The 274,042-nt window shown below is 46.7% G+C and overlaps 33 protein-coding genes, 1 non-coding gene and 2 pseudogenes across 51 annotated transcripts in view; 18 read left to right on the top strand and 18 right to left on the bottom strand.

Moving 5' to 3' along the window:
* Nucleotides 1-4,575: 4,575 nt before the first annotated feature.
* Nucleotides 4,576-7,465, top strand: LOC117859300 (chaperone protein dnaJ 10). The gene is made up of 10 exons (XM_072293446.1): nucleotides 4,576-5,009; nucleotides 5,145-5,204; nucleotides 5,324-5,406; nucleotides 5,583-5,736; nucleotides 5,825-5,954; nucleotides 6,035-6,193; nucleotides 6,276-6,454; nucleotides 6,595-6,675; nucleotides 6,792-6,939; nucleotides 7,030-7,465. Exons 1-10 carry the CDS (start codon nucleotides 4,923-4,925, stop codon nucleotides 7,101-7,103), a joined length of 1,155 nt encoding a protein of 384 aa, XP_072149547.1. The 5' UTR covers nucleotides 4,576-4,922; the 3' UTR covers nucleotides 7,104-7,465.
* A 184-nt stretch (nucleotides 7,466-7,649) lies between these two features.
* Nucleotides 7,650-14,950, bottom strand: LOC117859259 (ACT domain-containing protein ACR3). Of its 6 annotated transcripts, none has more exons than XM_034742480.2 (10): nucleotides 14,796-14,950; nucleotides 14,432-14,555; nucleotides 10,186-10,258; nucleotides 9,912-9,995; nucleotides 9,754-9,799; nucleotides 9,534-9,648; nucleotides 9,362-9,429; nucleotides 8,597-9,247; nucleotides 8,391-8,492; nucleotides 7,650-8,289 (listed from the first exon to the last, which is right to left on the bottom strand). In XM_034742480.2, exons 4-10 carry the CDS (start codon nucleotides 9,968-9,970, stop codon nucleotides 7,957-7,959), a joined length of 1,374 nt encoding a protein of 457 aa, XP_034598371.1. In that variant the 5' UTR covers nucleotides 9,971-9,995; nucleotides 10,186-10,258; nucleotides 14,432-14,555; nucleotides 14,796-14,950; the 3' UTR covers nucleotides 7,650-7,956. The 6 variants fall into 6 exon arrangements, with proteins under 6 accessions (XP_034598371.1, XP_034598378.1, XP_034598391.1 ...); XM_034742487.2 differs by having other exon boundaries at nucleotides 14,432-14,599; nucleotides 14,796-14,923; XM_034742500.2 differs by lacking the exon at nucleotides 14,432-14,555 and having other exon boundaries at nucleotides 14,796-14,861.
* A 9,685-nt stretch (nucleotides 14,951-24,635) lies between these two features.
* On the bottom strand, nucleotides 24,636-25,839 carry LOC117857634 (NAC domain-containing protein 104). Its single transcript, XM_034740412.2, has 3 exons — nucleotides 25,531-25,839; nucleotides 25,156-25,460; nucleotides 24,636-25,059 (listed from the first exon to the last, which is right to left on the bottom strand). Exons 1-3 carry the CDS (start codon nucleotides 25,688-25,690, stop codon nucleotides 24,910-24,912), a joined length of 615 nt encoding a protein of 204 aa, XP_034596303.1. The 5' UTR covers nucleotides 25,691-25,839; the 3' UTR covers nucleotides 24,636-24,909.
* Nucleotides 25,840-29,371: 3,532 nt separating this feature from the next.
* LOC117857613 (pentatricopeptide repeat-containing protein At2g13600) lies at nucleotides 29,372-31,820 on the bottom strand. Its single transcript, XM_034740374.2, has one exon. The coding sequence runs from the start codon at nucleotides 31,683-31,685 to the stop codon at nucleotides 29,892-29,894; it is 1,794 nt and encodes a 597-aa protein (XP_034596265.1). The 5' UTR covers nucleotides 31,686-31,820; the 3' UTR covers nucleotides 29,372-29,891.
* A 13-nt stretch (nucleotides 31,821-31,833) lies between these two features.
* LOC117857630 (GPN-loop GTPase QQT1) lies at nucleotides 31,834-35,428 on the top strand. Its single transcript, XM_072293435.1, has 10 exons — nucleotides 31,834-32,100; nucleotides 32,415-32,459; nucleotides 32,581-32,660; nucleotides 32,755-32,829; nucleotides 33,214-33,317; nucleotides 33,401-33,557; nucleotides 33,685-33,772; nucleotides 34,280-34,352; nucleotides 34,430-34,561; nucleotides 35,039-35,428. The coding sequence occupies exons 1-10, from the start codon at nucleotides 32,009-32,011 to the stop codon at nucleotides 35,105-35,107; spliced, it is 915 nt and encodes a 304-aa protein (XP_072149536.1). The 5' UTR covers nucleotides 31,834-32,008; the 3' UTR covers nucleotides 35,108-35,428.
* A 620-nt stretch (nucleotides 35,429-36,048) lies between these two features.
* On the top strand, nucleotides 36,049-39,675 carry LOC117857621 (protein disulfide isomerase-like 1-2). Its single transcript, XM_034740385.2, has 11 exons — nucleotides 36,049-36,371; nucleotides 36,555-36,585; nucleotides 36,705-36,992; nucleotides 37,087-37,275; nucleotides 37,438-37,563; nucleotides 37,840-37,977; nucleotides 38,059-38,175; nucleotides 38,328-38,445; nucleotides 38,587-38,699; nucleotides 39,077-39,327; nucleotides 39,441-39,675. Exons 1-10 carry the CDS (start codon nucleotides 36,136-36,138, stop codon nucleotides 39,320-39,322), a joined length of 1,602 nt encoding a protein of 533 aa, XP_034596276.1. The 5' UTR covers nucleotides 36,049-36,135; the 3' UTR covers nucleotides 39,323-39,327; nucleotides 39,441-39,675.
* A 7,146-nt stretch (nucleotides 39,676-46,821) lies between these two features.
* Nucleotides 46,822-49,429, bottom strand: LOC117857598 (uncharacterized). Its single transcript, XM_034740353.2, has 2 exons — nucleotides 49,310-49,429; nucleotides 46,822-49,197 (listed from the first exon to the last, which is right to left on the bottom strand). Exon 2 carries the CDS (start codon nucleotides 48,061-48,063, stop codon nucleotides 47,083-47,085), a length of 981 nt encoding a protein of 326 aa, XP_034596244.1. The 5' UTR covers nucleotides 48,064-49,197; nucleotides 49,310-49,429; the 3' UTR covers nucleotides 46,822-47,082.
* Nucleotides 49,430-50,092: 663 nt separating this feature from the next.
* LOC117857574 (phosphoinositide phosphatase SAC7) lies at nucleotides 50,093-64,988 on the top strand. Of its 4 annotated transcripts, XM_034740333.2 has the most exons (21): nucleotides 50,273-50,413; nucleotides 50,511-50,783; nucleotides 51,461-51,834; nucleotides 51,915-52,006; nucleotides 52,186-52,243; nucleotides 52,893-52,949; nucleotides 53,053-53,086; nucleotides 53,219-53,299; nucleotides 53,465-53,571; nucleotides 53,706-53,792; nucleotides 53,976-54,053; nucleotides 54,346-54,416; nucleotides 54,499-54,597; nucleotides 61,626-61,725; nucleotides 62,189-62,297; nucleotides 62,398-62,470; nucleotides 63,010-63,103; nucleotides 63,468-63,560; nucleotides 63,823-63,889; nucleotides 63,976-64,025; nucleotides 64,119-64,495. In XM_034740333.2, exons 2-20 carry the CDS (start codon nucleotides 50,579-50,581, stop codon nucleotides 64,011-64,013), a joined length of 1,917 nt encoding a protein of 638 aa, XP_034596224.1. In that variant the 5' UTR covers nucleotides 50,273-50,413; nucleotides 50,511-50,578; the 3' UTR covers nucleotides 64,014-64,025; nucleotides 64,119-64,495. The 4 variants fall into 4 exon arrangements, with proteins under 4 accessions (XP_034596233.1, XP_034596224.1, XP_034596206.1 ...); XM_034740315.2 differs by lacking the exons at nucleotides 63,976-64,025; nucleotides 64,119-64,495 and adding an exon at nucleotides 64,562-64,988; XM_034740325.2 differs by having other exon boundaries at nucleotides 63,976-64,495.
* Nucleotides 64,989-65,133: 145 nt separating this feature from the next.
* LOC117855290 (uncharacterized) lies at nucleotides 65,134-66,654 on the top strand. Its single transcript, XM_034737605.2, has one exon. It carries the CDS (start codon nucleotides 65,635-65,637, stop codon nucleotides 66,286-66,288), a length of 654 nt encoding a protein of 217 aa, XP_034593496.2. The 5' UTR covers nucleotides 65,134-65,634; the 3' UTR covers nucleotides 66,289-66,654.
* A 4,533-nt stretch (nucleotides 66,655-71,187) lies between these two features.
* LOC117857560 (uncharacterized) lies at nucleotides 71,188-83,658 on the bottom strand. The gene is made up of 18 exons (XM_034740292.2): nucleotides 83,364-83,658; nucleotides 79,569-83,257; nucleotides 79,283-79,481; nucleotides 77,730-77,869; nucleotides 77,532-77,611; nucleotides 76,978-77,109; nucleotides 76,781-76,897; nucleotides 76,562-76,654; nucleotides 76,182-76,259; nucleotides 75,950-76,006; nucleotides 75,170-75,821; nucleotides 75,030-75,085; nucleotides 74,102-74,175; nucleotides 73,945-74,027; nucleotides 73,784-73,863; nucleotides 73,436-73,515; nucleotides 72,988-73,033; nucleotides 71,188-72,331 (listed from the first exon to the last, which is right to left on the bottom strand). The coding sequence occupies exons 2-18, from the start codon at nucleotides 83,122-83,124 to the stop codon at nucleotides 71,507-71,509; spliced, it is 6,348 nt and encodes a 2,115-aa protein (XP_034596183.1). The 5' UTR covers nucleotides 83,125-83,257; nucleotides 83,364-83,658; the 3' UTR covers nucleotides 71,188-71,506.
* Nucleotides 83,659-89,583: 5,925 nt separating this feature from the next.
* On the bottom strand, nucleotides 89,584-92,178 carry LOC117841392 (RNA polymerase II transcriptional coactivator KIWI). Its single transcript, XM_034721746.1, has 4 exons — nucleotides 92,017-92,178; nucleotides 91,811-91,916; nucleotides 90,424-90,446; nucleotides 89,584-89,898 (listed from the first exon to the last, which is right to left on the bottom strand). The coding sequence occupies exons 1-4, from the start codon at nucleotides 92,137-92,139 to the stop codon at nucleotides 89,839-89,841; spliced, it is 312 nt and encodes a 103-aa protein (XP_034577637.1). The 5' UTR covers nucleotides 92,140-92,178; the 3' UTR covers nucleotides 89,584-89,838.
* A 1,014-nt stretch (nucleotides 92,179-93,192) lies between these two features.
* LOC117859944 (uncharacterized) lies at nucleotides 93,193-96,687 on the bottom strand. Its single transcript, XM_034743145.2, has 6 exons — nucleotides 96,514-96,687; nucleotides 95,143-95,353; nucleotides 94,498-94,636; nucleotides 94,105-94,136; nucleotides 93,859-93,945; nucleotides 93,193-93,757 (listed from the first exon to the last, which is right to left on the bottom strand). Exons 2-6 carry the CDS (start codon nucleotides 95,344-95,346, stop codon nucleotides 93,572-93,574), a joined length of 648 nt encoding a protein of 215 aa, XP_034599036.1. The 5' UTR covers nucleotides 95,347-95,353; nucleotides 96,514-96,687; the 3' UTR covers nucleotides 93,193-93,571.
* Nucleotides 96,688-97,160: 473 nt separating this feature from the next.
* LOC117859935 (probable L-ascorbate peroxidase 8, chloroplastic) lies at nucleotides 97,161-102,121 on the top strand. Its single transcript, XM_034743133.2, has 11 exons — nucleotides 97,161-97,484; nucleotides 99,241-99,361; nucleotides 99,446-99,546; nucleotides 99,640-99,727; nucleotides 99,865-99,932; nucleotides 100,024-100,110; nucleotides 100,517-100,591; nucleotides 100,678-100,779; nucleotides 100,853-100,957; nucleotides 101,339-101,581; nucleotides 101,677-102,121. Exons 1-11 carry the CDS (start codon nucleotides 97,176-97,178, stop codon nucleotides 101,827-101,829), a joined length of 1,452 nt encoding a protein of 483 aa, XP_034599024.1. The 5' UTR covers nucleotides 97,161-97,175; the 3' UTR covers nucleotides 101,830-102,121.
* Nucleotides 102,122-104,905: 2,784 nt separating this feature from the next.
* On the top strand, nucleotides 104,906-107,690 carry LOC117850649 (N-glycosylase/DNA lyase OGG1). The gene is made up of 3 exons (XM_034732539.1): nucleotides 104,906-105,742; nucleotides 106,289-106,499; nucleotides 106,906-107,690. Exons 1-3 carry the CDS (start codon nucleotides 104,931-104,933, stop codon nucleotides 107,143-107,145), a joined length of 1,263 nt encoding a protein of 420 aa, XP_034588430.1. The 5' UTR covers nucleotides 104,906-104,930; the 3' UTR covers nucleotides 107,146-107,690.
* Nucleotides 107,691-108,246: 556 nt separating this feature from the next.
* On the top strand, nucleotides 108,247-110,722 carry LOC117864769 (uncharacterized). Its single transcript, XM_034748893.2, has 3 exons — nucleotides 108,247-108,518; nucleotides 108,612-108,762; nucleotides 110,386-110,722. Exons 1-3 carry the CDS (start codon nucleotides 108,419-108,421, stop codon nucleotides 110,411-110,413), a joined length of 279 nt encoding a protein of 92 aa, XP_034604784.1. The 5' UTR covers nucleotides 108,247-108,418; the 3' UTR covers nucleotides 110,414-110,722.
* A 6,233-nt stretch (nucleotides 110,723-116,955) lies between these two features.
* Nucleotides 116,956-118,903, top strand: LOC117844968 (uncharacterized). Its single transcript, XM_034725836.2, has 2 exons — nucleotides 116,956-117,895; nucleotides 118,000-118,903. The coding sequence occupies exons 1-2, from the start codon at nucleotides 117,533-117,535 to the stop codon at nucleotides 118,597-118,599; spliced, it is 963 nt and encodes a 320-aa protein (XP_034581727.1). The 5' UTR covers nucleotides 116,956-117,532; the 3' UTR covers nucleotides 118,600-118,903.
* A 2,254-nt stretch (nucleotides 118,904-121,157) lies between these two features.
* LOC117857486 (pentatricopeptide repeat-containing protein At5g06540) lies at nucleotides 121,158-126,239 on the bottom strand. 5 transcript variants are annotated; one of them, XM_034740184.2, is made up of 3 exons: nucleotides 123,647-126,239; nucleotides 122,478-123,412; nucleotides 121,158-121,592 (listed from the first exon to the last, which is right to left on the bottom strand). In XM_034740184.2, exon 1 carries the CDS (start codon nucleotides 125,613-125,615, stop codon nucleotides 123,861-123,863), a length of 1,755 nt encoding a protein of 584 aa, XP_034596075.1. In that variant the 5' UTR covers nucleotides 125,616-126,239; the 3' UTR covers nucleotides 121,158-121,592; nucleotides 122,478-123,412; nucleotides 123,647-123,860. The 5 variants fall into 5 exon arrangements, with proteins under 5 accessions (XP_034596075.1, XP_034596060.1, XP_034596099.1 ...); XM_034740169.2 differs by having other exon boundaries at nucleotides 122,478-123,409; XM_034740208.2 differs by having other exon boundaries at nucleotides 122,719-123,409.
* A 149-nt stretch (nucleotides 126,240-126,388) lies between these two features.
* LOC117857480 (transmembrane 9 superfamily member 1) lies at nucleotides 126,389-130,671 on the bottom strand. The gene is made up of 12 exons (XM_034740155.2): nucleotides 130,493-130,671; nucleotides 129,753-129,945; nucleotides 129,556-129,660; nucleotides 129,391-129,408; nucleotides 129,223-129,311; nucleotides 128,990-129,142; nucleotides 128,663-128,797; nucleotides 128,388-128,554; nucleotides 127,766-127,860; nucleotides 127,304-127,677; nucleotides 126,928-127,201; nucleotides 126,389-126,846 (listed from the first exon to the last, which is right to left on the bottom strand). The coding sequence occupies exons 1-12, from the start codon at nucleotides 130,577-130,579 to the stop codon at nucleotides 126,779-126,781; spliced, it is 1,758 nt and encodes a 585-aa protein (XP_034596046.1). The 5' UTR covers nucleotides 130,580-130,671; the 3' UTR covers nucleotides 126,389-126,778.
* A 2,982-nt stretch (nucleotides 130,672-133,653) lies between these two features.
* On the bottom strand, nucleotides 133,654-137,554 carry LOC117857472 (putative multidrug resistance protein). Its single transcript, XM_034740142.2, has 3 exons — nucleotides 136,326-137,554; nucleotides 135,341-136,234; nucleotides 133,654-135,264 (listed from the first exon to the last, which is right to left on the bottom strand). The coding sequence occupies exons 1-3, from the start codon at nucleotides 137,457-137,459 to the stop codon at nucleotides 133,882-133,884; spliced, it is 3,411 nt and encodes a 1,136-aa protein (XP_034596033.2). The 5' UTR covers nucleotides 137,460-137,554; the 3' UTR covers nucleotides 133,654-133,881.
* Nucleotides 137,555-140,652: 3,098 nt separating this feature from the next.
* On the bottom strand, nucleotides 140,653-147,935 carry LOC117855274 (putative multidrug resistance protein; annotated as a pseudogene).
* Nucleotides 147,936-148,098: 163 nt separating this feature from the next.
* LOC117834125 (putative multidrug resistance protein) lies at nucleotides 148,099-152,976 on the top strand. Of its 2 annotated transcripts, none has more exons than XM_034713755.2 (6): nucleotides 148,099-148,531; nucleotides 148,642-148,696; nucleotides 148,779-149,415; nucleotides 149,521-150,061; nucleotides 150,343-151,230; nucleotides 151,315-151,737. In XM_034713755.2, exons 1-6 carry the CDS (start codon nucleotides 148,262-148,264, stop codon nucleotides 151,597-151,599), a joined length of 2,676 nt encoding a protein of 891 aa, XP_034569646.1. In that variant the 5' UTR covers nucleotides 148,099-148,261; the 3' UTR covers nucleotides 151,600-151,737. The 2 variants fall into 2 exon arrangements, with proteins under 2 accessions (XP_034569646.1, XP_034569637.1); XM_034713746.2 differs by having other exon boundaries at nucleotides 148,103-148,531; nucleotides 151,310-152,976.
* A 337-nt stretch (nucleotides 152,977-153,313) lies between these two features.
* Nucleotides 153,314-154,038, bottom strand: LOC140220148 (putative multidrug resistance protein). Its single transcript, XM_072293385.1, has one exon. It carries the CDS (start codon nucleotides 153,880-153,882, stop codon nucleotides 153,415-153,417), a length of 468 nt encoding a protein of 155 aa, XP_072149486.1. The 5' UTR covers nucleotides 153,883-154,038; the 3' UTR covers nucleotides 153,314-153,414.
* Nucleotides 154,039-154,934: 896 nt separating this feature from the next.
* On the bottom strand, nucleotides 154,935-162,658 carry LOC117845917 (putative multidrug resistance protein). Its single transcript, XM_034726992.2, has 6 exons — nucleotides 162,251-162,658; nucleotides 162,100-162,154; nucleotides 161,383-162,019; nucleotides 160,753-161,293; nucleotides 157,028-157,918; nucleotides 154,935-156,943 (listed from the first exon to the last, which is right to left on the bottom strand). The coding sequence occupies exons 1-6, from the start codon at nucleotides 162,473-162,475 to the stop codon at nucleotides 155,570-155,572; spliced, it is 3,723 nt and encodes a 1,240-aa protein (XP_034582883.1). The 5' UTR covers nucleotides 162,476-162,658; the 3' UTR covers nucleotides 154,935-155,569.
* A 9,443-nt stretch (nucleotides 162,659-172,101) lies between these two features.
* On the top strand, nucleotides 172,102-174,245 carry LOC140221654 (uncharacterized; annotated as a pseudogene).
* A 1,031-nt stretch (nucleotides 174,246-175,276) lies between these two features.
* On the bottom strand, nucleotides 175,277-178,561 carry LOC117858878 (zinc finger transcription factor YY1). Its single transcript, XM_034742380.2, has 6 exons — nucleotides 178,178-178,561; nucleotides 178,026-178,084; nucleotides 177,098-177,297; nucleotides 176,901-176,990; nucleotides 176,105-176,248; nucleotides 175,277-176,037 (listed from the first exon to the last, which is right to left on the bottom strand). Exons 1-6 carry the CDS (start codon nucleotides 178,219-178,221, stop codon nucleotides 175,522-175,524), a joined length of 1,053 nt encoding a protein of 350 aa, XP_034598271.1. The 5' UTR covers nucleotides 178,222-178,561; the 3' UTR covers nucleotides 175,277-175,521.
* Nucleotides 178,562-182,855: 4,294 nt separating this feature from the next.
* LOC117860041 (protein PSK SIMULATOR 1) lies at nucleotides 182,856-187,842 on the top strand. 2 transcript variants are annotated; one of them, XM_034743254.2, is made up of 13 exons: nucleotides 182,856-183,376; nucleotides 183,489-183,869; nucleotides 184,136-184,461; nucleotides 184,576-184,668; nucleotides 184,752-184,842; nucleotides 185,038-185,131; nucleotides 185,243-185,340; nucleotides 185,480-185,549; nucleotides 185,646-185,743; nucleotides 186,235-186,351; nucleotides 186,437-186,513; nucleotides 186,628-186,672; nucleotides 186,771-187,842. In XM_034743254.2, exons 2-13 carry the CDS (start codon nucleotides 183,540-183,542, stop codon nucleotides 187,327-187,329), a joined length of 1,998 nt encoding a protein of 665 aa, XP_034599145.1. In that variant the 5' UTR covers nucleotides 182,856-183,376; nucleotides 183,489-183,539; the 3' UTR covers nucleotides 187,330-187,842. The 2 variants fall into 2 exon arrangements, with proteins under 2 accessions (XP_034599145.1, XP_034599138.1); XM_034743247.2 differs by having other exon boundaries at nucleotides 182,857-183,869.
* A 6,603-nt stretch (nucleotides 187,843-194,445) lies between these two features.
* On the bottom strand, nucleotides 194,446-195,782 carry LOC117844412 (uncharacterized). Its single transcript, XM_034725125.2, has one exon. It carries the CDS (start codon nucleotides 195,771-195,773, stop codon nucleotides 194,991-194,993), a length of 783 nt encoding a protein of 260 aa, XP_034581016.2. The 5' UTR covers nucleotides 195,774-195,782; the 3' UTR covers nucleotides 194,446-194,990.
* A 26,239-nt stretch (nucleotides 195,783-222,021) lies between these two features.
* Nucleotides 222,022-224,478, top strand: LOC117857458 (uncharacterized). Its single transcript, XM_034740117.2, has 2 exons — nucleotides 222,022-222,189; nucleotides 224,004-224,478. Exons 1-2 carry the CDS (start codon nucleotides 222,117-222,119, stop codon nucleotides 224,216-224,218), a joined length of 288 nt encoding a protein of 95 aa, XP_034596008.1. The 5' UTR covers nucleotides 222,022-222,116; the 3' UTR covers nucleotides 224,219-224,478.
* A 373-nt stretch (nucleotides 224,479-224,851) lies between these two features.
* Nucleotides 224,852-227,550, top strand: LOC117857447 (protein disulfide isomerase-like 5-3). The gene is made up of 5 exons (XM_034740106.2): nucleotides 224,852-225,158; nucleotides 225,607-225,710; nucleotides 225,795-226,165; nucleotides 226,419-226,723; nucleotides 226,958-227,550. The coding sequence occupies exons 1-5, from the start codon at nucleotides 224,889-224,891 to the stop codon at nucleotides 227,189-227,191; spliced, it is 1,284 nt and encodes a 427-aa protein (XP_034595997.1). The 5' UTR covers nucleotides 224,852-224,888; the 3' UTR covers nucleotides 227,192-227,550.
* A 1,086-nt stretch (nucleotides 227,551-228,636) lies between these two features.
* On the bottom strand, nucleotides 228,637-228,708 carry TRNAQ-UUG (transfer RNA glutamine (anticodon UUG)). Its single transcript has one exon. It is a non-coding gene; the product is annotated as a tRNA-Gln (tRNA).
* Nucleotides 228,709-229,765: 1,057 nt separating this feature from the next.
* On the top strand, nucleotides 229,766-235,232 carry LOC117857436 (uncharacterized). The gene is made up of 6 exons (XM_034740095.2): nucleotides 229,766-229,931; nucleotides 230,063-230,261; nucleotides 230,464-230,550; nucleotides 232,129-232,491; nucleotides 232,877-233,030; nucleotides 233,174-235,232. Exons 1-6 carry the CDS (start codon nucleotides 229,840-229,842, stop codon nucleotides 235,009-235,011), a joined length of 2,733 nt encoding a protein of 910 aa, XP_034595986.1. The 5' UTR covers nucleotides 229,766-229,839; the 3' UTR covers nucleotides 235,012-235,232.
* A 6,042-nt stretch (nucleotides 235,233-241,274) lies between these two features.
* Nucleotides 241,275-245,650, top strand: LOC117858990 (serine/threonine-protein kinase SAPK7). 2 transcript variants are annotated; one of them, XM_034742156.2, is made up of 9 exons: nucleotides 241,314-241,672; nucleotides 241,770-241,844; nucleotides 241,982-242,083; nucleotides 242,197-242,250; nucleotides 242,354-242,446; nucleotides 242,786-242,878; nucleotides 244,659-244,763; nucleotides 244,856-244,954; nucleotides 245,048-245,650. In XM_034742156.2, the coding sequence occupies exons 1-9, from the start codon at nucleotides 241,553-241,555 to the stop codon at nucleotides 245,399-245,401; spliced, it is 1,095 nt and encodes a 364-aa protein (XP_034598047.1). In that variant the 5' UTR covers nucleotides 241,314-241,552; the 3' UTR covers nucleotides 245,402-245,650. The 2 variants fall into 2 exon arrangements, with proteins under 2 accessions (XP_034598057.1, XP_034598047.1); XM_034742166.2 differs by lacking the exons at nucleotides 244,659-244,763; nucleotides 244,856-244,954; nucleotides 245,048-245,650 and adding an exon at nucleotides 243,201-243,559 and having other exon boundaries at nucleotides 241,275-241,672.
* Nucleotides 245,651-257,488: 11,838 nt separating this feature from the next.
* LOC117842388 (exosome complex component RRP45B) lies at nucleotides 257,489-259,445 on the bottom strand. Its single transcript, XM_034722814.2, has 6 exons — nucleotides 259,231-259,445; nucleotides 258,788-258,997; nucleotides 258,600-258,695; nucleotides 258,385-258,499; nucleotides 258,060-258,140; nucleotides 257,489-257,951 (listed from the first exon to the last, which is right to left on the bottom strand). The coding sequence occupies exons 1-6, from the start codon at nucleotides 259,356-259,358 to the stop codon at nucleotides 257,733-257,735; spliced, it is 849 nt and encodes a 282-aa protein (XP_034578705.1). The 5' UTR covers nucleotides 259,359-259,445; the 3' UTR covers nucleotides 257,489-257,732.
* Nucleotides 259,446-264,064: 4,619 nt separating this feature from the next.
* On the top strand, nucleotides 264,065-266,639 carry LOC117857414 (protein FAR1-RELATED SEQUENCE 5). Its single transcript, XM_034740065.2, has 2 exons — nucleotides 264,065-264,222; nucleotides 264,315-266,639. Exon 2 carries the CDS (start codon nucleotides 264,343-264,345, stop codon nucleotides 266,485-266,487), a length of 2,145 nt encoding a protein of 714 aa, XP_034595956.1. The 5' UTR covers nucleotides 264,065-264,222; nucleotides 264,315-264,342; the 3' UTR covers nucleotides 266,488-266,639.
* A 481-nt stretch (nucleotides 266,640-267,120) lies between these two features.
* Nucleotides 267,121-270,782, bottom strand: LOC117857427 (ammonium transporter 3 member 3). Its single transcript, XM_034740086.2, has 3 exons — nucleotides 269,449-270,782; nucleotides 269,092-269,377; nucleotides 267,121-267,826 (listed from the first exon to the last, which is right to left on the bottom strand). Exons 1-3 carry the CDS (start codon nucleotides 270,091-270,093, stop codon nucleotides 267,318-267,320), a joined length of 1,440 nt encoding a protein of 479 aa, XP_034595977.1. The 5' UTR covers nucleotides 270,094-270,782; the 3' UTR covers nucleotides 267,121-267,317.
* Nucleotides 270,783-272,523: 1,741 nt separating this feature from the next.
* The window catches only part of LOC117860320 (exosome complex component RRP45A), a 4,852-nt gene continuing 3,333 nt past the window's right edge, over nucleotides 272,524-274,042 (top strand). For 2 of the 3 annotated variants that reach the window (XM_034743600.2, XM_034743595.2), the window contains exons 1-6: nucleotides 272,525-272,734; nucleotides 272,968-273,177; nucleotides 273,270-273,365; nucleotides 273,466-273,580; nucleotides 273,825-273,905; nucleotides 274,014-274,042. The exon at nucleotides 274,014-274,042 is cut by the window's right edge and continues 160 nt beyond it. In XM_034743600.2, coding sequence (XP_034599491.1) covers nucleotides 272,607-272,734; nucleotides 272,968-273,177; nucleotides 273,270-273,365; nucleotides 273,466-273,580; nucleotides 273,825-273,905; nucleotides 274,014-274,042 — 659 coding nt within the window. In that variant the 5' untranslated portion in view covers nucleotides 272,525-272,606. Of the gene's footprint in view, nucleotides 272,735-272,967; nucleotides 273,178-273,269; nucleotides 273,366-273,465; nucleotides 273,581-273,824; nucleotides 273,906-274,013 lie in introns of all 3 variants that reach the window. The other variant, XM_034743608.2, reaches the window with a different exon arrangement.

Below are 274,042 nucleotides of genomic sequence, written 5' to 3'. Positions count from 1 at the left end.
GTCAAATCGGACAGCTTCATCTCATGTACCCCGGCGTAGAAGTATTTATGAAATTGCCTTTCCAGATCGGCCCATGTAATTATCGAGTTGGGCGGTAGGGTGGTGAACCACTGGAAGGCCGACCCAGACAGGGATGATGAGAAAAGGCGCACCCGTAGAGCATCCTGCGCCGCTGCTTCCCCGCATTGCATGATGAATCTGTTCACGTGTTCCACAGTTGAGGTGTCGTCGAGCCCCGAAAACTTGGTGAAATCAGGAACTTTATACCGATGAGGAAACGACAGTAAGTCGTATGTAGGCGGGTACGGTGTCCTGTATGTATAGGTCTGCACCTTCGATTTCAAGCTGAATTGTTCCTGAATCACCTCTGCTATACGTGCCGACCAGTCCGGCTGTTGCTGGTAAACCGTCGGCTGAGGAACTGGTACGTGCTGGTATATTGGCGGCGGGATGACTTGATGTTGAGTGACACCATGTGGCATTTGATGTGTCATAGCCGGCTGCGTATTCAGGGTCGGCTGTTTAAATGAGCCGCTTGTTTCGTCATATAGTATGAGCGACGCGACGCCCCGGAGTACTTTCATTGATTCTGCTGCTCTGCTCATCTCTGGTGCGATAGGCTGGTACTGCGGCATGGTTGGTCGAGTGGCCGCCTAGAAAGACGCCTGGAATTGGGGGCTTCCATGGTTGGCCGGTTGATCCTGGACGGCCGTCACTGATGGTGCCCCCCAAGGCGCTGGATTAACCGGAGGAAACTGCGCAGAGGACAACTGAATGGGACGTGGCTGGAGGTGTTGCGTGCCATTAAACCCCATAGGGATCGATGATGAGGAAGCGCCAGAACCCCCAACTGGAAATTGGATCGGCTGAGAAGCCAAATAAGGTATATTCTTGTTCGGAGCCGTAATCGGCGGAGCATATGCCGGCCCCTGGTACCCTTGAGATACACCGCTAGCCAAGGAGCTGATGATGGCATTGTACACCGTATTAGAAAGCACCGGGGATTGATCGATGAAAGCTTGATAGACGGATTGCTGGACCATCTCGGACATCTTGTCCGAGTCCTCGGTGATTGTGATCTGGCAGGGAGTTGGAAACGGAGCCTTTTTGATAGTCTCCCCGCTCCTGGTGCGACTGAAGGACTGCAGACATGTCTTCCGTTAGTATGCCGTCTGCCTCTCTAGTTCTTCCTTCTGGTCGTCCCTGAGATTTGCCTCTGTCACTTCGATGACGTTATCTTCGGAGACTTCAGCAGCTTTCGACATGGTGGCGGTTGTATTGGTCCCACCGGGCGTGCCAAAAGTGTGTTGGCGCTAGAAATCGGCTGATCGAATTCCCAGCGTCGGACACACGACCCGGGAGAATCTGCTTAGCTCCTGTTCGAGTGATCGCCCTGGTGCGGTTCGCGCGGCGTGCCAGCCAATCTGACCTGTTGATTGGCAAGGAAAGAAACGTGTCAGTTCCCAGAGGTTGCGATCGGCTAAGGTTCCAATCTCGAGAAAGCTTATCAGCGAATCAGCCGATTTGCAGTAATAAGGAAATCGGCTATGATGCAACCGATTACCAGGCAACGTTTATAAAGAAAACTGCTAGAGTAATCTAAACAACGCTACAGTAGCAACACTAGGAACAGATCTGATCGGCTATACGTGAAATAGGTAAATAGCGAAGTACAAGAAAAGCCAAAATTACTGATTCCTAGCTGGATAACTGGTGATAAAACTAGAACAACAGGTAAAACCTAGAATTCTAGTAAATATTGATAACTGATGAATAAATCTAAACGAAACGACAGCGATGCACCCGAAGTTAAAGCATAGAATTTACTCGATAAACAGAACTTACAAGATCGGCGGAGGTCAAGTTGATGCAGCCCCGCCAACCCGTACGAACTCGTGAAAAAGAAGAAAAAGTGTTGGCGAAGTCGCCTGCTTGAAAGTAAGTACGAGGAAACAGTAGTTTGTTGTATTGAGTTGATGATGATTACAGATCTACAAGGGTGGCTATTTATAGCCCCGTACAAACGACTTCTTATCCGACTAGAACTCTATCCCTAAATTTAAACAGAAAACGAATATTTACAAGTACGATTCGTACTATTTTCACGCGCTTCATGGGCTGACCCCCTCTTCATCTTCATAATCCTTCTTAAGCCCACATCGGCCCAACTATTCCAACCTCCTAATCGGCCGATCACCTCTTTGGCAAGGGGGTAACCGATCAGGACCCACATATCGAGGGCTCAGACTCATTCCGACCCTGGGAACTAAGGTCAGACGAGGTGGAGATCCTCCTTTGGAGGGTCGAGCGCGTCCGATCCCAAACCTCACGGGTCGGGCGAGGCGGAGATCCTCCCTTGGAGGGTCGAGCGCATCCGATCCCAAACCTCAGGTGTCGGACGAGGCGGAGATCCTCCCTTGGAGGGTCGGGCGCGTCCGATCCCAAACATCAGGGGTCGGGCGAGGCGGAGATCCTCCCTTGGAGGGTCGGACGCGTCGATCCCAAACCAGGGGTCGGGCGAGGCGGAACTCCAAGGATCAATCGGCCGATCCTCGTCTGTAGCATCAATTGGCCGATCCTTGACTGTAGCACCAACCAACCGATCCTTGACTGTAGCACCAATCGGCCGATTTCCAATCGTCGCCCTTGTATCTCGCCGCATCTCCCAATTTCTTCCACTTCTAACGCCGATTTTACTCGTGTCAAAATCTGGCGTCAACAGAAACGCCGGTGAGAACTTTCGCCTGGAGCATCCCAACCCCTCGCTGCACACTCACGGCTCAGCACTCCCGGACCACAGTCACAACAGCCCATCCTGGGCGGCGTCGCCGCCGTGCCTCCACGCACCACGCCGTCGTACCTCCACCTCCGGTGTGCTCGCCGCCTAGATGCGCCACCCCTCGACCTCCGCTCCACGCACACAGCCACCGCCGCACCCTCTCGACTGTGCCACCACGGTGCCTCACCGTATCGTCGGCGCACCCGCAGCTGTTGTCGCGTACGATTGTCACCGCCCACAGCGGCTCGACACATCTCGAGCCGGCACGCAGGTCTCCTCCTCGACGCCGCCGCCATGCTTCCTCATGCCGCGCGTAGACCACCCTCGTCTGCGCCACCGCAACGCCGTCGCCTCCACGCATAGTTCTGGCCTCTAGCTCAACGGATCCGGCCGCTGGAGCTCCGGATCCGCCATCTCGGCAAGCTGACACTGCCGCAACCATCAGCGTCACCCATGCAGTCGCCCTCCAAGCTGGCGGTTGCGCCCCAAAGCCACCCCCGCGCGGCCACCTTTGTCCATCGCCGCTCCTCTACCGCGGTCGCACGCCGCCACCGGGAGGTGACGCATGGCCCAAGTTGGCAGAGACGCGCGTTGGCTGCGGGCTCGCCAAATCCGCCCCGGGCCTCGCCGGCATCGGCCTCCAGGGCCGCGGATCTACGCCGGCGCGCCGCCGCCACCGAGGGCCGCCACCGTGGTGCCCGAGCTCACCCAACGGGGCCCATCGTGTGCCCACCAGATCCACCCTCATCGTTGCCGGATCCGGCCGTCAAGGCCACGGAAGCGCGCTCCGCCAGCCGGGGACGAGCGCGCCGCCACCTGGAGAAGGAAGGTTGCCGCGCGCAGCCCCTGTCTAGAGCACGCGATCAACTCGATGAGAGACCCCCCCTCACCATCCCAAGGAGCCGCGCGGGCTTCTGACGGTTCCCTCCGGCGACGGTGAGGGAGACAGGGAGGGAGGTGGCTAGCGGCAGTGAGGGGTGGTCGCCCCCAGGGGGAGGGGACACTGGGGCACACTACCGACTAGTGTGTGTCCTCGCTGGATTTTCCTTTATTAGTTTCACTAGACTCAAATGATCCCAACACAGACCCTGATCCAACCTCATCGGAGGGATCAACATGCAACGAGGAGCAGTGTGTGAAAATGGAAAGAAAAAAACTGTTCACTCATACTTTGGCTTTATGGAAAACAAAACAAACCTCTTAAAAGTGAAAAAACAGATTATTTTATAACAAATACTGAAATAAGCTTTGATTGATTCTAGCCCATAAATAGCATCTCCTTTTTTCTTTCGATGAGCCGAAGCATCTTCTCCTTTCTGAAAGTCTAAACGGATAAAATAAATAAATACATTGATGAACTATCGTACGTTAACATGAATTATTGCCCGGCACTGCACAAGAAATGCGGCGACCACAAGCCATAATCATACGCCCCATTCGTAACAACTGTAAGCAGCCACACCAGGAGGGGAGACAAAAGTGGAAGACAGCAGCAGAAAGTGAAGAACGAGACTTAACAAATAATTCCCACAGAGGGAGAAAATAATTCTAAAGCACAAAGAAGAAGCGATGACGAAAGGCGTGGTAAACAACAGCAAAGGAGATCGATCGACCAAACCGGGAATCAAACCGAACGAGATAAAAAAAGAATTGGATGGAAAAAAAAAGTAGCAATAGCGGTAATCATTCGATCTTGAATTCTTGATCCGAGGAGAAAGAAAGGGTGAGAGAGAAATGGCTAGTTCAGGCCTTGCAGTTGCAGGTCCACCACCACCACCCCGCGCCGCCCGGCCGGCGCGCTGCGGGCATTTGTTTAAGGGATTCTCTTCCGCGCGGCCGGCTGGGTGTGGCTGCCGCGCCACGCCCCGCGCACATCGCGCTGCCCCTGCCCTGCCCAGCTCTGCTGCCGCTGCGTGCGCATCACTGGAAAGATGGGCCTGTGGGGACGGGCTCCCCTCCTTCCCTGCGCCATGAATGAAATGATGCGCCTTACTCTTTCTTCTTCCCTCCATCTGGCTCGGCTCGCCTCCTCCTACCCTTCCTCTCCGCCTCCTCTGTCCATGCCCCGGCTGCTGGCCTCCTGCTTCTTGCTTACGGACTAGGAGTTCTTGGTTAGCGAGCAGCACCGGCGGCGGCGGCGGCGATGGCGAAGGAGATGGAGTACTACGACGCGCTCGGCGTCTGCCCCGCCGCGTCTGACGACGAGATCCGCAAGGCCTACTACATCAAGGTCCTTCTATCTTGCTCGTGTGCTGCTGCTGCTGCTGTTCAGCTTCTCCCCGAACAAAAGCAGCAAACGCCTTTTTGGTTCCTGCTTGTTTTGGGAATTATTCTCAAGTGTTCAGGTTCCCTTTTCTGTGTTCAGGCGAGGCAGGTGCATCCGGACAAGAATCCCAACGACCCGCAGGCGGCCGAGAAGTTCCAGGTTCTCACTGCAACTTGATTCAGTCCATATTCTTTGCTGGATGGCGACTTGATTTAGCGGAGTGAATGTGTCGTGTGCTGACAAGCTGAGATTTTTCCCTCTGTCTGGATGATTTCCAGGCTCTTGGAGAGGCCTACCAGGTTCTGAGTGACCCTCTGCAGAGGAAGGCCTATGACGGCTACGGCAAGAACAGCATATCCAGGTAGGTACTAGGTACCCAGTTGACATTTGATATTTTCCAAAAATAAAATTTGAAAATGAGAGGATGGTATAACTCAGCAGCAATTGGAACTTCAGAACTCTGAGAGTTGAGTAAGTGGAGCTAGTGTCTCCAGAGTGGCCATACAGTGGATCGATCTTGATTGTTGAATATTTCAGGGACAACATACTGGATGGCACTGTTGTTTTCACCCTCCTTTTTGGGAGCGAGCTGTTCGAGGACTACGTTGGCCATCTTGCAATGGCAACAATGGCTTCCACTGAGATGACAAGCGACAACGACAACCCTGAAAAGCTTCAGGACAGGCTCAGGGTTAGTTGACTATCTGTACTGATGGTATTGTAGCACTTCATATTTTGGTGCAGTGCTCTTGGTTTCACTCTATTTTATTGTGATCAAGAACGTGCAAAGGGAAAGAGAGGAAAAGCTAGCTAGATTCCTCAAGGAATTCCTCTCGCAATATGTTCGTGGCGACAAAGAAGGATTTGCTAATCGTGCAGAAGCTGAGGCAAAGAGGCTCTCCACCACTTGTCAGTATTCTGATCCTATCAAACTATTTATATTTTTATGTTCTCTCACATTCAACTCACTGTGAAATGTCCATTTGCAGCATCTGGGCTGGATATTCTTCGCACCATTGGATACGTCTATTCTCGACAAGCAGCAAAGGAGCTTGGCAAGAAGGCCATGTACCTAGGAGTGCCATTCGTGGCCGAGTGGGTCAGGAACAAGGGCCACCTATGGAAGTCACAGATCACAGCAGCAAAAGGTGAAAAACTTTTTTCGCGTAGCAGGTTGTGCTCCGATGATTAAAATTGCTGACTGATGAGGGGGCAAAAGGAGAAATGCAGGAGCTCTGCAGCTGTTGCAGTTGCAAGAGGAGGCCTGCCGGCAGAGTAGCAAGGATGGCATTGCCACGGAGCAGGATGTTGACTTGCAGATGAGGATGAACAAGGATCTGATGATGAGCTCACTGTGGAAGCTGAATGTTGTGGACATTGAAATGACTCTGCTGCATGTTTGTGAAATGGTATGTGTCTTGAGGTATCTGATAACACACAGTATGAGAAGTAGTGCCTACAGCTGTCTGTACTATGAATAGTCTTTTATTTTATCTGTTGAAATTGTTCGCATATCAAGCTTATGTGATTTGACAAGGTATTTATTTAGGTGCTTTACGAGAACAATGTCAAGAAAGAGGATCTGAAGGCCCGAGCAACGGCCTTAAAAATTCTTGGGAAAATATTTCAGGTACACCAGTTTCCCTTTCCTTAATGCAATTTATATGGAGATGTGCTGCATCTAGAGTTGAACCAGTGAAACTGACATTTACAAATTCAATGTTTGATCAAATGGAACATGAGTAGAGGGAAAAGGAGGCATTACCAGCGCCAGGGCCAGGGCCGTCAGGGCCATCAAAACGAACAGTTCTTGATGATGACAGCAGTTCAGATGACAGTTCAGATGATGACATAGCTCGGACGGTGCCATATCGAACTCCTGCGTTTACTCAGGAAATTGTTCAATAACCATGCATATTTGTTGTATATCACTGATTTATGTATTGCGATCTTCAGTAAGTAATCGGTACATTTGTGGTGCAGGGAATCGGAAGGCTGTTCAGATGCTTGTGCAACCCAGCTTATGATGTTGACGATGATTTTGAACCCCGCAAATGAGTGCTAAAGAAGCAGACACCAATAGATGTTTCAACGGTTCATGACTTTTGTCAAGTATATGATTCAGAACAATGTGAATCGGATTATACGTTGCCATCCTTTATCTTAAGGATACACATGTAGATGCTACTTCAGCACTGTTGAGCACAATGACAGTTCAGATTTCAGGGATCCCCTTTTCTCTCCCATGAACAATAGCTCTTCTTCCTTCCCCCTTTTTTGAAATAGATTCAGCAGCATTGTGTTGTGCTTATGTAATTGGTTGTTCTTGATGTTGAAAAAAAAAGGAAAAGGACAAGGTTTTGTAAAGAAACCATTTTCTGATCCTAAATGATATGGTAAATTCAGGTATCAGCATTTAATCCTGTTGCCGGCGCATCGTATTCTCCATGCAAACATTTTGCAACTTCATATCGGCAGTCACGTCTGCCATTTGCAGAAGATAGTGGCTTGTTCTCTGTAGTTTTTACTGAATTTTTTTAGAATTAGATAATGTTGGCTTAACTGCTCCCTTCAAACATGGATGACAATGGAAGTCATGCAGAATTGCAGAGAGCCAAATGCTGAAATGTTCAGCTAGCTGAGAGGTTGACCAATCAGATACAGGTTGAACAGGTTACAGGATGTCTGATGCAAAACGATGCAGATCAGATGATCAGGTAGCCCAATGCACCGATGCACCTCAACAAGCAGTCTGCATTGCACAGAACCACCAGTCTGGTAGAGGCTCCTTATGAACTCTACAACCACAGCTGCTACATGCCACATACAGTTGCTCTCCCCCTGTCCCACTACTCTAGTCCTCAGTTCATCTCTACACCAAATTACACAATTGGAGCCGGAATCAGTTTGATCAGGCTCGGAGCTTGGCGAAGAGGTTGCCGAAGGAGAAGAAGCTGGCCCTGGCCAAGCCACCGGAGGCCGGCTCGGGCGCCTTGGCGACGGTGGCGGGGACGCTCTTGGCGCTGAGCATGATGGTCTGGCCGACCCGGCCCCGGAGACCCTCGATGGTCTTCATGTCCACGGGCTGCCCCGAGGGGTTGCGGACGTAGAAGACGTTGGTGGCCTGCCCGCCCACCGTCGTCACGTCGGCGCGCGCCACCGTCAGCCCGTGCTCCCGGAGCACCCTCGTCACGTCCGACAGCAGGCCCACCCGGTCCCTGCCGCACAGCTCCAGCGTGAAGCCCTGTGTGCACGTACGGCGCGTCGCCGGCGTCAGCAACAGACCGAAATGTCGCGGTAGAATCAGACGAGCAGCAGGAAATGCCTCTGAATATTGTGCTGTACCTCGGATACTCGTCTGGAGATGGCCGCTTCGAGGCACCTGATCACCCTCTCGGCTTCGTTTTTCAGGAGCGTCTTGCCGTCCTTGCGACGGATGTACAGCTCCTGGATAAGAACAAGCTCCATGAATCTCCATGGCTGATATGAACACAGCTTCCATGGTGTGTGCAGGACAGGAGCACTGTGGATGGATGTGGATTATTATGTACCTGGATGCCGTAGCTGGCCTCGGACGAGACGGCGGCGTGGAACACGACGTACTGCATGTCAGTGAGCGTGCACACGATGTCGAACAGCAGCTTGGACCGGTCCCGGCACTTGACGTTCACCACCGAGTAGGACTTCTCCTCGCAGTGCTCCACCGTCACCACCGGCCTGTCGCCCTCGCCGGCCGCCAAGGCCGCCGGCGCGGCGTCGCCGTCCACGTCCACGTCGGCGTGCATGAGCTGGTGCAGCCGCCGGTCCACGTGGTGCGGCGCCGACCCGACCGCGAAGTTGGCGAGCGCGCCGCGGCCGTCGTCGCCGCCGCCGCCGCCGCCGCCGTCGCCGTACCCGCGGAGCACGTGCCGCAGCCGGGTCTCGATCTGGGACACGCGGCAGGGGTCGTCGATGGCCAGGCCCGTGGCCACGTCGTTGACGTACACCACGCAGGCCACGCGCATCCGGTGCGTCCACACCTCGGCGGCCAGCACGTTGCACTGGAGATCGGCGAGCACCGCGAAGATCTCCGAGAGGAGGCCCGTCCGGTCGGGGCCCTTGAGCTCGATGGTGGTGTGGTCGCCGATGGAGTGCAGCCCGACCGACCTCCCCGGGGAGTTGCTGCCTTTCGCGCCAAGCAGATTGCTCTCTGGACCTAAAGCCTGACAAAGAAAAAAGTAACAGCTTTCAGTTCATTCTTTCGACTCTGATAACTAAATTTGACGCTGGTAAAGTTAAAATTTTAATACTACAAAAGTATTGTAAGTTTTACCAACCTTCTCAATGTACTTGATGGTCTTGTCATCAGTAATCTTCTGTCCTTGCTTATCCACGACATGAAACACTGCATCAAATAGCAACATGGCAGGAGTATAGCTCGTCAGCCTCTGAACTAAGTGAGCGGCAACAAATTGTATAATAATGGGAGGGAGCATATCTTAGTCTTACCATCCATGAACCATCCGCCATCAGAGGTGATGTATGCCTTGAAGATGTGGAGGTCGAGATCACTCAGGACCTGCAGCACCTCCAGCAGAATGCCATTCTTGTTCATGCTGTCAACCTGAACCACCAAAGGCAAGACGAAAGAGATGAGGCGCGCGCTCTTCTTTGGAACATTGCCCTGTAATCTGTCAGTGGAGCTGAAGAGATAAAAAATGGATCTTACCTTCACCAAGGTGCAGTCACTGCATGTGGTGTTGTCGATGCACACCCTGCAAATTTACCACTCTTGGTTAAGTAATGAAGCAGCAAAGACGAGAACTGAAAGTCTGAAACATTGGACCATAAATCGTGAATTTCTGCAGTTTAGTGTTGAAGTTGAACCTTGGAGGGTTGATGCGCTGGTTGAAGTTCTCGTACTCCGGATCAAAGTAGGGCAGCATCTCCGCGACTCAACGAATCCTTCCACTGAAACAAACAAATATATATGAGTAGCAGTGTCATGCTGCAAATATACAGTAAACTCGATGTCAACCATGTATAATAATCCCTAATCATTAAGAGCAGAGAAGCTTCGGTCCAGTTATTGAACAGGGAATCAATCATGAGTTTCTTACCAAAGAAGACGCAATCATCACGGACGAGAGAACAAACATACCTTTTGCTAGATTTTTATTTTCAGCCTGAGCTTCAGTTAAACGCCAACCCCGAGCTGCAGCACCTCGGATCCCCTGAAAAGCCGTTAGCAGTTGTCCGTAAGTTTCCGCGCAAGGAAATGGAAATCTGATCCAACCAAAAGAAACTGCACCTCTCGCATACCCTGAACTTTGCTAGGAATTCAGACACCGAGAGGAGAGGTGAACACACATAGTATGCGCAAAGTTGCAGAAGAAAAAAAAATACTTGCGTTCCTTCGTCAGACAAGAGGACGCAACCGCGTATCGAACCGATGTCTGCCGGTACTACCAGCTACAACGAAGGCACTCAACTGGATCGTCATCGTAAAAATAAGGCAATGGTGGTTGGATGCTCAAAGAACCCTAGACCTCTATAAGCCATTATTATTGCCCCCATCTTCTCAATGTCTGAATCACCGATCAGCGATCACCTCAGGGAGCGCCGTAGGAAGATCCTGCTCTCGGAACAAATCGAGAGGCGAACAAAGTGAACCAGAGGGCAGCAATCATATATGCGCGCACATGTGGCCGCGAATTGCGATGCTGGATTCAGGCCGACGAATAGCCACACGAAATGGCGCCGGCGCGGAGCGGACGAATTATTGGCGGCCGGAATCCAATCCGGCGAGGAGATGGAACTGCCACTCCGCCGCGCGCTGGCTGGTGGGCTGCCAGCAGTGTGCAATAGAATAGGCACCGAGGAATCGCGAGCCACGTCAGGGTGACTGGGGCGCCGGGGGAAAAAGGAAATGCCTTTGGGGTTGGGCGGGCAAATGACAAGCGCTTTATCTAGCGGCCCCGCGCCCTCACGCCGTCGGATTCCAAAGCAGGCCCTTTTTTTTTTCTTTCCGTGACCAAATTCAATCCTTCTATTCGAATTTTTCGAATAAACAAGGAAGGAGCAGCGAATGCTGGGATGGCCAAACTTGTGTTGTCGACCGTGTATAATGCAGGGGAGAAGCGTCCATTTGTAGCATAGAAATGGAATCAGCTACGTACCCAGTGAGTAGAAGCTAGGGCGACACGAACAGATCGGCCTGGATGACAGCGGCCGGAAGAGGAGCACTCCCTCTCTCGCTTAATATCTGTCGTCGTGGTAAGCGTGCTGTCAAACTTTTTTTTAAATTTGACTATATTTATAAAAAATATTAGAAATATTTATATTTTTATATAAATTTATTATGAAAATAGATTCAACGATGTATCTAATGATATTAATTATGTATCATAAATATTAATATTTTTTTTAATATTTGATTAAAGTTGATTACGTTTGAATTCTTGGGGGAGCGAGAAGGAGGGAGTAGGCAGCGGTACTGCGGTAACAGTGGCCGGTGACAATGCAACCAGGGGGGCTTTTTTACCGTGCACTCGAGGCTTGTCCATTTCTGGTAAAGTGTTGTTGGAACCATTGTCCATTTCTGGTAACTCAACGAAGCGAGCTAGGCACACCGAGGACACAGGTCCGTACAGGAACAGCAGCAGGTTTGGCGCCAGGGGGGGGGGGGGGGGGGGGGGGGGGAGGACACATGGACGACCAGGAGCCAAGAGCTAGGTGGCAACCCAACTGGAAATGGCAGCTAGCAATGGGCACAGGCGCGGCAAAGCCCTCCGGCTTCACAAAAGGCGTGAAGAACTGCAGCCCTGCAGGTGCTGGAGCAGTGCTGCGGCAAGTGAGAAGGGCTAGCAAAGCATGTGCTTGGTTTCAAGATCCATGGGAACGGGTTAGCTCCATCCCACTTTTTTGAATTGGGTTCAACCCATCTCGTGTTTAGTTGAAAGGGATGGATCCAACTTATCTCATGTTTAGTTGAAAAGTTGAGAGGTGTTGATTGGATGTCATTGTAACACCGTTTGTAACTATTGTACGTGGGTCCCACGTATCGTCCACTATAATTTTTTTCCATCCTTCTTCTCCAGTTCTCCCCACCAGCCTCCGCCGCCCCTCCCTCTCTCTCCCCGCGCCAGCCGCTCCCTCCCTCCCCGTGCTGGCTGCCGCTCCTCCCTCTCCGCGCATCGGCTGTCGTCCCCTCCCTTCCTCACCGCGCCGGCCACCGCTGCTCCCTTTCCCCGTGCCATCCGTCGCCCCCTCCCTCCCTCCCCCACGCCGACTCGCCTGCAAGCATGAACGAAGACGAACGGCGTCCATCTGGATCGAGTGCGTCCGCTTGTTTTGAGCGGATGCATTCGACCTACATCCGAGGGGAGGGGTATATTTCCTTCTAGGTTCAACCCAACCCACCTTATTTTTCATCTAAATGCGGATCCACCTAGTTTGACCCTCAACCCAAACACACTCCGGCTTTCGGGGGCGTGAATTCTTTGCGTTCCAAACACAAACAGCAGCCAGGCCTGTCGTGTTTGTAGAGGACGCCGGTGTAGTGTAGTGTGGTGTAGGACTGTAGGTCGCCACGTTTTCTTCACGTGGTCAGCAGCGCCCAGCCTGTCTTCACATCACGTGGATCCTCCCTCGCGTCTGTCTCGCTGCTAGGAAGGACCAGTCCAGGACGCACGAGGCAGAAGAGCACCAGGCGCTGCGACATTTGCGTGCCGGTACCGGCGCTTCCACTCTGGCAGGTGGCAGCGACACCACACGTACGGTGTCCTTGGCGTACGTTACGTGGCTGCTCGCTGCGGCGCCGGCGCGGCGCGGCCGAATGACACCGACAGGCGGGCCCCCAGGCCACGCCGCGCCGTACTGTTTCGTCGCCCACCGAAAGGCTCGCCGCTTTCTGGAGATGCGGCAGGAGAGGCGGGTGAGCCCCGCGGACACCGACGGCTCCAGCCGTCCAGCGTGCGCGGCCGGCCAGGCCCCTGGCTGGCTGCAGTGTTCGACCTTTTTCCTATTTGCCATCAGAGCAATACTTGAGGTATGTAATCCCATATCTCTCTCCCCAGCTAGATTTATATACCACAACAGTGATTATGCAAAGAAACATATGTACTTTAATTAGGTTCAGATCTAGTGTATCTCATTTCTATGGATTGGTTGCAGGAAAATGTAAATGGAAGATGGCACTGAAATCTTTTTGTCTTGGTCTTGTTCTACGTGTCTTCACCATGCCAGCAGATTTTAGAGATAGGAATCTTGATTAAGTTGTTCTTGATGCTCATAGGAAAAACAAAGTGCATGTTCACCATGAATGTTAGAATATATATGTGAAACTGATAGCCATGTATCTGTTAGAAGAGAGATGGGTTGTATTTGTAAGTATACAGTGGATCAACGTATATAATATATATTTTATTTCTAATTTTTCTTTTTTTCCATTTTTAATTTATCGTAGGAGACGCGGTTAGCAAAATGTGTCTTCAATGATCCTCTCACAGGAGACGTGGATCGACAAACATGTCTCCAATGAGGAGGGTCATTGGAGATGCGTTTTGCTAATTCACGTCTTCGTCGTAGAATCACGGATCGGCAAAACGCGTCTTCAATAACCCTATCGTAGAAGACACGGAAAATTGGCGTCTCCTGTGACCTCACATTTCACATTAAAGACGAATTAATCCGCGTCTCGTGGCTTACACAGTGTGCCCCGCCGCCGCCGGATGACGGCCGTCTGATCACATCACAGCCGCGCCAGGGTCTATGCTATGCTAGGCGCTACTGCGTGCTAGCCGCCGCCTACCTCTCTGCGCTGCGCAGGCTGGCCAGGCGTTGGCCTGTAGCTCACCATAAAAATCTGCTGGGCTCGAACAAAAAAAAGAAAAGAAAAACGGGGGTAGAGTAGATTGGTCAACGGCACTCGAACAAAAAACAACGGGGTAGATAGATTGGTCAACGGCAAGTACGAGCATTACTCCGATCCGCTCACGGTTAGCCAGCCATGCTAGTCCTTAATCATCAATCATGACGGGGTACGAGTACTACGCTTCCCGACGGCGACGGGGGAACCTTTCCCCTACGCGTGGGTGGGGCCCGCTCGTCGGCGACATGGAGCGCAGAATGCGCACCGCCGCCAGCTTTCCCAATCCAGCGTGGCTGCGCAGCGCCCCAACAACAAAACATAAACGAAGCGCACAAATCCCCACAGCAAAACACTCCGCCGCCGCGCGAGCGCGACGCACAGCAGGCTACTAGGCGCCTAGGCCGCCGGAATGGCTAACCTCTACCAGTATCTATAATCACCCATCGTTCACAATCCGGTGGTTCCTAATCCGCCGGAGGATCATCGGAATCAAGAGCAGTCAGCAGATGTGGATTAGGGGCGAGGTTGGTGTTACCTCTCTCTTCCTGTGGCGATCGCTTGATGCTCTGCTTGGCTGCCTCCTCCGATCCTGACGGTCCTCGCCGCCGCCGCCGCCGCTGGCTTCCCGTTCCCAGGTGTTGATCTGCTGCTAGCTGCTCCTACATCTCATGGAGGAGGAGTGCAACCTGGGGGTCAGGGCATGCTGGGGGGCAGAGGAGAGGAGGGAGGGAGGGAGCGCCAGGAGATGGAAGAATCAAATCGACAAAAGGAATGGCAAAAGGGAGGGAGATATGGATGAGCAAGCGGGGAGGGAGGGAGGGAGGGAGGGAGGCGCAAATGGGCCTCCTCCCCTAGCTAGTCGTAGCTAGCAAATTGAGACACAGGAGAGAGTCACTCACCAGTCACCAGCAGCAGCAGCTCTCTACATATGCCCGCCACTTGATGCCGCTCTCTACCCTCACCTCCCTCCTCCCCGTAGGAGGATTATATAGGCCCTGTAAATGCTAGGTGCAGGCACACAAAGCACCTCCCCAAGCTCCCTCTTCGTAGGAACGAAACAACCGTTGGTGCGGTGGTGCACGTGGGGTAAAGCTGTAGGCAGCGTGCAACGAGCGATGCCAGAAAATGGTGGCGGATATGATACAACTAAGCATGACGTGGCTGTCATTGACCCTAGCGTCCTGAACCCGCACAATACGATCACATGATTCTCGCATTCTTAACGGTCATAAGAAGCGGTGTAAAATGCTAGCCGCCTCAAGCATGCATGGCCTACCAAGACTCCCATCCTCCTTAGAGGAAAGAAACAACCGTTGGCGCGGTGTTGCACGCGGGATAAAGCTGTAGGTAGCGTGCGACAAGTGATTGCCAAAAAATATTGGCGGATATGGTACAACTAAGCATGATGTGGTTGTCATCAACCCTAAGCATCCCAAATACGAAAGATATAGCCACACGGTCCTCTTGTTTGTAAAAAAAATAATAAGAAATGACGTGCATGCTTTAATGGTAGGTCTTTTTGTCTTTGAGAATCATATAGGCAGGTCCTAAAAATGCTAGGCACATGCACGCACGCCCCTCACCAAATCTTGGATGATGCTCTCCTCCCTTCGGATGAAAGAAACAACCATTGTCGTGGTGTTGCGCGATGACAAAGTTATAGGTAGCGTGCGACAAGCGATGCTAGCTAATCACGACATCCATGCATGGTACATAAGTTGGTATATGGTACAACTAATCATGATGTGGTTAACACCGATCCTGGCATCCCAAAACCGCATTCGTGTAGGCATACATGCTCGGATGGCATTCTCACCCATTTAGAGGAAAGTATCGGTAACATGCGACAAGTAGCACCATATTGCTAAGTAATCACGCCGTGCCACCCGCGGTATGGCGTTGATAGATGGTACAACTAAGCAAGACGTGGTTGTCATCTTGATATCCCAATTGTAAGATATACACATTCCTCACAAAATAGCAACAAGAAATATCTTATATGTATAGCTGGAATGAGCGTGTGAACAAGTGATGTTTTGCACATATACAACGTATATCGTAAGAAGATCTCCTACAAAAACACATCATTTGTGATTACATGACAAGCTAGACACATAGTTATTTTTTCCAAGTAATTTGCCAACTAAAGCCGTGATATTTTTTTTTCTCTTTTGCTCTATCTATCACACAAAGAAAATTCCTAAAGTTTTAAGTTTGTCCTGATAGTTTTCATGTATTTGGTGAAATTAAAATTTTTTAATTAAATATAAGTGTGCTCAAGATTACTTCATTTATTATCTTGGTATTATTTAGGATTTTTATGTTCTATAGGCAATGGTTCTAATCAAACTGGTTTTAATCAAATATAAACTGAATGCAAAATTTCATGGTAGATGCATATAAACCGCTTTAGAATTTGTCCCATGCAGCCGTGCTCCATGGGTTCTTTCCCCAACCTCCTAGTGGGACTGACATGTGGTTTCTTTCCGCAACGAACATCGCCATCCTAGTTCAACTTATGCATATGGCGTCACGATGTAGTGACTAAAATACATGGATGGCACACAAAAGAAAAAACATGCTAGAAAATTTACCCTTTTTTCGCAATTTTGAGCTAGTGCTCCTGTCACTATTAGCCGAGTAGCATCTCTGAAAACAACACAGAGTATGTATTCTATTAGCTGTGTTGCGTCGCAAAAGAAAAATGTATGGACGCAATAGACTTGGATTATTCCATGGCTGACATAGGGCAAGATCCATGAGAGAACGATTCCCTGAGAATGATTTCGAGTCAACTTTATTTGTGCCCTAGTTTTTTTTCTCAAAAAGAAAATAAAGGTTGTGATGTGCATATGTCCCAGCTGATACAGGAACAGTAGTGAAAGAACAAACTTGGCGCTGGCGCTGGCGCTGGCAAGATCATCACAACTTGTGGTGCGATCAGAATCAAACGCAGGGCACAAAGAGAAGCATGAAGGATTTAAGGTCCAGATGTGGATCGATGTGAAGGATTCGGATTCCATCGCCATTCTCCAGTACGTACCACGCGCTCCGGTGCCCTGGATGCATGACCATCCACTTGTACTATTCAGATAAGCTTTATCGATCAGAGATCCTTTTTTTTCTTCCTCCCGATATAAATCTTGCGAACTTATCTGGACAAATGAGACAAGCTATGTTCTCCTGAACACCTTTTTACCAGATACTAGGCTTTCACACTTGTCTTTCTTTTCAAGAACTACTCGTACTTCTCCATGAAAACAAAAGAAGATAGACCTCCTGTTTAGAGCAAAAAATTGTTCAGGCACCGTACTTGAGAGCTTCTTGCAATTGCGAGTCTGTTTTCTCCATTGAAATCCTCTCCACGACTGCTGCTGCCGAAGACGTCACAATTCACAATGGTCATCATATGTTCCTTTTGGCTCCGGCAATTGTGTGTCATGCAATGGTACGTGAAAGAGTCTTGACTCCACACATGTCCAATCCTCCGAGGCAAGGCCATTCCACCTATAACACGTAGCTGGTTGCTGCATCGTCAGACTCATTTTACCAAGTACTACGTGTGAGCGAGGTGCCCGGACCTGACCTGTGACCTCGTTGTATTGCTCGAAACCAGGACAAAATGGGGGATGACGATGCAGCACACGAGGCCAAGCCTAGTCCCTGCCTCAGAACGCCACTGAACCTCCTCCTCTCCTTTTCGCCTCCTTGCTCGACCTCCCTCCTTTCCAAGCCATCGCGTCGCCATCGCACACAACACAAAGGGCCCCTCCTCCTCGCCATCACTGGGCCATTGTCTGCCCCCATCTGGAGACTGCAACCCAAACTTGGCATTGCCAAAAACGTTTTCTTGGATGAACTCTGGTTTCTGGTCGAGAATTGCAAGAACATAAGGTATCATTGTTCTACTTCTACCCGCCAAAGAACACCCACTGCAAATGCCTTGCTTGCCTGATGCCCCCTCCCAATGGCCATGGCCGCACCATTGACGTGCGGCAACAGCCAACAGCGGCTCTGATCGGCGAGGAGACGGAGCACAAATAATTGCGCGCGAGGAAGATCAGAAGATTCCTTTTTTTTCGAAACATTGGCAGGAGCACTGCCTTTCATTTAAGAAGAAAGAAGAGTTTGAAGTAGGATTACATAGCGATTACATTGTGAAAATGAGTTCTCAACCACACTAACTGCACTAGTGAAAACAGAAGGAAACTACAAAGCAAGAAGTTCTTCTCTAATAAAAGGGGTTCCACATGCCTTCCTTCGAATGAAAACATCATTTTGAATGAGTCCCAACACTTGATCCGGCCTGAGCACTGACTTATCAAAAATCCTTCAATTTCTCTCCTTCCAAATATGCCATATGGTGTACATGATGATAGCTGCCACCGATCTTCTCTTCTTTCCTTTCATGTCCTTCAGAATGCCTCGCCACCATTGATGAATATCCATACCATCTCCTGTGTTTGTGAAAGAAGTGAGACCCACCCAATTGGATACCAGAAACCATATCTCTTTTGCAAAACAGCAATGTAAGGCCATGTGTATAGCTGTTTCAGGAGCTTGATCACAAAGAACACATATTTCTGAGCAAGGCCATGTTCTGGCCAACAGTTTGTCTGCAGTAAGGAACTTCTTCTGGATGATTAACCATGCAAAGAATTTGATCTTGCCCTCAGCATGAGCCTTCCAAATCTGTATATCTGGCATGTTTGAATATGTACCTACTAGTTGTGCTTCATATGCAGACTTTGACGTATAGTCTCCACTTGCTGTCCATCTCCATGTTATGATGTCTTGTTGGTTGCTTAGCTGAACTTGTTGCACTAGATCCCAAAGTACCACAAACTCAACCATTTGATCAGAAGAATTCATGCGCCATAGGCCTCTTGTCCAGCTATAGTTTGTAAGCTCCTCCTGCACTGTGCTGTTTTTTCTCCAAGCAAGTTTGTATAAAGAAGGAGCAATGTCCATTGGGGCTTTCCCTTGCAGCCAGGAGCATTGCCAGAATTTTGCAGTGTTTCCATTCTCAACCATCACCACTATGCTAGCTCTGAATAGTTGACGATCCGTGGCATCACAAGGAATGTCAGTTCCTACCCAAGGCCTTTCCTGATCTCTCCATTCGTACCAGAGCCACCTCAATCTTAGAGCTCGACCAAAAAGCTCCAAATCAAGTATACCAGGACCCCCCAACTGTTTTGGCAGCAAGACTTTCTTCCATTTGATTCCTACTCGCCTTCGATTCGATCATGAACGCACGCTGATCGATCCGCCGTTTGTTTGGCCACTAGGTGATTAGCTGTTTGCGGGCCTGCACAACAGTTCAGTCAGACTCCATATGCTACATGCCGGGACAAAGTGCAGGGGGCGTCATGTTCTTGCTGAAGATCATTCAGTGCGTGCACACGGACATTGTAACGCATGCGTCAAATCTCGCCATGTCTCTGATGAAATGAACTTGCATCGAGAAAGTCTCTGCTCCAGCTTCAGAGACTGTGGGGAGCCATTGATAGTGGATGACTGGATGGCCCCTTTCCATGCTTCAAGGCCCAGGGCCAGACAGCAGCGTTCAATCGATGGAGGACTTGCTGCTGGCCGAGGGGGCCAATGGCGTCATGACCAATCATTGCCCCGAAAGGAGTGGCCACCATTCAGGTGCTTCCAAAAGTTTCTTGGATTCAGAGAATACCTTACCGGGATGCTCTAGGGTGTTTGGATATTAGATGCTAAACTTTAGCAGTGTCACATCGGATATTCGGATGCTAATTAGGAGGACTACAAAATGAGCTAATTATAAAACTAATTGCAGAACCCTGTGCTAATTCACGAGACGAATCTATTAAGCCTAATTAATCCATCATTAGTAAATGGTTACTTTAGCATCACATTGCTAAATCATGGACTAATTAGGCTTAATAAATTCGTCTCGTGAATTAGACACCATCTGTGCAATTAGTTTTGTAATTAGCCTATGTTTAATACTTCTAATTAGCATCAAACATCCAATGTGACAGGTGCTAAACTTTAGTGGGTGTATCCGAACATCCTCTACTATTTTCTTTGCTCGTCTTTTAAGACGAGGATAGCAGTATCCTTCTTGTTTGATTGCTTGTGTTGCTATGTGAGTGATAGGAGAGAGAGAGACGTACAAGGAGAACTAGTTCACACTATGTTCCAGACCATCTGAGCACGCGGTAGTTTAGGAAGGTATTGGGAATTTTGGATTGAGCTTGCACAAACTTTATTGTGTTGTTTTGAAAGATGGCACATGTGTGTCAGCCTACATGCTTTTTGTAGTTACACAAATTATGTATGCGCACGCGTGAGTCTATGAGCATTTTTCGTCTATACTATGTTTTGAAAAAAAAAGTATCTTTCAACGTGCAGAGATGTGTGTCATTTTGGAACTCTCACCTAGTATCTCGGAAGCACGTCTGCCACTTAACTTTGGCCTTCCAAACTAAAAGATCCGAAATGACCATGTTGCGAAAATTTATGGTACATCTCAATATCTCATTATCTCGGTGACAATTTTGGCCCAGAGGAAGCAGGGCCCACGAGCAGTCCGGCCCAGATGTACGAATTTTGCAGATGACACCCTGGACCTTTCAAACTAATCAGAAACCACTCCTCTGCCCTCTGCTCCTCTCCCCCCTCCCCACCAAAACCCTACGCCTTCCCTTGCCGGCGGCAATCTCCGGCGGCAGAGGCAATGAACCCGGAGATTCTCCGGCGAGGGGTGCACTCCAGTCCTAACCCATCTCCTGGCGCTTTGTTCCAAGGTGATCTTTCCTACCTCTAACGCTTCCCTGTCTCCCGCGTAACAGCCCGCAGCCCGCTTCGTTCCGTGCCGCGTGATTTTGGATGGCGATCTGTGCTCGCAGCGTGTGGAACTCGTGATCTTGTTTTGCGATTGAGGTGGTAGTTTTATGCTGGATTTTGATTTTTTGGGGCCCTAGGGTTTAGCTTGGGAAGGTAGCATGTAGTGAATGCAACAAGGGACTGAAACGCTGAAATTGCATTGGGGCTTCCATTGGTGATCTGTCACAATGGTGGTTTCATTTTTGGGGCAAAAATCTTTTAGTAGGTTAGGTACTTAGGTTGAAGTTGAACCTAAGAGAACTCAAAACCTCTTAACTGCACAAAAAGGGGATCGGCGATCAGTGAAGCAGCAGACCGGGTCAATGAAAATCTTTCTGATCTTGTTTGTCCAAAATGGATGGCACTATTCATGTCACGAATTTATCGTGAGAGCAATCGACAATTGCTATAAGTCTATTGTAAGATGTCTAACCAGGGAATAGCCGAATAGGGGGGAAATCAATTGGTGTAATGGGCTTAATTGAGCCCTATGCAGGAAGTAGCCCAAAGCTTCATTCATCATATAGTGAAGGGTTGCAAACTAGCAATGTCAAAATTAAACTTGGTTTAGGGCTTCCTACAAAGCCAGACAAGTGGGCAAAGGACGGTGGTTGCAACCAAGAGTATGGCGACTGCTTGATGGGCTGTTGATTTGATTGCTTGAATGGAGCTTTTCTTTGAGCACAGTTTCAATCATGACATACTGAATGGACCACTTATTATGTGCACGTAACAGTGTAGTATTTAATGTGGCGTTAAATCTCAATGATTGGTGATGGAGGTGACCAATTGAAAGATAACCATGTGCATCGTAGAACTCTACCGTATTTTTCTCCAAGGTTATATTATGGTTGATGAAATGGGCTAAGCTCAGCTCTGCTTAAAAAAAATGATACATAGAACTTCATCATACATGCTTTAAGGTTACATATACAAGTTTTACATGTTCCCTCAGTTTAATACAAACAGAATTAGCTAGTACACTGCTTGGGATGGACTTTGGAGCACAAGAGAGGCTGTATTTATCTGTAGCATGACAAATATACAAAACTAACTGTTCAGAACTCTGAATGCTTCCAACTGCTGCTAATATTTTCTGTTTAAATCCTACGTTGATCAGCATGACAGGATTGAAGTGAACTTTGCCACACCATGCATATCATAGGCACAATTAGTGCCTAGGGAAAGTAGTAAATGCACTGATGTGGTCCAGTTGGAAACTGCATCCACATACGATTAGATAATGTTATGTCACCATCGTAGGCACATCATCTGTACTTTTTGACAATTACAGGGATTTAACTCATTTCTGGATTGGATTTGCATGTTGTCTATTTTCAGCATGTGTAAACTGTAAAGAAAGTAGACAGATGGCTCGCAGAAGCTTCCTAGCTATATAAAGCCCATTTCTTTTTGACAATTACGAGTTTTGGTATTTTTCTCCATATACAGTCCATTTCAATAAAGCCCTTTTTAAGTGTCCCTTTGCATGGATATACTGTTAATTATGCAATACATTTCATAAATCAGCTGCAGTTAGGTAAGTTCAATCATAAAGTTCGTCTATCGCAATGATTTCCCTCTCAAATGTCGACTGCTAAGTCCAACAACGTGGAATTCAAGGGAGATGTTAGGAGGGTACCTAAGCTTTGATACTTGTTGCACAACAAACAGCACTGCATGCCTTCAAACTGCTAACCAAGGATCTGTGTGTGGTCCCATGAATGAGCGTCTGGGTCTTTGGGCTACTAAAGTATCTAGCCCAACAATATATAGGAGCAGGAACAAAGTGATGCTCGAGCTATGCCTCAAAAGCTATCCCAGTGCGTGAGTACTGTACTCCCTCCTATTTATAACTTGTACTCTTTTTTTCTTCTTCTTGAAAGACCTATACCTTGTACCCTTACAGAACCAATATGGGATTGTCCCAACTCTCACCAACTATGACAAGGTAAATGGAGTACAGACATAACAAGTAAAGCTAATAAGTGAGTTAATAAGATGTATAATTTCAGAAGTTGTTAACTTTTGAAATGACGTCAGGGGCCCTACTTGGGAGTTAGGCATGTGTCCTCTTCAAAGTGTGGGGTAAATGATGTTAATATGGGGCATCATATCATATAGGGGTAAAGTACTCTATACTGGCATATACAAAGGAAGTACAATGTGTTATCAGTCGACGTACCTTTAGTCATGCCAATTTGGGTTGCAGGTTCAACTGCTTATCAGGCTGTAGCTAAAAGGTGATCTTACTGGTTAAGGATATGGATTGGGGTTTTAAGATTTAAAGTCACGAATTTAACTTAGTACTTATTGTTACCCTGGCAAATGCATTTTTCATGTAAAGATGTAAAAAAGTTCTCTCAGGAGTCAGGATTCATGAATATTGCTACTTAATTATTATCCGGATATAATTCTTTCAAACAGGAAGAATATTGGAAAAATCTCTTAACTGAAAATAGTGAACTAACATAATGTTGCTCTCCTATAGGATTTCTGAAGCACTAAGTCTATGGCATCATCTCCAACCCTCTTACAAGAGATCCTATTGTCACAGTTCTTTGTCTACTAATGGATGTCTACGAAATTTCAGGCGGTGTTTGCTCTGCCTCTGCAAATTATACTTGGTATAATTGGTATGGTCAGTTCTAAGCTCTTACCACTGCATTGATGCTTTTATATTTGCAGTTGGATACTCTTTTTCTCCACATGATAGAAAAACTAGCAAGCTGCACATCTAAGATAGGATGTTGTATAAGAGTAGAATTAAATTCCTTTAAGATATGATCACTTTTATGGGTCTTTTTTAATTGAGAAAGTAGATATGGTACGTATATGTTGCTGATGCATATATCGAGATTGAGGTTATTGTAAATGCTCTATCTGGTCGAAAATTACCAGAATCTAGGCTCTGCTTTCAGCTAAAATTCTGTTACATTCGTTTTAAAAAAAGTCTATTACATTCTTAAAGAAAAAAATCATGACAGAACAATCACAATGATAGCAGATATAGACCACTACCATAGCTATAATTAAACTTTTGTTATTTTTCTGAAGTGTCCCCCATTCGCTTATATATGTCAAACCTTTAACATTCATGTTTGTTATGTCAGAGAAAATAGGACAATAGAACATGCATCTTAAATCATGAAGATGCGAATTAACAACTTCAACCAGTATAAGCTTTAGTAACAGAGAGGAAATTGTCCTCATGTTTCTGACACCACTGACTTGGTGTGAAATTAATTCCTTATTAATTGTGATCTGTCAGACTGACATTTGTGGGTTAAACCCCATGTCAGCTAGACACCTTATATATAGGGCTATATGAAATTATCCAGCTGCTTACAAGGTACAAGCAAGAAAGTTCTAGATCTTTTTTAAATACATTTGGGTAATAGACACCATGGGTTTACTGCGTAGTGACTCTCCCACAATGAGTGATCTAAAGACATCCATTAGGCGATGAGGAACCAATCAGGGCTTTCGACTTCAGTTTGGCAAGTGGGGTGTGTTCATGGATGTACTGCGTACTACTTCCCACACGCAAGCTTGCCTTGTGACCACGTAGATGTAAACAATCATATGACCTTGAAAGCTTATCTTATTGATGGCCGAGATTGACATATTCTAGCGCATGCTCCACCCACCTCTTTTTCGTGATCTCTGTTAAAATACATATAAGCATCTCGATGTTCCCTTTTTTCTTCGTGGGTGAAACTGAAACACCATTTTTCACATGGATGCAAACATAAGTTTGGGAGAAAGCAACGATCTTCTGGCCATACTTCTACATCAGTCTCCTAACCCGAAAGTAGCAAGCAATGATCCACAGCAAATAAGTCAAAGTAAACCACCAAATGCTTGAGAAAATTAGCTGATCTTTAGAGCATAGCTAGGTGATTTGTGTTCACACACATATCACACGTCACATTTATCAGACAAGCTCAAGCTTTTTATACCCTTACATCATATTTAATTGCATGGTAATGATTTTGGATAGACTGGATTAAGTTCGATGCCTATCAGGCCATCTGAATGATACATAATGCAACTTGCAACCACTTACGTAGATATCACCATCACAGTTAATTAAATGACTTGACAGGCATAGGACCTACTACCATCAGCACTACTTTACTAGCTAGGGTTCTAATTATTTGGCAAACTCACTTCATCATAGTCATCTAGCGACAAAAACACCTCATCTAAGCATGAGAGCTCTGTGCCCTCGTCATGGAAGCTCACTTGCGAACCGCAACTCGATTCGAACACTCTGCATACCACCCAGCTGTTGGACTCCTGCAAAGATTATTGATTGGTTTTGTACCCCAGTCAGTTGTTACATATATCAGCAGCTGACTGCTGTGAAGCAACAGGATATACTATATTACTCACCGTGCTTGAGTGAACTCTCTTCCTTTGGGATTTCCTGCTGGAGCTTGAGCTGCTTGAGGTGCTGCTACCGCTGACATTATATCCTCCATCTTGAAGGTGGTACTCATGCATGATCCAGTTAGTTTTGAAACCCTTGGAAGGTTCTCCGGTGCAGAAGATGAGTGTCTTCTTCAGGCCAACAATACAGCCACTGCTTGTTACTGTTTCATCAGCACCAATAGGGTTCCAGTACCCATTTGGTGAGGTCCTGCTTTGTGCTGCATGGCTGAAGAAATACCACTGGTTTCCAGCTTGCAGTGCAGTGCCTTGGAGTATTAATTGTTATAAGTGCACAATTTTTACCATGAAAATAGAGAAATGGATGAGAATGCAAACCATTCAGTTCCCACGGATTGTAGTGATGCAGAAGTACTGTTGGAATGATGTCAGGGCGGCATGGGAGGTTGGCCACTTTGCGACGGAGGAAATGGATGACAAGATCTTCATCTGAGGGGAAGAAGTGGAAACCTGGAGGTAGGTTAGTAGCTCCTCCCATCCTAGCAGTGCAATTTCGCTGTAGTTTATGGGGACGAAGCGGTTGAAACGGGACGAGATGAATGTGGAGTAGTTCATGCTAGTCAGTGACCGGGTGGTACTTTTATAGCAAGCATATGGTTGTGGGCTAGCTCAGTGAAGAGAGGGAGAGACGTGCAAGTCAAGGAGTGTTGAGAGGATTTTGAGACGGCTGCAGCTAACACAAGGAAAGAAACGCCTGGTACGCCTTTCTCACCATTTATTATTTCGTGGATGGAGCTAATGATACTATGAGGAGACATTCGTCGGACCATGATGGAGTCCTATCTGCCCTTCTGTGCAATGTGCAGAAGAATGTAAATTATATTGATTTTGAACTGAATTAATCATTACACTCTAAACAATTTTTTATTAGGTCAAGACGTTTGAATTCAAAAAATGCTTAGGTAGTAATGATTGTGATCCTTGTAAGGTCATCCAATAACGGTATTATAAGTAGAGAACTAGTAGCAGTAGTAGTTATGCATCATGTTGCTGCAGGTCTTGTGACAGCACTAGCTTGTATTCTCCTGAGAAGAGTAAATTAAATCTACTGCAGTTAAAGTTAACAAGGTTAACACTTTGCTATCTCTTTGCCGTTTTGGTAGCCTAGCTTGCGTCCTTATTAGTTGCACAACTTTCTAACTTGGTGGTGAAGCTCATGAGGTTGCTGTTAGACGAGCTAGCTATAAATGGTTACATAAAGCACCGGCACCTCAACAGGTAGTCTGTACATGCTGCAGCACTGCTGGTGCAGATTTTCAAAAAAGAAAAAAGAAAAAGAAAAGCTCTGCTGGTGCAGGGTGACGATTGCACTCTTTCTCATGTCATGCAGTCGTCACCATTCTCAAGCTATGCTCCTTCAGGGTTCTTTTTTTTTTTGAAAGGTCCTTCAGGGTTCTTGACCACACAGGTATTATGATACATGGATAGATAGCGCCCACAAGGCTGCACAGTTGTGTGGAGTTGCAAGTCAGTATAAGAGCATCACTTGGTGAAGAAGCAAAGCAACCCGGCAACATTTTGTCGTTCCTGTTTTCTAATCTGCGTGCATTGTTGCTGCGTCAAAGGGCTACATCAATCATTTCAAATAATTTCTCGTATCAACTGGCTAAATCATAGTCTTTTGCAGGCACTGCCATCATTGCAAGTTACAAGCACAAACAAGATCTTGTCAAATGGATTCGGTCTGACCATTGGTTGATAAGACTCATTTGAGCAAGTTGTGCCGCAAGTGGTAAGACCCTTCTCCTACCTCTCTCGGCAGTAGGCATGCTCATTCCATAGAGATCAAGGGCTCATGAAGTGGAAGCTGGGGTTCCCCATTCCAGCCGTGAAATGCATGAAGGAGCAGCAAGAATGGAAGGGGGGGCATGCCTGGCCATTCCTGAGTAATGTATGCAGAATCAGCAACGACCCCTCTCTAATGGCCTGCGAGACGCTAGCTTATATCCTCATGAGGAATCATGGACACCGAATCTTCCAGCAAGTACCCTAACCACTTCCCTGTGCTTAGCTCCCAGAAAAAGATGTGGCTCCACCATTCCATGGTGCACTATCATCCCCCTCACTCCCCGTCTGCCCCCACAGTGTTTCCTGCAGGCACCTCAGCCTCTCGCTTTTCCTTTGCCTTTTGTGTGCCTCGTGCATGCTCTCTGCTTCTTTATGGCAGGCCATGAAAGGGAGAAAAGATTAGGCTCGAGTCCACCACCGGATTCATGCCGGTATAGTACACGTGAGGGAGGCAACCTAATCCCTGGACAAGAGAGGGGCCCATCTGTCATGCGGTGGAGGGGCTTCTTTGGCGCCATCCGCACGGTGACGTACCCATGACGCAGTTCTGCGTTCAATCTAGTGTCCACCACATTGCAAGGTCGGATCCTTGGAACGTGCGTGGATGGCCGGATGCCCACGCGCAGGGTGTGCTTTGCAGCTCTGAAGATGTCTGGTGGATGCGGCGTGCATGGTGCTGATCGAGGTGAGATGTACCAGCTCATGCATCAGCATAGAACTCATGCTATTTTGTTCTGCAAGTCTGAAGATGCCTATCTCGTGTTATCATTGGTCATGTTGTCGAGTTTTACAGAATGCAGGGTGGCAAATCCCTATTCCAGCCTTCAGTAGCAGCCGTCAAAGGGATCGGAGGAGAAGTCTGTAAAATTGCAGCATTTGATGAATGCGCTGGCATGATCCGGAACGTGTCAATTAAAAACCTTGCGCAAACCTTTGCAGGAGCTGCATGCAAGCCATCAAATCATTGAGGAATTAGCCCCTCCAGTCCAGTCCTCTATGGTTTCAGCATTTACTTGGTTGAAAAAACTTTCTTGCTCTGCCTCTGCAGGGATTGTGTTGGGTAATTGGGTTCATTCCATCTCTGCGCCTGCAAGAAGCACCTCGCCGGGTGAGCGTGCGGGCACCCTGACACATGCATGGGAATTAGCGGCATCGACACATTCTGCTCGGCACAAGGCTTCATCCACCCATTCGTTTCAGCAAGATGCCTGCAGCCGCTCATGGTCTCGCCGATGCCTGCACGTTCTGCCTCGCGGGATAAGGGAAGAAGTGACGGGCGCGGCTGGTGCTGTGGTTGCTGGCCGCAGGCGCCGCGCACAGCAGAGAAGCGAGGCGAATGCAACGAATGATTCGTCCCTCTCCTGTTGCCATGGAGTGCTGGGTGGGTCGCCCACTTCCCTGCGGCCCCCGGCTCGCGCTATCGCTTCGGTGTCAGGCGCGAGGGCGAGCAGGAGCCGCAGCTCGGTTGGTTTGGTGGCGTCGGTGTCGCCTGCCTGCAGCGAGCCTCTGCCTGGGCGAAACGAGCGATTGGCGGTTGCCTGATGGATGGAGGGTCAGTGGTGGGGAGTGAATGGGCGCAAGGTCAGCCGAGAGATTGGCCACGTCCCCCGCCTTTTTGCTCCTCGTGTGTTCATGTGGGTTGTTACTGCATGTCTACATCACCCGTGACGATTGCTCCTCCTCATTGTTTCATTCATTTCTTTTCATCTTTTATTACAGGTAAAAAGGTAACTGTTTTTTTTTCCTGTCTGCTTTCTTCGTCTTAATTGTTGAAAGCTCTATGATTCTATATGTACTACCCGTGTTACAAAAGTACTCTGCTTTGTGTAATGATGGTGATCTGGTTACCTTCAGCTTGGCCATGGAATGTGGATGCATATGCTTCTGTCAACACAGCTAGCACAGTGTCGCCCAACAACAGCCATCGCTCGATGTGTTTGTCCAATTGCTGTGTTTATGTGCTTTGTTTTGGAGACGGTGCCCCCACTGTGTAATATTCTCTGGCGCTGCTGCAAGCAGTCACATTCACCGCTCGATCAAGGTTTGAGGGCCGCCAGCAAGGAAGTGGGAACTTTGCGTCGGGCCCGACAGATTCTTCGATTTCCAGCTCCAGCCTCCCGACCCGAGTTTCCAACATGAACGGCCTCTAGTTTGAGAGAGGGTCTGAATTCGTGACCTAAATGTATTGAAGCAACGCAAACTCTTCAACCACAGCCCAAAAATTTACTGCCCAGCAAACATCGTCACATAAAAAGCATCTGCCGTTATTCCTGACGAGCAAGTGTTGGTTCTTCACAATTCGCAATGACATGAACTCTAGGCCGAATTATGCATCCAGTGAACCATTCGTGTGAGATCCGGATGCTGAATATTTTAGAATCATTGCCCTTAATTTGGACAAGAACGTGATCAGTTGTCCAAAAGATACCTAGAGTTACAAACTACACCAAATCAGAATCTCTATTAACCTTCTAACATTTATCACCGTTCTGAAGAATCAGTCAATGGTAAAAAAGAAAGATCAGCTGATGGTATGGTGCACAGGAATATTTGATTCTGAAGTTAACATAGAACTAAAACTGAATGAGTCAAACTCTTGTAGGTTTTGATGTGGTTGAAGCCTGACAGATTATGCCATGGTACAGCACTTGGAGCATTGAATTCACTGGAGTTGATTCTCTAGGTAAACCTTGTGGAGCATTTGTGCTTCTGCAACAACTGAAGCCCTGGACGCTGGAGCTGTTTTGCAGCATCACAAGGCTTAATACTTTACTTGGCAAGGAATGAGGACACCGATGGCAAATCAGTGGACCTCGCTTTAGAGTGGCCATACCAGAGTGATTGTCCTGAATATTCAGGAGCAATGCTTTTTTATACATGGGCAGTTTCTCTCAACACAAATCAAGCTGGTGTTCAGTAGGATCCCCTGCTATGCACATATGGTCGAGAAGCTTGCCCAACATCTCATATATCTCATCTGCCTCACGATGAGACATGTCCTCAGCAACGAATACGTGCTTTGCACTCCGCACTTCGATCCAACTGTAAGCCTGATCCTTCCTAAGGCCCTTCTCCTTCATGAGTCCCCTGACTCGACGTGCATCATCCCACTGTCCTGCCGCGGCATAGATGTTTGACAGCATGACATACCGACCACTGTTCCCAGGCTCTAACCGGAAGAGGAACTCTGCCACTTCCTCTGCAAGCTCGATATTTCCATGAATACGACATGCACCTAGGAGAGCTCCCCAGGACCCAGCTGTACCAGGACCAATCCTGGATGGCAAATCTTTGATGAACTCAGTTGCTTCTTCCAGCTGGCAATTCCGACCAAGAGCGTCTATGTAGGCAGCATAGTGTTCTGCCCTAGGTTCAAGACCATGGTCCTCCATTGATTCAAGAACGAGGCGTCCATCAGAAACTAGACCAGAATGGCTGCAGGCCGTGAGGACAGCAAGAAAAGTGACATGGGTTGGCTGAACTCCAGCTACCAACATCTCCTCAAATGTGTCAAGCGACTGCTTTCCCAAACCATTATGTGAGAACCCGGTAACCATCGAGTTCCAAGAGATGTAGTCCTTCTCAGGCATCCGGTGAAACAGTGCCATAGCCGCCATCATGTCACCACACTTGCAGTACATGTCAAGGAGCGCATTGTAGATGAAGATGTTGAAAGGGTCTGTGCCGATGCTTTGGCGCAAGATGTAGCAGTGCAATTCCTTCCCCCGTGTGACAAGCCCAAGTTTGGCACATGCACCCAAAGCTGACACCAAGGAGAAAGGCGTTGGCCATACCCCCTCGGCCAACATCCGTTCGAACAGCTCAAGAGCGGCATCCTCCTCTCCATTCTGCTCATGCCCAGATATTAATGCTGTCCATGCAACCCTATCATTATCCGGCATCATATCAAACACCTGCACTGCCTTATCAAGCATCTTCGCTTGGCAGTACCCAGAGATCATCGATGTCCAAGTGATTTTGTCCCGGACGCTGACCTGATCAAACACCCGCCTCGCATCCTCCACCCTTCCAGCTTTGCTGTAGGCGTTCACCATGGAGTTGGCCATGATGATGGTCATCTCCATACCCGACACCAGCACCGCGCCGTGCATCTCCCGTAGCGGCCTCTCAGCTCCGATTCCCGCGCACGCAGTCGCCATGCTGACCACCGTGAAGCGGTCGATGGCCAACCCTGGCCCCAAGAACCTGTCCCTGGCGAGCCGGGCAACCAAGCGGAGAGCCTCTTCCTGCCTGCTGTGGTGCGCGAGCGACGATAAGACGGTGTTGTAGGAGACAAGGTTGCGTGCGTCGGCCGGCATTGCATCGAACAGGTGGAGGGCGTCGGGGAGGGTGCCCGGTCTGCGCGACAGCGTGGCGAGTAGCGTGTTGTAGGAGTGCGGGTTCTTGTGCGGGATGTCGTGAAAGGCGGCGATCGCGGCGTCCGGGGACGGGAGCAGGGAGTAGAGCGCGACAAGGCGGTTGGATAGGAGGGTGTGGCTGGTGAGCGCCGTCTTGACGAGGAGCGCGTGCGCGGCGCGGCCGAGGCGGAGCACGTCCCCCCCGGAGATGGCCCGCTCCAGGAGGGACAGCACCTCCGGGACGGCGATGCCGGCCGCGGCCGCGGAAGGAGGCGCGGGGGCGCATCGCGGCGGGAGGATGGCGATTGTTGGGAGATGACGGCGCATGCGTTTCCGGCGGCGACGAGCAGCAACGGCGACAACGATCAGGCTGGCCCGTATGGCCCGTAAACTAAAGCTGCTTTACTGGGCCGTGTGTTGTAGCGGGCTTTACCTTGATGGGCCAAGTGGGATTAAAGTGAAGCCGAACCACCCAACAAGCCTCTGTCTGTTTCTCGCCTTTGCGGTTCCAGAACTCTCTGCTTGACTCACCGGCGGCGGCGCCGCGGCCATCTCCGGCGAAAACCCTACCCTGCCCCGCGCCGCGGCTTTTGGTAGATTAGTGAGTATCAAGAGTTGAAGTCGTGGTTGGAGCGGAGGAGGCCTCGGGGATGGTGTTCGGGCAGGTGGTGATCGGCCCGCCGGGCTCTGGCAAGACTACCTACTGCAACGGCATGTCGCAGTTCCTCTCCCTCCTCGGAAGGTATGCCGCTTCGCTCCTCACTAGTGCATGCTCGGCTCCTTGCAAGATTCTCCAGCGAAGTGGAACGTGCTCGACCTTGCCTTGCTGTTCAGTGACCTGCCGTGTGATTCAATTCGTACCCTCTGGCCTCTTGTGCTGAACTAGATTGCGAGTGTTGAGTATTTGTAGTAGTACCATAGTAACATAGATTGCTGGTGCTATAAGTTGCGCAGAGAGTTTGATTGCGCCATTGGGGTAAAAGTCGGGGAAAAGGAAGCCAAGTTATTTGCTTACATGGATTGTTTTGTTCATGTGCTCCCTTGCTTCTGTTGCAGGAAAGTTGCAGTTGTGAATCTTGACCCTGCCAATGATGCATTGCCGTATCCTCTGCTCTTTGAGCTCTAAAATCCACCTTTCCGTATAATCACTTCTCTTGTCAAATTATGCCTTGGTGCGCTACCTGCAGTTACAATTGAAATGTGCCTTGACAGTGCTAACTAGATATGAATGTGCTGTAAACATTGAGGACCTGATAAAACTCAGTGATGTCATGGCTGAGCATTCGCTTGGCCCAAATGGAGGTTGCTCCTAGCCCGCTAGTTTTGTTCAACGATCAAGCATGTCAAAATTTGTTCATAATGATATGGTTGCTTATAATGCTAATATCTACGCTAGGGCTTGTTTATTGCATGGATTACTTGGAGAAGAATATTGACTGGCTTGAGCAAAAATTGCAGCCTCTTATTGAAGGTGAGTACAGAATATCTATCTGCATCAATAAAATTCTATGGTTAGCGGCAATATCCCTAAGAATGTATCCCAAAAGCGCCAAGCATTCTGATGGAAAAACTTGTGAATATCTAATCTCCATAGACTTGTTATTTACATAGGGCTTTATGATCCTAATAGGCTAATGATCCAATCAGAGTTAGAATTTTATAGAAATGTATAATGTTATTCTGGCGATTGCACCTCAGTTCTTTTACAAATTATTTCTTCTGTCTATTGAGCTATTTCTTAATGTTGACAGTTATAGACTCATAGTAGATGAGCATTGAACTCAGTAAACACTCATGCTGCTCAAATTGTACTTTTTTGGCCCTTATTGATTTGCAAATCTTAACATTTCTGCAGATCACTATCTGTTATTTGATTTTCCGGGACAAGTTGAACTTTTCTTCCTTCACTCAAATGCAAGAAGTGTTATCAATAAACTCATCAAAAAGCTAAACTTGAGGGTATACACTTGTTTTCGATCTGTCCAGAATACCTTAATGCTAATGAACTAGATTGTTCAATCTTTCTTTACTGTGTTCTGCAGCTGACTGCTGTGCACCTCATTGATGCCCATTTATGTTGTGATCCTGGGAAGTATGTGAGTGCTTTACTTCTTTCACTGTCAACAATGCTACACTTGGAATTGCCACACATCAATGTCTTGTCAAAGATTGACCTCATTGAGAACTATGGAAATTTAGGTATTATGCATTCCATCTTCCAAGCATTTGAGGATTTGTTTCTGCTTGTGGAATTTGATATCTGCATCATCTTTTAGTTGATTAAACCTCTTTGCTGTTGTATTTTATTCATCTTCCTGATTGGCAGCATTCAATCTTGACTTCTACACTGATGTCCAAGATCTTTCTTATCTGCAACACCATCTTGAGCAGGATCCTCGTTCTGCCAAGTACAGGTGAATTTCAGAACTGTAAATGCTTAATTTACTGCATCAGATACCGAAAGTTGTATCTACTGAAAGTTTAGACTTGATAAAGTTTATACAAATCATTCAGACATCTTCAATGTCCTCGATCAGATACCGAAACAATGCAATGCTTACTTTCTAGTTCTTCGCTTGTGAATAGATGCAGTATAATGCACCTGCATAAAAATCTTGTTGTCACCCTGTGCAGCATGATGTCTAAGTTTTGTATGAGCTCTAAAACAAAGGTGGCAAACTGAAATTGGGTTCAGGATATGTGTACTGTTTCAACATATCTAGGTTTTCTAGTAGATCATTCTTCAGTATGGGTATAGTTCTTGTCCACTGATATGAGCTTCAGATTCTGTGACCAGTAAATAAATCACAGAAAGACATGCTAACGTTGTTGGTCTTATGCTAATATTTCTATTATCTGATGTCAACACAGCACATTTACACTTTCTCATTTATAATCTTTTTGGGTGAACCTGCTTACAGGAAACTGACTAAGGAGCTCTGTGATGTTATTGACGATTTTGGTTTAGTCAATTTTTCAACTTTGGACATCCAGGTCTGTATTTGAAAGATTAGGTTATTTCAATCCAGGTTCTCATTGCCTCAGCTCTTACAAGTATTTTTGGCCTCTAGGACAAGGAAAGTGTTGGCAATCTTGTGAAGTTGATTGACAAGAGCAATGGTTATATATTTTCTTCTATTGACAGTAGTGCTGTTGAATTCAGCAAAATTGCGGCAGCGCCTCTTGATTGGGACTACTACAGATATCCTTTACTTGTTCTTTCAATAATCTTCTCAAACAAGTCTTTTATTGCCTTTAGTTTCTATGCTATGTTCAATGGTCTAGAAGCACATTATTAAACTGCTTATCTCTTGCACACACTGGTATAAGACCATATGGAATAATCATTAGACTTCCGTTGCGGATCATGTCACTGCATGCCATTAAATTTTGTGGCAAGCATGTGGTAACAGGATCACAAGTCAAACCACACGAAATAGTCAGCTAGCCTGTGTTGTTTTGTGAAATCTGGTTAGTTATATTTACTTCAGTAGTATTCCTCTGTTACGTATGTAGGAATATGCTCCCTACTAACAGTTACACCCAAGATTTGAAATAAAAGAATAAAAAGTTTAGTGTTTAAGTGCTGCTGCACTTGGTTGCAAAATGCTCTGTAGTACATCATTATCTGTCCATGCACTTGCAAATTCCCTTTTTTTTTTCCTTGACGTGTGGATACAACAGCAGAAGTTCAGGAGAAATACATGAAAGATGATGAGTTCGTGCAACAGACAAGCAGGATGCAATGAGGCTGGCAGTGGCGTCCCCACTTTTGTAGCACAACGGGTGAAACATGTCAGCGTGGCATGTCCAGAACTTTGGTTGCTAGAGAAATGTGGATTTGCCTGAACCTATGTAGCTTAGCTGTAGATGTTTTCTGAAGCTAGTTGCCTGATGTGTTGTAGCATGCTGTCATTACCTTCTGGAACGAATACGAAACACCTGGGATGAAATGTACTCCCAATGAAGCGATCTGGGCACTGGAGAAATGTTTCTTTTTGCGAGGAAGGCAGTGCTGTTCTCTGTTGATTTCATGGTTTACACGACAAAGTGTACAAAATTTCAGTTAACCTTGCACTCTTGCCTTTGTAACTAACAAGAGTGTTGCTCTGTCATAGGGGGTATATTTTGGGGGAGTATAAAGATACAGTAGACCTACCAATCATATGGATTTGTCTTTGTTTCAACTTATGGGCTAACTGGTACTCCCTCTGTCCCAAATTATATTTGTTTTGAGTTTTCTAGATTTATAGATATTACTTCCTCCATTACAAATTGTAGGTTGTTTTGGCTTTTCTAATTTATATATGTTTACATGCATCTACAAGTATCTATAAACTAAAAAAATCAAAACAACTTACAATTTAGAGGGGGTACAAGTTAGTTGTTTAGTTTGTCCTGATCCAATCTCAAATTCTTCAGCAAGTGCTAACAATTTGAATAGCTCTACAAATATCTATGGATCTAAAAAGACAAAGCGACCTACAATTTGAAGCGGAGGGGCTAGGGGAACGGAGGGGGTAAGGTAGTTGTTTAGTTTGTCCTGATCCGATCTCAGATTCTTCAGCAAGTGCTTAACAATTTGAATAGCAAAGTTGTCAGTAGAACATGTCAGCTCAGCTAATCCACAGACCACAGCCAGCTTCTAAAATGGAAAAAAGGTCAAGAATCCACGTGGAGTCATGGACATGACCGTCCGGGAAGCCACATTCCCGCAGCTCCACTCCACTCGCCGGCACGAGCCCGCGTTTCTGAGTTCGACCCCGCCCCTCATTAAATGCCGACCTCCTCGTCGACCTCGAGACGATCTCGTCTCGGGTTGCCTCTACACCAAACAGTCGCAGCAATGGCGACCTCCTTGCGACTCCCCTTCGCCTTCCTCGCGGCGCTGCTGCTGCTGTCGTCGTCGACAGCCCGCGCGGAGGAGGAGGCGGTGCTGACGCTGGACGCCGGCAACTTCTCGGAGGTGGTGGCGGAGCACCAGTTCGTCGTCGTCGAGTTCTACGCCCCCTGGTACTAATCCCTCTCGCTCACCTCCGCTGCGTCGGAAATGCTTGAGAAAAGCCTGGCTATTCAGCTTAAGCTAAACGCGTAGCTTCACACATTGCATTTACTCCAATTTGGCCTCGCGTTGACCTCAAAAGTTTCAACTTATTGCCTGGTGGTGTGGTGACCGTCGATCTCTGTTACCTACAGGTGTGGCCATTGCAAGCAACTAGCTCCAGAGGTAATTCTTTCTTTACCACAATAAATCCTCTGTAATACTCCTGGACCATGATTGCAGTTCTTCAGCAGATTGTAACACTCGTGTTGTTCACGAACGAACTTGCTCGTGTCATGTTGCAGTACGAGAAGGCCGCGTCCATCCTGAGCAAACATGACCCACCAATCGTGCTTGCCAAGGTTGACGCGAACGACAAGAAGAACAAGGATCTCAGCGGCAAGTACGACGTGCAGGGGTTCCCCACCATCATGATCTTGAGGAACCAAGGGGACAGTGTGCAGGAGTACAATGGCCCCAGGGACGCGGATGGCATAGTGGAGTACCTGAAGAAACAGGTCGGCCCAGCGTCTGTCGAGATCAAGTCGGTGGAGGATGCCACAAAACTGATCGGTGACAAGGGTGTGGCCATTGTAAGTACAAGTACTGCTGCTGTTCTGCAATATGCAACAGGTGCTGTCTCAGGAGGGAAATTGGAATTTATGAATGCCCTGAAATATGTTTCAGGTTGGAGTTTTCCCTGCGTTTGGTGGTAGTGAGTACGAGAATTTCATGGCCGTGGCAGAGAAAATGAGAAATGACTATGACTTCCTCCACACATTGGATGCCAGTATTCTTCCGCAAGGTGACAAGGCTGTCAAAGGGCCTGTTGTTCGGCTTTTTAAACCATTCGATGACCTCTTTGCTGATTCCCAGGTATAGTTTGATGCTGCAAGTTTGATACATTGGTGGTTACTGTTAAAAATTTACGACTCTGTGCAATGATCAGGGCCTGTGTGCATCAGATGCTGATTTATTTGGAAAAGGCTATGGTATTTTGTCTTCTGCTAACACATGATCCCTTTTTCTTATTTGCAGGATTTTGACAAAGATGCGCTACAAAAGTTTATCGAAGTTTCTGGTTTCCCAACTGTAGTTAACTTTGACACTAATCCAACTAACCACAAATATCTCCTCAAATACTTTGAGAATGATGGTACCAAAGTAAGTTAATTCTTCACAAAAGCAATCCCACTTTTATGTCAGACAGCATTACACAACATGGCTCTTTCTTGACTGTTTGCCCTGTCTATCCAGATTTGGTCCCTTAACATGTTATTTGGGTCTTGATGGTCTCTGTACTTGTAAAATATATGGTATCTGTTACTTCTAGGACCTATCATGTTTTAGTGTGCTTCTGCAGTTCTACATATTAGCACATTCATTCATACCCTTTATTTCAATTGTCTCATGAACTGCCCTCTGTATCTTGTCAAACAGGCAATGCTTTTCCTGAGCTTCGATGATGACAGGATTGATGCCTTTAAGAGTCAGTTTTATGAAGCTGCAAAGCAATATGATGTGAAGAACATAAGTTTTCTGATCGGTGATGTTACTGACGCACAGGGTGCTTTCCAGGTCTTTAGAAACTTGAGCTATTTTGCCCTTTTTGAGTTTTGACTTTGTAGTTCTTATCACTCTCTGGTGCAAACCCTGCAGTATTTTGGGCTCAAAGAAAGTGAAGTGCCCCTCCTCTTCATACAAGAATCCACTGCAAAATTTATCAAACCAACTGTGGAGCCTGATCAAATCTTACCTTGGTTGAAAGATTACACAGTAAGAGACCTGCTTGCCATTTGTACCACATCCCTTATCTGCAGTTTACCATGTTCACATTCATTTTGAGTTCTCTTGTATCAGCCTGAAGTCAATCTCCATCAACCTATTTGCAGTTTATCTTAGCCTGACTTTGGGTTTTGTTCATGTAGGATGGCACCTTATTACCACATGTTAAGTCAGATCCTATTCCAGTGGTCAACGACCAACCTGTTAAGGTTGTTGTCGCTGATAATCTTAATGATGTGGTTTTCAACTCTGGCAAAAATGGTTTGTTCTTTACACTATGATTTGTTGCTTAAGTTTTGATTTACATATAAAGTCTTTTACTAGATGCTTGATGCTTATTTTGTTGCCATTGCAATTTTAAGAATTCATGAGTTGGTTATGAATAACTGATATTTGTCGTAGTGCTTCTTGAGATTTATGCACCGTGGTGTGGCCATTGCCAGAAGCTGGCCCCAATCTTGGACGAAGTTGCAATTTCGTTGCAGAATGATGAAGATGTGATCATTGCAAAGATGGTAATGTACAATAGGATCCTGATTGAATCATTTTTCTTCATTGCTTCACTTCCCATTTGATATCTTCACGATCAACATGCTTTTATGCATACTTTATATAGTGCATCTTCTGCAACCATTCCTGCCAGGCGGTTGTAGGATAATAAGAATCTCAGTGCTAATAAATTATAAGAGGATATATGATTGAAAATGAAGTCAAGTGAATTATAATGCTTATATTTCATTTGCGTCCAGAATCTTAGACAAAACTGCTGAACGTCACAGGACCATTCGGGCATATGTTGAATTCGTGCCGTGTCCAAGTCCCAGGTTAACACAATGTTTCGTTTAGCAAAAAAAAGTATGTTCATCCACCGCAATTCCTTTTGGCTTTGCAGGATGCTACCACCAATGACATACCACCAGATTTCGCAGTCGAGGGCTACCCAACCATGTATTTCTACTCATCTGCTGGAAACCTCCTATCATATGAACGTGGAAGAACTGCTGAGGAGATCATCGATTTCATCAAGAAGAACAAGGGCTCCAAACCTGGTGAATCTGCTGTAGAGGATGATGCAGCTGAGAATGATGCCATGAAGGAGCAAGAACCAGCATCAGAGTCTGTTAAAGATGAACTGTGATCAAGGTGAGTATAGATCGAGATCCTATGTCTCGACGAAAAGCCCCCGCATTTCGCTGTTCTTTGATCGGCACATGATTATTCGAAGCCTAAAAATTAAAATGCATATGGTTTTGTAGGAGACCGATGAGCATAGAATACTTGTTGCCATTCAAAGTTTGAGCAGGCGTCTTAAGTAACAAGCCACGCTAGACAGTTTCAGGACACAGTTCAGTAATTCTGTCTTCAAGTTTTCAGGCTTGCAGGACAACAAGATCTACTCACTGGCCTTTTGTATCTTTTGCTAAAATTTTGTTGTTGTAGCATCAGCACATTACATCGAAGTCTGATTTATGTAGTCAGATTGACATTTAAGTCTGCCTCTGTGATCAAACTCGAAATTCATTAGAAATTCTACGCGTGAGTTCGTTTGTTAAGAAAATACCGATACTACATTTCGCTGGACCAGTAAAGGGGTCTCAGCTACACTTGTATCGTGTTTGACTCCTCTGGTCAGTATGGCATGATGTGCCTCTGAACACGCCTGGGAAGGCGGGAAATAAACGCTCAGTTCACCTATGTAAATGAGATGCTCAGGTCCACCCCTTGCTCGTATCTTGAGTTCTTGACAAGCAGGACATGGAGACGCCCGTGAGATTTTGGCCTAAAGGACAACTCAACCAGTCTTTTCTTTTGCACGGACAAAATATCTTCACAAAATGGGTTATATGATACGCAGGTGAAAAATCTTAACATAATTTTAAAACAGAACTGCTCCGGACTTAAAAGAAACCTGTCCTTTTCTACTATGTTGAAAAGATTTGTGAATATTTTCTTTAAAAGAAACCTAATAATACCTGGTATATTCATGGTCAATATCTTAGCAAAATCTGTGTAAAAGAACCATTCGCATGAAAATGGGTGTTTATGGAAAACGCAGGGAGCATCTCTGGTGAAAATGGGTGCAGACGAATGAAAATGGTGAAAAATATTCATCTAAAAGCATACTTTTGGGTTTCAAAAAAGTTGAAATTTTGCACATCATAGTTCATGTGATAATAATATACTTTGCTGCAGATGTCAAGGTTCAAATTCTCCGTAGTTTAATTCAGAAAATGACAAAAAAAAGAACGAATGTGCACTAGATCAATATAATGTGCACTAGATGACAGTATAGTATTCTAGTGCATATTTTCACTTCAAATTTTGTTATTATTCTATAAATAAACTGGAACGAGTCCTGAGCCTCGAGAGCAAAATACGTCAAGATATGAACTACGGATGTGCCATGTTTCAACCTTTTGGAACTTTTAAATACGTTGTTAGATTATTTTAATTATTTTCACGATAGAAGCACGGGGAAAACGCATGCTGGGCGATTGATGCATGTGCACACAAAACCATGCAAGCAGATCAGATGTTGGCTCTATCATATTGGCAGTATTCGCCTACACAGGCGTTTAGCAACATAGGACCTGTTTGCATCCCAGGTTCAATTTTAGTTCTACACTTTTAATTTATTTTTTACTCTTGGGATCCAAACAGGTGGGCTAAAGGAAGCAAAGAGCTAAAATATGAGTTAAAATTTTTTGCTCCCAAAAAATCCTAAACTAGGCTAAAACTCCCTGGGGCGGGTGCTGGATGCACCGTACCCCCCTCCACCCCAGCGCGGTACCCTATCCACTCACGCGCCCGCACCCTGCCCCTCCCATGCACCCACAACGCCGCCGTCGTCCCTCTCGCCCGATCTCCTCCGCCACCGCCCCTCTCGCCCAAGCTCCTCCATCGCCACCCTCTCGCCCGATCTCCTCCGCCTCCGCCCCTCTCGTCGCACCTCTAGCCCGTGCTCCTCCGGCGCCGCCCCTTTCGCCCGCGATCTCCTCCGCAGCCGGCACTGTGGCTCGAGCACCTCCGCTGCCTCCAAGCCACTTGGTCCACATCCGCGGGCCGCCGATGGACGGGTACGGCGACGACGGCACTAGGGACTTCTTCGAGCAGTGGATCCGTACTCCCCCACCGGCAGCTTCGACGTCTTCTCCGGTGAGGCGCGCCCTTATCCGGGGTCGGGCTCCGTCCATGGTTCACGAGGTGGTGGACGACGCAGCGACGACGATGATGATGCTGACGACAATGTTGTCGAAGAGATTTTCCAAATCTATTAGGTATGAGCCGAGTGTCCTTTGATCTCAGACAAGTATGTGAATCGACTGTTGCTGTTAGAGTAAAATTACATGCGTATTCTTGTGATGCATATGCTAGAATAAAAATGACAGAGGAAGTTGGTCATCAGAGTACAATAACAAATTGCTGTGTCAATTGCTCATTGATCAAATTGAATTGGGTAACTATATCAAAGGAACTGTGATAGCAAGAGGGTACAAGCTCATCATAGAAAAGTACTTCTGCACAACCAATTTGAGGCATGATAGGAAACAGACCGCTAATAGAATTAGACAGCTGAAGCAAATGTATCAGTTCATAAAAGATCTCCACATCGACAGTGGCTTAGGCCGTGATGAAAATGGGTGGCCTACTGCTGATCTAAAATGGTGGGAGGATGCAACAGAGGTATTTCTTGATACTCTTAGGAATGTTCCTAATAGAAAACATATGTTCAGTTTCTAACTTCATCCAGTTCATGTGCAAGGGCATCCAAATTGGAAGAAACTAAGGCATGGGCCTCCAGAATACCTACCAATGCTAGAGCATATATTTGAGGGTGTAGCTGTGGATGGTTCAGCTTCTTTTGTTGCAGAACACAGCAATTTAGATGACCAAATAGACACAGAACATTAGGAGGTTGAGGAGGACAGATTTCAAGAGAATGAACAAAGTCCTATGAGTTCAAATAGTCGCAAGAGATTAATTGTGTAATAATATTTGACACTGCATGCATGACGTGGAACAGGAAATAGTTCCTGTGTAGCGCATGCATGGCCGGCGCATGGGCGCATGGCGTGGGACAGTAAACAGGGTGCATGTGCATGGAATCATTAATGAGGGGTAAATCAATCGTTGTTTGAAGGAAGATTAAAGTTTAGTCCATGGATCCAAACAGCCCAGCAGGACTAAAGTTTAGGGGCTAAAGTTTAGCCCATGAACTAGTGATCCAAACAGCACGATAGTAGCTAGCCGTGTCCGTTTAATCACTTGTTTAGCCCATTTATTAACCGTTTAACTTGTTTAATTGGTTGTTTAGTCCTAACAAAGACCTAATTGGTATGTGACCAACTGTTTAGCGTTTAGAATAACATTGCATATTGGACATGTTTGTTTTCGTGCACTTATTAGAAACTCGCTTATCTGGTAGCAAGCTTAGAGTATCTCCAGTTTTAGGTACAGGAGAGAGAATGTTTTGCAAAAAAAAAAGAGTTGAGCTCTTCTCATGCAATATACTTAAAATTGGTGACCTATATTTCTCTCAAGGACTAATCTATGAATAGAATCTTATTTAAGGGGCTAATCTACAAAATTGACCCATCTTCTCTCCTAATCCTTCCTCTCCCCTGTGCCACCCTCTCGGCCTCTACTCCACTTTCCTGCCATCCTCTGCTCCCTCCCCTGTTGTGCTTTGATCGGCCGACAGAGCTGGCCCGTGCAGCAGCGCTCGCTTACGCCAAGGCGGGTTGACGAAGCTTGCTTGTGTGGCGGTGCTCAACCCCGCAGATGAGCTTTCCCGTGTCAAGGTTGGGCTGGTGGAGCCACCAGCGTAGCGGCGCTCACCCTCAGTGGGGCTCGACCGCTAGAGCTCCCATCGGTGGCAGGTGGGCTCAGATCGATGGCAGACGCCTCGAATCAATGGCTTCCAGGCCTGTTCCTTACCGTCTCCTTCCCCTCCGCCGTTGGCCATCTCGTCCCCTGCAGAGCAGGTAGGGTGGAGGACGGGCTAGGGATGCGCAGGTAGAGCATCTCATCATAGATCGGAAGATTTCTTGTAGTGGATAGAGGATGGCAGGCGTCGTCGTCAAGCCTGGGGGAAGGAGCCGGTGGCACGCCAACGGCCGGATAGGCAGGAGCGGGTCACCCAAGGGCGGCGGAGGCAAAATCAAGGATGCAGAGGGTGAGGGCGGGTGTTGGTGAGCTCCGAATGGGGTCCAGTGGCCGAATAGGGTGAGGGCTTACGGGCAGCGAGGTTAGCAGTAAGGTCCAGCAGCTGGAGGAGTTGCGGTCCGGGGAAAGCGCGCTCGCGAGAAGGTAGTTGGCCCTCCCGTGCTCACATTGTTAATTTTACCAATCCATAGTTGGATTGGTATATTTTCATATTGGAGAGAGAAAATTAGGTCATAGTCTAAAAATTTTAGGCATAGCAATCCATGGAAGTAATCTGGTGGAGCTGATTTTTTTTGGTTTTTAGGCAAATCTACTGGAGACGCTTAGCTTATCTTATTCCATCTTGTACATTATTCTCTTGGTGGATAGAAATGCCGCGCTGGATGATCCTCCAATTGATCGAAAAATCCTTGATGCCAGAAGGGTAGTGATGTGGTCATGTCAAGGAGGTGAGAGAAAATGGAGGGGGCACCCACATTCTTGACGAGGAGCACACCAGGTCTAGCGCGCGATTTAAGGTAGGAGAGCAAGCGTTCCATGTTGCTCAGGTGGGTCATCGGCTGGTTATCCAACTACGGAGGGTTACTGAGTTAGGAAGACCGTCGTAAGGTTTTTTTTATAGTTTGAGTCCTCGACTCTGTATGAGTACTCACATTTTTCTAAATTTATTTCAGAAATTAACTGGCATTATTCTTTCAGTTGTAGGCGACATGCCCGTTTGCAGCAAGATGTTTGTGATGACTTCATAAATCTCAAAATATGTCATGTGAGTCTTTTGGATGTGCGTAGGGTTGCATGTATATTCATAAGGGTGTGACCGTGGACGTGTGTATGCGAGCTTATACTATATTTCACAATAAAAATTGGGAAGACCATCGAAGCTACCTTAAGTGGAGAATAAATCTCACTCTTCTAATAAGTTAAATGTTTCCCACAATTGATTGGAACAATGTGATGGAGTTCCTGAAAATGCTGGTGAAGTCCAAACTACCTCAAGTCAGGCATACTTGCCACACATTCATCTTAAACCTTTGTGTGCCTATGTTTGAATTTGTCACACTTTAAATTTAATATTTACTGCTTGAAGGAAGGGGGCTTGTGCCCCCTACTAGAGCACTGCCACTTCACTGCGCTCATCATGGCTGTATTATTATAGTATGGTACATCATTTCAACGTCGTGGTATTGTATATCAATCTATGATCTTTACAGCATGATGCTATCATGCTACCATCAGCAAAGCGTTGTGATAGTCGTACATGGTTTTGCACGAAATATCTTTCCATATCATTAACCAAATAGGCACAACGAAGTGTTTGCAAGTAATATTTTGTGAGCAATATTTGGTTTTCTAAGCTGATTATGGGTCTATGAGTCCATTTTATTGGTGCCCATTAGTTAGGAAGGGGACTCAAATTTTGGTTGCTATCCTTTCGTTCATATCATTAGGTGACCATATGGGATGGAATAGTTTACCATCTCGCAATTAGCACTATGGCATGTCTCTGGTCAGAACAATAGGAAGTTGCACATGGCTTTTATTATTCATCGATAAAATTATGGAGTAAGACATCAGTTTCGCTGGACTAAAGCTTTTCTCCCTTGTGCTGAGTAGGAAACTCGAACCCAGGTCGATAGGTTTCATCACAAGAAACAAACCAACTAAGGTTAAATGCACAATATGGACCTTGTGTGTTGTGTCATGCGGGTCTGATGTCGGCATGTGCGGCTCCAGCAAGCGAGCGCTGCGATGATGTATCGGGCATAGCAGAGCGGTGATGTGTTGTAGTACTACTTGGCTGCAGATGAAGAAGAAGATCGAGGCTTATGATTTTTTGATGTTCTTGCATGGTTTGTATCTATATATGTAGAAGAATCATTTGTAATGAACTTTGTAATTATCCAGAGAAAGTCCTTAACATGTTTCAGTTTAGTGAAATTAATTTGCTTCGTTTGTCGGATTGCAAAGTATATGCATATCATAAGAAAATACCTTTCCATTTGAATTTATATTTGAATTCAAATAAAAATATGTATTTGAGTGCTTCTTGCCATGTCATGACGAAAGTACCTTTACATGTAGGATAGACAATGCCACATTGCATGGTTTGTATGTATAGATGTAGAAGAATCATTTGTAATGAACTTTGTAATTATCCAGAGAAAGTCCGATCCTTAACAAGTTTCAGTGCAATGGAATTAATTTGGTTTGTTTTTGGATTGCAAACGATATGCATATAATATAAAAAAATACCTTTCCATTTGAATTCAAATAAGAATATGTATTGAGTGCTTCTTGCCTCGTTATGGGAAAAATACCTTTACATGTAAGATAGATAATGCCACATCAGTAACTTCCCTAGAAACCAAAATCTTAAGGAAAGAAACTTCTCATAAGGTTTCCCAACACATCCTACGATAATGTTCCTTTTCTCATCAAAGTTCTCCGTTCAAAAAAAAAGTTATCCGTAGGAAACTTTCCCTAAAAAAATCGGTCCTGTTATTTTCTATCCTTTTCCATAGTAATTCAAACTCTCGGAAATACCGGAGAATTCCAGTACTGTGACTACATAAGTGTAGCCCTATCATGGGATGTACTTTGGGGCTTATAAAGACAAATAAACCACACCTACTACTCGTATATTATGTTAATTCAACAAGTTACAAAACGTGCAACCAGGTGCATGGACTTGTTAATTCTATGCATGTATGCTCACATATATGCTACCGAGCATATTTTACCATGGTGGCAAGTCATGTAACGACGGTAACTCTAGGGTCTCCCGTAACATTAATTCTTAGTTCAACACTCACAAGAGGTAACTCTCCCGTAACAGTTGGTCGTATATCGTACGTCCGTCCCCCCCCCCCCCCCCCCCCCCCCCCCCCCCCCCCCGACACGTACGGCGTGGATAAACCATTCGCTAGGCTGTCGTCGCAGCAAATGCAGCAGCATCGCTTCACCTGCCTCCATGTAGCAGCACTTTGACTGGCCGCACAGCAAAGCGATGCCCGATCGGTGGTCGCCGAGATCCCACTAGCTAATCCACGCGCGCTGGCCCGGCCGGCCCCGGCGTGTGCTGTCGCCGGCGGCGGCCCACTGCCTGCGGAGCTTTTGGCTGGCGGGTGAAGCCGCCGTAGAATTAAACGCACAGCTCCGCCGTCGCGATCAGGCCGGTCGTTGGCTGTCGCTGTCCCCCCCCCCGCCCGCCTCCGTCCCTTTGCCACTCCAGTGCATGGGAATCATTCATACTACATGACACACATGGCATAATTTTTTTTTATTTTGTTTTGGCTTTTGAGAGTGTGCATCTCTTTCTCACTCCTTAGTTGAGCTACCACTACACTACTTGTTGCACTGGGGCAAAATTAGACTAAAGGAGGCACTTTCTTTGTTGTTAGTACAGATCGAATCAATAATGCTCCACTGTTGAGTGGGTAGCTGCTTTGGTTTTGTACCATGACAGAACAATTAGCGATGTAATGCCAGAGTATATGTTTCCGGCCCTTTCCTTCAATTAATCACCACAAAAGGATCTTCGTCTCTGATTCTCTTGTAGATATTTACTCAGCTCTAACTCTTGTGTTCATGGAGTGGTACATACAAAGCACTTGGTTAAACTCATCACACCTAGCTAGTTTTTCACCTTTTCTTGACCAGGAAAAAGAAACTGTAATTGCCGCACGTAAAATTCTCTGCAAACTTGATGGATCGGCGGAGCATCATGGTAGGTCACGGCACGTAGATGCTGCCGTGGTTGCGGGACGGCGCCGGCGCCGGCGCCTTGTCGACGGCGAAGAGCCTCCGGAAGAGCCTGAGCAGCAGCGCCCACCCGGCCGCCGCCCCGCGGCCGCCGCGTGGGCTGCTGCTGCTGCTGCCGCCGCAGAACTGGCCCGCCCCGCCGGCGCGCGACGACGCCCGCAGCATCGTGGGCGCGCACCCGTACCCGCGCCGCTCCGCGGGGGAGGACGCCGCCGTCTCCTCCGACTCGGCGTCCGACGGCGGGTAGTTGCAGAGGTACCAGCGGTCGGCCGCCGGGCCGAGGCCGCCCGCGGGGTGACCGGCTGCGGCGGCGGACTTGGAGCGGGCGTGGCGCCGCAGGAGGAGGAGCTCCTCGTTGAAGCTCTCCCACAGCTTGTCCATCCTCTCCGCGTCCGCCACGGCCGCGGCGCGCTTCTTGTCGTCGTCGTCCGAGTCGGCGGCGCGGCGTGGATATGGCTTCGGCTTCGGCTTCGGCTTCGGCGGCGGCTCTGCGTGCCAGGCGCCGCGTGGATTTGGCTTCGGCGGCGGCTCTGCGTGCACGGCCCCGCTCCCCGTTGGCTGCGTCGCCGGCGCTGCGGTGGCGGTGGTGGCGCCCTCCCACAGCAGGTCCATCCTCTCCTCGTCAGCGGCGGCACGACGCACTTCCTCCTCCTCTGCCTCTGCCTCCGCCTCGGCGCGCTGCTTTTCCTCTCGTCCGCTGCTTCCTGACACCCGAGCCTCCTCCTCTTCGTCCGCGGCCACGTGCGCCGGTGACGACGGCGGCGCGGCAGTCGCCTTCGGAGAGCCCGCGAACGGCCAGAGCGTGGAGGCCGCGGCGAGGTCGGGAACCGGGAGCTGATGATGGAGCAGCTGCACCACCGGCCGTGGCGCGCCGAGCTGCCCTTCCGTCGGCGCCGGCGCAGGCGCGGCGGCGACTACGGTGGGGAAGGTGAAGTCGTCGTCGTCCTCCATCGCCCTCTCTCGCTCGCTCTCTCGCGCGCGAGTCGTGACGGCCCCGCGGCGCGCTGTGCCCGCTGTTGTACCCGCTCGCTGCTGCGCCTTAGCTTTCGCCGCTCCTGCCCGGCTCTGACGATAAGGCTGGCTACGAGATGAGTGGGCGAGCGAGATGATCGCGACCGGGACCGTGCTGGTGACACAGCAGGAGCCAGGAGAGGGGTTTGGTTAGTTATCGGGCTGCAGCCTGCAGGAAGCTGAACAGCGTACGGCGGCCCGCGCGTGTCGCCTCGTGTGGGCGCGCACGCACGCACTTGGAGGTTGCTTGCATCATGCCGCGCCGCCTGCCATCTGCGCGGCAGCCAGCCAGACCAGCCAGTCCATGGAAGCTTCTCTTCCGACCTGGCAGGGCCCGTGGTGACTCGGACGGTGGATTACGTGAAGTGACAGTGGGGGTCCGGGTGTAGGAGTAGCTGTGTGCCTGTGTGTACGCACTACGCAGACATGTCCTGAATTCCTGATGCCAGGCAGCCAGCCAGCCTGGCGGCCGACGAGCAGAGTAATGGACCTGCGCAGCGCAGGTGGCTCTTGGCTGGTTGTGGGTGCCCCGCGCCTGATCCCCTGGACGCGCATGCGTACAGGTACAGTAGCATCCGGCACGGGCCGAGGGACGTGTGTATCGGTGGATGCTTCGCTAGGGGTACAGCCGTCGGCCGCCCGGGCTGGCGCGCAGGTGTCTCCGACGCCGACCGTTCACCGCCGAGACTGCGGGGATCGTCAGCTCAGCACCTCAAGTCACGAGTGGCGTTCACACCGACCGACGCGAGGCTGCGAAGGTGACTCTCCAGATTCAAGCAGCCGTCACGACGCCGCCAGCTGCCGTCTCGCCCCATCGGGTTTGGCCTCGCCGCCGGCCGGCTCGAGGAACGTTGTCTGTCAGCTCGAGGAAAAACGCTGAGTTGGGCCTAGAGCAATCTCTCGGGTCCAATGGACTCGGCTCCATTCGTATTGGGCTGGCGCTGTACCTATGGTCATCCCAGCCCAGCTAGCTTCTTATCTCCGAGGCGAGTAGTCAGCCAGTGCGCAGACCGGGCGGGGCCCGCATGCAGGAGGACAAGCAGATCGTGCTCATCAACCTTAGAGCAACTCCAGCTGCCTCAAAAATTTTTTTTCTAAAAAATCGTTAATAACTGACCTTCAATATTTCAAATAATATTTCAAAACAGGTTTTACTGTAACACCATTATCTGCGTTATCTGCCTACCTTGTGGGATCCGCGTGTCAGCCTCCATTTCCCGATCTTCTTCTTCCTCTGTTCTTTCCATTTTCCCCGTCCGTGGATCCAAATCGAGGCAACGCGAGCCTCGGGCACTGTCGGAGGAGCAGGGCTGCCCGCGGGAGGAGCAGGCGCGGCCGCCCGCGGAGGGAGCTCGCGCGGCTGCCAGCCAGGCGCGTCCGCTCGCAGGAAGCTCGCGCCGCCGAAGGACCTCCCGTTGGCCACCTGATACTTGCCGGCCAAATTCGTCAGGCATGTTGAGTTTCGTTTCAATCGCTCGCACTAGAAGCTTCCTTCATCCGTTGCGAATCGATTTTACTACCCACCTTTAAAAATCCATTGAAGGGAATGTTGGAATTTTAACTTTCCCATCCGCCTGTTTCCACCTGCCTGAGGACGAGCAACCCGCCTACCGCCGCTTGCCCCGCCGACGCCTCCGAGAACAGGGACCGTCGCGCGATGGTGTAGACGGTCGGCGAGAGGCTCCACCAGCGGGCGCGGCCTCCGTCGTCGCGGCCAACAGGACGCCGTCGCTGCCGCCCCCGCGCCCCCCCCCCCCCCCCTCCCTGCCGTCCCTCCGCCGCCGCAGAGCTTCCTGCCTCGCGCGCGGAGGAAGGGGGCGATTGGGGGAGGAAGGACGCGGCTCTGTTTTAGCGTCTAGTTTGGGGACCTGTTGGATGTTTTTTTTTATTTTTTTTCTCCCTAAACAATTTGGGGTAGGATAAAGATTCTTTTGGAGGTGCTCTTATTCCTCTTCTTCTGTAGGCCCCACGTTCTAACTCCGCGTCGCCTCGAAGGAAGAGTCGCCGCCCCGCTCCAGCGACGGCCAGCGATCCCGGACAACCACCCAGCTGCAGCCGGAGGAGCTTCTCATTGCCGCGGTAAGCGCTCGATCCTCCTGCAACCTGACTGCAACTATCGTTTAAGATCGGGGCGCGGACGGAGGGGTTCCAACTTCGAACGCAGTGGGCGGGGGGCGCGGGGCGGACGCCACGCCGCTTAAGTTTACGAAATTAATTGATCTGCGAGAGTTCTGTCCATCTCCCTGATCGATCGGAAACTCGCGATTTCAACTCGGATTTTCTGAATAAGGCAAGCAGCGCATGTCTTTGCATCTTTGACAAATTCGTTGTTACTCGATTCTCTGCTCAGCTGATCCTGATCTGTCTCCTCCCAACAACCTGTATAGGATAACACAAACATTCAGATTCCTCGTGGCCCGAGATCTCCGATGCGAGATATCCGGGCTATGGGCCAATGGCCACCGGTGCTGCTCTAGTTTCAGGATGCGTCCTTCCAGCCCGCCCGGCTCGCGCGAATCATCTTAATAGCAGGATCCAGGCCAGTAGATCTCGTCAATTTAATCGGAATCGTGGTAGACCTCGTCTTCGCTGCTCAGATACAGGCCACTTGTTCGGCTGTGCGCATGCTCGTGGCTATCTTACAGTTGCCCATGCTGAAGGTTCGACTATTTTTGTTTTTTCTGTTGGGGATGGCGGTTGGAGCCTTAATACTCATGTTTGTTTGTGTTGCAAAGTTCCAGTAGCCTTTGCTCTGATGATTGCCACTACAGCCCTGGCATTTCTATTGTTAATGTTTAATTAAGATAAATTCCAGTTTCATAATCTCCCTGGCAATATGTTCTGTGCTAATTACATCCCCACAAGTATTTTTGAGTTTCGACTCCAAACATATAGCTAGCTTTGCATTTCCATCAGATATAGTCTGGACATGTTACACGGTATGGTAAAATGTGAAGGCAGGTGAAGAGCATTTAAAAGAATAGATAATGGGAAGAGACTAGATAGAGATATAGCAGCAAGTATGGAAATGGGAGAAATATTTGGAGCAAAGGGAAGAAGGTAGAAAACAAAAGGCAGGCTATCGAGCAACTTGTCATTGCCATGTAGTTCAGTATGTCGTTTGCTGGCTTTTCAACATTATTATATATTTTTTTATTTTAGATGTAATGAAATGGTCAAGTGTCAAAAGTATATCCACTTTAATATGTTTACCTCTTTGTTCCAAGTATCTCGGTATGCATAATAGTTTTTTAAATAAATTTGACTGGTACTCTAAATGAAAATCTAGTCATGTCATTATTGCTCTTATTAGCATCATTATCACCAATTATTTCAGGTTATCCAGTCATGGGTGGGACAAATGATGCAAGCCCTTCATCTAAACTTCATACAAGGCTGAGACTTTGGGAGTTTCCTGACAGCTATGTATTTGAACCAATTGATGGCCTTGCTGACTTGTACTTGTCAGTTAGCCGAGCCAATGGAACAATGAATCTGGTTGAAGCGTTGCCACCACGTGGATCATCAACCCCTAAAGTTCAAACAGTTTATGGTGTGATAGGAGTGCTCAAACTTGCAGTTGGATCATATTTTCTGGTGATCACAGACCGTGATTGTGTGGGATCCTACTTGGGACATGCAATTTTTAAAGTGACAGGACTAAAGGTTCTTCCCTGCAATAATGCACTTAACACAACTTCTGCTGAACAGGTCTGACATTGCTTCTTTTGTAACCCGTTATGTTGTTGCTATCAATATTCCATTTGAGCATTCAAATATGCTGTTGGCAGAAAAAAATGGAAACTGAATTCTCGGAACTCCTGGATGCTGCAGAGAGGACTATTGGCCTTCACTTCTCCTATGATATCAACTTAACACTCTCGTGAGTATCTTATAACATTGTCAGTTACATTCTTGAGTTTCATCCTTGAAGCATTGAGCTTTTGAATGCATAAAGAAGTCATAATGGAACATGCATGGTCTCAATTAATTTAGTACTTTGAATTTTCCCTGTGTTGTTTGTATTAATCCACAGGCTTATCTTTGTCTGTTCCAATGCAGTGCACAGAGGCTACATGATCTTGGTGATGAGTATAAATCACTTCCCCTTTGGAGACAGGTTTGCTTTTTTCTCCATTTCTAATGCCAGATTTTGCTTACAGAAGTCTTTATCTTTGTCCACTTTATCTTGTCATATGCTAGCCTCTGCCGCTTACACTCACCGGTACATGTACTACTGGGTTGCCTTTGATAGTTACTACTTTAGTATTACATAGAATGTCACCTATCCTGACTATTCATTGGCAACATACTTTGCACTGTCCATGTGCACTTGTCTCGAAGTTTGCCATCTGATATTGGTAATGGCTAATGAATTTAGTAGCGTGCTGCAAATTACAAGATAATTCTAAGTAACCGATCGCTCAACATGGATAATGTGTGTATTAGTTTGGTAGAACTTTTATGGTGTGAGAACAGAGAAAGATAGTCCGTAAAATAGGTTATAAGCCTTAACAAAGTACCTTCTCATATTGAGCTCCGTGAACAGAAATATAGGTGCGAGTGTGTGTGTGTGTGGGTGGGTGGGTGTGCGTGTGGTGTGTGGCATGCGTGCGCGCGCTTGTACCTGGCCATTTTGGCCTTTTTGGCTTGAGGAAAAAAAAAGAAATATGCTATATATCTCTGTTGGGTTGACCATCAGTGCTCAGCGTTACTATCTTGTGCTTTTCTAACTACAATTACTGATCAAAGAACGTAACTCTTTTCAGGCAGAACCAAGATTTCTATGGAACAGTTACTTGTTGGAACCTCTAATTGAGAACAGGGTAAGATTAATATATCTTTAGGTGGCCCTTAGTTCATTTTACTTTGGAGTTCAGAGCTGACATATCTACAATTTATTCTGATTGCTTCTTTCTCCCTTGACAGCTGAACCAGTACTTATTGCCAGTAATTCAAGGCAGTATCCTTGGCATATCATGACATTTTAACTAGGCCTCTACTAGAGTTATAAGATGTTTTCTATCAAATTTTGGTTCAACTTTTCTGTGGGCCATGTTTTATTGTAAATTTATGGAACTTAACTAAATATCAGGTTTTCAAAACATCCATGCAGAAGTTGGGTCAGAAAAGGTAAATGTGACCCTGATTGCACGTAGGTGCACACGGAGGATAGGTGAGGGTTCTTAGGCATCAAATAAGTTTTCCACATTTTTTCTTTCATTAATATTTTAGTAAATATATGCATTGTGCATGGTCAGTTTTAACTGCATCATTTCTTCTTATTTTCATGAAACTCAATGGTTTATGATCGAATGATACTTCATGAGTTTTTCTAAAGGTACTCGGATGTGGAGACGAGGAGCTGATGCAGAGGGTTATGCTGCAAACTTTGTTGAATCAGAGCAGATAATGCAGTCAAAAGGATTTACAGCATCGTATGTACAAGTAGGTTTCTTCACACAATTTGAAATCAACACTATTGTTTTTTGGTTGCCTCACTTCTATGTTTTGCTTCAGTCTTAATTAGTTTGCTGTTATATAAATTTTCCAAATAACTTGACAAATTATATGTTTTGCAGGTTCGAGGTTCTATGCCATTCTTGTGGGAGCAGATTGTTGATTTGACATATAAACCTAGCTTTGACATAGTTAGACAAGAGGAGGCGGTGAGCTCGCTTATACCATTCCTTGTTTTGTTCTTTACCTTGGTGCTATAATGGCACTATGTTTTCATGAAATTGTATGATATTCTTACTTAGCTTAGCTAGTAGATACTCTAGAATGCAAGCATGCAAAGTGTGTTCATTATTTTATTTTGTCATAACTCTATCTTGGTTTCTGTTGTTCAGCCTCGTGTGCTTGAGCGGCACTTTCATGATTTGCAAAAGAAATATGGAGCTGTCTTGGCTGTTGATCTTGTCAATACAGTAAGTACACTGCTCTTGGACCTTGAACTAACATTAGTGTTATGAGTTTCCAAAATTAAGAAAGTCAGGAGTACTTCCCAAGTGGACATATTTTAAATTGCAATACAGTTATTCGTTCCTACTTATGTTGCATGCAGTAGTATACTGATTTGTTCAAGCAGTGAGTGTCTACTAACAGATTGGCCATTTTGCTTGAACATATATACTTTACCATCTACCCTTATAGTGCTTGCTTATTGTCTTTGTTCTATCATCCATGTGATGTTCATTTTTGTTTGATTTCTATATTCAGGGTGGAGGTGAAGGTCGTCTCCGTGAAAGATATGCAAAATCTATCGAACCTATTCTCAGTGAAGATTTAAGGTGACAATTTCTTTCTCCGCTGTGGACTGCTCACTGCTCCTATCGTGTAATGTTGTGCTAAGTATGTTTGCATGTCTTGCAGATATGTGCACTTTGACTTCCACCGAGTTTGCGGACACGTTCACTTTGAACGCCTTTCTCAGCTGTATGATCAGATCAAGGACTATCTTAGGAAACATAGGTATGTTGCTAGCTGATATAGTAGTACCCCATCTCATACCATTTATCATTTTGTACGATCTTGCTGCCTATTTGTCAAAGGAACATTGTTATATCGGGAGCCAAATCAGCCACCAATTATACTTTGATCTAACAGGCAACCACCAGTTGCACATCAAATCTTCATGCAAAAACCAACTGCATAGGAACTTGTGCTCGAGGGGATCATTAGTTCTTTAATCTTGTGGTCTGGTTGAATTTGTGCTAACTCAGCCTGATACAGAATGAACTTTTCTACTGAAGCCAACGCTATCAAATCTTGCATGTTGTCACTTCAGATATTGCTTCGAACCTTGAGGAGCGCTAGTGCAGATGCATTAAGGACCTAATTTATAGATTTTATTATTGGTATTTGAGTTCCTGGCTGAAGCATGGGCCTGACACAGTGATAGTCTCTCCACTTGTGGCCTGGAGTTCCAGGGTTTGAATGAGCCTCCTCGCAAAATGAGGGTAAAGTAGCTCCAGCGTGTAGTTTTAGGTGGTGCTAGCAGGAGAGAGGATGGGATGGAGGGGCTGCTATACGCTGGAGTAGAATTTTCAATCAGTGCTCCGCTAGCCTCAGGTGCCAAGTTGAGCATCTGCTGCCAAGCAATAGAAAATTACTCTACCTCTTTTTCCGCATCCATCTCCTCTGCACAGCTCCTGTGTTGATGAAAGGGAAAATATAGTTTATAGTTGGTAGGTCCCATCTTGGAATTCTAAAGGGAGCTAAGATGCTGGAGCGTTTTGCCCAAACTTAACACCCTCTAATGTGTACAGCGTTAGCCTATGCTAAGAAAATATATGCTGGTCTTGCTCTAAGGCTGCCTACAAATTCCCTTTCCCAAACCCCACCTTGTGTAGGAGCTTTCAACACTAGGTATGCCATTTTTATTCGAGGTCCTGGCTAAGCAGGAAAAGTGAAGTGCATTCAGTCACAATGTCTTAGTCATACTGTTTTTGGCTATGGCTTGCATCCTTTCCCCTCCCCTGCCCCTTCCCCTCCCCGGCGCCCTCCCCTCCACCAGCCCCACGCTGTCACCTACTCCGGGCTCGGCGGCCACCCCCACTGTCGTGCTCTCCTCCTGTGTGGCTTCTTCTTCTCCCCTGGTGCCGAGAGAGCCCCTCCTCACCCCCATAGCCCCTACCTACGTCACTGTAGGTTGCTCCAAGGCCCAGAGGTGGACTGACAGCTCCCCGTCTTCCTACGAGTCCAGCGGCGACATCCTCCCCTCGTTCAAGGACGTCCTCCTTGCGGGCACACCTCTTGTGGCGGCCTCGCAGGCTTCTGGTGTTGCGACGCACCAGATGGCCTCAGCTGCAGTCTCGGGCGGTGCTCCGCGGGCGGCGCCTCGTATTGTCCTACATACCGAGGGGCGCACCATAAGGCACGCGGTGCAGATTCCAAAAGCCGGCAGCTGGACGAAGATGGTGAATCGTCAGGATCGTTAGGTGCGCAAGCGTCTGGAGCATCCCCGCAGGCCAGTCCCGGCGGACCTAAGGGGAAGATGCTTCAATTGCTTCTCTCCAGGCCACCGTGCGGCAGACTGCCGGTCGAGGACACGCTGTTTTCGTTGCCGTGGCCTTGGCTATCGCTCCTACGTCTGTCTTCATCAACCTTCTGCTCCAGACTTGGGTGAGCCTTGTCTGCGTCATCCATTGGTCTGGCGGTCGAGTTTTGAAGCCACGGCGGATCTTGGATCGCTCTGCCAGCATTTTGCAAAGGGAGGATGGCCTCACCGCTCGCGCTCTGGTCGTCTCTGTGCTCAACGGTAGTGCAGATTCCATTCTGACCACCATTGCTGGTAGGTTTGAGATCGAGGTAACCTCGCTGGCCCCCTAGTGTTTTGGGCCGGCTAGGTTCCTCTTGATCTTGCTGACCGCAGAGATGATGGAGAGGGTATACGACGGCGGCCGATTGATCATCACCTCCTCAATCAGGCTACATGTTATGCGATGGACACGTTTTCTACAGTCCACGGCGGCGTCTCTACCGTCCGTCGTCGAGGTCGACATCCAAGGCATCTCGGCTCACGCCTGGGAACTATCAATGGCAGAGCTCCTCCTCAACGAGTACTTCTGGATCTGTGGCATCCATCCTGACACTGCTGATCGTCGAGATTCCTTCCGGGTGGTTGCCTGGTGTTCTAGTCCATCCAATTTCCCCTTGGAGATGGAGCTCGAAATTGTGGAACCTGCAATGATGGCTGATGATCTTCAACCTGGGAAGCGCACTAATTTACCCGGTTACGGTCTCCGTCGTTGCCGCTCTTGATATGCTACCAAGGCCCAAAGATCCTCCTTTCCCGCCTTCGGCTGATGACGAGGGGCGGCGCCGTCATAGGTGGCGGCGGCGGCAAAGGTCACCGTCGGCGTCGACGACTGGTGCTTCAACGTCGCCCTCTAGGGGCAACCGGACATCAGCGCATGCGCTGCTGGGGCCACATCCAGCGGAAATCGCCCATGGGGCGCCGCAAGATGGGGCCCCCGCATCCTCGGGGGTCCTCCTGCGTGACGGATCAGCTCCGCTCGATGACATTCAAGACCCGACAGCTTCCGCTTCGCCTGAAGGGGTCTCTCCACCGGTTACCCCGCGGACGGCGGCTGGCTTGGCCCGAAGCGCGAGGCGTCAGTGTCGGCCTCGCCCCTCGCGGATCGCGCCCAGCGTGCAAGTGCATTCAATGTGGGCTTGTTGGCCCAAGCGGTCAGCCCATGTGCGCCCAGAATTAGTGAAAAGGTGACGGCTACATTAACAAATGTGCCGCACGATAATTTTGAAGATGAGAATACCTCTGAAGGGCTCAAAGCTAATCCGGATGGGCCTGATGCAGAACCAGTGGGACCTTCACCCCTCAGGGCCCAAGATGAATCTGACGGTAGTGCGGACACCCTCGCTGGAAGCGGCCCAACGTCCCAACCCTCTGGTATGGTCGAGGCCAGTACCTGGTCTCCCATTCTGGAAGCGGTGTGGTCGTCTGAAGACCCTGGTACTACACCACCAAAGAGCAGAGTCATGGCTCAGTGTGCCGTGCACTCTCCACAAGCCGCTAGCTGGGCTGATGGTGACCCTGATCATGAATCCGTCAAATATTCTCTGTCGGAATCCGTCAAATATTCTCTGTCGGAATGTTCGGGGTCTCAACTCAAGGGCGCGCCAAGATTCTGTTCGAACTCTTGTTAATTCATCAAAGGTCGATATTGTTTGTATCCAGGAGACAAAAATGAATGTGATCCCCCGTGGAACCCTTCTCTCAATGCTTGGATCTGATTTCTCTTATCATGTGGAGCTTCCTTCAATCGCAGCCAGTGGAGGGATTCTAGTGGCGTGACGCCATTCTCTTGGCCCTGCTGCTGCTACTCAAGTGGAGAATTTTTGTGCATCGGTTCAGTTCAGTCCAGCCAACGGGCCAACTTGGTGGCTCACGTGTGTGTATGGACCTCAAGGAGATGAGAACAAGATGCTTTTCCTTCAAGAATTAAGGGACGTGAGGGCTGTCTGTCAAGGGCCATGGCTAGTTCTTGGTGACTACAACCTTATTGTAAAAGCTGAAGATAAAAACAATGGAAACCTGAACCGAGCAATGATGGGTAGATTTCGTCGCCTTATCAATGATATGGTGTTGCATGACTTACCACTCCATGGTCGGAAGTTCACCTGGTCCAATCAATAGGAATCCCCTACCCTGGTCAGGTTAGACAGAGTTCTATGCTCTACTGACTGGGAACAGACATTCCCAAATAGCCTGTTGCAGAGTGCTGCGACTGATGGCTCTGATCATTGTCCGCTCCTCCTTGGTCTCAATGACATCAAGCCTGGGAAAGCTCGCTTTCATTTTGAAGGATTCTGGACCTAGCTGGATGGTTTTCAGGAGACAGTGGAAGCTGCCTGGACCTCTGTTCCACCAACTGCTTGCCCTTTTGACACCTTATCCAAGAAGTTCAGAGGTACTGTCAAAGGCCTGCAAAGTTGGAGCAACAAAAAGGTTGGGATGTCAATTCTCAGCTTGGTCTTGCCAGGGAGGTGCTACATCAGCTTGAAATTGCACAAGACGCACGCTCCCTCTCTAGTCAGGAACTTTGGTTGCGCTATCAGCTCAAGATACATTCCTTAGCCCTTTCATCGCTGCAGCGCACAATAGCGCGAAGTCGTTCTCGTATTAATTGGCTGTCAGATGGAGATGCTAATCCAGACTTGTTCCACTTGCATGCTAGGCACCGCAAGCGGAAGAATTTTATCAGTAAACTCACCTCTGATGATGGGCTGGTACTCACAAGCCATGAGGAAAAAGAGAGAAACATATATGATTTTTACAGCAACCTCCTGGGAGAGAGCTTAGACCGTGAATTCACTGTTAACTTGGAGGAGCTGAATATGCCACACCTTGACTTATCTGAATTAGAGGCTCCCTTCTCTGAAGAGGAAGTGTGGAGGACCACCAGTGCGCTACCTTCTGATAAAGCCCTAGGGCCTGACGGATTCACTGGAAACTTCTACAAGGCATGTTGGCCTATCATCAAAGTGGATGTGACGGCAGCAATTTCAGCCATATGGAGCAGAACATTGGGGAATTTTGATCTGTTGAACTCAGCCTACATCACCCTCCTGCCAAAGAAGGAAAAGGCCACAAGCATCAGAGATTTCAGACCGATAAGCTTGGTTCATTCACTCGCCAAACTCATCACAAAAATCTTAGCTAACAGATTGGCAAGTCGGCTGGACCAGATGGTCTCCCCCAATCAAAGTGCATTCATTAAAGGTCGTTTCATACAGGATAACTTCATGCTAGTCCAACAAACTGCACGTTTTCTCCATCAACAGAAACAACCCCGGATCTTGCTGAAACTTGATATAACAAAGGCTTTTGATTCAGTGTCATGGTCTTTTTTGTTGGAAGTCATGAAAAAATTGGGCTTTGGGCCGATATGGTGTGACATCATTAGTGGACTTCTAGCCTCCTCATCCACACAGGTGCTGCTCAATGGTACTCCTGGAGAGAAAATTTTACATCGATGGGGTCTTAGACAGGGTGATCCTCTGTCCCCAATGTTATTCATCTTGGTCATGGATGTCTTGTGCTACATGGTGAAAAAGGCCTCTGAGGAAGAAATACTACAACCTCTTGCTAGAAGGGCCTTGCAGCATCGGATATCCCTTTATGCAGACGATGTGGTGATATTTCTCCGGCCTTCAGCTAATGACATTGGTATCACATTGGATCTGTTACATCTTTTTGGGGAAGCCTCGGGACTGAAGACCAATATACAGAAGAGTAATGTACTACCAATTCAATGTATAGATGAAGACAAGGAAACAATACAAGAACATCTCCCCTGCCAGTTGCTGGAGTTTCCCTGCAAATACCTGGGAGTACCCCTCTCCCTGCAAAAATTGACAAGGGCTCAAATCCAACCAATCATCGACAGAATAGCAGACCAACTTCCTGGTTGGAAGGCTTATTTGTTAACAAGAGCAGGGAGAAAAATTCTTGTACAGTTTGTGCTCACCTCTATGCTGATATACTTGATCATGGCTTTGGACTTCCCACCTTGGGCCCTTAAAGCCATTGATAAGATCAGAAGAGGTTTTCTTTGGAAGGGGAGGAAAGATGTGAATGGCGGACATTGCCTGGTGGCTTGGCCCAAGGTCACGCGCCCACCAGAGCTAGTAGGACTCAGCATATCTCACCTGCAGCATCTAGGTTGGGCTCTCAGAATGAGATGGCTTTGGTTGCAGAAAACAAAACCTAACAAGCCGTGGGCTATCTTCCCTATTCAAGTTCAACACTCAGTCAAGGTGTTTTTCTCAGTGGCCATCACTTCAGAAATTGGCAATGGCAAGAACACACTGTTCTGGACAGACAGGTGGTTGCATGGTCAGAGCCTAGATAAACTTGTCCCCCACCTCTTTGGCACTGTATCCAAAAGAGCAAAGAAAAGAACCGTTTATGAGGCTCTCACAGAGATGAGGTGGATTGCGGATATACGAGGGGCACTCACAGTGGCTGTCTTGTCTGAATACCTTGGGCTATGGGATCTGCTCTCTGAGGTAGTACTGCAGCCAGAGGTAGAAGACCTGCACATATGGTGTTTTTCGGCTTCAGGAAGATATTCAGCAAAATCAGCATATAAAGCTCTATTCATTGGTGCCACTCAATTCAGACCTTACGAAAGGATTTGGAAGAGCTGGGCACCGGGCAAGTGTAAATTTTTAATGTGGCTAGTAGCACACAACAGATGTTGGACGGCCGATCGCCTTGCCGAGAGGAATTTACCTCACCCTGAGCGCTGTTCATTGTGTGATCAAGAGGAGGATACAATTAATCACTTGCTGGTCTCGTGCCTTCACCCGTCAAGTATGGTTCAGCATACTTCACAGCGTCGGCTTGCAGGCTTTAGCTCCTCAGTTGGAAGATTCCTCCTTTGATGATTGGTGGGCAAGGGTGAGCGGTAGAGTGGATGGTCAGGTGCAGAAGGGTCTTGACTCCATCATAATTCTGGTGGCCTGGTCTGTTTGGAACCAACACCATCGTTGTGTCTTCGACGGCCTGCCGCCTGATGTGAATGCAGTTCTGTCTTCCATAAGAGATGAAATGCACTTGTGGGGTATGGCTGGGGCTCAAGGAATTTCGCATCTCCTCGCCCTCATACCACAGCTCGATTTTTTGTAGGTGTTTTTTCTGGTTCAGTTTTGGGTCAGGACCGGCTAGAAAAAGGAAGTGTAATAGTTTTTGGTTAATGTGGTGGTGTTGAGGTTGTTTCTAAAAACCCTGTGTAAGTTTGCTCGGGTTCTATACCCTTTCTCCTTCTTAATATATTGATACGCAGCTCTCCTGCGTGTTCGAGAAAAAAAAACATACTGTTTTTGGCTTATTATAGTCATGTATAGTGAGGTTTTTCTGTATATCTTAAGTGATATATTCCTTTATACTTTTTCTCCAAAGAGGCAAAGACTCATACATCTCTGGATGTATCCTTTCCTTTACATGATTTGCTAATATGGTTATCTGATAGGTACTTCCTTATAAATGATAAAGACGAGAAAATTGAGGAGCAGACTGGCACTGTCAGAACAAATTGCATAGACTGTTTGGATCGCACCAATGTGACTCAGGTACATCCAAGTAAAGCAATCACATTCACATGTACTTCAGCAGTTATTCTTAATCAAATATGTCTATGCAATGCCATTTTAGTCATCCAAGTTACCTAGCGGCTTCCCTTTTTGTTTCTCAAAACCAACTTGAGAAAGATTTCCTGTTTGGCTAAGGGCATCCTTCATCCTTTTATTGTAGTATTATTACAATTTAGATGTACATCTAACAGATGCGGAACTTGCAAAAATATCTCTTTTGAATTGTGAATCATGTCCAAACTGGTATACTGGGTATGCTTTGATGTACTTTAGGACTGCGTGTTCAATATTTGTTATATGGTTAAAGTTGTAAACTTGTTTGTTCTAAAAACAGAACACATGATGCAGTAAGAACCCCATGCCCATTGTGCTCTTGTTGACGCATCCTTCTATGATCTTCAACCATCACTTATATATCTGAATTCTAACAATCTCTACATAGAGCATGATTGGGAGAAAAATTCTGGAGAGCCAACTCCAACGAATAGAAGTTCTTGGTGTTGATGATACAATAAGCAATCATCCAGCCTTTGACACAAACTACAAAATATGTGAGTGTTATCTTTACCATTTAACTATGGGTTCTTGGTTGCATTTTTCTGTTCCTTTTTATAACCAATGTTGCTGGAGTAAATTGAGTCCTGTTTTCAGTGTGGGCAAATCATGGAGATGCAATAAGCATTCAGTACTCTGGAACTCCTGCTCTGAAGGGAGATTTTGTTCGGTAATTTCTGTTGAACAAATTTCCACTTTCCTTTCTAAGTGCTTTTTATTATATTTGTAGTCCCTCCCTTTTCTTTCTCAGCAAGAACAGAAGTTCCAATTTTACATTAAATAAGAGCAGTAGTAATCTTTATCACCTCAAATCTGTTCAAAGCTAGAACTTAGTAGTTATGAGATGATTTAGGGTTATGAATAATTAAAGATTCCATAACCACCATTACAGTGAATCTCCATACCAGCAGGACCCAAACAATGGGTTACTGTAAAGCTGATATGTATTTTGCTAGTCATTGGGCGAAAAGTCTCCATCATACCAGTACATGTCAGTGCAGAATATAAGATGGTCCCAGACTAACAATTAGACTGATCGAGTGCATATTAAGTACTGTAGTTTCTTCTGTAAATGGCATAGATTACTAATGGTTAATTTACATTCATTCTGTTTTGTAGTTTGGTATTTTAAAATGAAAGACAATGAGTGATATTATATTATTTATCCTAGGCTACTTTGTCCATATTTATATTTGTTTTCATCTCTAGGTATGGAAAGCGAACTACTCAGGGAATTCTGAATGATTTGCGGAATGCACTTGGTAGATACTACTTGAATAACTTTGTTGATGGGACTAAGCAGGTAAACATTGATTTTGTCGATGATGCCCCAACTATCAACTCTCTATAACTTAGCTTAGTCGATTTGTCATGTTAATGATATATTAGTACCGGTGGGGCTTAAGCCAAAGCAATGAAGTGCTGAAATTTATGCTGAGATATGGCAGCTTACATGATGTTGTATAATAGATTTGAGTGGTGATAGATATGATCAATGCATCCTCTAGAACTCCGTGCAAATGTCTCCACTGTCCACAATCTAACAGACATCATGCAAGCAAGCTACATGTTTTTAACTCAATTTCTTCCAATTTACCTTTAATTAAAATATCTGCCTCAGGTGTTTTGTAGGCAGTGCCTTAATAATTATTTATTATCTTACATAGGATGCCATGGACCTTCTTCAAGGACATTACATGACATCTGTTAGTCGAGACATGGCAGTGCCAAGAAAAGGAGGACTTCTAGAGAATTATGCGGTGGGTACAATTTGCTATAGCTTGGAGTTTCTCTTTACAAATGAAGTTATCGCATTTTGAATTGCTAATGGAAATTACTCTGAAATCATTCACATTTTCTATGATGTTCTTCTGGGTGTGTTGTGACTAGGCACATGTGCATACACAATCTCTCGACACACTTGATATAGTCTTTATTTATGGGAAACAGCTGGATCAACTACTGGAATGTGTTTCTTATCTTTTCCAACAGAACGAAACTTATACAATTTTTCCTTTACAGTCCTTTCGCCTTGCTTTTGCATTGGTTATGGGAGTTATGATGTTCATGATGATGTCCCTAAGACATGGTAAGGATTCTTACTCTGCTGAAACAGATATTTTTGGGTGTCCTGCTATAAATTTATGCTGATCAGGGCTCTCCTCTAATTGGCAGAAAGAAGCATTTGCTGTCTGTTTTCAATCCACACTTAATCCATGCATTAAGTAAAGGAAATTTTCCATAGTGTTCCATTTTGTTTCATCCCTTTGGAAAAGAGCTTTACTATTTAATTCTACCTTAATGTTTTGTTTGTGCAGTGCGTTTGAGTATGAAAATCTAAATGCAGCCAATGGGAAAACACTTGCACACATTTATATTTTATTGCTTCTATCAGTATTCAACGTAATGGGTATGGTCAAATTGATGAAATGCCAGTCAACATGGCAAAATTTATTGTGTGTTTATAGCGCCCATGAAATCAGCCTTGAGATGTAATCTGCGTTGGTTTTGGCATTTAGGAGATGTGGCTAACAGCTGTGAAGTTGAGGATGAAAAACTAGACTGCATCAATATTGATCTTTTTTTGTACTATTTTAATGTTTAAACACCCAAAATTCGTGAAGCCAAAATCTATAATAAATGTTGTAAAAGTTCTAGCTATTGTAATATGTATTAACCTTTAAGTACTGAGGCAGACTATATTGGCTAATCGAAATTGTAACTCGATGTACACAGCTAACTTGCTCAATTATCTTTGCAGCCCGGAATGATATTCGCCACTTGCTGCTGTCACTTCTGTGGGCTGGTCTTTGTATTGGCATCACACATTTTGTCAAAGCCAATGGTCGAACGTTCACTAACCGACCTCGGTTTCATCAGTCACGCCATTGATGGGTGCAAAGCAACCATTTGGCTCGCCACGTGAGTTGCCTTTTAGATTATCATCATTCATCAAACTTGTCGACACATTGGTTTGTGAAGATTAAGTATTGCATTTTTTTTGCACGTCACTTACCCTTTGTAATAAGCTTTCTTCCTTTTTGTAACAAGCTTTTGTTTCCTTCTCTCTCACACTTCTAATTCCTGCGGCCCTGGCTGTCATGATCTGCTTGACAGAACCCATTTGTAAAAACCAAGTGAACATGCCTTTTTGCAATTAGCTTTGTATTTGTGATTTGACACGCTGAGTTCTTGACAGATTCACCAGCAATGACTATTTTCCTTCTCATAGAAGAATATTCTATACCCTTGCTCCCTTGGGTTTAGATTGAGAAAGCTGTACCTACACTCACTTAAATATGCAGACTTATACCTGCTGTCCGTACAGCAGGGCTAATCTGTTATGCTGTCAGTTCATCACCTGAACTTTTCTGCTCTATAACAGTTTGAGCCGTGCAAATCCATTACCGGTCATAAATTTCGTTGGCTTTCTTGAAGTCCTCCTGAAGCATTACAATTTGCAAAAGTGGTTGCTGTTAAAAAAAAATGCATTTTTACTTGCCATCTCTGACTCTGTCTGGTCGAGTGTGCCAACTGCATCTGCACTGCACTTTTACTGTGCCTTGTCAAACTCTGTCTGCTCCAGCGACTTGTCCGGCCTCCACATCTAAAAGCTCGTGTGGCTTTGGTGGCAAGTCCCCTTCTTCCCCTCTACCGGTTTTAACTTGACCTCGACACAAGGCCTGTATTCTGCGGCTACTGCCACTCCTGTTGGTGTTTGAAGTAGAAGCCAAGACAGAGCCCAGGAACCATGTCTACTTCACCACCCTGTGCATCGTGTTCCCATCAGTGATCTCGGTTGCACCAGCACTGGCATTGGCAGCACCCTCACCTATGGTCATGGAGGCGACCGCCGCGAGCCGCGCCGAGGTCGACACCTCACGGCCGTTCCAGTCGGTCCGGCAGGCCGTCGAGGTCTTCGGCGAGCGGTACGCCGGTGGTGGCAGCGGCAGCTCCAACGCGAGCAGTGAGTCCAGCGTCAAGCTTAGCGCGCCTCCAGCGGCCTCGTCCATGGCGCTGGAGCTGGACTACCTGAAGAAGCTGGAGGAAGACTTGGCGGAGGCCAAGGGAGAGCTGGTGGAGCTGAGGCAGAGGCAGGCCCAAATGGAGGTGGCCGTGTCCAGCCTCAGCGTGCAGTTCAGCAAGGGCCTGGCCGTCTTCTCCGGCCTCAGCAAGGGTAAGGAGGTGGCCGTCGTCAGCGCACCGGCGGCCATCGGACAGGAAGAATACAACGGCCATGGCCGTGTCCGCAGCGACAGGTGGGACGAGAGCCGGGCCGAGGAGTGGATGGCGAGCCTGGAGTACCTGCCGAGCCTGTCGGAGGCGCTGGCCATCAAGATGATCGAGGATGACCTGGGAGACAGGAAGGAGAGGAAGGCGAAGAACAGCAAGAGCAAGCCTGCAACCAGGAAGAAGCACAAGAAGCAGAGGAGTGGGATCTCGTTGGTTGGGGGCATGCTCTTCTCCAAGAAAGCCAAGTCCAGGTGATCAAAAGCCCGGCCTGGACCTCGTACATACATCAGAGCCTCAGAGATGTTTTTATATTTATGTTGACAACCTTTTCCCTACCTTAATTTCTGTCGAAGACTATAGTCTGCCTCATATAAGCTGCATGGTGCAGCAGTTTGCCAGCCTGTAACGTGGGAATTTCGCAAGGATTTTATGGGAATAATGTTTGCATGGAACAATTCGATTCCTGTAGAAATCCAGCGAAATTCCCATTTGTTCTAGATGGGGGGCCTAAGAGAGTTTTGGTGTTGATGCTGCTTTGTAATACCAAGTTCATGTTCGTGCTTGGTAGGAGAGGTATGTTCTACCAAGATGAATTCCACCTGATGCTAAAATGTTCTTGTACTTGTTTCTGTACATACTACCAAACCATATACTTCCTCCATTCTAAATTTTAGTAGCGAGTGAGGTAACCACGCGAGGGTTGTAGAGCCGCGGAGATAACTATATATCCCTACCGGTTCCATTTCAGCCTGCAAAAAGGACTCACACTAATGATGTATAGGCACGTGGTCATTTTGTAAAAAAATCTCTCAACTTTCATGGAATCAACCTGCAGTTCAAATTCTGAAGAGAGGGAGGCCTCGAGTGGAAAAGGAGGGAAGGGAGAGAAAAAATCTTCTCCTTTCTTCAAAACAGAGAGGCGAAGGAGGGGGATTGGGCGCGGGCGGCGGCTGGAGCGGGGCGCCCCACCGCTGCCCCACACTGCCCCTGCGCGCGGCCTTGGCAGCGAGGTCTGCCGGGCGCTTGGCGGTGTCGAGAGCACGGCCGGCGAAGACAAAGCCGACGGAGTTGGTGTTGAAGGGCAGGTGGGTGTCGTGACTGGTGACGAGCGGCGGAGAGCACTTCTTGTGGACGGCGATGGCGGTGGCGACCTCGAGCTCCCGCATGGCGAGCGCCTCCTGCGTGCCGCCGAGGCAGACGGCGCGGGAGGCCGGCGCAAGGATGTCCTGGGCGAGGTGGTCAGCGAGCAGGGCGGTGTGGTATTTAACGACCCTGCACCATTGGCGGGTGCGCCAGGCCTCCGGGGACGTGACGTCGACTGTCCTCCTGGTGGCGGTGGCCGGGTAGAGTGACCAGGCAGTGGTGCCGGCGGAGACGGCGAGGAAGGCCCCGTTGAGGAGGTAGAGGGTGAGCGCACGACGATGAGGAGGAGGAAGGTGGGGAGGTGAGGAGGTGTCATTGGCAAGATTAGCGGATCGAGACTACGGCTAGTAAATTTCTTTTATGCGCGTAAGGCTTCGGATGGTGGTGTGGGAAGACACGGGGTTAAACTGGTTCGGGCAAGGAAAGCCCTACGTCCAGTATGGGGAGCTGCTCGAGTTGCCCACGCGGGGTCTGTAGTAGGGGTTACAGATGGGCGAGAGAGGGAACCGGCCCTAAGTCTCTTGGGTGTGCACTGATGCTCTAAAGGTGGGTGTGTGGGTTCTGTTGGCTTGAGAGAGTCCTCTCATCTCAGGACCCCTGGTGCTCCTTTTATAGCGCAAGGAGTGCTCAGGGTTACAGATCAGCCAGGCGTGAGGAGAAGTAAAAGAGATAAGCTAAGTAAAGTAAAATACAAGGAGAAGGATCAAGTTCCCGGGTCGCCGCCTCCTGCTCCGGCCTTCGGCTCCTATCAGCGCATCCACCGGAAGAGGGCGGCTGCCTTTGGATCTTGTCAATGATCTTCCTGACGACCGCTGCCGCCAAGCATGATGATGATGTTCGGTTGTGGCAACCGTGCATGTTGGGGGAGACGGCTGACCCCTATCTGGATGTCGCGTCCTTGTCACCGGATACGCGGGGCGCGTGAACGAGCGGAGGTCCCTCCTGTGCCGGGCGGTGCAGGCCATGAGTGCCTCACGACGAACTAGGGGAAGCCACGACCACTGTAGCATGTGCGGTCGTGGCTACAGTGTCCCTCCCGGGTACTCGTGACGGTCACGTCGAGGGGTGCGGGCGCCTTTCTGTGCGTCAGAACCGCGGCACATTTATGGCAAGATTGGCGAGGGGCTAACGAGATCCGCGCCCTCGTCTGCCAGCCATTATCGCAGGTGGGCTTAGGCCTTCATGATTGTTGTTTTAAGGATCATTAGGAAACAGGAGGGTATTCCTTTAGAGATGTACTAACAAAAAAATTCACCGTAGCAACACACGCATGAAAAGTATTTGGTTGGATGCTTACTTGAGCAGTGGTTTGTTTACGGATGGAGTATTTGGTTAACGCCTATCTTACTTGAATTGAAAGCGCTGAACAATGCTCTGCAGCAGTGGTAGAATAGCAGTTGCTACTGACTTAGTGTTTGTTCCGGTTGCAGATAAATTCCATAGAGTTTGCCAAGTCTGATCACTGAGATCATCGAGCATGTTCACTATTCAATTTTGGTTCGAGACTTGCTCAAGGTTGTCTCCAATTCTGGAAGGGATAAATGATAGCTTTGGTCTTCCTCTTCCGTCTCAGGCTGAAGTTAAGCATCCTCAGCTTGCTTGTAGAACAACTGAGCTACGCACCTTTTAGACTAGTTGAACTCAACTGGATGCAGACTAGACCAACCCTTCTTGACAGAAGGATTCGGCAAACTGTCATGGTATCATGTTATGGTTTATCTTGTGGTTCATATGCAAATTTCGGTAATCCTGCGCTTTTATACCACCTATACACACGTCTCGGCTAGTAGATTTTAAGATTGATAACGTCACCATGAGCATCTTACTAAAGAGGGGCACATCACATGTCACTAAGAATAATTAGCCAACATAAATACCAACACATTCTGGTGCCTCGCTTCATCTTGTCCCAGAGATGGTGGCCGTAGGGCGCCGTTGGCTGAGTTGGCACCATGACACTGGTCATCCAAAGCAGCCAGCAAGGTCATTCTCAATGGAAGTTTTATGAATAATAAATAAAAGCAATTTTGATGACATGGTATACTATTTATGAGGTGAGAAAAGGAAGTAGTTTCACGGGAATGAAACCATGTGTACACTGTTTTCAAGAATTTTGTGTCTTGCATATAGCCTTAGAAACAACAAATGATGAAACTATGCATTGGATGAGCTATTTCATCTATCAACTAAATACATTCTTACTTATGTGGCACTCTTGGAAACATAAATATGAAACTTTGCATTGAGAATGGTCTAGGTGGTCTTTTCTTTTTTTCTGTGCTGATTTCATCTTTACCAAAAGTTGATTGGGTGTGCGGTGTGCCTCTTGGTTTTCTCATCACATAGTTTTATGGGAACTTCTAATAATACTCCTATGTTCTCATTTTGGCTTTGGTTAATGTGGTTGCATATTATTTTGCATAGTAGACAGATCATTTCGTGGAAAAATGTCTCAACATCTTGTGTTCACCGCTAGCATAGCGAGTCCTTGTTTAATCATCTTTGTTTTTGGTTATATCCATTAGTCAATGCTCCATCCATCTTAAAATGTATGTCTTTTTTTAAAATGTAGGTCGTTATTCATCATAAATCAACCATCTCTAACTTTGACCAAGTTTAACATCTACAACATTATACCACTTTCATTAAATTCTGAACCTAAGCCATATTAACCGTAGAAATGCACCATCTTCAAATTTGAATTGATGAAGATTAAGAAAACAGTCTTATTCTGCAGCATTGTAGTAATATGTTTGTCGTTGCTTTATTATTAGTTAGGTACTTCGGTCACAAAATGTAACAAATAAATTACTCTCCGTCCTAAATTGCATATCGTTTTGACATTTATATGTCTAGATGTATATTATGTTTCGTTTTGACATTTCTATGTTCATTACTTTTGCTATGCACCTAGATGTATATTATATCTCATTTTGATATTTCTATGTTCATTACTTTTGCTATGCACCTAGATCTATATAAGATACGTAGTACTATATAAGATACGTAGTAAAAGTTATAAATCTAGAAATGCTAAAATGACCTACAATTTGGAACGGAGGAATTTGGAACGGAGTAAAATTTGAAAATAGCTGCAACCCACGGTAGTAAAAAGTAATACGAGCAAAAAAAATCAAGAGACGACAGACATGCTTAACAATATGGGAAGAGAGAACATGCTTCTAAGGCAGCAATATGCTAACATGTCTGCGTTGTTACATGTTTCTGAGCAATATATAGTCCAGCTTCTCATCAGTCATTTCATAGCGAATATACACCGGGATGGCATGCCAAAAAGAGCGTATGGAAAATAAGATTAAAAAATAGCAAGAATAATATTCACGCAACAAAACAAAACGGCTTAAGCTTCTCAAGTTGGAAACTAGTGAAAGAGTAAGGGCCATGGTATAGAAGTCTTATGGTATGCAAACCTGACACCCAGACATCAAATATCTCACCAGCCATATCCCAGGTTACAATCGTCCAAGTTCTTCAGCGTAGCTGTTTCAAAATGCAACACCATTAACATGAGACAGTAGCAAATTTGGGCTGGTCTGAGACTTGAACAAAAAAATATATATTTTTTAAGAATATGAAATCAGATTTAGATTCGGGACTTCTTACCTGGCATACCACGACAGTTTATGCTAGTTCATGCGTGCTTCTACAGCACAAGAGTGCTTGATGGAGGGTCAGCTTCAGCTACATCAGGAAAAAACCCAAGTGCCGTAATGTAGAAGTAGCAGGCGGTCTCAAAACTAGGAGCACTCCAAGAAACTGGGCAGTTCAAAAGACTGATGTTCCATGTACAAAATCCGAAAAATGAACATTGGCTTCCTACTAAAGAACTCAGCAGCAAAGGAAACAAACTACAACATGAACCTTTATAGAGCCAACAAGGAACCTTGCGGCAGAGCTGCAATCGCAATGCTTGAAACACAAGATGCAGCAGACAAATAAAGGTAAAAAAAGGAAAGGGAGGAACCAGAGACAGCAGAGTGAGAGAGGGAATTATGGGTACAATCGGTTAGACTTTTCACCTGTAAAAAAGATTAAATCAAATCAATTATTCCTATTGAGATTACACATTGGGAGAATAAAAACCAATGATAATTAATTAGTAGCAAAGCTGCAATGGCAATGACCTATGTGCAGCAACTGTTCTACACCTAGAGAACGGACAGTTACACTCCCTGTTAAATAAACATAGTTAAAGGATGACACAATTTCTGTTACACTTCTGAGCAGGAGTCACCATGTATATCACCACTACTTGAGGTTAGAACACTGTAGGACTAGGCCAATCGCTGCCCTGAATCCTAAATCACCACTATTGAGGTCTTGGAGGCTCGAATCTTTCAAATCTATGATGGTTGCTCGGAAACCTCCTTCCTTGATGATGGTATGGCCATTTTGTTCTTGGCCCATTCCGCCACGTCCTATGCACTTTTCCATCTCGGCCCGTGGTCCTTCCACCACAATGTCCAGAAATGTTATGGTTCACCGGGGATGTTCCATCATGCTGAAACATATGGGATGACGAAGTGGAGGGACAAGGACTCCCTCGTGGGTACGGAGGCAATGGTGGAAAGGGACTAAAAGGCACACCAGGTGCAACTTTCCATTTTTGGTGGCCTTGGCCTCCTTCAGATTCAGGGGTTCCAAAGTTCTGAACAAGAGCGACGGGAACCCCATATGAAACACTCAAGCTAGGTTGGTACCTCTCCATGCAAAGTCCTGGAGCAACATCACTGCCTATGGAAAGTTGCGCAGGCTGACACTCCTGTTGGGGCTCAAACCCAGGTGGCACTTCATCATCTGCACCCTCTGTTGAACTCCCCATGCCATGGACATCATTATGGCAGTTGTCTGTTCCCTGGTTCCTCTGCAACTTGTTTCTCATGAAGCCAAATTGAACATCAAATCCACCATGCCCAGAACAAACCTTTTGGATATTTTGTCCCACCATCTTATAGTGCTCATCAGGTTGATAGTCCCAACGACTCTTGCGTTTCCTCCTAGCAGAACTCCAGACCATATTAGTTCTATGGATATCCTGTGCAAATGTGGATGTATGTGGATATTCTGTTGGTTCACTCCTTGCAGTATTATGGAGGATCCATCTATCACGAAAGCTCCGAGCAATCTGTTGAACCTGTTGCAAGGCGTCATGCACATTCATAAATTAAGGATTGCATACATGCAGATAAAAATCGCATGAAATTCTTATGAGAAAACTAATAATAAAATATGTCAACAGGGGCTACACCAAAACTGCTAAATCATAGACACACTATTTCATAAAAGAGCAGTGCTTGATACGTTATTACTGGATGTGGAACTGGTTTAGGAACAGGAACATATGTTCAGGTTTAAATCTGACAACCCATGCCAGTTGCCAATTATGGTAAAATGCCCATATACAATGTCAGCTTATAGTGACACTTTCCTTTTGAAAATATCTCCAAAGGTTGCCAGTTTTCTATGCATTGGTACAAAAATTAACCATGCAACCTAACTTTATCATGATTGCTCAAAATCATGACTAATCGTAATTGTATTTTTGCCACACTTTCCTAGGTAGTTGTTTGGTTTATTGCAACAATTTTGGTATCTCACATGTTCAACCTACAGACCAAGACTCGCTCTTTAACTAGGTTTGTCACAAGTGTGGTGGCCATTTTAGTTGTCAAAAGTTATCTACTTTTCACACATAGTTGCTTTGCATTTGAAATCTAGCAAAGAAGTATAACTACAAACATATTTCCAAAACAAAGCTGAAATGATGCATTAGCATGGTATGTCCATTACCTGAAAGTCCCTGTGTCTGACTAAGCTCAGCATCGAGTCTCTGAAGCTGCAGTGCAAGTCCCAGATGAAGTTATAGAAAATTGAATCTTGATTAAATATTCAAAAGGAACAAAGGTAGGGACTATTATAGAGCACTGTTAAATTTCACGAAGCATGTCACTAGAAAGACTTAGTTTAGTAAGCAGTGAATAGATAAAACCAACACGTACAATTTTAAAATTGTGTCCCGATTGCATAAGAATAGAACATTACAAGCAAGAAGTTATTTTTCTCCAAGTGAAGGATTTCATTTCGTTTCTTTTAGTAAACCCAATGCTGGTTCAGGTGAAAAAGGCATAACACAAACAAAACACACAAAAACTTAATGGGACCTATAAAATAAATTGAATATGAAACTCTTCAATCAGTACCAGATAAAAGTGGAATAAAGAAGTTTAAATAAGCTAACCTTTCGACACCAGCACATCGAGGACCTCCATTTATGTGTTCAGATGTCAAAATTCCTTTCTCAGCTAGAAACTCCAGTACCTGAAAGAAGATGCCAATAATCATACACAAAGTAGCACCAGTGATACACCCCTGATTATATCGTACTCAAAATATTATAACCTCGCTGTATTTTTGCATTTATTCTATACTTAGCAATGTGTTTTGGTGACCATGTCACTATCCAAAACTCACTTATTCGTGAACAGAGGGAGTAATGTGAATATATATGTCAACTGGAAGCCATACAACATGTGGATGTCGCAGCTGATGACACGAATACATAAATTGTATTAGAGAATGTGCAGACCTTCAGAAGCTTCCGTATAATAGGTATTCGATAGAAGTCGGTTTTATTCTGCTTTAACATATTATGAAGCATTTGCAATCCTGCCATAAAATAGAACAAAAAGATTCTTAGACGGTGACTAAAGAATTTCCATACAGGGAGTTGAAGGCAAGGAAATATACCATTCTTGTTGATGATATCCAACAGGACGGAACATGATTTTGTTTTTAAAAGTGCATCAAGAATCAATGAAAGATCCCTCACACTGAAAGAGATACAAAAAGTTAGCATATTTAGGGGAGAGGAAGGCTTGATTCACGTGTCATCTGGTGAACAAACCTTTTAGATGTGCCCCCAGCACTGTCACCTGCTGCAGTCACAATGAGAAGCTTCAAGTATCCATTTGTGGTATCCTGCTCCAGAAAATCTACTAGTTAGAACATAAAAATATAGAATGATAACTAATGTTTGCACCCAGGTTAAATGATGCAACAAGAAAAATCCATATTAGTGCTAGCATGAAACATGTGCCAACAGCAGAGACAGCCAAGTTCAAGCCATGCACGTATAGGCAACTTTCATGTCATTAAGGGTGCGTTTGGATATACAGCAAAATCCATCCTAGTGTTGCTTAGCAAGGTCAGGCATTGGGTAACGCTAAAAAAATCTAATTTCTGGAGGCAAGCTCGCCTGCAGCGGGAAGAAAATGCTTGCCCAGCTAGGCGAGCTGAATTCGCTCACCCTCGACAGCAAGTGAGCGGTTGCTGCAGAGAACATGAATTGCCATGCAGTTACACCCAGGAACCAAACAAGAAGCTCACTTGCAAGGCATTGCCTCGAATGAGCTAGGTATTAGGTCGTCTGGTTAGGCGAGGCCCATGAGAGATCCAAACATGCCCTAAAGCAATCAATATGGATTTCAAGCCTAAGAGGTCTGATTTTGCTAGAAATTCAAGTACCAGTTTAATAAAGTATGTTCCTGAGCTTCTGTACACCAAAAAATTGTATGAAACGCCATATAACTTATGCACTATGTTCTTGAGCTACCCCAGATATGAGAGCACCACCATCGTAGTCCTAATAATATAAAGCCATGTGCCTTCCAAACTTTCATGACAGTGTCAGATCTAAATGGTTCTTTCTTGTCCAGCACATGGAGATTGCATCATAATTAGAATCACCCACAAAACTTTGAACAAAATTATCTCGTGTACAAACCAGGTACTCTAGATTATGTACAATAAAGGGTATAATGATGGTTTCATACCTTTCGCTTGCTGATACCTCCGTTCCCATCCAGAAGGTTGTTCAGTCTCCCTTCAACTATATATACCAAGGAGAGATCACTAAGACTATCACATTTTAGCCAAAGTAGGGACAGCAAAGCATGGGGCAGAATAGTATTACCTCCCAAGATGTGCTCATTGTCAATTGGAGATGATGATTGTGGTTTCACATTTCTATGTTGTTTTAAGTTGTGTCTAGCATTGAGACCAGGCACCAGATTGCTTTGGAAATCAAAACTAGGTGTTGATCCATTTGGAACTTTTGATCCTTCAGCTGATTTTGCAGTCTTTTGCAAAAGATCTGATGACTGAGGGCCATGTACTGGGAACTGCTGCAAAGAACTTTCAAATGTTCGTGACACATGCACAGGCGTGCGGATGACATCTTCATCTTCCTGCGGGCTCCATGCTTCCAAGGAATTTTCGGGCTCACTAGTTTCAATTAGGGTTCCTCCAGTTTGATCAAGGGGTTCTAACTCTGCTTTTCCAGCTGAGCAATCATGTAAATCTTCCCCTTCAATAGAAAATTCAGGTTCTGCAATATTCGGATGACTACCATCAGGATCAGAACCATTTGCACCGATCAACTCCTCAGAATCTTTGTCAGGAACAATTTGTTCAACATGCCCTGCTTCTGCATCATCCTGGGTGATAATATCAACTGATATGTCTCCACCAATGTAACCCCGACATTTGGCAGTACCACAGAAGCATTTTTGAGGGGCAGCACCAGATACACGAACATAGTTGTAATCAAATGTCAATTCTTCACCCTTGAAAAAATTAAAAAAACACCCGTTACATGCTGTGACAGCTGCCAAAATATGACATTGAATTCAAAATATAAATAAAGCAAGCCAACCCGCACACTGTTTCCAGTTTGTGAGAATGCTAGCCTTACCTTCTTGATGTTCCTCATAGCAAATATTCCAATGCAGACTTCTCCATTGACTATCCACTATCAAAAAAAAAGAACACAACTTAGCAAACTCAGAGTGAGAGTAAAAATCTTTATCACTATATCAAGAACTGAATATATTTTATTTTTGTTGAAAGTTTCAGCAAATAAGGATTTATTGGCAAGAAACATAGTCAACTATACACGTACAAAAATTAGTGAAATTAAAGTCAACCTTCTCTGTGCGACAGTTAGGGCTGCAACTATGATTGATGAATCGGCCCAAGTTTCCCTTAGTGCAAGCATCAATTACCTGGAAGAATTCAAACCAAACAGTTAAAAGAAAGAACAATGGAATTTATTCAGGTGTGTCAACATCACGATGGATGGCTTAAGAAAAGTAAGTGCCACATTTAAAGTCAACATCATATACACTAGATAAAGAGGGAAAGGAATAAAGGGAGGTGATCTGATAGTTCCTCACTGAATACAAAGTCTAGTCTAGACCAAAATAAGACTTGTGGTAAGAAATGCAGTGAGTAAAACCTAATGCGATACTGAATAAAAGAGTAAATCCGAAGAAAATAAGAAATAGTTAATGGACAAAATGTTTACCTCACCGCCATTTAAGGCCATGAAGTAGAAATGTTTCTGGCCTTTGGAAGCATAATATCTTTGGCGGGATTCATAAGATGTTATGTCAAGGACCTGAGAGAACATTGCAGTACAGAGCCAAAAGAACTCATTAGTCATGATTAACTATCATCACACTAACATGATAAAATTTTAAAAGTCGGGTTATGTTCAATGGAAATAAACAGACGGCAATAGTACCTCTCCAACATACTCAATAAGAAACCTTCCTTCAGTAACATCTTCTTGCAACTGCAGTCCATAACCTTTCTTGCCAGACTGGAACCATCGCAGTTTTGCATAGCTGCGTCGCTGAAACTGTTTCAAAGATTTTACTGTCAAAACCAATGTATCATGGAAAACAGGAACTTATTAAGGATAGCCAAGAAAGCAATGACCTTCTGATTAGAACATTGTTCTCCACATGGACATGTACGCTTGACGCATTCAATGCTGAGCAACCTGTTCAAACAGCCATCTCTACAACCCGGTCGACCATCTTGAGGAGGCTTGCAGTTGCACACCATGCTCTGATCATAATTAATGAAAAACATAAGAAAAGTAGAAAACTAGGGCATCCTTCAAAATTTCAGCAAGTACTCAAGTGCAAGGAGTACAACAAAGAATCAATATATTTTGTAGAATGGTTCAAGATAGTTTCATTCAACACGGATCGCATGAATGATAGGAGGATTTGATGGTGGTGGATGGTTAAAATATCTTGCAACCAAAAGGTGTGTGAGTAACTGCCAACAGTACAATTGTAAGCGTTTTATGCACTTTGTGAGTAAAATTTCCCTACCTATCCTGCAAATGGACATATGAAAGAGAATCTATAGTGGCAGAAACTACATGTCCATAAAGAAAAATATTTTTTCTTGAACACTGTCCATAAAGAAAAATAGCTAAAAAAGTCAAATCGAGGGGGGAAATAGGTGGACAGCACCACAACCTCATCAATGGATTGTGTCCTGCGGTTCCGATGCAGAAACAAGTTTGACCTTATAGACGTCCATGATGGTGCTTTGACAGCTACCCAACAACAAAAGTGTAACAAAATCAGATGTGGTAACACATAAGGAATTATTTTACATTATAATGAACAAAATTTGTACCGAAGAAAATAAAAAGGATGAAGAGATTTCAAAACCTTTGGAGTTAGATCTGCCATCATCTGCTTCATCAGCTGAAGCATCCGAAAGGTCAAGTTCTGCATTGATCTCAGCATTTGTCTTTTCTTGTGGAATAGAACAGTCAGCAAATGCTTTGTCTCCATTGTCCTTACAAGTCCTTCATAGTAAAAAAAAAAAAGGGGGGGGGCGGAGAGGATCAATCAGACATAAAAAAAAGATGGGCATGCAAAACACATGACTGAATGGAATAAATCAAGATACAAGAATAGAAGGAACTTGTGGAAGATCTAAAGTAGAGATTTGAAGATAGTGGTAGTAACACATGATAGGTCGTGAGGTTTCCAAACTGTTACATTAGTAGGTTTTCTTCTCTAAAAGATGAGTGCAAATCCATAGCAGAATCAAGCAAGCTGTGGGCTAACATCTCAAATGTAATTCTGAAGGCGTGGTGGGCCCCACAGCAAAAGGAAGAGCATAGAAGATGAAGAAACAGAGGTGAACATGGTGCAACTTCCAAGAAAAATGTCTACAACAAAATTATAAAGCTATGATCGCCAATGGCTATCCTCTACATGTGTATCATACACACTCTAGTCAAGAAACGGATGGTGTATGCAAGTTGACCTGGTTGGGCCAACCCATCAACCTATCCCAGTTCTCCTATCTTACTAGTTCTTTTGCTTTACCAGGCGTGACAAAGTATGGTGTATACGTAACAAAACTAAATAGTGTCTACACCAAACTTGTAAATCAAAAACCGCCTAGGACAATTCTCATGCTAAATCATCTAGTCAAGAGAAGGACGTGTTTGGCAGAGTCAGAGACAATGGCATATATTCTGATGATGTGCCAGTAAAAATTATCAAAAACTAAATGTAGAAGTCACATTCCTCTCATCGACCCGTCTGTAGCCCTCATAGCTACAGCTCTAACTCGATTATATCCTAATAATTGTTGTACCTCACAAGTCACATTAGTTTGCTTATCGGCGGTTCCACGCTTATTTCTTTGGATTAATCCATCTGAAACCAAACCAAAACCAGGCTTGGTGTAGCTGTCTCAGGAACAGGTTTTAGGTTTTATGATACAGATGGCAATTTCTGCTCCACGGCTGGGTTAGAACCCACAGGTACCATTGTAGCATCCACATGGAACAATAATTGGACTATTCAGGAAAAGGTATAGAACATGGATGGAACAATAATTTGAACAAAAGTATATCCAACATACAAGGAGCGACTTCATTCCTCTAGAAAGTGCAATCAGATGTTACCAAACGAAAGTTCACACAACTTGAAAAGGTCAAATTGGCCTGTCCGCTTTATAAGACAGAAAAAAAAATGAAGTGATCCATGTGGTTAGGATCAGTTTTTCACTTTTTCTATTTTGAGTTAGTGATTTTGGATTAGCCTCCTAAAAACCAAAAAAATATAAGACAAAAAAAAGTTTCCAAAATAGATCATACAGACCTATTGGATAGGAGGGCAGTGCGGTGCAGCCTAATTAGAATAGCAGGCTGGTGCAACCATTAAAAGTTGATAACTGAGATAACAGGAAGGAAAATTATTACCATCTTGTTTCTCCAATGACATCTACAAGATCAGCAGGTATGCAGCGCCACTTTTGGCAATCATCACAACACACCCATGCAGCACGTGGTGGTGGTGGTAAAGATGCCCCATCCGTTTTGCAGGCAACATTTCCAGGTAAATCAATAGATATGGCACCAGAGTTCTTGAGTCCAAATTCAGTGGCAGGATCAAGATTACCTATGTAAAATGAGAATGTAAATTACTTCTGAAGCTACTTGTTATGGAAAAGAAACAAATGATAATCACAAAGAAAACGAGACGCACTCTGTTCATTCATATGAGATGCTGCCAAATCACATGAGGGCAAATTTAGAAGTCCATGATCAAAGGAACTGTCATCTGCTATATTTTTCTTCTTACTTTTTTCTTTCTTATGTGGATCCCGCGCCTTACCCTTCTTTCCTGCGTTAGCATCCTTTTTCTTGCGTCTTGGTGATTTCATACTGTCAATACCATCCATTACAGAATGACTCAGTATGCTATCGTGTTCATAAATAGCACGATCTTGTGTGCCAAAAGTTAGGGTTTCAAAAGGACTGAACTCTGGAGGCCCCGTGCGAAGAATTGCCTCACATGGATCAGGAGAAATTGAATTGCTAGAAAATGGCCTAAGTTTTGAACCTTCACATGGAGAAATATTGGTGGATCCTATAACATTCTTTCTTTTCCCTTTAGATCCATCTTTCTTTTTGCAACCTGGCTTTCTGGCAATACTGATTTTCCTCACTGCATTAGACCTCTGTAAAGCTTGCGCTTTTCCTTCACCAACATCATTGTCTACCATATCTTCCCTTCTGGTGTTCTCATCCTTTCTGGTGTCCTCAAGCAAAGTGGTTTTAACCTGCTGCTCCAAGTCCATCAATGATAATAAAGCTTGTTCTTTTCCAAAGTTGGAAGTTAAAACGGATGGATGATAACCACCAACATTCAGTGCACCAGTATCAGTTGAGTTTTCATGTAGCATAACATCATGGCTTGCAGAAGCATTACCTTCAGATGTAACAGAAGCCACCTCCAAAACAGAATCCGGCGAAAATCCAACATGCAGCATGACGCTGCCATTGGCATTAGTCAAAGAAGGTTCAGAAGTTGAAAGCTTAGCACACTCTCCATGGACATCTGCAGCGCATGTTTCTTTAGTAGAATTCACCAGGGCCCTTTCCAACTGCTGCGCCTCAGTCTGGATACACTTTGATTTCACTGTGCGATAACTGGCAGTAGACTCTGCAGTATTGCGTGTACTATCATAAATATTAATTGATGTATCAGAAGACAACTTTGGAATGTTTTCTCTGTGACTTTCCAAAGAAACATCAGTATCATCCAAAGGTGAAAAGGCTGGTTGCCCATTCAATTCACTAGCTGCATGCCCTGTAACAGAAAAGGAAGAGCATTTACTCTTTGAAGATCTTGAACTTCGACTTTTCCGAATACTTGGCTGACTTTTCTGATCAGATCTATTATCTGATCCTCCTTTGTCCAGGCAAGTTGGATGAGAATTAGAAATCGATGGTCGATTGCTTTGACAGAAACCATCTAATAGCTCTTTTAGACTGCCCCAAGTAGAGGGTTTTGGTGGCCTGTTCATGCCACTTCTTCCCTTGGCAATTTTGTTTGGGAACAGACTCATGGTGGTTTGATGTAATGAGCTCACAACATCAACCTTTTTAGGTTTGCGTGTGCCGCTGCTTGCTTGGTTTGTTTGACCCGGCCTCTCAGAATCTTTTCTTGATGAAGCAGCTCTTTTTGGATTCCTACGTCTGCTGAATACGTTTAATGCTGCCAGCTTTTGGTTTGGTGATCCTCCATCATTAGCATTGCTGGCAAAATCAACAGAACTGTCATCAGCACAATTACAGGCATTGAGCCCTTGGTCCAAATGGCCAGATCTGCCAACAGCAGAATCTTGATGACCCAGGCATAGAGCAGATGATTCCTTGCCACTACAAGGTTCATCGTCACAAGGTTGGTTATACGAAGAAACACACAGGTTTTCCTCTGGGGATTGTTCAGAGGTTCCATATTTTAGAGGGGTATGTTGCAACTCTTTATCAGCACAAGGGCCAGAATGCTGATTCTCATCACCATAAGCCTCCGTCCGAAGGCCACTGTCACACGACATCATATCCCCTCCCAGTGAATCACAACCCAAATTTTCAAAGCCTGCACTATTTTCAGATGTATCAACAGCCTGACCAACCTGCCCATCCAAAGGAACATCAATGGAGTTCACGTAAACAGAAGGAACTGAAGTTTCATCAACTGGGCAGGACGCTACTGCATTTATATTTGACAAGAAACCAACCTTTTCCAGCTCATGATTAGCATCAGTTATCAATGGCAGGCCATCAGCACCACATGACAATTTCTCAGAGTGATGCTTCCCCGTACCTGACAAGTACCCATTGTCATGGGCTGCTTCCATCCAATCTGTCCGCAAGTCCTCTTCACTTGTGTTTACCTTCCTTCCAGAACACCGGCCCTCATCTCCAGGAGCCTCTTTGTGAAATGCACTCTCACAAGAAAACATACCACATACTTCTGAACTACAAGTCACGTTTCCCATGCTTGACCTATGTTCAAATAATTCACCAATCTGGCAAGTCTTGCCAGCTAAAGAAACAGCAGGACTACTACCTGAAACTGAAGGAACTGAATCTTCATGCAAGGTCCAAGAGCTATCTGCACCAACTTTTGGTGACAAACCATCCTTTTCAAGATCATGGTTAGCATTTTTCTTCAAACACGTGGCACCAATGCTGCATGGCAACTGCTCAATATCACGATTTACCAAATCTGGCAAACCTTCATTACCACTCTGTGGTTCGTTGTAACATGTTATTGAATCCTCCACAACACCGCTCAAAACACTTCTCCCACCTGCCAAAATGCCCTGCTGACATGGACCTCCCTCTGTTGCCATGTCCACCGTGTCATACATACTAGCATCAATCAACTGAGATCCTTTACCTCCAGCGGCACATAAACCGTCATTCTGCACCCCTCCATCAGACACATAGCACGTCATTGAATCACCAGATATTCCACCAAACTGACCCATCTTTCCATCTAAAGAAAGATCAATGCCCCCTGAAATGGAAGGAACCAAATCCTCGTGTGCTGGCTTGGAAACCTCAGCTTCAATATCTGGCATCAAAGCATCCTGTTGCAGCTCATCATTAGCATCCGTGATAAATCCTATGCCATCAACGGCACGTGCCTCTTGCTCGCTACCATGACTCATTGAACCCAACAAGCCTTCATGACTACGTTGTGCTTCATCCCAAGCAATCCGTAAATCTTCTAGAGTTGCCTTGCCACCCCAATCACCTTGGTTACCATCTGCCATTTCCTCCAACATGTCATCCATGCATCCCGTGTCCTTGGGACAGACAGCTTCGCCGCAGGGGGCACATAATGACTTATTGAACAAACCGCCAATGGCCTCATGACACGTCTGCAAACCGCCAGGTTCAGCAGAACTCTGCAGCGCGGGAGCCAAACTACCTCCCTTCTCTTCCTCCACGTCCATGACCCTCTGCTCCAAACTAGAACCCTTCACCTGTCCTATCTGAAACCTTCTCCCTTCAGTCGAGGCAGAAACAGCCTCGGCAGGAGGCACCAATCCAACAGAAAAATCTCCCCCTTCATCTTTGTCTACCTCTGTGGACAATCTAGCCTCCGGAGCACCGCATATCTCTGCGGCGGTGGCCGGTTCAGGAGCCGTGGCCGCAGACAGAGCTTCCTCCGCTCCCCGCAACCGCGGGGCGTCAGCAGCACGATCCTCCCGCCCGCGCGTGCCCGCTCCGGGCTCCTCCATTGCGGCAGGAGGTCAGCAGGGGCCCGTACGGATCGAGACCATCCAATGCCCGCGCACCCGCTCCTCCTCCCGCCGCCGCCGCCGCGCCCGATCACGCCGAAGCCGGGCCTACAAAACCCTAGAATTCCAGCCGCTGGGGGCCGAGAGCACGGGCACAAAACCCAATCAGAATTCCGCGAACGAACGGGCACCCGCCCCCAGTCCAACCCTTATACCAACGCGAAACTAGAGACACGAACCTCGTGGACCCGCGTGGCGGCGAATGCCTGCGGAGCGGCGGCCGTTGCCGGCGGTTCCCGTTGACCCCCGGCGGCGGGCGGGGCGCGGGGAGGGGTCGGCGGCTCCGGGCTCGGAGTCGCCGCGGTCGGCGGTCGTCGCCGCGTTGGGAAGGGGGGGGCAGCGGAGGGCGGATAGGGGAAGGAAGGGGCGAGGGAGGAGGCGAGGTATATTATTTAGGAGAGAGAAAGGAAAAAAGGAAAAATAAATAAATAAATCAGGGAGGAGGCGGAGGAGGAAGCGAATAGAAAAGGTCTCGCCTCCGGTCTCCCCCTCTGTTTTTGTTTCGTCTCGAGTTCGCGTTCGTCTTGCGTTCCAAAGGCAGGCAGGGGAGGAGGGGAGGAAGATGATGAGATGGCGCTGGCAAGCGGTTGGGAATCAGGGTTTTGGAATTTTGTTTTGAGAGGAAAATAAAAAAAATCTGTGGGTATCTATGGATTTTAGCGCGGCAGAAAATGTTAATGGAGGTATCATTATTATTATTTTACCACTAGGTCTCGAATTTAAACGGACGTGACTGCTGCCTGTACTTTGCCTGTATTTTTTTTTCGAAATAAAAACGCTAGCGACTACCGCACGCACCGGTGATTGGTTTTTAACGGATGCTGCACGGTGAAAGTTGGGTATATATGCGTATTTCCGTTGGTGTTGCACGCGGATGCCGTATGCAACTGTAGCGGTTCCATTAACCGTGAATTTGGACTTTCTTTTTATTTTTTTTTAGGGCGAATTTGAATGGCTTTCGCATCCTTTCATGTGTAGTGTATCAGTTATATTTTGAGACGGTAAAAAAAACGTGTGAAAGAAATGGGAAACGAACCTTGCCTGTTTCGGTGTGCGGTAGTTGCAAGTCTACTAGACCACGGAGTCGTAGAGTGCTGGAGGGGCGGTTGGTGGCAATTATCCTCGCTCGTTCTTGACTTGATCAGCGGTTCTGCCATGTCGGGGAGGCGCCACCCCCTCCGCTCCGGATAGGTGTCTAGTCCCGGAGACGTCACGTCGTCAAGCCTTTTATCATCGCAACAGAGCACACAACACACGCAAAAAAAAAAGGGGTCCCCAACCGAAACTGCGTCATCAACTCATCACGTGCCGGGAAGGGAGGGGAGGCCCCACTCGCGTAGCATCGAATTTCGTGCACACATTATTGGGAAAAAAAACGAATATAAAAAATCCCAACTGCCTGCACGGTATACGGGGCACGCATACCCGTTGCCCGTTGGGGGTCAAACGCCCGTTCGCAATAACGTGGAACCGGAGAGGGCGATGCTGCAAAAGGGCGCAGCAGGCGGCACGCGGCGGGCACCGAAAAATATCTGGCTCCGCCGCACGCACGCACCGCCACCGCGCCCAGTCTGACTGACAGGTGGAGCAGCAACGGGCACGGGACCCTGCGGTCAGGAGCGTGGGGCCGCCTGCGTGGCGGCTGGTGGCTCCGTGGCCGCTGCGGTGTGGGGCCCCGATCTGGTGCGGGGTGGAAAATTGACTGACCGGGCCGGAGGGAGAAGACTGCGGCACTGCGGCGTGGACTCGGGTGCGCGACGTGACGTTTTGCCCTGCCGTGGATGGATGCGGGGTTGGTCCGTTCGTGCTCTTTTTTTTTTTTACTTTTGGTTCTTTTTTTATTGACATGACGCCACGCGCCGCGTGGAGGTGTGGACAAAATTGGGTCGGGGCATCCATCAATTCTGTCACGTAGCGGGTTGTACTGCAACCGTATGATTAACGGACGGACAGGTTTAGCTTTAGCTGTACTCCCTGCGTAGGAGTAAGTTTTAGCTGTACTCCGTATCTCCTACGCCTATTCCTACCTGATAACTACTCCCTCCGTTTTTAGCTTTTTTTTATTCATAAATATTATTATGCATCTAGATATAATATTTAGATATATAATAATATTTATGAACCTAGAAAAGTCAAAACAACCTATAATTTAAAATCGAGAGAGTATTCTCTACCGTACCTCTTAGGCCAACACTCATGTTGTTGCTTCAAAAAATACCACATTAGCAAATAACAGTAAATTGGTGACTGAAACCTATTAGGCTACGTTTGGATGTCGATATTGGACAGCGTGGTATTGAATTGGTTCTAATACCAAATCAGTCATGATATTGCATTGGGTTATAATTCTAATTCTATTGTTTGGATGACTATGCATTGACTTTTAGAATCTAATGAAGAATGCCAATTCCATTCTTGTTTGGATGTGCGGAATGATAAATTGAAAATCAGTCATGTACACCGTGCTCACCACTCAGGAGAACCACCACCGTCGGAGGGGTGGCGCGTCCCGTCGTCGAGGAAGGAGGTGGGAAGGGGCAGCGCGGCCCACCTGTGGAGGCAGGCAGGGGAGGGAGCGCGTCCGCCAGCGGAGGAAGGCGGGGAGGGGCAGCGCCGGCACATCCCGTCGTCGAACGGAGGTAGGGAGAGCAGGGGACGGAGCACGTCCTGCCAACGGAGGGAGGTGGGGAGGGGCGGCGCGGCTCGCGGTCCCGCTCCCTCGCTCATGTCACGGCGCTGGCCACGAGGAAGATGAGGAGGGGCACCGGCCGCGAGGAAGAGGAGGCGGCGGAGGCCGCGACGGCGAGAAAGAGGAGGTGGAGGCCCAACGGTGAGGAAGAGGAGGGGGCGTGTCAGTGTTTTATACCCGGCAACCTACCGAGGGATATCCCGAGGTAGTAGATTGGTTGGTGGGGGATCGCCGGACCTGGAACTCGAAAGTAAAAGCGAGGATACAAGACATAGATTTATATAGGTTTGGGCTGCCAGAGTAGGGTAATACCCTACGTCTTGTTTGGGATGTTGTATATTGCGCCTGCGCTTGGGTGTTGTTTGGCGTTGAGGATTTGGTCCTCCGTTGTGGTTCTATGAGGTCTTCACCTACCAATCAAGGGACCCCTGCCCTACTTTATATACTCTAGGAGACGGGATTACTAGTCGGTTACAGGGAGGAGTCCTAATAGGATTATTGAGAAAACCTAGTAGGAACAGACCTAACTTTTTGTTTTTAAAAAAATGGATACACATTACCTGAGAACCAGAGCATTTGAATTCAGATACCCAATATTGCCCCCAAATAATTATTCCAATCCAAGCAATTTCCACAAGATTTCATATCTGACAGTTATAAAGATAAAATCTAATTAAGATTGGTTCTATGATCTTGTCTTTAACATCTGTGCACTGTTGCTGACAAGCAATTGTGTGTATTGTTTATTGGCCATTTCAGGTTTTTTTACAACACAGCTCAGTACTATAGGACATACTATGGACATAAAACGGTTAGATTTTTTATCCATAAAAAGTTTGTGCAGCAATGTTCTCCGTAAATTTGATAGTATTGCAACTAACTGCACCGCCTTTGGCTCAAAGAGCAATGAGGTAGCAAATGTGATCAAATTGGCCCCATTAATTCTCAGAGATAATTCCCTATTTGACACCAAGAAAATGACCTGTTCCTTTCGTGGCCTTGGAAATTTCTTCCTCCTTATTTGACACTCACTTTAACTTTCATCCCTAATGTGACACTGCCGTCCATTCCATTAGCCAGTGCCGTGAGACGCCCCTTGAGACCCTGTCAGTTATTTTGTCGATGGACAAAATTGCCCCTAGCTCAGACAAATCGATCCCCGCTCACGATTCATCCCCTCCATTATACGCTTCTCTGGCTGACGCTCGGTCTCACGGCTCTCACCCGTCCCTCAAACCCTAGACGATGAATCGGCAGCGCCAGGACGAATCGGTGGGTGGCGGGCGGCGGCGCATATGGAAGGTGACAAGGGTGGCTTGGCGGATGGGGCTCCCGACGGCTCGGCGGATGCGGCGGCCGTGGCCAAGGGGAGTATATTCTAATGGCACAACGAGAGGGAGAGGGCGAGGGATAGGGCTTTGTTATTGCTCAAGCTAAAATAATGATGCTTAACCTGTATTAATAGGTAGCTTGCTTAACAATACCATGGTATAACTTGAATTACAAATGCTAACAAATAAAGATATAATCTACTGTTGAGAAGGTCCTAACTGTGCTTGCCACTTCCTCCTCCAGTGCATTTTGCTGTAGTAAATCTAGAGCAGTACAGTCTTTGTTATACCAACTAGTTAAATGCTGGCCGTAAACGATGTTTCGCTTATCTTACATTGTAAGTTTAAGGGCTACAAATCAAGCCTTGCCCACTGCTGGATTTTGGTCACTGCTAAGGTACATGTTTGGCATGTTCATTTTGCTGTTTGGCAAAAGGCTTGGAGAACTTCCTTGGTGTAGGGAATAATGTAGTCCTAACAGCAAAATACTCGCCATATAATTATGCCCAACTACTTAACTGGCTAGGAACTTTATTTTAGGGCCTGGGGCACTTGCCAGTGTGACTAGGCTGCATACTCTTCGTAGCGTTATTTGTTTGCATTCATGGAATGATGGTAGCCTGTGTCTGTTATACTGTGTGTTTCAGATGAACCTAGGAAAGATGACCTCGTGACGAGACGCCTTCGGGAGAAGAGCAACATGGAGAGGTACATCGCGGAGACAAGGAAGGAATCAAAGCGTAGGAGGTTTGCTAGCTGTATAACATTTTTCGACCCGAGATTACGGGGAGGTCTTGGCAACACATCATGTAGAACAGCGTGTTGGAAGGAAAGGAAGCACACAGACAACTCAGGCCTGATTTCGCCAACAGCGGATTGCTTGGGGGATCACAGTGGTTGTGATCTTCAGAACGCGCCAATGGTCCAGAACGAAGAAGCACAGAAGTTTTGTAACCCTGTGAAACAAACTGTAATTACACATTTACATCGTTCAAAGTGTAGGATAAATCCGTATACATACAACATATATACATCGGATATTTGTTTCCTTTTTCCAAAACAATTTGCGGGCGTAGAAATTAATACGGAAGAGCATTTATACATGTGTACTAGTAAGACGGACGGAGCATCAGCCGCCAAACAAACACCCGCCCCGCCGCTCGGCTAGATCTCGCTCGTGGTCGCGGGTAGCTCGCCGTCCACCGCCCCAACTCCCCGACGCGACGGCTGCTGCCCATAAGGCCATAACCGTTCCAGGGCCGCCGCCGGCAGCCGAGCCCACCACGGGCAAGGTGAGCAGCACGTCCTCTTCCTTGCCCACCGTCCATCCGTTTTTGTGATGAAAAACAATCAAATGCCTGCCGTCGATGATGACAGATCGATTTAGGGTCTGTTTGTTTCCACCCTTCTAAAATTTTAGCTCCTAAAAAGTGACTAAAGAGCCAAAACACTATAACTAAACGTGACTAAAAATTTTTAGGAGGCTTCAATTTCTTTAGGAGCTCCACCCCCTCCTAAAACCTCCTAAAACCCATCCTGGACCCCATTACCCTCATTTATTGCCCCCCTCTCTCTCTCACCCTCCCTCCCGCCTAGCCCCCGCCATTCCGCCCGCCACCGGCGTCCTCCCCGCTTGGCCCCCGCTGGTGGCATCCTCCCGCCGCTCGTCGCCGCCGCACGGCACCCCCACCCCCGCCGCCGTCGGATCCGGGCGAGGGAGGAACGGGAGGGGGGCGGCGGTGCTGGGGAAGAAGAGGAGGGGAGGGGCGTGGCGGTCGGGATTCAAAGGGAGGGGGTGGCGCCAGCGAGAGGAGGGGAGGGGGCGGCGTCGGCAGGCGGACCAAGCGCCGGCGGAGGGGCGGTGTGGGGCCGGTGGAGGGGCGGTGCAGGGCCGGCAACGGACGAGCCTAGCGCCGGCGAAAGGGCAGTGCAAGGCCGGCGGCGGGCGGGCCAAGTGCCGGCGGAGGGGCGGTGCGGGGCCGGAGTACACCGAAGATTAGCGCCAACAGCAGGGGCATGGGGAAGGGCATCTTGGGTATTTTACCACTTCATTAATTGCCTTTAGTCACTTTTAGGAGGTGGAACCAAACATACTTTTAGGAGGTGCCTAAAAACTGCCTAAAAACTTTTAGAGCTAAAACTTTAGAGGGTGGAAACCCTTACCATCGATGGATTTATCTGCAACTCGTAAAACTTTAGGAGGGTGGAAACCCTTACCATCGATGGATTTATCTGCAACTCGTATTCAGCTTGCTGTGTGCATATGCATCATGTGTCATGTCATCTTTGCTCGTCGAATGGCTGTGCTGCAGATTGCAGAAGAATTGAAGAAGAAACACATGGCTCGGATGATCCCGAGGGACCGAGCCCATAAACAGGTGGGGAGCCAATCACACGTAAGGAGACATGACATTACATCATCTGGATGTCCAAAGTGCAGACTACAGAGCACACAGGGGGCAGAAAACCAAACCATTCTGCCATGTGGCCACCTAATTAACAACCCGTGATCAAGCGCGCGCGCAACATTAGGCCTGCAGCAGCCTGCAGCACAGGGGCAACAAAAACCAGCCTAGGACCTACAAGAATACATCAGCCAAAAGCTTGCCCCTTTGATCAGTTCGACCGCTGCCGTCATGCGTTCTCCTTGATGGCCTCATCTATGGCTTTGATGTTGTCCCTCAATATTTTCCACTGCAGATGGAAAAAAAACAAAAGGAACCCACTTACTAAACCGAAAATTTGATAGGGAGAAAAGATCAAAGTGCTTTGTTAGCATATGGTATGAATGATTGCACTTTGCCAATAGCCCAATAGCAAATATTAGTGACATCATATCATATTTGAGTGGTAAGATATTAGCACATGGCTGCAAAGTTATCAGGAAATCTACTCGCAATTATGCTCACTGAACAGATACCTAACAAATGGACAATGCCATTAAGATTATTCAGACTAAAAGAAATATTTCATTGAAGGCCCCTAAAATAATATTTTCAGGATTGCATAGCTAATCAGAGGATACTTTCATATATATTCATAAAAGAACAACAATGCTTGTTAAATAAACTTTCAAGGGGCTATTTGATATTCTGACTTCTAAGCACGGCATGCTAATTGCAAATATATAAAATTGTAGATTTCCATGAAAGCAAGCTCAATGTTTGTACATAAGTTCTAAAGATCTTAGCAGATGTAAAGAGTTGAAATGCGACTCACCTGATCCAATTGGAGTGATATACCTGAATGAAAAAAAGGAAATAGTATTACTAAGCATAGAAATTATGCATCAACTTGAGCAAAGATTGCAGATGACATAAATTTTGAATGGGAAATAAAATGCAGTCCCTTATGTGGATGGTCCTATTCTAACAGAATGCATCCAGAGGACAACCAGCCGTCTCTAATCTTACTATACAGTTAAAAGACTTTCTATGTGAGATTAAAATAGCAAACCCTCTATTACTATCTTAAATTCGACCAAGTTTACTCAAATTTCAATACTCATTATACCAAATAAGCATATGATTCATCGTGAATATATTTAGTAGTATACCTATTTGGTGTCATAAATGCTGGTATTCTTCTCTGTAAATTTTGGTCAAACTTAAGATAGTTTGGTGTAGGATAAGGCTGGAATGACACTCTTTTGGGACAGAGTATATGTCAGCTCAAAAGGTAATAATTTGCAAATAAACACTGCTCCATAAACAGAATATTTGACAGCAGGACTTTTCATGACTATCAACAAAGGCATGCATATGTGTGATAAAAATCGCTGCTTCATCACTTCCCTAAAAAGTACATTGTCTCAATTTCAAGTGATACATGCAAGGGCTTACCATCACATAATTATATGATAGCAGCAGAAAATGTTTGTGAGGATGATAAGGGGTACATCCTACCTTGATAAGTTCACTACTACAGTTTTTTTCCCTCACAGATGTCATGATCATTCTATAATTTGTTAGGTAACTTGCTTGAGTTTGCAGCATTAAGTAACTCATTGAGATTACTATAAGAGATATAGGAACATTTGTAGCAACAAACTCAAACTAGAATGGGCAGCATCATGAGGAGCAACAAGCATACATGTTCAGATCCATTAACAGTTTCAAGACAATACCATCATTCTATGAAAAAGGTCAGTGGACTTGGAATAAGTAGTTACTCTGAGCGGTTCATCTAACTAATGGCAGGTCCTTAGTTCAGAAACTCATCTTAGTTAACATGATAAATAGACCTGGTAATGTAGTTTGAATGCCTCTCACAAGATCAACATAGTACACTAACTAGGCGAATGCAAGAATTACATGTGTTTAAAGATTCATTTACATGGTGGTTCAAAGAAATGGCATCAATCTATTAAAACCAAAATGGTACGCGAGCGTGGGAGGGGAAGTTAACAAAGCCATCCATCCCATTTTATTGATTTCTACAATAAAACCACCAGCGTCCTTTGTCTAGCCCTAAAACAAATCCATCTAAGCCACCAATCGTGCAAGACGCATGGAGCGCTCTACTCAGATGCCAGGCGCAGGTAGGAAATACAATCCACAGGAATAACAGATTAGTAATGAAGGGGCGAAGAAGGCGCTGGTGGTACCTTTCTTGGTGGGGAGGGTCTTGCCGTCCTTGGTGTAGAACTCGCGCATGTCGACGTAGACCTTGCCCTTCCAGCTCCTCACCGACACCTTCTTATTCTTCGATATCTGCGAGAACCCACCCGAAAAGGGATCCACCGAGTTAGGGTTCTAGGGTTTCGCTTTCGCAACAGGGATTTGGATGGTAACGGAGCACGGGACCCCGTACCTCGGCCACTACGGTGCCGTCTTCGGCGGATTCAGAGGGCCCCTCGTCCCCGGCGGCCTGGCGCTTGGCCGCCGGCTCGCTCCCGCCCCCGCCGCCGAAGCGCTTCTTCCCCTTCCCCCACATCTTCGATTTCTCAAGCGTTCCCGATTCCAGGTGCCGCTTCTTTCGAGGCAACCAAAAGCGATAGGGACTGATGTGGGCCCGGCGGAAATGGACGTGGCAGACCGAAAAAAAAACCAATTGGGGGCCTCCTGAACTGTGGAATGAATTTTTGACAAAATTCTATGCTGTGCATCATGGGTTTATATTTGAGTTTCAAACCGTTTCAGTCAAGACAATCGGGACATGCTGCAAAGTGCTGGCCGCTGGGTGAAGAGAGAAACGAGCTGTGAATGAAAAAACTGAGACCGAGGACCAGGGAGCGTGCCGATCCTTTGGTTATTCGGTGAGAGACTGAGAAGCTGTCATATTACGGAGGCCGGGACATGTTCAATTTTAGGGTGTTTGTATCTTTAGTCCGGATTAAAATTCATGTCACATCGAATATTTGAAAATCGAAAGCTAATTAGAAGGACTAAACATGAACTAATTATAAAACTAATTACGCAGATGGAGGCTAATTCCTGAGACGAATCTATTAAGCCTAATTAATCTATCATTAGCACATGTTTATTGTAGCACCACATTGTCAAATCATGGACTAATTAGGCTTAATAAATTCTTCTCGTAAATTAACCTCCATCTGTGCAATTGATTTTATAATTAGTCTATGTTTAATACTTCAAATTAGTATCTAAACATTTGATGCGACAGGAATTTTAGGAACTCCGGGGGTGTTTGAATACCCACTACTAAATTTTAGCACATGTCACATCGGATATTTGATACTAATTAGGAGTATTAAATATAGTCTAATTACAAAACTAATTGTACAGATGGAGTCTAATTCGCGAGACGAATCTATTAAGCCTAATTAGTTCATGATTTGACAATGTGGTGCTACAGTAACCATTTGCTAACGATAGATTAATTAACCTTAATAGATTCATCTCACGAATTAGACTCCATCTGTGCAATTAGTTTTGTAATTAGCTCATGTTTAGTCTTCCTAATTAGCATCCGAACATCCGATGTGACCCTACTAAAGTTTAGCACCTCGTATCCAAACACCCTAAGTAAACAAACGGAGCCAGTTTCCTTGTCGCGTTCCGTAGAAATCTTGTCAAGAAAGAGCTGGTAGTACAAGTTTAGCCGCAAGGAGAGTTTACAAACGGAACTGAGAGGTTGTTACCAAGTTAAACTGAGAGATTGTCGCAACCTGGGCCACCGTGACACATGACACGACCAACTGTATATTCACAAACCACGAAACAGCGTAAGAGCACTCGTCTTTAGAATCTAGACTACAGCACTGCTCCTCCAACATAGCTACAGAGACCGGCACAAAGCTTCCGCAGAACCCAATTCAGAATGCGAAAATGGGGGCAGAATCCAGAACTCGTTTTAGTTAATTCTACAGTATACTGGGCCCAGGATGAAAGGCATATGTAGCAGGCTAACCAGACTGTACCGCCGTTTCATCCGCCTTTTCTTCACCCTCTGCGCCGTTATCTGAGTTCTCTTTCTCTCCAACAGTGAACCGCCTTTTGTTAGCGCTTAGACCTGATGAGTGCAGCTGCCCTCGCTTCTTGACAAGGCGAGCTGCAGTTTCACGGTCGGCTTTCGCGTCATCGTGGTCGGGCTGTGCAAAGCGTCCAGCAGATCAGTTAGGCAAAGAAGAGCAGCTCACATATGATGGCTAACGATACGGCAATCTCTGCGCAGCACCAAAAATGGAATTACCTTGATTGCTAGTGCCTTGTCAAATGATAGTATTGCTGAATCTGGCTCCCCAAAATTTAACTGTGCTCTACCAAGTGTGACCCAAGCCTGTAAAATCATCAGATGCAGAACATATCATTCATGAAGTCAGGGAACATCAAATGTAAATATTAAATAATGCTTTCTTTGTTCCAGGGACCAAACCAGGGGCAGAAAGCCATAAATAGAATAATTGAGGGAAAACAAGATGACGGCAGACCAACTAACCTCGGGCCATAGCGGATCCAGTTCTGTTGCTCCTGCAAGTATACCCCAACAGATCTTTAACTGGTTTGTTCACAGCAGAAAAACAGGAATGACACAGCTGACTTCCTGGTTTAGCTGGACCTTGCTATTTGCTTAAGGACAATAGACATTATGTGTAACTATATTAGGGGTGTGCTGTATGCATTTATACAGCAGAAGACAAAGTACCATGGCCACCACCACCACCACCAATGCTCACTTTTGGTGGGAAGAGAACATGGGTTGAGTAAATTCTATACAACTGATAATTGGCATTATAGTAATATGATTTCAACGACTGGTATCATCCCAACCATGCTCTTTTCTATAGCAGAGCCCAGAGTAAGATATTAGAGGAAGAGAGCAAGAGCATACTGGTTCCTGCTGTCAGTGCATGCCATGCGTCTCCCACTTCGAGTAAAACCTGAGCTTTCTGTTCATAAAGTACTGCATTATCAGGTGCCAAGGTAAGAGCAGCCTCCCACCTACTAAGTGCTTCATGGTACTTCCCTTCCTAAAAAGATAACAAAGTGAGAATGAATTTTTTGCCTTTCCATTATAATTTAGCAACAGAACATGCCTAGCCTGAACTGCAAACAAAAGCTATTACAGAAACAATTTGGTGTGAAATAAAAAACCGACTCCAATGATTACATATATACACCTCAATTTCCATCCTTGTCAAGTAAGCTGGGCATACAATACATTCAAGAGAATTTGTTACAACTACAAGCATTATGTTTCTCTGCTATTCTTTCGCGAAGAAGAATCCTAGAGGCAAATACAAAAATATATGGACATGACTCATGAGTATTCCTGAGACAGCTTTATTGATTCTGTGCTTCTGCACATTATTTCTAAGTGTTGTTTGGCCATGGAGGCCATGAAAAAATTGACCTCCAAAGGAGTGTGAGATAGGAGTATAGGACCAGCATGTAAACCCACAAAAACATGTCAACCCTTTTATCTGCGGCAATCAAATCAATCTGTAGGGCATTGATCTAACAGAAACTAAGATACCTCGGCTAGCTTGTCTCCTTGATGCTGGAGCGACTCAGCAGTGTCAAGTGGCTTTGCTCCAGGACAGTTTGTGTTTGCCCCTGCAGTTTCCTCCTTTTCGGCCTCTTCGGTGTCACTCTCCACTCCAAATGGTAGGCCTGGTTTAGTTGACACTACCACTGGCTGCCTCTTCGTCTTGGCATTCTTACCCCAGGCTATCTTCATTTTGGAGCTGTTTCAGAGGAGGCATAATCAGGTTTTCTCAAACAGAAAGGCAATGCTGGACTTTTGCATACTCAAGCCACAGAAAAGCACAATGAACCTGGCTGCAATAATTTCAATACTCCCAATCAGAAAGGCGCCTAGCGGTGACATTCGAACCATATAAAAGTCACAGATGCATGAACTTGAAAGACAATTGTAAACAGGATCAAACATAGCGCCTTATCTTTGCCATTGCACAACAAAAGGTTCTTAATTAAAGACCTGAAACATGTTCCATTCCCCCAAAAAATTCCCCAATCATAAAGGCACTTAGCATTGACCCGTGGACCGCGTAAGACACACATACATAACTTCACGTACAGAATGCCTGTCTTCGCTCTTGCAAAACAAGAAGACCTTAAATTGAAGACCTCAACAAGTTTCATTGTGGAGACAGAATCAGGTTTTCTCAACCAGAAATGCAAAGCTGGACTATTGCTGTCTTGCACACTCAAGCCACAGGGAAGCACAATGTAGCTGACTGCAACAGTTCCAATATCCCCAATTAGAACTGCATTTAGCATCGACACGCGAACCATGTAAGACACAGATGCATAACTTGAAACACTGCTGCCAACAAGTAGTAACATAATGCCTGCCTTTGCTCTTGAAAAACAAAACGACCTTAAATTCAAGACCTCAGGATGTTCCACTTTACAAATTTCCCCACTTAGATTAATAACGCAAACTACTGTTATAGGGACAGAAGATTCAAACTGAAGCCAAGCAAATGCATTGGAGCTGATGGGGCACACATTGGAGCTGAATGTTTCTATTTCCTCTCTCGCAGGCATCACTCCAAAGGCAGCGCGCAGCACCTATAAGCAACAAATCATCGAACACGTTGTGAGCGCACGGGCACCACCCCCACCACGCGCATCGCGGACCGATCAGTAGCTACATGACTGAAGCGGCGAATGGTGCAAGGTTGAGGGGCGAAGAACGTGACCAACTGCGGGGAACAAGAATCCGGTGGCGGAGATGAACCTCGCGACTCGCGCCAGGACCCAGGCGCTCGGCTCCCTCGAGTAGCAACCAAAGAAAAGAAAAGCTAACCTTTGCGGTTCCAAGATGAAGTATAATCGACAGGACGGTGCATGGAGTAGTAAAGTTTATCCAGGAACTCACGGATTGGAGTAGCTCCGGAGATCTCCCGAGTTGATCGTTGGATTCTTCCGCTCGAAGCAGCAGGTTCCGCCTGGTCGGTTGGGAGTTGGGACGAGTCAGGATCAGGAGTTGAGGACTCGGGACTCGGCGAAAGCAAACGACCACCGAGGAAAGGCGACCGTCTGGGCTGCGCGGTGTGCTCTAAGATTTATGTACTACGGAGTAGATCTAATTTGTTTTTTTATTACGTAACTCTATTTCCGAAATCCACAATCAAATGCCCATTAAAAAAACCACAACCAAATGGTTGGCCAAATAAAATTGAAAATCAGGTAAGACTTTGAAAATCGAAATATGTATGTTGGGGCATGCCACAAAATTCGGTAGAGCGCCACGTACACAACAGTACAACACAACCAATCCATCTGACAGCCCCTCTCGTCCCAGTTCTTCTAGGCTTCTTCAGGCACAGCTCGTCGTCTTCCCTCGCGGTCCATCAGCCCACGCGGCGGCCCGCCATTGGCCGTGCCAGATTAGACTCCAACCTCGCCGCGCCACACACCCTCCCGTCCCCGGAAGCCCGCGGGCCAGCCACCTCCGGAAGCCCGCGGACCAGCCACGCACCCTCCCATCCCCGAGGCGCTTCCCTCCAAATTTCTAAAACGCACAACGCGCGCGGCGCCATGGCGGAGCGCCTCGCCGCCTCCCTCCTCCCCGCCGCCTCCCCCTCCCCGTCCGCCCGCCGCGCCACGGTCGCGGCCGCGGGGTCCGCCGCCGCGTCCTTCCCTTCCTCGTGCTCCGCCCGCGCGGGGCTGCGCCTCCGCTCCTCCCGCTCGGGGTCGGCCCGCTTCTCCAAGGCGGCTGGGCGCGGCGGCGGAGGCGGCGCGCTGCGGGTGGTCCGGTGCATGGCGGCGTCGGACGCGGCGCAGCTCAAGAGCGCGCGGGAGGACATCAGGGAGCTTCTCAAGACCACGTACTGCCACCCCATCATGGTAAGTGGTAGTAGCGCGTTCCCCCCCTTGCTTGCGCACTGTCAGAAACTCTTCGGTCTTGAGCCTAAACTAGTTTTTCTTTGATTCCACATTACTACAGCGTCGTGGTCAAACTCAAACACATCAGACGATGTAGTTTCGTATCTTCGAAGCTGTTGGTTTATAGTTTATTCCTTGAATTTGTTTCCTACAATGTCCTGAATGTAGATTCACGGACCCAACAGCGTTCTCCATGTTTCAATCGAGCCGTTGTCGCTGCTGCTTGTGGTGTGCAGTGTGGCTGTTGTCCTTGCACAGTGTGGTTATGGTACTTGATCGGAAATGGACATGCCTATAGGCTATAGTAGAGGATATGTTGATCTCAAATAGAAAACTGAGCCTATGTTTCTTCCGTTGTGACAGTGGCGGAGCTAGGATTTTGAAGTTGGGTACGTATTCCCAACATAAAATGTGTAAACACAAAAATATACACAACATAAATTTTAGTGCAAATGATTTACATACGCATAGACATCATATTAATTTAGAAAAATAGTTCAATAATACTACAAATTTTGGACTTGAAATATGAAAATAAAAGAATTCAGCACAGCAGGTCTGGGCCCTTGGGCCTGAGCTCCTAGCTACCCACCTAGCTTGATCTGTTCCTGACATACCTCCTCTTGGCCATCTCTGCGGTGCCACACCGGCTACCGGCCTAGCCCAAGTTTTGGATTTGAGAAGTTAAGGAGATAAAGCCTGAGCGTGACACAGGTAACATGTGAGACTTGAGCGATGCAGAGAGACTGAGACACTAAGGGTGTGTTTGGTTGCATGCAACACATGATGCATGTATGGATGATCTTGGATGGTGTGGTTTAACCAATTTGCTTGTACCATGTAGTTCACTCCTATTAGTAAAATAATATATTAAGTAGGATGACTCCATCTTATTAGTACAAAAGGATCACTATTATTTTGAACCATTACATACATGAACCAAATGATACGAGCAACCAAACATACTCTAAGACAGAGGCGATGGGCTAGATAGTCTGCTGAGGAACTTACAAACAATGGAATTAAGCCTAACACAAACTATATATGTATCCATACTTTATATATACTTGCTCTTTGACAAAATAAGTTGGGTATTCCTAGGAATACCAGGAATACCCCCTAGCTCCGCGCCATGCGTTGTGACCTTCGATGATCAGGGAGCACAGAGAAAATTAGAGCATTCGTGCCAAACAATGCAGTAACTGGAGAAGAATGGGCAAGTCACGTGGGATTTGTACCGAAAAATTGGATGGAGCAACTATGAAATGTGTCGAGGGATGACACTGGCTGATGCTCCCGAATGCTATCTTGCACGATATAAAAATGTCTCTGCTTAAGGAAAATGTGAAACATCTGCAACTAAGGCATGCATGCTGTTGGCACAAGTTTTACTTGCTTTGGTTGCTCTATTGATAGTAAAACAGCAATACAAATGCAGTAACTACAATTTGTTTAGTACATTGGAGGGGCTACACTATTTTTCAATCAATGTGCCTTTGTTCTATGCAGTGACTAGCTTTTCATGGTACTTTGCAAATCAGTGTTACTCTGTGACATTGTGCTTATTTTAAATCGCAATTTACCGAGTTGATTAATGAAAGATGTTACTTATAGTCAAGTGCCAAGTTGTTTAGTCAATACATGGCCATGATTGTACAAGCAAGTTTACCATGGACAAGTAATCATCTTAGGTTGTAATGCTTTGTAATCTGTTCAGGTCCGTCTGGGGTGGCATGATTCTGGTACCTATGACAAGAATATTGAGGAGTGGCCCCAGCGAGGTGGAGCTGATGGAAGCTTGAGATTTGAACCTGAGTTGAATCATGGAGCCAATGCTGGTATTTTCTCTCATCTTCGGAGTCTATGTTTCTTATACTTTCTAGGTGAGTAGTAGCTTACTGATTTGACTTGATTTTTCACAGGTCTGATTAATGCCTTGAAGCTTATCCAACCTATGAAGGACAAATACCCAGGTATCACTTATGCAGATTTGTTCCAGTTGGCGAGTGCTACAGCAATTGAGGTCATAGTCCTTTCTCTGCTTAAGTTATCTCACTTGGCCACTTTGATCAGTCGAGTTTATGAGGTTACATGCATTGTCAATCTCATTATACAGGAAGCTGGTGGCCCAAAAATTCCAATGAAATACGGACGGGTGGATGTCACAGAACCTGAGCAATGTCCACCTGAGGGGAGGCTTCCTGGTCAGTGTTTCCAATGCGTTCTTCATTCTATGCTCTATTGCAATGTCTACTTTTGTGTTTTGTTCAATGCTTGAAATTTTGGTGAGCAGTATTTATCAAGGTTTGACTAACTTGTTCCTGATGCCCATGATCTGCAGATGCTGGCCCACGTGATCCTGCTGAACACCTTAGGGAGGTATTCTATAGAATGGGTCTTGATGACAAGGTGTGGCATGGTTTTGACACTTCACTAAACTTTCTGCCTGTATTTTCCTAAAAATGGGACATGCTGTTGAACTTCCAGAGCATGTGTGCAGGAAATCGTTGCACTGTCTGGAGCACATACACTTGGAAGAGCAAGGCCTGACCGGAGTGGCTGGGGAAAGCCAGAAACAAAATATACTGTATGTTTTGTGGTCTATTTGCTTCAGTTTATATCAGAACACTAGGTTACTTTCCAGTTTATATCAGAACACTAGGTTACTTTCTCAGTTCTGGGCATGCTCAGTTCGTTACAATTCCTGCAGTTTTTTGTCCTTAAGACAAAATAACTGGCTAGGACTTGACAATTTGTCTACTATTTGTGTCCCCTTTATACTAGGCTTAGTGTTGAAACATTATCGAGATGCAAAACGTTACTTGATAGCTAATTTTCTCCATCTCCTGATGCCTCTTTATTGAGAAATGAGAATTCTATTCTCCTTGTATCCAAACTATCTTTTTGCAACCTTACTTTTAACTGGGACGAGTTCTGAATCTGATTAGTTTCAATTAACCAGTACTGAGCTTCTCCTACACTGTGTTTTACAGAAGGATGGGCCTGGTGAACCCGGAGGGCAATCATGGACAGTTGAATGGTTGAAATTTGATAACAGTTACTTCAAGGTGTGCCCCCTTATTGTCATGTTTACAGATCAAATAATTCATTAGAATCTCTGATGATTTACTTTAAGCTGTTAACAACACTTCAGGACATGAAGTTTCTGAGCCAGCTTCCATCGAAAGAGCAGAAGGATCAGGATCTTCTAGTTTTGCCCACTGATGCCGCATTATTTGAGGATCCATCTTTCAAGGTAACCACCTGGGCTCAGTTTGTGACCTACAGAAATCCTACGTGCATTCCCTGACAATCAACGACACATTCAGGTGTACGCAGAAAAGTACGCAGAGGACCAGGAAGCCTTCTTTAAAGACTATGCTGAGGCTCATGCTAAACTGAGTGACCTTGGTGCAAAGTTTGATCCTCCTGAGGTTAATGTCACCATCCTGCCACTTCATTCTTCTCCAACCAGTTGCAACTTTAGTAAACAACAAGCAAATGCAGTAGCACACTTTCTATTCTGTAGGCTTGCAATCTGAATGACAGATTTACCAGTATATCATGTTGAGTCATATGAAAGACATAGATGCATCGCTAACGTAAGATCAGAACTAGTCTGGTGATGGGAGTTTGAGAGACGGGCCAAGTGGCAAGTAAATTGGTCTATCTGGTACCATTTTGATGGAACATGAGTGATTATGGATGCTTAGGGTCAACTTTTCCTTGTTGCTCCAGTTCCTGTAGAAGCTGATAAGTATGTTGGACTGTTGGTTTGTGTCCGACTTCATGTATGTGATGTGATTATCCTGCAGGGATTCTCACTGGACGATGACACAAGCGATGAGCCAGCAGCTGAAAAGAAGGAAGAAGCTGCACCAACACCGGAACCGGCAGCTGCAGCAGCACCTCCGCCACCGGCACCGGAACCAGAGCCAGCAGCAGCACCGGCACTGGAACCAGTAGCAGCAGCAGTAGCAACAGCGACAGCGGACGACAACAATGGCGTGGCGCCACAGCCGGAGCCCTTCGTCGCTGCCAAATATTCTTATGGAAAGGTAAGAAAGCACTTGTCCCCCATCTTTTGCAATCTAGAGGGCAGCTTAACGATAATTTGATGGAGCATGAGTGCATGACGTTGGTGAACTCGCAGACGGAGCTGTCGGATTCGATGAAGCAGAAGATCCGGGCGGAGTACGAGGGGTTCGGAGGCAGCCCGGACAAGCCTCTGCAGTCCAACTACTTCCTCAACATCATGCTCCTCATCGCGGGGCTGGCGTTCCTGACGTCTCTGGTCGGCAACTGATGAGGATGTTACGGTCCTGAAGTTTGCGAGTGTCCATATAGCAAATTCTGTGAACATATATGGAACATATACACGGCGTGCCACCATGTGACTAGCATCAGAGCTACGTACACTGTAAACATTTTTTTTTTTGCGAAATTCGGAAAGAAGACTAGAGAAAAGGAGATGTATAGAAAGTGTTCCAAGAACCATCGACCTAACTATATATGATGTATTTACTATGAAACTGTGAATGGATGGATGTGCACATCTGTAATTTTTTTTAAAAAAAATTGAACATTGGAGTTCTTTACTTCTTCCGCAAACTTTTGTTGATGAGGTGGACATGCAAAGGAAAATCATCTCCATTACAACTCTGTATGCTCCATATAATCTACTACACGACGGCTAATGTGGAGTTTCTTGTGGCATCGGTGAACACGGTTAGTGGGCTGTCTTCTCGTGTTCTCCGTCCGTCCGAAATTATTATTCATTTTAACTTTTTTATACATAGTTTTATATATGTTTTTTTCGTGAATACGCAGGAGAGCTGCGTATCTTTGTATTAAGAAGAAAAAAATTTTGTACATCGCGGGCCTATCCGGGCACACGCACATAAGTTTAGGCATGTTTTAGCTTACATTACACCACTGCAACGACAACACAAATGGCACAGAAAGGCTGAAATCAGAAATGCTGACCTAAAACACCTGATGGTATCGGCCAGCCTATGGCAGCTAGGTGTTTTGCACCAGAGGCGCACCAGAGTTGCCCTTCCTGAAAGATCTCCTGCAGCAGTTGTGAGGCATCCTTTGGTGGTGACCTTGCAAACACCCTTTCATTGCGTTCCTTCCATATTTTCCATGAAACAAGCATAAACGCTGAATCGAAGCCTTTCATTTGCCCGGAATGGACACCGCTTCTCTTGCTGAGCCACCAGTCTAGCAGTCCGACTTCATTTGTCGGGATGGCGTTGTGCAGGTTTAGTACTGCACTGACTCGATGCCACACTTGCATAGAGAATGGGCACCTGGAGAAGAGGTGATCTGCAGTCTCTGATTCCTGGTCACACAAGCCACAACGCGCATGATCTTGCAATCCTCGCCTCTGCCTCCTAGCAGCTGTCCAGAGCCGATTCTTGACAGCTAACCACATGAACACCTTCACTTTCAATGGTGCCCAAGCCTTCCAAATCGGTTCCGCTGCGGCAAACTTGACGGAGGTGCTGTAGAAGAACTTGCATACCGATTTATAGGAGTAAGAACCAGAGATATCCCATTTCCAAGTCACCGAATCTTCGACCCCGGGCGTTAACTGAACCTGCTGTAAGTGATGCCATAAGGTGACGTATTCAGTTAACGCAGTTACTGTTAGGTGTCCGACAATATCATGAATCCATTGCTTTTGGTGCATCCCCTGCGCTACTGTCCGTCGATTCTTGATTCGTGGCCTGATCAAGTTGCACAATTCCGGAGCCAAGGTACACGGCGAGGCCTGACCCATCCAGTTATCGACCCAAAACAACGCTAAGTTGCCATCTCCTACTTGTACCTGAATCGAAGCTTGGAACAGTTTTTTCAGATCATTATCCTATTCGAAGTCGAGCTGCATATGTTTCCATGGACGATCGGGATCCGTTTTCTTCAGCCATAGCCACCTCATTCTCAAGGCTAGCGATGCGATGCGCAAGTCAGGGATGCCCAACCCTCCATAAGCGAGGGGTCTGCAGACATATGGCCAGGCCACCAGGCAATGGCCACCATACGCTGCAGGCTTGCCGGCCCAAAGGAAGCCCCGACGTCTCTTGTCAATTTCCTGCAATACCCATTCTGGAACTTTCAAAGAGATAAAGGTATGGACTGTGATTGAGCTCATTACCGCCTTCACTGTGGTAAGCCTTCCGGCTTTATTCATTAAAGGTGCCTTCCAAGCGGGCATGCTTGCTGAAACCTTGTCAATCAAAGGTTGAAGTGACATTTCTTCAGTTTCGTGACTGATAGAGGCAGCCCCAGATAAAGGATGGGGAAATCTGAGATGGGGATCGGTAGGATAGGCTGAATTCTATCGAGCTGTTCCTGTGAACATGAGATGGGGGTTATCAAGCTCTTGCCCAGGTTAGTATGAAGTCCAGATGCTCGTCCAAAGAACCTGAGCACCTCCTGAATAGTGGTGACATCCTGAACACTTGGTGCTGCGAAGAGAATCACATCGTCAGCATAGATAGAGCATTGGTAATGTATGACATTGTCAGTTGGTGGGGCAAGGACACCATCCTGGGCAGCTTTCTTCAGTAGCCGGTTGAGGACTTCCATGGTGAGAATAAAGAGCATTTTATTGGCGATAGTGGGTCACCCTGTCTTAAACCTCTAGCATTGTGAATTATGGGTCCTGGTCTTCCACTGAGCTGTACCCTCGTAGAAGCTGATGAGATAAGGACTGATATCCAATTCCTCCACCTAAGCCCAAAACCCATGGATTCCAACACTTGCAGCAAGAAGGGTCAGCTTACTGTGTCGAATGCCTTTGTAATATCCAGTTTGATCAGCAAGGAGGGTTTCTTTTTCCTGTGCAAAGTCTAGATATATACTATATCTAGATTATGTATCTAAAAAAGTCAAAACGTATTATAATTTGGGACGGAGGAAGTAACGTTTGTTTCGGCTTTTGCGCGAACCAATAACTTTCGCAAAAATAACCATTACTCTCCTCCGTCACACGCACACAAAAAAAATCTGCCTATGTACCTGTTCGTTTTGTGACAAAGATAAAGAGAGTATTTGTAAGATTGAGCAAATGTCGCGCACTGATCAGTAATGATGAAAACATTGGTTAATTATTAAAGAATTATGATTATTATTTTTTCAAATACCATTTAATAATTCAAGTAAAAATGCGCAGGCACCATTTTAATTTATCCCCTTTTTATTTTCTATCCATTTAATATTTCTCTACCCTTTGCGTCCCTGTTTATTTACATGCTGACGCTGCATTACAATTTTCAGGCGAACGTTATCTAGTTTTCCAAACTGCTGAAGGACATGCTACTCCCAGGCGAAGTATTTTAAACTGTAATTTGTAATGCAATACGTTTCCGCCTTCGAGCCTAGTTCACGTAAAATACCATGCGCCTCCCGCTTCTTCCCCGGTCCCCTCCCCTCGCCGCCGCTGTCGCCGCCATGCCTCCTCGCCGCCGCCGCGTCGTCAGATCACCGCCGCTCCCGCCTTCCCCTCCACAAATCTCCTCTACCCCGCCGCCGGTTGCTCCCCTACGGGGCCCCAAACCCGGAACCCCCGACCACGACGACCCCCCTCCCTCCGCCCGTCGCCGCCTCCTCCCGCTCGCCGCCGCTGCCGTCGAGGCGCAGGAGGAGTGGCACCCACTCCCGCTCTCCGCCGCCGACCTCTCCCTCCCGCTCACGCTCCCCACCGGCCAGACCTTCCTCTGGCGCCGCACCTCCCTCTCCCCGCTCCGCTTCACCGGCGCTGTGGGGCCGCACCTCGTCTCCCTCTCCCACCTCCCCGACGCCGACGGCGGCCGCCTCGCCTTCCTCCTCCACAATGACGGCGGCTGCCCTGCCTCCTCTTCCGTGCCCGCCGCCCGCGCCGCGCTGTGCGACTACCTCAACGCGGCCGTCCCGCTCGCCGACCTCTGGCGCCAGTTCGCCGCCGCCGACGAGCGCTTCGCCGAGGTCGCCGCGCGCCTCGAGGGCGGCGGGGCGCGGGTGCTCAGGCAGGATCCCGTCGAGTGCGTCTTCCAGTTCCTCTGCTCCTCCAACAACAACATCAAGCGGATCGAGAAGATGGCGTGGACGCTGGCGGGATACGGGGAGCGGCTCGGCGAGGTTGGTGGGTTCGTTTTCCACCGGTTCCCCACGATCGAGCAGCTCGCGCGCGTGTCGGAGCAGGAGCTTCGGGAGGCCGGGTTTGGGTACAGGTTAGCTCTTGGTGCCTTGCAACTGTCGTTCTGCATGTTTGATTCAGCACAGCTCGTCAAATATATTTTAGCCTCATCTGCTTTACACGATCAAATTGTGGGCAGCTCAAACATTTTCTTCGGCTGTTGTTTATACTAGTAGCTGCTAATTCATCTGCAGCATAGCATTGGGAAATGAGGATTTGTACTGAAGCTTTAGTTGAGAAATGAAATTATTGAATGTACTTATGTACAGTGGGCTGGTTATTGAGCTAATCAGGCAATGAGGATTTGTATGGGGGAAATGATAACGTTTAAGATATTTGCACTATTGATTTGAAAATGTGTGAAAACTCTTTTTTTTTGTTTTTGTAGATTTGTAGTATTCTTAGATTTGTCCTTTGGGAAACATCTTTTATCAGGCAGGAAAATTTTTATTGTTGTACCAATTCTAACTGTCTGTATGAATCATAAATCAGTAATTACTCATGAGTATCTTTTGTGCGCACAGGGTAGTATACTGATTTGGGCAATTCTCTGTGTGTGTTTTTCATGACAAATGAGCAGGGCAAAGTACATTGTTGGCACTACTAAAGAACTGCAGGCCAAACCTGGTGGAGGTGAAAAATGGCTTGCTTCATTGCGTGAGAAGGAACTTCCAGAGGTGATTGAAGCTCTTTGCACTCTGCCAGGTGTTGGTCCAAAGGTTGCTGCGTGCATTGCTCTGTTCTCCCTTGATCAAAATCATGCTATTCCTGTCGATACACATGTCTGGAAGGTATACTATATCTTACTTTTATGTTAGTGCTTAATAGTAGCTTCTACATCTGTTGTTCCATTTGGGCATGTCATTGCTGGTTCATTGTAAAAAGCATTTGTGAGGGCATAGCATATTTGAGTTATAATCATCATTATCTGTTAGACCAAAAGGTTAATGCTTTACACAGATGGACTTTTGACCATTTGGACATGGTAACCCTCGTTTGACATGCAAGTGTTCCTTCTGCATTCACAAATGATTCTACTTCGGTAACTGTTGCAATGATCTGCGGTGTAAAAATTAAATAAAAAATCTCAAACTTGAGGATGCTGCCTGAAGAAGGAAGATTTGCTTCACATAATTTATATGACTCAGAGTCTATTTTATGGGAGTGTTAAACCCTGATTATATGGATTCAATGCAGGTTGCTACACAGTATCTGTTGCCGGAGCTAGCTGGGAAGAGCCTGACCCCGAAACTTAGCATTGTCGTCGCCGATGCATTTGTAACTAGATTTGGAAGCTATGCTGGCTGGGCACAAAATGTGCTCTTCATCGGCCAGCTACCTGCTCAAAAAGTTGTGATAGCCAAAGTTACCACTGACGGTGGCACCACAAAATCTACCAAAAGGAAGCGTGCGGGAAACCGAAACCAGGAAAATTGAGAACATGTAACCATGGGAGAGCATGGAAACCAGTGATAGCAAGGTTTGCCATTTCTTCTGTGTTGTTCTCGTTCAGTAGCCAGTAACTACGATGTTATTTGGTCACGACAAACGATCTTCTGCTGAACATGGAGGTACTGAGCAGCTGCTTCATTGGCATATTGGGTTTCTCAAAATCCCGCTGAAAAATGGAAATCCAGATATCTAGATGGGCAACTCTCGGAACTTGATGACAATCGGCAACTATCTGTCCTGTGGCCCTGCTGCTGTAGGGATCCATCCATGAGAAGGTATTTTAGAATCCTGATTACACTAACATATTAGCCGTCAGCTTCTGACGTAGGAACGCCTGACTCATTGATGATCCTGATGTTGTATCATTGTCAATCTTAATTTTTATGTGGGCATTGTGTCGCTTGGACGGCGTGATTGGCCTGCCTGTGCATCTTCCATGGAAATGTTAAATGGAAGGCCGCATTTTTATGTAATTGTATTATTGTCCAAACAGCGACGAAAAAATCAATTTGATCACCATTCTTCTGTAATGTTTGAGCCCACCTGTGACCTGTCCTGTGGCATCCCTTTATGAGCGTTTGGGCATTTGAAGTTTCAGTCGTGAATGCCATGGATTTTCTCGGATGTTTGATACTAATTAGGAGTATTTAATATAGTCTAATTACAAAACTAATTACACAGATGGAGTCTAATTCGTGAGACGAATCTATTAAGCCTAATTAGTCCATGATTTGACAATGTGATGCTACAGTAACCATTTGCTAATAATGGATTAATTAGCCTTAATAGATTTGTCTCGCGAATTAGCCTAGGGGTTTTGCAATTAGTTTTATAATTAGCTCATGTTTAATCCTCCTAATTAACATCCGAACATCCAATGTGACACGTGCTAAAGTTTAGCACACGGTATCCAAACACCCCTAGCTCGCGGCCGGTTTACAAACATGTACCCAGCAGGCCAGCACCCTATATTAACGGGTAATTTTACACAAATATTCCTTTCAAAAAGTTTTACACAAATTTTATTGTCTTGGACTTGGATTTACACACACTCTTTCTTCTTCGAAACCGGCACCGATTCCGATTGCTTGCATCGCCAGCGAAGTCAAGACGGCGTCGCAAGTCGCCACGAGGCTTACGCTTGCGCCAACGGGTTCTCCAGCCTCTCCCGTCGTGGGCCCCGCGTGTCATAGGCTCGATAGCCCCGCAAGCGGATCCCTCCCCCGCAAGGCCGCGGAACGGAGCTGCCGCCGGCGCCATGGCGGGCGGCGGCCTCGCGGCGGCGTCGGAGCTCGCCGTCGTCTTCCTCTTCCGGCCCCTCCTCGCCGTCGCCTTCGTCCTCACCCTCATCCTCTTCAGTACGCCGCCGCTCCCCTTCCCACCCCCCTTTCTTTGCCTTTGTTGGCTAGTCGCTAGAGTTCCCCCCAACCCTGATCCGCTCGTCTCCCCAGGCTGGTACGTGGCGTGGAGGACGGTGCTGGTTCACGTGCCGCTGGTGCAGGAGATCGCCGGCCTGCGCCCGAAGAAGGCCGCTAAACCCAAGCCGGCTAATCGCGGCCGCTTCGCCAGGTTCTACCAGTCCCAGGCTGAGGCCGCCCAAAGGTGAAATCTTTTACCCCCGCACGACCGCACAAGTGTCCTCCTTTTGCTCATCTGGATGCGCAGGTGCTGATTTCTGTGGGAATCGACTGACCAGCCTTTGTTCAATTGGACCCATATTGAGTGCTTCAGTGTTGTAGAGTGCTGTCGCTGCTGAATTTTTGAAACAGTTTTGTGCAGTAGGTTGTAGCTGGGCCTCGTGTCTGCATGTCCAGCCGTTACCTGATCTATTTAGACGTACTATGTTGATGATCATAAGGGCGTGGGTGCAAATATAGTTAAATTGTAGTTGGCTGGAGCTATCTGTTTCTTACTTGACTCAACTTTATGCGCAGTTTGGTACAATGCCTAAAGGTTTTCTTCACCTGGTGAAACTGACCATAAGGAATGTTACCTGCATTCTTGTGTTTTCGTGTTTACCCTTTGGATGCCTACTGCAAATTCAGTTGTCTCTTTTCATGTCTGCAATTGGTGCTAAAGTAAAACTGTTTGTTGCAATTCAGAGAAAGCCTAGAAATGCAAATTTCAGTCCATACAAATCGATATATTGGCACTTGCTCATTTTATTGATTGGAGCCCTGGCTATGCCCATGTCAGAATTGTACTTGCTCCTTAAGAAAACCCAAGTGTTTTTTACACCTCACATTCTGAATAACTGCAGTCTATTGTTTCTCGGTCTCAGAAACTGTATTTTGCTATTGAATTACTTATGCATAGTTGGTTAGGGATGGGAGAGAAATAAAGGAATTATCACCGTCGGGATCTATGTTGTTTATATATTCCCTCTAGTCATTAGTACATGACGTTTTGGACAACCAAGACAAATTAAAACTAGTTCATTTTGTTTGTCCAAAGCATCATATATCAATGACTGGAGGTAATAGTAACAAACAAACTGTGACCAAAGTAGTTTATGAAGCCTTTCAAGTGTCTTTAAAGATGGATATCTGTAAACTCTTATGATGTAGTATTTTATTCATCTTTATCTCCTTACTCAAAGTGTTCATATTTTACCTTGACCTGCAACACCAATAACTGCAAGAAAAGTACCTGTCTCCCCCCTTTTTTTAGCACACTATTTCATTTGCACCTTAATATCATGTCAGTAATCGGCAAGTACATAGAACCTAAGAATGGCAGACTGACAACAGATGGTACCAAATTTGGTACTGCTAGGTTACTGATAGCTGTTTGTAGTTGTCTGCTATGGCAACATTTGGTACCATTGTCATGTACCAGTGGTTGAAAGCCTCTCCAACTTGGCCAGGAATGGTTTCATGCATTCTAGAACCTTTTGGTTATTCTGATGGACGTTTTTTGTTCCATCCAATAACTTTACAATGTATCGTGCTTACTAGCAAATTTTATCTGGAATTTGGTCAATGTAGATAACAATAACAGTGATGTATTTTGGGTGCTCAGAAAACACTTGTTATTCAGATTGCTGCTTCACTTTCAGATATACCCCAATGTTTCAGTCATAACGTGCTTACCCACAGAAGTTTCACTATGATTGTGAATACAAGCTATATTAGCTTCAGGCACATAGATTATTACGAAACAATGACCGTACTCTTTCATTTTTACCCACACGTCTCTAACCTGTTGTTTGTTATCTGTTCACAGGAACAGCAAATCAGAAGGGACATCTTAAGGGAAAACCTTTACGCTTGGCAATAAGTACCTGCTGAAGACTATGCATATGAATTCCTTGGATCCCATTAGAACGCAGTACTGCAGATGATGGCAGATTTTTAGGAGAGAATGGATATCTGCATCTGATGGAAGCTTCCTCTTGCTTGGCAACTGTCTATACATCAAGATTTCACAACAAAAATTACAAAACTGCATCAAATGTATATTGCATGAGCTTGTAAAGTTGAGGACGTTGTACATATACCTGTACAAGAATAAAGAGAACTGCTCGTCCTTTGGAATATCAATGTACCTTCTCTTGTGCAAAGTTTTTCTTTGTTAAGTTCAGCTCTCATCATTGGCTCATGATGGCATTTCTAAAGATCAAAACTGCTTTACATGATGCCAATCTGTTGGGATGATGCACTCATTCTTTTCCGCTTTGCTGAACAATGATCATCCATTCAAGCAACCAATCATTTGGTGGCTGATTCCCTCTGGGAAGGATGAGGATCTGGACTCACCTGGCAAGAGAGAGGCCATACATTTCTTGAGAACCAAGACCAAACCACCTGCTCAAAAGCCGCTTCCTTTGCAACAAAGCAGGTTTGCCCCCTGATCGTAATCCATATTTATTCAAAACAACTGAACTTGTGTTCATCCTTAAACAGAACGAGTAGTCGCAATTACGCAACAGAATAGTTTGGCAGAAGCAAAGGCACATCTGATCCTCTTTTTCCCTCTGTGTTCTCCTTTCTCTCCAAAGGCTGAAAAGAGTGATGCAAAACGCCTCCAGATTAAGAAATGCAAGAGTGGAATGGTGGCTGATTCGACCTCATGGAACTGTGGAAGGGAGCCGGCAGTGCTTTGCTCCCCTCCAGCGGCACAAAGTGAGGTGGCCACTCTTACAGCAGGATCTCCCCCCCGATCACCTCCAATCTTACCGAAAAGCGCGACGACGGTGACCGCCTCGCGGGTCGCGTCGCCGTCGTTGAAAACCAGCTCGACGCCGTTTTCAGGGGGCCCTGGAGGAAAATGCTGGGTGTGGATGCCATGATTAGGGGCTTGGAGCATCATTGTACCTTCTCAAACTTGCAGATTCCAAGCTAATCATCATGCATCAGTGGTGACGGTGGTGGATTCGGCTGCTCTAGATTTCGGTAAGATTTCCTGGGCTTGTTCATGCCCAAAGCAAAAGCGATGGAAAGCAAAGGTAGTTGAGTTGTGAGCGACCTATCATGCAAAAAGGGCCAGAAAAAAGGGCACAGTTCAAGGTGCGGAGCCAATCTTTTGTTAGAATGTTCCATGTAGGCTATAAAGGAAAGGTCATTTGTGACTTGTGAGAATGCACATGACGCTGCACTGACTTGTTTGCTAACATACCCCTAATAAATTCATAAATATTCCTAAAAGGGCATCCTTCACCTATCTATGCTACCTAGTCTTCAACTATATGGGAGGATCGATAAAATCGTAAAATGGTAGTCACACAAGTCCAAATACTCAACACTGTTTGCCATTGCAAGCTTGTCATATCAGGTCATTGTATACTTTGGGCATCTTGGAATGGAGATGTGAAATTGTTGGTTGTATTTTTTCTTGTACAAGAATGCCAACCACGTCTTGTTCGGTGGTTCCATGTCTCCAACAATTCAATGGACACAATGCTTGAAATGCCGTGTGTAGTGTTGGTTGGGTATTTGATTTTTTTTTCACGCCTTTGAGTGCGAGGTTGTGTTTGGGTCAGGATGGGTCAATACACCATGTGCCTGTATCTTTCTAGAGTCATCTTTTGGGACTCAAATTTTGCTCTGGTTGCGGTCATACCACCTTTAACACTATCCGTGTCTCTCTGTTTCAGGTAGTAGAACCGTTGAAAATACACCTATCGACGCTTTCTACTGTGATGTTTATTCAATTCATTGCCCTTTTCCAGCCAGACAAAGAGATGGGATAAGATGGCCCGGCAACTGCCTGCCGATCTCGTTTGGAGCTGAAATTGGCAGGACATTGCGCGGCCAGTAGGAAAGCGATGATGCATGGGGATGACAAAGAGATGAGTGAGCATCTAACCCGGCAACAGCTCAGCTTCCTGAAAAGAATTGGTCGTACAGTGCTGAATGTGGACAATGCCGTTTTTTCTCTGTTTTTTTTTTCTGAGATTTTCCAGCTTGACATTATACATGTACCATGCACCACTAATAAATCCAGCCAAAATTTACTCCATGTCTAAATGAAGGTGATTCAGAGAAATCAAACCCCCAGGTTTGTTTCGTGAGTCTCATCTTTTTTTTTAAAAAAAAAGGAAGTAGGGCAGACCGGCAGAGTAGTGGTGATGCCCCGGGACCAACCGCTACGTACCAAGAGAATGCTGATTGTAAGCAAAGACGGTTAAAGAAGCTGGGGTCAGTAAGGATATAGCTGACATTTGGCAGCCAAAAGGAAAGAAGATTCATAAAACCATATGCATCATTGCAGCTATAATTTTTTTGGGACCAATTGTGTTCAGCCCTGAATATGAAGGTTTGTCAGAATGGCTTCCATGCAGGCAAAAGAAGCAAGAGGCGTCATTATTATCTACTCCAAAAATTTAAATGGTGTCATGGAAAAGAAACATACGAGAAAATGAGAAGGAAAATTTTGCAGGTGATGACTTCATTTAGTTTTTTTTTTGGAAATTGCTCTTGCAGGCTAGAGCATTGCCTTTTGGAACTGGACAAACACACCACTTCCGCTAGCCATCTTTTCCAAAAAAAATAGCACTCTTTTAAGATACAAAGCACGCCTAGTAGTTTGGACATTTTTACCCCCAACCTCCTATATGCATACCTAGCCATGTGACGGTGACTTGTATGCTACCTTGCTTCCTCGACCCCCCCCTCCCCCCCTTGTTGAATTGGTGGTCTTTTTAGTCAGGCTATGTACGATGTTTTTTGGTCTCACCTGTTTGAAGAATGCATTTGTTTTGAAAGGAAGGTGGGAAGGGTAAATTTGTCCAAGTGCCAGAGGAGCTAGCCCAAGAGCTATATATTCTGGCAAGATGGCTAGTGGGAACCGGCACACGTAATTTTCAGGGGAAAGAAAGATAAGGAAGATTTCTATCTTTTCGTGCAAAAGTTTGGCTACACGTAGGATTTAGGTTGCATGACATTTGGAACATAAAACAAGTGGGCCGAACTCATGACTCGAGATGTAAGGCAGTGATTAAGAGATAAGTATTCATTGAATATTACTATAATACTTGATAACTTTCACTACTTGGATCTCTACTAGAGCCAATATAGACCAGCACATTGGAAGGAAAATATTAGGTTTGATTCAGGATAACATAAAAAAAGTGAAGCGGTCACATACTCACATGGCATAAATTAAAATGAAATCAATAGAGCAGTGGAAGAAAAACAAGCACGACTAGATTTTAATTGTGAAAAATAAAAAGTAATCCTAAGAGTTAACAATGATGAGTTGGCCCTAAGAAAGAACTTTTTGCATTACTTTCACTTGGAAAGATCGAAATAGGAAAGTATATATACTTGGAGGCAGCATAATTGGCGTCTGAAAGTGTGCAGAAGCCTCGTTTCTTTTTTTTCATTTTTTAAATCTGGCAATGAGATTTGCATGGAGGACCAACATGCGTTCCTCCGAGTCCAAGCATCGCATTCTCCTAGAACCCACGAACACCAAGCTCATTAAATTAAACAAAACATGGGATTACCGTGTGCCTGTCCATTCTTCATTGTCAAAAGTTTTCATGAGAGTACAAAACAAGTTTAAGACTTCAAGTATTCCTAGTTAATAAATATTTGAGCAAAAGATTTATGACTATTTATTCGAAACTTAGCTTGATGGTTTCTCAAAAAAAAAACAACACAGCTACAGTTGTAATAGCCTATTTGTCCAGAATTCTTGTATGACACTCTGTTTGAAATTCAATTTTAGTATGTGCTATCGTTGCTCATTTATTCTCAAGATGCTTCTAACTAGTATTTACTATCGTTCATCCATGCGTAAAATGGTTTTATTGTGTTGTCCAACAAAAAAGATGCTAGTGCAAGTGCCAGATAACCATTAGTCGTCACTTGAAAAAGAAAACACTGGAGTATTCCAACAAGATATTAAGATGCATCAATTGCCGGAGGAAAAGCAGAGCTTTGGGCCAAGTGAGAATCCAAAAAGGAGATCTACATAGTGGTCCGAAGATATGGATTTGATGCAATGCACAATGCATCCCCTTCCCTTCCCTTCCCTAGGAGTGCAGTGCCCCGGGAATTAGGATTCATTTTGAGCAGGCAGCTGGAGCACAAAAGGAGCAACTTGTATCCGATTCATGGTCATCTCCCTCACATGAATGCATGATTCCAAGGCCCCCAACGGGTGTCACGACGAAATGAGGTTTTGAGATGTGAGATCAGTATATCCTAGCTTGATGAAGGTCACATGGTGAGAGCCATTCCAAGGTCTCTCGGAACAAGCAATGCGAAGAGATGATTAGTCTCGGAACATGGTGGGAGGGAGGGAGAAATTAACCACCACCGTCGTCGTCGTCGTTGAGTGGCACGGTTCAACAACGCCATCCATCATGGGGTTGAATTGGAATGGGTAGATGCAGATAAAGTAAAAAAGCGAGGCGAGATGAGACGGAGCGAAATGAACGTAAAGCTAATAATGTGGGCACGCCATGTAATCATTTGGACATCACACATATCAAATGGAGTGTCCCTTCAAGCCAAGGGGGTCCTCTAAAATCATCACAAATTCACATGAGGGAGCGAGCCAGCAGCCAATGGTCTTCAATTTCTTTGCCTACCAGCACTATCTGTATACCTAGCACCATCACAATCACCTCACAAAGATTCAGAGATCTTGGTCCAGGTTTCTCCAAAACAAAAGCAACAAGTACGTCTCAAATGCATAGTCATCTTAGTTGTATTTGTAGTACACTAGCTAGCTAGTATATTCACATGAACAATGTGATCTTTAATACACTTCCAACTCCCACCAAGTTCCCTTTTAAGATGGAAAGCTCAACAGGAGAAAAGGAGATTAAACAAGAATAAAACAATCTAGCTCTCACTTTATGGAGCAATTAAATTAGCAAGCACAAGTAATATATACTAGCTTAATTAATGAAGGGATTAGAGAGATGGACCAGGAGATGATGATAAACTAAGAGCATTCTTACAAACCAATGCAAGTGAGAAAAGGAGTAAGGAATGCCCATCTTTTTTGCAAGAACAGAAGGAAAGAAAAAGAGAGAAAAGGAAGGAGGAGAAAAGGAGGCATCATGTATCGCTTGTACGATCGAGTTCGGCGATGTCTTTCTTCACCCACTAAAGAAACATTCTATGTAACCACATACCATCACACTATTGATCAACAGGATAACGTACATGTATAGAATATTTTGAGTAGGAGTAGGTAGGAATTATTCTGCACGAATAGATTATCAGCAACAAGTACACTGGGAAATGAGGCGGTTGCTGCTTAATTTGCTAGTACACATGTACTAGTATTTCTACTTGCATTGTCGTAAGCTAGGGGGTGTAGGCCGGATGATACAGTGGTGATGCACCGGAGTGATTGGAAAGGCAGAAGGGTCAGGACCAGAGCCCATGGCTCACCCCCACTGCAGTGTGCGTGGCACTGTAGTGGCCATTTTGGAGAGGAAAGATTCGGGGCCAAGTCATTAGTCAAATTTGGGTAGGATTCTCCCTCGTCATCGCTCTAAATTACTAGTCTCACTTGTAATCCATGCAATTGGGCACGGTGGAACTGTACTATTTATAGTGAAATTTCCAAAAGCTATTAGGAAATTTGTCCACCAAGTCAAAAGTAGCAACAAGAAAATTAAATACGGAGACGACGTACAATGAGGTTTTCGCTTCTCAGAAAGTAAGGGTGATGCTCCTCTTATAGGTAGACCGATGGTCATTTTTTCCCCAAACTTCCCGGCCTCAGCAAAGCCTCTAAGGCCATTCTCAATAGCACTTTCATGGATAATAAATGAGCTACAATGTAGGTAATTTTGATGACATGGCACATTATTTATGAGGTGATAGAAAAAAATGGTTTCATTGGGATAAAACCTTGTGTACACTGTTTTCAAAATCTTTGTATCTTGCATGTAGCCTTGAGACAACAAAAGATGAAACTATGCATTGTGTGAGCTATTTCATCTATGAACTAAATGCATTCTTGCATACGTGTCACTCTAACATAAATACGAAACCTTGTATCGAGAATGGCTAAGCAAGGAACGACATCCGCAGAAACCGTTAATACCAACCGGACATCGGGCTACTATAGAGTCCAATTGCATTCCTAGAGTCTTGGTGGAGTTAAACCACACACTTGATTTCAAAATCATTACAAACAAAAGTAGTTACGTGTAGAACGAAAACAAAAAGGTTGTCATGCAAGGTCAACAGGAAATGACCCTGCCGGTGCCGTCACTGCACAAAGTAGAAGACCCCTTCGGATCGGGGCACCATTCCGCACCCTTAAAAATTTGACACCGGCGTATTCTATTCTACGACTATCTCATGTCGCGAGAAAAGGTGCAGGGGGAAAAAGGAGAAAGAGAATTGAAGGGCTAGCGCCTGCCGGCCGGCCGGTGGATGCATGGATCGGATCACCTGTGTTGTGTAGGCAACCGACGAACTGACTCCACCCCTTCCTCTCCTCCTCTCATGAGGCCATCATAGCTCGCACTAGTAGCCACAAGCCACTGTTACAGCACCTCGCCGGTGGCGGCAAACCGTCCCCCGTGACCCCGTTCCGTTCCGTTGGCCCCTATATAACACGCGCAACGCAGAGATTGCCCTCCAAATCCAGACGCCTAGCCAGCCATCTCCATCCTACACCCCAACAGCAACCATGGCTTGAGAGAGAGGAGTAGCTCGCAGCCCCGTCGCTGTCACCGCCTGGCTTCTTACTCTCGCGCGATCGAGTAAGAACAAGGTCACCGTCGCTCCAGTCCAGGCCACCGGTCCGTCCATCCACACGGTTGCGCCGTCGCGCTCGCGCCATTACCTATCACAGCACAGCTAGCCCGCCCTGTCGTCGTCCACTCCATCCTCCTGCTCCGGAGCTAGCTAGCTACAGCTAATCGCAGCAAGGAAGCGAGAGGGCGGTGGCCATGAGCGTCAAGCAGCCGCCGTCCTCGTCGACGGCGGCCGCCTTCTACGCGACGCTGGCGCGGGGGCTGGACGACCTGGACCGCTCGCTGGCGTCGTCGGCGTTCCTGTCGCTGCCGTCGCTCCGGGCCGCGCTGGCGCTGCTCCGCGCCGCGCACGCCGGGCTGGCCCGACTCGTCGCGTCGCTCCACCTCCCGGGCGGCGCGGCCTGGCTGGACGAGTACATGGACGAGGCGTCCCGGCTCTGCGACGCCTGCCGCGCGCTCCGCCTCGGCGCCGCCGCCGTCGAGGGGTACGCCGGCGGCGCCGCCCAGCTCGCCTCGCTACTCATGCAGGCGCCCTCCAGCCCCCACCTCTCGCGCCAGGTAATTTCTTGCTTGCTCGGTCGATCACCTCTTCTTGCTATTCTATCCCGACTCCCGAGGAAGCAAGAAGAAGCTCATCACAGCCAAAAATCCAACTCCACCAGGTGGCGCGGGCGATCAGCGTGTGCAGGAGGGAAGCCATGGCGCTCAAGGAGGAGAACCGTGCGGTGGTGGAGGCGCGCGCGGAGGCGCTCGCGCTCCGCCTCAGCGAGGGCGTCCCCGCCGACGCCAAGCTCGGCGGCTTCAACGGCTTCCGCGGCGTGCTCTGCGCCACCAGGATGCTCGCCTCCTTCCTCCTCACGCTCCTCTCCTGGGGCGTGCTCCACTACTGGCCCGACCCCGGCGCTGGCGCCGCCGCCGTCTCCGGGGACTGCGCCGCCTACTTCGGCCCGGCGTTCGCGTCGGCGCTTTCCCGCGCGCAGCAGCGCGCCGCGGCGGAGGCCGGCCGGTCCGCGGCCGCGGCGGGCGGCGGCGGTGCCGGGGTGATGATGCACGAGTTCCGGCGCGCGCGCGCGGCCGTGGAGGAGGCGAAGGAAGCCGTGGAGCGCGGCGGCGACGTGGCGGCGGCCGCGGCGGAGGTGGGCCTGCGCGCGGGCGCGCTCCGGGGCGCGTGCGAGGACGTGCTGGCGCTGATCGACGACCTGTTCGACGAGGTGGTGGAGGCGAGGAAGAAGCTGCTGGACCTCTGCAGCGGCGGCAACTGAGTGGCCGGTCACCAGTACGGGAAACGCCGCCATGGCCTCGTCAGCTTCTTCGTCGAGTGTCTCTTGTTGCTTCTTCTCTGCAGTAGCCATGACAGTCCTTGGGCATGTCTCATCATAAATGCACTAGCACGTACAAGTGAATGCAAAAAAGAAAAAAAAGAGAGTTTAAAACAGTAGCGTTCTTCTATGTGGTAGCCAACAGATAATCCTAGCTAGGTTTGTGATGAAGTGATTAAGGTTAACTAACTTTGTCAGGTTGACACTCCATGAAATGCTAAAAAAACTGTTGACCTGTGGCGTGCAACGTGCATGACGACAAGATCACAAATTGACAGGTGGCCCGAGCCAAAGGATGTTTCATCTAGTACAGTAGTCCCCCTCACTGTCCTCCTTTTACAGATAGAAGGCAAGCACAAACATGCAAAGTCAAATATCTAGAAGGCAAGCACAAACATGCAAAGTCAAATATCTATGTGCCGTTTCAAATTATAGGTCGTTTTGATTTTTCTAAATTTATAAATTTTGTTATGTATTTAGACTTTACGATATCTATGTGCGTATCAAAACTACGAACCTTAGAAATCGGAGGAAACCAAAGCCACTGCGAGCTTTTCAACGGCTACTTCGCTCTAGCTAGAGGAACTGAGAAGGAGATGTCTCCATGTTTGGGGCAGTTTGATTCGAATTCCATACTAGAACAAGGAGATGTTGTAGTACGACAGAATCAGAAGTGAAAGAGCGTGTGAGCAGTGAGCAGTGGCTCAGTGGCTGCGATGAAAGGTTGCCACTGCTGGAAGCTTTTGCCTGGTTTATCCAGTTGTTGACCCGGGAGCCAGGACGCCACTGCAGGGGTAGTGCAGTAGAGTACTCTGCTCGGGGTAGGAACTGAGCAGCAGCAGTACAGTGCAGTGCAGTATCATCACAGGAGGCAAAGCTGCCATGGAAGATCTCTTCTCTCCCATCCATCCATCGTCCATCACAAGGCCCATGGCCTGATTCTGACTGACACATCTGCCTGACAGAGCTGAGTACTGCTGCATGTGATTTCCCTCTGGTCAGTACCAAGTTGACCCCCAAGAGACGAGAGGAAGGGATGGCCAGTGCCCAGTGGCCTGGCTGCCTGGCAGGTGTAAAGTGTAAAGGCACTGTGGTACTGGTACACTATACCAGTGACCACAAAGTGGACAAAAATGCAAGAAACTCTCCTACTCTGTTGACCATGTGACTAATGTAACTATGTAAGGGCGTGGCCAGAGCTGAACTGGAGCTTATGCAGTTATGCTTATCTTGGTTCAGGTTCAGGCAAGGATGCAGAGGCTGAGGAGCTGATGCTGCAGTTCAGTGAAGGACAGGTGGGCATGGGCATGGCCATCCATCCAGGGTTGTCTGGTTAGTTTCAGCCTTCAAGGACCTCACGCAATTCGATTCAGGCAGGGCATCGAGGCAGCTTATGAGCCTGAACCATGGAGACGATGACAAGTGAAGCACAGAGAGATGCTGCACGGGGAGTTTCTGATAGCTCCTGCAAAACGAAAAAAATTGTTGTGACCAGATCAACATGTGATGAGATTGCATGATTGATCGACGGGGTCACTCACCAGTCAGTGAGCAATCGGCACGAGTGTTCAGACGTGGCGATCAGTGATGGAGACTAGTCGTTGTTGGACCAGAGAGCTTAAAAATGCATTGCTATACATGCGCCCAGCTTGCTCAGACCAATTCAAGAGGATCGAGAGGGGTAGCTAGCAAGTAACAACACGGCGTCTCTTTTTATTCAGTTTCAAGACAAAACCTTGTTTGCAGCGCGAGAATCTTCCTGGATTGGAATCCTTGTTCGAATCGAACTGCGTTTTATGAAGTTTTAGTGTGAGTACTGAGTAGCTGTTACCTCAGAGCGGCGGTTGATGAGCAAGAAGAGGTTGGTCAGGCATTTTCAGGCTGCTCAATTTGGTTTGCTGATGTCGCAGCTGGAATTCGCTTGCAGGGAAAATAACCAATTTCCTATGGGCATGCAGACAAGATTTTGGTACCTGATAGTCAACAATGGCAATGCATATTGATTACTGACGCTAACCTTTCAGTGGCGATTACAGGATGCATGCAATACGCAACAGCACAGCTGCAACTGACAGTTCAGGCATGTGTCCCAAGTGACAAATAGGGATACATGGCACGAATCAATACTTATGCAGGGTTTCAGTCAGATAGCGACACGACGAATGCATCTAGAAAGGCACCCAGAAATTCAGACGAGCAGTTCCTGAAATAGTAAAACACCAGCACGACACATGCTGCATTTGTTTCATTGTTTGTACACAATAAACAGCTTGGAACGTTAATGCTGCTTGAGCGTGTCACAGGGTTGATGCATGGCCGTGAATTTTCTTCTCCCTTCCAACAATGCAATAGAATGATGATGACATGATGAATTTGAGGACCCGCAATCACAAGTCAAGCAATATTTTCATGAACACCCAAATGACATTCGAAGCAAGGAATTACTGGGAACGCTAGGCCGTTCCCAGTTAGCAGAAAATTGAAATATGAGAGCACTAGTATGTGCAGATATTCATCACTTGTTTTAGTAACAGATTGCGATCTGGAATATGGCCTTACAAGAATGTGCAATACACCCGGGAGAAACGGAAAAATTAAATCTCTTTATGTACATCCGAAGTGGGTGCAGAACTCGTAAGTACCAGCTGGATTTTACAAGTATTCGACTTTAGTTTAGCAAACCATGGAACACAGATAGCAAGTATTACAAGTGCTACTTTGATTCCCATCATTGGGACTTCTAGGTAACATAACGAGCAATGTACTTTAAACAGCCTCATCACAAGTTACACACTAATACATTTTTCGTCCAGCAACCATCCGAAAAGGAGCTCCTGAAGCTGCCATTCCTTCTTCAACATCTATTTCAAGAGTAAGGTAGCCATTTGCCTACATGACGACAGTAGTATCCTCATATGCCTATATGCGTTGTCTCCCTGATCAAATGAAACATAACGAAGGTCAAAACAAAACCATCTGTTTGTGCATTCCTATGGCACCAACAGCAGAAGAACCAAGAAAGACAATGAATAACAGTTTGGAACTGTAAACATGAAAAATAAGAATCCAACATCCCAGGGGTACCTAACGGCAGAGAAATGATTCAAGATTTATTACATATACCTCACTAATACTAGATCAACTCAATCAGAATATTCAACATCAGTTAGCATGTGGCATCAATCGAGTGAATTTGCAGTGTCAGAAACAAGCACAGAGTAGAGCAACTCGTGTAGTGTGATCAATTGCCATCAATTGAGCAAACATAAACAGTCCCTTGGAATCTGTTGTCACCCTCTACACACATCAAAGCTGCATACCTCAGCTGTTCAGCACATAATTAAGCATATTAGCTTAAGCAGCAACAAAAGAATGACAAATTTTTAAGGCATGGCCTGCTTCCGGGCATGAATTACTATTGTTCAGAAGGAAACATACAATCTAAAGTCATCCTGGAATTGATGGCTTCCTAATTATAATGATTACCAAGTAGTTGACAAAACATGAAGCGCTAAACCCTGAAGCTCTAACCGATGCAGAGTTGAAGAAACAGTGCAAACTGCTCCACCCCCAACAGCTAGCACGGCGAGACGATCACCGTTTCCTCAGAAGGCAAACACAGCAGCCAGCAGACTACATCCAATCCAATCCAAACACCAGACGCCAGTTCGAAGCATCCGCCCTGCCCCGAATCACGCGATCAATAGTGTAACGGGCCAGCTAATCGCGCCGGGCCGCCGGTGGCCTCCGAATTCCGAATCGAGGGAGCGCTGACACGGATGAAGTTTTAGTTTAGTCGAGAAGAGGCGGTAGGATCGCACCTGAGAGCCCAGGACCCTAGGCGTATGCGGCGGCGCGGGGGGCGTCGTGGGGCTCGTCAGGGAAGCAGTTGCAGCAGTAGCAGCCGCAGAAGCAGCGGCACCACCGGCGGAAGCAGCGGCAGTAGCACCACCGCGCCCGCGTCCTCCCCGACGCCGACGCGCCACTCGAGTAGTCCATCGGAGAGAGAGAGAGAGAGAGAGAGAGAGAGAGAGAGAGAGTTGGGATGAGATTGTACCGAACCTACAGAGCAGAGCAGAGGGAGAGAAGAGACGCTCCTGGAACTGGAAGGGCCTCGATCTCTCAGCCTTAGGGTCAGTGGAACAAGATGCTTTTCTTTGGCCCGCCAGCGGCTTCGTACTTCTTCCCTTCTCGACGACGTCAACAGGATCACGAAACATCCACAACTGACTGAATCATCAGAATTAATAATTTGCTGCCATCTTGACACGTACAACTGCTTCCCACCTTCGCCATCACCGGGCTTCAACTCCGAATTTTCCCACTGCAGGCTGCGCACTCGCCATCTGCGAGTTCACAGCAGTTAATAGCTCTCAAGGTTACCGACATCATCATTCATCAGCCATGACACAGGATTGACTGTTACTCATCCTCCAGCAAGCTTTTCATGACTCCAGGCGAGTATCTGATTCTGGTGGACGCAGATCTCATGGACAACTTTAGCCGAGGTTCAGAAGACGAAATCTGGGATCACAGTGACCAATGTCTGAACATCAGATACCAGCCCCAAGATCAGCCAGTTCTCTGCTTGTACCTGAGTTTGACTTCTGACTAATAAATTGAAACTAGCCGAAGATAGTGGACTCAAACTGGACGAGTTAGCAACTCTTGCAGGAAATGATCAAGATGTCTTCCAAAGATATTGGTCATCAGGAAATGCAGATTGCCCCAGTGCTATATGCAGTTCCAGATCCTGCTATATTCAAATTTAGTGAGTACAAGAATAAGGTAGCAGTGAAGAATAAACATATGGAAGAACTATTCTTTTCACTGAATTTCACAATTCAGTCGACAAGATGACAACCTTCAGAAAATGTAGAAGAGAAAAAAAAACAGAAAAAACCTTGAAATGTTGACTATTTCACATAGACAAAATACTATCTCATGATATTTGATACTGGAGAAAGTAGTGTGAATATAGAAGTTTTACCAAGGTTTCTTTTATCCTCCACATCTGCATTGGTTGTAATTGTAACTGTGTTATGCCTTATGAATTATGGTATCTGATAGCATTTTACCATGGTTTACCTTATCCTCAAAATCCCTCTTGGTTGTAACAGCCACATGTCGTATGATCATCCTTTTTAGTTGCTGATTTCAGATTGATGTCAATAACCATGCCATACCCAGTAGTCAGTGCGTTTTCACCAATAGTCATTGCAGGAACAACCCCCATCACGGAACAAGTGGAAGCGATGGCGGTCCCGCACAATGATCTCACGCTGGTAGAGCTTGGACACAAGTTTGGCATGCACATGGCAGTCACGACACACTCGAAGATTCTTGACAATACGAATAGGCGTGTCGTGGGGAATGTTTAGGATACCAAATGCTAATGCAAGCCTCTCACTGTGGTAGGATAAATTACTGCCCTTATCTTCCTCATCATACATGTCCATAAGCACTTGGCTGGTATCCTTGACATAGCCAATCAATTGTAACCTCTGTTCCATGTCTTCCAATAATGCATAGATCATCCTTGTTTGGGGGTGTCTTGTATCACCCGACCTGAACTCATGGACCAAACCATTCCACTCTATAAAGCTCAAGCCTGTCTCCTTCTTGGCTCCCCTCTCCTCCATCATCTGCCGAACAGCTTTTGCATCTTCCCATAAACCATTGACTGCATATAGATTGAACAGAACAACATAACGTCCACCATCATCAGGCTCTAGCTCAATAAGTTTCGTTCCTACACGTTTGCCCACAACAATGTTATTGTGCATCAGGCATGATGACATTAGAGCCCCCCACTGTGATGCATGTGGTTCCATTGGCATGTCCAGTAACACAACCTCGGCTTCTTCCATGAGCCCTGCACGTCCAAGAAGATCAGCCAAGCACCCATAGTGCTCCCTCCTTGGCTCAACCCCATGGTCCCGCATGGACCTGAAAATCTCCTTCCCTTCATCCACACGCCCTGTGTGGGTGCAGGCGCACAAAACAACAACAAACGTTGACTCATTCGGCACAAAACCCTTCTCAAGCATCCTTCTGAACAACTCAATTGCGTGGTTGCCATGGCCATGCATCGCGAGCCCGCCAATCATTGCATTCCACAACACTACATCGTGGCTCCGAACTCCATTAAAGACCCGCCACGCCTCCTCCATGCACCCGCACTTGCAATACATATCCACAAGCGCCGTCTCAAGCATGACATTCCCTGACCTCCCAAACCCCTCTGCTTCCAGATACCTATGAACCCATTGCCCCCTCTCAACAGCACCCAGATGTGCACAAGCCTTGAGCACACTGACCAGCACCACAGCATCCGGCCTAAATCCCTCCTCCATCATCCGATCAAACACCCTCAGCGCCTCGCTGAAATCCTCCGCGCGCACGCACGCGTCGACCATCGCGCTCCATGAAACCAGGCTCCTCTCGGGCATTCTGACGAACACCTCACGCGCGGCCTCCAGGTCGCCACTCTTGCCGTACCCCGACACCATCGTGTTCCAGGAGACGGTGTCCAGAGCGGCGGCACCGGTCGTGTCGAACACTCTGCGCGCGGCGGGGAGGAGGCCAAGAGAGCAGTAGAGCTTGAGGAGGCAGTTGGTGACGACGGTGTGCGCGAGCGCGCCCCACTTGAGCGCCTGCGCGTGCGCGAGCCCCGCGGCGGCGTGGCGATCGGATACGCCTGCGTCAGGGGAGAGAGAGCGGGGCGAGGAGGAGGAAGCGAGGGAGGCGAGGAGGAGGGAGAAGGTGTAGGGGGTCGGCGAGGCGGCGGCGCGGATGCGGGAGTAGAGGGTGAGCGCGGCGGCCACTGGGGCCCCCCGGCGCGCGAGCGCGGCGTGTAGCGGGCACCCGCGGGAGGGCGCCGTGGAGAAACCGGCGGCGGCGGGTCGGAGCCCGACGAGTGCCGCGAGGAAGCGGAGGCGGTGGCGATGGGCGGGCATGGCAGACCTCCAGCTTGGTTTTTCGAATGACCCGGCGAAGACGATATGTTTTGTGGCGCGCGCTGGTGCCTACAGGGATTTGAGTATGTTTTGCTTGTCTGCAAAACTAAATCCAAATATGCGTATAATAAAGTGTAAATAGTGCCAAAATTGTCGAGGAACATTTAGACATGGCAAAAGTGAAAATAGTGGCAAAAGTGTAAAATAGTATGTTTTCTCTGAAATTCCACATTCATGCGAAAATTCAAAATGTTCTCTCTAAAATCCTGATTCACACAGAAATTTAAATGTTTTCTCTAAAATTCCAGTACAATTTACACGTTTCCTGATAAGATCTCAAGGATTGGGTTTGATTTCGAATGTTTCTGGACTACAATTAAAAAAAAATCTACTGATGTCAAGCTGACATCAAACTTCAAGTTTACTGACTAAATTTGGTTCGTTTAACTGCAAATGAGTTTTTGCCAAGTAACGCTCATTTCATTTCTCAGCATTTGCGCTAATACGTTGGACTTTCACTACTTTTCTTTTTTGCCAAAAATATCTCATTTGACTTTGCAAAATGGTACTATAATGAGCCGACCAATTTAGGGCAATTTGCATGGTAGCATCTCATAAATCACCCCAGATGGACTTACTGTCAGATTTCATTTGGATAGCGATTTCCAATCCATACTTCTGTCATATACAGTACTATTGCAATTTTTACTTTCAGTTACACCAACCGAGCCTCTTTTTTCCCTCATGATTTTACCTCTCAAAATGCTCAATCCTAAGACAGAATAGGACTGATCTTTTGGAATTGTGTTTGTCATCAAACATCTGGTAATGTGGATGATACAGTTTATACCCATCAATACAGATTTCAATGGGTTCAAGTATAACAATTGTGATATATACTAGAGCTACTACTCAACAACTACAATGCTGCTATATAACTAATTCAACATGAAAATTTATCACCGCCCCAAGCAGGATCGAAGTGAAGTAAAAAAAGGACGAGAAGGGCTTGCAGCTGTCCCGAAAAATCATATATTCCACAAAATGCCCTGGCTTCTCGGCTGCAGGATAGATGAATGAATGATCCTCAAACCTCAAAGAAACAAGGCTCTCGTATGCAGTTTCTCCCCACTCATCCAAATTGGGGTTGTCATTTTCTTCATTTAGTCACACTTTATATTCCTGTAGATCCTCCTCACAAACAATGTTGATCCAAGATATCCTACGGCACCTGGATGAAAGAACCAAACAATATTAATTGAAATCACAGAGTATTCCTAAACCTAGGCATCATGAGTGCAGCAGAGCTTACCACACAGTGTTCCTAAACCTAGGCAGAACATTAGAGTGTAGCCGAAGTAGAAGCTTGTCTGGAAGAATCCTGACATCTTGGTCTTCATGTGGTAATAATATATGGAGTATAGGTAAACATACACAGCAGTGGAAGCAGCAGAGAAGAATGAAGTCCACTGCCAGTGGTAGTTCTCAGCGTTTAGCAAGAAATATGTACCAACAATTGTCACACAGATGGTTACAATTATGAGGATCAGAAAGACCAGCAACATGAACCCATAAACATAGTACACCTGTCAACAGTTGATCAAAAAGGAAGAGGCATCAAAATCAACTCCCAAGCATCCTTAGTAATGAAACAATGACGATCAACAAAACAGAGTTGTCTTCCATACCTTATAGTTCCAAAATGATGTGAAGACAAAGTACATTTCAATGAAGATACTACCGAAAGGAAGCAGTCCTCCCATAAGGGCAATGACAGATGGTGTGAGATACCATTTCTTCTCAGGAATAGGGCGAGGAATAGTCTTTACTCTGCACGGATTGTTTGGGGCACCACTCCAGTTTCTACCAACAACGGTTCCCAAAAGGGCAAGAGGGAAAGAGATGAAGGCCCACAGGATGAATACGACCACCATTGTACCAAATGGTATGGCAGCTAATGATCCATAGAATATAGCAATGGTGTTAAGCACTAGGCCAATTCCAAAGCACATAAATGGGAAAAGCGATGCTGTCATGGCCATTGCCTTGATCCAGTTTTTCCCTGCTCACCATAAAGGGTTTAAAACAAGTGAGAACCCCATAGGAACATAGGTATGCAATCCAATTTTAGATGATAAATAAGCCCATACCTCCATGCCGTGAGTATAGTGCGCCACTGACATATCCAGAGATGAAAGAAGTAAGAGCATAACAAACAATGAATGTTGTGACAATAGCTCCTCGCCTGGGAGAATAAGAACACATGGTGAGTGACACTTTTGTGTAGCATAACAAAGTACAATTATCCTTCAAGAAAACAAAGTAAAATCAGCATGCTTTATAGTAAAATAGCGCGGTTGCTTGTGGTAGATAGATAAGATGTAAAATTCTAAATATGCATAAACAACAATAGTTACTAGGATTATGATGGGGTGCAAGGTTTTTCAACGGACCACTTTAAGTAGTTAAAGAACAAGGAACCAAACAAGGAAATGAGTCTGGATTTCATAAGAAGTCTTCAAACATTACACGTCTGGGATAAGGCTGCGGCACAAGGACAACAAAATTATACTGTTTAAAGGTTCTACTTCTAGGAATATGCAATGTAGTATATTTTATGTTTATAAACTCAAATATATATGACCTTTGGATGGCAAAGTATCAATAAACAAGGCCAATTCTGGCAGGTTCACTACAATGCTGGCTTTGCTAGAAGCTGCTTGTAAAGAGAAAAGAAATTTTATGAAGCAACATTGTAAATTAAGTGCGTACCCAATGTACAACATTCCGATGATTGCCAGCAAAATTACTAGAAGAATAAGTGCTGCCAACTGTGTGCCAATACCAACAAGAGATGAAAGAAGAACTAGATTTCTAGGAGGTCTGAAAACATCACCATGTACAAGCTTCCATCCAGATTCTTCATTGACATCTCTTTCCTGATATGTGATAAGGTATATCAGCAAAAGATATAATAAGTAAAATAACTGAATTCCTTAAAACATTACTGGAACAACAGTATATGCACATTATGTATAGAAAATTACCAGAGTTTCAATATCATCATCATCACGAGCATATTTTGCATAATCATTTCTTAGAGTCCGCATCAATATCATTGACACAAGTCCAGTGAGAAAGATAACCATCATGAAAGAATTGAAAATTGAGAACCAGTGAATCTGCAATCACAGGCAATATCCATGATCAGAGAAATAACTAGAAATTAAGAATACATGCTGCATCCCTGCATGTCCATTCAAATATGCCGGGCACAGTTAAAGGAAAATGATTATAGTGAAAAATTGGTATTGTAATTCCCAAGAGCCAAGCTACAAAGATATGCTTTAATTGCAAAATCATATACAAATTACCTGGTGTTCAAAGAAAGGATAGTCCAGGTACACATCAAAGCGATGAGCAAATGTTATGTTTGCTGGTTCCCACTTGACAGAATATGTCATATCCATTGCCTTATTTGCGTCAATAAGCTTTGGACTTTCTTGAGTAAGATTAACATGGATAATCTGCAGGAACGGAAGTAGCAAGGATGGTAAGAAATAACAGTTACAAAAAGGAAAGCGGTATAAGCTCGTGATAGACAAACCTGATTGCCATTGTATCTGACGACAATATTCTTGTGGGTGAAAAGAAAATATTTGTTATCGTTGTTCCTGTCTGCCTCTCCAACAAAGCCTAAAGATTTCAAAAGATAAGCCTATGGAAGATCTTAGACAGAGCATATAAATAAAAAAAAGGAGGATTACATACATACCCCACAGAGGCAAATCATCTTCATTGCAGCACAATAGCAGAGGGCAGCATATCCAGAAAAGGAAATCAGTTTTAAGTCAATAGATGAAGTGCATATAAATTTAATCATCAGTAAAGTCAGTCAGTAAGCACATTATTTAATCTAAATGAAGAATATATAACTTACCGATGAAGAATTCGAACCAATATAAGTTTTCAATCGCATCTGATAATTGCTTGGCCTTGTCAAGATCAAGATCAAGAGAACAAATGGTGGCCTTATCAACATTCTCTGAGTCAAAGCATGGTAGTCAGTGCAACTACTTCCCCAATTGAATGATGAAGTACTGAAGCAGGACAAAGAACAATGCATAGCTCACTCACTTCTGAACTTGATGTCAATCTGGCTATCGATGAGTTCATTGCCACCAAGGACCTCGCCAAGCCCTCCCCACTTGTGCACATGGTTTTCTGTTGCGTGACAGAACGGGAGGCTGTAGTAGTTGTAAGTCTCCTGCGGGTTGTTGTACGGACCAACCTTGTTCACCCAGAGCGTCACAGGCTCATCCGCTTGGTACTGCAAGAAACAACAGCAGTGTTCAGGTCGAAGAATGAAACAACTTCCCGACGGAAAACCTTCTATTCACAATACATGATGAGCACAAAAATCACCTAAATCACACAATTAGAAGCCAGGCATTGCAGACCAACTACACTACATAAGTACACATCACAACAGAGAGCTGAATCCTAAAACATGCAGTACAAGGGGTCGAACATAGAAGGTTTCGAATGCATAATCAGCACAATGCCTCCACACTGCTGTTTCTCACCCCACCCATTTCACTCCTACCCGCAATCCGCCACTGGCACAGGTAAGATCTAGCAACCAAACGACGGCTCGACCCCGCGCGTGTACCACCCAGAGATCCCGCCCGCCCGGGCCGGCGCCACGCAGATCTGACCCCGAGCGAGCGCGGATCTAGCGGCGGGCGGAGCCTAGCGCGCGAACCGAGCGGACCGCCGCGGCAGGGAGCCACGGCACCAGGGGTCTGACGAGCATGTAGCGTGCTCGCTTCTGACGGAGCGAGGGGTGTGTGAGGACGCGTCGGCCGGGTGCCTACCTTGTGGTCGGAATCGGAGGCCGCGGCGACGGGGAGGAGGACGAGGAGCGCGAGGGCGGCGAGCGCGGCGCCGCCGGCGGAGGCCATTGGCGAAGGGAATGGCCGGCCGGCGCGGGGGCGGTGCTCGTGCCTCAGTTCTTCTCGCCCCTTGTGTTTGGAGAGGTATGCGACGGAAGAGGGGGGGGGGGGGGGGACTGCTGCATGGCAGGGAAGCCGGAGGTTTTTGAGGGAAGTATACGACGAATACGACACGCTGTGCTGTGCAGTCGTGCAGGCTACACAGTCTGTCTGCGCCTGATTTTCCTCGTAATTATTTTTACTTATTTTCGGTAGTAAGAGCTTTTTAGCAAAACGATTTTAATAATGAAGCTAAAGTCGGTTTTACTCGCCTCCTATTTCATTTTAACCTTAACTTGTAAAACGATGTCACGCTACAGCCTTGTTTTGCACAAAACAAGTGAAGCTAGATACGAAATAACTCCTCCCAAACAGGACTAATAGGTCATTCTTTCAAATCAGAATTATAGTTGGGGATTAGGCTAATTCCTAGCTCTATTTGTTTCTTTTGAAAAAAGCCACTAGCTCTACTTCTAAATAAGAGTTATATTTGTTTCTTTCGTTCCTTTTTGATCGACAATTTTCACTATCCCTTTTTGTTAGTCATATGCCTCAACTATTTTGTTAAATAATTTGGAGATAGTTCCGAGAGATCAGATGCTATCTTTTCTCGTGAGAACTTAGCCAATGCCAAAACTGAAAATTGTTTTTAAGATGGGGAGCGATGGTAACCTCAGATCACGTACGTCAATGGCACACGCGCGCACTGCTTGTTCTACGGGATTTTTTTTGAAGGAACAGGAGGGTGACCCCTACTGAATTTGTTCTACGGGATTACGGAGGCCTCCCATGGTTTTTGGAAATGGAGTGTAGCCTAAAAATGCTCCTTCCTCGCACCCAAAAAGAAGGAAAAAAAAAAGTAACCTTCTGACTCGGCGAATACTGATGCGAAGGTGGACTCTTCATGGAGCTCAAAGCACGAAAAGTGCCCCGTCACATGCACAGGAACGAATGGATCCATGCACCAGTCAGCGCGCGCGCTTTTCCTTTTTTCTACTCCTGCACGGCACGCGCCGTGCATTGGAAATCGCCAATAAACAACCAGCGTTTTGTGGAGCCAGATTGCCAGCAATCCTTGCGTTCTCGTCTCGGGATCGGCGACGGCGATGGTGCCGTGCCGGCTACCGCGAGAGAGGGGAGATTCCGTCGGCCTCGCGACATGCTCGTCGCCGACGGCTGGCTGCAGAACGAGGGTGGACGAATTCGCCACTGAAGCACAGCGGAGGCTACATGGGCCGAGCAGCATCTATAAGTTTTGCAGCTCCGATTTGAATGCATCTTGCCAAACATCTCCAGCTCCACTGATACCAACTTCAGAAAAAAGATGGATCTAGGAGCTAGCTCCAAGTTTTTTTGCTCAAAGGATGCTTCGAAAGTACTGGTTTCATGCCTTCTCTTAGAGTTGGTGGAATTACCCACTAATACCACTGCTTACCCATACCGGTTCGAGAGAACAATAGATCAACGCCCCCTCCCCCTCCCCCCCCGGATTATTCATCAACGCGCCCCCTTCCCTTCCCTCTCGCGACTGTTCTGTGCCGCCGCCGCCTCCTCCCCTCCCTCCGGTGCCAAAAAATCGGCAGCATGCACGTCGATGATCATGCTCAACCCCCTCCCCCATCATGGCATACCAGTGAGTACTCCTCCGGCTGGATTGATTTTGATCCAAACTCATGCCGCCCAACTCCCGCGGCGGTGAATGCTCGGACGACGACGATGGCTACAAGGAGGACGAGATGCTGCACCAGTGCCTCATGCGCATAGGCCCGCGCCCCGACTCCTTCGATGTCGAGGCCTTCAATGTGCCCGGCGTGTACCGTCATTGGGTGCGCGCTTCCTTCATTTCATCCACTCACTTGAAATGATTTTTGGCCTGCGAGGTGTTTGTGATGCTGCCTGTGCCCGCTGGCACAGCGTACCATCGCCTTCTGGACCTGATAGGTTTGTTGTGGTAAGAGTATGACCATGAGTCCATGAGGGTGCTTGCTTTTGACATGATAGGTTTCTGATTGCTTTTGGTATGTGCATTTCTGCGGGTAATTTTGGTCTGGGCATGTGTGTGAGGTGTCAAATTAGCATTGATGCGGTACTTTGGACAAGCATGCAAGGACCATGTCAAATTAGTCTTGTTCTAATCTGTCTTCGGTTTCATGAATGACGTATTTGATGTACAATTGGTACTTATGACACATATTTCTTTAGATGTATAGATGCCAAATTATTTGGTTCAATCTGCTTGTTAGTTCAACTGGACTTTCAGTTATGGTTGGCTGGTTTGCCCATAGACAGCGGAGTTACTCTATAGATTTTTCCAGTACATCGATCTTCATGCAAAAAATTAGGTGAAGAACTGTAGCAAATGGGTAGTGTAGCTTGCGCAACAAACACCAACTCCAACCAAGGGCAAGAAAGACTATTTCCACCAATTCTTACAATTTCTAGAGCTGGAGTTTACGCCATTAGCCAAATAGGTTCATAGCTCCCTATTTTCTTAGAGTTGGTGGAGTGGAGTAAAAAAAGGTAGAGTTAGTGGAGTGGAGCTATTTTTTCTGGAGCAGAGTAGTCCCAAACACGCCCCTAGTTCAGCTGGCCTTTGCCGAACGCCGAGGCCCATCTCCTTCTTGGTGTACCTCTTTCGTGCAAAAGACATTCACTCTGCTCCGCGATCGGCATTCCCTCGAGTGGTAAACACCACAATGGCAAGCAAAAAATAAGAAAAGCAAGCACCAATCAACTGGTGTGTAAATAAATTAGAATGCAGCCTGCAACCAAAATTAAGGACTAGTTTGGCTGGACTCTCCCACTCCGGTTCCGGCCACTGTAGGTGGCAGGGGTGTCAGTGGAGCCGGAGCCGGAGGAGCCACAATTTGTTACTCCTCCTACTCCTCTTGGTTTTATGAGGGGAGGGAGAGGAGAGAGGAAAAAGATTCCGATGTATAGTAGATGAATAGTAGAGCGTTAGAGGGAGCCGGAGCCCGGCGGAGCGGTGCCAAACTGGCCTAAAAACCGGGCACGGTGTAAGGAACTCGTTCTTTTACAGCTACTGAGCTACAAACTGACTCTTGATTGAATTGCTGGACAAGCGAGTACAGCCGCAACACTACACAAGTCCAAATGAGCCACTGATGACACATGTAATGCAAGTCCTATATGAGCCGCAGCTCTTCATTCATTCAGAGTTCCTGCCTGCGAGTGAAATTCAAATGGTGACTTGTCCTGAACGGGCTGCGAACTCTGAAAGTCCTTCTCTCTCCGGCGGCGAACAACGTATCTCAGCCCTGCTTCTCCCCTCCCCGCTGCAAGCTGACCAACCCAAAGTAGGCCCCGGAGCTCCCCCTGGCCATGAGCGCCGCGTGCGTGCCCTTCTCCACGACAACCCCTCTCTCCAGCACGGCGATCGCGTCACACCCCCGGACGGTGCTGAGCCTGTGCGCCACCACCACGCTCGTCCGCCCCACCATCACCCTGTCCAGCGCCTCCTGCACAGTCTTCTCCGACCGCCCGTCCAGCGCGCTGGTGGCCTCGTCCAGCAGCAGGATCGCCGGGTTCCGGAGGATGGCGCGCGCGATCGCCACCCGCTGCTTCTGGCCCCCCGACAGCTGGACGCCCCGGTCGCCGCACCGCGTGCCGTACCCGTCCTTGAGGCCGCAGATGAAGCCGTGCGCGTTGGCGGCCCTCGCCGCGGCCTCGACCTCGGCGTCGCTCGCCGGCGCCTCCGCTTCGACCCCCAGCGTGATGTTCTCCCTGATGGTGCCGGCGAACAGCGTCGGCTCCTGGCTGACGAGCCCGATGTGCCGGCGCAGGGCGTGGAGGTTGTACGCTCGGATGTCCCTACCGTCTACGTTCACGACGCCCCTGAGCGGGTCGTAGAACCGCTCTACGAGCCCGATGATGGTCGACTTGCCGGAGCCGCTCTGCCCGACGAGGGCCGTCGACTTGCCTGCCGTTATGCTCAGGGAGAATCCTCTGAAGATGGTGACATCCGGCCTCGACGGGTACGCGAAATCGACGTCTACAATCTCCACCTCCCCGGTGAGCTTCTCCGGCTTGTACCCCTTGGGATCGTCGGGCTCGATCTTCGTTTGGCGGTCGAGGATGGCGAACACCGAGGACACCGCGTCGGCGCCCTTGGCGATGTCCGTCGTCATGCTGCACGCGTCCGCTATCACGCGCCCCGTGGTGACCAAGATCATGGTGGTCTGGAAGACGGCCTCGACGGAGATGAGCCGCTCGGCCATAAGCTTGCCGCAGTACCAGTAGTTGAGGGCCCACGAGAACACCGTGAGGCTCACGGAGGCGCCGAGCCCGAGACCCGCGAACCATGACTGCCGGATGCTCTCCCTGTACGGCCCTTCCTGGGCTCGGCCGAAGAGGCGGAGGATGCGGCCCTGGGACGAGAAGGCGGTGATGGTGCGGAGGTTGGAGACGGCGTCGGCGGCGATCTTGCTGGTCTCGGACTGCGCCAGTGTCGATTTCGTGGACATGCGCTTCAGCAGGACGCGCCGGGCGTAGGAGCAGGCGATGATGAACGGCTGCATCGCTATCATGACCAGGGCCAGGCGCCAGGAGATGATGAGACCCACGGTGAAGGCGATGAACACCATGGAAACTGTCTGGATCACCAGGGCTATTCGGTCGCCCACGAGTGACCTCACCTGCAACGCAACACAAGTATTACCATGTATGAGCTTCCAAGTACGATCATAAGCAAGTATTTTGATGTGTGCTTACAATGTTGGCGTCCTTGGCAAGCTGCGAGCATATGGCGCCGCTAGAGTAGTCATCTTGATCAAACCATCCAATCTCAAAAGTGAGGATCTTTTCAAGCATTCGCTCCCTGATCCTCTTGGTCAGGTACTCACCCATGGCGCCGAAGCTATAATGCTGTCCAACGTTGAGCAAGAATGAGATCACCACAAGACCGAGAAAAACGAGCGCGTACAGCCTTGTTTTGTGCTTGATCTCGCCATGATCTGCCGAGTAGTAGATGGAAAAGGTGCACCCCATGCAGTATGCGTAAACAGGCTGGATGCCCCCGGTCAGGATTGCGCTCAAGCTCCCCACCAGTGCGTACTTCCACTCTGGTGCGTTGAGGAGAAGCATCCTTCGTAAGGATGGCACAGGAAGCTTTGGCTTCTCATTGCTGTCACCATCACCATCTCCTGCATCACCCGTGGACAATGTCCAATTTGACCTGCTAGCTGAAGAGAGCATCTTGCTCGTGTTGATGCTGCATTGCCCTGCACTAGGAGATGTGCGGCAAGTTCCGCCAACAACCTCGTCGGCCTCACTCGAATCTCTGGTCTGCTGAAGATGGACAAGAGACGAGTACATGCCATTCTTGGCGATAAGCTCAGAGTGAGAGCCTAGCTCCTGGACTGCACCGGATTCCACGACGGCTATACCGTCAGCATTCCGGATGGTGGAGAGGCGATGTGCAATGACGATCGTGGTCCGGCCCCTGGAGGCCACGTCAAGCGCCTCCTGCACGATGCGCTCGGACTCGGTGTCGAGAGCGCTCGTGGCTTCATCAAGGAGCAAGATCTTGGGTGACCTTAGAATCGCTCTGGCAATGGCAATTCTTTGCTTCTGCCCTCCAGACATCTGTGCTCCTCGCTCGCCCACCTGCTTGTGTATTTTAGACATGGTTAACATCGATATCGGAGCGATTAGGACAACATCAACGAATGACTCTTATGCTAAATTGCTAAGCTACCTGCGTGTCGTAGCCCTGTGGCAGCTGCGAGATGAAGTTGTGGGCGTTGGCCGCCTTCGCCGCGGCGATCACTTCGTCATCCGTGGCGTCCTCCTCGCCGAACAGTATGTTCTCACGCACGGACATGGCGAACATGGCGGGCTCCTGGCTGACGAGCCCCATCTGCGCGCGCAGCCACTTGAGGCGCAGCCGCCGGATGTCGACGCCGTCGAGCGCCACCTCCCCGGCCGACGGGTCGTAGAACCGCTCCAGCAGCGCGATCGCCGTCGATTTCCCGGACCCGCTGTGGCCGACGAGCGCCACCGTATGCCCCGCCGGCACCCGCAGGCTGAAACTGGCCAAGACGGGGCTCTCCGGCCGCGACGGGTAGCAGAACTCGACGTTCCTGAACTCCACCTCGCCGGCAACGTTGGCCAGCTCCTCGCCGGCGTCACTCTCGGAATCAATCTTGGGCACCCGCCGTATCATCTCGAGGATCCTGTCCGACGCCGCCGTCGCCTCCGAGAAGTACTTGACGTTCGACAGCGCCGACCCCAGCGACACGCCGCCGATGACGATGAGGGAGGAGACGACGAAGACGGTGCCGCCGGGGTATCCGTGGTACATGACGAGGCGGCCGCCGTACCAGATGTTGAAGGCGTAGATGGCGAAGGCGATGCCGTTGCTGCCAATGGCAACGCCCTTGGCGAGCCCCTGCCTGAGCCCGAGCCGCGCCGACTCCTCGAGCGCCGCGGCGAACCGCGCCATGGCGGCCTTCTCGGCCACGAACGAGTACACGGTGCGCACCGACGAGACGGCCTGCTCGGCGATGGCGCCCGGGCGCGCGTACTGCGCCCTGATCCGGCGCGCGAGGTCCGTGAGGGCGCGCCCGTACGCGACGCCCGGGACGATGAGGAGGAGCGACGACGGCAGCGTCACCAGCGTCATCCGCCACAGCAGCGCGAACCCGACGGCGTAGCTGCCGGCGAACATGGTGACGTACATCACGAAGTTGGGGACCTTCTCGGCCAGCGCGTCCTGCACGACGATGCTGTCGTTGGAGACGCCGGTGATCACCTCCGACGCCGAGCCGGACCGGAGGTCGAAGTACTCCACGTCCTGCCGGAGCACCGCCTGCAGGTACCGCGCCCGCATCCGCGACGCCTGCCGCTCCGCCGTCCGCGCCCAGCAGTAGCCCTCTGCAAGTACGCGCGCATGGTATGTAGGAACGTGTCAGACACTCTTGGACGCAGCAAAAATGAACTGATATTTGTGCAGTGATGTGTGTGCTCTCACCGAGGAACGCCATGACCCAGGCGGCGCACGCTATGCAGACAATTTTGATCACGTTCTGGCAGGATGAACACATGTCGTCTCGTCAGTGATGATGGCATTGTTAACAGTGCCTTAATCGATCAGGATTGGAAATTTTGCACACGACGCGTACCGCGTTGATCTTGGATGCGAACTGGGCGATGTGGTCGGGGCCGCTGCCGAGGTCGTTGGCGATACGGCTGGCGATGAGGAGGCGCAGGGGCGTGGCCATGCCGTCGCCGATGGCGCCGACCAGGCCAAGCACCATCAGCGCCACGTCCACCGCGTCCGCGTGCGCGAACACCGAAGACCCCAGCGCGAGCGCCGCCGCCGCCGCCGCGTCGGCCTTCTTCGGCCGACCGGCGTGCATGGCCACGACGGCGTGTGTGTGTGTGTGTGTGTGTGTGTGTGTGTGTGTGTGTTGGGGGGGGGGGGGGGGGGGTACCTAGCAGCTTGATGACACTGTCGCCGTCGACCAGAGAGAGTGCGTGCCGGTATAGATCGAGGACTGGCCGGATTTTCAGGCAAAACGTTCCGTTTCGACACCCACCACGATCACTGACGAGACAACATGTATATATAGACCCTATGGATCGGGATCACGGGAAACCTGTGATGCCATGATGCTCGCGCCAACACGCAAGTCTGTGCGTTCCGTTACTTTCTCAAGGCAAGCATGCCTAAGTCGTGTACACAGCATGCCTGTTCACTGTCGCATTTTGTTTTTGGAAGGAAAGAAATGATCGAGTGTTTCACAGAGGAGCCGAGAAAACACCATCTAAACTTGCAGTAACCATCTCTGCAGAAGCAGCAATGTGGTGTGCAGCCGGTGGTACTGGCCTTGCTGCCCTTGGCTGGCAGGCTCACACGATCCTTCTGTGATGTGTGTTGTTGATTAGTGTTGTTTCTCTCGGTAGCAATGTGTTGTTGATTAGTGTTGTTGCTCTCGGTTGTTAATTTTTTACCATGTAGCACCTCAATGCTTAAGAATCCGTGTGCATGCGTCCGGTTGGCCCGCGTTGTAAAAAACTTATTTCCGCTTCTTCTTAATAGAATGATACGTAGCTCTCCTGCGTATTCTAGAAAAAAAAATTAATTTTGTTTCGCATGCATTTGCACAAAAAATCCGGCATGCCTTGATCATGTACCATAAAAAACCATAATATCTCTGGATTTGTAATTGTCAATTCCACATCACGATAAAAAAAATAATACAACTGTTCAGGCCGGCTCCTTGCCTGCCTTAGCCCCCTTCAAAAAGATCAGGATCCTGATCGTTGATGGTCGATGAGGACACAGTGCAGTGTGCTTTCTTCTTTCTCCCAAACCCGTCCATGTCCATCTAAAAAAAGTGCATCCCGTCTTCATAGTTATCGTGTGCTCAACTCTTACGTGTTTATAGCGAGACAAAGGAATCTAGTAGTGCAAGTGGCTGGTTACGCACTTCCACATATATGCCTCCGATGCTAGAAGACGACGGACTCAGGTGCACAAAAGCCGTGGCTGGTAGCGCTGTCCGTGTGATCTGCTGTTGCGTCTTCTTCCTTTTAGAAGTTCCCGGTCCGTCCACCGGTATGATCTCCTGTCCACATGGTCGGCGCTTGGCAGTTGCAACTACCTAGTAGCAGTCCAGTATGAAGGGGAGCCTGTGCAAGTGATGATCATGTTCTTATTTGTCGTGCTCCTTGCTTCATCTGCACAGTGTAAGTCTTTTCTCACAATCTGGAGTTTTTTTTATTGAGTTTATGACATATGTACATCGTTTGCTGACAAATACAAAATACTGCATCAGGTCGTGAAAAGCTACTTTTTTTTTTCGAAAGACCCTGGCCATTGGCCGGCTTGAATTAATAAGGAGAAAGCAAGTTACAGGTGCTAGATGCGCCAAGGGAGCTCAAGCAGAGGTTGAGACAAGCAGGGCAAGAAGCTCCATACTCCCAACGACTAGAAAAAAAAGGAAAAGAAACAGGCTATTACACACTATCGATTGAAGCAACTAAGGCAGCTAGGTCCTTGGCTCCCTCAGCACACCATAGGGAAGCTTCATCTTTGATCACGGTAATACTTTGCCTGCGGGCTGTTTGTGGTCCAATAGGGCGAACTAACTGCTATTGCTGCACGAATGAAAAGCCAGAAGAACGGTGCTATTAGCCTATAACACGAGGGAAGAATGCAGGCCCCACCGTCCTTTTGCAACCCCAAGTGTCCTCTGAAGTCATCCTCCAATAAAAAATGGAGCATCGACCAATGTATGTGATGACGTAATACCGGGTTTTTTAAGGAGACGTGAAAAATAAATTTATCAGAGTATTTGATTTCTCATGTTCCTAGCGGTATCTTGTTGGATGTTGTTTGATATTAATTTTCTTTCTGTTAGATTACCTTTATTTTAATATAAAAATTTACAAATATGTGGTTATCGGCTTATCACCATGTCCGCGGGTGACGCATCGGTGAGTTGGGAACGTGGATGCATCCCCTTTGAGGTTTGGTAAGGGGTGGACATCGCTAGCTGCTGCCCTAGCAGGTGTATGCACACAGAGCATGGAGAGGCGATCGGTTCAGACCTCTTGGAGGATAATGGCTCTACGCCTTGGGAGTGTGCATGTTTGTGGGTGGGGTGTTAGCCCTTTCATTTGAGCAACTCTTTTATTTGTGTGCTGATAATTTTTCTTTATAAACAGCATCGTTTCATCTCATGACAGTTTGTTTCTGATTATTTCAAAAAACAGTTTTTTGCTGACAAAGTTGCATATGCAATCTCCTAAGGTCATTGCCTGCGACACTGAGACCCTTGAGCAGTGAGAAACAGGAACCAGCAATAGAAGATATGCTGAAGATCATATGCAGCTAATAAGTTTGCTGTCTAACTAGTTTCAATGGAAACTACAGCTGGCACCAAATGATCAGATAAACATAAGGGCAAAACGAAACTTGAATCACAAACTGGTGGGCAATTGCTCCCTCAACTATAAAGATGCAGGCAGCTGCTCCTAATTTCGTACGAGCAAGTGTTGAGTGGTGACTATTGGTTCAATTCCACTCTTACAGGTCATGCACATGGGAAATGAGCGGCGGTGGACATAACCTACAGGTGGTACCAGGCCTAAACACACCAATAACATCTTATGAACACTACACCTTGCACAAATTAAAGGTATGCCTGCTTGAAGTTGCAGGTAAGTCCAAATCGTGGCTCATCTGAATGGGCTGCCAATCTGAAAGTGCTACACTCTTCTCTTGCAAACATCCTAGTGCTGGTCACCTCCCTGCTGCAAACTGACCAATCCAAAGTACTTCCCAGAAGGACCCTTGGCCATTAGGGACACATGCGTGCCCTTATCCACGACAGCTCCTCTCTCAAGCACGGCGATCACGTCACAGTTCTGGATGGTGCTTAGCCTGTGCGCCACCACGACGCTCGTCCGGCCAGCCATCATCCTCTCTAGCGCCTCCTGCACCGCCTTCTCGGATGCGCTGTCCAGCAGCAAGATGGCTGGGTTCTTCAAGATGGCGCGGGCGATTGCGATGTGCTGCTTCTGCCCTCCGGATAGATTAACGCCCCGGTCGCCACACCATGTGTTGTACCCATCCTTGAGATTGCTAATGAAGTCATGTGCATTGGCGGACCTCGCCGCGTCTTCAACCTCTGCCTCACTTGCCGTCCCCGCACCATACATGATGTTCTCTCTGATCATGCCAGAGAACAATGTTGGCTCTTGGCTGACAAGCCCGATGTGGCGCCGTAGTGCTCGGAGATTATATGTCCTGATATTCACCACCCCTCTTAGCGGGTCATAGAAGCGCTCTATAAGCCCGATGATGGTTGACTTGCCAGAACCACTACGTCCAACAAGGGCTGTTGACCTGCCTGGAGTTATGTCCAAGGAGAATCCTTCGAAGATGATCACATCCGGCCTCAACGGATATGCAAAATCAACTCCAACAGTTGCCACCTCACCTTTGAGATTTTCTGGCTTGTACCCCTGGGGATTGTCAGGTTCAATCTTTGTTTCACGGTCAATAATAGCAAACACGGACTCCTTTGGCGAGGTCTGTTGTCATCATGTCATGCCACATGCATCTGCAATGACACGGCCTGTGGTAACTAGAATCATGGTGGTCTGGAAGACCGCCTCGGCGGTGATGCGCCCCTCAGCCATGAGCTTGGCCCCTCAGCCTCAGCCATGAGCTTGACACGGCCTGTGGTAACTAGAATCCTGGGATCAGAATGCGGCGATGGTGCGGAGGTTGGAGACAGCATCAGAAGCTAGCTTGCTGGTTTCAGTAAGACACGGCGGGTGTAGAAGCAGGCGATGATAAATGGCTGCATTGCTCACTGTGGCCATGAGCCCTGCTCCACGATTGCGCCGGCCTGCATGACCGCGATAGTATCAGCGTTCCGGATGGTGGAGAGACGATGTGCGACGACAATTGCAGTCCGGCCCATGGAAGCTGCGTCGAGCGCCTCCTGCACGATTCGCTCTGACTCGGTGTCCAGTGCGCTCGTGGCTTCGTCAAGGAGTAGAATCTTGGGTGACTTTAGGATTGCTCTGGCCATAGCGATCCTCTGCTTCTGCCCTCCGGACATTTGCACACCACGTGCACCCACCTGTTTTCATTTTACATATGGTTAGTAATCCATGTCGCAGATTGATTTAATATGATGATATCAGCTGGAAAAGAATGCTAAGTTACCTCTGTGTCGTAGCCCTGAGGCAGCTGGGAGATGAAGTTGTCGGCGTTGGGCCGCCTTAGCTGCGGAGATGGTAAGAACCGCCCAATTTGATCTCGAATTAAGTGAATTGACGGTGATGCTAATAGGATGAGAGTCCAAACTTACATGTCTTGCGACATGTCAAGTGTCAACCCACACCTAGAGACGCAGTGCAATTCAACTTAACAGGAGCCAAATCCAGTAGTCCCAGTAGGTATTTCATAACATGCCCACGATCAAGCAACACCAACCGTACGAATTGCACATCACCACATGAACCATAAAAGAGCAATTTTAACATTTCACAAGTTCAATAATTAAGGTTACAAGTCCATTACACACATGGTTCAAATCTGAAATTTAATTGAATGAGCTCCAAAATACAAGTCTTGGGCCATGACAATAATAACGTGGAATTAAATGTTAAGGTTTAAGTTTTCCCAACATCTAACCCTTATAAAGAGCACTACTATGCAGTGAATACAATAGATAAACGCAAAAGATACGATGGTGTAGTTGTCCAAGAAAACCATCGAAGCAACCAACGATCACTCTAGTCACTCATCACCCACCCTCGGATAGGCGGGGTAAAAGTGATCAAACACGGCCTCTGGTTAACCTACAACTTTAATGAGCGATAGCAACATGAGTATAAAAAGATACTCAAAAGACTTACGCAATTATATAACAAGGATCATGCATAGGGTTGAACAAGAAGTGAGACTTTAAGGTTAAGTAAATTTGCAAAAACCTATCTCATTCTATCCTTAATTTTTGACCATAAGCATGTGAATAACACTCTATGGACAGCTAGCAAGTTTTATTAATCTTGCCTAAACCCACTTCAAATTTTAGTTGCAAATAATTACATCAACATGGTAACATAGAGCATAAATATATGAACAAGTATTAGAAGCATCCGATAACTCTACGATGAATTCACGGGACTTGAGCTTATTCATAACTGAGAGCACGGCAATTCGAATTGATTTATCCTTGCAAGGGTGTACTCTTTACCCACACGACTCGAGGATCTTGCGGCTCGCACACCCGGCCAAAGGTGCGCAAGGGGGTACTCATGCCAACTTTTCCCAAACTGCCTCAAATTATGAGTAAAACACGCCTAGCTTGTGTGGAGGACGACCTAGGTCCACTGGGGACACTCCTAGACTCTTCTACATAGTCCAAGAACCACACATCTAGGGCCGTGCCTCATAGAGAGAGTCAAGTAAGGTATTAGGCTTGTTCTTCCCGTATGGGAACATGTGGTAGCACAAAAAAGGGTGCTCAAACCAACATCCACAACGGACGGTCCTTAATCAACTCGAGCGACTTATGTCACCGAGACTCTATTCTCGTGACCCTACACACCGCTCAAATCTCGTATCCAAAATTAACCATCATGTTCATTTATTCAACAACATTAAAGAACCTTAATAGAAACGGTGTTGATTAATCTATAACCATTTCCCTCACCAAGTGATCATTCTATGACTGAGCATAGCTAAGCAATTACAAGATTAATTTATTATAACCCACACTACTTGAGCGACAAGGTATATGACAACAAAGCAACGGAGGCCATAATAACAATAACATAGGTTCTAATAATGCAATAAGATAACCCACATGCAACCCATAGCTAGACATAGTAACAATTTCATTTCAAAAAGTAGGAGACAAACTCAACCTCTACGCCTTGCCTTGATTCTCCTCGGGCTCAAACTCGACCTCTACGCCGACCTCAGCTTCGGGCTCAAGGGTCACATTCTCCAACAAGTCGCTCTCTATAGAATGAAGTGCGTGCATGCATTAGAGATGATGCTATAAGTGCAAATGTTCATGAAATGCATGAAAAAAATAAAGAAACAGTAAGCAATTACTTGTTAACAAGGCAAGCTAGCTAAAAACAATACAAAATCATACAAGAATGATGAGGGAAACTATTTGTACGATAAGCCAAAAGAAAGTACGAAATTGCAAGATTCAAATCATCCGTTGAAAATCAATTATGAAATAATTTTCACTGATGGGAGACACCAATAACAAGATTATGAGAATTGGATTCACCTCAAAATCAATTTTTAATGTGGAGATACAAAATAAATAAGATAAATTACCATTAAGCACATTAAATCCAAAAAGGCTTGTAAATCAACCATAAAAGCATCAACATATATGGACAAAAAAGGAACATAAGTGGTTTCAATATTTTATCAATTTTCCACTAATTACCATGCAAATAACAACATTAAGACAACAAACAAGCATTAGACTTAAGACAGCATGAAAACAATAGATTCCATTAATACAAGTTACAGATTTGGAACATATAAATGGAAGCTAAAAAAATTGGTTTCATGATTTTTGGACCACCACATGATTTATAAGGCATTTAACAAGTCTAGAGAAGAATAATTCATAGAGCAAAATATACAACGGTAGCATGCACATACTCAATTTCGAAATAAACTAGATCTCATAAGGAATCCAACAAAATAAGATCCACATTTTTAGCATTTTCCTACACATTTCTATGCATTTTTCAAGTTTTCAAGTTTGCTCGGAGGATGTGGCGCAATAGAAGCTTCGCGGCAGAGATGGGGCGGATGGGGCTTGCCGTGGGGATGCTTGCACGATGAGGGAGGACATTCGGGAAGTGGCAAAATGGATGCGGGACCTCGAGGAGAAGTCGTGGCTGCGAGGAATCGAACCAAGACTCACAACGACAACGAATTGGTGGTGGCAAGGGGCGGCGGTGCTTGGAGGTGGAGGTATTAGTGGCGGCACAAATGGAGGATGGAGGGGCTAGGGTTTGGGGGTGCCAGTGTGGGGCTTATAAAGGAGGAGCGGGGTGAAGGTAGAAGGGGATTTTCGTGTGACCGGGGCCTCACCGGCCGGTGTACGGTGGCAACGTGGTGGGCGAGCTCTGTCCGCCCAACCGGCAGCAGAAAGAGGAGCGGGAGGAAGAAGAAACAGGCGCTGACGCGTGGACCCGGCTAATTTCAAAAATGTTCAACTTTCCCCACTCAAACGACCCAGCTACAGGCATCTAAAAATCCCCCAAAAATACTCATTTGAAAGATAAAATCGCAAAGAACACAATGACACAAGAATTACTTCAAGATCTACTCAGGTTTTTACATAATTGACAAAAGAAAACGGCCCAAACTGAAACTTAAATAAATTTTTAACACAAGAAAACATCACTGAAAAATCAAGTAAAAATACTGTAAAATCATCAAATTGCATCTAGTATTTAAATAAAATAACAAAGGAAGAGTTGCATAACAAAAATTAGAGTTGCTTCACAAATTTGAATTTCAACAATAAATAACAATTATGTGAGCTTAAATAAATGCATGGCTATGATGCTCAATTATGCACAAATTATGCTCATGATGCCCATGTTAACATGTTAAACTTGTTTTGCAACTTTGGATCATGACGTTCTCCCGTATGGTCGTCGCGAACAGCACCGGCTCATGGCTGACGAGCCCCATCTGTGGGCGCAGCCACTTGAGCCGCAGCCGCCGGATGTCGACGCCGTCGAGCGTCACCTCCCCGGCCGATGGGTCATAGAACCGCTCCAACAGCGCGATCACCGTCGACTTCCCTCAGCCGCTACCGCTGACGAGCGCCGCAGTCTGCCCCACCGGCACGTGCAAGTAGAAGCACGAGAAAACGGGGTTCTTGGGCCGTGACGGTTAGCAGAACTTGATGTCCTTGAACTCCATCGTGCTAGCGACGTTGGCGAGCTCATTGCTAGCGTTGCTGTCCGAATCTATCATGGGCACCCGCTGTATCATATCAAGGATCCTCTCCGCCGCCGCCGCCGCCTCCGAGAAGTACTTGATATTCAATAGCGCCGACCCAGCGACCTGCATAGTTAGTTAAAGTCTTGATCGTCAGTAGCTTACCTCTGGCGAAGGAAACATAGAGACACAGAGCTAATGTGCGTTACGTACACATTGCCAATGATGACGAGGGATACGACGATGAAGACGGTGCCGCCCTGGACGCCGTGGTACATGACGAGGCGGCTGCCGTACCAGACGTTGAAGGCGTAGATGGCGAAGGCAACGCCGAGGGCGACGCCCGGCTTGACCCCGAGCCATGCCGAGTCCTCGAGCACGGTGGCGAACCGTGCCATGGTGCTCGCCTCCGCCACGAACGAGTAGGTGGCACGCGCCGACGACACGGCCTACTCGGCGATGGTGCCCGGGCGCGCGTATTGCGCCCGGATCCATCGCGCCAGGCCCGTGACGACGCAGCTGTATGCGAACCCTAGGTTGACAAGGAGGAGCACGGATGGCAGGGTCACGAGCATGAGCCCCCACAGCAGCGCGAACCCGACGGCGTAGCTGCCGACGAACGTGGCGATGTTCATCAGGAAGCTGGGCAACTTGTCCCCCAACGCGTCCTGCACGACGAGGCTATCATTGGAGACGCCGGTGACCACCTTCGACGCGAAGCTGGACCGAAGGTCGAAGTATTCCACGTCCTGCCGAAGCACCACCCGCAGGTACCGCGCCCGCATCCGCGATGCCTGCCACTCCGCCGTCCACGCCCAGCAATACCCCTCTGCACACGACGCACGGTAGAAATAAATCGATTGACACATGGTGCAGATGTTAGGATAATGGTCACTGTACCTAGGAACGTCATGACCCAGTAGGCGCACGCCAGGAGGACGATGTTGATGACGTTCTGGTTGAGGAGATGGAGCGAATCGGTAGGGATCGATCGCGTGGGGGATTAACATTTGGCTTGATAAGGATTCTCCTCATCCGGATCTGAGTAGTAGTCGGGATCCTCGATCAAATCCAAGTTGAATTGTGATATGGATAGATTGTCTTGGCAGATAGCACCTGAGCTTCGGAGTTCGAACAGGAATCGACTTGTATCGTAGACCGATTCACATGATGGCTTAAGCGCCAGTCCGATTGGTGGGAGAAGTCGAGTTGTACTCGGGCTCATCCCTTGAGCCTTGGAAGAAGTCGAAAATTTAGTTGAATTTTTCAACAAAATCTTCCAGAGCTTGGCGATGAACGTTGATATCGTATTGCTTCTCCTCCGGGCCGGCACGACGTGGCGGTGGAAATTTCCAGCGCCGTCTACGACGCAAACCTAGAAGCCGAAGACAAACGTTGTGCCCGCTTCGAACGTGACGGTGGGCTTGATGATGACTTGAGCCATCGAGTTCGCCAGTGGATCTTTAGCGAGGTCCCCTACATGACGCGCTAGCCGTCGGTGTTTAGACCCGGCAACCTACCGAGGGGTACCCAAGGTAGTATTTTATGCGTGGAGCTCGTCGAGATCAGTAACTCAAAGATGAACTCGAACACACGATTTAGATAGGTTTGGGTCATTTATATCGAGTAATACCCTACGTCCTTTGTGTTGGTTGTATTGTATTGATTGAACTTGTTTGGAGGGAGTCCTTGCCTCACCTTATATTGCTGGGGGTAGGGTTACGGGTCGGTTGTTTACAAGAATACTAGTCGGATTTGACTAGAGAGTCCTACTCTAATTGCTACGAGTAGTTTCCTAATCCTCATCTAGTTCTTATCCTCCACGTCGTGCACCGTAATCTCCATATCTACATTCAAATTTTCTGGTGGGCCAATAAATATATGGCCGACAGGATTCGGTGTTGTTTCCACCGAAAATATTGGGTATCATGTCCGGTCGCGTGATGGCATGGCTATCTGTCCATTAAAGCACTTGATGCTAATGGGAGCAGTGCAGATGCCAACATCGCAAGCCGCGAGGCGCACTAGCTAGATCAACCCCTCTCACATGCTAGTAGTCAAAGAAAAATGGCGTCAACGTCACAACTCAGAATCTAAGTCATACTAGTTCAGTATTTTTGCAGCGCACATTGCGGGTTAGCCCAACTATAATAGAATTGCCGTGTTCGGTGATGCCAGCGAGCTCTCCAGACATGGATGGAGAGGCAACCGAGAAGGAGGCCGCGCCGGCGCCGGCGCCGCCGCCAGCAGGGGGGTCGCCGTCCATGTCGGTGTTCGCGCACGCAGACAAGGTGGACGTGGTCCTGATGCTGCTAGGCCTGGTGGGCGCTGTAGGCGACGGCATATCGTATCCACTGACGTTGATCCTGTTCATTCGCATCACCAACGACATTGGCCACGGCCCCGACCTCCTCCAAGAGTTCAGCTCCAGGATCAACGCGGTACGTGCGCTTCTGTATGTAGAAACCACCGTGGCTGAAGATCAACTGATTGACGAGCTAGCAGTCACACTATTATATCGACTTCATCTTGATTCTTATCAAATGATCAGAGCGCGAGGAACCTCGTCTTCTTGGCATTAGCTTTCTGGGTCATGGCGTTCCTAGGTAAGTAAGCTCTGCCTCTGTACACACCACTACTGTTCAGTGTTTGCCTTGTGCGTCTGGCATACACGTTCGTTGGATGCAGAGGGTTACTGCTGGGCGCGGACGGCGGAGCGGCAGGCGTCGCGGATGCGGGCGCGGTACCTCCAGGCGGTGCTCCGGCAGGACGTGGAGTACTTCGACCTCAGGACCGGCTCCATGTCGGAGGTGATCACCGGCGTCTCCAACGACAGCCTCGTCATCCAGGACGCGCTGGCCGAGAAGCTCCCAAACTTCGTGATGAACGCCGCCATGTTCCTCGGGTGCTACGTCCTCGCTCTCGCGGCCGTGTGGAGGCTGACGCTGGTGGCGCTGCCGTCCGTGCTGCTGCTCGTCGTCCCCGGGATCGTCTACGGCCGCATCCTCGTCGGCATCGCGCGCCGGATCAGGGAGCAGTACGCGCGCCCGGGCGCCATCGCGGAGCAGGCCGTGTCGTCGGCGCGCACCGTGTACTCGTTCGCGGCGGAGAGGAGCACCGTGGCGCGGTTCGCCGCCGCGCTCGAGGAGTCCATGCAGCTGGGGCTCAAGCAGGGGCTCGCCAAGGGCCTCGCCATTGGCAGCAATGCCGTCACCTTCGCCATCTCAGCGTTCACCCTCTGGTACGGCAGCCGCCTCGTCATGTACCACGGCTACCAGGGCGGCGCTGTTTTCAGTGTCTCCAGCGCCATCGTCAATGGCGGCCTGTACGCAACACTCGCTCCAACTAATTCGATCCTGTTTTGGATGTAATTAATAATTAATTAAGTACCTATTACGCGATGTAAATGATAATATATATTTTCCTACAGGGCGTTGGGGTCGGGGCTGTCGAGTGTGAAATACTTGTCAGAGGCAATCTCGGCGGCAGAGAGGATCCAGGAGGTGATCCGGCGGGTGCCCAAGATCGACTCGGGGAGCGACGCCGGCGAGGACCTGCCCAATGTCGCCGGCGATGTGGAGTTCAAGAACGTCGAGTTCTGCTACCCATCGCGGCCGGAGAGCCCCGTCTTGGTGAGCTTCAGCCTGCGCGTGCCAGCGGGGCGCACCGTGGCGCTGGTTGGCAGCAGCGGATCGGGGAAGTCAACGGTGATAGCACTACTGGAGCGTTTCTATGACCCATCATCCGGGGAGGTCCTGCTGGACGGCGTCGACATCCGGCGGCTGCGGCTCAAGTGGCTTCGCGCGCAAATGGGTCTCGTCAGCCAGGAGCCGGTGCTGTTCGCGACGACGATACGGGAGAACATACTGTTCGGCAAGGAAGACGCCACCGCGGAGGAGGTCATCGCCGCTGCCAAGGCTGCCAACGCTCACGACTTCATCGCCCAGCTGCCGCAGGGCTACGACACCCAGGTGACATTTCTTATTAAAACATGCACACAGCGTAAGATTCAAACTTAGATAGCTACTAGTATAGTACACGCACTCCTGCAACAGAACGTGAGCTAGATGTTCATGAGAAGCTAGGCTCAACATTGAAATGGTAGTATCTGCACAGCATCTACCAGATTTTCCATGCATGTAGTCAGGACCTAGCTTTTGCAAGTAGAATTCTTCCTTCTATGAAATATATAGGTTCATGTTCTTACTGCTGTGTTAGTGTGTTATAGTAACCAAGTCATAAATAACAACAGGTGGGTGAAGGGGGTATCCAGATGTCCGGAGGGCAGAAGCAGAGGATTGCTATTGCCAGAGCAATCGTCAAGTCACCCAAGATCCTTCTCCTGGATGAAGCCACTAGTGCATTGGACACGGAATCAGAGCATGTTGTGCAAGAGGCGCTTGACCTAGCCTCCACGGGGCGGACTACTATTATTATTGCACATCGCCTCTCAACCATCCGAAATGCAGACATGATCGTCGTCATGCAATGTGGTGAAGTCATGGAGCTAGGCTCCCATGATGAGCTTGTTGGCAATGAAGATGGCCTCTACAAATCGCTTACTCAACTTCAGCAAACCAGTTACTCGAGTGAGGTTGACAAGGCCAATGGAGTCAGCAGTGCATCTTTTGATGTCGGGCAGTCCAACAGCCACAATATGAGCAGGAGGTTCTCTTCTGCTAGCAGGCCAAGCTCGGTTCAGTCGCTGGGTGACACGAGAGACGACAACGCCGAGAAGCTCACCCTTCATGCTCCGTCCTTCAAAAGACTACTTATGCTTAATGCACCAGAGTGGAAGCAGGCGGTGATGGGCAGCTTTAGCGCAATTGTGTGTGGAGGCATCCAGCCTGCTCATGCGTATGGCTTGGGGAGTGTTGTCTCTGCTTACTTCTTGACAGACCATGCTGAGATCAAGGAAAAAACAAGGACCTATGTGCTCTTCTTCGTTGCTCTTGCAGTGGCATCGTTCTTACTAAGTATTGTACAGCACTACAACTTTGGTGTCATGGGGGAACGTCTCACCAAGAGGATAAGAGAACATATGCTCACAAAGATCCTCACATTTGAGATTGCATGGTTTGACCATGAAGAGAACTCCACTGGTGCCATATGCTCGCAGCTTGCTAAGGACGCCAACGCAGTAAATATTCTATTTCTTTTGTTAATATACTTGGAAAACAATTAGTAATACTTAATTTGACATAATTCTTTTGTTGTAGGTCAGGTCACTTGTGGGAGACCGGATGGCTCTAGCGATCCAGGTTGTTTCTTCCGTGCTTGTTTCCTGGACTATGGGTTTGGTTATCGCTTGGCGCTTGGCCGTCGTAATGATAGCAGCGCAACCACTAATCATTATTGGCTTCTACGCTCGCCGTGCCCTACTGAAGAACATGTCCAAGAGATCGATAAGAGCACAGTCCGAGGGCAGCAAGCTAGCAGCGGAGGCCATCTCCAACTTCCGGACCGTCACTGCCTTCTCATCCCAGGATCACATCCTACACCTCTTTGAGGAGACGCAAGATGGGCCGCGCAAGGAAAACATTCGACAATCATGGTTCGCTGGCCTTGTCCTTGGCACCTCCCTGTTCATCATAACATGCTCATTTGCCCTCGATTTTTGGTATGGCAGCAAGCTGATGGTTGAGCGCCGCATTACTGCCAAGCAACTCTTGCAGACCTTCATTATCATAGTGATGACAGGGCGTCTGATTGGAGAGGCAGGTAGCATGGCAACAGACCTTGCTAAGGGCGCTGATGCAGTTGCCTATGTGTTTGCTGTTCTTGATCGGAAAACAGAAATTGACTCTGACAATCCTGAGGGATACATCCCGAGTAAGCTTAAAGGTGAGGTGGAAATGTTGGATGTTGACTTTGCATACCCATCCAGGCCAGATGTGATCATCTTCAAAGGATTCTCCTTGAGCATACAACCAGGCAAGTCAACAGCGCTCGTTGGAAAGAGTGGCTCCGGTAAGTCAACCATCATTGGGCTTATCGAGAGATTCTACGACCCAACTGCGGGGGTGGTGAAGATTGACAGTAGAGACATAAGATCTTACAATCTCCGAGCCTTACGTCAACATATTGGGTTGGTTAGCCAGGAGCCAGCACTGTTTGCAGGTACGATCAAGGAGAACATCATATACGGCACAGCAACTGCAAGCGAGGCAGAGATTGAGAGTGCAGCAAAATCTGCCAATGCACATGACTTCATCAGCAGCCTCAAGGACGGGTACAACACATCCTGTGGTGAGCGAGGGTTTCAGCTATCGGGAGGGCAGAAGCAGCGCGTAGCGATCGCTCGCGCCATCCTCAAGAACCCAGCCATCTTGTTGCTGGACGAGGCCACGAGCGCGCTGGACAGCGCATCCGAGAAGGTGGTGCAGAAGGCACTGGACCGGGTGATGGTTGGAAGGACAAGTGTAGTGGTGGCACATAGGCTCAGCACTGTCCAAAACTGTGACAAGATCGCCGTGCTAGAGGGAGGAAGAGTTGTGGAGGATGGCACGCACGCATCCCTAATGGGCAAGGGTCGTTCTGGGATGTACTTTGGGCTGGTCAGTTTGCAGCAGGGTGCAACCGGCACTGAGATATTCGCTTCACAAGAGTAACACATGCATTCAGAAATTGCAGACCATTGAGATGACTTGCCTCTTTTCTCTATTTGCTCACGAGATGTATTGCCGTTTGAATTTAAACGGCAACTGAAGATAGGGAACCCTGAAAGCCGAGCTTTTCTTAAATGACTTTGAGTGCGGGGTTGTCCTTTCCTATGTTTCGATTTCCATGCCGAGTTCTTACGCATGCTTAACCAAAATTTAGCGTAGTCCTTAAAAGTATGTGAAGAATTTTGATTACTAATTCAAATTTGAATCTCTGTTTTCTCTGTTGGACTTGCAATCTTTTTGCAACTCATATATGTGGTGGGTCAAATTCTCTATCCTTTCTCTGTTACGGCCCAACCCCTCCCCTCTCTTTTCTCTCTTTTTCTCCTCTCGAAAATCGGTGTATCAATTGTTTGCCTCAGGTTTAATTATGGATCTGACTTTGTGGGGAATACCATTGATGAATAACTTTCTATAGTGCATTATCAGAGTTGGATGATATTGTTGGTCATCCCGCAGAACTAGATCTCGTTCATTCAAACGATGATTTTTCTGCTCGTTGGATACCTTGTGTAGTCCTCACAGTTAACAAGAACTACCTGTAGAGAAATGGAACATTTCGTTTTTTCTCCTGAAGTCCTGATAGAGAAATGGGAGGAAGAATAGGTTGTTGCCGCAGGAAGCATCAATGTTGTTTACTGAACATTCCTGCAAATAGATTAGTCCAAGAACATTCTTGCAAGCTGAAGTTGGTGAAGATGGGGTTCTCCGGCCGCGACGGGTAGCAGAACCTGACCACGGTGCTCGTCTCCGCCACGAACGAGTACACGGTGCGCGCGGACGACACGGCCTGCTCGGCCACGGACCCCGGGCGCGCGTACTTGTCCCTGATCCGGCGCGAGGCCGGTGAGGACGCGGTCGGACATGAAGCCGGGGACGGCGAGGAGCAGCACGGACGGGAGCGCGACGAGGGCGAGGCGCCACAGCAGGAAGAACGCCACGGCGTAGCTGCCGGCGAACATGGTGGCGTTCATGGCGAAGTTGGGGACCCTCTCAGCCAGCGCGTCCTGCACGACGAGGCTGTCGTTGGACACGCTGGCGACCACCTCCGGCGCCATGCCCGCCGCTCGGAGGTCGAAGTACTCCATGTCCTGCCGGAGCACCGCCCGCAGGTACCGTGCCCGCATACGCGACGCCTGTCGCTCCGCCGTCCGCGTCCAGCAATACCCCTCTGCAACGCGCAGGTAAGGTGTCAGACAGACGCCGCCATGGCTTCTCGATCCAGGGTACAGTGTGCTTGTAGCTTACCTAGGAACGCCATGATCCAGGAGGCGAATGCTAAGAAGACGAGCTTCCTCACGTTCTGCTCGAGATCGAGTAGTTGGGATTGTGACAGTTAATAGGTCGTCAGCGACAGTGCTCAAAATAGCTTAACGATCAATAGCTAATTAGGATTATTGCGACCCCGCGTCGTCTCCCAGCCAGAACAACGATTCCAACCACGCTCCTCCCTCATCCAAGTCAGGGCCGGCGCGGCGCCATTGACGAACCACCCGGCGCTACCATCAGCACCCCGGCTCCTCTCGCTCTGGCCGGTACGGGTGGTAAATACCTGCATAAATTTCCGTACGAGTAAATTAGAAGAAGAAATCGCGCTTGGGTGTTTGGGTAGCCCTGTAGTTGACTACTACTTGGTGAAATCTGTGTATCAATTGTTTGCCTCGGGTTCAATTAGGGATCTGACTTGTGGGGAATACCATTGAATCATTGATGAACAACTCCCTGTAGTGCATTATTTTTTTACGTCAGGCATGGATGATGTTGTTGGCCATCCCGCAGAATTAGATCTCGATTGTTCAGATCGATATCTTATCTTCATAGTACTGCGTCTATGGGGGAAAATGTGGTACATGATTTTTCTGCTCTTCGGATACCCTGTGTACTCCTCTCAAGAACTACCTGTAGAGCTTTGAGGTTGTAGACACGTAGGCCTTTTTGATGTAGATATATCCTACTCAAGCACAAACAGTTGGTCCTGATGTGTACACTGTTCAATTTTAAGAACTTAAGATGCACGCACAGGAACTAGAAGCTGAAGATCATAATTGGACATCCAACATGTTCGCAGTTCTTATTGTTTCTTTTTATTCTTCTCTTATTGATATGTCCATTTTGCTACCTGTTACATTGAGTCCATGATGTTAGGACTTTGATTATTTGTGTGGCCTATGGGTATAACAGTAGAAAATAAATTGGTCAAAATAATGAGATGAAATACAATCTAATTTACATCTTAGATTTGTTGCCCTTTTCAACTCTACAATCCATGCCCAGCAGCTGTATGAAGAAACTGGAAACTCAGGGGGTGTTTGGATACTCGGTGCTAAACTTTAGCAGTGTCACATCGGATGTTCAAATGCTAATTAGGAGGACTAAACATGAGCTAATTATAAAACTAATTGCAGAACCCTGTGCAAATTCACGAGACGAATCTATTAAGTCTAATTAATCCGTCATTAGCAAATGGTTACTGTAGCACCACATTGTCAAATCATGAACTAATTAGGCTTAATAGATTTGTCTCGCGAATTAGACTCCATCTGTGCAATTAGTTTTGTAATTAGCATATGTTTAATACTCCTAATTAGCATCCAAACATCCGATGTGACAGGTGCTAAACTTTAATGGGTGTATCCAAACACCCCCTCAGAACACTTATATCTACTGATAGAGCAATGGGAATGAAATATAGGCCATTGCCACAGGAAATTTTAATAGTTTGCTGAACATTCTTTCTTCTAGGTTAATCTAAATGGCAACTCATTTCAATGAGCTGCAAATTTGGAGAGTTATTTTGATTCTCCATGCAGAACTTCAGTGCCAGCTGCGGCCTCCTTGCTGCAAACTAACCAATCCAAAGTATTTTCCTGAGGGACCCTTGGCCATGAGGGATGAATGCGTGCCTTCCTCGACAACAATTCCTTTCTCAAGCACAACAATCAAGTCACACTTCTGGATAGTGCTGAGCCTGTGTGCCACCACTATGCTTGTCCTCCCGGTCATAACTCGGTCTAGTGCCTCTTGCACCACCTTTTCGGACTGGCTGTCTAGTGCACTTGTAGCTTCATCCAGTAGCAAGATAGCAGGGTTCTTCAAGATGGCACGGGCAATAGCAATGCGTTGCTTCTGCCCTCCTGAAAGCTGAAAACCTCGCTCACCACACCATGTGTTATATCCATCCTTGAGGTTACTAATGAAGTCATGTGCATTCGCGGACCTTGCTGCATCCTCAATTTCAGCCTCACTTGCTATGTCTGTGCCATACATGATGTTCTCTCTGATTGTACCTGCAAACAGTGTTGGCTCCTGGCTTACCAACCCAATCTGTCTCCGCAAAGCATGCAGATTGTACATTTTTATGTCTCTACCATCAATCTTCACCACCCCTTTAAGTGGGTCATAGAATCTCTCTATAAGCCCAATGACGGTTGACTTGCCAGAACCACTTGGCCCAACAAGGGCTGTTGATTTTCCTTGATCTACGGTCAAGGACAACCCTTGGAATATAATCACATCTGGCCTTGATGGGTATGCAAAGTCAACTCCTGTAATCTCCACCCTGCCTTCAAGCCTCTCTGGCTTGTGTCCCTTAGGATCGTCAGGATCAATTTTTGTTTCCCGATCAAGAACAGCAAAGACAGAAGAGGCTGCATCAGCACCTTTAGCAAGGTCTGTTGTCATGCTACCTGCCTCTGCAATTACACGACCTGTGCTCACTAGAATCATGAAGGTTTGGAAGAGCGCCTTGTCAGTAATCTGATGCTCAGCCATGAGCTTGCCACCATACCAAAAATCGAGGGCCCACGTGCATACCATAAGACCCACAGAGGTGCTGAGGCCGAGTCCTGCAAACCATGACTGCCGGACACTTTCTTTGCGTGGTCCATCCTGTGTTTGGTTAAATAGGCATAATATTCGGTTCTGGGATGAGAAAGCAGTGATAGTGCGAAGATTGGAGACTGCCTCAGCAGCTAGTTTGCTGCTCTCAAACTGTGCATGTAGTGATTTCTTGGACGTGCTCCTTAGTAAGACACAACGGGCATAAAAGCCAGCAACAATTAGTGGCTGCACTGCTATCATGACAAGGGCCAAGCGCCAAGAAGTAACCAAGCCTAAGGTGCACGCAATAAGCACCGCGGAAATTGTCTGGATCACAAGCGCCATTCGGTCCCCTACGAGTGACCTCACCTGCAATACAAATAATATCACATTTGATTAGGTATGATTCTTTTCAATTTAACACCTATTTTTATATTTTGTATGTGTACTTACAACATTGGCATCCTTGGCAAGCCGCGAGCATATCGCTCCCGTGGAGTTCTCGTCACTGTCGAACCATTTGATCTCGAAAGTAAGAATTTTTGTGAGCATCTGTTCCCTAATCCTCTTTGTAAGGTATTCCCCCATGGCACCAAAGTTATAGTGCTGCAGCATATTGAGCAAGAATGAGATCACTGCAAGACCGACAAAGGTGAGTGCACAGACCCTTGTTCTATCTTTCATCTCGCCGTGATCTGTCAAGAAGTAGACTGAGAACATGCTCCCCATGACATATGCATAGATAGGCTGTATGCTTCCAATCAGAACTGCACTAAAGCTCCCCATCAGTGCCTGCTTCCATTCTGGTGCATTAAGCATAAGTAGCCTTTTGAAAGATGGGGCAGAAAGGCTTGGCTTATCTATGCTGTCAACATCTTTTGCATCACCCACTGATCGTGCTGAGCTTGACCTGAGAGCCCAAGAAAACCTCCTGCTCATACTGTGTCTGTTGGATTGTCCTATAGCAGCAGACATTGTACCAATTCCACTAATCTTGTTAGCCTCACCTGAATCTTTGGTCTTCTGAAGACGGACAAGAGTTGAGTAGAGGCCATTCTCGTTGGCAATGAGATCATCATGGGAACCCTGCTCCTTGACTTCACCAGACTGCATCACAGCAATCATGTCAGCATTTCGTACAGTGGAGAGGCGATGTGCAACGACAATTGTAGTACGGCCCACGGAAGCCAGGTCAAGTGCCTCCTGCACGGCATGCTCTGATTCTGTGTCTAATGCACTGGTGGCTTCATCAAGGAGGAGGATCTTGGGTGACTTTAGGATTGCTCTGGCAATAGCAATTCTTTGCTTTTGCCCTCCGGACAATTGGACACCACGCTCCCCCACCTGTGTTTTTGTAGACATGGTTAGTGAAATAGTGATAGATCAGGAACACCAGCTTACTTTACATGGAAGAAGAATTTTAGGCCCCGTTTGGCAGCCAGAAACGTTTCAGATTCTAGCGAGAAACACTAGAATCACTGCCAAACGGGTAACAAGTGAAACGTTTCTCGTAGAAACGGTTCCAAGTGGTTCTCGTTTTTCTGCCTACGAACGTGAATCGGTGAAAACGTGGTTTTGCAGTGATTCTGATTCTGCAGCCAAACAGTCTAGTGACATCTGAAACGTTTCTTGTGAGAATCTGGATCTAAAACGTTTCTAAAAGAATCTGGATCCCTACCAAACGGACCCTTAGTTCCTATGTATTTAATGGGACAGAGTGATCGAACAGATTACAATGAGTTAGTTTCTTGACGAGCTAGCCACTGTAACTGTCCATAGTTCCTGTAGCAACTACATGCAGCACAAATCTGCTTAGGCAAGAGCCAAGAAGATATAAAATTGATTGTAAACTACTTCTGCAAGTCTTTGTATGTGTGACTCCCTTTTCCACTTCAAACTTAGCTGATGTGTACATTACGAAACAGAGACTGTTAATACTGATCAGGAGATCGCCAAGTGCATTTGATACTTGTTCATGTACTCCCTCTGTTCTGATTTATATGACGCTGGTTAGCTCAATTTGAGCTAAGCAACATCAAATAAAAAGAACGGAGGGAGTATTATATATGCAAAATAGATAGCATACTGCTAGGCAGCCTTTCATTATCAAATGTGGTGCTTCTATTTCAGTGTTGTAGCTACTTTCTCTTGAACATCTAGATCACATCTTTTTGCAGTGAACTCTTACGTTTCAGGAATCAGGAGTCCTAGTACTAGTATTACACTATGCAGAAGCTGCCAAGCTGTGTACCCTTGGAGCTCTCCAAGCTACTTGAACTTATTACACGAGTACTTCTGCTTCAAGGGTAAGCCCTATTAATTCATCGAGATGAATGGACGTACATCAAAGAACTCAAATTTAATGTGTGGATACCTTCTCTTTCAGAATACATGGCTATTCTTGTTAAACTAACCATGACAAGCACTATCCAACTGTTACGTTTGTTCCATTAGCTGTTTTTGCTGTGATGACAGAACATTGCTGTCTTGGTCTAATCCCGCCTGTCTAGAATAGGTTAAGTTGTCATACGTTTCTTGGGAACAATTGCAGACAGCTCTCTGAATCTTAGGTTCAAGGCCTGTCCTAGTTTTTTATTTTCACTATCATTTAGCGCATAGGCAGGACCCTTGTCCTCCGCCAGTGATGTGGTTCCTATCTGGGAAGTTTAGCAGCTACGGCGGTAGGACTGTAGCAGTAGGCATGTGTTGAGTGTAACAAAAGTTGTTGCTTTCAAAAGCAACAGTGTTGCATACTCATGTGGTTCTACTTTGTCTTCTCCCGTAACATAGCTAAGGTCTTGTTTGAAAATTGGGTATTATTGGGCTTTTGTAATAGTTTCAGACAATACTTCAATTTTCTAGAGCTAGAGAAAACTCATGTTTCAGATGAAATCAAGAAATTGCCTGAAAAAAGACAGACAACTTAAAAGGAAATGGAACTAAAGGATATGACAGTAAGTTGGAATTCCAAAGCCAAATGCAGCCGCCGTATAACGCCATGTTGAATTTCGTTTAAAATGTAGGGGGTGCATTTCTTGAAAACTGTTGATTTCATTTCAGTTAGTTCTTGAGCACCGTGGCCTTCTTTTCTACTACCTCCAGTCGCAGATACATAACGTTTTACTAGACAATAAAATTGCCTATGTTGTCTGCTTTTGACCACTATTTTCTATCATAATGTTGTTTTTTAATAAAAATGCAACGTACATATGGAAGTATCTTTTAAGAAACGTCACATACAGGACTTTCATGTTTTTTTAAAAAAATATTCAAAAAGTTATTTTGTAGGTTAAAAATTTGACCGAAACCTCCTCCTAAACGAAAGTAATTGTTACCCAAGGAGGAACTATACCTGGACTCCTATGAATAATTTGTTTGTATTCCAAAAGTTATTCTCCATGGTAGCTGTAGCCAACCGTCCTCATTTTATCCAGGAAACAAGAAAAGAAACCGAACACGATCGCCCTGAGCCCTGAGGCCTGAGACTCCTTTATAACGTTGTCGAACAGTTCTCCTTCCACAAATGTAAGGGATGTTCTGATTTGATATGGTCTTAAACGTTGAACTTTGACTGTATTTTTCTCTTGTGCAAACAGGCTTACAGCCTAGTGATTGCAATGCTTTAACAGCAACCTCGAGTCTTAGGTTCGACTTGCAATGCTTTAATAGCAACTTTTAAATGTATCATGGGTCTTTAAACTATTCCCGCATTGTCATCTGGGTGATGAACTTTTAAAGCGATCATCTAGGTCCTTCAACTTGTCAAGTGATTCGTTCTAAGTTCATTTGATGTCCAACTATGAATCTTTTATTAAAGTCTTAAATAGTTAACCGAAGTGTTTATAAAAATCTTTTGTTTTTGGACGGAGGAACAAGGGAATGAAGATTAAAATGCAAATTTGGTGATACCACGTTTCCATCACTAAACTCATGAATAGTTAGCCAAATTGTTGACCACAGAATTATCAATATCTTGTATTTTTGGACGGAGGAGCAATGTAGGCTGCATGAGGGACTAGAAAACGAGATGCTGACCACATGCTGCGTACTATACAACGACTATACAACGACTGCGTGCGTGCTGAGAAAGTATAGTGTTCAAGTTGAAGTTATGTTATTACACATCCTTAAACAACATGGTGTCAACTGACGAAAGGAGATGGAACTGAGAAAGTTACCTGCGTGTCGTAGCCCTGCGGCAGCTGCGAGATGAAGCTGTGGGCGTTGGCCGCCCTGGCCGCGGCGGCGACCATCTCCGCCGTGGCGTCCTCCTTGCCGAACAGCATGTTCTCCCGTATCGACATGGCGAACAGCACCGGCTCCTGGCTGACGAGCCCCATCTGCGCACGCAGCCACCTGAGCCGCAGCCGCCGGATGTCCACGCCGTCCAGCGCCACCTCCCCGGCCGACGGGTCGTAGAACCGCTCCAGCAGCGCGATCGCCGTCGACTTCCCGGACCCGCTGCCGCCGACCAGCGCCACCGTGCGCCCCGCCGGCACGTGCAGGTTGAAGTTGACCAGGACGGGGCTCTCGGGGCGCGACGGGTAGCAGAACTGGACGTTCCTGAACTCCACCTCGCCGGCGAAGCCGGTCAGCTCCTCGCCGGCGTCGCTGCCCGAGTCGATCTTTGGCACCCGCCGGATCACCTCCTGGATCCTCTCCGCCGCCGAGCTCGCCTCCGACAAGTACTTCAATTTCGACAGCGCGTTCCCCAGTGCCCTGCATTCCGATCGGCATGATTCTGTCATCATCATTGGTCTGCAGTAACAATAAGTTAATGACAATTACTAGAACCGAGTTTCACGCACAGGCCGCCTTGGACGATGCAGGAGGAGACGGCGAAGACGGTGCCGCCCTGGTAGCCGTGGTACATGACGAGGCGGCTGCCGTACCAGGCGTTGAAGGCCCAGATGGCAAAGGTGACGCCGTTGCTGCCGATGGCGACGCCCTTGGCGAGTCCCATCTTGAGCCCGAGCCGCACCGACTCCTCGAGCGCCGCCGAGAACCGGCCGACGGTGCTCGCCTCCGCCACGAACGAGTACACGGTGCGCGCCGACGACACAGCCTGCTCCGCGATGGCGCCTGGGCGCGCGTACTGCGCCCTGATCCGTCGCGCCAGGCCGGTGAGGACGCGGCCGTACATGATGCCCGGGACGACGAGGAGCAGCACGGACGGCAGCGCCACCAGCGTGAGCCGCCACAGCACCGCGAACCCTACGGCGTAGCTGCCGGCGAACATGGCGGCGTTCATCACGAAGTTTGGGACCTTCTCGGCCAGCGCGTCCTGCACGACGAGGCTGTCGTTGGAGACGCCGGCGACGACCTCCGACGTCGAGCCGGACCTGAGGTCGAAGTACTCCACGTCCTGCCGGAGCACCGCCTGCAGGTACCGCGCCCGCATCCGCGACGCCTGCCGCTCCGCCGTCCGCGCCCAGCAGTACCCCTCTGCATCGGACGAACACACGTTCAGGTCAGCCGTGGCATAGTAGGAAACAGTATTTTGCAGTGGAGTGGTGTGCGCTCACCTAGGAACGCCATGACCCAGGAGGCGCATGCCAAGAAGACGATGTTCCTCACGTTCTGATCATCATCAAGAGTTGAAGACCAGCAAGCTTTTTCAGTCGTCGGTGATGAACGATGATGGTGCTATAGCAACAGGACGTACAGTACGCATACCGTGTTGATCCTGGCGCTGAAGTCGTGGACCTGGTCGGGGCCGCGGCCGAAATCGTTGGTGATGCGGCTGGAGATGAGCAGCACCGCCGGCGTGGACATGCCGTCGCCCATGGCGCCCACGAGGCCCAGAACCATCAGCGCCACGTCCACCCCGTCCGCGTGCTTGAACACCGACATGAGCGACGGCGCCGTCGCCGCGACCTCAGCGGCTTCCCCGCCAGCCATATGCTACTCCGGTGAGGCCCTGCTTCCTCAGAGGCCCTGCTCGACGCTCATAAGCAAAAACAACCTCGTTGCTGCACGTTTTGCTTGCAAGCCGCGACGAGGGACTATTGTAATTGACTTGGCTAACGACCCCAGTAGCTTACTGTACTTCGTTAAGCTTATTATAGAGTATTAATTAATGATAGAGGCATTAGCGTGATAAACAAATCACAAGAACTGAACAAATCACAGGCGGTAAGTGCCATGAATCCAGCACGGTCGGCAAGGCCTAGGAAAGGGGGCGGATTAGGAGTACCACGTCTCCGAAAGTTTATGCTCTGTCTTCACTTTGGCAGGAATGGATGTACGAGGGTCCGCATGGGGAGGGATGCGCAAGTTGACCGTAAACTTTTTACTACGGCAACCACAGTTACAATTGGAGATGGCAAGAAAACATCATTATGAGACAGCGGTTGGGTAAGTGGACAAAGGCCGAGGGACATGACGCCGAACCTGTTTAGCATCTTCAGAAGAAAGAACATGTCACCATGCGGTGACTGATGACGCATGGATACGGGATTTAAACCTTCTACATCGCGGGTTCTTTGTGGCACATTTTATCGAGTACCATTGTCTATGGGTCGAGATCAACCGAGTGCAACTAAGACTAGGTCTCCCGAACACCATCGTATGAAAGCTCATGACAGACGGGCAGTATAGTTCACGGTCGGCCCTATCGAGCGCAATTCCTAAGATCCTCGACGACTAATTTCGAGAACCTCATTTGAAAAACGTGGGCACCGGCAAAGTGCAAGTTCTTTAGCTAACTAGCTATCCAAGATAGGATATGGACAATGGATCGACTAGAGCATCGGGGATGGCCCAGTAACCAAAGGCAATTTAGACAAAGATGAGTGTATGGATAAGGTGTGCAAATATTGACCCGAACCATTAGGACAGGCATGACTCCTTCCACAATTGGTGGATAGCTTTAGTGGTCGCTCCGGTGGCCAACAGAAAAAGGTTGCATAGTCTAATTATCTTTGTCCTATGGGAAATTTGGACGGAGAGAAACGTGAGGATATTTCAACACAACAAGGTGCAGACAGTGAATCAAGTACAACAAAATCAAAAATCAAACGGCTACATGGATCACGGCAGGAGCTAAATGTATTTAGAGTATTTCATTTACGTAGTGTGACATTTGTAGTTGCCCCTTCTAGGATTTTAGCATAGTTTTGTTTCTCTTTTTCCTCTTATGGGATGAGTGTGTACAGTATGTGTAAAGAACTTTTTGTACTCGATTCGTCGAGCTTTCCTCTTTTAATATAGCAGTAGCTCTCGTGCTCGGTCGTTTCAAAAAATTAGTGTGATAAACATGCTGAGGCGCGCGGGCTAGGAGCAGGTAGATCGGACGCGCAAAGCGCGCTAGCTATTGTTATCTTCGACTACACTTCACCGTCAACTGCACAGGCCCCCACAATTTTGTATGACCGACAAGGTCTGGAAGGGTTGGTCTCCATCTTTTGGCTTGGCATCTCTCTACTTATACTACCTGCTACTGTTCAGGTGAATATAATATTGGGTAATAGATAACCATCCAAGCTAGTACATGTGAAATTTGTATATTCAGAAAATCAGCACAAAGGTAACCATAGGTTAACCAAGGTAGTCTCAAAGGCCAAGTTAAAGCATGGTCAATATTGGTTCTTACCCAAGTCAACTTCAAATAGAGCATTGGTGGTGATGAATTTGTTATATTTTGATTAGTCACTTGAAGATGAAGCATATTTGAAGATTGAATTTTTTGTGCTCTATAGTTTAATTGCCGCTGAGATAGGTGGAGAGTTGTGAAGCTCCCATTTAACCATTTGGAAGCTACTTTATTAGCTCATCTGTCAGACGGAACTTGATGAAACCTGCTGACACTTGTTGTATGTTGAACTTCGTATGATAACCTTAATTTCAGTGGAGGTATCCACGAAGAAATGCCATAAGAGGGCCGCCCGACGCGCACAAGCCGTATAATGATGAGAAGCCCATCCCAGAGGTGGCCGAATGGGCTGCACGGCCCATTTAGGCTCATCATCCCACCCTCCTCGTCCTAAAAAGATCATCATGACGGCCCATTTTTCGATATTTCCTTTTCGCTGCTCCGGCGGCATCTTTTTTTTTGAAACGAGCTAGCAGGAGAGTTGCCACTTTCACTTTATTAATAAAGGAGAATGCCCGAAGGGCGAAACAGACTAGGAAACTTTACATGCTGCACACTTCAAGCTTAGCTCGCGGGCTGAAGAGATAAAAGGAACAGACACCCCTATATACACTCAACTACGCCTTGCGGCGTCAAGAAACCGCTCCAGGTGCATAGCACCTGCCGCCACCCACGTGGTTGCCTCGTCCCTTATCCGAGCCACTAAGCGGGGGATGGATTGTTCCTGATGATGGAAAACCCGCGCATTGCGCTCTTTCCAAACCTCCCACAGGATTAAGATGATGAGAGATCTCAAGCCTTTTTTGTCAACGACCTGCGCGCCTGCTAATGCAGTCCACCAGTCATGCAGGGCGTCATGTGGAGTCCAGCATTCCGGGTCTATGGCTGGGCACCTCGTCCACTCACTTAGTTGAGACCAGACATTCCTTGTGTAATTGCATGCGGTGAACATATGTAGCCCCGTCTCTTGAGTTGCTTCACAGAGAGCACAATTTGGGTCGCTCGGCCATCCCCGACGTTGCAACCGGTCCGCTGTCCATATTCTGTCCTGAATCGCCAGCCAGCTGAAGAACTTACACTTTGGGGGCGCCCACGATTTCCATATGATGGCCTCGAAGTTGGTGTTTGTGGACCCGAAGAACTGCGCTCGGTATGCTGATTTCGTGTTGTAGTGACCGTCGGCTGTCAATTTCCATCGAATGGTGTCCGGGACCCCTAGTCGAAGTTGCAGACGGCTCGCCACATTCCAGAGTTTCTGCAGCTCAATGAAGTGTGTGACTGAGAAGCTCTGGTGCTGGAGGTCAATATCTGTGACCCAAGCATTGTCTGTGATGGCTTCGCGCAACGATCTGTTCTTCCTTTTTGAAATGCTGAAGAGGTTGGGCACCATGTCCTAGGGCCTTTGGCCATCGATCCATCCACTGTCCCAAAATGAAATTTTGTTGCCATCACCAATTGTTATAGTGGTGGCTGCCACGAAGAGCTTACGGTCAGCCTGTTTGCAGGGGACGTCGCAATCATCCCATAAAGCACTCTCATTCATCCATTGTTGCCATAACCAGCGCAGGCGTAACGCTTTGGAGAATTTGCCCAGGTGTAGGATCCCTAGACCACCCCCTTTCTTGTGTCTGGCAGACCGCGTCCAATTCACCTTACATTTCCCACCAGTGACATTCTCATTTCCGGTCCAAATAAACTGCTTTCTTTTAGCATCAATTGTCTTCATGATTTGCTTTGGAGCCTTTAAAGCTGTGAGTAGATATACCGGTTGGGCTGTCAGCACCGATTTGACAAGTGTCAAACGCCCAGCTGCAGTCATGTTTCGTGCATTCCAGCTGTTAAGTTTCCCTATTGCCTTGTCGACCAGGGGCTGGAAGTCTACCGTTTTTAAACGTGATGTAGATAGCGGTAGGCCAAGGTATTTGGTTGGGAAAGTTCCGAGCTTGGCTGGCATGTTCTGAAGTATTTCCATTAGCGCTATCCCTTGACAACGAATAGGTAAAGCCGTTGACTTTTGAAAATTTGATTTGAGCCCAATCGCCTCGCCGAACATATTCAGTATGTTCACTAGCGCATCTATCTTCGCTTTTCTTGGCGCAATGAATAGAGCCGCATCATCCGCATACATTGAGATCCAACATGAAGGCCCGCGGCCCCGTAGTTTGGAGAATATACCCATTTCCGTTGCCAGATGAAGTAGCCTTTGTAATGGGTCAATTGCTATGACGAAGAGAAGCGGTGAGAGGGGGTCGCCTTGACGTAGCCCCCTCCTGTGCTTTAGCAGTGGATTTGGAACCCCATTTAGTATGACCCTGGAAGAGGACGTTGACAATATCGCTGCTATCCAATCCCTCCAGCGTGTCGGAAAACCAAGTCGTTGCATTAATGAAAGCAGATAATCCCACCTAACGGAGTCGAAAGCCTTGGCGATGTCCAGTTTAAGGAAGATGGCTTGTACTCCGGTGCGATGGAAACGTCTCACTGTATTGCGTACCGACATAAAGTTGTCATGTATACTCCTCTTCTTGATAAAAGCGCTCTGGCATGTAGAAACAATGGCGTTCATGTGTGGTTGGAGCCTTAGCGCCAGCGTTTTGGTGATTATTTTAATGAATGAGTGTATCAAGCTAATTGGTCTGAAGTCCTGGACCGAGTCAGCCTCCTCTCTCTTTGGTAGTAGTACGATGTTCGCCGAATTAATGAGGCCGAGACTGTTACATCGAAGTGAGTAAAAGGCGTTGACGGCCGCCATTACATCTTGCTTGATAACATCCCAGCATGATTTGAGGAAAAGACCCGTGAAACGTCCGGTCCCGGAGCTTTGTCTGCCAGCAATTTGTCAATAGCCCTTTTGATTTCATCCTCGGAGAATGTTGCATCAAGTGAGGAAAGGTCATGGTTGCTAATCCCCAGGGTGTCCCAATTTAAGTCTGCCCGTCGTGGTTGTGGTTGTTGCATGGTTCTTGTAAAGAAGTTTTGTATCTCTGCTGCTTTTTCTTCATGTGTACATGCCCAGCCGATGTCCTTCTTTAACTTGTGGATGAAGTGCCTACGACGCCTAGCGTTGACCCGCCGATGAAAAAAATGCGTGTTTGCGTCGCCCAGCTTTATATTTTTCATTCTACTGGCTTGATTCCTACGTGCTCGTTCAATGACAGCAAGCCCCATGGCTCTAGATTTTAGCCGGCTGCGCAGCAGCCATTCATCATCAGATAGGGGGCGATGTTCCTGAGCTATGTCCAATCTCAATATGACCTCAAGGGCCATGTATAACTGCATTTTCACGTCAGGTATCAGATGGTTAGACCATTCCCGTAGTGCGACGGCCGTGTGATGGAGCTTATAATAGAGGCGGTGGAAAGGCTCGATGTGTGCTGTCGGAGCGGCCCAAGCTCGTGCGACCGTGTCCCTAAAACCTGGCAGCTTCGTCCAGTAATTCTCGAATTTGAACGAATTTGGTCGTCTAGGGCCACCTTGATTGGAAAGAAGCAGTGGACAGTGGTCGGAGAGCGAAGTTGACAGCGCTTGAAGTGCATGGTTGCTGAAAGCCTCCTCCCATTGTACATTTGCGAAAACTCTGTCGAGCCTAACCAGAGTGGGGTTTCTCCTCTCGTTACTCCATGTAAATTTTCTGTTGTTGAGGCGAATCTCACGGAGGTCACATGCATCCAAGGCCTCTCTAAACATGTTCATATGTTGCCGGTTTATTCTGTTATTGTTTTTGTCGCTCGCTTTGTAAATGAGGTTGAAGTCGCCAAGGACAAGCCATTGGGAGTTATTTTGCGGTTTTGTAGATTGCAACTCGGCGAGAAATTCGGCTTTCCTACTAGCGCTGGTCAGGCCATACACTACTGTCAAGACAAAGGTGTTTAATGATTCTAGCATGGTGACTGTCGCCGTAATATGGTGTTGTCCTATGAACACGTTTGATAGCTTGACAAAATTAGCATTCCATAAAAGGAGGATGCCTCCTCGCGTGCCAGTAATACCCCCTGCTGGCTTGTAGCAGTAGTTGTCGAGCCTATGCCCTCCCAAGTAAGCCGCTGTGAATTGGTCAATGTCAACAAGTTTGGTTTCTTGAAGACACGCGATATGGCATAAGGTACCCCTAATCGTCTCTCGGACTGTGTCTCTCCGTGCTCTTCTATTTAACCCCCTCACATTCCAGCATAGGATCTCATTGCTCATTTGCGCCATGTTGGAACAGACATAGATCACGTTCGGTTATGGTTACGGCGTGCGTGCGTTGGCTCCGTGGTGAGCGCCGGCCGGACAATGTGAGGGGTGAGCGTTGCCTCGTCCCCGTTAGCTCGCTCAAGTGTGGCCGAAGGAGCCACTGCATCGTCTCGGGCGCTTGGGAATAAAATGCTGAACATGACTGAAGTAGCACACACACCCGTGAATGAAGTAACACAGTAGCTAAATGGAGCAACAACAGTTCAGTAGATGAAGCCCAACCATTGCGTAGTTGTGGCTTTAAAGTTACAACCCAGGCGAAGACATAGTCTCTAGCGTTAACAAAAGAACTGCAGCAACAACACACGCTGCACATAATAGCTGAACTTGCAACTGACATAAGGAAGTAGCAGACACTAGTTGATACAAGGCATGGCTGCTAAGCTGCCACCTGAGGACCTTCTATTTGCAAGGCATCAACAGCTTCTTGGATATCCTGGATTGCTTCTCCGGCCACCATTGCCATGGCTGCATCAAGGGCTTCAGCTTGCTCATCTTCCAGGTTAAAAGCTGCCGTAAGCGCCGCAATGACTTCTGGTGGAAGGGGGCCCTGGAACATGGCGAGGTATTCCTGTAGCGCGGCCTCCACAGGCTGCAGGTCGTCGTTCAGTAGACCGAGCTTACGGCATAAGTTGTGCTGTGCACATTGCATAACTGGCATCGGACATCTAGTAGAAAGGCGCGCACTACGACGTACCGTTGACATGTCGAAGACGCGGCATGAGCGGCGACGCTTTGTTGACCCCGGTTGTGCCGGCGGGGTTGGTTCTTGCCGCGGCATCGGTGCGATATGAAGGGGCGGTTCCGGCCTGGTGAAGAGAGCCCCAAAGGAGGATACATCTTGGTGCTCTGGTGCAGGAATGAAAGGTTCCACGTCGTTGATGTGGCCACTATCGTGAATCCCATGTGACCGCTGACCAGCTGCACCTCCCGCCGCCGGTGCATGAGCGGTGCCAGCACGGACAGGTTCTGCCACAGGCAGGGCGCGGTCGTCCTGTCCAGAAGTTGGCATGACTTGGCTGGCGGTGCGTGCGGCCACCTCCAGACGCACAGACATCCTGTGTAGTTCCTCATCCACCTCCTGGATGGATGGGTTATTGAGGGGAGGCAGTGCAGAGGTAATTCTGTGAAAAACTTGCTGGAGGGGCACGTCCGGCTGGACGTTGTGCACTGGTACCTTTGAGGGGTTGTTCATGTTGTCGCTGTAGTCGAACCAGGCTTCTTCCCCAATGGTGTCGACGATGCTTGACGTCTTTCGGAAAATGTCCAGGAGCGGTCGTGGCGTCGCTGGTCGTGGCGTCGCTGCCGGGGAATGGCGTCGCTGCAGGTTGAACATCTTCTGCGCCGCCTCCGCCATGGACGCAACCTACAGGTCGTACAACAGCTTGAAGTTCGTCGCCTTGCGGGTGTCCGCGCCCAACGGGACTTCACCGTCCAAGTTCCGCTGCTTGCCACCTTGATTGCCGTGGCCGCCGTGTCGACGTCGCGGCGAGCGAGAGCGCTCTCGGCGCTGCACGTCATGCGTCGCCCCTCTGGGGGGCCTAGGATCGGCGTGTCCACGCCTCTCACGGTGCCAGTCATCGTAGTCGTCGTCGTCGTCATCTCGCCGGCCATGCCAGTCGTGGAAGTCGGGGTGGTCGTCGGGGCGCTCCCGCCGGCCACCGGCCCGGCGGTCGTGGCCCCTGCGCTCGTCACGTCGTGGAGGGGGGTGCTGGAACGGGGGAAAGGCTAGCGCCGGCTCCTGGTCGCCGTCGCGGACCCCCCAGTACCAGGACAGGCGCCGTTTCTCCGGCTCTCCCACAGCCACGTCGGGGTCATGTGGGTCGGTGGTGACGGCGGAGTAATTGTGGATTTCCCACAAATGCACCAGGACCCGATGCTTAATCCCTCGTTGCCAGTGCTCAGGAGGGACCTCATTGATCTGCACGGAGGAGGACGAGCCATCCATAGAACGTGTTGTGAAAACAAGCCACATTACCTTTGCAATCTTGCTCGGGTCAGCCGTCCATGCCCAAAGCTCGATACCGCGCGTGTCTGACGGATGGAGCAAATTGGTGTCGATGCATTGGAGAGCGCAGTGCCGACCGACGAGGCGCTTGACGATGTCCGGCAGCCAGGCGTGCCTCGGCACCCCGTCGAGACAGATGCGAACGCGGTAGAAGAGCGCCGCGCCAAGAGCACCAGTGAGGCTCCGCCATGGCCTGACACATACTTCATTGCCACGGAAGTTGATGTTACCTTTGGCGTTGACTTCTTCGCAGTGCCAGCGGTGCTGGAAACGCAGCAGGAACGCCTCCGGGCGATGCCTGGTGACCGAGACCTCGCCGGGGCGCAGCCGGAACTCCTCCAGGATGGCATCTTCAATGTTTCTTGCGGTGGTGCTTGGCGGGACACGCATGGCCCAGGTGACCAGTGCGTTCCCCTCCCAATCCCGCAGCTCGTGGTCGATCTCGAAGGAGGTGGGAATGTGGAGCGTGTCTTCGCTCGACCGTAGGGCCGGGTCGTCAACCCGTGCAGCCGCCATCTTGAGGCTAGGCGGTGGTGGGCGCAGCTCCCGTCGGCGTGACTGGCATCGCGACGGGGGAGCAGCCTGTGAGCGTAGAACCGCTCGGCAGGTTCCTTGCTTGTGTCCCGAGCGGAAGCAGCGCAGGCACCGGATGGGGTCTCTGCACGCGCTAGCCTTGTGGTCACGGCCGAGACACCTGAAGCAGCGCCCTTTTGTCTTCAGGAGGAAAGCAGAGTTCCCAGCAGTGGAGAATTGGTGGTTGGCAATGGATGAGGAGTGCTTTGAATGTCTGGCAGCCCGGCCGCGGCTGGGGGTCGTAGGAAGAAGCTGCTGCTCACGCTCTTTCCGCTTACGCCGGCTGACGGGGGTCCATCCAGGCTTAGAGTCAGAGTGGATGTCGCGTCGGAGGCGCTGGTGCTCGGGGCTCGAGGGCGGGGGCCGGCGGGGGGGGGGGGGGCATTACTCCTCTGGCTGGCTGGACGACGAGGCGTGGCGCCAGAGGGAGATCCCTGGCGGATCCTGTAGGAGTGAATCCGCTGCTCGGGCCGCGTAGAGGCATGGTGACGTAGACGGCCATAACTGCTCGGATTGACGCCCGGAGGACGACGGGGTTGGCGAGGGTAGTAACTGCTCCTTGGCGGGATGGAGATGGTGGATTTGAGCTGGCGCGGCCCTGGTTGTTGTGAGATAGGCGGCGAGGTGAAGGCGGTCGCCCCCCGCCGTACCACTTCCGCGTAGGTTGGGACCTGGTTTGGCGTGTCAGGGACGACGAGATCCTCCCAGGATCTGGCCCGGCAGGTGCGCGGCGGTGGGGGAGGAGGGGTCTCCGTCCAGTACAGAGGCGAGCGTGGGAAGGGCTGCTGGGATCGGGCACCAGGTGCAGCAGGACGAAGATCCAGATCTGGATCAGGCGAACGCGATTAGGAGGGGGGGCTGGACGCGAGGGGCAGCGGGGGTGGAGTGAATGTAGCGGCGTTTGGGGTCTGCACGAGTACGCGTGCTGACTGGCGGCAGAGGAGCTTGGGCGGCGCCGCCGGGGCTGGCGACGCCGGCGACGGGTGGCGGAGCGGCGCGCTGGGGAGCGGGGGCGGGCCATCATCCTCCGGCGGCATCTTGATCATGGCGGCCGCGGCGGAGCTCGCCGCCTCGATCTGGGCTGATGTCGAGGTGAAGGATGATGATTTCCCAGGCATGACCGAGCCCGAGCGGGCGGCGGAGGCGGAGAGGCGGAGGCAGGAAGTGCTGGAGCAGGCGCGCGAGATGGAGCAGCGCGCGCGGGAGGAGGGAGTGCCGTCGTCGGTGGCGAAACAGATGGCGCGCAGGGTTCTGTGGCACCGAGGCAGGGCCCGGATCCTCGACTTCGACCCCAAGCAGGAGGGCGCCTACTGCAACCGATGTTACTACGTTGACCACCCAACATTCGACCTCGACGAGGAGTGTAAGATGCATGCCTTCTTCCTCAATTCGGTTCTGACTCACTGGTCACGTGCATTCTACTACTAGTCTACTGCGTATATATGATCTATCGATTGTTGTCTAATAATGCTGAAATGTGCTATTCCTTGATTCTAATTTGTGGATAATCTAGCCTAATTCCTTTGATTTTGTCCACAGCGCCCCTTGGTCCGAGCCGATACATGCAGCAAACCGTGCGCAAAGCCATACAGCACAAGTGCATCAGTAAACATCTTCTCCCTGAAGATTGTCTCCTCGGATGTGGGCTTCCCGATCCATGTCTATGGCACTCTCATCGCCAGAGACTGCCTTGACGAAAAGTGTGTTTATCTCTTCCGCCGTGATAGAGACAATTGCCAATTCATCGGCTCTGAGGTACAAATTTGACTGTCAGCAAACATGCGCAGTTCCCCTACTTCCCTTTTGATATGATACGCATCCTCATTTCTCGTTCGGTTATACATTTTCGTTCTTGTTTAGAGACACAAGTGGCTAGCTTAATTGCGATCCATAATCTGGTAGGTCATTAAACATATGTGACTTCCCTGCAATCGATTTTTATTATTCAGTAACATATGCAACTCCCTGTTTGTCCAAATGATACGCATCCTTCGTTTCAACAAAACATGTTCTCGTTCTAAGTTCACACGGTGCTAAAGTTGAAACTTTACACGTCAGTGATCAATGATCAGATGGCTGTATCATAGTCTTAATAAAATTAAGATGTTCACAATGAAGCACATATGTTCATTTTAGTGCTTGTTTATAGACACAAGTGGCTTTTGATCCATGATCTGGTAGGTGAATGGTAGTAAAGCAGTAGAACTAGATGGTCCAAATGCGGCTTCTGATTGACATTAATGATGCTAGCTACACAGCATGTGGAGACCTACAACATAATTATATAATTATAGCATCAGTCGTTAACAGTTTCATCCATAGTAACAGTTCCGCATACAGTGGCTAGCTAGAATTCTTCTACTTCTAGTTTGACTGGAGCACTATATGTACCACTAACCTATCATGTAAACTTTTTGTAGGATGAATAATTGATCTTGACTGGCCCGAAACGAGGACTCATGTTAATCAATGATATTTATGTTGAGACTGATCTGAAGGTCAGGATCATGGAGGGCAGGATAGACAACTTAGTAAAGGAGTCTTGTATGGCACGGCACGTCGAATGTTGGAGAAATGTGAGGTTGAAAGAGAATCACTTGCTACCTGCAGGCTCAGTACGGTGGAGCTGATGTGTGTAGTTGTGAGACGTGCAGTGGAGGCTGCTATTGCAATTGAAGTTAGACCAGGAGATTTTGATGGACAAATCACTGCCTACACCACAAGCATCCAGAACAGGCTTGTGATTTATGACAGCAAAGTGGCTGCTGACATGACTTGCGATGGAAACGGAGCTATCCGACGTAGGTCACGTACGACGTTCGTCTTTTCGCCGTCTGGGAGACGCTATTTTTGCAAAAACTCCCTCGATTCAGTCCAGAGATGGGCGCGTTGTCTCTTTGCAAAGAGACGACGGGAGCTCGTGCTCCCAAGTCATATCGCCCACTCCAGCACCATTGTACGAGGGCTCGTGCTCCCAAACCATATTTGATCACCTTGATTTATGAATCTATATAAAGAATTAATTAGGTTGCAGATGGTCTAACAAATAACCCATTGTATAAGTTGTTTGTATTGTTATCTCTATATAACATGACCAGTACTTGCAGACGGCAGCCGTCTAAACTGTTGAACGTGCCCTTATGCGACCGGTATTTGGAGGGTATGCTGATATTTGCTGCAAAGACTGGGATGGTAAATCTGAATGTGACATTAGATTCATTCCAAGGGAGAACGGTGGGGATTACTGTCGGTGCCACTGAGATGCGTGTGAAGGTTACGGTTACCTGGTCCATAATTCATCGTTAAGCTTTTGTTGGATGAATCTGTGTGCTCTACTGTAACTATATCAGAGTCATTGATGTCGCAGTTAACATTAAAGTCTGTAGTAAGCATAGCCAGGTGAAATGGCAAGATATAGATCTCGCAAATTGAGTTGGATAGAATATATATAGTTGGCGATTTTAATATGCATCAAATTAGAAAAACTAGGAAATTTAATGAAATTAATTTGATGTTGTAGGTGTTAGTGTATTTTTCTGCAAACTAGGTCAAAGTTAGTTTGACTTAAAAAGTTAAAACAACCTATATTTTGGAACAGTAGATATCATGTACCTATTGTGATGAAATGCTGCCCAATGTTGACCAAGAATACTATAAGAACGACATAGACGAGCGTGCAGGAAATTGTTCATCTCGGTATGATTTGTCAATAATGTAGACATGAACACGCATTCATACTCCCCGTTCACAGGTCCGAGCCGCACTGGTGCATTAAGCATAGTACCAAAGGAAAAACGAGGATCTAGTCATGGTTGCTTCTCTTTATTCGTCTAACGATGCTCTTATCTCATCCTTTTCCAACTTTGGGGGTTGGGCTACGGTAAAATTTCAGCGCCATGTAGTTACTGCACCAAGAGGATCAGGTAGACGATCGATGGTCACGAAGAGGCGATGCCGCGGCCGAAGAGAAGCCCCGCCGGCGTCGAGATGCCACCGAGGATGGCGCCAGCAAGGCCCAGCGCCACGTCTGCGTGGGTGAGCAACGACCTCAGTCAGCGCCGGTGCCGCCCGGCTCGTCCCTCTTTGAGGTTGTCTCACTCTCACCAGTCACCGCGAATTTCCGGAAAGCCTGACCACGGCACGGCGTGAAATTGAAACTCATGCCAAACCCCTGGACGCACACGCTCTAGCGATGGCGCAACAGGCCAATTTTCTAGTTCGCTCTGTTAATCTGCAGAGATTACAAAAATGTAAGGCTGACTAGATCAACTGTCAAGTACTGGATCAGGGCTACACTAACTCATTCATGGCATTAAACCAAAAGACAGACACAAACGAACAGGAACAATGACCCATTATACTTTCTGATGAAGTCATGAGACGTCTACTTGAAAGGGGCAGGCCAACTAAAACCTCTGTTGTCTACTAACAAGTCAGCCTTATTTTTAACATTGTACATGTATGCGAAACTATATCCCCCCCCAAAGTCTGTAAATTATATCCACAGCTACTGAACGACGAATGGGCGCTAGCAGCTCATTCTTCGTCTTCAGTTTCCTCGTCGTCGCTGCTAGCAGGTTTGCTGTATCTCCATGCATCCCCAACATTGTTGTCCCCCTCTTCCTCGGTCTCCTCGCTGTCATCCTCGTACGTCGCTTTCCTTGACCACTGGTGCTCCTCGGGGGCAGTCACCGCAGGCAATGGTGCTGCGTACCCTCCTTTGCGCTTTGGAATCTTGGGCGGTGGAATCCTAGCGGTGATGTCCGGCTTGCTTCTGTGGGAACTCTTCGAGATGGAGCGCTTTGAAGAAGGGGCAGCGCTTTGAGGACCATTGTCCTGGTAGTGGTTGGGGTGCTCTTTTTTCAAATGGAGGTTCAGCTTGTACTCATGAATGTATGCCTTGTCGCAGCCATCATAAGGGCAGACATAAGGGCGCTCGGCTGAGGGAGCTGGAGGAGTTGCAGAAGCCTTTACTGGCTTAGGGGGCTGATGATAATCTCCTAGGGCATTGTGGTTCACGGTTGACACACCTGGATTCTGTAGGCCAACAACCTATAGTGATCTCATTAGAATATATTTCTTTCACAAGTAGAAATTCACATATAGTAAGAGATCTTACTTTTTCATGTTGTGACCTGATATGAGCTCTTAGTTTCGATTCTTGTGTAAATCTTCTGCCACACTCTGGGTACTGGCACACATGATAGTTATCCGCAGAATGAGTTTTCATGTGCGCCTTCAAATTAAAATCTAATGAAAAAGCCTGTGATAACCAAAACAGAGCACATTAATAACACACATTGCCTAATAAACAATAAATACTTATAATAAAAGATGCAAAAAAGCTGCCATGCATCCCCATGCTATCATGCATCAAGAAAAGCTTCTAGCAAAAAGATACCAGAGACAAAGAGCAAGTCTCTTGTTAGTACTGCTACTTCGAATTGGCATGTGTCTTCATCCACCCTACATCTAGTATATTCTGGGAATTGTTTAAGCATTTTATGCTGGATTGCACAAGAGATTAGTGCGTAATTTTCCAGGAGTAGTGGTCCACGATAGGATGCAGATCTACAGATATTACAACAATAACTAATGTTGAAACAGAATATTATGTAAACTTATGTGGAGCATCAGTAGTGCATTTATTAAATCCAGGAAAAAAAAAGAGACTGCAGCAAAAGCTTAATGCAGCCAGTGGAAAAAAAAAAGAAAATAATCAAAGCTACCAGTAAAGAGTTGCACTGCAAAAGCAACCGAGAATCAAGGTTTTCTCTATCCAGCACTAATTTACTTCTGCGTGATAAAGTATTCTTGCTACAAATGAGAAAGCATACACATTTTCGTACATTTTTGAAATTAAACTGCATTCAAGAAAAGAGTAACAAATATAATGGAGAGGAGATGGTGATTACCTTCCCACAGCCTTCATGAGGGCACACAAAGTTCTTTTCTCCTGTATGAATAAGAAAATGCCTCTTCAATTTCGAGCTATCTAAGAATTTCTGCAAAATCAAATTCAGTGGGAAAACATTAGTTAAGCAACTCATAGCGCGATGTCACCACAATCTGAAAACTACTCTGGTACGTAGGTAGGAGCAATGAATAATACCTTGCCACAGTTGTCATAGTGACAGATATATTGTCTCTCCCCATGGACATGAGCATGCTTCCGAAGAGCCCCTGCATCAAAAAACGTCTTCCCACATCCTTCATAGCTGCACAGGAAGAGAACCTCGGTGTTCGGTTCAGGTGTTGCAGATTCTGCCCCCTGTTCCTTGTCCTTAGCTTTCAAAGCTGCTAGTCTATCCTCTGCAGATAAGTGCAATAAAAATATTAACAGCAGAAATGAAAACACTATATCGTGAAACAAAGAGCACAAGAAATAATCCAACTAGTTCATAGTTAACAGTCAAAAAAACAAGCAGCATATCAATAAAGAATTCAACTATGTACTTAGTGGCAGATTGCATGAGAACTCCACACTGCTCATAAATATAAGTTGCAGCGTGCATGGCATTGTCGACACCAGTCAGGAAGTGTCAGCAATCCAAGAGAACTCATTTACCATGCTGATGACAATCTCCAAAATAAAACGTAAGTTCTCCAGTAGTTGCTTCAACTGAACTTACTACTCTTAGTTTGCGACTGATGGATATATATAGGTACTGTCCTACTGAAATCTACAAAAGTATGAGAGAAACTCAACAATACTCCCACATGACCGCTCCAAAAGCATTACAAGCTAGAAGCTACACATATGTGCAACCAGCACAAGAAACAGGAAAAGACTGCAGCTTTTGCTTGGTCGGTTGGTCTTACATAGTATCCACAAGGAATTGGGAATTCACACAGATATGTATGAATTACTAGTGACGAAGTACTAATCAAGCAAAGCAGTGTCTGCTAAAGCCGACGGCAATTCTCTACCGTCACAGCAGTATGACATTACACTACGGTAGCACTCTGAAAGGCTGCATTTTTACAGAAGCAGCAGCAACAGGGAGGAGGGCAGCAAGCAATCAGCGGCGGGAGCGTACCTCGCACCCACTTGAAGAGCGCGCAGGGGCCTCCGGCGACGACCAGGTCCTGCGGGACCCTGGAGAGACAAACAGGTCAGATCGAAATCGCGGCAACGGGGCGGGGGCTCCCGATGGGAGGAGACGGATAGACGACGGGAACGGGAACTCACCACTCTTTGACCCACCGGAAGCGGCGGCGGGCGGCGGCCTGCATCTCCGGGTCCGGCGGAGGCGGCGGCGGAGGAGGAGGAGGAGAGGGCGAGGGCTAGGGATTGGGAATTGGGGAAGGAAAGGGGAGCAGGGTGGGGAGGGGTGGTACGGGTGGGTAAGACGACTAGGAGGAGGAGGAAGCGAGGAGCACGAGGCGGAGTCCTCCCTTGGTGCGTTGCGAACTTGCGATGGGGGCAGCTGGGCAGCAAGGGCATGGTGGTGACCGCCCCAGCATCCTCCGCGAGAAGATGTATGGCTATGGATGCCATTGCCCGCGCCGTCCGACTCCCAACGCGACACGGTGGGGGTGTGGGGCGTCCGATCAAGCCACTGCGTTTCTCTCTCAATCTCCTGCCTTTTTCCGGGGGTGGTGCGGCTGCGCTTCGTCTTCCGTGGTGCTGAACAATGGCCAATGGGGACTGGACAAGTTTGTGACGGGGTCGTTGGCTTGGCGGGATAAAAAAAAACGGATGGTTGTTAAAAAATATTGAAACACACGAATTTTGCCCAAACAGCTCGGTTTTTTGTCTAGAAAATGCAGTCTCTGCCTGAACCTTTTTTAAACACGTACAAGTCGGGAACGTATACAAGTTCATCCATATGGATCTACTTTAGTTAAAATGGTAAAGAAACTAGCCGAACCCGAAATTTTTATTCGAGCGAGTTAGCTATTTTTCACATCCGTGCTTTAATTCTACCAATGCTCTGTGGGCCCACAAATAGAAAAAAAACTAACCCGATCTGAAATTTTCATCCAAATGAATTAGTTGTTTTTTCACGCTTGCTACACATCTCAAATGAGTGGCCCTCCCTCACTCATCCTAACCGCTCGTTCTTATCCATCCCATCTCGATTCATTCGCTCATACTTGCTCCACGCATACATAAACATGAGCATTTTCATGTTGCTCTTATGCAACGGGTAATTTAGAATGTCCTTGGAGTTGCTTGTCAATCTACCTCATTCATTCTACTCTCTCTTAACATTGCAGTCAATTGTCACTTTGACCCGATAGTTTCACACTCTATTCAACACCCAAACTAGCATAGATAGGTAAAGGGGGTCTTAAGATGGCAATTGGTGCCAATTTGAGCAACCTAGAAAGCCTCTAGGCAGTGGGTAGCTTGATCCAATGAGGACATCAAATTCCCTCTCCCTTTTCTCTTTCTACAGTTTATAGATTGTTGTAGAAGGCAATTGCCACATCAACTCACTAGAGAGTGGAGGCTAGCAGAGGACATCCAGAAGATTAGTCATGTATGTAATAAGTATTTTTTGTATCGCAATGGGTATTTTATGAGGTCACAATGGTTTGATTTTATGATGTGGCATGTTATTGTTTTGTGATGTTGCAATCATTTCACATTTTCATTGTTGCCTTCACTTTCAGTAACTATTGACAAGATTATAATTGAGACCCAAAGAGAGGGAATGCAATTTAAGAGTGTGACATGTTGTGCTTTGTTAGGATGTTAAATTTGTCTAACTATATAATGACCCATGCCATGATAAAAAAAAATAAAAAACAATTGGATGATGTTTTAGAAGTCCAAACATTGACCACACATTTGATTAGGATATACTAAGGCTTTTAAGTCAGGCTCAAATAATATTCGCAAAAACTAAAACAAAAATCACTAAAATGGGGAAAGGATTTGAACATGTAGATCACGTGTTGTTCCACTTAAAAACACAAAGGAATATTCCAATAATAGAAAAAAGTATATAGGGAGAGAAAATAAAAATATATGTCAAATGATTTTAGAAAATATGAAATTATTGTTTGTACATTCAAAACAATAAAAAATACCATGAACCAATGAATTTTCACTAAAACTACAATCAAATATACTATAAACTAATATAATTTCACTTCTGCAACAATCTATAACATAGCAAATAACAATAATTTTTTACTTCTACAATAATGCAAAAGATACCAAGAGAAATAAATTTTTACTACTAGAACAAGACAAATCATACCTCAAAATAATGGATTTTTACAATGAGAGTAAGTTTGAATACATCACAAAAATATTGAATTGTCATCTCTATTGAGATACTGAAATAAAAATATAAGTGCATAGTTAATTATTGCATGGAGCAGCATAGTATTAAATGTGATATTGCAGTTGGACACTTCAATATTATAGAGTAAAAAGAAATAGAGAAAAGTTTGCTGTAAAATAAAAAAAAAGAGTACGAGTATTATCACTAACACCTAGCAGCAAATAAAAAACATTCGTGGCCAACAAAGAGGGATGAAAATGGATGGGAATGGCAGAAAAAACCCCTTAACAATTTTCATGTTTGTATTTTATCACCAAAAATGGAAATGAGAGCCGGACACTTGGAGTCTTGGACTAGTCATATGTGTATAAGAAAACAAACAAATGCAGATAGGAATATCGTGAAAATGGGTGCAAACTAGGAGGAACTTAAAGCCAAGATCATATGTTTCAATACAAAACTTATGAGTCAACACAAACTACTGTGCAAGCTTGGTATTGTGCCTCTTTGCCTAGCTGGGCTAGTGGCCTTGGATAATTGGAGTTGGTTGGGCTGTTGGGGACTCATGGATTACTCGATATTGGACATGTATTGGGGAATATAAAAAGGGATGAATATGGGATTTTTTTTGGATGAAGACAGAGTCCTAAAAAAATGGGTGGGAAATAGCCGCACCTTTTTCCATCCTCTCTCTCTCCGTTAACCCGATTCCAATTCCAGTCTTATTTTTGTTTTCTCTTCAATACAAAATGCAAACGGGGCAAACAAAAGTAAAAAAATATTTATCGACGTCCGTTTTCAACACAGGAAGTGGATGTCATGATTTTGGTAAATGGACAAATTAAACAAGTTATGCACCAAGAGAAAAAAAATAGAAAAAACAAAAGTGGGGAAGCAAGGGTGGGTGCTCCGCACCATATGCTCTCTGTAATCTCTTTTCCTCGAGTGAAATATATATGTTATCAACAGCCGCTCACGGTGTATAGTCGTTCCGTATAATAGGGATAGACCTACTAGTAGGGAACCTTGGGGGCATGGCAAGCTCCATGTACACTCTTTGTTTACACATATATTTGCTAATTAAATTACCATGGAAGTCACTATTTATTCATGCATTGCGAAAGTGTTAGTTGTTGGCCTTCTCCTTGTATAATTTATAGCTTCATCTCTATCCACGTGTTGACAATGTGATGCCTTTTTATGCAGGGGTCATATATCCTCTCTTTTGAAATTCATACAAAATCGGGTGAACAACCAAACAACACTTTTTGCTACATTCCTTATAGTTTATATTTCTATGAGGGGTACTTTAAATTGCAGTTTTTTTAGAAATACTGTTTACAAAGGAATTGTTCCTATCCTATTGTTTGGTTTGCACGGAACACGAACGGTGCTCCATATTTGCATGCTGATTTCAAGGATTTCTAGCATCCACTTGGTTCTTTTGGTAAAATTCCTATGCACAAAGAACGAGAAATTCAATGCAGCAACTACTAGTTAATGACGGTTCTTGTATATAGGCACATTTGTCGGTGGGTAATAGAAGACGCCATGTCCGATCAACTAGTGAAAAAAAAGATAACTTCGTCGTGGCTTAAAATCCTTTAGAATTTCTTTGTTTTTCTTGTGATCTCTTGTGATCTATCCAAACGCTTAAAAGAGATTGAACCTGCTTACTCTATCCGTTCCAAATTATAAGTCGTTTTAACTTTTTTTAAATTCATAGACTTTGTTATGCACTTAGATATACCCTATGTCTAAATGCATAATAATGTCTATGCATCTAGAAAAGCCAAAACAACCATAATTTGGAACGGAGGGAGTAGTATGTAATTATATTTCTTCAAGATCTCTTTAAAATTTAAAATAGGTTATCTCTAAGGCCCAGAGGATCTGCTGGCTATAGCTCATTTGAGCGGCGGCTGCTGCAACTATGCTGCCTGTGCAGCCCTGCCATTCGGTTGCATACCAAAATAGCAGCACAGCTGCTTGCAGTTCGACTAGCTGGCTAGGAGCAGTTGTTGAAAAAGCAACTGTGCTATAGCGACTTCTGGCTTCTGTTGTGGCTGCTGCAGTCACAACCGCAGCGTAGCCGTAGCGGCTGTGTCAAGCAGGGCGACAAATTTCTTTTAAACTATTCTTATCTAAACTATTCGAATGACAGTCAACTCAACAATACAGATTGTTATAAAAAAAACTCAACAAGACAAATGTGAATAGATGAGACTGGTTTTCAAATATTAAGAAATTTCTCCGCATTACCTCAGAATTGTGCTGAGTAAAGAGACAGAAACTTCATTTAATAGAATGCATGTTGAATTCTTGTCTAAACTACTAGAATGACATTACTCATCAAATGGACAGTCAACTCAACAAAACAAAACAGATGAGAATGTGATTTTCAAATATTAAGAAATGTCACTGCATTATCTCCAAATTTCATGTCTACCAAAAGAAAATTCAGAGTTACACATCGGGGGCTTAAAAACAGGTGGATGGTCGACAGAGAGCGGAAAGTCAAATCCCACGAAAAGTCACAGCTGCGGTGGGCTGACAGACCCTGCATTTAATAAACCCCTCCCGACCGTGGACTTTGCCCATTCTCCATTGTATATTCCTTAAAAAATATTCGGGCACGGAAAAGACGAAAACACAAGCAAGCAAGCGCGTCCGTGTCCCCTCTCCGATCAAATCCACATCGGAGCAACCACCGAAAGCCACGCGATTCCTACCCGTCCGGCCGCCGCCATCAACGCCGCCGGTGGGAGGTGCCTGTCGACGCCGACGCTGGTGGCGCCCCGGCCCTGCTTGGGTCCGGAGCGCCCTTCCCTCCCTCCTCGTGCGTCTGTTTTCCACGGCGGTTGGGTCGCGTCAAAAGTCTAATCTTTTATCTGCCTCCCGTCGCTCTGACGCCGCCTTTTCTTGACTAATCGGCGGCGGAATTAGCCGACTGGGGTTGGGCTGCCTTGTCTTCTTCCTTCCGATCGGTACTGGCCCGGTGGTTGATACCTTCTATTCTCTTCCCTTGTTTGCTGCTCGAAAGGGCGCATTCCCCCCTTGGTTCTTGGTTTGTTGAAGGTTGTCACCTTCCTCTTGTTGGCGTTGATTTTTTTCTCCGGTGAGCGCGTCGTCAACTCGACGACTCGTGGGTAAAGTTGGTTCGATCTTTGCGGCGTTCGGTTATTTGTTTGTTATCGCCGGCGACGGATTCCAGCGTTGGGTGGGATTGAGCGAATTCGCCGCCAATTTCGCATCTTGCAGTGCTCGGCTGGTGGAGAGATTTGACTTATTGACGAGTCGGCATTGGTCGCCATGGGCGGCGTGTGCTCGGCGGGGATCGCCGGGGACAAGTCGCCGACGGAGCTCTCGTTCCGGGCAATGGGGTTCGTGGTGGAGCAGGAGTTCAGGGCCTTCTCGGCTTCCGGTAAGAACAGGACGGCGCCCGTCGAGGAGGCGGCAGAGCCTGAGCTGGTGAGCGATCAGTGGTCTCGTCTCTCTGAGAAGGGTTCGCCGCCGCCGTCCACGGGCAACAAGGCTCGTCACTCCTCGAAGGAGCCGCCGCATTTGATGCGTGCCGAGTCGGGGAAGTCTAAGGCCGGAAAACCCAGGAGAAGCACCTCCAGCAAGGCTGGTCCGAGCAAGGCAAGCCTTTCCTTCTGAAAATGTATTGAATAATTGTGCATTAAGTGTGGTTAGTCCTGTATTACATTGTGTGTCATGGCATTGCTGAAAATAATGTCACTTCTTGATCTTGTTTGTAATCAGAGGCACTAACCACTAAGTTTTTATATTGTAGCATGAGACATTGTCATAGTGAGTTGTGAATTCTGGCATGGTTTATATAGTTCAGAGGGAGCTTGTTTTGCCAGGTTTCATAATGCTTTTGTTTTTCTTGACTGTTCTTTCAGGTTTCAGATATAGGCTTAGCACTAGGTAGAAAGAGTACCTCTGGACTTGGGAAAGCAGTGGAGGTTCTCGATAATCTGAGTAGCAGCATGTCAAGTTTGAGCCCTGGCGGGGGGTTCGTGTCAGCACCAACAACAAAGGGGAACAAAATCTCAATCCTTGCATTTGAGGTTGCAAACACAATAGTGAAGGGCATGAGCCTCATGCAGTCTTTGTCAAAAGAAAGCTTGAAGTATTTGAAAGACACTGTCCTTCTATCAGAAGGTGTACAACGTTTAGTTTCAAGCGACATGGATGATCTGATGAGGATCGCTGCAGCTGACAAGAGGTCTGTCAACAGATGTATTAACATTTTGATTCTGTGTTATGGTTTAGCAGATGTTGTTCCCAAGTTTCATGTTCCCAAAGAATGAAACGTTTCATTCTGGCCACATCTTTGCAGGCAAGAGCTGAGAGTATTTTCACGAGAAGTCATAAGATTTGGGAATCGTTGCAAAGATCCTCAGTGGCACAACCTAGATCGTTATTTCTCCAAGTAGGCTTCTCACTGTTTACATGCCTTAATCATTGATATCCAATTATAATGATCTCACTAGCTATTCTTGTGTTTGTTTCCAGGCTAGAGTCAGAAATTACACCCCAACCAGAATTAAAAGAAATGGCAAAAGCAGATATGCAGCGACTGATGACCCTTGTTCGATACACTGGTGTGAGTATCACATACTTTGATAAAGCTTTTAGTGCTTTTACAGAAAAGAAACCGCGTATGGTTACATTTCTTTGTTATTTACTAATGTTTGTAGATCATGCTATCTGTCTGCTTTCTCTATCAGTTTCTGATTCAGTTGCTATTCATTCTAGTTTTTTTTCTGATTCAATTGCTATCTCACTTGTTGTTTCATAGGATCTCTACCATGAATTACATGCCTTGGATAGGTTTGAGCAAGATTATCGCCGTAAATTGGAGGAAGAGAAAAGATCAGTTACATTTGAAAGAGGTATTTCCATGTTCATCCATGTATCAGCCTTGTAGCTTCAGATGCTATTTTGCTGCCAATCCAATTCTCTGATTCTCATCAAACTTATAATTGTCTGCCATGAATGAACAGGGGACACTGTTCAGATTATCAGACAAGAACTGAAGAGCCAGAGGAAGCATGTACATAGTTTGAAGAAAAAGTCTCTTTGGTCTAAGATTCTTGACGATGTAAGTAATTTATATTGAAATCATGCACAATAGGAAGTGTGCAGATGACGAGCACAATAGGAAGTGTGCAGATGAAAATTTTCTGATAGTCTCTGCTTAATGGGCAACATGAATAGCTAATTTTACCTCCTATTTGTAGGTCATGGAGAAGCTTGTAGATATTGTCCACTTCTTACATGTTGAGATTCAAGATACTTTTGGGCATTGTGGTAAGCTCATTCGCTCATTCCCTTTATCATTGAACCAGCCAAGGTTACCACCTAATTACTATTGGCTTGTCTGTTATGTGTTTTTGGTTCCTGTAGATGGCGAGTCAAATGAATCCCAAGAGAGCCGTCAAACGTTAGGCTCTGCTGGCCTCTCTCTTCACTATGCTAATATCATTTCTCAGATTGACAACATTGTAAGTTTCTTGTGGTTAGTCAAATATATTTTGCTACCTGATATTCACTTTTGCAAGTGTCCATATTGGTTGACTGCATTTATTTTCCATATTCAAATTGTCAACTATTGGGTTATTTTGAAACTAGCATATCAAATATGTTCTATATAGCATATCAAATATATTCTATATATTTATACTCTAGATACCATGTTCATAGTTCACAACTTGTAGTCATATTGGACAGTAGTTCAAAAAGGCGGTTAGGTTGCTACATTCTGAAACTCCAAACTTTTTGTTTAGGAATGCTGTTTTTATGGTCAATCAGTCATCATACAGAAATGTGCCAACACGAATATTGGCCTTTTGCACTTAATAAATGTAATTCTGGCAGAACTTACGCTGCTAATGAGCACCATTCAAACATACATTCAGCAAATACTATCGCCTAGTACGATTAGTTGTTGAACATTCCTAGGGAACTGTTTACTAACTGATTTTGCATACACAAGGTTTCCCGAAGCTCTGTCCCCCCTCAAAGTACAAGAGATGCACTCTATCAAGCTCTGCCTCCAAATGTCAAGTCAGCTCTTCGAACAAGATTGCTAACTTCCTCAGAATCTGAAGAGGTATTTTGAGGCTTGAAACGTCGCTCACTTTGACAACCCTCTACTCAGAAGCTTTGTTTTCTAAATTGCATCTTTTCCATTTTAGGTTCCAATCACTCAAATCAGATGTTCAATGGAGAAGACGTTGCAGTGGATTGTCCCAATTGCTAATAGTACGGCTAGGTACTCAATTTGAACTGTGTAAATAATAAATACATAAAAATAGATTCAACCAGAACTTTGATCTTTTTCAAGGTATTTTCTTTATGTTAATCCTTGTTTGCGATGCTATACCAGGGCACACCATGGATTCGGATGGGTTGGTGAGTGGGCAAACACGGGGTAATGCACTGATCCTGTTTCCACATGTTCCTCAAAGTATTAACGTGTAGTCTCAAAATGCAAGAATTCTTATCTGGGTTGCGAACTAATTCATGCAGGAACGATCTGTCACGAAAACAGCCTGGCCAGCCCGACGTACTGAAGATCGAGACCCTCTTTCACGCAGACAAGGCGAAGACAGACGCATGCATTCTGGACCTGGTGGTGTGGCTGCACCATCTCATCAGCTACAGCAGGCCAAACAAGGGAGGCAGGTCACCGAGCCGATCCCCCGTCCGTTCCCCAGCGCAGTCGAGCCACGCGGCCCCACGATCGCCTGTCTCAGCCGCAGCGTCCAGGGGGGCTGCTGGTCTCACCCGAGAAGACCGCGAGATGCTGCTGGACGTGTACACACGGCGACGCAACCCCGGGAAGAGCAAGAGCCAGGAGCTGTCGACGGCAGCACGCGGAGGTGGCAGGTCTGCGCTGAGCAGGAACGACAGGCTGAGCAAGAGCAGCAGCAGCCACTGCCCGTCGCGGGAGCAAGGCGGCAGGGTGTTCCCCCTGACGCCGAGCAGGTCGCCCGCCGTGTCGCCGGTTGTTCACTTCGACATCGACCGGATCAAGGCGCTGGACGTGGACGCGATGGACAGAACCGATGTTCAGAAGCAGCCGTGAGAATGTGAGATGTTCGGACACCTACTCTGGTCACTGTGAGTTTTTTTGGTTCAACGCAGTGAAAATAAACTGAGCATCGTGGAGGATTCAGAGCACCGTGGAAGATTCAGAGGTTCAGGTGTTCTCGCGGCGGCGCAGGCAGGTCAAGGTGGTGTAATGTAAGCATGGCGATGGGATTGGATGTCCGTGTAGTGGAAGGTGTGAGTGGCTTGTCAGTGTGAACTGTGGTGGAAGAGGATGGAGAGGTTAGGCCAAGTTTAGGTATATTGGAAACCGTGATCTCGTGAGTGATCGTGTTGATTAGTAGTAGGAGATTGTAGCATACATAACGCCTGCAGAAATTCTGCAAGCACATACATAGGCAGGTTATTATCTTCTTTTTCTTTTTCACTATTGGCCGTCAATCTGTTGTGTGGTCAGTTTGTGTACATGAACCGTGCCAATCGTGCAGAATTCTCGTGTGTGTAACCTGTAAGTTGCAACTGTATATACGTACACCCGCGAATTGTGGAATATTGAGAGTGCAGTAGGCATGCGCCCGAGTACAATGCAAGTTCAGCAGTATCCAAGATGATCTTGACTCTTGAGGTTGTTGGGGAGCCGTCCAAGATTGCTGTGGTGAACGCATCAGTCAGCAGGCCAGGAGATGCGCACAGATTGTGGAAGGGTTGGGTTGCCTGGTGAACTCCACAGGGCTGGAGCAACATGAGCGTCAGGAAGAAGAACAGGGAATCAGTCCTCCGCTCCGTCGGCAGCAGAGACGAAGACAGCAGGAACCCCTGGGTTTAGGGACAGGGCCGAGCGTTGCCGCATCAGCAAGCTTGGTTGGATTCGAGTCGACTGGCAAGCAACATCCCATGCTGTGGCAGAGAGAGTCGGCCATGATGAGCAGACCTGGTGATCCAAGTTCAGAGTCGCCATTGCTGACGAGCCATGGAGATGGAACGGACCATGATGATTCACTGCCCAGTTCGCCTACAACAAATGATGAGATTCGCTTACCCCAGCCGGGTGAATGGAGATCGGCTGGCTCTGCATCACGTGGCCCCCCAAAGGTGATCCAACGGCCAGGAACAAACAGAAGGCCCGTATATACACATGTCCAGAAACCGATGGCGTACGCGCGTGTCCTCTTCGTAGGTTTCTGTTTCAGCTGTTACTCGAGCACCATGGCCGGTCCGGCCCGCACGTGTGGTGTCACGGCCCCTGCGTTACGTGCCCACGAGATCCAGCCATTGGTGGGTGTCCGTGGACAGGCACATGGACACCGATCTGTCGGAGGATCATACTCAAGCCTGGACCCGTGTGCCAGCAGGACGGGCCTGGCTGCGACCCGCGCGCGATGGGGGCGGGCACTGCCTTACGCGCTCTGCATGCCATGTATCCGTGTCTCATGGCGGATGTGGGCGTCAGCGTATATACGAGAGCGTATGTGCGTGTTTGGTTGGGTGACTATCCTCTAGTCTAACGCAGGATGTACGTGTTTGGTTACCTGGTTAGAGAACTTAGCCAGTCCAATCTAAGCCAAAAGGTATTTCATAGTCATGCCCAATTAGTACGTCCGAATCCGGTGTTTCTACGGAGTCAGGATGTGACTAGCTAGGTCCCACCTTATGCCGGCCTCGTCCTTCGCCTCCCGTCACCGCTTCATCTCGTCACCACAGACTCCTTAGCTATTGCCATTCGCCATGCTATGGCCGGCGATGACAGTGATAGGGACTGCGGGACCACCGCGGGGAGGGTAGCGGCGGCCGCGGAGGCGGCGGCGTTGCACGGCTGGAGTTCGCCGAGGAGCTCAGGGAGGTACGCGGGAGTTTGCGGATGGGGAGCATGATCAGGCGCTGCCGCTATATTGGAGAAGGCGCTCCACCTGCTTCAGCTCGGCCACAACGAGAGTGTTATCAGTAGAATTGGATCAGGGAGAGAAGAATGGACGAGACAATTGTAGCGCTACCCATTAGGATTGTCTAGCTTATTGGAAGAAAATGAAGGGAGAGAGACGTCAAATCGCTGACTTGAGATGAACTCGCTAGGCAGGAGCAAAAAAACATGTGGTGGAGACTGGAGGCTGAAGAGAAAGGACAGCGAAACATGTGGTGGAGAGAAAATAACAGACCAAGAAACGTGTGGTGGTGTGCCTGACTTGCCTTCGATGAGACCAAATAATAAAATCGCTTATGTACAAGCTTCAATGAGTAATGGGTTTATGTAAAAATAGATTAAGTACAAGCTAAAACTAAAATAAAATTATGTAAAAATTGCTTAAGAAAATTAAATAATAAAATGGAAAGACGAATGATATTGGAGTGAGAAAGGGTGACTTACTCATAAACTCACCCCCTATATAAGAGGTGATCATACACAATGCAAGCCATGCAACCAAATATGATCTTCTATGACCAGGCTAACTTAATCCAGCGAACCAAACACGAAGTTAATTTCTCCCACCAAACCAAACACGAAGTTAATTTCTCCTACCATATAGGCTAACTTAACTCAGCGAACCAAACACGGAGTTAATTTCTCCCACCATACAGGCTAACTCTAACCATGGCTAACTCCTACCCAGGCTCATCTAGATCAAGCAACCAAACACAACCTTTAACGCCACCGTATAGTACCAAGCATTCAGAAAAAAAAATAATTGAGGGCACGGGAATGCATGCTACGCACTTTTCGGCGGCAGGGAGAGCAACGTTGATCGATGGAATCGGAGTTGGAACATCCTCCATCTGATTCAGAATACACATGTTGTTTTAGACTTCCCGTCCTTCAAACTCCCTTAGCTCTGGTCATCGATACATAAAAAAGGTTGCGTATTTTGCCAATGTGAATTTACCATGAAATTCTTCCCAAAAAAACAAAAAAGGTTTGCCACAAAAATACTTATAAATATTTATTAATTGCCTTTCTTAATTTGAAATGTCATACTTTTCGTGGAAAATTGTTGGTCAAAGCTCCACCTTTCTAAGAGCGTGTCGATGTCCTAGATGACATGCATTTCTTTATTCGGAAGGAATGGTTATTGGATCAATATGGAGTTAAAAAAATTCTTAAAATATGAAACTAATCGTCTAACGTTGTATGCACTAAACGTAAACGTACCTTAATTCATTAGGTTCTTTCTAGTGGAATGTGACTTCTCCTAATAAAAAAAAATACTTATAATTTGTGCGCGCGCGCGAGCTTAGTTAAAATATACCAAGTTTTATTCCATTTTGAAATGAAATACTATGCCTTGTTTTTCTCCAGGGAGGAAGCAAGCTACCGAGGGACGCTAGGACACAGATCCGCGTTGGCTCGCGCTTGCCTTCCCCTTTTGTTCTCCACTTTCTCCTTTATCTGCTCCATACTGCAAAGTGGTATGTACCCTTGCAGGAAAGGAAGATATACCTGCTAGATTTAGCTCTCTCTCCATGATTAACTAACGGAAAGTGATGAGAACACATCATCACAGATAATAATACGAATCCATGTGTTTCAGGGCTAATAAAGTGCAGGCGTTGAATAACGACAGCCGGAAGAGCCTTCCATTGGCGCAGCTTTCTGACCAAAACCCACTGATAATTTCAACAACATCACCCGTTCTTAAACGTGAGGTTTTAGAATAGTAGGCATTGTAGTAGATTATTAGGTTTGGCATCAAAGTTATTTCCCAACCGGCACTAATTAATCGGGACTAAACACTGGTAGAAAAAACGAGCATTAGTCCTGGTTGGGCATCTGACTAAAAAACGAGCATTAGTCCTGGTTGGGCATCTGACTAAGTAGGGGATGCAATCCTTTTATACCCTTTAGTCCCATGGCTTGTTATCGACCGGGACTAAAGCTCTCGGAGGCTTTAGTCCCGATTTGTAACACCAACCTGGATTAAAGGATCACTTCTTTAGTCTCAGTTGGTGTTACCATGGACTACAAAATTTATACCTAGGACTAAAGCCTCTTTAGTCCCGGGTCCAAAAACAACCGTGATTTTTGTTAAGGATGGAATGTCGTTTTTCTACTTAGTGTTAGTTGGTTATCATTATATTATTAATGAAAGGGTAATTTATATAGCTAGGGGAAAATAGACGTCATTGCAACAAGAACAGGACCCTTGTTGCAAGTTAGGTTTCAAGAAATAAAGCCACATGCATTATTGATGTATTACAGCCTACGTCTGCAACCTTTATGAGTTCTACTACTACGAGGAGAATTAAATGACTAAATGTCCAAATGTACCTAAAATGCCTATTTGAGGACAAATTTTGAATTCTTATGCCTTGTATTCATAATGGAGGGAGTATGTCAGTGTTGGTACTCCGACATACGTATATATCAGGGCTCCGAGTGCTCTATATTTGTGCTATTACCATTTAACTCGACGATATTGGTCCTTGCAATTTCAATTAAGGGGGCAGGATCTGAAATTAAATGCAATGATTGCGCTACGAGCAAGGCAGAGAACCAGAGAATGGGGATTGTGATGTGCATCGAAGTCGGTGTCCGACATCCTTGAATGAGGACGACGTATATTCAAGAGCATAGACGATGAGCAAACAAGGCATGAATAGCCATATAAGTTGGCACCCAATTAACTATGTGCTAATGTCATATAAAGATCGTATGTGACACTCAATTAATGTGCATAAAAAGTGCATTAGGAGGCACCAACGTTAGTTGGTCACTCTTGTCTTTTCTTTCACGTGTTTGTTGAAAACTCAATGAGTAACTTATGTGGCTAGGTTAAAATTGCAAAAAGAAAAAAAAATGAAAGTAGCTACGCATGATGTAAATATTATCATATAAAGAATAGTAGCATTGGATTCATTTGAAAATACTTTATTATATGGTCATGATTTTATTTGAACAAACACTAAAAAAGTACGTAGAAGAACCTAAGAGTAAAATGTTTATTTTGGATATCACGCCGAGTCAAAAGCGCGCCTTATATTTTAAAATAGTAGGAATAGTAGTATTATTAGATTTTTTTTCTATCAAGTTAGTTTGGCTATCGTCGCTATAAATTCAGTATACAGATACGAGCAAACAAGAAGAGAGCAGCCATATATAGTTGGCCGTATCTAGCTAGCAGCTAGCAGCCGCACATGTGGAAAATTAAATGTGTGAGATCGAGTTTATTTGCCGCCTAATTGGCCGGCGGTCGTCGTAATTAGTAGGTGCGGGGGCTCCGTCGCGTCGGCCATCGCTTTTTCTTTTTCTTTTTATTATTTACACACATATATGCCGTGCGGCGCGCGCCGGCGAACAACACGACGGCGGCACGCCGCCGAGCGGCAGGATATATAGGATCTGTCCACTCTCTAGCTACCACAGCATGCTGGGTCGTCGGTCCTGGGCTCCGATCCTGGCCTACAGCTAACTACAAGAAGCATGCATACAACTGCAGGCGGGGCAGGGCGCTGAGGAGCATGCATGTAATTAATCAGAGCGTGACATGACAGTAGGGGAGTATGATACTGATCCCGTGATCATGCGTGATCCCAGTGACAAGGACGCGCGCACGTACGTACGTGACGCCGCCGCCATGCTGTACGAAGCACGCTAGCTCTATCTATAGCCCCCTGGCGTCAGGACACTCGCCGTAATTACCAAGGCATGGCATGGTAAATTGAAAGGCTGCTCGGTTATTAGCATGCATTATTTTATTTTGGGATAGCACACAGACAGAATTAGCGTGTATGCATAAGAAATGTACTGCACCGTCGACAGCTTGATAGGTATTGGTAGCTTGCAGGAGATCGATCGATTAGACAGCGGGACAAGCAAGGCAGCCTCCACTAGCTATTGCATCTGCATTATATCTGTTCAAAGCATAACCGAAAGGGCCTGTGCGCACATGCGTCCAAGGTGCACGTCATCTATGAAACATGCATGGAGAAATTAAAGGAATTAAAAGTTCGTTATCAGGAGACGATGCGCGCATGTGTGTGGAGATGGATGCAATATACTGCGCGATTATTGTATTGTTTATCTCGGTAGCAGTTAAGATATGCGCACAGGGACGGTTTGAAGAAGACTTTTCCATGCTAGTGGACTGCTAAATGTGTAGTAGGATGCACTAGTGCACAGAATACTGCGCGATTTGGTGGCTGCATGCTTCGTGCGTGTCGCAGCTCCGATCCACATAAAGCTAGTAATAAGCTACCGCACCCCCCCCCCCCCCCCCCCCCCCCCCCGGTCACGCAAATTCGATCGTTTCCTCGTTGTCGCTTCCGATCCGGCGCTCTTTCATTTGAATTGCACGATGTAGCTAGCTAGCTACTACTCGTAGTAGTCGTATTTTCGTTAAGGAAAACATGGCAATTGTTTTGCGTGTGTCCATTAGGGCATGGGCGCGGCAGCGTGCAACTTGTACCAAGTACCAAAGGGCTCCCTCGGCCCTAATTTACATGACGTTTTTACAGAGGGTGCTGTGTAGTCGAACTCAGACAATTTGACTAAAACACTAATTAGATCATGTTATTGGAAACTACGTTATTACTTCTGTCATGAAAGACTGTTTTTTAGTATAATATATAATAATTCTACTACTTGTTCTAGCTACCATGCATTAAGATAGTAACCTTTAAAATAAGAAACGGGTAATTTGGCTAAAAATTTTCTTAAAAATAAATTTAAGCCCACATGTTTCCAGAGGCATGCAAGTTCATTATAAGAGTTTTCGTCTTTTCCAACTAAAAAATATTAATGCCCATTAGTATTTTTTTAGTTGAGGGCCCAACTGTATTGTTAGTACATTTTCTAGCATTCCGACAATTTTGTTAGCATAATGTCTAGCACCTCAATAGTTTTGGCAAGTAGTAGCCAACAACCTAACCTTCCACAAATTCATTACATATGGCTAGTTTTGTAGCAAGTTAACAAAATATACTAGAAACTACTGGAAACTTTTTTTAAAAAATTATGGTTGAATGGTTATAGAATTTGCTGTCAAACACATCCGGTATATTCATTAATTAAGTGCGGCCCAAAAAGAACTAGTAGCCCTTTTAAGCATGGCCTAGATGTGCAGTTCTTTTATACACATTGAAATTTAGCAAAAAAAAATATTTCAAATTTTTTTACCAAAAAGTAGGAGTACAAGTCAAAGTTGCATAATTGAGACCATATCCGTGTCCAAAAAACATCATAATACGTCACATGTCATGCTTGAACACTTCATGTTTTCATCACCTAGCTTTCAGACTTTTCAGGATTACACACGCTTCATCTTTCGATCCCAGCAGTGGCCACCCAGAGCAACTCGACCACGAGCTTAAAAGTTCTCAGTAAACTTTGAACGCAAACCCAATAATTAATGATGAATGCTTACTAAAGCACACACCATGCACCACCACCACCACCACCACCAACAGCACCAGCATTCCATTGACTGCAACTAATGGTACGTACGGTCCTGCTGCTGAATTATTGGGGCAAACACTAATTAACAGTTACGCACATGTATCAAATGGAATCATATATGCTATTAGCCTATTACTACTCCTGATCATGTCGATCACTAATTTACAGCGAATCGTCGTCGCAAATCCAAACCAATCACACTATTTTGCTATCAACAGTTGAACACAGCAGACAGCACACGCACGAACGGGAGAGAGAGAGATCATCGGAGATGTCGTGGACCTCGCTTGTGGCGTGGAGAGGTCCGGAGCTCGTCAGGCGGCCGGCGACTTAGCCTTGGCGGCGAAGCAGGCGGCGGCGCGCTTGCAGGAGCGGTAGAGGCTGAGCATGGATAGCCACTCGGCGAGGGCGTCGCCCAGCCGCGGGGACTGCCGCCGGCCCCGGCGCACCCTCCACCCCCGCAGGCGCCCCGCGCGGTCCGAAGGGTGGGTGTCCATCGCGGCGGCGGCGTACTCGGCGGGGACGACGGAGGCGTAGGGGTCGGAGCCGCCGGCGCAGGACCTGGCGAGCAGCGACGGCGGGAGCGGGAGCGCCTTGCTCTTGGAGGAGGAGGACGGGCGGTTCCGGGCGGGCGTCTTGGGGATGCCCGGGCGGTGCTCCCACGAGAAGGGCACGGCGGAGGCGCGCAGCGGAGAGGGGAGGAACCGGTGGAACGGCGACGGAGACGACGGCGGGAAGAAGGAGAACGGGGAGGCCGGCGCCAGGGACGGCGGCGAGTGCTGATGGTTGGGCTTGGACGGGAGGAGGCGCCGGCGGCGGCGGGGCGTGGCGACGGCGGAGGAGGGCGTCGCCGGCGCCGGCGAGGGATGCGACGGGGAGGCGGGCATCGGGGCGGCCTGTGTGGTGGCGAATGGTGGTGGTGGCTGGTGGGGTGCGCCGCTGGGGTTGGTCGGTCGGGCTTTATGCTGCGAGCGCGGCGCGGGTTTGGGCGTCCAGGGGAGGGGACGGAGCGAGGGAAGGAATATTATAGGACGCCGCGTACGCCAAGTGGGATGCGGACGTGGCTGCCCGGCTCCTTCCGTGCGTGCCTCGACCATTTTTACAGCAGCGAGGAAAGTTTAAATACTCGTACCATGAACGATCGATAGTGATACCAAATTAGTGAACACAACTTTAACATCATTGCTAATTCTTGTAGTACCAATTGAATCGTTTTCCATTTACTTTAGTCATACAAGATTGAGAAAATATTTTATTCGTTTGCATCAATGTCTGAGCAATTGTTTCGGATTGAAATCATCGATGTTTGCATCGAGCAATTGTTTCTGATTGAAATCATCGATATGTGCAATAGCATGCTTCGATTATTCAATCATCAATCTACAACACGCTAGTCTAAGGGCATATGCCCCCCCCCCCCACCCCACCCACATGATTCGTCATTGGATTAGCTTGTATCTGTACAGTGATGTATACTTATCAGCACCCTGTTGGCTTTTCTACTATCCACACTGATGTCCAATTTTCTTTTGCTCAACCAACTCTCATATCTATGTATTCGGGTTAGGTCAAGTCGTGATTCGGTCCGAAGACAAATCGAAGAAAAGCGAGGAACCTCTCGCTAGTAGGCAATGGTCACTTGAGAACTTTCAAATTGGATCCTAACCAGTGCCGCATCTTTAAAAAAATCCTTTATTCTTTAAACAAAGCAATTTTAACTTTAAAGCAAATTCAAAATAAATTTTGCCCCTAAGGGTACTAGCAATGTGAAGAAAAAGCAGTAAGACCTACATGGCTCCTCTATTACCCGGTAGTAGTATCGTGGAGGTCCATAAGAAGAAATAGAAAATTGGTTTCTCTCACTCTCCACTCTCCTCTACCGCATATCTGCCTCTCTTAAGAGGTTAGAGGTAGATTAACCTCATGCTACCTAAAGGAGCATGGTACGGGGGATCGAGGTTCAATCTCCGACCGGTATGTTCCGCACTCTATCAGGGATACGACCGGCAGTAATCCAACCCGGGATGGCCACCTCCACACTATAACGAGCTGATCGCCTGAGCCGACGCCCACTCAATATATGTCGACATTACCAGAGATCAGTAATTCTACTTTTTACATGTTGACATTGCTGGGTTATGGTGTTTCTTTTCTTTTTGTTGCAAAAGGTAAATGATTCTTGACCTTGTCGTTTCGTTTGCCGATAGATTCTGAAAATACGGAATGAAGCTGTTGAAATTAAACCAATACGAAGGAAATCCAATACGCAAATACACACTTTCTTACTATTTTTCTCACATACAATATGTGCAAGTCATATTTCATCAACAGATAAAAAAGAATCCCAACTTTCGAGAAAATATTTCAAGTGCATTGAAAAAAAGTTTCACACTTTGTGATTCCAACCCTTCCACACACATTTTTAAAATTTCACACAAATATTTGTGATAACGTCCGGATGAGTGGCGTATACCAATTTTCTTGGACTGAAAACCAAGACGTTCCGGGCACAAATTGACTTGTAACACTCTGCTTTTTATACGTCGACGTTACTACTAAATCGTGCTGTTTCTTTTCCATTTGGATCAAAAGGTAAAGCAGTCTCTACTACCTTATCGTTTATCTACTGATAGATTGCGAGAATGCAAAATAAAGCCATTTGGAACTAAGTCAAAAAAGGATTATATATCGATTTCAGATGCAAAAGCCGCATGGATGATTGGGTGTTTTTTTGCTTACATGCAAATACTACCCCAATTAAAACCATGTCTCTTTCAAATGCTCGCAACAAGTATATATATACGCAGCCGTGTGGATGAACACAGTTCTCTTTCTTTCTCCAAAAGTTGATCGAAAGCAGACCGAGGTTTTTGCCTCAAGCTTTGCATGCATGGTCAGTGTGAGCGAGCCTGTGAGATAAAATGAAGCAGGTAACCAAAGCGTGTTCGAGTGCACGCAGAACGGTTCATACTGTTTTCCGTCTCTGCTTAGGCTATTCTCAGTGCACAGTTACCAAAACTAGAAATTAGGTAACTATGCTTGTTAGTGTTATGGGGATGAAATTCCTCTATATGATGAAACTCATCATTCTCTTCCATAAATACTTTGCCAAGTCAGCAAAATTAGTGATGTGGCATGAAAATTAATGCTCATAAAACTCCCACTGAGATTAGCCTTAGCAGCTCTAATTAAGTAGAGTGGTAGAAGCCGTAATATGCAGAAGAGGATAGTGAGATTAGGCGCTGTCATCTCTTAAATTATTTGCAAGCTAATGCTAATCCTGACCGGTTCGGTTAGTAAAAAAGAGGCTTGCAGTACATGCAAGTAAGGGCCTACCCGATCAACCTCCCTGCCGTCACCTGAGTGTGATGCACGACCCATCCTCGCATCCTGGCTGTATCCTATTTCTTTGAGTGCTTTTACAGTGAGGTTTTTCTTTATGGTTAATGTCGCTACTGGTGTTGTATACAGCATCTACGCTACTGAGATTAGCTTGGCTCCGAATATAATCTTAATTCACGGACGGAAACACTTGCAAGACAAAGGGATGTCGTCGTCCTGTAACTGATGGACACTGGTGAAAAATTACAGACTACGGAACCAATGCAGACGGGCACCCCCGAGTGTCTCTTTTTCCTTCCCCTTGGCAGATTAGAATCGAAGAGCCACGGGCACACGCATGCAAACGCGCGCGATGATTGGGCTCTCCCAGTTAACTTGGCGAGGAGAAAGTAGGCAGGCAAGCATCGGCGAGAAAAACGCCCGGAAAGCAAAGCAACCGCCGGTAGCTCTCCGGAAAAGGAACCCGAATAGAGAGCCAGGGAAAGCAAGGAAGTGCTAGCTCTTTCCCCCGGCCCTTTCCTCACCTTGAAACTTGTCGACTGGCCCATGGCCAAAGGAAGCAGTGGGGACGTACTGATGTGCATATGTCAAATCTAGCACTCAAAAATCACACGTAAAAAGTCAAGCAATAATTTAGGGGGTTAACGGAGATGGTAATGTTCCCTGACCATCAACGATTAGATCCTAGTTATGCGGCTATTTCTTTGACGATAAGCGGCAGGAGTCCTGCAAACGGACACTGCTGCAGGACGGCAGCAGATGAAAGACGCGTGGCCTTTTTCCAAATCGAACGCGCACGCACTGAGCCAGCGGAAGAGGCACGGAGACGGACGAGCCAGCCTTGGACGCGCGCGAGCCGCCGGTGGGGATAGTGCACGCGAGCCGCCTGGTCGAGATAGCGGCTCACATATCTTAGCCGGAGGGTTTGAGAGGCAATCGGCATGGCACCTCGCTGCGATCTCGCTTGAAAGAGATGCCCCAGATCACAGGAACGGTGTGAGGACTGAGGAGAGGGAGGGACCGAGGGGCCGACCTCATGCCGGGGATTTCGATTCGTCCTCATCCCTGAATCCTGATCTCGCATGTTCAGGCAAGTGATTTCGCCGGCGATTGCGATCTGGTTTTGTTTCTTTTCTCCTTCTTTTCCTCGATTGGGCTGTGACGGAATCTGATTTGCCGAATGGGAGGCGTGCAGCTTTCTTGGGCTGGCCGGGGGAAGGAATGCTGGTGGCGACATGCTAAACCGTGGAGGCGAGGCGCCATCGGGTTTGGAGGTGATCGGCATGGAGCATGCCCTGTCGGGCGGCGACGGAGCGATCGGAGGGATAGAATCGATAGGCGTGCACGCATTCGTAGCAGTCATACATTGGCATGGGTCTCTTTATCGTGTTTTCAAAAAAAAAAACTAAACAGACGCACTTAATCACCTAGTAGGAGTAGAACTCAAGAGCAAAACATGAGCAGGCACACATATTTGTGCTACAAATCGTGCAGTATTTTCTGTCACATTTTCTTTTAATTGGAAATATGTGTTTTATTCTAATATTAGATATCACTAGAAGGTATATAGTGTAAATTGACGTGAATAATATGCATATCAAAACTAGTTGTAAACAGCTATAAGTAAACAATTACAACACACCATGTAGTATATATGTTCACCCGGAAATCCGGTTTTTGCCTGTGATCTCGACGGCATGATTTCTATAGGTAGCTCGTGGAACTTAATGCGCGTGAGTGACTTTGCGAAAATGCCTGCGGGGTGCTTGAGGTCAATCTTCCTCCTATCAACACTCTCCAGGATGAAATGTAATCAGGTGTTGATGTGCTGGTTCCGATCATGGAAAACAGTTTCTTGGTTAAGGCAATGGACGGGCCCACCTTGAGTATCGGTGCATCACGGTCATAGCAGAGGAGATGCACGTGCTCAAGGTGGATAGCACATGTGTCCGCCATTGCCTTAAGTAAGAATTCCGTCTTCCATGACCGAAGTAAACACATCGACACACGGTTCCATTGCACACGAACATGGCACATATTTCGACTGCAATAAAATTGGAAACAAACTAATAAAATCCTCTAATATGTTGCTCTCATCTCCATATGTCGCATCCACTCCGGTTTAATTTATATAGACTCAAGCATGCATGTCACCAGGAGTACCATTGCTAATTTGGCTCAAGCATATAGACTCAAGCATGCTCTAACCACAATTTTGGGTGGTTGAGACTAGCTGTTGAATGGGCATGCATGTCACAGGAGTACCATTGCTAATTTGGCACTAGCCAAGATTAGGTGGGTCTAAACTCTAAAAGTAGGTGCGTGGAGAGGAGCATTTCTATCTATTACGGAATAAGTAAAACATAGATCCAAAGTGTGTTCGACAGAGGATGGCTCTTCTGCACCACTCATTATAAACACCCACGCGATCACCTAGAGCACATAAGGACTGATGACACTAATTAGCCGGTATAATCGAAACATGATGAACACGATAGATCATTCAACTACTGAGAGGCTACTAACTAGCTACTGCATTATGGTCCGTTTGGAACGGATGAACTGAAACGTCTCATCTGAAGTTCATGTGAATATGTGATGATCTCAGTCAAATAAACTAAGGAGAGAGCGTGTGCATGCACATGCCTGCTTTATTTCATCTTCAGAGATCATCATCGCGCCATGGTCATCATTTTCACGAGAGTGGCGTAGAATGGGGTCGATGTACATGCAGATCCACCTCGCGCTCCGCCCGCAACTTCCTCCATCGTCGCATACGGACGCGCGCGCCTTTCCACGGGTTTCCAGTGCGCGAGCGTTGTCACCCCGCAACGGACAAGGGCAAGATCACAAAGCCCCGGAAGTTGCCTGAAAACGATGCAAAATCCGTAGCATTTGGCGTCGCCTTGCCGGAAAAAAAGAGGACGGGGATCGGGGACAGGCCAATAATCCACGGAAATTCGAGGTGATTACGCTCTCACTTTCAGGTTATTTTTTTTCTCGCCATTGTATACGGGCCATGTGGCGCACACTGCACACCTGACCTAACCTGGGGATTTTGATTTTTGGCTCGTAGCAGAGGCAAATTCCTCGGTTAGGTTATGAGAGACGGCAGGTGTTGTTTACTTCAGGGTTCGTCAGAGTTTGTTTCCCCATCAAAATCCATCATGTTTTCTCTTAGCTTGGCTTGTCAGGTGTTCTTTTACATCCCAATCATCATGGAGTAAAAAGAGAAGTGTTTTCTGACCGGAAAAAAAGGAAAATTGTTTTTGATAGAACATACAAACAAGAATTGCATGGAAATTAAGAACATCTGTGAGACTACTCTTTGCTTGCAGACAGGACACTGCGACAAAGTACTGCAGGCTGGTGTTCACAGATCAGGTATATACCAAATGCTGTTCAAGGCTTCAAGCTCTATCTTTTTCTTTTTCTTAAACGAAGTAGTACGAAGCTAGTCCAGCCGTTTCACATGGCAAGCAAGAGAAACATGGCTAGCTCTGCTGTTGGTGCAAATCAGGTCGACTTCACATTCGCTATCGCTAGGGAGACATGCACCGGTATTAAGCAAACAAAAAGCAGCGGTCCAGCTAATCATGGGGCACTGATTACATACCGGCCATGCATATACTCCTTTGTGAAAGGGCTTGCGCCCTGAAAGCTATATGTATCCAAAGCACCTCCACTAGGAAACTTTTGCTGTCTCCTAGATACAATAGGTCAATAGATCATTTATAGAAAAAAAATAAAACGAGACGCAAGGGGCAGACCCCTCCCGCGCTTTTAATTAAGAAGAACACAGGTCTCGAACAATAGATCATTGATAGCAGAGATGCATTATAATCTTTACAAAATGCATTGCTAGCTATTATTAGTTAGAATTCTCAAAAGAAGAACATCCATCAGATCAGTCTAAAGGCATTGTTAATAACAGTATTGTACTGTTCATTTTTTTCATGAGGAACTAGTGTTCTAGTTCCACAGGTCTAAGGCACTGCGGCAGAACGTACGGTCGGCAATGAACGGACTCCAACTCTCCAAGCAGACTGTATGACAATACCAAACAACTATCATCGGGAGAAAAACTGATCATTAGTTCCATTGGTTATGAGGTTTCAAGTGGCCACAATACATCATCAGGCAATGATAAAGCTGCAAGAACAGTGAATATATGTTACATGGTTATACCACGATGTATACTCCTCTCTACAACAACCTTTTTATGTCTAGCTCTCCTTTTGGTGCTAGTTAAGTCGACTTCACATTCTCTATAGCTAGCCAGGAGGAAGCATGCAGATTTAAGCAAACAAAAAGCAGTGGTCCGGCTAACCATGGGGCAGATACATCATACATGGTCATACTGCCTTTGTAAAAGGGCGTGCACCCTGAAAGCCATATGTCTCCAAAGCACCTCCACTAGGACACTTTTTGATGTCTCCTATGGATACCATAGGTCAAGGACTCATTGATAGTAGAGCTCTATCTATATAGTATCATCTTTAAAAGATTTGTAAGTATTATTCATTATCTTATCTTACCATTACTAATTGGAGGCTCCATACGAAGCCATATAGAAATCCTAGGTGGGCGCTCTAAAAAAATAAAGAAATCCTAATAATTTTCTCAAAAAAGCAAAACAGCAACTTGCTAGACTCAATCATCATAGTCATCGGATCTATTATGTTTTCTAAAACAATATGAAATAAGCCTAAAATAACCCCCTACATCTATATCTAGATTACCCACCTCGCCATTATATAAAATAAACTAAAGTAACCCCTAATTTTCATCTAAATTACCCACTCATGCCATTCTAAAAATAATTTAAAATAACTCCCTAAATTTGCATCTAAATTGCCCACCTCTAACATTATAAAATATAACTTAAGTAACCCTTAAATTTGCATCTAAATTACCCACATATACCATTATTAAAAAATTTGAATCCAAATCACCTTCACAAAAATATACCAAGAGGCACACCAATATATGATTTTAAAGTTTCTATTTCTTACAATAATGGTATAGAACAATAATTAAGGTATATACATATGATGTGTCACCATTTATAAATATATAGAGGAAGTGATGATAATATAGATTTCCATAATAAATATAGCTCAAACTTAGGGTTCATTAAAAAAATTCAAGCGCATACGTGCAATGCAAACTGAAAAATAAAGATTATAAATGTGGATGGAAACACTATAGAGTAATTACTAACTAAAGATTATAACAATCGGTTGAAGATAATAATTATATATCTATATAAGTATTGTGTTAGAATATTTAACAAATGAAATAGAGCTCAAGGTAACAATTTTGATTGTTATGTATGTGCCCTTTTTTCCAATTGGAGACTCCATATTAATTTTTGCGAGACACGCTACAAAAAAATATAAATACTAGAAATTCTCACAAAAATCAAAAATATCCGAGCATCAATCCTATAGACTTTAATAACCATATCCATTAGTCTATTATATTTTCTAAAAATATTATCCACCACTATCATTATGAAAATATTTTAAAGTAAACCCCTGAGCTGATATGAAAATTACCCACCTTTGCAATATAAAAAATAATTTAAAGTAACCCATAATCTTTGTCTAAATTATCCGTGCATGGTATTATAACAAATAACTTAAAATGCTTTTCTAAATTTGTATCTAAATTACCAATGTATATTGTTATTAAAAATAACCTAAACAATGCACCTGAATCTTAATCTAACTATCTAAATGTGCATTATACAGAAAACAAATATATGATTTTTGTAGTTGTTAATATAGAAATACTAAGTTAAGGTATATATGCAAAATGTGTGTCATAATGTAGACCATTTATACATATATGGAAGGAAGCGATAAAAAATACTAATTTTCATGTTAAACATAATGTATGGAGGTGCGTTGTAAATGAAAAAGTATAAATATGGATGAAAAATTGTGTAGAGTAATTACTAATTAAAAGTCAATGATGTATTGTGTTAGAATATTAAATAAATGAGTCGTAGATAAATAATTTTGATTATTAGTTAGAAATCTAATTTTAAATAAATTTATAATACAATAATTTTAAAAATAATTAGCACGTGCGGAAGCACGGGTTGATGTACTAATTATTATTCTAAAAAGAAGCAACAATTTCATTTCATCTAAGTGCAACATTAAGAAAAGTATCACGGTTAATTTTTAAGAAAATAAGGAACTAGTAGTGTTTTAGTTCCACTATCACTCTTAGATGTTGCGTCGAATATTTGTATAGTCCGATTACGATAAGACTTGAGTTGTATTTAGCAGTATAGTGTAGAGTCTTTCCACCATCAATATTCGACACAATATCTAACAATCACTAATACGGGCACCAAGCAGACTGAATGACAAGATCAAACAATCGTAAATGGGAGATTCGCTTATTAGTTTAGTAGATTATGAGGTTTTAGATTGCAGCAAGACATCATGAGGTAATGATCATGAGGTAATGATAAGTAGCACAGTGATGGTACATGGCTACAGCACAACCTATATAAACTCATGAGTGGCTGGCTTCAGTTAATAAAGTAGGACGGTTCTGATATGTTCACATCAATCTTGTACTGTCTCAGCGCAATCTTTTTTTTTTAGAAATCGCAATCATACAGGTGTGTATCATACCTTCAGTAATGAAGCAGATATAGTTGAGAAATGACACTCTCGATTCTCTTTAAAGCTTGATCTTCTTCTCACTAGCTGGCTGCTTCCTTTAATTTTCTAGAAATCGTTAAGGATCAACCATGAAGAACAGTTGTTTACTGCATGAAGCAATTTCTTTTGGAACAAATGGCAAAAACTTTGCTTAATGCATAACCATCGCAAGTATGTAACACAGCCTTAAGGGACCACTTAGAGTGCAAAAACAAGGATTATGCTATGTTACTCAAAGACAACTACTAGCCTCAGATTGAGATTATCGACTGAATGCAAAATTATTGGAAAAGGACATCAAACTACTGAATATTGGCGCCAGATTTGGGCTTCAGTAGCCATTAGTGTGTCACTTCTTCCCTGCACTTGGATTCTTTCTTCTCGCAATGTTGTGTAGCGAAAATCTTGCCCTCCTGCTCCCTCGTCTCCTAGCGCCTAATACAGGAGCCTGTCGGTTGAAGTCCACAGGCAAGGCTCCAAGGCCGTACCAATTTTGCTTACCTCCTTTGATGCCGAGCCCTCCTGACTTCTTTCACCTTCTTCCACTGCACAAGACAACGGCCATAGTCGATCGTATCCCATAGCGCTTACACATCTGGTGCGGATCTTAGCGATGTGATTAACCGTGACATGACAATTAAGCTCTCAATTGATGAAGGCTGCTACAGCGAACACACCCCTCATCATCAGCTGCTAACTACACCGACAGGCTTGCGACTGCGCAGCAGAGAAATGTGTGAACGGAATGGCATTATTAAACTTCAATTCGTCGCATCTAGTCTAGGCATCTATCTGTTCGGAACAATAAACAAATTACCTGCAATTCATCAGACGCCAACTATCTTATCAGAATACTGTTGGATCCGGTCGTACATGGCCTTAATTCCCTTAAATACCTCAGCTGCATCTTGTACTCTGGGTCTCTCTTTTTAAGGATGATCTTGTACGTACTCGGATGCATGGTCCGTAGCCGGCTACATGCATGCGTGTTCAGGCTGCGTTCTTGCATAATGGCGGAGATGTCGATAGCTTAACAGCAGGAGATTAGCAAGATGACACGGAGAAAATTAAAGGAAGCTTTGTTAATTGATCGATGAAGTCACCCCCATGCATATGTATAATGGTGTTCCGCATCCATGAGACGAGAGGAATTATTTTGTAAAGTTCAGACGTCGTGTCACTGACTCATATACTCAGTGTTTCAGAATAATCCCATGGACCATTCTTTAGGATAATTATTCAGGCTTTTTATTAGACCAAAGGCAATCTTGTCCAGCTTTATTGAAAGCAAGATTACAGGGTGGTCGGTTTACTGGAGTTACCAGTTTACAAAATAGGGTTCATCACCTCACTTTCTAACTCAGATAGAACTATTCAAATACCTCTACCAGATTCTACCTCTACAAACTATAGCAAAAGGAAGTGGCAGATAGTATAACCAATGCCTCAAAAGGCACAACATATTATAGACAGCAAGGGATATCATGTAGCTTTCACATAGACTTCATTAAGTTTATTGATCACTGCTTCCATCTTCTCTAGCTCCTTGTCCTTGATGAGGGTCTTCCATTGAGTCATGAACGATATCGTCTTGTGAGCCACCACCATAGGCGACGCGACGATCTTGTTGTTGAACACCATATCGTTTCTTGTCTTCCATAGCGCCCACATGGCACATGCACACATAAAAAGGAAAGGTTTTCTGGTTTTGTTACTCATATTGCTCATCATCTCTTCAGTCAATTCCGAGCAAGATCGTGGAACTTTCTCAAGGTTGAGTGTTTCTTTGATAAAGGTCCACAGGAAGGTTGCAATGGAACACTGGAAGATTATATGGTTTGTAGACTCTAACTCTTCACACAGTTTACATTTCTCTGGTCCAGTCCTGTTTCTCTTCTTAAGTTGTACAGCTGACTGAATTTTATCATGGAAAACCATCCACAAGAAAATTTAATTTTCAGAGGCACACTGCACTTCCAGATGTCCATGGCCAATGTATCAATCACCCCACCAAATGTCATACATCTGTATAAGGATTTTGTCGAAAACTTCTCATATTTCTGAAGAGCCCATTGCAGTTCATCTCTACCCTCACCCAGCTCAACATTGCTCAGCTCCTCCATTAGTCCGGTCCATTCCTGCAACTCTCTGTCATTGAGTGTTCTTCTAAAATTGGATCTGCCATCCACTCTGCACCAAGGCCTCTCATACTATAATCGCTGGTTTTGAACAGTATTTGTACAAAGATTCAAACTCTATTTTCAGTGGATAATGTCCAATCCAGACATCCTCCCACAGCCTAGTCTGACCACTGCCATTTATCTTCATAACTCTTCCCATTCGGAACCAGTGTCTTATCCCCAATAGTCCTCTCCAGAATTGGGATCCGCACGGGCCCGTAGCTGAAATATGCTTTTCTAGCCCAAGTATTTCCGTCTTAAGAGCTACATGCACATAATGTTGTAACGACCTAGATTAATTAAGCCAAGTTTTAATCTTTAGACAAGTCCCCTAATCTGGTCAACTCAGCCTTTGGAATTCCGGCTAAGTCTGGAATCGGCCCGACCTATCGCCTTAAGGCGGGTTTATCTTTGGAAAATTGGGCAGAACATCAAGAAACCTCTTTATAGAAGTTGGAGAACGAAGTTTCTACAACAACTTTGTTGATTGGACCTTGGTCCATTTCACCTCCGAAGCTTCCCAAATCTGAAGCTCAAATCAGCCCCGACCCCTGTCAACCAGCAAAACCGCCGTTTTTCCTTAAGTCCTGAAGACAGGCGTTCCTCTAAACTGTGGAGCTTTGAATCTCCAAATCCACTGCGCTTTTGAACTCCGTCAAATTACAAAAGTTGGACCTTAGTCTGGGTACTACAACTCTTGTAAAGGGAGTCAGCGTGGCTCAGTTTGGAAATCGGGAGATCCAGAGGTTTGAAGATGGGCCCGGCGAAAGATCTCGTGGATCCTTCGGCCAGATAGCGCCAGAGCGCGCGTGCGCCGCACCTCAGAGCGCCGCCGCCGCGTGGCGTGACCTCGCTGGCAAGCGCCGCCTCACCCAGTCGCCGGCCGTGACAAGATAGATCAGCGCGCCTCTTTCCCAGACGCGCGCAGAAGCGCCCTGTAGACCCCTCCGCCCCGTCTCGCCTCGCCTGAGGCCTCGCCGGCCACTGCCACGCCAGTGCCGCCTCACCTCCCGCGCGCATCTGCCTCACCCAGATCCTCGGCTGCGTGCCCCAATGCCTTCTGGCCCTCCCGTCACACCTCAGTCGCGCTGCCCGCGCGTGCGCCCCGCGACGCTGTCGCCTCCGCCAACCGCCGCGCAGGCAGTGATAGCTCCTTCCCCCGCCTCGCCAGTAGCGTGCCCCGGCAAAGCCGCTAGTTCCGCGCCTGCTCGCGACACAGCTCGCCTTGTCACCTCGCCTGCAGCGCCTTTCCCCTCTGTCCTGTTCGCTAATGGCGCCGCAGCCATGGATGGCCCCAACCACACTTGCGCGCAGACCAAGCAAATCAGTGTGCCCGGCAAACCCGCTTCGCCCCAGCCCCAAATCCTTGCTGCCCAACCAGGGCAAGATTGCGCCCGAGCTCGCCAATGGAGGCGTCGACCAATCGCCGCCGCGACAAAGCACTTCTTCTCCCTCGATCTTATCCTCGCGCCCGCTCGAGTTTGTTTCCTTCCTCTGAGCACTTCCGCACAGCTATAAAAGGGGTACCGAAGCCTCTTACCGGAGTTCCCTTCGCTACCACCACCCTTGCCGCGCTACTTGCTCTGTTCTTCTCCACCGCACTCACTGCCACACACTCCTCTCCTTTGCGCCCCAAGCGCTGCCGCCTGAGCTCTCTGTGGAGCTCCCCTTCCGCCCAACACCGTGCCTTGCCGACCCCACCAACCGCTTCGCCATCCTTTCGCACAGCTCTAGAGCTTGCGTGTTGTTCCCGAGAAGCACCGCCGCCATGGGAGCACCGCCGGACCTCGCCCAGCCCGAAGCTTACCGCCTTCCGTCGTTCCGCCTTGGCCCATTTCTTCCCGACCCTGAGACCTCGCCCGTAGGACCAGAGGTAAGCTGCCGACCCCTATCTGTCTCGCCCGACCCTTTCGGTCTCGCCCGACCTTGTCTGTCTGGCCCGACCCCTGTCCGTCTCGCCCGACCCTGTCTGCCTCGCCCGACCCCTGTCCGCCTCGCCCGAGGGCTCGGTGGTGTCTTTTCTTTTAGACCGAGGGTATCTGTGTAAACTTCCGGGGACTTCTCTATGTTAAATCCGAGGATCCCGGTGCAGTTATTCCTTAAGTCTTAGGGTCAGATCATAAGTTCTTTCCGGTCCGACTCTTTTCGCTCGTTCTAAATCGGCAGAAGCTAGGAAAATTCCTCTTAAATCGAGAAGAAACTAGAAAAAAAAAGTGAAATCACTTAGGTTGGAATCCTCGTTCTGAGTAGAATCCAATAAAGTGGGTTTCGCACCTTTTCCTATAGTTTTGCTATAGTTTTGGGGGTTAAATCCTTGCAAGTGCTGTTGAAATAACCATCTAAGTGTCTCACCCTTGCATTGCATTCGTGTAGAGCTGAACCTCGCCGACGGCACCTACGAGCTTCACCCGGCGCCGGAAGATGACGTCGTAGTAGAGCCGCCGCCTGCAGGAGTTGAGCCCGTGCTCGCCGAGGACCAGTTCGCCGCCGCCCCGCTTGAAGGCAAGCCCCGGAGCATAACCCAGCCTTTCTAAACTTGTGCATGCCCTTTGTTGTATGTGTGTGCATTTACGTTTCAGGAGTTGTTTGAAACCGTAGATGCATGACTTAGTTTCCCTTTGATCTGAACACTAGTATGATAGGCCGAGTGGCTGCTTTGCTTAATTAGACCTCGGTAAAAGTCGAGTGATTTCCTGTCACTCGCGAGTATAGGAGTTTCTTGCTCTCCTTTCTGTTACAACTATAAGGACGATGGACGGGGCAATGTTCTGTGAACTCTTTTGGTGGTCGGTGGATTGCCCCGTCTGTCTACATGAAATTGGTTTAAGGTCAAAAGGTGATGGTATTCCTGATCAAGTGTTTGAAAGTACTAATCTCATACCTAGTATGGGATGGGGAAGCCTAGTACCTGATTGAACTAGGGCGTGGCTTATACCCCTGCTGTCCCTGGAACAAGGTTCCCATGGTGCATCATGTGGGTGCAAGTGCGGTCACAGTGCAGCAAATAGGCCGAGACTATGGAGCATTGCATGCCAAGGGAAGTTTGGACCTGACACGCGCCTGAGAATTGATGGGGATGGCCGACAAAGGAAGCGACCTTCGTGGTGCGCAAATGTCGTGAGATTAGGTTTGCCATGCATGGTTAAGAAATTCGAATTGATTTGTCTGTCTCTCACAGTTTGGGACTGCTTGATCGCTATGCTACACTAAGTAAGAATGGAAGATGGTGGTGATCTAAATATGGATGCTTGCTTAATTGCTTGGAAACCATTCCTTGTTCAGTATAGCTGCTAACTTAGATTGGTAACTGAACGTAGAACTTGTGGCTAAAATATTGAAAGTAAGGACCTACTCTAGTCGCTTTTGGCAAAACAAACCCTCGTCTAAAAAGCCTTGCATGTCTAGAAGTTGGTGGATTAGAACCACCCGTCGGTTAAGTCTTGTTGAGCATAGTTGCTCAGCCTTACTTGTGGCACATCTTTCAAGTGATGTTGGAGCCCCCGAGTTTTCCGCTTGTGGCACTTGGCCTCCCCAGCTTCCTCCTGCGTGGACGGTCGAGTGGGATCCCTCCTCGGACGGCGAGGGCAGGGATCATTGATGTCATGATCGGCCTCTTCATGACGTCAGGCTTCGGCGCTACCTTCGTTCGTTCTTTTCCGTTGCTTAAGAACTCTGAAAACTTTGTTTGAATTTCGAATTGGTGTTGTAATAAATTAATGTACTTGTTTAACTTGGATGATCTATTGATTTCTCTGGAACCACTCACCTTCGTGTGGGCTCTGCTTTCTCGGTCCTGTGTAGTGGTTTATTGGATGAAATCCGACGGACTGCCGAGTTAACTTGATTAAAGCATATGATCGTGTGTCAGGCGAATTAATTATGCTTTAGCTAAGTTAATCCGAGCGGTTTCGTCACAAATGTCATCTCCCCTATCCAATCTATCAATCCAATTAGCCAGCAAACAAACATTCATAGCTCTAACATCCATAAACCCCAGTCTACCAAAATCTTTCGGTCTGTTTAACGCTTCCCACCTCACGGTGTGGTACTTCCTCTTCTTTCCAGTCTCCTGCCAGAAGAATTTGGATCTTATAGTATCCGGGGCCCGATAATTTCCTTCATATAGAAGGTAGACACACATTGTGTACATCGGAGTGCTGGAGAGGCAAGAATCGATAAGGACTGATTTTCCACTAGAGGATAGGTTGTTGCACTTCCAGGTACCGAGTCTTCATTTTGTTTTCTCTACCACATAGCTCAACTGTGCTTTAGTCAATTTGATATCACTAACCAGTATCCCAAGATAGATAATCGGCAAAGAGCCCAACTTGCAACCAAAGTTGTCGAACAATCTTTGTTGCTCCTCTGCATTCATCCCAATCCCAAAAACCTCACTCTTGTTATAATTGATTTTCATTCCAAACATATTCTCGTAACAGAAAAGAATGAACTGCATGTTCTGAATTGATCTCTAATCATTTTTCAAGATGATAATGGTGTCATCTGCATATTGTAGATACGACAACCCTCCCTCTACCAAATGCGGGACTAGACCCAGAATGTCACCCACTCTACAGGCAGAAGGTCAACATTTTTGACAGAGCATCACCTATTAAGTTGAAAAGAAGTAGAGATAGCGGAGCCCCCTTCCTTAAACCTCTGAAGCTCCTAAAGAACTCTCCTCTTTCACCATTAATGTCAATAGATACCCTTCCACCTATCACCACCTACATAATCTAGTTGATCCATCGAGATGAGAAACCTTTCCGATTTAGAACCTCTTCCAAGAATTGCCAGCTAACTCTATCATACGCCTTCTCGAAATCAAGCTTGAGAATAACCCCCTCCTCTTTTCTAATTTTCAACTCATTTAGGACTTCATGTAGGATAACTACCCTATCTAAGATATTCCTTCCAGGGATAAATGATGTCTGATTTTTGCTAATAATCTTGTGCGCAACTCTAGTAATTCTTCTAGTCAGGACCTTGGTAATAATTTTATAAATGACATTCAGAAGGCAGATGGGCCTGAACTGCTTGATGTTGTTAGGAAGTTTTAGTTTTGGTATCAAAATGATCACTTCATAGTTGATACGCCAAAAGTCCAGGGTACCCGCATGTAAATCATCCAACATCTTTTTTATATCATCTCTGATTAATGACCAGAATTTCTTAAAGAACTCTACAGAAAAACCATCAGGTCCCGGGGCCGTGCTATTCTTTATATCCCTCATGGCCTGATCAAGCTCCTCCAGAGTGAAAGGCCTAGTCAATTCCTCGTTATCCTCTTCTAAGACACGTTGCTTAGGCGGCCATTCATCTCCATTCAGGTGTATGTCCGTTGTGTCACCTTGGCCAAAAAGTTTTTTATAGAACTTCTGAATATGTGTTTTTAGCTCTTCTGCTTCAGTTATAGTCTTGTCCCCTTCCTCCAGAGATTGAATTGTTGATTTTCTTTTCCTCCCATTAGCGCATTTGTGGCAGTAGGCAGTGTTAGTATCACTTTCCATAATCCATCGTTCCCCCCTCTTTTCTACCATTATAACTCTTCCGCTGCGTATATATTTTGCAGCTCTCTCTCTCTCTCTCTCTCTCTCGAGGTCATATCTATGTGCCCATTCCTGACTAGTTAAATTGGTGAGTTCAGCCTTCTCATCAATCTGTTATATCTCTTGCAACAGTTTTTACTTATGTTTTCTCAAGTCACTCTGATAGTTGTTTCCCCATCCTTTCATAGTTCTTCTCCGTTTTCCTAAAATCACATGCCAATGATCTAGAATGTTATGTTTATACCTGGCTGGCCATCTCTCCTTCACCCAACCTTTAAAATCAGCCTGCTTTAGCCAACTTGGATCAAACTTAAAATATCTTGGCACCTTAGGTTGATCACCTCCAATATCAAGAATAAGTGGATTATGATCTCAACCAATCCTGGTTGCTTCACACACACTAGTCAGATTATATTTATCCTCCCGCAAATTGGTCACCAGAACCCTGTCCAACACATTTTGAATTGGGTTGATTTGTTTATTTGTCCAGGTATACCTGCTGCCACCTCTATGCAGTTCCCGAAGTTCAGTGTCAGATATCATGTCATTGAAGGCATTCATGAATCTAGTATCCACATTCCCCATAGACTTATCCTCTACTTTCCTCACCATGTTGAAATCTCCTACCAACACTGGGTATTGATAGTTGTGCAATTTGTCTTGAATTTCCTTCAGAAAGTCTTCTTTCTTTTTATCTTGTACCGCCCCGTAAACATTAATCAACTCCCATTTGTAGTTATCATCTTCCATCATGACCACCACACTTTGGAAAAACTCAACCTTCTTGGCATATCTCTACAGTTTCCTTCCACACCCCGATCAACATACCTCCTGAGTGCAGCCTGTTCGGTGTCTAGAACCACTAAAAATTGTAGTCTCTACTGAAATCTCTCAATTCTCTAGGAGTGTAAGTTGTCTTGATTGTTTCCTGCAAGTATATGAAGCTAAAATTATGTTGTTTGCATAACTCTACTAGCTGCTTCCTTCTCACTACTCCCCTCAGCCCTCTAATATTCCAAAAGAGTATCTTCATTGGGAAACAAACTCTTCTTACATGAGCCCTCCCCTCTCAAAAGATGGGAGGTATTCTCATTCTGTATCATATCTATCTCTACTGTCAAATTCACGTTGTGCTCTCCGTTCAATTGGGTAATATTCCCCTCATTTACCTCCTGATTATGTTGCGTTTCCATTCTCTTTGCTTCCTTTGTTAGCGCACCTTGTGCTAACTTCCTAGCTTTAATCAAAGAAACATTAGTTTATTTGGTTTTAACATCAGACCCTAGAGCTAGACCAGTTCTCGGCAATAGAAACAAGTTTATCGGATTCAATATCTTGCAAAATAGAAAAAATATTTTTTGAGGATATGCCTGATACTTCCAAGTTCTTCTTCACCACCCGTTGCTCCGCTAGCTTTAGCATCGTCATCCCTGCACTTGGGATTCTGGAGCTAGTTCTTGCAGCAACTGGCGGGGGGATCATCTGTGGTTGGTCTCTCTTCTTAATGTTTTCTAGTATCTTCTTCATGACTTCCTCTACAGCATTCACTTCCATCTTGTATTGATGAGCCACCGTAGCCTTCACTATCTCTTCTTCATCTGAAGTCTTCTCAGTCTCTTGAACAGGTACACCACCCTTAGTTGTCTCTCACTCCTTGACAGTCTCCCCCATTATTTCTGTTATAGCCCCTTCCCTTTCTACAGCTTCTTGAAGATTGATCTCATTTGGATCCAGTCGGGTAAGCTCCGCTGTTGTGTGTCCTTCCATGCCATCTCCCCCTGCATCTTTCATCTCTACATAAACTTCCTCTATATATCCTGCTTGGCTTTGGTTCATAGTATGTTGCTTCCCTCCGCTCTGTCCTGCTGTGTTTGTTGGGCTTGAGTCCTTCTAAGATGGGGATGCACCTGATTTCAGGACTGATTCCATCAAGGAACCATAACTGTTCTGCGAGTCTGGCTCCTCTTCATCAGTGATGTCACCATCATCTACTCCTTTGTCTTCAGAACCCCGGATTGGTTTGGTTTGTCCTTTGTGTGCAACTGTCCAAGTGATCATATACCCCTTTTTAGTGGTTAACACATCTGATGATCCATTTATGTGCTTGGGGTCTTTACAAGAGACTTTCACCCAAATTTTCCTCCAGTTTAGAGACTCTATGCAGACTTCCTCTGGATCTCCTACTAAATATGCTAGCTCCATCACATGAGGTTCCTTTCTTACTACCTTAGGTATTCCAGTTGCCTTCACACACACAGTCTGAAGAGTGGCAAAGGAGTCAGGGTCCATTTTTGTTTCCTCCACAGTTGCTACCAGATCGGAGCAAGTAAACCTGATTCTACCCATATTTCTCAATAGCTTCAGCACTGCCATGGATGGAACTATAACCAGAAAGTCACTGGATAATAGCCTCTTGACTTGCCAATCCCATTCAACATCTGCTAAGTACTTCAACTCTGTGCTAACGTAGAATTTAGTACCTCTTCCTTCAAGTACTGATACTATAGCTCTAATAGAATTGTCCACCTCTACATTCTCCACAGGAACAGTCAGACTGTAGAACAGTTGCCCAGGCATCCCGAAACCATACAACCTCATACCCTTCTTAACTCTGGCGCTTGGACACTTGGTAGCAATATGCCCAGATTGCTTACAAGTGTAGCAGAATGAAGGATTCGGGCATTGGGATTTATGATGCCCAATTTGATGACAGTTGTAACACATCATGGTTGACACTGGGTTGTCACTACTTAGTTACTTGCCCAATCTTCTCGGTTCTCTGTTGAATTCCTCCCTTCTCAGAGTATCTTGACACATTGGAAGCTAATTCATCTAGGGAGTAGGCGGCACTGCTCTTCTGCGTTCGTCCTGAACACGATTTAGCTTATGCCTCAGATCCACTTCTGTCATTTTCCTCACGTCCCTCCCTTCACCAGTCTCCCCTTGGCGTTTCATGCCCGCATAGCCTCTCATGTCGCCATATGCCGCCTGATCCTAGAAACCATGATTCTCCCTGGTTGGATTTCCAAATTTCTCTCTTCCTGTGTCAAGACCTGTAGATCTGTTCCTCTCCTCCTTTCCAGCCCATTGTCCCCGAGGGCCACGGAAATCCCCCTCTCCTCTACTATCTCGATTCATATTTCTACCATCACGATTCATATCTCTACCATCTCTTTCATCACGAGATTGTTGAAATCGTCTATCCATCTTCCTAGTCTGCTTCTAGAAAGGATCTTGAGTCTAAGGATGACGGAGTTACCTTTCGAAGTCGCTTCGCTTGTTCTCCGAATCTCTTCACCTCACTAGCTCTCACCGGGAAGGTGGCAGCAGCGTGGGCCCAAACCCTAGCTGCTTCCACCCATAGCCATCGCACTGAGGTATTGGTGGAAGGAGATGGCAGCGTGTAGGAGTGGGAGAAAAGATCAACAATCTACGAGCCAAATTGGGCCTCTCTGGGCCGAGTTGCTTCCTGCTGGGCCAGCCTACCAAAGGTATTGTGTCGCCTCTCGTCTCCTACCTCGCGCTCTACTGGTCTCGCCGCTGGTGTACGGATTGCTTCCAGGATCTGACATGATCTCGCCTGATCTCATCACCTTCTTTCATCTCAATCTCTTTTCTCTTTTCCACCTGTTTGCTCTCCCAAGTCAACTAAATCGCTGTATCCGCTAAACTCACCGTGTTCGAATTCACCTTCATCACCGAAGGGATGTTCAAATGTTTCATCCTTCTCTCCATCGTCCTCACATCCGGTGAGGAGATTTTTGGCAGACCAATCGAGAAAGCTATCGATCGATTTCCCAAAACAACCGCCTGACAACATCTCTTCTCATACATCCTCGACTCATTGATTTGGGGAAATTTAGACCCATAACTCCACTCGCAAATTGGATCATCATTTAGAGCGTTCGAGCAATGGTGAGATGACGATGTGCATACCTGAGATCCATGATAGGGTAGCTTCCGCCCGCCAGGGGCAATGGTGAGGTGGCTGTGGTGGAACCGTTCCAAATTAACCTGACTAAAATGCACTTACGTTGGCTGACACGCGATTGTGCACTTTAAGCAAGTCAACTTGGTCGTCCGTCGGATTTCATCCGATAAACCACTTACTTAGGATCGAGAAGCATTGCTCACACGAAGGTGAGTGGCACAGAGATTACAACATTCCCATCACATTAACATAGTTCAACAATTTATTACATCAGGGTTTACGAAATTCAAGCAGAGTTTGCAAGGTTGTAAACAACGAAGAAGTAAAACAAGCGGAAGCTACACGACGATACATAATACCATGGTGAAGCCAACCATGATATCCATTTCAACGATCCACGCTGTCTGAGGCTGGTTTCCACTCGACCGACCAACCCGGAGGGAGTTGGGTCGGCCAAGTCAAACTGGCAACCATTTCCTCGAACTCAGCAGTACCTGAAAACATTGTCACAAGCAAGGCTGAGCAACTAGTACTCAGCAACACTGACCCGACAGGTGATAACTACTTCACCGACTCCTAGACATACAAGGCTTTTTGGCTGTGGGTTTGTTATTGCCAAAAGCGCCTAAAGTTGGTCCTTATCTTCATATTTTAGCTTAAGTTCTAAGTTCATTAACTAGTCTAGATTAGCAACTTATACTAAGCAAGCATAGTTTCGAAAGAATTAAAGGACAAGCATCAAGATTAATATCCTTATCATGTTCCATCTTTACTCAGTGCGGAATAGCGATCAAGCAGTCCCAAACTGTGAGAGGCAGATGAATCGATTCGAGTTTATTAACCATGCATGACAAACCTAATCCCACGACATCCGTGCACCACGAAGGGTCACTTCACATGTCAGCCGTCCCCATCGATCCCTAGGCACGTGTTAGGGCCAAACTTCGCTTGGCATGCAATGCTCCACAGTCCCGGCCTCTTGTCGTACTATGACTGCACTTGCACCCACATGATGCACCATGGGAACCTCGTTCCAGGGACAGCAGGAGTATAAGTCATGCCCCAGTTCAATCAGGTACTAGGCTTCCCTATCCCATACTAGGTATGAGATTAGTATTTTCAAACACTTGATCACGAACGCTGACATGTTTTGACCTTAGCAAGTTCATTACTAGACAGACGGGACAAACCACCACATTGCAACCATTCCCAGTCCCGTCCGTCATCCTTGTAGTTGTAGTATGAGTAAACAAACAACTCCTATAACTCGCGAGTGACAGGCAATCACTCGACTTTTACCGAGACCTATTTATCACAGCAACTACTCAACCTTAGCAACTAGTGTTCAGATCAAAGGTACTAAGTTCATGCATCTACGGTTTCAATCAACTCCTACAAATGTAAATGCATAATCATAAGCATCAACATATTGCATAAATTTAAACAGGAAAGCATGCACCGGGGCTTCACAACTTAGACTTCACAAGGAAGGTGGGGGTCGCTTTTAGGATTGTTCGGGGTTCATTTGGAAAGTTATTTATTTCTGAATGTTTTTATGTACCTCTTCCAAAAATTACCAATTAAGTTTATTAGGACTTAACATTTCCTTATTTATTTAAACCGATTCCTCATCCAAAATTTGTTTCCACAATCAAACATTAACGTATGACACTGAGAAATTAGCAGTACCTCACTCATGTCATCAATGAGTTACCGTAAAAATTTGGGATCCATTGGATTAGTAAAAAAGAATTAAATTATTTTATTAACCAAAGGTAGCGTATACTTAACTATTTTTATCTCAAAATCTACAGTGATTCTGAGGGTGAAACTTTAACAGTGGATTAAAAGCGTGTTACAGAGACTTTGGTGAATTTTTCATTATTTTTGGTGAAGGACATCTATTTTCCATATTTTACTCCTATTTATCTTGCTCTAAAAAGGAAGGTGGGTTTCATCAAGCTTCAGTCAAGGTTTCATATTTTCCATGTGAACTACACTTCAAAACTAAGCTACTACAAGTAATTTCATATTTTTCTCAGCTCTGGATTAAAACTTATGCAAAAAGAAAGATTTAACCTTAGATTTAAAAGGTAAGGTTACAACAATGATTTAAAGTTCTACTCCAGGGTCTTAACTATTTTTTTCAAGCTTCCATACTCAGAAAAATACACCACATAATTGGATTTAACTTTTTAGCATTTTTCCTTGATTTGTTATGATTTAAAAGGCCTAAGCAAGAAATAAAACTATAGGATATTATTTCCAAAAGTAAAATGGGCAAGATTATTTTTATATGAAACTAGACAGTTCACTGAGCCCAAACAAAATTTATTTGTTGTATTTACGGTGTATTTATGGTGTATTTACAAACTTTAATCTATTTTCTGCCGATTTAAAACAATTAACCGAACTAGATTTACAACCAGGCCCTCCGAAACTTTCTGAAATCACAACCATACCCTCACGATTCACAAACAGGTCCTCTTGCAACTTTTTCTCGGGGAACTTATGGTAGGGCCCTCGGTTTTCTTTATATTTACGCAAACATCCTAACAAAAGTTCACCGAGGCCCTTGGGGTTTATCCCTTCACATAAATGCCCTCATTTTTTCACATCTACCCCCAATCGGCTTTTTCAATCGTGGATATGCCCCTAGGCGGCGCACGGCGGCGGACCGGTGCCGATTTCGGTGGCTCGTCGGTGGTGGCCGGGTGACGAGTGGCCGAGGAGAGTCGCGGGCTCACCTGGGCTCGATTTGACGAGGTTGGGGCGTCGGGGAGGCTTGGCTAGGGCGGAACGGGCGAAGGACGGTGTGCGGCGGCGGGCTCGGGCGCGGCGTTGGCATTCCGGAGGCGTTCCGGCGGGGCTGGGGCTAGGCGGAGGCAACGGGCAGGCGCAGCAGCTTCGCGAGGTGGCGGCGAAGCGGCTGGGGACGTCGGCGAGGTGTGGGGCGGTGCGGAAGGGGGAGCTCCATGGGAGGTCCGAGCGGCGACGCTTGGACGCGGAGCAGGGGAGCTTGGCGGGTGGCAATGGCGTGGGCGAGGAGGCACTTTTGGTGACGCAGTAAGTCCTTTTATGGAGCTGGGGCGATGCAGATGAGTGAGGCAGAGCTAGGGAGCTACGGAGTGGGGTCGGAGAGGGGCTGGGGGGGTCCGTGGCACCTAAAGACTAGGCTGCAGGCGCCATTGGCGACGGAAGCAGGAGCTCCGGGTGCTATCTTGCGGCTATTGGCCCAGGGTGATTCGCAGCGTGCTAGAGCGGCTTTGCCACGGCGTTGGGTTGGCGAGGCTGACCGCTGAGACGAAGCTGTCGGGCGGCGCGTTGGCGGGCGGAGCTCGGCCAATCCTTGGCCATGGTGTGGCGGAGCGGTGCGGCAGGGAGCGGCGCGGCATTGGCGAAAGGGGATAGCGGCGTCAGGGAGATAAGCGCGCTGGGGGATAGGGCAGTCGCGGCTCGACCTGTCTAGTCGCGGCCGTGGATAGGCGAGCGGCGGGCCGCCGGTGAAGGTGCGCCACGGGGCGGCCGGCGTGCGGGGCATCGCGTCGCAGCGTGCCCCGGACGTGGTGCACGCGAGGCAGGTGAACGGCCGGTTAACAGGGCCGGGTTTGAGCACGTTTAACTTCGCATTTTTGAGCTGCACTTCAAATTTTACCTTTATAAAACTTGTAGTACTATTGCCCAAGTTCAAATCTTACAAAAGGTCTTTACTCAAAATTGATGTGAATTTGAATATACGAAGCTCCAAAAACTGGCAGAACGCTGGTCATTCAGACTTACGGAATTTCAGCCGAGCTGCTAGTGTTGACCAAACTTGTGGTGTTTGACCCCATTTTTGAAAACCTTTTGTGCAGATTTTGGCTTAGCTCCAATAATCAAAGTTGTTAATGGCGTGTAGCTTTAAAGTCTTCTATAGGGTTCAACTTGAGTTTATATTGGAAATTTTGAAATAAAGAGCTCCAAAGTCGGGACTTTATCTGTTTTTCAAATTTCAGCACAGGTTTGCATTTCGAGTTTTTGACCCTTTTCTGATCGGTTTCCTGCAACTCTTAGTTGGACAAAGTTTTAAGTTATTAAGCAAAATTTTGAGTTATGGCTTGAACACGTGTTTAGCTTGTGTGGGGTAAGAGGGTCAATTTACTTGGAGACAATGCTGTTCATTGGTGCCATTATGCTCCAATGACTTCACTTAAGATTAATTAAGGTAAATTTTGACCAGTTTGTTACAACGACGCTGGTGAGGTGACGCAGGGGGATTTGTCTCCCTCCACGCAGCCAATCGTCTGGTCTCATCCTCCGTCGTCCCCGCCTCGCCGCAGCCCTGCGGCTCCTCACCTCGAGGGCGCTCCTCGGCAGGGGATCGGAGCCTCGATGATCGGGGGTCCATCTCTCCTAGTTTTCGCCGGCCTTAGTGGGTCAACGCCAGTGATCGCCGGAGTTTCTCTCTCTATCGCTCTCTGTTTCTCTCTCTATCCGGCCTTCGCGCTTCCTTCCTCCGTGTTTCCTGAATTATTTGGCAGTGTAAGATGGAGCTACCTCTATGTCCTCCAGTGACCAACAAAATGCTGACATCTTCAGTGGTCAACTAACCGTACGTGCAGAAATTTAAGGAGCTACCTAATTAAACGCATGGAGTTAGTTCTTGCATAAAGGTCGTGCTACGTATCTAAAAACAGTTGGCACAGTTATGAACAGTGCTGGATCGGCATAGAAGCAACAAGGCTCATCAATGCAAGACAATTAAGTAATAATGATATATGCAGAGGACATGCATGCACTCCATCCGTTTCAAATTGTAGATCGTTTTAGCTTTTTTCGGTTCATAGACATTATAATACATTTAGATATAGACTATATCTAGATGCATAGTAAAAATTATACACTTAGAAATACCAAAACAATCTACAATTTAAGACGGAGCTACATGCATCATATATGAAGTGGCTACAGTAAAAAATTGTTCAAAGTACATGTGGCCTCAAATCTGAGCTGCTAGAGATGCGCTGCCAATCATAAAAGGGATCGTCCACTAACAACCTGAAGAACTCAGAACGCACGGGACTGAAGAAATGCTCGATCGGCATTGAATCATATGGGAGTTGAACTATCAATCGCAGATAAAGTTCCTTCCGTTACCTGTGATCAACCGTCATTTGATTTTTTTTTCCTCCGAGGTTTGTTGATATCAATTGTCAACCAGAATATCATGTAGCAGTAAAAAGGAAAAAAAGAGAGAAACCGTAGTGAGCTAGTGAATTTAGATGAGGTCTTTAAACTTTTGTGAACACTGAGACCTGTGGCAAAAATTATCCAATTGTGTCAGCAAACAGGACCATCATCAAGCAAACAGTCACAGCAGCCTATTACATCAACAGTAACAACAGTCAGAGCTACATAACAGTTTGTGTCACACGCGCACACTAATGTTGCTGAACACATGCACTAGGGGCCATGAAACGATTGCAAACCAGGCAGTCTAGCTCCTTTTTTTTTCCTTTTTTTTGGGAGAGGAAGGTAACAGGAGTAGAGTTTGAAGGATGAATAAACGGGCCAAGCACTACGGATTACATGACAGTACGTTAGCCCGGCCCATGTAGAGAGCCCACAGAGCCCACGCAGCAGGCTACAACTCAACGACCCACCAGTTCTCTGACCTTTCCATTCCCTTTTCCTCCTCGCGCACGCGCTCGTCCCCCGAGGCCTGGACCTGCAGCGCCGGCGACCGCAGGTAGCGAGGAACACGACGACAGCGATGGCGCTCAACCACGGGGTACGGGCCAGCCTCCGCTTCCTCGTCTCCACTGCTGAGGCCGCCTCCGCCCCGGGTAAGACCCTCCCCGCCCACCCTTACGGCCTGACCCTCCCCGCCCACCTGCGATCCTCTGCCATGCGATCCGATTTGCCTCGTTTCCCACTTAGATCTGACGCATTCGTCCCTGGGAGGCTGGGAATGGTATGGTATTTGCGAAGACTCCATTTACCGTGGCTCGAAATATGATTATCTGCGAAGCGCGGATCCCTAAAACTTATTGTATCAGAAGTTGAACCAATGCACATTGTAGGTAGCCTGCATTTTGATCCGAACAGTATTGGAAACGCTGAAAAAAAAAGGATTGCGTCAATTAAGAATTTATAAACTCCTGTCGTTTCTGCACGTTCGATTCCGGTATATGGGTTTATATTGCAATTCGTTTTAGTTCAGAGTAAAACTGCTTGAGCTTCCTTAAAAAAAACTGCTCAAGCTCTGCTGTTTTCTTGTTGCATTGGAGGGTGCCTGCATTGTGTCTTTGCCTGTTAACAATCAATAATGGTGCCAAATGCTATTGCCTAAATTAATGTTTTGTCTTTGATTGGTTCCAAGATCTACAGCCTGTATTATATAATTATGCTCGTTCCTTAGACTTTGGAGGAAAATATCATTATTTGCGACGCGTGGGTCCTAATACTCCCTATATCAGAAGTTGAACCAATGCCTATTGTATTTAGCCTACATTTTGATCCGACCAGTAGGAAGCTGCATGCAAAAATGAGGATTGCGTCAACTTATACCATTATACGGACTTAATAAACTCATTTTGTTTCTGCCATGTAGGAAAACGTTTGATTCCACTATATCAGTGTAGATTGCAATTTGTTTCAGTTCAGAATCAAGCTGCCTCAGCTCTGCTGTTTTCTAGTTGCATTGTTTCATTGGAGGGTGCCGGTATTGTGTCCTTGCTTGTTAACAATGGTGGCAAATGCTACTACTAAAGTGATTGTTTTGTCTTTGATTGGTTCCGAGATCTACCGCCTGTATGTTTATGCTTGTTCTCATTTTGTTATTCTCTTGGCCGTGTACTGTTGTAGGTTGGATTGGGATCTTTTGCCAATGATGGTTAGATTGTATTGTCATTTGGCTTATTTGTCAGCAATACTTGTATGGATTAGTAATCAGCTGATTTTGTGGGCCTGTACAACTCACAGGCTCTATCAGGTCATGCTGTTGATTTGTCATCCATTGCTGTTTTAGTTCTATGTGATCAAATTCGAAAATCCAGAGAAAATATAGAACTACTTGCATATTAATGGCTTGTAGTGCTGATAGCTGCAGTTATTTATATGGATGTAGATGTTGGTCCTGAACTCCTGATCATGCGGAAAAGCATACATTAAATTTGTAAAGATATTCTTCAAATGAAACTGGCATTTTTGCATCACTCTGTGTACTATTCATCATCAGTATTCTTGTTTATCTGTCAAAAATGCCAACTTGCCACATTATTGCTAATCTATGTTCTTCATCTGGCTTTTAATGGCTAGCAGCATCGATCATATTACCTCTGCAATTTTTTCATGTCCATCAATCCCTATGCAACCTGCATCACTAGTTCACTACGTTAAACATATTGCATCATTACATTTATTACCTCAAAAAGGTGAATTGGATACCTTTGTTTCTGTACAACATTATTAGAGTTGGTAAAGCTCCCTGTAGCATGAAGATGTTGGCTGTACCCTTTGGATATGGATTTTTTTTGTATGTTCATTTTAATGATTATACTCTTGGAGTTTCCATATTATCAATCTGTCATGCAGTGTAGTTTTCCCATGTCATATAAGCACTTTGTTAACTTCTCTGACTCACTGTCGTGTCTCTCAGCTTCTCGTGGATTTCATTCCACTGGAGTAAGGCAGATGGGAGCACACGCGCATGAAGAGCCATACTACGTCCACGCCAAGCACATGTACAACCTGCACAGGATGAAGCACCAGCAGCTTAAGGTGTCCCTCGCCGTGCTGGCTGCTGTGGGCATTGGTGTTGGAGTCCCTGTGTATGCAGTTGTTTTCCAGCAGAAGAAGACTGCCTCTGCGTAGTTTGAAGTCCAAAGACAGCTTAAAATACCTGTCCATGAGATTTCTTTTCCCATTTTCCCATAGCATTTTGAGAAGTTCAGTCTGGAGCTTCAGTTTTACTTGGCCATTTCTCTATTCTCTTCACAGGTTTACTCTTTACTTATTGATGAGTTTTGACGTAGGGACAACGATATCTGTTAATAATACAGTGGCCCGAACTTTTGCCAACATGTGGAAATGACAGAAACCATATTGTAATACATTCTAATATTTCTTCCTCAGTTTCCCTTAATCTTAAATGAATCGAATGTTATGCCTGCTCGTGTGGTCTCATTTGCACTCTGAATTGTGCCATGGACCCATTGAATTGATTACTCACAGCTGCCGCTGTTGGCTGAGTTGATGCTCAATGGATGAGCTGCCTTGTGATTTATGAGCTCTGAAATCTCAATTGTTGCTTAGGCGGAGAATGCTTTGCATAAAACTTACAAGTTAGTAGTTTAGATGTTTCAGTAGGCGTCTTGGCATTCTGTAACGCCTCAAAATCATGCTCCTGGGTTTACGTCTTCTCCAGGCGTTTGTGCTTTTCAAAAGGAATAGTATTACGCCTTCTCCGTCTGGAGGCGCCTGCTGCGTTGCACAGTCAACTCTGCCTTCAAAAAGCGAGTCCATCCATTCCACGTGCAGAACCATGGCGAGATCGAATCAAGCGGAGCGGAGCATCACCATGGCGCTGCGGCTGCTGCCGCTTCCCCTCCTCCTCCTCTTCGTTCTGCGGCCGCAGGGCTGCGTAGCCAGCGGCGATGGAGGAGGGGAGCCGGCGGAGTTCGAGATCCCTCGGGACGGGAGCGTGCTGGAGCTGGATGAGAGCAACTTCGAGGCGGCGGTGCGCGCCGCCGATTTCCTCTTCGTCGACTTCTACGCCCCCTGGTGCGGCCACTGCAAGCGCCTCGCCCCGCAGGTAATCTCCCCTCCGCCCAGTCCGCTGCCTACTCAAGACATGCTTGCTTAGTGGTTCACTAGCGAAGCGTAGCGGAAGGGATTGTCTCTCGATGCCATCTAAATCTTCCGAGCTGGTAGAAATGGCTGCTCCACTCAAATAGAGTCTTCATGGAGGATTCCGAGGTCCAATTCGAGAAGACTAGAGCCGGGAAATGCTGATAATTGAAGCATGTTCCCCCATTCAGGCGGCATGGGCGTGCCACTATCTGAATTCCCCTGTGGATGCAGATCAAATTAGAACTGGCGCATGCATCTGCCATTTCCTTCTCTTTTTTTTGTCGCATTGGAACAGTGTTTTGATTACAATACAGTCACAGAGGCATGTAAATGCTATTCTTCTATGATGTGGCCACTTCGGTGGAAATTGAAGTAAACTGATGAACATTCGCTTGGCTTGTCTATTGCAGTTGGACGAGGCTGCTCCGGTGCTGGCTGGACTGAGCACACCCATCGTAGTTGCTAAAGTAAATGCCGACAAGTACAGGAAGCTCGGATCCAAATATGGAGTAGAGTAAGCCACCTGCTTCACATGAGTCAGTTACCAAACAGGGGCGCGTACAAAGAGTGTCTTACCTTTGTGTTTTACTGGATGCAGTGGGTTCCCCACTCTGATGCTTTTTGACCATGGAGTACCCTCGGAGTACACGGGTTCAAGGAACGCCGATTTGCTTGTTCAGAACCTGAAGAAGTTTGTTGCCCCTGACGTTTCTGTCCTTGAGTCAGACTCAGCGATCAAAGGCTTTGTTGAGGCTGCTGACATCAGTTTTCCATTGTTTATCGGGTTTGGGGTGGATGAATCGTTGATTGCTGAATATGGAGCAAAGTACAAGAAGAAGGCATGGTTTTCTATAGCAAAGGATTTCTCCGAGGATATGATGGTTGTGTATGATTTTGACAAGTTTCCGGCATTGGTCTCCATTAACCCAAAATATAATGAGCAGAGTGTATTCTATGGCCCATTTGAAGGTATGGATGGGGTAACACTCTCTACGCGCTTCTTGGTATGTGTGGTTTGAGGGGAAAAAATTCCTTTATCACCTTAATAATGAGTGTCATTCATATGTTTGTCTTATATTCTTTGATTTTCTAGCAATTTATTAAATATGTGATTCAGTCCGTGTAGACTGCATGTGAAGTGACAAAACTTAGATACTTGTGTGTTTGTAGTGCATACTTTTTCTAGCTTGATGGTACATGTCAATAGTTGTTGTGTATGCAGGAACCTTTCTGGAAGATTTTATACGACAATCCCTACTGCCGTTAACTGTGCCCATCAACAAAGAGACTCTAAAGTTATTGAAAGATGATGGGAGGAAAGTTGTTCTTACAATTTTGGAGGATGAGTCAGATGAAAATTCTCCACAATTGATAAAAGTGTTGAGGTCTGCAGCCAACGCAAACCATGATTTGGTGTTCGGGTATGTAGGAGTCCAACAGTGGTTGGAATTCACTGATACTTTTGATGTGAAGAGCTCACAGCTGCCAAAGATTATGGTCTGGGACACAAAAGAGGAGTACGAAGTGGTAAGTAGATTATTGTTGTTTGCTTCAGTTATTTTTCTATGACAATATATTTCACCACATATAGAAAAGTAATTTATGTTGCAATAAAAAGCTTGTATCTGTTCTTACACATACTGTGCATGGTGCGTTGTTTTTTTTATTTACATGTTACAACCTAAAGCCAGCCATACTTGACATCTCAGTCTTGTCTGTTTAGTTGCGGTATGTGATTGATTGAAATGCATTTTCTTTAAGGTTGAGGGTTCAGAGAGGCTTGAAGAAGGTGACTATGGATCCCAAGTTAGTCGTTTCCTTGAGGGATATAGGGCAGGAAGAACAATAAAGAATAAAGTGGGCCGTGGCTCCCCAACACTGCTCGGTCTCAATGCGATCTACATTCTCATCTTCTTGATCGCCATTCTCGGTGCTTTGATGTATTTTTCTGGGCAAGGCGAGGAGCAGCAGCGGCCAAGGACCCATGAAGACTGAAAGTGCCCCGCAAGATTAAATTCTAGGTACTGATCCTGCGGCTGCAGGGTTGTTTTGAGGGGAAACGGCAGATGAGGATAATTTCCTGATTTTTCATCTAACGTGCCTTGAGGAGGCTCAATTTCAGATGTTGCTGGTCAGGTTGTGAGTTCCCTGTATTTCTATTGAGCCCTAGAAGTTTTTTTTGGACTTGCTCTTGAGAATCGGGTTTCGTTACCATCTGTTACAACCTACTAAGTAGAATGCTCGGTTCCTGTAATTATTTGGCACCTGTACGTGTGTCTGTTGTATTTGAGACCTCAAAACGACTTACAGAGATTGAACATTTTATCTGTAAAACGACTTCCAGAGATTGAACACCTTTATCTGTAAAGAAACGACATCTACACAAACGGGCCGTTCGCCCCGGTGAATGCATGGTATACAGGCAAATGCTACAGAGTACAGACCACTATGCCCCAGGATTGAGTGGACACCTGGATTTGACCTGATGATCGAGTCCTCGCAGACGGCTGAGGCCGTCGTGGGGGCGCTGAGGGCCGGCACCTTCGACGCCCACACGGAGCAGTGGCGGCAGCGGGCCTTGAGAGCGCGGACGCGCGGCTGGTGGCGCGGGCCGCGGTCTCCTCCCGCGAGGCCTCCAGGTCCCTGTCCTGGCCATCAACTTCCCCCTGTGCGTGGGCGTCCTTGTCCTCCTGCTCGGCGGCAGAACCGCGGAGGGAAGGGCCACGGCGTTCGCCTGCGGCGGCATCTCGTAGTTGCGCGTCTTTCCACGTAGATCTTGGATGGTGTCAACTCATGCTTTGGTTGCTAGTCTCCTTGTTATACGTGTCTCCTAAATCATGATATTGCTTGCTAATGCTCTTTACACATGAAGTCATATCAACGCGAATCAAGAGTACAACCTGTGAGCCCCTCTCACAATGTTAATTGTCGAGGTAAACTATGCTGGTGACAGCTAAAATGTGTTAATCGGAAAAGCATCTTCGAGTGTCTAGCGAGAACATACACCATGGAGATGCCGGTTGCATTCTAATCCTGAGCTTCGTTCGGCTAATCCTTCAATATGAGTCCTTCGGCATGCATGACCGCTGGCTAATCTTTCTCAAACGATCGATCACCAAATATTGCTGAAAAGACATTCTTCCCTGCAAGAACTAGCATGATAAAGATGCTGACTGCCATCCCTCCTCACAATGCAACGAAGGATCAGAAACTGACTACCACAACCCCACACGTGCATACAATGGTTAGCCAGATGACAGTTACCATTTGAAGGGAACTTTCGGTGCAGAAGACCATCCAGCACTAGAACATCCGTCGAGACCGAAGGAAAAAAATCGTAAATGACGAAACTACAATACGCCAGGACATCGTTTTTAGCTGGAGCATTATAGAAGTGTCAACCGTTGAAGAACTGAATATTTGAAAAATCAAAATAAAAAAGGTCCCACCGGGATTCGAACCCAGGTCGCCAGATTCAAAGTCTGGAGTGCTAACCACTACACTATGGAACCGTTTGGTGTCAAAGTTCTCCTTAAATTTTATTTAATACATGGTATAAGACATGATCATCTCCATATCCTTTTTTATGTTAATATATCCATATATATAGCCGATTAGATTGGTTAAGGATTTATTTACCTGTCAACTTCCGTTAACTAAGGAATTGTTCATTGTTTTCGACGTAGAATGCTTAGAAGTTACGGTGCATGGGAGACCAGAAAAACATTAGCTTTACTTTGCATGATTTTCTTGCTTTGTCTAAGAGGGCGAGTTAGAATAGTCAGGGGAAGGGTAAGAACTAAACAAGATATGTGCTAAAGTGCAAAGGACATAACCAGACTAGAGCTGGTTGGTAAAAAGATAAAGTCGGTGTAGCATTTGCTTTGCATTGGAGAATGGAGGGTCTAGATGCTTGTGCAAGTGCTAATTAAATGTTGATATTTTTTTAGTGGTAAATAAAATACCCATCGACAGTGAGACGGACAATTTCAATATCTATAGCACAGTCTCTCAAAGTTGCACTTGGGGTACGATGTGCATATTGAGTATGTATGCATATGCGTGACTGTTCATTATATTAATTTTTTTAAAAAAGATAGTTAACCATGTTTAAACACCTATAGGTAGCTTGCAATTTTGGAGAGTTGGACCATTCGCAATTATGTCCTAACTCTAATATCTAACTCTGCGTTTACCCTCCTTATTTGAACCTTGCACCATTGCCGCTGCTTTGGTCAAGTCAACACATCATTTGCCTCCCTGGTTTTGCCACTTTTCACCATCAAAATAGGCAAAAAAAAATCAGGGGTGATAGTGCGTTGACTCTGTGAAAACAAGGGAAATTGTGTGAAATTGAAAGAAAGAGAAGCAAACTTGTAATTGGAGGTCAAAGAGAGGCCTGAGCGTCATATGGGCCGCTCAGTCCGCCCTCCGGCTACCAAAAAAGCCCACGGGTATTTCCTTTTTCCTCTTTTTCTTTCCAACAAAGAAGATGCTCATGAATGAATATTTCCTCGCTAACGAGTAACGACTGCCCCATGTCTTTGCGCTGAATCTTAACTAATCCAAAAACAAATTAAAACGGGAGTGAGGAGAAAAGGAACAGAACAGCAGCAGCCCCACCAAGCGCCGACCTGTCGGGGATGGCGGCTGCGGCGGCGCCGGCGGCGGGGGCGGGGAAGGGGAAGCGGAAGCGCCCCCTCTCCGAGGACGACGTCTACCTCCTCCTCCACAGGTCCGTCCGTCCTCCCTCCGCCGCCGCCGCCTCCTCCTCCTCGGCCCTCTCCCGCTCCCCCTCCGGGCGGCTCGCTGTGGCCTAGGGTTTTATCTCACCCCGCCGGCTTGCAATCCTTCTTCCCTCCGCAGGTACGCGCCTGGGACGATCCTGACGGCGCTGCAGGAGGTGGCGCAGCACGCGGAGGGCGGCAGGCGCATCGACTGGAAGGCGGTGGTGGGGAAATCGGCCACGGGGATCACCTCCGCGCGCGAATACCAGATGCTCTGGCGCCACTTCGCGTACAACCACGACCTCGACGAGACCGTCGACGCCGGCGACCAGCCTCTGGTTCGTAACCGTACCCGTTCCCCCAAGCATATTAGATTCGGCTGCCCCTTTCGATTGGCTCGTAAAGGTGCCCGTGTAGCTAGGATTCTTGTAGCAGGGATTGTTAGGATTTTAAGGTAGCACATACAGGAATTCAGTTTGCTCCACTTTTCGTTGTTCCTTTCCTATGGTTCTTATATGTTCACCTGCTTGACAATGGTAGGGCGATGACAGTGACCTGGAATTGGAGCCTGAACCAGTTCCCAACCCGAGCAAGGAAGCTTTATCTGAGGCCTCTGCATTAGCCAAGGTATCATATATATATTTTGGAGAAAGCATACAGTAGGAAGGCCATTTTTTGAATCTAAGATGCCAAACCCTGTTTGGTTCTACTTTTTTCATTGAATTTGCTGCTGCAAAATGTCCAGGATGAGCGTTTTGCTTAACATTTGGATTGCCATTTGTCTTTGCCTTATTTACCTTACCATGATCAAGTATTCAGTTCATAAAGAGTTTGCGCTATAATGATTGGCTTGCTCGAGCAGATCTTTTACTACAATCTATCTAGAAGCCCCACTTGATTGCCATCAAACTAAATGCAGGATTTTGAAATTCAAATATCAAGAACAAATCTGAAGTCTAGAGGTGGCTTTGTGGTAGTTGAATTGGACTGGAGTCTGTTGACCAGAGTGGAATGCGCTGGTCACTGATGCCCAGTAGTTGGCAGTGATGCCTGGCAGCCAGATATACGGCAGGATTGCATCCCATGAGAGGCAGTCACGAGCGGAGGTGCACATCAGACTCAGTCATGTGGGTGTGTGCGTGAGGAGCAGGGCAGGAGGATTGTACTCCTTGCAACACATGTGGGTGTGTGCTTGGCATGGGATGTGAGCCTGTGAAAGGAGCAAGGTCAGGTGGCAGGTGGGATGCAGATTGGGCTAGCTAGGTTAGTGCTGTTACATATACCTACTAAAAGGCCAAATGATCTGGCCTGATGCTTCAGCCTCTTTGGATGACTCAATAGTTATTCTGACTTGTATTTAGTATTTCAGATAGTACACAAACATATAACTCCTAGTTTGAGTCTGTCCAACATTATGACTGATACACAACGCTGACCATTGAAATGCTTGATTATGATTGATGCCTTGTTACCAACTGGAAGGTAAAGCTCCAGTTTATTTCACTAGCAATCAGACCACAATTAAATATGGGCGTGCTCAGTTCCTGGGCGAGTGTTGCCTCGCCTCACCCGCGCGAGTGAGCCTCGCCTTGCCAGCCCAGGCGAGCGACAATCGCTCTCCCTCAGGAGCGAGCCGAAAGCTTGCCAGCGCAATCCCCGAGGGGAGCTCGATGAGAAACCAAACGCTAGTTTTCTTACCCAGTCAGGCAAGGCAAGGAGCAGCAAGGGATCCAAGCGTCCCCTGTATTTGTTTGTTTGGTATAAAAAGAAAAATTGCAAGTTTTTTGTCAATAAAAATTGAGTTCTTGTGATAGCTCTGTGGGTTTTGCTTCTCCTTTTCAGTATGCATGGGCTTCCATTTTATTTATTAATTTACAAAATGGGTCTCAAAGAATGCCTCAGCAATCTCACTCGATTTAAGTTCCAATGTTCCATTAACTTGAAAGCGTCAACCTCTGTAACCAGTAGTCTCTGCACAACGACATGAAACAACCATTGTGTTTGGTTTATCGAAAAAAGTGGTTTCCTTGTATGGCAGTGTGGTGCTGGAAAGAATCACATAAACTCAAGATCCGTTAGTAGTCTTTTGTTTGTTTTGCGATTTTAAGTATTGAGCAATCATGTTTTGTTCCGTCATCTGCACTCTTAATTTCTTGTTACCTTAGGTACTTACAATGGCACTTGATCATTTAATACAAATTGCAGGCACTAATATCCGGATCTTCACGTGAGCAAGCATCTGGTCAACGTGTTAATTTGGATGCTCCTGTGCTGAACTCCCCAAATGAAAAGATAGTGCGGGTTCCATCTGAGAAACAGCTTGCTCAGGGTCACCGTATAACAAACGTTACAGGTCCTGTTTCCAACTCAAAACAGGCATCCCATTTAGGGCCCTCTCCTGGTTCTTTGGATCCAAATGGACCTTCTAAAAAGAAAAAGAAGCCTAAAGCATGGTCTAAAGAGGAGGATGCAGATCTAGCAGCTGGTGTACAGAAGTTTGGTGAAGGAAATTGGGATTATATTTCCAATAAGTGTAAATTTGATAGAACCCCTGATCAGTTGTCTCAGGTAATATTTGTGTTCACCTTGTTAGTTGTGTGATACTAGTGTCCACTATTCTTTCATACCTCATCCATATTTACATGTGTTAGGAATCATATTCATGAAGCCAGGTTACATACTTCTTGAATATGCTTAGATGGGCACATATGCATGCATCTGGTGATTTATCGAAGAACACCCCTTTTACACCAGGGTTCCCAATCCCAGACCCGCCATCAAAACTTTCCCTGCCCTTTTATATCCTAGAGCGTATTGTCCTCCTCTTCTTTGATGAATTTTAGAGTTATGAACTTGATAATGGTGACGCCTTGAGAATTCCTATTGTCCTAATGCAGTAGACATCTACCATTAGAGTATGTAAAAAGGTTAATATATATACTGTTCTTTTCAGAGATGGGCGCTAATTTGCAAGCGTCCAGGAGGATCAACCAAGCCTGCTAGCACTAAGCATGGCACTGTCGCTAGCTCGGAGGAAAGAAAGGATGCTCTCAAGGCACTTTCGATGGCTGTTGGTCCTATCCGTAGATCATCTATGCTAAGGCCAGGTATTTACAGAATTTTGATGCTTTGCCAAGAAACCTGTTTTTTCAGAATAGTGTCTCAATGCTGTACTATCAAACTCAAGCATTGTTCTGTAGCTTTGTTTATAGTCCCGGCCTTGTGGTTCTTACTTAAATTGTACATGCAGGAGCCTATCAACAAGGCATTCAGCATAAGTCTGCAGTGTTTGCTCCTAAGATACCTGAAGTAAGACCCGCAGCAGCCCCTTCACCAGCACTGGCGCTTCCGGTCCCAGTGCCGGTCCCAGTGCCAGTTCCTGTGCCTTTGCCTGTGAAAGTACAAGTCAATTCACCACTTCCTCAGGGGCAACAAGCACCTGTCCAACGTGCACCTCCAAAATTGGCAAATGCTTCAAATAAGGCTCGTAAGAAGCAACCTGCCCAACCAAATCCTCCTGTTGGTCCTTCCTCAATAAAAGAAGCAGCTTTTGCTGCTGGTGGACGACTTGCCCCAGCTGAAGCGGCCGCAGACTTCTTAAAAGTCACGCAGAACATAAGATCTCAAGTAACAGGATCTTCAAAATCTTCTGCAGGCCCTAAAGCACCGAGTGTGGTTGTTGAACCTGGTACACAACCTGGCAGCACTCAGCATCTAGAACCTCTAAGCACTAGCGCCCATAAATCTGGTCCTTCAGTTTTGACCACACATGCAACTGAGCAAGGTCATGGTGCTTCAGAGGTTGCCGTAGTTAATCCTCCAGGGCCATCTGATGGGGCACATTCATTGGAAACTAAGAAAGCATTGAGTACCACACCAGTTCCTGGTTCATGCGACATTGAGGAAAAGGAGGATGACTCTACATTTTGTGTTATCACTATAGATGACTTGTTCCCTGAAGATGCAATGCAGCCAGAAACTGTAGATCTCAAGGCAAAGCAGCCAGAAATTGTCGATCAGAAGGCAAATCAGCAAGCTGAAATTGTCAGTCAGAGGGCAAAGCAGCCGGAAACTGTGGATCCCAAGGCAAAGCAGCCAGAAACTGCGGATCCCAAGGCAAAGCAGCCAGAAAATGCAGATCCCAAGGCAAAGCAGCCAGATGCATTAAATCCCAAGGTTGAGATGGTAGATCCCAAGGATAAAGACATGCTTGAGTTTGATCAATTTGTTGCTTCTCAAGGAGGAGTAAACACAGATCATCTGGATAAAAGCAAGACTGGAGGAAGTGCTTCGCAGGCCCAAGGCCTTGCTGGCAGCCAGAAGAAGCAAGTGAAACTGGTGCCCACGGTAGGGAAAGGCAACCCTGTATCAGCTGCAGCTCCAGCAACCGTAAAGAGAATCAAAACTCCTGTCCCACATTTAGTGAACCCGGTCCCAGCAGGCACCCCACGTGGCATTGTTGGCACAGTCAATGCCAATGCGCCGAATAAGACACTAGTAAGGAAGGCAGCTACTCCTGCTCCTGCTGGTGTCCAAGCTCCTCCCCTGAAGAAGCATGCCGTGAACATAAAAGGCAACCAAGCGATGCAGCCCAGCACTGCTGTGGCTGGCTCTGGAGTACCGGCAAGTAGCCAGGCTAGCGTGGCTGTGAATGGTGCTAGCAAGGCAAACCCGCCACCCAGCAGCGCCCAGGCTAGCGCGGTGGTGAATATTGGTAGCAAGGCGAATCCACCATCCAGCGGCCAGGCTAGCATGGTGGTGAATGTTGGTGGCAAGGCGAATCCACCATCCAGCGGCCAGGCTAGCGTGGTGGTGAATGTTGGTAGCAAGGCGAATCCACCATCTAGCGGCCAGGCTAGCGCGGCGGTGAATGGTGCTAACAGGGTGGCCAATCCACAGTCCAGCAGACAGGCTAGTGTGGTGGTGAATGGCGCTAACAGGGCGGCGAATCCCCAGTCCAGCAGCCAGGTTAGTGTGGCGGTGAATGGTTCTAACAGTGCAGCAAATGTACCGTCCAGCAGCCAGGCTGGCGCAGCCGCGAGTGGTGCTGCTAACAAGTCGAATCCACCAGGAGCACCCAAGCAATAGATGTTCTCTGACACAGTAAATGTTGTAATAATCCTCGTAGGACTTTTTGCGCCGTCGATTGTACCCTGAAATGTGAATAGGGCATTATAGACAGACACCGTGTAATTCTTTCCACCTTGCATTTGCAGTTGCACCCAGGAACTGTGGAGACCACTAGATTGGAGTGATTTTTGTCTGGTAGTTCTGCTGGTCACTAACATAAAGACTGTTGGCCTCGTCCAGTTCCCCTTGTGATGCTTATGTTTGTTTTACTTGCGTTTGAGACGATGGTGCCTTCGTTGTTCCTGTCTGGGCAGGCTCCTACATCTCTTGGTTGGTCTGTTGAAATGGTGACGATGGCACGGCACGTCAAGCCGTTCTATCAGCGTGGCGCTGAAAACCGAGTCGCTTGTTCGGGCGCCAAGATTTTTCTTTGCTGATGACACTGCATGTACATGAGCTGATTTGACCGCCTGTAGCAGCACCCAGAGCGAGCACTGTTTATGTGATGCGAAGAATGTTGTGGGGGGTGCGATTCGGTAACCACCCACCGAGGCAGCATCAATTGATCAAATCAGATGAAAATCAGTGTATGGATGGGACTTGGTTTGGTGCAACCGTCACATACGGTGGCTGTAAATATGGACCCTCGGGTACCCACGTGTATTGGAGTGGTTGACATTTCGGTCACCCGGCGAATTAACACAGTTGGGTGTATTTCTTTTTATCCTTTTTGGCAGGTCATGACTCATGAACTGCGTAGCTTTCGTGTATTGCCATTGCGACACATGGGAGAGCTCGATTGCCCGGTGGTTTTTTTCGATAAAGAAAGTTTTTATTAAATTTTAAGGTCTTACGTGACAATGTCTTGATGCATAGCGGGATGCACACAGCCTAATAAGAAGAGAGAAAATCCAAAACACTTTAATGACAGTCGATCCATAGACTAGACCGCCACTCATGTACCAAGGTAAAGAACTTCTTGACCGTCTGCACCAAAAGTAACGATGCCACAGCAACCAAATCCAACCTGCAGTGGAGAAGGGTTACGTTTATTCCTGAAAATAATATCTTTGACCGGACGAGCGTACCATGAACAGGGCATAAAAATATCTTCTCACTGCCCTACTCCCGCAAGTTCCACTAAATCACAAATCACTATCATAAACATTGACCAACAAGTGTTGAACCAGATGCGGTCAGAAAGCCGAATTTTCCAAGCCCAAAAAAATAAACGAATGCGTCTCTGAAACTTCTTCTTTCTTATATGCAAGTTAAATACGCAGAAGAAGGTGGGATTCTCGCAAAAGGAGAAAAGAGGAATGAACAGAAGAAGATGGGAAATTCTTTTCCGCAAGAGCAAAATCCAGAGAGAGAGAGAGAGAGAGAGCAGCCGTCGCCGTCAGCCGGGTCCGGAGAAAGTCAGAGCTGCCGCGATTGCCGAGCGGCGGGTGCAGGGCAAACATCGTACGCCGCCTCTCCGTCCCTCGCGGCGACGCGCTCCTCCCCACGTGTTCCGCGCCACGTGACCCCACATTCCGCCACCGGTTTATCCTCGCCGTTTTTCACGAGACCGTCCCTCCTTTGCCGTGGAAATTGGGCTCCGGCCCTCCGGTGGTCTCCGCCGTTGTGGCCTTGTTGCTCGTCAGTTCGTCACGGTCTCCATCGGTCCTCGTACTCCTCTCGTCGATGGTGTTATTCCACCTTTTGGGCGCAGCGAAAATAAAGTTTCGGACCTTCCCACCCACAACTGCCGTGTACACTGTAAGATTGGCATGTTTTAGTTTTCTGGTATATTTTAAAGTGTATTTAATGTAATAAACTCATCAACTTGATTGAAGCTTAATAGTCCGATTTAAGATAAAACTAAAACAGACTTCCATTTTTAAATAGGGGGTAAACGAATTTTCCGTACAATGAATGGGATATAGTAGCTTCTAAACACGGCATTCTTCATGTGACATCAATAGTTCATTCAAGGCGAGAATGAAAATTTTTAAGAAGACTCGTGCATGGGCACACACAACACTTGAGGAATGTGCGATAACTTGTCATTGTTGTTTCCGCAAAGCAAAGATAACTTGTAGTGTTACAATATTGCATCGGCTAGGTATGTAAAAAAGGTACCACTTCAATAAGAGGAAATTTGAAGTTACTAGATATGGATATTGTTTCTAAAAAATCTAAACGTTTTTCCGTGAATGATATGCCTAGCAAACCCACGCTGCTACCAGATTTGTCATTTGTGGCTATAAAGAAAATCTTTTGAGTTCATAAAGAATATGTTACTAGTGACTTGTCTATCTCTTTGGGTACCAATAGTCAGTAGGCGAATAATGACCCAAGGCAAACACCAAATCGCGATGAGAAAACTAGGAAAGCATCCTAGATACTGTACTTGTACAAATTTATTGAAATATACTGACTGCTTTCTAAATTGCAATTTATTGAAGAGAACAATCCATTTGGCTAACTGGCGGATGGTTAGCATATCGAAAGAACATGGAGGGCTGGAGTCCCTGACCTGAAAAATTTAAACTTATCGTGGATCAAGAGGTTTCTCCTGTATGAAGGAAAAGTATGACATGCCATTATCAAACAGAAAATATAATAGAAATGTAAATAAATTTTCTGTCTGTCGCACTCTAACCTTCCACTTTCTGTAAAGGTGTGATGTGGGAAGCAAAGGCTTTGAAATATGGTTATAGATGAAAGTGGGTGCTGGGATACTTGGAACTGCTCCTTTAGCAATCTAGTTTTGTGAACATTTCTGTATTTGCAATCAAATTGGAGTCCCTTGTTGGAGGTTTGGGATGGGATAGAGGTTAAGAAGAAATTTCTCTGAACAGCTTCTACTAGATACGAGTTAGTTGAGAGATTGTCTCAGGAGTAGTTTACAATGAGATGGCGATTCCCTTGTATGCCACTATGAGAGCAAAGGTGGTTATAACACTAAATCGTTATATGAAAGTGCATCTAGGCCTCTAAGTAGGTTTTGGTGAATTGAATGACAAAACGATTAAATGACTAACTTTTTACCTAAGGTTGTGACTAGGATTTTATTCTCATGATCATGATGTAATATTGTCTCATATGTTAAATGTGTATTATATGGCTCACAATGAAGATAGCAAGCTAGCATGTGATCCCATAATGCAAATGAATGATCAATGATAAGCAAGAGTGAAGTGAAATTGGGGATATATTGTCATGATTGATCTATAAATCTCCAAACCGTGTGATAGCTTGTTTGACAAGTGAAGGGATCATTACGTAAAATTCACAAATGGATATTGCAAGACTTTGGGTATATGATAAAGAGACATAGGCTTATAAGTTACATATTGATCTCTTTATTGGAAGCTTGCAATTCATGAGAATATTCTATTATCAATCAAGAACAAGCATTTGAAGGGGATTTCAAATGGGAATTCATTGTTGATGTCAAAAGCAAAACTAAACTCAATGTGGCAAGAATAGGTGAAGAAATCAAGCGAGATACTAGAGCGAGGGACTAAGCAAGCTTTGGTCAAGTGACGGCTTGGACCATGTGTGTTCTGCTAAGGTGAAGTGGCTAGTATCTGGGAGGTTTCGAAGTATCGTATCTAAGCCTTACCGAGGGAAGCAATGCAATGCATCTAATCTAATGTAGTTGATAAATTGGAGTGACTTAAGGATTCAAGTATACCTATCCATGATTGATGGAAAATCCCAAGTCACTAACTCAAGTTGGATGTACTCAAGATGATAGCAATGTTGAGAACCCTCAAGGGAACATTAATCAAAGTATGGCATGAATGAAGTCTTACAAGCTCAAGCGGATGATATAGTGTTATATATTTATTCTTGAGTATAGGTATGCTGTATCATCAAGAGGGATGCAACATTATCTTATTGACAACACCAAAAAGTGTTCTTAGTTGACCTAAGTGAGAATAGCTTTGAGAAAAGCCCTGAGCATGATAACTGTCCTAACTCAGCTGACTAAGGTCGGTTCAGCCATTAGGTGGACCAAGGAAATGTCTCTAGAAGTTTTGGGGTAACTCTGACCGGTCTGGAGGTTCTAACAGCTAACAACTAGTTTTTCAAACCAGACCGATCTGACAACCGGTCTAACCAATTTGAATAGGTCCAACAACTTGTTTCTAGTGTGCGAGGGTATTTATACTCCTTGGTCCCTTCCTTGGTGGGTTGCTGGTTACACACGCATTTGGCATCATCTAGTAACCAGAATAGCTCTTCCCAACCTCTCTTTGTGAGACTTGAGTGATTCTTAAGAAATCTTTGAGTTGGGTTGAGAGAGAGATCTTGTGTGAGCATTAGTGAGCTGAGAAGAGTAATCCATAGCTTGAGCATTTGTGGTTCGTGTCGAGAAAACCTTTGAAGTATTTGTTACTCTTGGAGGTGTGCCTCCTAAATGGCTAGGCATTGCCGGCTAGCTCCCAAGGTGTGGTGAGCAGCGACAAGTTTGTGAGGGTTGCGATCTTGCCTCCGCAAGTGAAAAGATCATCTAGTGGAGATGAGAAAGTGGTTGAAAGATACCCGACTTGTTGGAAGGGAGTTGAGAAAGACTCGTATTCCAATACGCTCCTCAACAGAAACGTAGGATTCATTGCGGTGAATTTGAACTTCGGATAAAAAAATTCTCGTGTCTTCATTTGGTTTGCTTCACTTGTTGGTTTCTAGCAAATTACTTTTGCTTCCACTTCGATCTACTTAGGTGTGTTTATCTTGTATGCAGGGACTTCCTTGCCCTGTTGGAAATCATCTACAGAAGGCACTCTCCAAGTTTGGTTGGTGCTAGAAGTCAAGGAGGGACTCGAGCAACACTTGGTGTGCCACCCTGCCTGGACCGGTCTGATCGGTTTGGCCTGGGCAGTACTGCTGAGGGGGTTGAAGTTTTGTAAATTGGTCAAGTCGCCTATTCACTCCCTCTAGGCGACACCTCGGTCCTTTCGTTATATGCAATCATAAACTTTAGAGGTGTTAAACCATTTACATTTCCTCTGTGTGGAAAATTGAGGTGCCTCTTAAGATTCAAGTGTTCATGTGGCTACTATCACATAACAAGCTGATGATAGTGGACAACCTCATTAATAAAAACATGATTAAACCAGCCAAATGCCAGTTCTGTGATGAAAATGAAAGCATGCAACACCTCTTCTTTGAGTGTGTGGTGGTTACAAAGATATGGGATTATTTGAAATCTTTCACTAATGTTCATACTTGGTCTTATTTATTAGATATGGCTTGCAAATGAACTTGCGGTAAAAAATTTGAGGCAATTAACAGCATATCTGAAGGAATTTGCTGGTGCATCTGACTAACGTGGAATGATATTGTTTTTTGTAAATAGATGTGGATGGATATGAAGGTGGTGCTGAGAAGATTGTGGAGGTGCACAATAGCTTGGAAGCCGATGTTCAAAGGGCACCAGGAGCAGGATATAGGCCAATGGTGCAGCTATTTGGAGGTCCTCTTGACCCGTTAGAGATCGGCGCTCCATGAAGAAGATCAAGATGGGCGCCGGCTGGCTAAGCATGTGACAGTTGAGCAAGTGGCGATGATAGAAGGCTTCCTGGAAGCGACAGTTGGGCCCACCTGTACTCTAGTTTGTTCTTATTGCTGTAATTCTCTGCTTTGATGGTTGCTAGATGAGCGGTGCTCGACATGACGTTGTATATTGATCATGTTTGGAGTCCATGTGCGTATGTAAAAACGCTTAAATGCGCTAACCTTTCTTGCCTTGTTTTTTCATAATGAGGCAGGGCTTTACGCCTATCCACTCTAAGAAACTACAATTTGAAACAGAAGTATTGAGATTGGAAAAATCAAAGGAGACAATCCTAAAAAGATGCCATATAAAGTGAATTAGTGGACTCTTTTTGGAGGAATTTTCCTCCTATTATACTTAGTCCATTTGTCATTCTGTCTACCAACTTAATTGCCTTCCGATCCGATGCTATCAAGGCGGTATTCCTTCCTTTTCATTTACGTTGGGCTTCCTAAACCGGGAACCCTACGGTTGGGTTTGGTGCGCTCGTCGATGCTCTTGCACCAAAGTCAAGTTGGATAACAAGGACCGAAACACAAAAACCGGTAAAGCAGAGGCCGTCGCAGGAACAACGGAAAACACCGAGATCTGGGGAGCATCAATGCACCACCATCGTGCCTCCCTATCTCGTTGCCGCATGCACACACACGCAGCCTGCCACATCGTCTAATCACCGCATAAACTACTCCTAACACCCCCTAAACTAAACTAATCCCACCCCTCTAAAGCAAATCACGTATGCTAATCACGCGCAAACCCGAGCGCGGAGAGAAAGCACAACACAAGCAAGCAAAACCGCTACTTCTAGTAACCGAACGCTCGCCAAGGAGAAGCCTCCTCGTCAAGCTTCGAATCCCTCCCTCCCACCTCCTCCTCCCCCTCCCCCCTACCACGCGCTCTCTCCCCCTCTCCTCCTCTCCAACGCCAAAACCCCCCAGGGGGGCGAATTCCCCACGCGCCAGCCTGCAATCCGATCGGATCCTCGGGCCCTCGCGCGGCGGGGATTCGATGGAGAGGTACGAGCTGCTCAAGGACATCGGCTCCGGCAACTTCGGGGTGGCGCGGCTCATGCGGAACAAGGAGACCAAGGAGCTCGTCGCCATGAAGTACATCCCCAGGGGCCTCAAGGTGTGCGCCGCGGGATTCGGCCCCCAAAAATCCGGGTTTGGGTGTTTGGGTTCTCGCGGAATTTCCGGTCTGAGTGGGTCAATTTCTGTGCCTGCAGATTGACGAGAATGTGGCGAGGGAGATCATAAACCACCGCTCGCTGCGGCACCCCAACATCATCCGGTTCAAGGAGGTGAGCCGGAGCGGAGGGGAATTTCCCGGGGTTCAGCCTCCGGCTGCTCTAGGCGGCGGAGAATTTCTCTTCGTCTTCTTCTTCTCCTCTTGTTGGGTTATCATTCATTTGGGGGCGTGTTCTTTTTTTTCCCTCAGGTCGTGCTCACGCCCACGCACCTGGCCATCGTCATGGAGTACGCCGCCGGCGGCGAGCTCTTCGACCGGATCTGCAGCGCCGGCAGGTTCAGCGAGGATGAGGTGATCACTCGTTTCCGCGAATTGGGCTGCTCGGAATCTCCTGCTTTTTCCGCAAAACCATTTGGGCCTGACGTGCTAATTTCTTTTTCTCCTTTTTTTCCCTTTTTCTATAGGCGAGGTATTTCTTCCAGCAGCTCATATGCGGTGTCAGCTACTGCCACTTCATGGTGAGAACAGCAACCAAGTAAAAGCAAAGCGTTTTCTTTATGCGACAAAAAAAAATTAATGCTGATGAGGTGTGCAACTGCAAATTTTGTTCGGATTCGCCAGCAAATTTGCCACCGGGACTTGAAGCTGGAGAACACGCTGCTGGATGGCAGCCCGGCGCCGCGCCTGAAGATCTGCGACTTTGGCTACTCCAAGGTACCTGTTTTTTATTTCCCCTTTGTTATTCTCCTATGCGATTTCTTTTGAAAGGGATACAGAACGAGCGCTTTCTTGCTTAACCTGCCATGCTGGGAAGACCAAAATTTTGACACGAAACTGTGCCGCCTTTTCTCACACTCACACTGCTTATTGAACTCGTGCCTTTTATATTGCCTTAAAAAAGATAAGTGAAATTGAACCCTTCTTCCAGCTTTGTGGAAAAATCGCTCAACCCACATGTTGGAAACAAGGGAAGAAGGCAGCACATAAACAAACAGCTGTTCTTCACTGTAGCAGTGTAATCCACCTTTCTTTGACAATGTTTCTTTGTCACAGTCTTCACTACTGCACTCAAAGCCCAAGTCGACGGTCGGAACTCCGGCGTACATTGCTCCGGAGGTGCTGTCTCGCCGGGAATATGACGGCAAGGTCAGTGCTCTGATATGTTCATCTCTTTTGATTATATCACTGCAGTAGGGTACCTAACTACCTATTGCACTCGCTTCTTAAGCCTTTTGTTTGCATCGCTTATGCTTGTGTGTTGTGCCAGTCTGCTCTGTGAATCTGTGATACCTTCTGGCTCTGACGCTGACTGTACTGTAGTAGTCCCACAGTTCCTTTGCATACCTAGACCCAGTGTATGAGAGCACCACTTGCATTGGCATGTGGCCCGGTGCAGCATAAGTTTCTGCCTTGTGAACCAGGCTCCTGGAACCCTTCCTAATCAGTGGTTTTGGAATTTTGTCCTTAGGTCTATATGGCAGGGAGTGGGTCTGGCCCCACACGCCAGGATTGGCGTGTTATCCCTATCTCTGTAGGGAGATTCCAAATTCCAACTTCCAAGTACAATTATTTGTGTTGACAATTTTGTCAAAGAAGCATGGGGGACAGGCGGACAGCTTGCCTAAAGAAATCCTAGTTCTGTGTCACTGGGGCATTTTTTTAAACTTTGCCCTAGTGGGTTACCCCTGCTTTTCTTGCATGCATAGATTCTAATCGTGATCAGATTCATACTCGATTACATGTTGCAGTCTTGTCCTTGTGGCATTGGTGGAATAATGACTTATGATAACAGTTTGATTTGATCGAGAAAAGGCACGAAATTCTGTTGATGCAGATCTTATTGCAATGCTTAATTTAAATGATCTGCTTAAAGTGAGGATTAATAAAAGAGTTTTTGTGCACTTTGTATTCTGGTGAATCCTTGACCCAGAAAACATTTATCTAAAAAAACAAGGCAAAACTCCAAAATATCGTTTTCGTCTCTCTAGAGGATCTATGAAAGGAAAATTATTAAAAGGAAATGAAATCCTTTGCTCATGGTGATCTCCGTCTTGTGTAGATGTCCCATGGGCATGTTTAGTCATATTTTGTTCCCATGCGTCATACTTTATGTCCCTTTCATGACCATTTTCCTGTCATTTTTCCTGCTCTAGTTCAGGGCCCCTCAGACCTTATCTTTTCATGTAACCATGTTGGACTGAATATCCTATTGGTTGTCTGTGGTCCTTCAGAGCTGTTTTCCTTTGTCCTCTGTTTTCTTTTTGTCATCTATTATATATCCTGCCTAATGTAGATACTGTTTAACTAATGATTAATGCCCTTTGTTTCTTACCTTTTGGGATGTCATACCAAACTGCTTGCAAAATTTCCTTTCCAGCATGCAAAAGAATTGTTGCCTTTGCGTGTGAAAGAGAAACAATAGGATGTTTTTAGAGTTATATTGCTCACACCCCAGTCTTAATGCAAGCAAAAAGACTGTCAGAACAGTTACAGCACAGGTGTATTGACAGTGAAACCATAGGATGTCACTGAGGTTAGTTTAAGCGATGGACATTGCTCAGTATTTTTGTATTGTTGGTTTCTAGAAGCTTTGTCGAAGATTTGATAGCCCCGCCACTTTCCAAAGGTGCCTACTTCTGTGATTTGCTTTTGGGCTACTCCAGAATTCTAGTATTCTCCAGTAGTGGAATTCACTTTATCTTCACTATTCAGTTTCCAATCTATTTGTATCTTCTGAGTGTCTTACTATGGCCCATGCTTACATTGGCAAGAAATCGTTGTAAATGATCTGTCATGCCTGATCTTATGAAGTGACAGAATTGATTTGTAGACTACTGTAAGGGCATCTGCTTCCTTGAAATTGCTGTTTCCCTTGAGTTCTTCCTCCTGTGATGGAGTTAATTACATTTCATAACATGTATTGCAGATGGCAGACGTTTGGTCTTGTGGAGTGACTCTTTACGTGATGCTGGTCGGTGCATACCCTTTTGAGGACCCCGATGATCCCAAGAATTTCAGAAAGACGATTGGGGTAATAGTTCACTCATTTGTTCACCAGACCTAAATAGCAGACTCTTGCACCTTGTAATGATAAATATTTTATGGGTCCACATCTTTTTTCAGAGAATAGTGTCAATTCAATACCAAATACCAGAGTATGTCCACATATCCCAAGATTGCAGACAGCTCCTCTCTAGGATCTTCGTTGCGAATCCTGCGAAGGTACTGTTGGGCAGTGAACCCTGCAAAGCGCGAGCCATTTTACTATGGGTTTACCACTAGGTTAATGCCATTTCATCAATTTTTTGTTTCCAGAGAATTACGATTAGGGAGATTAGGAATCACCCCTGGTTCCTGAAGAACTTGCCCAGAGAGCTTACAGAAGCTGTGCAAGCAAAGTACTACAAGAAGGACAACAGTGCCCCCACCTTCTCTGATCAAACTGTCGAAGATATCATGAAGATTGTTGAGGAGGCCCGCACACCACCCCAATCGTCTACTCCGGTGGCTGGTTTTGGTTGGGCAGAGGAAGACGAGCAAGAAGATGGCAAGAAGCCTGATGATGAAGACCAGGATGGGGAGGAGGAAGAATATGACGGCGAGGATGAGTACGACAAGCAGGTGAAGCAAGTACACGCCAGCGGGGATTTCCGACATCTGATAAAATGAAGCTTCTAGCAATGCCAAGTTCTCAGCTGATGTATTTGTTGTAGTTTGTGGTGTTGAGATGCTGCACCCTCGGTGTTACCTGTAGTTTCCTTCTGTCTCGATCCTCCCCTTTTTTCCCGGTATTGTGTTATAATTCTGTAAATTATCAAACTGGCTTCCTCAATGCCTATGTAATTGCAACGAACTGTTGAGTGATTAAGCTAGAAGGTGAAATATAATTTCTATGGAATAAACTTCTGCATTGTAGAACTTGTCGCGATTTCACTACACTGGAGCAAGTATACGGCAACACTAGAGACAACTGAAAATCCAGCACCTGACTGAAATCCCATATGCCTTTCAGGGCCTATTGAACTGCCGTCATCTGTGTCTGATGTTCATTTGCCATCGGAAGCAAAACTTATCTTTGGCTTGCGTGCTCTTTAGATTTACGATTGTCTTTTATGAAAGGAGCATTCATTTGGCTCCTAAACTGGTAGTATTTCGTTAATCACCTTCCCTTCTGCGGATGCATAGATGATGTGACAACAATGATGATGTGATTGCCACATCACCCTGACTATCCCTGACCCTAACACGAGCCTTCGGGCATGATTCACATGTTTTTGAGAGATGTGGGATGAGTTAACCGGCTGTGGATTTTATAAAGGATGAAAATCAAATTACTCAGCATAAGTCCAAGTTTTTTTTCTTTTATCCATGTGGATTCCTGTTTGGACTGGGAATTTCCATGTCAGGCAACAATTCATAGGGATGGATTTGGATCAGATACACATGGAATCGAATTCGGATAGCATTATTTACCACATTTTAATTCAAATTTGAATATGAATACGAATATTATCGAATACAAATACAAAATGAATTGTTCGAATTCGGATTCGCATTCGGATACTTGCTCGACTTATAACATAGCGTCATAACAAGTATCAATTTTGCTTTATCGATGATTTTATAATCGATCAAAATTCATGCTACAAGTAGGGAGTAAATTATGAGCATAGTACATAATAGGTATCTTACTGAAAATAACATATTTATTAATAAATAATTAAATATATTGAAAATAAATATAAAATAAGTATTTCCATAAATATATATCATTTAATAATAAAAATAAGTTCAATAATACATTTAAATATGATTTATTCATTTAATAAATAATATAATGTACTTAAAATTAATATGATTAGTCATATTAAAATTAATTAAACTTTATCATTATATATCACAAGTAATATTAGGTTAACATAATTAGTCATTTGTCATATAGATAATTTTTTTAATAGTTTAAATGGTGTAAATAATTATTTTATTAGCAATATTAAAATTAACATCATTTGTAATTAGTATTTAGTAATATAAATAAGTTTTAGATGGCTTCATTGGGTACATTATTCTTTATGGATACGGATAATGTCGGATATTTCACATTTTTGTCAAATACGAATCTAGAACCGGATAGACTAAAGCACTGAAAATCAAATCCAGATACATCCATTTGACATCCACGTTAAAAACGAATACGAATATGAATATCCATATTGACATTTTTAGCGAATATGAATTCGGATAATTCGGATTTCCAGACATCCATATCCATCCCTAACAATTCCATTATCAGACGACCAATACGGGCAACACCCCTATCCAGCTATCCTGCAAGTTCTGAAACTGCTAACTCCATCAACTGACTGAAAACATCCGACCATTACACTTAAATATGCGCATGGAACTCGTCACAAAGCAAGAGAGAAATCAGGTGTAGAACTGACTACTAAGACTCAGCTCTTGTCTGCTCTGCCAACAGCGGCGTTAACGCACGCACTTCCTTCACAACCTCACCTGTACGAAGAGATAGGTGAAGTCACTGCATGAAGAATGTGTTGCTCATGTGTTGCTTCATGTGTCTGGATCATCTCCACAAAGACAAATCATCAAAGAAGTTGTCGCTGATGGGTGATAGTGGGTACGTATCCTTCAGCAGGAGCCGCATCCTTGGTGCTGCCCTGATGGCTACCGACCACTTGAGGTGACTGGTGCTGCTCATCATAAGGCGCGGCTTCAGAGAAGTCATACAGCTGCAATATTCAGTCAAGAGTTGCTATACTGAAAAGGGAGGTCATATAAAATAACATAACATAACATAACTGATGCTCGTTTAATAATATATGCATAACATAAGAGGTCATGAAAGATGTATCCATATGTAGAAGACCCCATTCATATCAGTAGACTAACTCTGGGTTAGCTTTTTTCTATTAGGAACTGTTTGTTTCTCTTCTAGATTATATAAGCTGGATTATGGTCTAAGGGTAGTAGGGTAAAAGGCCATCATGGGACCACAGATAATCTGAAATAAGCTAAATGTAGTCTTTTACCGTAGTACACATGACCAATAATTTAGTTTATATAATCTAGGTGGATTATAATCTCAAACAAACATGATGTTAGTCCATGCATGCATGAGTTAAACAAGAGCAGCATCCGGCGGACTCATGAAAGCGAAACTAAATTATGGCATCTATCTTAGGGGACATCTAGCAAGCCAATTAACGAGCTTCCTACCAAGAATTCAAGATGCCTGTTGCCCATGGCAACTTGCATAGGCAAGCACCAAGCAGTACCCGAGCAGACTTCACACAGCAAGCAGCTGACGACAGCATCAATAGCGTAATCAACTAAATCAAGACATGCAGATGACAGCAATATGAATGGGATTATATGCATGCTAAGAAGGGATTATATGCATGCTAAGAAGAACAGGTTAGGAAGCAATACCGTTGTGTAGGAGGAATAGAATTGGTATAATGGATTGGTTGTATTGCATTGATGCCTCGACTGGTATATATTGAGTGCAAGACTTGGGGGTTCTACGATACGTATATCTACAACTATCAAATACTCTAACATCCCCCGCAGTCATAGCGGGAGCACCACAGACGGTGAGACTGGAGAAGAAGCTGACGGACCGACTTTTCCCCGCAGTTATAACGTCGACACAGTGCGGATGCTGTGACTGGAGAGAAAACCAGCGAGTAATTTATGCGGATGATAGCTCTTTGTGTCGATGTCGAGGTAATAGCCGAGACGAGGGTGAATAGCCGTGGTCGAGGATGCCGTGTGTAGGGTAGCCATGGTCGACGTAGTTGTCAAGGTTGCCGAAGACAAGGGAGCCGCACATGAAGCCGCGGGCGCACGAGGAAGAGCCGTGAGGATGGTGGCGCAACAGGGAAAACACCAAAGACAAAGACGGTGATGCGTCGAGGCAATTGTAGAGGGAGAGGTTGATGCCGAAGTCGATGCAGTCAAGCCGATGTAGACGAGGCATATCCGAGTTTGCCAGGCTCGGAAACACGTCAGGATGATGGCACGCACCAGTGTTGCCAATACTGGACATGTAAGGTAGAGGGCACCGACCATGTGTCAACGTCTAAGGGACCAGCAGAGAAGGCCTCCAAGATGGTTGTGGGCGCAGAGTGGCATGGGTTAGAAGGTGTCGACGCAGCCCACGGTTGCGGGAGTATACGAACGAGGTCGAGATGAGATGACGACGCTGGTGACAAGGTGGTGCTGGACAAAGCGAGGAGGTAGACCTAGATCATCTAGGGCAAGGCCTGATGATCTGGATGACGCGGTGGCGGAGCTCAAAGAAGATGGCAAAGAACTTGAACTGCTTGACGAAGACCATGTGTGGGATGCACACAATGACGTAGTTGTGGACGATGTGCAGACGCTATCGAGGAAGATGACGTGGACATTGTCGAGGTGATGTCGGGGACGATCGGTGTGGAGACTGTGTGGTGGAGGGGCTTGGCAGCGCTACGGGAGGTGCCCCAAAGTGCACCGCACGCTAGCCCGAGCTACACGATTGTCGGAGAAGAACGACCGGTGTCGATGTTGAAGAAGAAGCGTGCGGAGTCGACGGGTGGTGGGCGACGCAAACCGATCATTGATCGGAAAAGGGAAAAAGACTGCAGCAGCAACATCTCGTGTAGAACTATGTGTACACATAGCCTTTACCTCCACCTTATCCTTTCCTTATGCTGTTGACCCACGATGACCCACGATGAACACACGGCAGCAGAGAAGTAAAATACATAGGGTCTGTTTGGTAGCTTGTATGGACCTCTAGCCAGATTGATGTGCTGCAAGTAGCCATGTTCGGTAGCCTGGTTGGAGTTTTGGACCAGGCCCATGAGATGAAAAACGGTGGAGCAAACCGCATTGCATGGAATACAAAAATCGATCGTTCCATGTGGTGCAGGCTGAGGCAATGCGCTCGAGGGGGTTACCGTGACCTCCGGTGCTTTTTTTCTCAACCACCATCACTTGCCCAACACAGGAATCGGCAGGTCAACAGGTGGCCGGCGGCGGGTGCCGCGATGGCGGGTGCAGCGGATGCAAGCATCAGCAGGTCAAGCGGTGGTGTGCGAAAGATTCCGAGTGGACCCCGTGGCAGGGAGCGGTGAGGCCACAGACGATCTTCTCCGGGACCTCAGGAAGCTGAAGGCTGTCCCCCATGGGTCGGCTCGTCCAACCACCTGGGCGGTGGCCGGTCACCTTAGGTAGTTGTGGTTCATGATTTCCAATGTAGAACTACCTCTCTTTCCAGCTAGAGTGGGAGTCGATCAGCTCGTAATCCAAGTACAAACCTTTAATCTTCTCCCGCAGTTGAATGCCTGCCCCCCCCAGACGATCCATTCTGGGGTGGGACTTCACTTTGAAAAACTTCCGGAAGAGCTGCAAGTGTGGCTAGATTCCAAGGAAAGCCTCGTACAAATGCATAAAAATTGCTATGTGCAAAATCGAGTTTGGGTTGAGGCGGACTAAGTCCAATTTGTAATAACTCAGCAGCCCGCGGAAAAAATCAAATGCAGGCAAAGCCAACCCTTGCTTAATGAAATGCGTGAAGATTACCGTCTCGTGGGTGTAGCTCTCCAGTGGCTAGGAGGTGCCAAAGGCAGCTCTCCAGTTGATTAAGTCCTGCTCCTGGAGAAGCTTGGCATCTACATACGCCTGAATATCTGTTTCCGTCAGCACGGATTTCTTCCCGACGCAAGCTTGATTTGGCGGAGCCATTTGATCCGTCTTGCCGTACTTCGGCACCAGCAGTTGGATCTCCTTCTTCGCCGTGTTCCTCTTCTTGATCTTCACTACCTTGCTGGATATTGCTTTCTTCCCCATTCATGTTGCCACGAGGGTCTTCTTGTGCATCCGCTTGAGGGCTAAGCGGTGGGAGACGGTGGCACTCGAAGCTCAAAGCTTAGGTGAGCGACGGCGCTAGGGCTACAATCAGAAAGATGAATGGGCAGAATAGCTCGGGTGAAATGGAACTAATGAATTCCTTTGTTATTTATAACTGCAGCATAGTTAAACCCGCGGCGAGTTTAACGGGAATATTTCATTTTTAAAACGCTCGAAGTTATCGCTTGACAGTTTCCAATTTTTTTTGGAAGAGATAAAGTTACTATTAGCGAACGATCACGTTGACTAGTGGTTGACCCTTATACCCAAACTAGTTGTGTAACGGCTCAGGGGCTGTGTGCCACGTGCCCATCGGCTAAAAAGTTTTTTCTTTGGATTTTTAAGGTAAAAGAGATGTGAAATTACAAGATTGACTCTCAGCTTGATTCTTTGATTCAACCTAAGACTCGGGGGCTACTCCATATGGAGTACGATTTTCATCGCACTTCCATATAAGATTGAAGATTCAAGACCAAGTTAAATGAGGTTTGAGCACATACTAGCCGCATGGCAGTACTCGTGTACATTCGAAGACTCAATCCGATGGAGTACTCAAAGAGCACCATAAATTAGTTAGAGCCATCTACAGAAATACTCAGGACTACTACATTTGACTAAAAAGTACTCGGGGGCTTGTCGTCCATACATCTATGAGCCCACCAGAAGGTTGGACAGTCCTAGATACAGGGTTGTACACCGAGACATGTCAGATATGGAGACTACGGTGCAGAAAGGCGTGGTCTACGTGGAGGACAAGAACTAGTCGAGGATTAGGAAACTACTCATAGCAATTAGAGTAGAACTTTTAGTCGAATCCGACTAGTATTCTTGTAAACAACCGACCTGTAACCCTGCCCCCGGCAATATAAGGCGAGGCAGGGACCCCCTCCAAACAAGTTCAATCAATACAATACAACCAACACACAGGACGTAGGGTATTACGCGACATAAGCGACTCGAACCTGTCTAAATCGTGTGTTCGAGTTCACCTTCGAGTTCTTGATCTAGGGTATTACGCGACAATTAGAGTAGAACTTTTTAGTCGAATCCGACTAGTATTCTTGTAAACAACCGACCTGTAACCCTGCTCCCGGCAATATAAGGCGAGGCAGGGACACCCTCCAAACAAGTTCAATCAATACAATACAACCAACACACAAGACATAGGGTATTATGCGACATAAGCGACCTGTAACCTTCGAGTTCCTGATCTCGGTGAGCCTACGCATAAAACACTATCTCAAGTACCCCTTTGGTAGGTTGCCGGGTCTAAACACTGATAGGGAGGGCAGAGGCGATGCCGCAGTCACAGAAGCAACGGACTTGGGTGAGGGTGCCGTGGTGAGCTCGCTGGCATCTGCAGCTCAGCCTCCTCATCACAGTTGGCAGCCACTTAGCCCAAACCTCACTGCCATCTCGAAGAAGTCTGCATTAGGGTCCCCGACCTTCAGCCTCGCGAGCGCAACCGCTGCTAGCAGCACGTCACCGAGCGCTACTGCTCCGCGGTTCAATCCAGCTGCGGCCGTGGAGCTGGAGCTCCCCAGCGGAACAAGTTCAATCGAACAACAAGGATATTGAATTGAATGAGGGAAAGTTCAATTCAAGGTTTAGATCTCAAATTGGGTAAGGAATAAGTTCGATTCAAGAGACGAATCGAATGAAATTTAGCAACGATGCACAAGACAAAGTAGTAGTTATTAAGCCAGGGATTACCGACGCGGCGATTAACAATGGTTTCTCCTACTCTAATCCTACTCAAAACAGAGGAATTGCAGACCGATTTACCACCGCCGGCTTCAAAATTCAAGAAGCCTCCAGCTCTGGCAGCCGGACCGGGAGCAGTGGCTGCTAACAGCACTCGGCACGCGTAGTACTGAGCTCGTCAAAGGATTCCGGTAGCTTGTCCACGTTCCCCAGCATCCAGACCATGTGCTCGAATAGCACCACCTTCGCCTCCCTCCTCCGATGTGGGACCCGACGACCAACGCACACATACGCGCATACAGTTCAAGATCAATGAGAGTTGAGGAAGAAAAGTGATGATTGGGAGAAGAAGAGGTGCGATGCCTTTAGAACTGATGACTAGATGAGGGGCCTACGTGCGTACGGCGGGGCATGCAGTGGCGCGTGGGGGATTGGCGCCACAGAAGGCGACGACAGTGACGCCCAGGTGAGCGGCGGACGCGGTGGCACACCGCAAGTCGAGGCCACGGTGGGTAGCGTGCGTTGGTGGCACAGAGAGAAATGAGAGGTGGGTGGTAACTCCACCATGAGCCAAATACACGATGAACACATTCAATACCAAACAAGACCTTTGTTGGGCTTGGCCCACGAGATACAAATTTGTCAAACAAAATCTCTACATCCCACGGGCTTGGCCGGGGTGGCCAGAGCCTGGCCGATGAGCCTGCCTATGCTGGAGCAGGATGCTAAACGTCCCCAGAGGGATGCACGGCAGCGGAGACTAAAGGAGTCACGACTGGCGACCGCCGGTGGAGGGACTCAACAACGGAGCGACCCCAACCCACGTGGGGGCACGAGACATGGCCCCCGATGGAGCAAGACCCCACCGGCCGCAGATCGCACAAACTGCAGCGCGACGTAGTCAGTCTGGCCGGCAGCGGCGTAGAGGCCACCGAGGCCCAACGCCCTCCACGGTGTGGTCTGACTAGTGGCTAGATGGAGCAAAGCGGAGGCGTCCTGAGGGAAGCAAGGACGATGACCGCTTTGAGATGCCCGGCGTGCCGGCAGGCCTACGGACGACAGGGCTGAGCCGGAAAAAATCGAGACCCTGTGCCAAACTCTAAAATGAGGTCTAATTATATTAGTCATCACCCATCAAAATTGATGAAAATATTGAAAATTAACTGGACCTGATTAGTATACCTGGAGACTCGATCGACGATCGATCACAATTCACAAAGTGTTAAATCCGGCACGTTCCAGTCTTCTAGATCGGTTCCTCTCACCCTGTGCCAGCGCCTCAATGCCGTCGGGGCTGCGCAATCGACTGGCAAAAACTTAAATGCAAGTCGGCGTAATCGGCCGAGGCTGCACAATCGGCCGGGGCTGCGCCTAATGCAATGTCGCCCTAACGCGGTGTCGCGGTGATGCCTCGTCCGCTTGTCGCCTCGATCCCGGTGCCGCATCAAGGGCTGAAGCCTGAAGGGCGCGTGCGCACGCCTGACGCGGTGAGTCGGTGACGCCTCGATCCCACTGCCGCGTACAGGGCTGAACCCTTGAAACCTGAAGGATCAAAAGCCTCCTGCTGAGTGCTGACGGATGAGCTGAACCGCTGAATGATGGATGGACAGGCCTATGGATGGATCACGATGGAGGACGGCCAGTCCGGTGGACCCCTAAAATTTGGAGGCCCTGTGCCGTCGCACAGGCCGCACTCCCCTGCGCTCGGCCCTGGAGAAGAGACAGCTGTCCAGTAAGAAGTAGACAACGTCGTGCTTGTCGGGGTGCAAGAACGCGAGCTCGGGGAACTGCCGCGGCACCCCCGATGTCAAGTAGCTGCAGGGCCGGCTCTAGGGGGTGGGCAGGGCCGGCTCTAGGGGTGGGCAGGAGGTGCGACCGCCGGGGGGCATGGAGCTAGGGGGCTCAAGATCATAGGTAATTAGTACGTATAAAGTCACAAAGCAGGCCATCGGCCCATCACAAGGCCAGGTGCTCAGTCTACGTAACCTGATCGATCTCGATCCGAGGGAAAGGCATCGAGCGGTCGAGCGGAGGGCGCCCGACGCTGCAGGCAGGCGAGGATGCGATGAACGAGTGACGCGACATTTTGTTTATGGCTTTCTGCATTTAGAACGTTTCCTGCTGCCGGCCGCATCCGTGGTCGTCTCCTCCCGTCCTCCGCTATTGTTTCCATTGCATATCGGATTCTCTTAACTATTCTAATGATAGTGGCATTAGTTGAAAGAAGTTTCGCTAAATTCAAACTATTGAAAAATTATTTGAGATAAACTATGTTACAAGATTAATCGTACTGTTCTTGAAGATTTTGCATCAAGAAATGCCCGAAGACGGTTTTTTACAAAGCACTAAAGCATTGTATTTTTTATTTGAGGTAATCATAATGTTATTATTTTTGATTTTTTTTGTTACACTATTGTTATGATTTATGAACTATACAAAGTAATTTTTATTATTCATACCGGTAGTTTTGATATTATAAATTATTAGTTCAATGTCGCCTTGCTTGTCCAATGTCCATAAAATTATAGAGCCGGCCCTGAGTAGCTAGCGTCCTGCCAGATCGCCGCTAGGGTTGTCCTGCACTGGTGGTGCTCCCACCTCGCTCTGCCCTTCGCCGGATCGAACATGGACTCCAGCGTCCAGACGACCACCCGCGTCGCCTCCGGGGGCTCGTCGTGCTTGCGGACGACGTCCACGAACCGCAGTTCGCCGCCGCTCATCCTCACGATGTGGCGGGTGTCGATCCGCTCCGGCCCCTCGTGCCTGTCCTCGAGAGCGACGAGATCCGCCGGGAGGTTCACGAAGCTCAGGTGCGGCGAGGGGTCGACCGGGTTGAGGAGCCCCCGCGTGAGGTCGGCCCACCAGAGCTTCTTGTCGTAGGCGATCACGTCATTGGGGATCCACTTCTCGCTGGCACCGGGGTGACGTCGGGGCAGGCGAGCTGGACCTAGCTCGTTCCACGAGTCTTCGTCGGAGCGGAACCAGAGGAGGTTGGCGACGCGCCGGTCGGGCTGCTCGACGACCTGGAGCTCGGCGACCACGAACCCGGCGGGGGCGGAGAGCGGGAGGAGGCCGACGCTCTTGACGCCGGAGAACTGGGACAGCAGATCGACGTCGCGGTCGGCGATGAGCTTGGTGGTGGCGCTCAACTCGCGGCGCCCGGTGCCGTCGACGGGGATGAAGTCCCACGCCACGACGAGGTTGCCTTCCGGGTCGGGCTGGTCGAGGTTGAGGCCCGCGTGGGGGTTCAGGGACACGTGGAGGAGAAGGCCGGCGTCGTTGGCGGCGATGATGTAGGGGTGCCCGGCGTTGCCGTAGTAGGTGGCCGTGGGGTACTTGCCGAATCACGAGGGGATAGATGGTGAGGCGGGAGAGGTGCGGCCGGTTGGCGAGCGGGAGGGAGAGCTCGCCGGGGTCCTCGTCGGCGACGTGCTGGGCGACGCGGCCCAGGATGATCCGCGGGTCCGGCATCTCTGCGGACGAGGAAGACGACTCCATTTCGATCGAGAGAGAGATTTGGTTGGATTCCGGGCAGTTGGTTCGGCCGGGTGCTGGGTTTTTGAAGGGTTCGGCGTGCGGCGCAAGATTGGGTGTCGCTCGCTTGAAAACGTGAGTGGGGTAAAACCAAGCTGTAAAAAACGAGCCGTGGTTAGACGGTGCAGGAGAGAGCACGGAGGGGAGCAGAGCAACAGCTTGATTGCGCAGTTATTTTTGGAGTCCTACACACGGACGGCCGCTAACGCTGTGGTCTCCTTTGAATGTAAGCAACAGGTTAACAGCAAATTGAAGCATATTTAATATAAAAATAATAAGTGTGTTCCTATGTCCACGTGAGGCCGTGACTAGGCCCTAATGCACTTCGTTTCGTAATGATGCCGGGAGAATTTCTTTTATGGATAGTTCCTTTCGCTCGTTAGTTTGCTTCTTTCCCTTATATGTAAAGTAGTTTTACATGCAAGCAACCTTATTTCTTCATGCCAAGAGAAGAAGAAAGGCACGTGAGAGTTTATAAGGAAAAAGAAAAACTCTGAATGATTTTGCGCGAAATGATTAACAAAAACTTCTCAAGAAAATACATTAGCGGAAGTATCAAAAAGGCTTCTATGAAAATTTTGGTGAAAACTATGCATGAATTTATAAAAAAAAAAATTTGCTACAAAACAGGGAGAACTTTTCTAGAAATTTCTAGATAAAAGTTTTCCAAATAACTTTAGGTGCAAATTTTTCATAAAATATTTTGAGTTTCAAAAAATATATGAAACAAATCTGACAAAAATAATCATACAAATTTGCAAAAAAAAAAGAATGGCAAGAGTATGTCAATGATTTACTGAACACCAGTAGTTGCGATTTGATGACTGCTAAGAGGGTGTTTAAACTTTAGTACCTGTCACATCGGATGTTTGATACTAATTAGAAGTATTAAATATAGTCTAATTACAAAACTAATTGCACAGATCGAGTCTAATTCGTGAGACGAATCTATTAAGCCTAATTAGTCCATGATTTGATAATGTGGTGCTACAGTAACCATTTGCTAATGATGGATTAATTAGGCTTAATAGATTCGTCTCGCGAATTAGTATAGGGGTTCTGCAATTAGTTTTATAATTAGCTCATGTTTAGTCCTCCTAATTAGCGTCCGAACATCCGATGTGACCCTCGTAAAGTTTAGGACCTCGTATCTAAACATCCCCTAACTTTGAATCATCGAAACCCCCACTTTCGTACTCCTCTTACTTCTTTCATGTTCAAATTCCATGTGTATGTTTGCCGTAGCCACTCTCATTGCTTTCAACCCTTGATTTGCTGAAAGAATGAGTGAGAAAGTGTATTGAATAGTAGGAAAAATGTACTTTGCTACGAGTAAAAGGTGATGCTTGTTACTAATAACGGTGACGGACAACACGTATTAGTAACAAGTGAATTTATCACTTCTGAATAGCATGTTGTCAGTCTCACTGCACGATTTCATTGCACTGTTACCTAGACTGTAAATTAGGTAACTGTACCTGTTGGTTTTCATAGGGATGAAACGCCTCTCTCATTTCATGAAACTCTATCATTTCTCTCCTTATAAAAACCTTTCCAAATCAGCAAAATTTGCATGTGTATCTAGTGGAGAGATTGCTAGTATAAGGGAAAATATTTCTATTGAGTAAAACGGGGAATGTAGTCTGCTGCAGATGCTGATGTAGTGTAAGTGAACATTTTTCAACTAAGTAAATATGCAACATAATCTTTATGTAGGTAAAGAAGGAATTTTGTAATGCAAAAGTAAAATGCCATAGAATTTCACTATAACGCAATTAACATCATTTGCGTGATTTGGTTTTTAACTTGTTCATTTGGGATCCCTATCGAAGCATGGACACCTTGGCTAGTCATCAATTTGAGGCCCCTCACTTACTGCTTTCTTTATTTTGCTTGTTATATCAGCAGCCTTAACCGAAGCAATTCTTAAACACTGCATAACAACACTTGACATGACGCCCTCCCCACCAGCTTTTTGGATGGAACAAATATCACCATTTGAGTTAATTGTAGCAGTCATCCTCCCTCCCATTACTGCTTCTTCCTTGTATGTGGGGTCAACAACCTACACAAAAAGATTAAGTTACACAATTGAGGATGACAATGATAGAACATGATGGCCATTAGTCAAAAACTCAAAATCAGTTTAATCTCCTGAAACATAGGGACGTACCACGATGTTACCTTCACCAAAATATGCAAAGGTTACAGCAATGGGCATATGATGTATTGTAAGAGGGATTGGATCCCTGGCCTGTAAAATACATAAGAAACAGAACACAAGATAGGTCAGTGGTGTCAACAAAGCAGGTCAGAATGTGACAACTAGCAATGGGTCTATATTGAAGTTGTGTGTACTGAAATTTATGGGAACCCTGCAAATTGTTCATAACAACCTAGTAAAGTAGTGAATCTAATGCTTTACAAGGGTGCTTGAACTTTGAATGATATATTAGCAAGATGATATAAAGCAGAACACATTGCAAGTGGGTGTCTACCTCAGGATCATGTACTATAACTTGCTGACCATCGTCCCCACCAATTGTGCATTCAGGCCTCCGGAAAGTAGACAAGGCTGCCAACGCAGCAATGTTAGCTGCATCAATGAGATTCCTGAGGGAAAGCATGGCAATGGACAAGCTTAGAACTGTAACTTGAAAGTGTTGACAAATTAATTATATCATCAGACAATGCATAACCCAATAACCCGTACCCTCCATTATCCAAGATGTGAAGGTCGACACGCACAGACCAAACATGCTTCCCAGCAACAACACACAGGGACTCCATGTCCACGGCCCGGCTCTCCCTGGAAAAGACATAAGCACAGAAAGAAATCCTCATTAGACTCCGCGCTCAAAATCCTTTGATGAAATAAAAGAGAAACAAGAATCTGGGGACCTGAGGCCACGGTCGATGACTCGGCCAAGCTCAATTGCTGATTCTCCAGGACGCCCAGGCTCGAAGACGGGGTCGGCCATGGGCGAGAACTCTGTGAATATGGCCAGCGTCCCCTCGTTCGGCCTGTCCCTGTAGGGCTGCACCAGCTGCGCGGTCACGTAGCCGAGCACGTGTGTCTCCCCTAGCTGCACCTCCGACGAACCGTCCTCCCTGGAGTTCCCAATAGCAATATCATTATATCAATATGGAAGCAAACCCACTCGCCTAGTCAACGCCCAAAATCGCCACGCGCCGGAGCAAAGCGAGGCCAAGCCGCCGCGGCGGCGAGACCAAATTGCGCGCGGCCATTGACGGCCGAGGAGCAATCTCGACCCGGAGGAGTGGGACGTAACTGAGATGGGACTAGGTAAGAAGGTGGGGGTGAGGCGTGGAGGTGGATGTACCTGCCGAAGGTAATCTTGAGTGTGCGGAAGTCGAAGGAGTGGCGGCCGTCGACGCGGAGGTCGGACTCGAGCGAGCGCTCGATGAATGCGCGCTCGTTCACCGTGGGGCGCCACCGGAGGTGCTCCATGGCCGCGGACTCTCGCCGGCGGCGGGAGAGAGCTAGGGTTTTAGCGGCCCAAGGGGTTTGGTCGGTTTGGTTTGGTCGCGTCCGTTTTCTTTCCTTTTGAGAGAGGGGTGGGGCCGCGACGGACCGAGCGGTCCGTGAAAGGAGCGGACTGCGGGAAAGCAACAACATATCCTGTATGAGCCGGGCCAGGATTGTGGGCTGGGCCGTGGCATAAAAAACACATTTACTCTCTTTAAAACGCGCACACTAATCTTTTTATTTTTAAAAAAAATGGACGCTCAATATACTCACGCGAAAAAAATTCTGAGAGGAAATTGATTTCCTATCTGTCTCTTTGAAAAGCAAACGGAATAAATTGAATGTTCTGCAAGTAGAAGTTAGCTTAAGCTTATAAATCGGCTGAAAAGCTGAAACGACTGATTTGTTGTGAGAGGAAAATACTGTTTGATGACTGATAAGTCGGCTGAATAAGCTGAAGTGAACAGACCATAGCTTGGTACTTAGGTTGGGAGACAGACGAGCGAGGCATATATGACTTTGCTAAATCAATCAGGCATGCTAAAATATCTCGCCTTCGTCTTCCTCACGGCTGCACGCTTTGCACCGCCGGGCACGCGCGATGTGCAACATGCGGTTGGACTTTGGAGGTCACCGTAGACTTTGATTTCCTTTTCACTGGCGCGGACAGTCAAAGCACATAGATCGCCTGCCAACTTGACGTGACACTTCACTTGTGCTTTTATTCAGGCTCCACGAATTATTCTGAGAACTCAAGTGCTATACGTACAAGAATAATGTGGAAGCACCTCTTGAGGATCAATGAGTCCAACCGTCTAGAATCTTTCGGTTTAGGATTCACGGCACTCAAACTGTCGTTACAGCTGAGCTGAATGTGAGACGGGGGTGTTTGGATCCAGCTAAACTTTAGTCCCTATCACATTGAATGTTTGACACTAATAGGAGTATTAAATATAGATTAATTATAAAACCAATTTCACAACCTCTAGGCTAAATCGCGAGACGAATCTATTAAGCCTAATTAGTCCATGATTTGACAATATGGTACTATAGTAAACATTCGCTAATGATGAATTAATTAGGACTAATAGATTCGTCTCGCGATTTAGCCTAGGGATTCTGCAATTAGTTTTGTAATTAGCTCATGTTTAGTCCTCCTAATTAGCGTCCGAACATCCGATGTGACCCTCGTAAAGTTTAGGACCTCGTATCTAAACATCCCCTAACTTTGAATCATCGAAACCCCCACTTTCGTACTCCTCTTACTTCTTTCATGTTCAAATTCCATGTGTATGTTTGCCGTAGCCACTCTCATTGCTTTCAACCCTTGATTTGCTGAAAGAATGAGTGAGAAAGTGTATTGAATAGTAGGAAAAATGTACTTTGCTACGAGTAAAAGGTGATGCTTGTTACTAATAACGGTGACGGACAACACGTATTAGTAACAAGTGAATTTATCACTTCTGAATAGCATGTTGTCAGTCTCACTGCACGATTTCATTGCACTGTTACCTAGACTGTAAATTAGGTAACTGTACCTGTTGGTTTTCATAGGGATGAAACGCCTCTCTCATTTCATGAAACTCTATCATTTCACTCCTTATAAAAACCTTTCCAAATCAGCAAAATTGCTGATGTGGTATAGAAATTAATGCTGATGAAACTCTCTATGAAATTCCTATTGAGATTGGCCTAATAAATTACTCCTCCCTCCGTCCGAAATTATAGGTTATTTTAACTTTTTTAGATTCATATATTTTGTTATGCCTTAGAATATCTATAAATATAGAAAAGTGAAAACGACCTATAATTTTGGGATGGAGGGAGTACCAATTATTTATCCATGAGACCAAATATCCAGTCACATATCATGTTAAGACATCAAAAATAACAAATGACTCTGACTGTGTTTGGATTCATCAACACCTTATTTTTGTTATGGGAAAATTAGTTCTACAAACACCGTTTCCAAAAACAAATACCACCGTTAAGTAAAATACCATCGAAAGAATGAACTGTTACTTGAAAATAGCATTCCTTCGTGTTTCAAGCTAACGCCGTGAATCTCCTTGCCGTCAGACGTTTTGCGCAGGGTCAACATCTAGTCTATGGCGTTGGACTCCTCCGCTCCGTCCCTGCATCCTCATCTCTTGCTTGTAATCGATTGCTCTTGGCGCAGCCGTCGCAGCACCCAGCACTGAGGGCACGTACAACAGTGAGACAGCTGCTGTCTCTAAGTTCTTGGAATTTACAACATAGACGGTTAAATAGACAGCTCGTACAACCCACAGACAGCTGCTATCTGTTTTGGCTGTCAACAAATCATTAAATGTTTGCATGCCAGCCGGTGTCGACGAGGAGGCGACGCTCCGTACAACGCGCAGCCAGCCGTCTTCTTCGCCTGGGAGCACGAGCGCTTGCCGTCGTCTTCCCACGCGACGGCTTCCCTCTCTCTCTTCAGTTACTGCAGTGAAGCGAGGAGGATTTTGCAAAACTTCCATCGTGAGACGACAGCTGCCACGACCGTTGTACGTGCCCTGATATTGGTAGGTAGGATTAAGAACATCAATTGAATGGAGTCAACGGAGATTAGAGAGGAATTAGCAATTTGGTGACCGGTGAGGCACCAGCTGTCGCCGCCATCGTTCTCGCCTTCTCGGCCTCCGACAGCAGGCAGCAGCTGCGGCCTAAATCGCACGCGCCAGCTCATGCCGCGTGCCTCCGCCACCCGTCTCCGGCGCTCCACAGCCGTCACGGCCTCGTCCACCGCTCGCCACGCACAACAGCAGGCGGCCCCATCCCTGTTGAAGGATTGCTCCGCCGATGCCGTCGGCACGACGAGCTGGGGGCAGCAAGCGGCCTTGGAGTTCAGCGCGTACGAGGTACGAGTGTCCACATGACTGCATCGAGAGTTGCCGCATGCTGCTCATGCTCGCCCACAATGGCATCAAACTTGACATCGCTATGCCGCGACTGCAGTCGAGGTCCTCTTCGAGCTCCATAGCCCGGCCGCTCGAGCCATGCTCCAGGACCTCGACGAGGCAGCACCACCCAGATCGATCAGAGGCCCTGCGGCCCTGCCTCCTCCAACTCACGCCACCGCAAGGGTCCGCCCCCAGCCCCACCTATAAGGAATCGAGATTTTCTGCCGGAGCTCAGCGTGGGAAAGAGAAGGGGAGGAGATGGACGTGCACGGCGTCGGCGTCAGCTCGATGGTATTTTTCGGAAACGGTGTTCTCGTTTGCCGTTCTCCATTCTTTCGTTATATATGTAGATCGTTTCTTTTTGCCGTATCGGTTTCATTCCTGATTCCTTTGTGAAAGAGAAGAGACAGACCAAATGGATAGGGTCATATGGTTTAGTCCCGCGCGTTTAAAATTTATAAGAAATTCGAAATTAAATGAACCAAATCTAATTTCGTGACTCGCTAGCTGATTTTAAAGCGCATGAAACATTCTAAAAAAGGCGCATAAAACACTTGCAATAGAACGTTCGGAAATTATAATTTCCGTGTTTTGTCACCTCATAAAAATGTTTTTCTCGCAAAATTTCATTGCGCTCCATCCGCCTCTCCCTCGGGCCTCGGTTTGTCTGCACCCAAATTTCTCCCCGTAGTGGATTTTACGTAAGAGGGACGTGCCGCATCGCCGTTGCCCGCGCGTCCATCGGCCCACATAACTCTCTGGCCTTGTTCGGCCCAATCACAGGCAGGCGCCAGGCAGGAGAACCGGCCCGAAATGGTACGGGCTGCCGGCGCCACCGTGCCGCCCGGCGCTGTCGCGCTTCGCTCGCTCTTGCAAAATGACCACTATGCTTCCATAACTGAACAAGCATGTCACTTGCATAGTGCTTGATTGCTTGCTTGCAAACCCAGGGTCGTATTTCTTCAAATTCTTTCTCCCTAACGGGATAGGCCATGTGGAGTTGTAGACCTTGGAAGCGCCACTGCACCAGCTTCTACTCCCGTCGTTTCAAATTGTAGGTCATTTTAGCTTTTCTAGGTGCATAAATATTACTCCTTACGTTCCAAATTGTAGGTTGTTTTGATTTTTTTAGGTTCATAGATATTATTATGTATCTAAATATAGCGTAGGTCTAGATACATAATAATATCTATAAATCTAAAAGATCCAAAACGACCTACAATTTGAAACGGATAAAGTATTATGCATCCAGATATAGTGTATGTCTACATGCAAAATAATATCTATGAACCTAAAAACCAAAACGACCTACAATTTGGAACAGGTGGAGTAGTATTTTTTGCTCGTGCTCCATTGCTACTTGCCTCTTCCCCAACCTTTTAAATAATTCTTGAAAGGAAAGAAAATTAAAGGATTCAAAGAAACATGTGACAGAATAAAACACTGAAATCAAAAGGGAAAGCTCTTGATCAACCTCAACCCAATGTGATGAAGGGAGTTTGATCAAATCCAAAGGTTCATTCATCAGGGAGACAGACAAAGAAGAGTTAGTTCATGAGACTAACGCACCTGACGAGATCGGAGCTCGCCTGGCGATCGCCTCCTCGTGCTAAAACGCTGAACAGAAGTGCCCATCCCGCCGTACCATCTCGCGCTGATTTTCATTCCTCCACCGATTGGGCCGAACAAGGCCACCATGTTCTATGGGCCGATGTACCCAAATTTCTTTTCGTTTCGCCTCGCCGCCGGCGACGCCGGTACACAACAAGCGAGCCCCTCAGCCCCTGGCCCCGGCGGCCTCCTTCCACCGAATTTCCTCTCGCTCAGAGCCGTCCCCTTCCTTCGTCGTCGTTCTCCTCCGTTCCACTCGCTGGACTGGGGCGGAGCGGAGATCCGCTCATCTGGACTTGGACTGCTTCTAGGTAAGCGACCCTACCTCGCTTGGATTCAGTCCCTTCCTCGGCGTGCGGTGCCCTACTGATCTAATCCATCCACCCATCCATGCTTCGATTAGGTGGTTCGGTCTTGGGCTTGGGTGCCCCATGTCGCCCGTCGAGTCCGCCGCCGCCGGCGCGGACCAGGCCGGCGAGGGGGCGGTCGTGCCGCACGAGGACGGTGTCGGCGGCGGCGGTGGCGACGTGGCCACGACGGAAGCTCAAGTGGCCATGGTCGTTTCCACCTCCGGCGACGAGAGGCGGGTGGAGTACGGCGACGATGCGGAGAACGAGGGGGAGGAAGCCGCGACGGTGCAGGGCAGCAAGGAGGGCACGGAGGAGCTGCTCCGGAAGGTGGTGTACAGCGAAGAGGCCGCCTACAAGCTCTACTGCGACTACGGCCACCGGATGGGGTTCAGCATCAGGAAAGGGAAGCAGTCCTACTTCACCGGCACCAAGCGGATACGCACCAAGGACTACTTCTGCTCCAAGGAGGGGCTCAAGGAAGGGGAGAAGCTCACTGATGCGAATTTCAACGACCCACATACTAGGACCAACTGCAGGGCGATGGTGCGGTTCAGGGTGAATGATCATGGGGAGTGGAAGGTTATCAGGCTGGTCTCTGATCATAACCACAACCTGGCAAGGCCAGAGGAACGGCACCTTTTGCGGTCTGCGAGATCACTTATAGCAGGGCGGTCAAGTTCAGTCGAGGCAATGCTATACGCCGGGTATCAGGTACAAGGTGGTGCTCCACAATTGCCTGCGGGGAGTACTAGTGCGACCAACAATGTGGACAATTCAAAGCAGCATTTGCTACTTGGTTATGGTGCTGCGGTGAAGACGCTGGCCGTAGGGACTGGAGACCTGCAGAGCCTTGTGAGCTACCTGAAAACCAGAGCAAATGAAGATGCAATGTTCTACTGGGATGTTCAATTGGACCAAAGCGGTCGGATGACTAATTTCTTTTGGCGCGATGGGAGGAGCAGGATCGACTATGACTGTTTCGGTGATGTGATTGTGTTCGATTCGACTTACCGCTTGAGCAAACAGAACTTGATATGTGCACCTTTTGTTGGCGTGAACCACCATTGGCAGACCACTATGTATGGCTGTGCCCTCTTAGCTGACGAATCAATGTCAGCTTTTGTGTGGCTGTTCAAATCTTTCTTGGAGTCCATGGGGAACCGGCATCCTCAATCTATTTTCACGAATCTTGATCAAGTTGTGTCAAAAGCAATTGAGGAAGTTTTTCCGAATACATGCCATCGCATTGCTCATTGGCACATCCAAAAGAATGCCCATTCTCGTCTTGGTTATCTTAACGTTTCAAAAGGGTTCAATAAGATGTTCACCAAGTGCATACAGGGATGTGACTCAGAAACAGAGTTTGAGGAAACATGGGCCCAAATGATCCATGAATTTAAGCTGCAGGATAATAAGTGGCTTAAGAAACTGTATAAGCTCAAGCAGAAGTGGTGTAGCGCTCTTAACAAGGGCACCTTTGATGGTGGGGTCGAGTATGAGCCACAATGTGATAGTATGAGTAGCATATTCAATAGTGTTGCTGATAAATTGACATCTCTTTCTGCAATTGCTGTTACTGTGGATAAACAATCTGAAGACTGGAGGGAAAAAGAATTGGAGGAGGATACACGGTGTTTGCAAAAGCCACCTGCTTGTATCATAAAACACAGTGACATTTTGAATCACGCAGCAAAAGTTTATACACATAGAATCTACAAGTTGTTTGAGACAGATTTTCTTGATGGGTGTGGTGCCACAAAATTCAAGGAGCTTCCATGTGAAGATAATAACACACATCAATTTGAGATGACCATGCAAGGGCGAGGATCAAGAGTCTGCACAGTACGTCTCAATATGTCTACGATGGAATTAAGTTGCAGCTGCAGTAAATTTGAGACAATGGGTTTACTTTGCCCGCATGCTCTGAAAGCTCTTAGTATAAAAAATATATGCAAAATTCCAGAAAGCTACATACTGAAGCGGTGGACCAAGGATGCCAAGAAATGGGTTTTTAACCCAAAACAATATGAATCGTCATATCAGGAATGCATGGATGATGATGATGCATACTGCAACTATGTTATGCGTTATGCTTATGACCTTGTGACAAAGAGCCAAGGACAGGAGGAATTGAGGAAAGCGCTGTGGGAAACTCTTGAGAGTGGTGAGAAAGAATTGGAGAAACACCTAGGAAATGGTACACAATATGCAGCTTATGCCACTTAAAGAATCACCAATTAACCTTCTGGACTTATCTGCTAAGGATGAGCAAGATATTTCCTGGTTCTTTGGAAGATGCATGCAGAACTTCTGACTCAAACTGTACTCTTTAAGAAATGAAAATAAAAGTTTTTCAAACGAGATACAGGTTTGAGTAAGTTTCGTGCTTTCAACTTTGCTACTTAATTCTTGTTGTATTTCCTGCACTTTAACTGATATTCCAATCTTTGGTACCACAACTTTGACAATTCCCATGAAGCAATGATATCTGTTAAACTGCTACAGTATGATAAAAACACACTAGTATTTTTTTATGTATTTACTGGTGCTGATGCATCTTGGTTAATAGATCAGTTTAGATCCTGAAAGGATTTGCCAGTTTTGTGACAAGTATAGGAGAAATATGAGCAACTTTAGGTTGTTGTAATTTGGATAAATCTACAATTGTACATTTCCAAAAGCCACATTTTGGTTCTTACTCACGCAGAAATAGGAAACGACTGTTCTTTTTGGCAAAGTTGCCTGCTGAAGTTGTCCATTTATTAGCCTTTCTTTTCATATATAGCCCCCAAAGCACTTGCCTTTTCACTCTTCCATGAGTTATGGCATGAACTGCAACAACTTGTGGCAAAGAATAACTAGTTCCTGTAGCTTCAAATTTAAAACATAGATAATCTTGAAAGCAGAAAAGATTCGAAAGTTCCAAACAAAAAGAAAATCTGCACATTCCACATTCCTCCATAAACATGTGCCTCGCCGCTTACAATTCTGTCGTGTCAATTGGTAAGAAACAAATGCACTTCTACTTTTTTTTCTTTTAATGTTACAAGATATGCTCAAACATTCTGTGTGACTCCTACGGCGATGCCACTATGTCTGCTCTCGCCATGGTGGGTTATGTCATTGAGCTCACCTTCTGCCCATATAGCATAGGCCTCCTCACCATGTACAGCATCATCCCCGATAAGCAGCTGTTCATCAGAAATTCGGAGCGGCAGGACTAGGCTAACAAGGACACAGATTATGGAAGTGATAACGATGTTCCAGGCAATGACGAAGAGTGCACCAGTGATCTGCCTCCCAAACTGCGATGCACCATCACCACCATAAAATGCACCTCTCGAGTTTGGGATGGAGAGGAAGAGGTTGCAGAGGACTGGTTCAGCAAAAAGTCCAGTGGTGACGCCACCAAGGAACCCTGCGACTGCGTGGGTGTGGAAGACGCCAAGGGTGTCATCAATCCTCTGCATAAAGGACCACTTCTTGTGCAGCACCATCATGGTGTACCAGGGAATGCTACCTGAGAGAATTCCCATCACAATAGCTGCCCACCCTTGCACCAGGCCTGTTGAATGAAAGATCTAGTGAGTCTTTGTTAGTTAACCAATTAAAATGGAGAATGGAGACTATTTGGCGCACATGTTTGTTGTTCGATCCTGGTTAACTACATTGTTAACTTGTACTATGGAATTCTTGATGCCCACCTTGTCAGTTTGCCTATTATATTATGTCCTTGCTTTTGTTCAGTTCCATGAAACTTCATTTGCACACAGATAAATTTTTGAACCTGTTTTTTGTCTAAAAAATTGAAAATACGGGCACTTCCACACAAAAGCTAAAACTGTATTCTAATACATCAAAATCAATCAGGAAGGCTACCGTCTATTTAAGGAAAATAGTTTGGAAAGACATGACATGGTCAGAACCGTGTTTCTGTTCTTAGCCTTTCTGTTTTAGGCTTTGGTTGGTAGTCTTATACTGGTGGTTAGTCCCTTGCAATGCCTGGAAACGGTTTTCTTTGTAGCTTTCTGTCTCGCTGGTCATTTGGTTATTCGGTTTTGTAAGCTGCTAAGCCCAGCAGTTTGGAATCTGATGTAATAAATCTCATCATATGCTATCTATAAAAGCAAGGAATCCTTTATCCCAAAAAGGAACCGTGATTCTGTCAGTCAGACGGATTTTTATTTTGAGATGCTTGACAAGAAAGTGACAAAAACTTTCGAGGCCAATGGAGTAGCAAAGTGAAGCTAGTCCTAACTGGGACAAAATAGGGGCTTCTTCTGCTACCAACCCTTTTCTGATAAAATACCAACCAGTAGTGTTAGAGTATCAAAAAAAAAAAAACAGTAGTGTTAGGTGGCTTGAATCTGAGTGCTTGAAACAAGTGAAGGTCCATTGGTTTTCAAAATCCTTGTCAACCAATGCCCTTTGCTGGTAGCTTAGCAGCAAGAGTGTCACCTCAGAGAATTAAAAATTGCAAATTAAATACTTGTCTATCCCAATTATATTATCACAAGTTCTGGCATTTAGTGTATCAAAGTTATCTTGTGGCCTGTTAGGTGGCTACAGTACTGTGTCCTGGCTGTTTTGGTTTATCTCAATGATGCAGGATGTAGAATTGATCTAAGAGCCTGGAATGCAGAGGATGCAGATTATTTGTTGACTTTGTCAGATACAGGCCTATAGCTGAAGGTAGTTTCACTTGTTTTCCTTAGTTTACTTTCTATGATATTACCATGGTGATACAGTACTAATGCAAGTTGCAATACTTTAATTGGTTAGGTTTTGGTTGAACTAGTCCAGTTGTCAATGGAGGGGAAGGCTATTTACCTGCACCAGGGGTGATGCATACAAGACCGGTGATCATACCCTGCACGGCGCCAATTACCGACGGCTTTCCGAAGAAGAAGACATCGAGGAGCGTCCACACGAGCAGGCTGGTGGATGCGCAGATATGTGTGTTGAGCACTGCCATAGACGAGTCGATGTTGGCCGAGTACGGATCACCACCGTTGAAACCTGTCCATCCAAGCCACAGCAGCCCTGCCCCTGCTAGCACCAGCAGGACATTATTTGGAGGGAACCGCTCCCTGTCTGATGCTGACCTTGGCCCCACCTGTGTGCAAGTTGTCAGAACCATTGATGGAGAATTGGAATGATGAATTGAATCAGGGATGTTTTGTGTACCCAATAGGCAGCGGTAAGGCCGGCGATGCCAGAAGAGAGGTGGATGACATAGCCGCCAGAGTAATCTATGACACCCCACTGGAAGAGGAAGCCGCCACCCCATAGTGAGAAGGCACAGATTGTGTAGGAGAAGGTGATCCAGAGCGGCACAAAGGCCATCCAGGCCTTGATGTTCATGCGCCCGAGCAGCGATCCAGCAAGGATGATGATTATGATGGTGGCAAACATGCACTGGAAGTACACCATGGTTGCAGCTGGGTAGAATGGATGGAGCATATCCGCCTCAAGGGTGCCGTTGTGGTACCGCACAGTGGTGGCTGTGAGCTCAGACTGCGCCACCAGGAAGCTCTGCCCGAGTGCGGGCCTTGCTTTCCCCCAGAAGGGCAGGAGCCTGTCACCGAACGACATGTTGTATGCCCAGATGACCCAGCAGATCCAGACGGCTGCAAAGGCATACAGCGCCATGAACGCCGAGTTGATGGCCCACTTCTTCTTGACGATGCTGCCGTACAGGATGACCAGCCCTGGCATGCTCTGCAGGCCCACGAGGGTCGCAGATATCATCTGCCACGCATTGTCACCCTTGTTGAGCCAGTCTGGTGATGATGAAGAGTTGCGGTATGCAATAGGTATCACTCCTGCCATGGTTCTCACTGAAAGATTGGTAGGAGTGGGCAGGCAGAGGAGGAAGAAGGGGGGTGAATTGCACTGAACTTAGCTAGTAAAGCTTCTTTAAGGTTGTTTCTGCCTGTGAAGTGTACAACTAACTATATATATGCCTCCCTGACTGCAGGCTAGCAAGGTGAAGGTCACAGCCTTAAAACCTGGGAAGAGGGGCAGGTAAGATTCATTTTATCACTGACAAGTCTGCACTTGCTGTTGCTGAAGTACTGTATCGCAGTCTCTGCTTCGTGCCCTGTTGTGATCAGCTCACTACTTGATTTGAGTTCTGTTATGACTTGCCCCGATATGATTAATCCGAGGAATCAGCACGCTGATGAATATATGTAATATGGAAAGAGTTGCTTGTCACGGCACACCACTGTTTTTTTTATATTTGCATTATGATATTCGTGAGCTGGAACTGTGACCTGGGTTCATAAGCAATGCAATCCACAGACTCAAGAGATAAGAGAAGGTTGGAACTGGGAGTTTGCACGCTGGTGGTTTTCCTTTTCCTGCAGAAGAAATCAAAGCAGGACACAGAAAAGGACTTGCTTTGGTATCTTTGGTTGACCTGGACTAGGAGTTGTAGACTTGCACTTCAAATCCATATGACTCTGAGGTGGCTTGGCGTGAAGCAGGCGTCGTCTACTATCTCCAGTCTTGAATGGCTTGCATCGCCATTCTAGAAACAAACTGGAACAAAGATACTAATATATCTCTGCAACAGAAGTGGTTCCGAGATAGCTGTAGTTGGTTTCATGCTTGTTTTGTTTACACACTTCTCCAAACTACTGGATCAATCAAAGGTGCTAATGTCATCTCGGCATGATTGGTATTTTGGTAACCTTGATGAGTGATGTAAGGGGTTACTAAGCATTATATGTCACAGCTGATGTATGTACTTGCATATGAAAACTAAGCTTTCCTTGTTTACTATCAAGTGATGCCCTCACCTCCTAAATCATAATCTTATTGGTCTGCCGAGTGCAACAACCATCGCGTTGTTCCTCCTCTCAAACTGACTGGCTTTATCGTAAGTTTTTCGGCGTTTTATGTTGCAGGTTTGCAGTTGATAGTGGACGCGTCAAGGGGAGTTATGCTCTTCTTTTTACTTGTGTTACATAGAGCTTTGTTGACGGCTCGTGGAAGCAAGAGGGGCGCCCTGCGTTGCTCGTCGGTGGTGGGCTGGTCTCGCTGATAGATTGTACCCGTTTGAACTCCTTTTTTCTGCAAGAGGAGCCCTGCGTTGTTTAACGGCGTTTGATCCTAGAGCTAAAGTTTAGTCCGTGTCATATCAGATATTCGGACGCTAATTAGGAGGACTAAACATGAGCTAATTACAAAACTAATTGCAGAATCCCTAGGCTAAATCGCGAGACGAATCTATTAGTCCTAATTAATTCATCATTAGCGAATGTTTACTATAGTACCATATTGTCAAATCATGGACTAATTAGGCTTAATAGATTCGTCTCGCGATTTAGCCTAGAGGTTGTGAAATTGGTTTTATAATTAATCTATATTTAATACTCCTATTAGTGTCAAACATTCAATGTGATAGGGACTAAAGTTTAGCTGGATCCAAACACCCCCGTCTCACATTCAGCTCAGCTGTAACGACAGTTTGAGTGCCGTGAATCCTAAACCGAAAGATTCTAGACGGTTGGACTCATTGATCCTCAAGAGGTGCTTCCACATTATTCTTGTACGTATAGCACTTGAGTTCTCAGAATAATTCGTGGAGCCTGAATAAAAGCACAAGTGAAGTGTCACGTCAAGTTGGCAGGCGATCTATGTGCTTTGACTGTCCGCGCCAGTGAAAAGGAAATCAAAGTCTACGGTGACCTCCAAAGTCCAACCGCATGTTGCACATCGCGCGTGCCCGGCGGTGCAAAGCGTGCAGCCGTGAGGAAGACGAAGGCGAGATATTTTAGCATGCCTGATTGATTTAGCAAAGTCATATATGCCTCGCTCGTCTGTCTCCCAACCTAAGTACCAAGCTATGGTCTGTTCACTTCAGCTTATTCAGCCGACTTATCAGTCATCAAACAGTATTTTCCTCTCACAACAAATCAGTCGTTTCAGCTTTTCAGCCGATTTATAAGCTTAAGCTAACTTCTACTTGCAGAACATTCAATTTATTCCGTTTGCTTTTCAAAGAGACAGATAGGAAATCAATTTCCTCTCAGAATTTTTTTCGCGTGAGTATATTGAGCGTCCATTTTTTTTAAAAATAAAAAGATTAGTGTGCGCGTTTTAAAGAGAGTAAATGTGTTTTTTATGCCACGGCCCAGCCCACAATCCTGGCCCGGCTCATACAGGATATGTTGTTGCTTTCCCGCAGTCCGCTCCTTTCACGGACCGCTCGGTCCGTCGCGGCCCCACCCCTCTCTCAAAAGGAAAGAAAACGGACGCGACCAAACCAAACCGACCAAACCCCTTGGGCCGCTAAAACCCTAGCTCTCTCCCGCCGCCGGCGAGAGTCCGCGGCCATGGAGCACCTCCGGTGGCGCCCCACGGTGAACGAGCGCGCATTCATCGAGCGCTCGCTCGAGTCCGACCTCCGCGTCGACGGCCGCCACTCCTTCGACTTCCGCACACTCAAGATTACCTTCGGCAGGTACATCCACCTCCACGCCTCACCCCCACCTTCTTACCTAGTCCCATCTCAGTTACGTCCCACTCCTCCGGGTCGAGATTGCTCCTCGGCCGTCAATGGCCGCGCGCAATTTGGTCTCGCCGCCGCGGCGGCTTGGCCTCGCTTTGCTCCGGCGCGTGGCGATTTTGGGCGTTGACTAGGCGAGTGGGTTTGCTTCCATATTGATATAATGATATTGCTATTGGGAACTCCAGGGAGGACGGTTCGTCGGAGGTGCAGCTAGGGGAGACACACGTGCTCGGCTACGTGACCGCGCAGCTGGTGCAGCCCTACAGGGACAGGCCGAACGAGGGGACGCTGGCCATATTCACAGAGTTCTCGCCCATGGCCGACCCCGTCTTCGAGCCTGGGCGTCCTGGAGAATCAGCAATTGAGCTTGGCCGAGTCATCGACCGTGGCCTCAGGTCCCCAGATTCTTGTTTCTCTTTTATTTCATCAAAGGATTTTGAGCGCGGAGTCTAATGAGGATTTCTTTCTGTGCTTATGTCTTTTCCAGGGAGAGCCGGGCCGTGGACATGGAGTCCCTGTGTGTTGTTGCTGGGAAGCATGTTTGGTCTGTGCGTGTCGACCTTCACATCTTGGATAATGGAGGGTACGGGTTATTGGGTTATGCATTGTCTGATGATATAATTAATTTGTCAACACTTTCAAGTTACAGTTCTAAGCTTGTCCATTGCCATGCTTTCCCTCAGGAATCTCATTGATGCAGCTAACATTGCTGCGTTGGCAGCCTTGTCTACTTTCCGGAGGCCTGAATGCACAATTGGTGGGGACGATGGTCAGCAAGTTATAGTACATGATCCTGAGGTAGACACCCACTTGCAATGTGTTCTGCTTTATATCATCTTGCTAATATATCATTCAAAGTTCAAGCACCCTTGTAAAGCATTAGATTCACTACTTTACTAGGTTGTTATGAACAATTTGCAGGGTTCCCATAAATTTCAGTACACACAACTTCAATATAGACCCATTGCTAGTTGTCACATTCTGACCTGCTTTGTTGACACCACTGACCTATCTTGTGTTCTGTTTCTTATGTATTTTACAGGCCAGGGATCCAATCCCTCTTACAATACATCATATGCCCATTGCTGTAACCTTTGCATATTTTGGTGAAGGTAACATCGTGGTACGTCCCTATGTTTCAGGAGATTAAACTGATTTTGAGTTTTTGACTAATGGCCATCATGTTCTATCATTGTCATCCTCAATTGTGTAACTTAATCTTTTTGTGTAGGTTGTTGACCCCACATACAAGGAAGAAGC

The sequence above is a fragment of the Setaria viridis genome, chromosome 1 (assembly GCF_005286985.2).
Source record: "Setaria viridis chromosome 1, Setaria_viridis_v4.0, whole genome shotgun sequence".
Classification (NCBI taxonomy): domain Eukaryota; kingdom Viridiplantae; phylum Streptophyta; class Magnoliopsida; order Poales; family Poaceae; genus Setaria; species Setaria viridis.
This window is presented reverse-complemented; position numbering and strand designations above follow the sequence as displayed.

Coding starts and splice junctions, on each gene's coding strand:
- LOC117859300 (XM_072293446.1), top strand. CDS start 4,923: ATGGCGAAGGAGATGGAGTACTACGACGCGCTCGGCGTCTGCCCCGCC. Junction 6,455..6,594: donor TGCTGCATGTTTGTGAAATG/GTATGTGTCTTG, acceptor GTATTTATTTAG/GTGCTTTACGAGAACAATGT. Junction 6,676..6,791: donor TTCTTGGGAAAATATTTCAG/GTACACCAGTTT, acceptor GAACATGAGTAG/AGGGAAAAGGAGGCATTACC.
- LOC117859259 (XM_034742480.2), bottom strand. CDS start 9,970: ATGCTGCCCTACTTTGATCCGGAGTACGAGAACTTCAACCAGCGCATC. Junction 9,248..9,361: donor CCATCAAGTACATTGAGAAG/GTTGGTAAAACT, acceptor TTTCTTTGTCAG/GCTTTAGGTCCAGAGAGCAA. Junction 8,493..8,596: donor AGGCCAGCTACGGCATCCAG/GTACATAATAAT, acceptor GTTCTTATCCAG/GAGCTGTACATCCGTCGCAA.
- LOC117857634 (XM_034740412.2), bottom strand. CDS start 25,690: ATGGGAGGAGCTACTAACCTACCTCCAGGTTTCCACTTCTTCCCCTCA. Junction 25,461..25,530: donor CAATCCGTGGGAACTGAATG/GTTTGCATTCTC, acceptor TAATACTCCAAG/GCACTGCACTGCAAGCTGGA. Junction 25,060..25,155: donor AGAGAGTTCACTCAAGCACG/GTGAGTAATATA, acceptor TAATCTTTGCAG/GAGTCCAACAGCTGGGTGGT.
- LOC117857613 (XM_034740374.2), bottom strand. CDS start 31,685: ATGCGCCGTCATCTCCCAACAATCGCCATCCTCCCGCCGCGATGCGCC.
- LOC117857630 (XM_072293435.1), top strand. CDS start 32,009: ATGGTGTTCGGGCAGGTGGTGATCGGCCCGCCGGGCTCTGGCAAGACT. Junction 32,101..32,414: donor TTCCTCTCCCTCCTCGGAAG/GTATGCCGCTTC, acceptor CTTCTGTTGCAG/GAAAGTTGCAGTTGTGAATC. Junction 32,661..32,754: donor TTCGCTTGGCCCAAATGGAG/GTTGCTCCTAGC, acceptor TATCTACGCTAG/GGCTTGTTTATTGCATGGAT.
- LOC117857621 (XM_034740385.2), top strand. CDS start 36,136: ATGCCGACCTCCTCGTCGACCTCGAGACGATCTCGTCTCGGGTTGCCT. Junction 37,564..37,839: donor TTGAGAATGATGGTACCAAA/GTAAGTTAATTC, acceptor CTTGTCAAACAG/GCAATGCTTTTCCTGAGCTT. Junction 38,176..38,327: donor CTTGGTTGAAAGATTACACA/GTAAGAGACCTG, acceptor TTGTTCATGTAG/GATGGCACCTTATTACCACA.
- LOC117857598 (XM_034740353.2), bottom strand. CDS start 48,063: ATGGAGGACGACGACGACTTCACCTTCCCCACCGTAGTCGCCGCCGCG.
- LOC117857574 (XM_034740315.2), top strand. CDS start 50,579: ATGGCCACCGGTGCTGCTCTAGTTTCAGGATGCGTCCTTCCAGCCCGC. Junction 52,244..52,892: donor CACTTCCCCTTTGGAGACAG/GTTTGCTTTTTT, acceptor AACTCTTTTCAG/GCAGAACCAAGATTTCTATG. Junction 63,561..63,822: donor GACTTCTAGAGAATTATGCG/GTGGGTACAATT, acceptor TTTCCTTTACAG/TCCTTTCGCCTTGCTTTTGC.
- LOC117855290 (XM_034737605.2), top strand. CDS start 65,635: ATGGTCATGGAGGCGACCGCCGCGAGCCGCGCCGAGGTCGACACCTCA.
- LOC117857560 (XM_034740292.2), bottom strand. CDS start 83,124: ATGGAGGAGCCCGGAGCGGGCACGCGCGGGCGGGAGGATCGTGCTGCT. Junction 76,260..76,561: donor TGGCCTTAAATGGCGGTGAG/GTAAACATTTTG, acceptor GAATTCTTCCAG/GTAATTGATGCTTGCACTAA. Junction 72,332..72,987: donor TCAGACACAGGGACTTTCAG/GTAATGGACATA, acceptor GCCTTGCAACAG/GTTCAACAGATTGCTCGGAG.
- LOC117841392 (XM_034721746.1), bottom strand. CDS start 92,139: ATGTGGGGGAAGGGGAAGAAGCGCTTCGGCGGCGGGGGCGGGAGCGAG. Junction 90,447..91,810: donor GACCCTCCCCACCAAGAAAG/GTACCACCAGCG, acceptor TTTTTCATTCAG/GTATATCACTCCAATTGGAT. Junction 89,899..90,423: donor TATCACTCCAATTGGATCAG/GTGAGTCGCATT, acceptor TTCCATCTGCAG/TGGAAAATATTGAGGGACAA.
- LOC117859944 (XM_034743145.2), bottom strand. CDS start 95,346: ATGAAGATAGCCTGGGGTAAGAATGCCAAGACGAAGAGGCAGCCAGTG. Junction 94,637..95,142: donor AAGGAGACAAGCTAGCCGAG/GTATCTTAGTTT, acceptor TTATCTTTTTAG/GAAGGGAAGTACCATGAAGC. Junction 93,758..93,858: donor ACAAGGCACTAGCAATCAAG/GTAATTCCATTT, acceptor CGCTTTGCACAG/CCCGACCACGATGACGCGAA.
- LOC117859935 (XM_034743133.2), top strand. CDS start 97,176: ATGGCGGAGCGCCTCGCCGCCTCCCTCCTCCCCGCCGCCTCCCCCTCC. Junction 97,485..99,240: donor CGTACTGCCACCCCATCATG/GTAAGTGGTAGT, acceptor TAATCTGTTCAG/GTCCGTCTGGGGTGGCATGA. Junction 99,362..99,445: donor GAATCATGGAGCCAATGCTG/GTATTTTCTCTC, acceptor GATTTTTCACAG/GTCTGATTAATGCCTTGAAG.
- LOC117850649 (XM_034732539.1), top strand. CDS start 104,931: ATGCGCCTCCCGCTTCTTCCCCGGTCCCCTCCCCTCGCCGCCGCTGTC. Junction 105,743..106,288: donor GAGGCCGGGTTTGGGTACAG/GTTAGCTCTTGG, acceptor ACAAATGAGCAG/GGCAAAGTACATTGTTGGCA. Junction 106,500..106,905: donor TCGATACACATGTCTGGAAG/GTATACTATATC, acceptor GATTCAATGCAG/GTTGCTACACAGTATCTGTT.
- LOC117864769 (XM_034748893.2), top strand. CDS start 108,419: ATGGCGGGCGGCGGCCTCGCGGCGGCGTCGGAGCTCGCCGTCGTCTTC. Junction 108,519..108,611: donor CCTCACCCTCATCCTCTTCA/GTACGCCGCCGC, acceptor TCGTCTCCCCAG/GCTGGTACGTGGCGTGGAGG. Junction 108,763..110,385: donor CAGGCTGAGGCCGCCCAAAG/GTGAAATCTTTT, acceptor ATCTGTTCACAG/GAACAGCAAATCAGAAGGGA.
- LOC117844968 (XM_034725836.2), top strand. CDS start 117,533: ATGAGCGTCAAGCAGCCGCCGTCCTCGTCGACGGCGGCCGCCTTCTAC. Junction 117,896..117,999: donor GCCCCCACCTCTCGCGCCAG/GTAATTTCTTGC, acceptor CAACTCCACCAG/GTGGCGCGGGCGATCAGCGT.
- LOC117857486 (XM_034740184.2), bottom strand. CDS start 125,615: ATGCCCGCCCATCGCCACCGCCTCCGCTTCCTCGCGGCACTCGTCGGG.
- LOC117857480 (XM_034740155.2), bottom strand. CDS start 130,579: ATGGCCTCCGCCGGCGGCGCCGCGCTCGCCGCCCTCGCGCTCCTCGTC. Junction 128,555..128,662: donor ATGATGATATTGAAACTCTG/GTAATTTTCTAT, acceptor ATCACATATCAG/GAAAGAGATGTCAATGAAGA. Junction 126,847..126,927: donor AGGTTTAGGAACACTGTGTG/GTAAGCTCTGCT, acceptor TCTTTCATCCAG/GTGCCGTAGGATATCTTGGA.
- LOC117857472 (XM_034740142.2), bottom strand. CDS start 137,459: ATGCGGGCGCGGTACCTGCAGGCGGTGCTCCGGCAGGACGTGGAGTAC. Junction 136,235..136,325: donor CACAGGGCTACGACACGCAG/GTAGCTTAGCAA, acceptor ATACACAAGCAG/GTGGGCGAGCGAGGAGCACA. Junction 135,265..135,340: donor TTGCCAAGGACGCCAACATT/GTAAGCACACAT, acceptor GTTGCGTTGCAG/GTGAGGTCACTCGTGGGCGA.
- LOC117834125 (XM_034713746.2), top strand. CDS start 148,262: ATGCCAGCGAGCTCTCCAGACATGGATGGAGAGGCAACCGAGAAGGAG. Junction 148,532..148,641: donor TCAGCTCCAGGATCAACGCG/GTACGTGCGCTT, acceptor TCAAATGATCAG/AGCGCGAGGAACCTCGTCTT. Junction 149,416..149,520: donor GCCATCGTCAATGGCGGCCT/GTACGCAACACT, acceptor ATTTTCCTACAG/GGCGTTGGGGTCGGGGCTGT.
- LOC140220148 (XM_072293385.1), bottom strand. CDS start 153,882: ATGCGGGCACGGTACCTGCGGGCGGTGCTCCGGCAGGACATGGAGTAC.
- LOC117845917 (XM_034726992.2), bottom strand. CDS start 162,475: ATGGCTGGCGGGGAAGCCGCTGAGGTCGCGGCGACGGCGCCGTCGCTC. Junction 161,294..161,382: donor TGCATCGTCCAAGGCGGCCT/GTGCGTGAAACT, acceptor ATCGGAATGCAG/GGCACTGGGGAACGCGCTGT. Junction 156,944..157,027: donor TTGCCAAGGATGCCAATGTT/GTAAGTACACAT, acceptor TTTGTATTGCAG/GTGAGGTCACTCGTAGGGGA.
- LOC117858878 (XM_034742380.2), bottom strand. CDS start 178,221: ATGCAGGCCGCCGCCCGCCGCCGCTTCCGGTGGGTCAAAGAGTG. Junction 178,085..178,177: donor TTCCGGTGGGTCAAAGAGTG/GTGAGTTCCCGT, acceptor TTGTCTCTCCAG/GGTCCCGCAGGACCTGGTCG. Junction 176,038..176,104: donor TCAGGTCACAACATGAAAAA/GTAAGATCTCTT, acceptor AGATCACTATAG/GTTGTTGGCCTACAGAATCC.
- LOC117860041 (XM_034743254.2), top strand. CDS start 183,540: ATGGGCGGCGTGTGCTCGGCGGGGATCGCCGGGGACAAGTCGCCGACG. Junction 184,462..184,575: donor ATCGCTGCAGCTGACAAGAG/GTCTGTCAACAG, acceptor ACATCTTTGCAG/GCAAGAGCTGAGAGTATTTT. Junction 185,341..185,479: donor GGTCTAAGATTCTTGACGAT/GTAAGTAATTTA, acceptor TCCTATTTGTAG/GTCATGGAGAAGCTTGTAGA.
- LOC117844412 (XM_034725125.2), bottom strand. CDS start 195,773: ATGGTCGAGGCACGCACGGAAGGAGCCGGGCAGCCACGTCCGCATCCC.
- LOC117857458 (XM_034740117.2), top strand. CDS start 222,117: ATGGCGCTCAACCACGGGGTACGGGCCAGCCTCCGCTTCCTCGTCTCC. Junction 222,190..224,003: donor TGAGGCCGCCTCCGCCCCGG/GTAAGACCCTCC, acceptor CGTGTCTCTCAG/CTTCTCGTGGATTTCATTCC.
- LOC117857447 (XM_034740106.2), top strand. CDS start 224,889: ATGGCGAGATCGAATCAAGCGGAGCGGAGCATCACCATGGCGCTGCGG. Junction 225,711..225,794: donor GGATCCAAATATGGAGTAGA/GTAAGCCACCTG, acceptor TACTGGATGCAG/TGGGTTCCCCACTCTGATGC. Junction 226,724..226,957: donor CAAAAGAGGAGTACGAAGTG/GTAAGTAGATTA, acceptor ATTTTCTTTAAG/GTTGAGGGTTCAGAGAGGCT.
- LOC117857436 (XM_034740095.2), top strand. CDS start 229,840: ATGGCGGCTGCGGCGGCGCCGGCGGCGGGGGCGGGGAAGGGGAAGCGG. Junction 230,551..232,128: donor AGGCCTCTGCATTAGCCAAG/GTATCATATATA, acceptor TACAAATTGCAG/GCACTAATATCCGGATCTTC. Junction 232,492..232,876: donor CCCCTGATCAGTTGTCTCAG/GTAATATTTGTG, acceptor TGTTCTTTTCAG/AGATGGGCGCTAATTTGCAA.
- LOC117858990 (XM_034742156.2), top strand. CDS start 241,553: ATGGAGAGGTACGAGCTGCTCAAGGACATCGGCTCCGGCAACTTCGGG. Junction 242,084..242,196: donor GCAGGTTCAGCGAGGATGAG/GTGATCACTCGT, acceptor CTTTTTCTATAG/GCGAGGTATTTCTTCCAGCA. Junction 244,955..245,047: donor TCGTTGCGAATCCTGCGAAG/GTACTGTTGGGC, acceptor TTTTGTTTCCAG/AGAATTACGATTAGGGAGAT.
- LOC117842388 (XM_034722814.2), bottom strand. CDS start 259,358: ATGGAGCACCTCCGGTGGCGCCCCACGGTGAACGAGCGCGCATTCATC. Junction 258,998..259,230: donor CTCAAGATTACCTTCGGCAG/GTACATCCACCT, acceptor TGGGAACTCCAG/GGAGGACGGTTCGTCGGAGG. Junction 257,952..258,059: donor TTGGTGAAGGTAACATCGTG/GTACGTCCCTAT, acceptor CTTTTTGTGTAG/GTTGTTGACCCCACATACAA.
- LOC117857414 (XM_034740065.2), top strand. CDS start 264,343: ATGTCGCCCGTCGAGTCCGCCGCCGCCGGCGCGGACCAGGCCGGCGAG.
- LOC117857427 (XM_034740086.2), bottom strand. CDS start 270,093: ATGGCAGGAGTGATACCTATTGCATACCGCAACTCTTCATCATCACCA. Junction 269,378..269,448: donor GCCTTACCGCTGCCTATTGG/GTACACAAAACA, acceptor ACTTGCACACAG/GTGGGGCCAAGGTCAGCATC. Junction 267,827..269,091: donor ATGCATCACCCCTGGTGCAG/GTAAATAGCCTT, acceptor TTCATTCAACAG/GCCTGGTGCAAGGGTGGGCA.